General features: G+C 47.7%; 1 protein-coding gene across 1 annotated transcript; it reads right to left on the reverse strand.

The window, feature by feature from the left end:
* On the reverse strand, positions 58,875-219,754 carry ZFAT (zinc finger and AT-hook domain containing). Its single transcript, XM_018058597.1, has 16 exons — positions 216,998-219,754; positions 199,355-199,531; positions 176,062-176,298; positions 161,130-161,318; positions 158,773-158,923; positions 152,243-153,693; positions 151,190-151,422; positions 130,661-130,748; positions 129,600-129,749; positions 127,812-127,985; positions 115,566-115,654; positions 97,985-98,123; positions 88,585-88,703; positions 82,025-82,151; positions 78,902-79,032; positions 58,875-60,346 (listed from the first exon to the last, which is right to left on the reverse strand). Exons 1-16 carry the CDS (start codon positions 217,170-217,172, stop codon positions 60,107-60,109), a joined length of 3,870 nt encoding a protein of 1,289 aa, XP_017914086.1. The 5' UTR covers positions 217,173-219,754; the 3' UTR covers positions 58,875-60,106.

Here is a 264,585-nt window from a genome sequence, read left to right on the forward strand (position 1 = left end):
AGTAAGCATCTTTTAATTTCATGGCTGTAATCACCATCTGCAAAGTCACTACAAAACTCACTCGATAAGGGACCAAAAAGAACTAGACTCCAGGAGCAACTTAACCTTGTCAGGATGCTCCATTCTCCAGCGAGAGCCAGGGGCGTCTACCTGGGCCTGCATTCTGAGGGTGCTGGATATGGTTCATTGTTCAGTCACTAAGTTGTGTCCCAAACTCTTTGACACCCTGTGGACTGTAGCCCACCAGGGTCCTCTGCCCTCTATCTCCTGGAGTTTGCTCAAATTCATGTCCATTGAGTTGGTGATACTACCTAACCATCCCATCCTCCGCTGTCCCCTTCTTCTTTTGCCTTCAATCTTTCCCAGCATCAGGGTCTTTTCCAATAAGTTGACTCTTCGCATCAGATGGCCAAAATACTGGAGCTTCAGCATCAGTCCTTCCTATGAATATTTGGGATTGATTTCCTTTAGGATTGACTGATTTGATCTCCTTGCAGTCCAAGAGATTCTCAAGCACCTTCTCCAATACCACAGTTCAAAAGCATCAATTCTTCTGTGCTCAGCCTTCCTTATTCTCCAAGGAGTCAGAACCTAAAGCTGGATACAAGTGAGTGTATTGATTCTGAAGCTCTCTTGTGACATAGAAGTGACATGAGGCCAGGCCCTAAAAGATGCTGCTGATGACTCCTGGAAACGTGAAAGGAAAAGATGTCTCCAATGCATGAGACAGATGCACTAGATTTCTTTGGGAGACAGTAGAAGAAGGGATTAAACAGCTAAAAAAAGCAGACATGCTCAAGCGGATAGACTATGGAAAGCTGTAAATCCCCCTGGAGAATTCCCTTCCATGGGAAGAGCCAGAGGATCAGCTATTTCCCCAAGAAATGTGCTAGTGAGTGGACACCAGCATCACTGAGAAGCGTGGTGGGGCAGCGCTGGATGGGAGATGTCATTACAGAACTGGGCTCAGTGACAGCAATGGGGATGTGGAATTTAGAACAACAGAGTCCAGGTGCTGTGAGTGACCCTCAGGTGCCAGGAGGGTGCAAGCATCAGAAGGCTGGAGTGACAGCCAAATAGAGCCTGACCCACGGAGAGTTGCAGATATGGTTAATACAGCATGGCAGCCCTAAGGGCAAATGCATGGGCAGCCATCAAGGGTCTTGCTCAGTCTGCACTCAGTTCAGTTCAGTTCAGTCTCTCAGTTGTGTCCAACTCTTTGCAACCCCATGGATTGCAGCACGCCAGGCCTCCCTGTCCATCACCAACTCCCAGAGTTTACTCAGACTCATGTCCATTGAGTCTGTGATGCCATCCAACCATCTCATCCTCTGTCGTCCCCTTCTCCTCCTGCCTTCAATCTTTCCCATCATCAGGGTCTTTTCCAATGAGTCAGCTCTTCGCATCAAATGGCCAAAGTACTGGAGTTTCAGCTTCAACATACGTCCTTCCAATGAATATTCAGGACTGATTTCCTTTAGGATGGACTGGTTGGATCTCCTTGCTGTACAAGGGACTCTCAAGAGTCTTCTCCAACACCACACCTGTCTCCATTTCTCAACTCTGCTTCCTCCATGTTGACTTTATTCCTAGGCAAAATTTTCCTTCAGAGTCGCCCCTGGTAGCTTCAGTCCAGTATCTTCCTGGCTAAGTTAGCACTAGGCAAAGAAATAGCTTCTCAGTCCTAGTAGGTTTAGAAACACGGCAGACTCTCCCTGGAATGGCCCATTATATCGTGAGTCACCTCGAACAAGGTGGCGTTTCCAGGAGGTCATAATGAACTGATTGACTGTTTTGGGGTCAAGTGCCAATTTGGGGGGGCTTCCCTGGTGGCTCAGACGGTAAACAATCCACCTACAATGTGGGAGACCTGGGTTCAACCCCTGCATTGGGAAGATCCCCTGGAGGGCATGGCAACCCACTGCAGTATTCTTGCCTAGAGAATCCCCATGGACAGAGGAGCCTGGTAGGCTACAGTCCATGGGGTCGAAAAAAGTCAGATACAACTGAACGACTAAGCACAGCACAGCCAAATTTTTAGAACTGGAGGTTGTGGCCTCTGGTAGATTGCTCCTGGACCAGTGCAAAAGGGGTCTCAGTCCTTGATCTCATTCTTCAGAGGAAACCACACATCACAAATAGAAATAGATTTATTAAAAAAAGAAAAACACAAGGGTGTGTCCGTCACCCGGGATCCGGCAGGCCCTCCTTAACTTCACTGCTCAGGCTCCAGGAAAAGACTTGTTCATGCCTCCTACGGATGCCTTTGAAGCATATGCAGACATTTCTTAAAGCACAGGTGGGAGATGGGGTCTTAACACCAGAAGACCCTTGAGGAAGTTTTGAAATAGCCATTGTGAGGAAGGTAAAGGGGTCCTCAGGGCTGACTGGGAACAGCCCCATCCCTGCCTTTCCTGGACATGAGGCTTGCTGATGATGCCCCATATGAGTCGTCTCTAATACTCCCGATCCTGGCTGAGCATCAGTGTGAGGGGAGGAGTACTGTCAGCACACAGATGGTGGTCCAGCCCCGAGACAAGCCCATTTCTGCCTCTTTCTCCATCAAGCGCTGGCCTCGGGCTCCCAGAAGTGCTTGGGTCTGGCTCTCGAGGGTCCTGCCAAATGGACTTGAGGAATGAAGAAATTCAAGTCCAGCCCATTTATTTTTAGCTAAATGAACCCTGACTTCCCACTGAAAGCCAGCGTGGCCTCTACCCTGCCCAGGACACAGAGCCAGGGGTGCGGAGTCCATCCTCTGGATTTCAAGCCCTGCTCAGCATCTTCTCTGTCTCCTTTCCAGCAGGAATCTTTCTCATGTGCAGAGTTAACCATGTGGTTCCCGTGCAGAAAATCCTTATAAGATTCTACAATACATCATCAAAAAATTATAAGGTGCTTCCTACGTCTCAGCCTCTGTTCTACAGACTTTGTATAAATTCAATATTTTAACCTTAATGACAACCAGATGATAAAAACAGTGTCCCCCATATTACAAATCAGAAAATCAGGCTCAGAGAGGGTGAACGGCCTGCAAGGTTACACAGCAATCCCATGTCAAAGTCAGAACTTGAACCCAGTATCTGGTGTCCATGACCTGTACTCTTAACACCTGTACCATGCCATCCCTGGAAAAGTGGGAAAAATGCAAGATCTCAAAACAGGGAGAAAATTCTGTGGGAATCCCACGTACTGTGGGCTCTTCCACCTCCTTCCACTCCCTCTCTGAGCATCTCTCAACAGCCTGAGCAGGATCGGAGCACTTCGGGGGCAGAGGGAATGCTTTTCAGGGTGAAATGGAGCAGAATGGGATGAAAGCACATGCCTCCAGCTGTCCACGTGCATCACCCAGGTCGGGGGCTGCGTGGGGCCGAGCAAGGAGATGGGAGGCAGCCCAGATGCAGCAACTTCTCTCCACTCACTGAGCACCAGCCAGAGCCCCCAGGAGCCAAGAACAGCAGCTGCAGGAACTGGGAGCTTTTATTTGAGGGGAATTTTGCTCTTTAATGAAGAGGGTGAGCGTTTGTTCTTATGATCTGTTCTCCAGATATCATTCAACATGTTTGCTTCTGCAGTGCTCAGAGAGGGACCAGACAGGAACCTGGCTACTTAGGGCAGAGGCAGGAGATGGATGTCCAGGCCCCCAGGGTCCAGTCTGAGCTTCCAGCCCCTCTTCATGTGCATTACTTCTTTGCTAGGCCCAGGCTATGCCCTCCTCCCGGGACACCTCCTTTCCCCACGCCCTCATTCCAACTCTCTCCTGCTTGCCCCTTACAACACCCAGGCCAGATGCTAATTGCCCGCCAACCCCTTGCCCCCCGAGGTTCCCGCAGGATGTCGCCTCCTCTCTCAAGACCCCAAGACGTTTTCATCTTACTTTGCACTCGCTCTCAGGAGGCTCTCCTCTCCTCCCCAGCCATGGGCATGGTGGCACCCTTCTCTGCACTGACAGCGGTATGGGAGTCCAGGACCAGACAGACAGGACATGCTTAGAGTCACAGGGTTAGTAATCAGTGAAGCTGACCCTACCTCCAATGTGGGGGTTCGAAACCCAGGACTAACAGCATACTCTGACCTTGGACTTCCTAGACAGTTCCAATGACCACTTACCCCCAGCAGATGCCTGCTCACCGCCTAGGGGCTTCTGCATGCTTGTCTTTTCAACTTCATCCCCTAAGCTCTGTATGACTCACCCAGGACCCTTGATGGGCTTCAAGCTCGCCTTTCCACCTGTCCCCTCCTCGTCACACTCTGGGCACACTGGTCTCGCTTTTCTTTAATGCGGTTCTTTAAACCTCTCTCCACCTTATACCCTTCACACATCTGGATCCCTTCAGCTGAGCTGTCTCCTTCCTCCCCCAGCTCTCTTGTCCTCCAGCCTCCTACCCGGCCTTCTCTTCTCGGCTTGGAGAACACTCGCCTGCTCAGGAGAGGTCTGTTGGCTTCAGTCTCACAGCCCTGTTAGGTGTTTATATTTTTTTTTCTATAAATTTATTATGCTAAAATGAGAAATTATTTGCTCATTCATTTAACACGTATTTCTCTCACTACATTGACCACATGTGTTTGTGCTCAGTTGTGTTTGGACTCTTTGCAACCCCATGGACTGTAGCCCGCCAGGCCCCTCTCTCCATGGAATCTTCTATGCAAGAATACTGGAGTGGGTTGTCATTTCCTTCCCCAGGGGATCTTCCCAACCCAAGGGCTGAACCTGTGTTCCCTGCATCTCCCGCATCCCAGGCAGATTCTTTACCACTGAGGCTACATAGGTATAAATTAAGCCTCACCTATTTTGTCCATCATGGCAGCCCTGTGCCCGGCATTGTACCTGCCAGGTGACAGTGACTCTTTCTCTATCTATCTATACTTACTTATTATAAATATTATGTATGTGTGTAACATATTTGCTGAATAAGTAAATTAAAAACAACATGAATGAAAGAAGTAACCACTAGAAGGGTCTTGGAGTGCATAACCTAGAAAATTCCTTTTACTTTTAGAATCCAAGAAAAAATATCTTTTTAGACAAGAAAGGGAAACTCAGGTTCTGTCCTTTAAGAGAATCCCAATCTCAGCTGTCTAGCCACGTGTTAAAGGTCCATCCAGATTCAATTGCACCATCTGTGGAGGTGCGTGTCCTGGTTCACGTCTCAGGCAGCGGAAGAGATCAAGACATTGGAATGTGCCGATTTCACGAGACGGAGGAATAGACTGGAGGGAGCAGGCCATGCGAGGAGTGTTGGAAAGGAGCCCAGAGCCGAGCCTTGAGCTTCTGAACGCCCCACAGCAGCAGGGCGGAGCCCCAATGCTTCTCCAAAGTCGAAGCCCGAGAGCACAAAACTGTTCTTCCTGCCATTTCCTTCACTCACCCACGGCAGCAAGAAAGGGCTGCTCAGCTTTGTTTTGGTACAGATGATTGAAAATATTGGGCCAGCCATCTCCACACTCAGATTCAAGCGATGAAATCACAACCAAACAATGGCCTTGGGGCTCCCCTTCAGGAGTCTCTCCTCCTCCCCCTGTATCACCCAAAGGGGCTGAAAGGAATTACTGAGCTCGTATTCTGGCCCCTTCAATCTTAAAAACTGAACCAAAATGAAGTATATTCAGAAAATCAGATTGAACTGTCCATGCTACCAACTAGTTAATTGGCCTTGGGGAGAACATGTAGCTTTCCTAAAACCTGGCTTTTTGACTTATAAAATGAGGATGAAAAATTATTTATCAATTGTCTTTCTCACAGGATCATATCAAGGACCAAGGAAATACTTCCAGAAGCAGCCCAGTGCCATGGTATGGAAACAGGCATGCTTAGACTGGATCTTGATTCTTCTCTTGTTCGCTGTATGACCTTGGGTAAGTCACTTAACCTTTCTCAGCTTTAGTGTCATCATCCATAATTGGAAATACAAAGATTGCTTGCCCATGGTTGCAAGAGTTTTTGTGAGTATCAAATTAGAAAAATTTGTATACAAATTGTTTATGATGCCTAGTACATGGTAGAAATCCAAGAAATTACAGAAGCAGTAGCAGTATTAACAGCCTTAAAATAAAGTAAGCTATTGTTGTTCAGTTGCTAAGTCATGCCCGACTCTCTGCAACCCCATGGACTGCAGCACACCAGGCTTCCCTGTCCAGAGTTTGCTCAAACTCAAGTCTGTGACGAGTCATTGAGTCTGTGACCATCCAATGTAATCTATAAATCACTATAAAATGTAAATTTAATCAAGATCGTCAAGATTACCAATGAAGTTAAACCATATCTTTTTCATGAAGACTTTTCCTAAGAATTATTGCCTATTAATCATTCCTTTTCCTAAACTCCTACAGAACATCTCTGTACTGCATATTTGGAATTTAACCATATTTCTTCATATATTTGCTCACATGGTTTCAGTTGCTGTTAGAAACAAACATAGCTCACCCAATCCACACTTCCTGAGCTGGGATAGGGACTGTATGGAGGGCAATAGCCTGATTCAGAGCCTAGATATTCTGGGTCCAGGGATTTCAACTAGACTTGATCCCCAGAACTGAGCATTCTTTCGGGGACAGATTTGCACCAAATCCCCTCTTCTCTACACCTTAACACACAAAAACAAAAGCATGATTATAAATAAACCTGAATCCTAACACATCCTTTAGAGTGGGAAATAGTAACATCTAAGTACATGACCACAGCTTTTCATAACCCAGGACCCCCATCACTGACCGGAGGACCTGGGAAGTACCCAGCATGAAGTGCTCAATAAAAATTTGCTCAGTAAATATTATTTTTTCTTATTGAAGTATAGTTGATTTACAATGTGGTGTTAATTTCTTTTTTTAAGATTTTTTTATGGGAACCATTTTTAAAGTCTTTATTGAATCTGTTACAATATTGCTTCTGTTTCATGTTCTGTTTTTTTGGCCATGGGGCATGTGAGATCTTAGCTTCCCAACTAGGGATCGAACCAGTACCCCATGCATTGGAAGGCGAAGTCTTAACTTCTGGGCCACCAGGGAAGTCCCAGTAAATGAGCATTATTAATAGAAGGATTGTTGGAGCAGCAGTTATCTGTTACCACAATGATGCTGCAAAAAAAGCAATCCAAAAAGCCTCAGTGACAAATAACTGCTCTTATATGTCAGATCAACTGCAGGCAGGTTAGGCAGCTGTGCTGTCCTGGCTGAGCAATGATGTGACCACCGATGGATGACATCAGAAGAGCAGCTGAGCAGGAGTCTATTCTCTAGCACCCCACCCAACCCTCCTCCCCTCCCAGGTTCTCCAGAGACTCAGTGCTAAGATTCTGTGGCAGGCAGAAGTAGAATACATAGAGGATGCTGGACTTGCAAAGTGCACACATAAACACAGGCTTCCCCATCACATGCAGGACCAGCAAAATCCCAACGAGCTGGGCTGAGCCAGAAACAAGCTCAAACCCCATTGCCAAACTCCAGGAGGCAGAATTTGGGTCAGCGCTACTAATGGGCTACATCTAATGAGGAACCAGGGAGTGGGAAGGGCTCCTCCGGGGACAGGAGTGTTTGCCTACAAGAGGCAAATCATCCATTCCAGCCACTGCAAGGGAAGCCATTTGCTTGGTGTCTGCATGTATCACCCTCCAGGGAGCGTGCTCTTTTCCAGCTCACAGACCAGAAGTATTCAGGTGGAAAGTGACTTATTATATCCCTTCTGAAAACCTGGATGCAGGGCCCACATTGGTCCCACTGGATCCAAGATTACAGTCACAGACACAAACCATCATGATGAATTACTTTCTTTAAATCTTGCAGGATTAAGTCAAAGCATCATTTGTCTCTTTTCCTGGTTCCAGAAGAGCCAGATGTGTGGGGGGTTCTCAATCTTCACCAATGGCTCACATAGAAAGAATATGAATATAAGGTGAGAGAGATATTAGCCTCTGATCAAGGTCATTCCCCCCACAGGTCTATCTTCCTATGCCATGTGACCTGAAAGTGTGGAATGGTCATTATTCTTTTTTTTTTTTTTTTGTATGTATAAAATTTTTTTTGTTTGTTTTAAATTTTAAAATCTTTAATTCTTACATGCGTTAATTAGAACATGTTAATTCAGTCAGTAAGCATGCACCCAGCATAATATGCCAGCCATTGAACTAGACATTAGTGTTAAGAATGGATAAGTCAGAGAACTCCCTGGCAGTCTAGAACTTTCACTGCTGAGGGAAAGAGTTTGATCCCTGGTTAGGGAAATAAGATCTCAGAAGCTGCAAGGTGCAGCCAAAAAAGTAAGAATAATAAAGAATGAATAAGCCAGTTCCTAACCCTCAGTCAATAACTTACTGAGTGACTCTCACTCCTGAGTTTTGTTTTTGTTTTGGTTTGGTTTTTTTTTTTTTCTGTCTAGAGGGAAAAAGAGAATCATAAATAATTATAAAATCATTTAGAAAAACATTGCAATGGATATACGAGCTACACAACAGGAGATTAACAGATGAACTTGAAGAAAGAGGTAAATACTTAGCATCCATCTTAAAGGATGAACTGTGTGTGCTCAGTTGCTTGGTCATGTCTGACTCTCTGCAACCCCATGGACTGTAGCCCACCAGGTTCTTCTGTCCATGGGATTTCCCAGGCAAAAATGCTGGCGCAAGTGACCATTTCCTCCTCCAGGGGATCTTCCTGATGCAGGGATCAAACCAGAGTCTCCTGCATTTCTGGCACTGGCAGATAGATTCTTTACCACTGTGCCACCTGGGAAGTCCACGGGATGAAGGGGCAATCCTAAACAGAGAGAAAAGTATGTATGGGATATTCTGGACTGGCTCATTCAAACTCCTTCCCTACATCCTTCTAGGGGAGACTGCTGCTGCTAAGTCACTTCAGTCGTGTCCGACTCTATGCAACCCCATAGATGGTAGCCCACCAGGCTCCCCCATCCCTGGGATTCTCCGGGCAAGAACCCTGGAGTGGGTTGCTGGTTCCTTCCCCAATGGGTGAAAGTGAAAAGTGAAAGTGGAGTCACTCAGTCAGGTCCAACTCTTAGTGACCCCATGGACTGCAGCCCACCAGGCTCCTCCGCCCATGGGATTCTCCAGGCAAGAGTACTGGAGTGGGAGATTAGAAAGCCAAAATCCACATTTCACAGACTCCCTTGAAGCTAAAGTCTGGAAACAAATGAGATTCCACCAATTAGATGCTTTTGAGTGAGATTTGAAAGGAGTAAACAAGCTGAACCAATCTTATCTTCCTTTTCTCGAGCTGCTTTTGCTGGTAAGGAAGGCTATGGAAATTCAAAGATTTTCCGCAGTAGCATTTCAGAGTCTATTGTCCAACTCTCTATCTTCCAATAAGCATTAGATATGATAGTAAGAGTCTTTTAATCTAGAAAAGCTTCCTTGACAGCCTCAAAAATAGAAGCACCCCTCGTTAATCTATTCTATGCTGATTTGGCAGTAATTCCTTCCAATGATTTTGTTAGCACTGAAATCCTTGCACCAAATGCATTTCTGCTTAAAATATTTAAGCTGATTTCTATCTCTTGCATTTAATTCTTGCTGATATGGAATTTAGAATCAAACAAATGGTTAGAGATGGGAACTTGAGATTTTCTTTCTGAGCTTACAGTTTGAAAGCAAGAAGAATGCCATTACCATTTGAAAATGGGATACATGGCATACGGTGGCAAAACAGGTACTTAAATTATCACCCCTGAGCTTCCAGGTGTGATGGTCCAACTGGAATCAGACTCGCCTTCCTACAACTATTCAATTCCTACAACAAATTCAATACAGTCGCTCAGTCGCGTCCGACTCTGTGACCCCATGAACCGCAGCACGCCAGGCCTCCCTGTCCATCACCAACTCCTGGAGTCCACCCAAACCTATGTCCATTGAGTTGGTGATGCCATCCAACCATCTCATCTTCTTTCGTCCCCTTCTTCTCCTGCCCTCAATCTTTCCCAGCATCAGGGGCTTTTCAAATGAGTCAGCTCTTTGCATTAGGTGGCCAAAGTATTGGAGTTTCAGCTTCAACATTATTCCTTCCAATGAACACCCAAGACTGATCTCCTTTAGGATGGACTGGTTGGATCTCCTAGCAATCCAACGGACTCTCAACAGTCTTCTCCAACACCATAGTTCAAAAGCATCAATTATTCGGAGCTCAGCTTTGTTTATAGTCCAACTCCCACATCCATACATGACCACTGGAAAAACCATGGCCTTGACTAGATGGACCTTTGTTGGCAAAGTAATGTCTATGCTTTCCAATATGCTATCTAGGTTGGTCATAACTTTTCTTCCAAGGAGTAAGCGTCTTTTCATTTCATGGCTGCATTCACCATCTGCAGTGATTTGGAGGCCAGAAAAATAAAGTCAGCCACTGTTTCCACTGTTTCCCCATCTATTTGTCATGAAGTGATGGGACTAGTTGCCATGATCTTAGTTTTCTGCATGTTAAGCTTTAAGCCAATTTTTTCACTCTCCTTTTTCACTTTCATCAAGAGGCTCCTTAGTTCTTCTTCACTTTCTGCCATAAGGGTGGTGTCATCTGCAGATCTGAGCTTATTGATATTTCTCCTGACAATCTTGGTTCCAGTTTGTGCTTCTTCCAGCCCAGTGTTTCTCATGATGTACTCTGCATATAAGTTAAATAAGCAGGGTGACAATATACAGCCTTGACGTACTCCTTTTCCTATTTGGAACCAGTCTGTTGTTCCATGTCCAGTTCTAACTGTTGCTTCCTGACCTGCATACAGATTTCTCAAGAGGCAGGTCAGGTAGTCTGGAATTCCCATCTCTTTCAGAATTTTCCACAGTTTTTTGTGATCCACACAGTCAAAGGCTTTGGCATAGTCAATAAAACAGAAATAGATGTTTTTCTGGAATTCTCTTGCTTTTTCCATGATCCAGCGGATGTTGGCAATTTGATCTCTGGTTCCTCTGCCTTTTTGAAATCCACCTTGAACATCAGGAAGTTCACGGTTCATGTATTACTGAAGCCTGGCTTGGAGAATTTTAAGCATCACTTTACTAGCATGTGAGATGAGTGCAATTGTGTGGTAGTTTGAGCATTCTTTGGCATTGCCTTTCTTTGGAATTGGAATGAAAACTGACCTTTTCCAGTCCTGTGGCCACTGCTGAGTTTTCCAAATTTGCTGGCATATAGAGTGCAGCACTGTCACAGCATCATCTTTCAGGATTTGAAATAGCTCAACTGGAAGTCCATCACCTCCACTAGGTTTGTTCGTAGTGATGCTTTCTAAGGCCCACTTGCCTTCACATTCGAGGATGTCTGGCTCTAGGTGAGTGATCATATGATCATGATTATCTGGGTCATGAAGATTTTTTTTTTTTTACTTTATTTTACTTTACAATACTGAATTGGTTTTGCCATACATCAACATGAATCCACCATGGGTGTACACGTGTTCCCAATCCTGAACCCCCCTCCAAGCACCCTCCCCATACCATCCCTCTGGGTCATCTCAGTGCACCAGCCCCAAGCATCCTGTATCCTGCATCAAACCTAGACTGGCGATTCATTTCTTATATAATATTATACATGTTTCAATGCCATTCTCCCAAATCATTCCACCCCCTTCCTCTCCCACAGAGCCCAAAAGACTGTTCTATATATCTGTGTCTCTTTTGCTGTCTTGCATACAGGGTTATCATTACCATCTTTCTAAATTCCATATATATGTGTTAGCATACAGTATTGGTGTTTTTCTTTCTGGCTTACTTCACTCTGTATAATTGGCTCCAGTTTCATCCACCTCATTAGAACTGATTCAAATGTATTCTTTTTAATGGCTGAGTAATACTCCATTGTGTATATGTACCACAGCTTTCTTATCCATTGGTCTGCTGATGAACATCTATGTTGCTTCCATGTCCTGGCTATTATAAACAGTGCTGCGATGAACATTGGGGTACATGTGTCTCTTTCAATTCTGGTTTCCTTGGTGTGTATGCCCAGCAGTGGGATTGCTAGGTCATAAGGCAGTTCTATTTGGAGTTTTTAAAGGAATCTCCACATTGTTCTCCATAGTGGCTGTACTAGTTTGCATTTCCATCAACAGTGTAAGAGGGGTCCCTTTTCTTCACACCCTCTCCAGCATTTATTGCTTGTCAACTTTTGGATAGCAGCCATTCTGACTGGTGTGAAATGGTACCTCATTGTGGTTTTGATTTGCATTTCTCTGATAATGGGTGATGTTGAGCATCTTTTCATGTGTTTGTTAGCCATTTCTTTGGAGAAATGTCTATTTAGTTATTTGGCCCATTTTTTTTGATTGGGTCGTTTATTTTTCTAGAATTGAACTGCAGGAGTTGCTTGTATATTTTGAGATTAGTTGTTTGTCAGTTACTTCTTTTGCTATTCAGTTCAGTTCAGTTTCTCTCCCATTCCAAAGGCTGTCATTTCACCTTGCTTATATTTTCCTTCATTGTGCAGAAGCTTTTAATTTTAATTAGATCCCATTTGTTTATTTTTGCTTTTATTTCCAGTATTCTGGGAGGTGGGTCATAGAGGATCCTGCTGTGATTTATGTCAGAGAGTGTTTTGCCTATGTTCTCCTCTAGGAGTTTTATAGTTTCTGGTCTTATGTTTAGATCTTTAGTCCATTTTGAGTTTATTTTTGTGTATGGTGTTAGAAAGTGTTCTAGTTTCATTCTTTTACAAGACTCCATCAGAAAATTACTAGAGCTAATCAATGAATATAGTAAAGTTGCAGGATATAAAATCAACACACAGAAATCCCTTGCATTCCTATACACTAATAATGAGAAAGTAGAAAAAGAAATTAAGGAAACAATTCCATTCACCATTGCAATGAAAAGAATAAAATACTTAGGAATATATCTACCTAAAGAAACTAAAGACCTATATATAGAAAACTATAAAACACTGGTGAAAGAAATCAAAGAGGACACTAGTAGATGGAGAAATATACCATGTTCATGGATCAGAAGAATCAATGTAGTGAAAATGAGTATACCACCCAAAGCAATCTACAGATTCAATGCAATCCCTATCAAGCTACCAGCAGTATTTTTCACAGAGCTAGAACAAATAATTTCACAATTTATATGGAAATACAAAAAACCTCAAATAGCCAAAGCAATCTTGAGAAAGAAGAATGGAACTGGAGGAATCAACCTGCCTGACTTCAGGCTCTACTACAAAGCCACAATCATCAAGACAGTATGGTACTGGCACAAAGACAGAAATATAGATCAATGGAACAAAACAGAAAGCCCAGAGATAAATCCAAACACCTATGGACACCTTATCTTTGACAAAGGAGGCAAGAATATACAATGGATTAAAGACAATCTGTTTAACACGTGAAGATATTTTTTGTACAGTTCTTCTGTGTATTCTTGCCACCTCTTCTCAATATCTTCTGCTTCTATTGGGTCCCTACCATTTCTGCCCTTTATTGAGCCCATCTTTGCATGAAATGTTCCCTTAGTATCTCTAATTTTCTTGAAGAGATCTCTAGTCTTTCCCATTCTATTGTTTTCCTGTATTTCTTTGCATTGATCACTTAGGAATGCTTTCTTATCTCTCCTTGCTATTCTTTGGAACTCTGCATTCAAATGGGTATATCTTTCCTTTTTTATTTGCCTTTAACTTCCCTTCTTTTCACAGCTATTTGAAAGGCCTCCTCAGCCATTTTACTTTTTTGCATTTCTTTTCTTGGGGATGGTCTTGATTCCAGTCTCCTGTACAATGTCATGAACCACCATCCGTAGTTCATCAGGCATTTTGTCTATCAGATCTAGTCCGTTAAATCTATCACTTCCACTGTATAGTCATAAGGGATTTGATTTAGGTCATGCTGTAATAGTCTAGTGGTTTCTCCACTTTCTTCAATTTCAGTCTGAATTCGGCAATAAGGAGTTCATGATCTGAGCCACAGTCAGCTCCCAGTCTTGTTTTTGCTGATTGTATAGAGCTTCTCCATCTTTGGCTGCAAAGAATATAATCAATCTGATTTCAGTTTCAACCATCTGGTGATATCCATGTGTAGAGTCTTCTCTTGTGTTGTTGGAAGAGGGTGTTTGCTATGACCAGTGCATTTTCTTGGCAAAACTTTATTAGCCTTTGCCCTGCTTCATTCTGTACACCAAGGACAAATTTCCCTGTTACTCCAGGTGTTTCTTGATTTCCTACTTTTGCATTCCAGTCCCCTATAATGAAAAGGACATCTTTTTTGGGTGTTAGTTCTAGAAGGTCTTGTAGGTCTTCATATAACTGTTCAACTTCAGCTTCTTCAGCATTACTGGTCGGAGCATAGACTTGGATTACTGTGATATTGAATGGTTTGCCTTGGAAATGAACAGAGATCATTCTGTCATTTCTGAGATTGCATCCAAATACTGCATTTCAGACTCTTTTGTTGACTATGATGGCTACTCCATTTCTTCTAAGGGATTCCTGCCTGCAGTAGTAGATAAAATGGTCATCTGAGTTAAATTCACCCATTCCAGTCCATTTTAGTTCACTGATTCCTAGAATGTCAATGTTCACTCTTGTCATTCCCTGTTTGACCACTTCCAATTTGCTTGATTCATGGACCTAACATTCCAGGTTCCTATGCAATATTGCTCTCTACAGCATCAAACCTTTCTTCTGTCACCAGTCCAATCCACAACTGGGTGTTGTTTTTGCTTTGGCTCCATCCCTTCATTCTTTCTGAAGTTATTTCCCACTGATCTCCAGTAGCATATTGGGCACCTACCAACCTGGAGTTCATCTTTCAGTGTCCTATCTTGTTGCCTTGTCATACTGTTCATGGGGTTGTCAAGGCAAAAATACTGAAGTGGTTTGCCATTCCCTTCTCCAGTGGACTGTCAGACCTCTCCACCATGACCTGTCCATCTTGGGTGGCCCCACATGGCATGATCTAATTTCACTGAGTTAGACAAGCCTGTGATCTGTGTGATCAGATTGGTTAGCTGTCTGTGATTGTGGTTTCAGTCTCTCTGCCCTCTGATGCCCTCTTTCAGTGCCTACTGTCTTACTTGGGTTTCTCTTACCTTGGACATGGGGTATCTCTTCACAGCTGCTCCAGCAAAGCCCAGCCACTGCTCCTTACCTTGGACGTGGGGTACAACAAGCAATCATAATATTTTGAATGCACTGGTTATAGCAAATGCCCTCTTCCAGCAACACAAGAGAAGACTCTACACATGGCCATCACCAGATGGTCAATACCAAAGTCAGATTGATTATATTCTTTGCAGCCAAAGATGGAGAAGCTCTACACAGTCAGCAAAAACAAGACTGGGAGCTGACTGTGGCTCAGATCATGAACTCCTTATTGCAAAATTCAGACTTAAATTGAAGTAGAGAAAACCACTAGACCATTCAGATATGACCTAAATCAAATCCCTTAAGATTATACAGTGGAGGTGACAAATAGATTTAAGGGATTAGATCTGATAGACAGAGTGCCTGGGAGGCAGGGATCAAGACCATCCCCACGAAAAAGAAATGCAGAAAGGCAAAATGATTGTCTGAGGAGGTCTTACAAATAGCTGAGAAAAGAAGAGAAGTGAAAGGCAAAGGAGAAAAGGAAAGCTATACCTATCTGAAGGCAGATTTCCAAGAATAGCAAGGAGAGTAAAGAAAGCCTTCCTAAGTGATCAATGCAAAGAAATACAGGAAAACAACAGAATGGGAAAGATTAGAGATCTCTTCAAGAAAATTAGAGATACCAAGGGAACATTTCATGCAAAGATGGGCTTGATAAAGGACAGAAATGGTATGAACCCAACAGAAGCAGAAGATATTGAGAAGAGGTGGCAAAAATACATGGAAGAACTATATAAAAAGATCTTAATGATCCAGATAACCATGATGGTGTGATCACTCACCTAGAGCTGGACATCCTGGAGTGCAAAGTCAAATGGGCCTCAGTCACTAATAACAAAGTTAGTGGAAGTGATGGAATTCCAGTTGAGCTATTTCATGTCCTAAAAGATGATGCTGTGACAGTGCTGCACTCAATATGCCAGCAAATTTGGAAAACTCAGCAGTGGCCACAGGACTGGAAAAGGTCAGTTTTCATTCCAATCCCAAAGAAAGGCAATGCCAAAGAATGCTCAAACTACTGACAATTGCACTCATCTCACATGCTAGTAAAGTGATGCTTAAAATTCTCCAAGCCAGGCTTCAGCAATACATGAACTGTGAACTTCCAGATGTTCAAGCGGGATTTCAAAAAGTCAGAGGAACCAGAGATCAAATTGCCAACATCTACTGTATCATCTAAACAGCAAGAGAGTTCCAGAAAAACGTCTACTTCTGCTTCATTGACTATGCCAAAGTCTTTGTATGGATCACAACAAACTGGAAAATTCTTCAAGAGATGGGAATACCAGACCACCTGACCTGCCTCCTGAGAAATCTGTATGCAGGTCAAGAATCAACAGTTGGAATCAGACATGGAACAATGGACTTGTTCCAAATTGGGAAAGAATATGTCAAGGCTATATATTGTCATCCTGCTTATTTAACTTCTATGCAGAGTACATCATGGGAAATACTGGGCTGGATGAAGCACAAACTGGAATCAAGATTGCCCGGAGAAATATCAATAAGCTCAGATCTACAGATGACACCACCCTTATGGTAGAAAGTGAAGAGAAACTGAGGAGCCTCTTGTTAAAAGTGAAAGAAAAGAGTGAAAAATCTGGCTTAAAACTCAACATTCAAAAAATGATCATGGCATCTGATCCCATCACTTCATGGCAAATAGATGGGGAAACAATGGAAACAGTGACAGACTATTTTCTTGGGCTCCAAAATCACTGCAGATGGTGACTGCAGCCATGAAATTAAAAGATGCTTGCTCCTTAGAAGAAAAGCTATGACTAACCTAGACAGCATACTAAAAAGCAGAGACATTAATTTGCCAACAAAGGTCTGTCTAGTCTAGTCAAAGCTGTGGTTTTTCCTGTTGTCACGTATGGATGTGAGACTTGAATCATAAGGAAAGCTGAGCACTGAAGAATTGGTGCTTTTGAACTGTGGTGTTGGAGAAGACTCTTGAGAATCCCTTAGACTGCAAAGAAATCAAACCAGTCAATCCTAAAGGAAATCAGTCCTGGATATTCATTGGAAAGACTGATGCTAAAGCAGATGCTCCAATATTTTGGCCACCTGATGGGAAGAACTGACTCATTTGAAAATACCCTGATGCTGGGAAAGATTGAGGGTGGAAGGAGAAGGGGATGACAGAGGATAAGATGGTTGGATGGCATTACCGACTAGATGGACATGAGTTTGAGCAGGTTCCTGGAGTCAGTGATGGACAGGGAAGCCTGGCATGCTGCACTCCATGGAGCTGCAAAGAGCAGGACACAGGAGTGACTGAACTGAACTGAACTGAATCTTTCAAAAAGAAAGGCCTCCGGATAAAAAGCAGGAATTCTCAGAACACTTAACAAACTATGTATTAAGAGTTTCCAAAAGAGACCATCATAAGCAGAGAGTACAAAATTTGACTCTAGGACCTTCCCTGGTTCCTCAGACTGTAAAGAATCCACCTGCAATGCCAGAGACCTAGGTTCAATCTGTGGGTTGGGAAGATCCCCTGGAGAAGGGAATGGCTACCCACTCCAGGGTGCTTGCCTGGAGAATTCCATGGAGACTCAAAGAGTCAGACATGACTGAGCAACTAATACAACAGGACCACTCTACCAGGGGGCATATCACAGAACCATGTGCTACAGAATTCACTTTGAGAAACATCCCCCTAAAACTCAGCTCCGGTATTTCTGGGGGTTTCTTGAACCCCAGGATCCTGGGTTCCCAGAGGGTGATGGCATTCAGTGGCGGGTGACAGTTACAATGACAAGAATACTCTCGGAGTTCAGGGAGGGTACAGAGAAGGAGGTAGAAAGGACTGAGGATAAACACCCTCCACCGCCCAAGCCTGGCTCCGAGCCAGTCCCCACCAAGTGCTGCTTAACGTCTTCAGGGTCATAAGCATCATTCAGTTCAAGCAGCCCTGGGAGTCCCCGGGGAAATCTGGGTCCAACGCTCAGAAAGCTCATTTCCACCAAAGGAGACAGGAATCCTGGAGAAGCGCCAGCATTCAGGTGGAGAGGACTGCTTTGCATTTTCATTCCTTTCCTTTTTTTTTTTTTTTTTTGGTGAAAGTGACAGAATTGTAAGGAAGGTCACTCAATATAAAAGAAACAGCTCAAACCACAAAACACAGTTCTCTGGATCACAGCTGAGCCTGACCAACTCTTCCCATGTGAGAAATGGGAGAACCCAGAGGGTATTAAACGAAATAAACCACAAAATATAAAACAAAAACTCAAGTAACGATGAAAAGAGAGGTCATGTGACTGGCTGCATATTAAAATCCTGTAGGGACTTCCCTGGTGGTCTAACGGCTAAGAGTCCGAGCTCCCAAAGCAGAAGGTCAGCGTTCGATCCCTAGTCAGGGAACCAGATCCCACATGCCACAGATCAAAGTTACCGTGCAGCAAGCTAACGCCCAGTGCAGCCAAATAAATAAATAAGTTTTAAAAATAAATAAATAAAATCATCCAAAGGCATGATCCTTTCATGTAGAGAGCATTTGATTGTTCATTATTCCACTTGATCTTCTGGACACCACGTGAAGCATTTTTCCATTTTACAGGTGAAGAAACTGAAGCTTACTGTGAATTTCCAGAGGCTGCATAATTAGTAAACATTACTAATTACATTAGTAATTAGTAAAATTACTTTAGTAAATTATATTAGGAATTACATTAGTAATTAGCGTTAATTACATTAGTAAAAATTTTTACTAATTTTACTAAAAATTTTACATTAGTAAAACTCCTGTAAAATTTTTACATTGGTGAAAATCCTGTAAAAATTACAGGATTGAGACTCAAATGTAGCTCAGCCGAAAAGTCAGCCAGGGCTAGTCTCCGGCAACGCTGTCAGAAGCATGCCTTATTGATTCCCTTTTCCAAGTCTCTCTTCTCATCACAGCTCCCACCTGCACCATCCCCACCATCAGACCCCTTCCCAGAACTGCCCTTAACCTGGCAGCTCTTTTCTTCCTGTGTGTGTGTGTGGAGTCACATTAGCCTTGTCTGACTCCTTGCAACCCTATGGACTATAGCTCTCCAAGCTGTTATGTCCGTGGGATTCTCCAAGCAAGAATACTGAACTGGGTTGCCATTTCCTTCTTCCAGACTCAGGGATTGAACCCACGTCTCTTAAGTCTTATGCATTGGCGGGCGGGTTGATAAGATACTGACTCTCTCTGCCTCAGTCTCTCCATTCATAAAATGTGATATTGATTTCTTCCATGCCTACCCCATAAGCATCCAAAAAATAAAACCATAGAAAAGTACTTTAAAACAAACAAAAAAAAAAAAGAAAAGTGCTTTAAAACAAAAAATCATGTGTACATTAGATATAACGTCCTCTTGTCTTATCCTATATTGATTTCTGAAGAATCAATACTGTAAATAACTGCTTTTCCTCCAAAATGAAAATTGTCCATTTCTCTAATTATAAAATTACTCAAACAGACCTAGACAATACCAAAAGCATAGAGAACGAAGTGAAACATCCATTTTACACACACACACATACACACTGGAACAGGTTCAATATGTATACAACTGATATCTGACTGTCATCTTTTTATAGGCTGTGATCTTTGTGGTGTGGTGTAATATAGCACAGACAAAGAAAAACCTGAATCATAAAACCTTAAGCAACTTTACTGATGCAGGATGATTACCAATGTCTTAAGAGCAAGGCTATTGGCATCTCCCAGTGTAACCTGGAGAATCCCTGGGACAGCGGAGCCTGGTGGGCTGCCATTTATGGGGTCGCACAGAGTCGGACACGACTGAAGTGACTTAGCAGCAGCAGCTCCAGAGCTTAGGCTGATCTAAAACACAAATGTCATCTTTGCCCAGCATATCAAGTCTCTCTAACTCCAGGTCATCATCACCATAATAACCCAGAATCCATGAAAATCAGTGCATATCATTTAATAGTGAGGTACATGCAGAATGACTGGTGCCTGAGTGTGCTCAGTCACTCAGTCGTGTCCAACTCTTTGCGACCCCATGGATTATAGCCCACCAACCTCCTCAGTCCATGGAATTTTCCAAGAGAGAATACTGGAGAGGGTGGCTATTTCCTCCTCCAAGGGATATTCCCAATCTAGTGATCGAACCCACATCTCCTGCATTGCAGTAAGTTCATGTATATTAATATGTCTTCCCCTTTGTTCTCAAAGTTTAGACACATTTTAGCCCTTGACTGATGTCTTAAAAGTGTCTAAACTTTGAGAAGGATGAGAAAGACATATTAATATAGAGGACTTGACTCAGCTTTCAGGCTCTACTACAAAGCCACAGTCATCAAGACAGTATGGTACTGGCACAAAGACAGAAATATAGATCAGTGGAACAAAATAGAAAGCCCAGAGATAAATCCACACACATATGGACACCTTATCTTTGACAAAGGAGGCAAGAATATACAATGGAGTAAAGACAATCTCTTTAACAAGTGATGCTGGGAAAACTGGTCAACCACTTGTAAAAGAATGAAACTAGAACACTTTCTAACACCATACACAAAAATAAACTCAAAATGGATTAAAGATCTAAATGTAAGACCAGAAACTATAAAACTCCTAGAGGAAAACATAGGCAAAACACTCTCCACCATAAATCACAGCAGGATCCTCTATGATCCACCTCCCAGAATACTGGAAATAGAAGCAAAAATAAACAAATGGGATCTAATTAAAATTAAAAGCTTCTGCACAACAAAGGAAAATATAAGCAAGGTGAAAAGACAGCCTTCTGAATGGGAGAAAATAATAGCAAATGAAGAAACTGACAAACAACTAATCTCAAAAATATACAAGCAACTTATGCAGCTCAATTCCAGAAAAATAAACGACCCAATCAAAAAATGGGCCAAAGAACTAAATAGACATTTCTCCAAAGAAGACATACAGATGGCTAACAAACACATGAAAAGATGCTCAACATCACTCATTATTAGAGAAATGCAAATCAAGACCACAATGAGGTGCCACTTCACACCAGTCAGAATGGCTGTGATCCAAAAGTCTGCAAGCAATAAATGCTGGAGAGGGTGTGAAGAAAAGGGACCCCTCTTGCACTGTTGGTGGGAATGCAAACTAGTACAGCCACTATGGAGAACAGTGTGGAGATTCCTTAAAAAATTGCACATAGAACTGCATTATGACCCAGCAATCCTACTGCTGGGCATACACACCAAGGAAACCAGAACTGAAAGAGACACATGTACCCCAATGTTCATCGCAGCACTGTTTATAATAGCCAGGACATGGAAACAACCTAGATGTCCATCAGCAGATGAATGGATAAGAAAGCTGTGGTACATATACACAATGGAGTATTACTCAGCCATTAAAAAGAATGCATTTGAATCAGTTCTAATGAGATGGATGAAACTGGAGCCGTTTATACAGAGTGAAGTAAGCCAGAAAGAAAAACACCAATACAGTATAATAGCACATATATATGGAATTTAGAAAGATGGTAATGATGACCCTGTATGCGAGAAAGCAAAAGAGACACAGATGTGTAGAGTGGACTTTTGGACTCTGACAGAGAGGGAGAGGGTGGAATGATTTGGGAGAATGGCATTGAAACATATATACTATCATGTAAGAAACGAATCGCCAGTCTGTGTTTGATGCAGGATACAGGATGCTTGGGGCTGGTGCACGGGGATGATCCAGAGAGATGATATGGGGTGGGAGGTGGGAGGGGGGTTCATGTTTGGGAACTCATGTATACCCGTGGTTGATTCATGTCAATGTATGGCAAAACCAATACAGTATTGTAAAGTAAAATAAAGTAAAAATAAAAATTTTTAAAATAATAATAAAACACCTTCAAAAGATATTTTTCTTTAAATAAAAAATAAAATCATAAGATTAATATATATATCATTTTAAATGCCACTACTTCCTGTTAATAAATATCATGGAAAACTTCTGTGTCAGTAAGAGTCTATCTATGCATTTGCCTTTTCTGGGCCTTTATATTAATGGGATCATAGAATATGTGATCTTTTGTCACTAGCTTCTTTCACTTAGCATACCCAGGGACGGGGGAGCCTGGTGGGCTGCCGTCTATGGGATCGCACAGAGTTGGACATGACTGAAGCGACTTAGCAGCAGCAGCAGCTGTGTTTTCAAGGTTTACCCATGGTACAGCATGTATCAGTACTTCATTCTTTTTCATTGCAGAGTAACGTTCCACTTCTGGATGTACTACACTTTGTTTATCTACTCGTCAGTTTTAATTCACACTGCAAATGGATGAATAATAGATTGCTGTCCGGCTGTGCCCTCACTATTCCATCCTTTGACGAATGGCATATGGATCTTTTCAAATGTTTACTTTCTGTAGATAACAATGCAAATCATAGATGTATAAATATTTCTTTATATGTATACAATAATATCCTTACCTCACACCATAAACAAAAATCAATTCCAGATGAATTATAGATCTAAATGTGAAAGATAATAAACTAGCTGATAATATAGGAAAATATAAATATGTCCTTGGAGGAAAAAAAGCTTCTTAAACAAAACACACATACACAGAGATGTAACCACTAAGATGGTTAAAAGATGAATAAACTGAACATTTTTAAAACTTAAAACTTTTAAAAAATCAAAGTCACCATTGAATAAGATATTTGTAGTACATTTACCCAACAAGGGGCTCATAGCCAAGACTCCTGGACAGTCCTCCAAATCAATAAAAACAGGTAACCCAATAGAATATGGTTAAGAAAAGTGAATAAGTGTTTCGCAGAAAGAATATCAAAACAAACAATAAGCACATGAAAGGCGCCTCCACACCTTTAGTCACAAAGAAATGCAAAATTAAAGTCACAGTAAGACACAGCTACACACACATCATCAGAAGAGCTTTTTTTAAAAATAATGAATATGTAGAGCAGCTGAAACTCTCACATGGCTGCTGACCTGGATTTACATTATGACACTTATGTAATATTGTAATATTACAATCACTCTGGAAAACTGCTTGGGAGTACTTACCAAAGCAAACGTGCACCCTAAGACCTAAAAATTCCATGTTGAGGTATGTATTCAACAAAAATAAACACATCCATGCATCAAAAGACATGTAATAGAACATGGTCAAAGCAACATAATTCACAGTAGCAACACTAGGCAAAACTATGCAACAACAGCCAAATAAATGGTGATATTTTGCTGTTGTTGAGTCGCTAAGTCATATCTGACTCTTCTGTGACCCCATGTACCGTAACCCCCCCTCCTCCATCCATGGGTTTTCCCAGGCAAGAATACTGGAGTAGGTTGCCATGCCCTCCTCCAGAGGATCTTCCCAACCCGAGGATCAAACCCATATTTCCTGTACCTCCTGCCTAGGCAGGTAGATTCTTTGCCACTAAGCCACCAGGGAAACCCGAATTGTGACATAGTCTTGTAGTAGTAAATGGTGCACTGATGAAAATGAACCATTGCTACATGCAAAAACATGGATGAAGCTCACAAATATATTGAGCTGAGGAAGATAAACACAAGAGAGCAGATGACAAATGATTTACTTTGCATAAAGTCAAAAATCAGCAAAGAAACTTGACAACGAATGGGGACAACGGGTAACTTTGGGGAGCCAGTAAATGTTTTGTTTGTGAAAATTCACCAAGCTATGCACATGGTTTGTGTACTTTTCTGTACGTATATTATACTTTGATATAAAACTTATATGAAAACAAGGGATACCCAAGAGCACTGGATCAACCTTCATGCCCCACCATCATAAAACAAGCCCTTGTGATGGAGTGGTGAGTCTCCCCACTCACCGTGGACTGGTCACCGACCCCAGAGAAGGAGGAGGTAGAGGAAGCGTGGTCTGATGAGTAAGGAGGCCAGGGCCGGGGGGGCGGTGGGCACGGTGGAGACTGGTCCAGGAGAAGAGACTCTAGGCCCTCAGCCATCTGTAGACTTGGTGGTTCCCCCTGACACCTGGGCTGGGAAAACTAGGATTGAACACCCTCTGTTTTCTCAGTCTTCTAACTTTATTGTGGCTTTCAGAGTCAAAGATCTCTCTTGGCAAATGTCACATTGCACTTGAAAATATGTGGGTTATTTCCAAATACATTTTGATATTGATTTCTAGCAAATTCCAGAGATAAAAGAACAGACTCTCCAAGATTTCAATACCTTTAGACCATGAAATTTTTACACCTTGTTTTATGCCCCTGGATCTGTTCCAGTGTCTCCTAGTTTATAAATCTATGGAAACTTGAATAGAATTTGTATCCTACTATCGTGTGAAAATCTTAATTATGTTGAATTGGTTCATGGTGCTTTTTAGGTCTATTAAATCCTTCTTTTTTTTTATATTCATTCTATTAATTTTCAAGAGCTTGAAAGTTTAAACTCCAACTAAAACTATTAATTTATCTACTTTAAAAAATATAGTAGAACTGCATGTAACTTTGTTCTGCATTTTCCAAATCTCCTGTAAATGTGGTATCATACATTCATAATTGTAAAAATAAAAAGAAAGAGACAAAACAACAACAAAACAAAAAAGAAAACTAGGAGTGGAGATGCGGGATCATCTCCGCTTCCCTGGCTAAAGCGGGAGAAGGGCAGGGGAGGTAGCACCTCCTCTCTGCACACCCACCGCCAACTGCCGCTGAGTCAACAGAGACCTGGATCTTCCTCCGCCACAGGGCCACTGGCGTGCAGCCCATCCACCCCCTCCACCCCCGAGAGACGGCTCCCAGTCATCATTAGAAGGAGAGCAACAGAAAGGCCCGTCTGATTCACAGAAAGCCATTAGGGATGTCAAGATTGTGATTATTTTAAAAAGAGAACATGAAATTTGAGGACTTGCCTATCGCTCAGAGACAAGACAGACCTCAGCCCGTGCACTGATGGAGCCAGTGCTGGTTCTGCTGAGCTGTTTCTCTATGATCAGTCGTGCTTGACCCACAGAGTGCTAGATCTCCTGAAGGTTGCATGACCATCTTTTTTTCTTTCACTGTATATAGTTTATGTCCTCCTAAGGACAGCAAGGAGATCCAACCAGTCAATCTTAAAGGAAATCAACCTTGAGTACTCACCGGAAGGACTGATGCTGAAGCTGAAGTCCTGTACTCTGGCCACCTGATCTGAAAGCCAGCTCATTAGAAAAGACTCTGATGGTGGGAAAGAGTGAGGGCAGAAGGAGAAAGGGGTAACAGAGGATGAGATGGTTGGCTGGCATCACCGACTCAAAACTCCAGGAGGCAGTGAGGGACAGGGAAGCCTGGCATGCTGCAGTCCATGCAGTCGCAGAGAGACTTGACAACTGAGCAAGAATCACAAAGGAAGGGAACTCGGGAAAGCCCACCCTACTCCTTCCCCGGAGGCGCCATAATCTCCTCCTGCCCCACAGTGACAGATGAAGAGAATGCCTTTCTTCCTCAGTGAGGAGAACTGGGCGGGAGAAAGGGGGCAATGAGGAAAGAAGCTGCTCAGAGTGGAGAGAAAGGGGGCCTGAGAGACAGTGAGGGGAAAGCTGGGCTCCACTGATGGCTCAGGTCTCTGAATCAAGCCACACTTAAATCTGAGTCCTCCTAGAGTTTTCTCTCCTGCGAGTCTGGGAATCCCCTTTGTTCTTTTTTTCTTTTAATTTATTTATTTATTTTAATTGGAGGCTAGTTACTTTACAATATTGTCCCCTTTGTTCTTAAGCCATTTGAGTGTCTTGTCTTGACTGCTACAGAAGTATTCATATGATATGTCACTTATCCTAAATAAACCGGAAATCCCTCAAACATAAAAATGAACTTCCTGATGAAACTCTCACCGGGTTGCAATAGAGTTTTGCCTTCCTCTCACTAATATAGTTTTGACCTTTAACAAAAGAAGGAAAATTTTCACTCTTGCCCCCAATCCTAGGCCATCAATTTGACAACAAAAGGCATAGGTCCCAGCAATCCCACTGCTGGGTGTACACACCAAGGAAACCAGAATTGAAAGAGACACGTGTACCCCAATGTTCATTGCAGCATTGTTTATAATAGCCAGGACATGGAAGCAACCTAGATGTCCATCAGCAGATGAATGGATAAGAAAGCTGTGGTACATATACACAATGGAATATTACTCAGCCATTAAAAAGAATGCATTTGACTCAGTTCTAATGAGGTGGATGAAACTGGAGCCTATTATACACAATGAAGTAAGCCAGAAAGACAACCACCAATACAGTATGCTAATGCATATATATGGAATTTAGAATGGAGAAGGCAATGGCACCCCACTCTAGTACTCTTGCCTGGAAAATCTCAGGGATGGAGGAGCCTGGTAGGCTGCAGTCCATGGGGGTCGCTATGGGTCGGACATGACTGAGCAACTTCACTTTCACTTTTCACTTTCACACATTGGGGAAGGAACTGGCAACCCACTCCAGTGTTCTTGCCTGGAGAATCCCAGGGACGGAGGAGCCTGGTGGGCTGCCGTCTCTGGGGTCGCACAGAGTCGGACACGACTGAAGCAACTTAGCAGCAGCAGCATGGAATTTAGAAAGATGGTAACGATGACCCTATGTGCAAGACAAGGAAAGAGACACAGATGTAAAAAACAGACTTTTGGACTCTATGGGAGAAGGCGAGGGTGGGATTTGAGAGAATGGCATTGAAACATGTATATTATCATGTGTGAAACGGATCGCCAGTCCACGTTTAATGCATGAGGCAGGGTGCTCAGGGCCAGTGCACTGGGATGACCCTGAGGGATGGGATGGGGAGGGAGATGGGAGGGAGGTTCAGGATGGGGAACACATGTACACCCGTGGCTGATTCATGTCAATGTATGGCAACAACCACTACAATATTGTAAAGTAATTAGCCTCCAATTAAAATAAATTAATTAATTTTTTTAAAGGCATAGGTCCAACCTTCTTTTATTTTTTCAAGATTTCTCTCCAAGTTGGACGAAGGTGGAGAGGTGGGCTGTCCTGCCAAAATCACAAAACGTCCCCACAAACAGGACACCCCCGTCCTTTGATACGAGTACAATAACACACACATACCAGCAAATGACCAGGGTGGGCTCCACATCTGCCGATGCGCCTGAGTGGCCACGCCCTTCACCCTGCATTTACCTTCTGGGGTCCTTTCCAAGGCTGAGCTCTCGCGGAACCCATCTTACAGGAGCGCCAGGACTTGACTCAGACTCCTGGGCCTTTCACAGCCTGAGCTCCTTCCCTGGCCTTTTCTGACTCCTGCACACAAAGGAAGCAGATGATTCTCTTCTCAGTGGGGCTGCTGGCTCCCTCCTTCCAATCCATTAAGCATGGCATGGAGCTGTGTAACTCTGCACACGCCATCCTGCTCGGTATAAATAGGGACCATCCATCAGGAATGTCACAGACAGGAAGCCAATGAAGTTTCTACAACCAATTTACAATCAGGATCTGCTGTAAAATGCACACGAAAAATACCTTAACAGATTGAGAGGATGTGAAATACATATTATGCATATGGCCTAGGGAGCCTGGTTAAACTCAGAGGAGGGAGCCCCAAGAAGAAAGAGTGGAAAATGTGCAAAAGTGAGGGGACAGAGGGTGACAAGGTGGGGTCTATATTCACATTTGGAAATAAAAAATAACAGTGTGGCAAATAGAAACAGAGCGACAGTGTCCCATTATTTTTTTTCCCATCTTGCAAAGTCAGCAAACCCAGGCACGCCTGCAAATAAATGTTCTTCTTGATGCTGAATTTACTACCACTAGGCTAAAAAGGATAAAAATTGAAGATTTCTATGGAGACAGAAAATAAATTTAGCCAAGTGGGTAGTGGAGCAGGTTCTCTGAGCCTGGACTGCCAACTTCCTCCAACCTTATCCCAGAAGATTGACTCACACGCATGAAATACCAGCCTGGGTTCAGGGGTGTCACTTCATTCTTTAGAAGCTTTAAAACTATCCTTGCAGGACAGGAAGGAGATCTGTCCATCCTTCTCACCACAGACATCCTGCATGCTTGGCTTCCAATCGCGCTCTCCCCAGGCTCTGTATCCTGACCCCCACTTCACTCCAAGCCCAAGACACCGCCCCAAACCGTTCCAGCATCCCCGTGACTTTTGTTGTTTAGTCACCCAGTCCTGTCTGATTCTTTTGCAACCCCACGGACTGAAGCCCGCCAGGCTCCTCTGTCCATGGGATTCTCCAGCAAGAATACTGGAGTGGGTTGCCATTTCCTCCTCCAGGGGATCTTCCTGACCCAGGGACTCAATCCGTATCTCCCCACATCTCCTACATGACAAGCAGATTCTTAACTGGTGAGCTACCAGGGAAGCCCTACGTGACTTTTACCTAAGCTTAAAATTAAGATGCCCACTGAATTTATAGCTGAATGAGTGAGTGTAATCAGGTTCACGATATAGAATAGAAAGTACCACACAGAGATATTCCTAGGAGGGTTTGTAGGGTGCTATTACAGAGAAACATAATGAAATATTTAGGAGCAGAAAGGAGATCACACCCCCAGTACTGTGAGTCAAAAACGTAAAGTCCTTAAACTGCAACTATTGTTTTTTTGTTTTTTTTTTGATGATAAAATATTAAGAATGACTTTTAGAACACTTCTTTCAAAGCCATCTCAGAGATAATCATTACTCTCCAGTTCTTTACAAGCAAGCAATCTGATTCTCAAAGCTCATGTATATGCCCTCAATAGATCTGTGTCCCTCCAAACCAAGGAAGGTGAGCTGGAGTGGTTGGTCACCAAAGATGAAAAGTCAATTTCACATCACAGCAAGAAAATCATTTTCCCAGAAGTTACACAAGTCAGCAAACAATAATATTCAAGCCTCTGGCACTGGCCTTGTCCAGGGAAATAAATCTTGAATTTAAGGAGAGAAAATGCCCGAAGAGATTGGGGTGAAGTCACCTGTCTAGAAATTGACAAGACTGGTAACAAAATGCGGACGCTGAGTTCTCTGGCTCTGCAAGGTTAACAGAAATGTCTGTATAGATTGCAAACTGCAGGCCACCAGCTGCTGTAACTTCTCCAAAATGAATAAAACTCCTGTCAATTATAAACTAGTGAGCTTGACTTCCATCATAAAAACTGTCAGATGAAAATGAGAACCTTCTTTATAAGCCCAGAATTAAATATGACTTGTCAAATCCGCCCTGTTCAGAGTTTGCCAGTGGCAATGAGCTCAGGGCCCTGTAGTTGGCCGTGCATATGGTCCAAGACAGGAAAGTGAAAATCTGGGGGGAGAGAGTTGCAGTGAAACTTATCTGATGATTCCTCCTTCTTTGCATATCTCTTCTAATGAAAAAACCTTTCCTCTCATTTGAAAGAAGTTTTCCTTTCTCCTTGCCCTTCTCAGACCATGTGGTTCACTCAGGGTTGACCTGCACAGGTTCAGTGGGTGGGTGGCGTGCAGTCTACCAGCCAGAGGAATCAGTAAGCTCCATCCCTCACCATGGTGATTATTCACGTTTGGTTCACATGACTCAAATCCTGTTAGCTCACAAATGAGCCCCCAGTACATGTAGGGCAAAGAGGCTGATGCAGACGGTCTAGGTCACCGGTGGCAGGTTTAATAAGTAAGGGGACTGACTTAGGACCAGAATTATCTCAGGCTGCAAAATGAGTAGATGTCCGCACCCACCCACAGGATTCTTAAAGATGTCCAGAGAGGCCTTAATGGTGTTCAGGTACAAACACCATCCAGATGGTCTCTCAAGGCCGTGAGAACAGTGGGCAGAGCATGCAGTCCAAGGGCGGAGGAGGGGTGAGGAGCCTCCAACTCTCCAGGTCTGGTTCTCAGGTCAACCAGTGGTCACAGCTTCTCCATGACCTCCTTCGACAAAATCCACCCAGTGAAGTCAATCCTGTGAAGTTTGCTGGAACTATTGAGAACCGGTCTCTCTCTTATCTCTGGGATTGAGAACTTGCTAGAGTGTAACCTGGAGTTTCTGGAAGCCGGTACAGGGATGGAAGCTGTATAAGAATAAGGAGAACAAAGAGGGAGACAGAGCTGAGTGATGGAACATGAGGAGGTGAGTGCTTGCCCATTGGTCCCCACTCCTGTCTGACTCAGGTGAGATCCACTCCTGGCTTCTGCAAAAGCCACTAAATTTTCCTTTTATCCATAAGGTGCTTTGATTAACATCCTGCCTGATATAATCACTGCACTCTGTGCCCTGAACAGCACCTCTCCCCAACTGGAACCATTTAGGTTTATCCTCAACCAGCTCAGGAACAACTGGAGACCTTGCTCGGACTTAACAGGGAAACTAGGGAATAGTAATTCAAAAGCTTTGATGGCTTCACTTTATGTTTTGCTGATAGGGGCTTTCCAGGTGGCACAGTGGTAAAGAACCCACCTGCCAATGCAGGAGACGCAGGAGGCAAGGGTTCGATCCCTGCATCGGGAAGATCCCCTGGAGGAGGAAATGGCAACCCACTCCAGTATTGTTGCCTGGAGAATCCCATGGACAGAGCAGCCTGGCGGGTTACAGTCCATGGGGTTGCAAAGAGTCAGACACGACTGAGCAAGCATGCACGTGCTATCCCTCTCTGGTCCCCAGTGTCAACAATGCCAGTTCTGGCTTGTTCATATAAACAAATTCCCCCAAGGTCTCCAGTTGTAGAGCCTGGGTCCTGTTTCACTCTGTGTGCCTTTGACAGTTTGCTTTCAGGAAATTTCCACACAAGCACAACTCCATCATTTATGATTCCAAACTGCCTAGAATAGTGCCTGGGATGTAACACAGATCCATCAGATGTTTGATAAAATTAACAGAGACCTCATTGATTATTTATAGCAGATGATGTGGGTGTCCTGCCCAGATCTGTTGCCAAGCGGGCACATTCATCCACAGTTGGCGGGGTTGGCTGCTCAGGGCTCAGTTCTGCACCTACTCTGAAGGTTTGCCCTTGGCTTACCCATGACAGCACATCTCTGTGCTGTCTAGAGGTTAGATCTGCCTAGAGGTTACACCTGCACCACAGCAGAGAGGAACTTCTAGACAGTGGCTAATTTGGTCTAAGCCACCTTTCCTCTGGACAAGACAACTATTGTGTGCAATTCACCCTCCTGGGTTCCCTGTGGGACCAGGCTGAGGCCAGGCTTTCTCCAATTGCCTAGTTTTGGTTTTTTCCCCCCAATCTTCACTGAGGTGTAATTGACATGTAACATTGTATAAGTTTAAGGTATACAAAATGTTGATTTGATACACCTATATGTTGCAAAACGCTTACCAGCTATAGGGTTACCTAACATCTCCATCATGTCACATAATTATCATTCCTTTTTTGTGGTGAGATTATTCAAGATCTGCTCTCTTGCAACTTTCCAGTATATAACAGTATTATAACTATAACCACCATGTTATACCTTAGATTCCCAGAACTTGTTCATCTTATAACTCTGACCAACATGTACGCTTCTCCCGACCTGGGACCCCGTAACTGCCATTATAGTCTCTGCTACTATCAGTTCATGAAACCTAGTTTTCTTTGTCTCACTTCTTTCCTTGACCCATCCTGCTGACCTTGCTACCTCGTGGGTCCCTCTTCTGAGGTTGGAAAGATCCCCTAGAGGAGGAAATAGCAACGCACCCCAGTACTTTTGCTTGAAAAATCCCATAGACAGGCCCGGCCGGCGGCCCGCGCGGCCCTGAGCACCCCAACTTGGCCCTCATGCAGCAGTCCTACAGCGCCTTCAAGTACTACTCCCGCTTCCTCTTCAAAGTGGTGAGCAAGCTGGTGAACCGCGGCTACCAGCCCCACCTGGAGGACTTCCTGCTGCGCATCAACTTCAACAACTACTACCAGGACTCCTGAGCCCCGGCTCGGCCGCAATAAACGTGTGCCCGCCAAAAAAAAAGAAAAATCCCATAGACAAAGGAGCCTGGCAGGCTGTAGTCCATGGGGTGACAAAGAGTCGGACACCACTGGGCAACTGAGCACACAAGCACTTTAGAGCAAACCTTCAATAAAGTGCCTTCAGGAGAACTTCTCAGACATGGTTTCCAGGGATCCAGACCCAAAACATCGATCAAGTAATACTTGTCAATGTTCTGACCACACAGAGCAAGGAAAGGCCAACACCACCCCATGCAGAAGAGTTGTCATTTCATGGAGAGGCTGAGGCACGTGGAGGTGAGGAAAAGGCGAGACATTGCACAGGGAACTCCATGAGGACGAGCCCAGAGGCAGGTGGGTGTAGCAGGAGCGTTGGACAGACAAGAAAGGAGGGGAGGCCAAGGGGGAAATACTTAATTTTCATTTCCTCTGTTTTACATGAAATACGTCCCCCTGTCCAGTGTCCTGTGCATGCTGTCGCTTCAGTCACGTCCACACTCTGAATTTCTATGGACTGTTGTCATAGGTTAATGCTTTTGCAGTGCAGCAATCCTCCAAGCTCCTCTGTCCATGGGATTCTCTAGGCAGGAACACTGGACTGGGTTGCCATTCCCTCTCCAGGGGATCTCCAAGGGATCGTCAACCCAGGGATTGAACCCGCATCTCTTATGTCTCCTGTCATAAACCACAAACTTGAAGGGAGTCCCATTTCCTTCCTGTGGTGCTCTTGCTGGAACTCAGAAGACTCAGCTGGGGGACCATGTGAATCAGTGCTGCACTGAGTGCTTGGGATGGAGAAGAATGACAAAGTTTTATACTCGATAGCAAAGAGGAAAATAATGATCCCAATGTATCTGTACTCACTGGAAAATTTCCCAGGAGAAGGAATTTCAGAGGAATTTCAGAGGTTAGTTCCAAGAAGGGAAATTGAGGAGTAAAGGCCTTGTAAAAGGAATAGGAAAGGAGAGAATGCAGTAAATAGCAGATTCGTTAAGAGAAGAGTCCTGAACAGATTTTAGATACTTGTCACAAGCAACCATTTCTTATTCAAGACTATGTGGTTGGCTTTGGATGATCCAGAAGCTGAGGGAAGCAGCTCACTCATGGTCAATATAGTAGTCAGGGTGGCCTAAGCCTTCACCAACCCCTTAAGCTTATTTCTCTTTTGTTAAATAGTCCATAATGAACATTCCCAGGTAGATGATGTTTTTTATTCACCTATACAAGTGAGGAAGAGTAGATTCTAAAGGCTACATCGAATAATTCTGGGGAAAGAGAAACTACAGAGAGAATAGGGCTTTTTTCAGTGCTCTTGGTAGAAATGGAGCCCAACAACCATGAAATTATAAATTTACAGATATCTAAGAGGAGAATCAACCTTATAGATCCCAGACTTTGCCTCCTGGGAGCTGAAACTTCCAGGTTGTCTCGATATTAAGAAATACAAGGAGACGCTCTATAGATAAAGACTAACCAGTGATTGAAACTCAATAAAAGGATTTCCCTGGTGGTCCAGTAGCTGAGACTCCTGAGACCAGAATGCAAGTTGCCTGGGTTCAATCCCTGCTCTGGGAACTAGATCCCACGTGCCCCAACAAAGATCCCAGATGCAGCAGCAGACATCCTGCATGCTGCAACTAAGACCCAGCAGAGCCAAATAAATAAATACGAATAAATGGTAAAAAAAAAAAAATTCAATAAACACAAGGGCAGAGAGGGAATGCATGGTTGCAAGAAAAAGGGATACACAAGAGAAGCCCCCCAAGTAATCTTTTTTATATATTTGGTATCATCTCACTGTCCATGGCAATACAGCGGAAATTCAGCAAATACTGATTTCATTAAACTGGGGTTATCTTGTTCTACACCGTTCACCTTACTAAGCTTAGGTTTCTTATCTGTACAATGCCACCAATAATAACCACTGTGCCTTGCTTCCTAGGCTTATGTTAAATGAGATAATTTACATGAATTTTTTTTGTAAACTCTCAGGCACCATGCAAACATATTCACCTTCACTGAAAGCAAAAACCCCAAAATACTAGCATGCTAATTACTTTTTATTGATCAAAGATGAACAGAAGGTCAAAATGGTGACTTAGCTATATTGCCAGAAACACAAGAGCTAGGGGGGAAAAAAGTGTTTGACATGAGAAAAAGCATTAACCTATGGCAACCTCTTTTTTATTATCTGCTTTTCATGCTCTGTTCCAAGCTTGGGATAGTTAGTTTTCTGAAGAACCAGATGGCTGTTGGTGGATATGTGACCTGCCCACAACAATTACACAACTTTATGGTGTTTTAAATCATCCCAAAGATAACAATCAGAAACAAAGTTTTGGAGCTTGTCAAAACTAGTCTAATTAAAGCAGCAAATGTGCTAGTTGGCAACTGTTTTTCTGCAATGAGATAATTCAGACACTGCAAGGCATGCTGGGATATTGTTAACATGATTGCTGAGAGGAAGGATAAAGAAGGCGTTCAGGAGGCATCGGACTCGGGCTTGAGTGGTCCTGACTCTAAGACTCAAGAAAGTCCAAGCTTAGGGGGGACAAAGGAAGTGGGGGAGCATGGCAATTCACCTGGGTAGGAAACTCTAACCTCCGACTGGCAACATTACAAGTCTATATCTTTGGAGCTGTCCGAGGTCCTGAGAACGCATGTTAGAATGAAAGTTCCAGTTGCTCAGAAACTAACAGGCTAGTAAACAGGACAAAAACATAATCCAAACATAAGCAACTTGGCACAATTATAGCAGCATATACCACTTATTGATCCCCTATTCTGTGCCAGACAGTGTACTAGGCCTTGCGTCATTTTTTGACACCATCAAACAGAAATAGCCTTAAACACAACTTCCTGTATTGACCCCTGCCCACACCTCCTAACTCATTCAAATGAGCATCCTTAGGACAATTTCCACATGCCAAACATATTGCTGGGAATTTTATACAAATTATCTCATGAGCCACATAAATACAAAGCTGGATCCCAGAAGCCATGTTTTACTACCTGGCCTGAGCTTCCTGGAAGCAAATTACTGTACTAAATACTTCACTCTAAATGGGCTAATGATAATGGTTTTCCTGGGAATTTGGATCTTAATCTATTTTTGCTTCACTCTGTGTCTTGAACAAAGGAGACAAAAACTAGAAAAATTTTTGTGGTCTTGAGGACTGAGAAGCAAGTAATTCAGGCTGCAATGAGAATTATTCAAACAAATATGCAGAAAGAAGTAAAGATGAAGGTAAAGAATCTTTCAGATTTCTTATAGTTCTACGAGCTCATACCAGAGGCCTAGCTATATCCTTTCCTCCCTTGGGAATCCATCAACTATCCCTAAAACTTAAAGACAAATATTCCCATTTGGTTAAACTAGTTTAAGTGAGTCTCTTTTCTTAAAACTAAGAGTCCTAACTAAGGCATCCCTGAAAGACACCTAGATGGTACACAGGGATTCACAGCAGTCTTTCAGATGAAGGAAGACTGGACTCTCACCTACCGCACAGTTGAACTCCTTACATTACCTTTCCTGACACTCTCTCTGTACATCCTCACATTGCGCTCCAGCCAAACGGAATGACTGCAAATTATTTAAACTCTCCTTTCTGCCTATTATCTACCTGAATAGCAAATGTTGATCCTTGTGCTTAAAGACCCCTTCCCTCCTTGGTCTGGTACACTTGTATATATCATGCAAGACTCAGCTCAAACGGACCTCTCATGGGACTTCCCTGGTGGTGCAGTGGTTTTGAAAATCCTGACTGCCAAGGCAGGTGACACAGATTTGACTCCAGGTCAAACCCAGAGCAGAGCAACTGAGCCAGGGCCCCTAGAACCCATGCTGTTGTGTAGCAGAGAAGCCCACACACCACGGTGAAGAGTAGCTCCCAATTGCTGCAACTAGAAAAAGCTTGCATGTAGCAACAAAAACCCATTGCAGCCAAAAACATTAAATAAATAAATAAACATTTAAAAGACTAAATAAAAGCACTTTCCAGACTCAAACACAGGTCTTATGTCTCCCACCGAGGTTTCCATGCCAGCGCAGCTGGCTGTTCCAGGACACCAGCCTCCTGCCAGGTTGCACATCCTCCTTCTGCGCACACAGTTTTCTGACTGTTGACATGTGGGTCTCCCCAACCACACTCAGCAGCAGGGACCAAGTCTCTCATCTCTTTATCTCTACTCTCTGGCAGAATGCCTAGCACTTAGCAAGACCAAAAGTAACATTTTCTTTGTCTGAATAAACATTAAAATCAACATGTTTGGCTTTGTACATTTCTTCCAGTACCGTGAAAAATGGTTGAAACCTGGGGCAGTGGAGGGAAAATGACCTGACTGGAAATCCAGATACAAACTGGGTTTATTTGAATGAATCTCATTCCATCATGGGGTAATTGGATTGAGAAGAATTTCAGGGATTAGCCAGAAACAGGGTCTTTGCTGCTGGCCAAACTGCCCCCTACCTTACGCCTGCAGCCTCTTTTGTTGCCCCTTTATAGTTCAGTCTCCACACAGCAACACAGAGTGATCTTTCTGGAAAATGTAAGTCAGATTATGACATTATTTAGCTTCCATTGCCTCCAGAGTGAAAATCCAAATATTTTACAGCAATCTGTCCCAAGTGCATCTCTCTCACTTCATCTGGTGCCATGTCCCCTCACTGTTTTAGGAACATTTACTTTCTTTTCGTTGTAACTTAACCAAGTTGGAACCTGTCGGCTTCCTTTTTTTCCACTCAAACCACATGTTCAAATGACTCAATCTCATCCCAAATAGCATGTTTTCAAAAAGTCTATCCTGGCTCTTTGGTCTAAAGTAGTCTGACCCTTCCACCATCTCCCTCTTTTGGTGGCTTTATATCTTTAATCTTCTTAATTATTTTCAGGATTTGTTGGTTTTCACCTAGAGTCACTCTTTCCTTTCTAGAATGTAAACTCTTTGATGACAGAGACCATATCTCTTGGTCATTGCTGTACACCAAGGCCCAGGAAAGTGTCTGATAAATAGACACTCAGTAAGTATACATGGAATAATGGAGTACATGTGAGTCCCAGTGTTGACTGTCTTTTTCTGTTGGGATGACTATGAGGAAAAAAATCATTCATGTTCATGCCCTCTGAGTCTGTTGTCTTATCCATAAAAATTAAGGACCCTAGTAAGCAATTCCATCTGATTTTAAAATGGCATGTCACCATCTATGATGGTGGGCATTTGGGGGACATTAGAATAAGGGAACTCACCCTTGGATGACTTTTTAATGACAGCCCTTTAATGCAAACACTGACACCGCACAGCATGATACCAAGGTTGATCAGCACACATCCAGTTAAAGTGTATTTACTCTGAGTGGAAATGAAACTCAATCATTGACTTTACAATTTTCTCTGGGGCTTTCTAGAGCGTCCACTCTGTCCATTTTACAGCCTAGAAATTGCATCATAAAATTAATGTATCCGTGTTCCTCCCTCAAATTTGTCTCCATACACCAACCTATGCAGAAAGGGAGTGTCTGGGTTTATCTAACATTATTGACAGCCTTGCTTTTGAGTCCCTGGCCCTGGTTTATCAGGGAGGATAAAAGTTCAAGCCCAGCTCAACTACTGTGTATCTTCTGTCCTGCTTCCCAAGAAGTCAATTAGGCTTTCAAGGAAAGAAAAAAAAAAATGGTTGTCAGAGACTCAATTCTCCCAACGTTTAGCAGAGACAGTATTTTAAAAGATTGATGGATTGTGACCAAGATTGCTTCTCCCCTTCTTCGTGCAATGTATCTAACTTCTTTAAATATAGTTTAGCTAATTCCGCACTGTAAGTTCTTTTTTCATAATATTTTGAAATTATTTCTCTGCTGTCTTCTTGATCCCATTGTTGAGATGTTTAATGCCAAGGTGATTTGTATTCCTTAGGGTTTGTGCTCTCTTCTCTCTCTAGAAACTTCGAGAAAGAGGAAAGCTTGGTATGAAGAATCCCAACTCCAAAGCAAGAGAGTGCTGGCTTCAAGAGCCATCTCATCCAAGCCCTGGCTATAAGATCTTGGGGAATTTCCTCAAAACATTCAGAAATATTTACCTCCTCAAATTTGAATTTGAATTATACTGGGTTGCATACAAAAGCAAGTTACTGACTTTATGAAGGAAGCAGGTCAGCTACCCCACATCCATGCCTTCATGCTGCTGTTCTTCCCTCTTAGACCTGGTAATGAGCAGAAAACCATAACAGATTTCTTATTAGGGCTTCCCAGATGGTTCAGCAGTAAAGAATCCACCTGCCAATGGAGACGATGCAAGAGACACAGGTTCGATCCCTGGGTCAGGAAGATCCCCTGGAGAAGAAAACTGGCAACCCACTCCAGTATTCTTGCCTGGAAAAAAAATCCCATGGACAGAGGAGCCTGGCAGACTACTCACGTCCACAAAGAGTTGGACATGATTGAGCAGCTGGGCAAACACAAAGAAAATCAGTGGTCAAAGAAATGGAAATACATGAGGACTGAGGCAGAGCTTGTAAGGATCTTGTCCATAGTCATGTGCTGGGGTGATGATGCCTAGTAGCATCGGGCCAGAACAGAGAATAAATACCTCCAATAGCAGAGGGCACCAGGGCGACCCGGACCTTGGAGCAAAGCTGGTCCTTGGAGCTGATGAGAGCACAGTGACACCACTGAAGCCCCACGTGCATGCATGGGTTCTCTCTAACTCTTCCAGATGGAGACTCTGTAGTGACAGTGACCTGGGTTCAGATCCCCATTCTGTCACTCTATTCGGTTATGGCCAAGTAATATAACTGCTCTATGCCTCTGTTTCTTCATCATAAAGTAGGGCCTGCTGTGAGCATTGATCAAGAACCTACCCTAAGCCAGCTGCTGTTCATGAGGAGTCAGCCTCGGCCTCTAACCTCCAGGAGCTCACACTGACACAGACAGACAAGCAGACGGACAATTACAATAAGGTGACAAGGCTATGGTAGAGGCCAACCCAAGCGAGGAGTCACGGGTGGCTTCTTCGTAATCCTGCACTGCAATCTCTTTTCCCATTGATCTCTCAGTCTGAAATCAATTGCTAACTCAAGCTTTCAATAATCACAGCACAATGCTATTATAGCAGCTATTTAGGGACACACGATCAACCCAGAATTTCACCCACGTGTCCTTTTTTTGTGCTTAAAATAAAGGGCTCTGGCATGCAGGCAAAGGACTGAGTTCCCCCTCCCTCTCCATCTCAAAGATGTCCTTTTGACCTTGACTTCTGTCTTGAGCCAAAGTGACTGGAGCCCAAGGTATGCTGGGAGATTTTCTGTGTCCATGGAGAGTTGGGAGAGGGCAGGGGGTGGCAGGACCATGCCAGGGGAAATTGTACCAGTGGTTAGGATGGCTCCAGCATAGAACAGTCATTTTCAAGGCCCACGGAGAGTTAAAGGGACCCTGGTGGATGGGCAGTTGGTATGGCATAGGATCATTCTCTGTACAAGGACTTGGAAACCTGACCAGGAAAAGGACAGTAGTAAGGCTTGCTTCAGGCATCCCTGGTGGCTCAGTGGTTAAGAATCCTCTTGCCAATGGTGGAGACTCGCAGTTGGGAAGGTATTGTCTTTGTCTGACTTAGGGAAGGTCCTCTGGAGAAGGAAATGGCAACCCACTCTAGTATTCTTGCCTGGAAAATCCCGCGGACAGAGGAGCCTGATGGGCTACAGTCCCTGCGGGTCCCAAAAGAGTCAGACACAACTTAGTGACGAAATAGTAACAACAAATTCTTGCTCCATCTCTGTCTCCACCATCACAACAAGTACAGGCCCAGGACATGGATTAATGGATAAGTTAATCAAAAGACAACAAAAAATGGATTCCTCCAAGCCTGCAGGTAAACTTTCAAAGGCAAGATTTAAATGTCTCTTGGTCTTGTCCAGAGAGTGTGCGCTAAAGAGCTCTGAGTCTTTATCAGTGTAAATTTTCCCTGAGAAGTGGGAACCGGGAGAAGGCACCCAGCTCCCTCTGGGTCTGACACTTTTGCTGCAATCTCTGAACCAGCAGAGGACTTTGCCACCTCAGGCTCAGATGGTGAGCTGGAGCATCAGGAACAGGCCCTGGAGGATCAAGAACAGGCCCTGGTCTTAGCATTTTACTAAAAGGGGAATCAAGCAGGATTCCATTATCTGTGCCTTCCAATCAGAATGAGCGAACAGAGCAGGTCTCTGTGGTCTGTCCTGGGTCTGAAGGCGCATCTGGGAGGCAGGGGTGATAACACAGACCTGGGCACAGGATTCCATGCCCTGAGGTCCAGGCAGTCGCTCTCGATGCTCCATGCAAGCACACGCATTTTGCATTGAGACAACTTCAGTGTCCTGTGAAGAGGCCGAAGTTATTTGGCTAAACCAGTGGGTGTGACATAGGACGAGCCACGGGCCCAGGGTTGGAAGAAGCTGGGCTGCAGTCCCAACTTGGTTTCTAAGTGAGGGACGATGGCAAGGTGCTCAGCCTCTCTGAGCCTCAGTTTCCTTGTCTGTAAAAAAGGGCTGAGAAGATCTGCAGCAACACGGATGGACCTGGAGATTATCGTACTTAGTGTAGTAAGTCAGACAAAGACAAATACTATACGCTATCATTTGACTGTGGAATGAAAAAAATAACACAAACGAATCTAAAAGAGACACAGAGTCACAGACATAGAAAACAAACTTATGGTTACCGAAATGGGGGGAGATTAAGAGTACAGGATTAACAGATACACGCAGCTAACAACTCAATTTCTTCACATCAAATCCCCACTTAATGCTCCACGGGCAGTTCATTAAATTTTGTCTTAAGGAACACGGATCACACAAGTATATCTGGGACACACCACACATTCAGTGAATGCTCCTTGAGTTGATTTACAACAGAATGTATGATTTTACTGCCTCAGGAATGTCATTCAGAAGACTTTGAAAAACATTTCTGTGTAATTAGTGAAAACAATTGGGTACCTAAGGAAACATCAGTGCATAAGTTCTGGAATGCAGATTTCAAAACAGTTTCCTCATTGGATCACTATATTCTAACTTACAAAATTAGGGAAATGGGAATTAATAGGCTTATCACCCATGTGAGGAAGCCCCCACTACCAGAAGTCGTAGACTCCCAGATTTCCAAAGTTCATGCATTTGGGGGGAGGTTGGAGACAAGCTTGCCTAAACCCTGAGGGATGGAAAGCTGATTCCATATGCAACGTGTCAGACAATTTGTAGGACCTCAAGGCACAACAGCCCCCTGGCCATCCATTAGCGGGCTTCCCTGGTGGCTCAGCAGTAAAGAAGCCTCCTGCTAATGCAGGAGACACAGGTTCAATCCCTGATCCGGGAAGATCCCCTGGAGAAGAAGACGGTAACCCACTCCAGTAGTCTTGCCTAGGAAATGCTATGGACAGAGGAGACTGCTGGGCTGCTGTCCACCGGGTTGCCGAAGAGCTGGACACCACTTAGCAACTTAACAATAAAACCATCTTCTAGCGGACCATGTGTTCAAAGTGACTTTTCAAGTTATCGAAAATACCACCCTACCTAGACGGGTCTGTAACGCAGAAGGTGCTGCCCTGCACAGCCAAGGAGATTCTGGGGAAATAGAGAGACAGATCCAGACAGACAGGAACAAACAGGAACAAACAGACTGAAATCACATGGATTTCTTCACTGTAATTCAGCTCAGCAAATGAACGGCTCAAAGACATTTAAAGAAGACACGTCCTCATGTTAATTGGGGTATTGTGTAAGGTGCCTCCCCTCTCCCCGGGTGGCCCGCCCAGCTTTCAGAGGCAGAGGCACTCTCCAGAAGAGTAGACTGTCTCTGAGCTGAAGCTCTGAAGATTCTTGAGCGTCTGGTGCAGACATACCTAGGTTCAGATTCCAACTTCCCTATATGCTTTTCGGTAAAGTTAAACAAATTGCTGGGCTACACCTATGAATTATGGCAACAGTAATTGTCCTTGCAACTGTATCCATCTACTAAGGTTGTCCAAGAGCTCTGTACAATTATACATGCAATTTTTAGATAATGTATGTTTGTGAATCAGAGCTCATTCGACTCCTTCCCCACCACGCCCTTGCTGTGCGACCTTTGATGATGTCTTTGACCTTCCTGGCTTTCATTTTCATCAGCTGCAAAGTTGGGGAGGATAATCGCATCTTGATATGAAGATTAAATGAGATTCTATATACAGCAATTAGCCCAGTGCCTAGCCTGTAGAAGGCACCCAAACAATGTCAGCTATTCACAGTAATAACTGCGTTGTTTTTATTATTATCACCAGTCTGTGGAGGAGACAGACCTATAAATAGTGGTAATAAAGCACAGCTCGCACAATCGTTAGGGAACTCCAGGGCAGAGTGACTAAGGGCACCTGAAGGACAAAAGCCCCACAGTTTGGGGGCGGGCCTGAGAAGAAGCAGGAGAAAAAAGAGAAAGAGAAAAGTAAGGAATGTGAGCACTGAAACTGGGAGACAGTTGAGCACTGATGAAATGTCAACGTTTTTTAATTCCACTTAAATGTCACATAAACATGCGTGTGCACGCACACACACCCAAAACCCTAGACTAAAGAAAGCAAAACAAAGGACTCTGGAAACAAGTTGATAAATGTAAGTAAAGCATCCAGAGCAATAACAGTTATTTTGAACGATGTGCAGGGAAGACAGTAATCAAGGCTCACGGATTCCTGACCTCATAGGATGAGCCTGCACTTTGGGGCCAACAGCCGGGGTCCGGTTTGCAGCTCCCCATTAATGACATCATGAAGTCATCCTGGACCTGAATTACCTCATCTTGTCTTAAAAAAACTACAGGGAGGGACTTTCCTCATGGTCCAGTGGTTAAGAATTCTCCTTCTAATGTAAGGTGGGTGGGTCTCAGCCCACATGCTTCAAGGCAGCCTAGCCTGGGCACTGCAACTAGAGAAGCCGTGGCACAGCAACAAAGACCCAGCACAGCCCCACAAACAAAAACATTACAAATAAAGCATGGAAAGCCCCCAGCAGAGTATCCGGCACACAACAGATGCCCAGTAAATGATACAGCTGTTAATAATGACGGTGAATGCCCATATAGGATCTGCTAGCCACCAGTTCCCAGCACTTGAAATAGTCACACGTCATGCGTCATGATCAACCCCTATGAGGGAACTACTACTGTTTGCCTCTTTTCCAAAAGAGAAATAGAGGCACAGGAAGGTGACGAACTTGTGGAAAGTCACACAGCTAGTTGGTGGCAGAGCTGGGGGCCAAATTCAGGCAGCCTTGACTTTCACCTCCATTGCCTTTCCCCGCGTAGTAGTAGTGGCCGTAGTGGCCACAGAGGCTCGCCTGTTAGAATCACAGGTTCTAAAAAGAAAAAGCCTAGGACTTTCTGTTCAACATTATTGAGGGCATTTTCTGGGCCAGGTGTCAGGCCAAGTGCTAGGTATACAACTATGAGGGAAACAGGTAAATTCCCCCCATAAATTCATTGTCCTTAGAATTCCTAATAGCGGGGAGAAAAAGGAAAGAAGCCACAGTGGTACAGCAGAGCCAGCTCACATGGGCTTGCAAGAGCCAGTTACTACATTTTCAGAAAGTCTGCAAGTTGATTGTTAAATCTAGCCTTCATGGAAAATTAAATTATATAAACATAATGATATTAACAGCAAAGATAAAAAATTATAAAACTTCACCACGTGTTAATTATGTTGCTACAGTTCACCGTATCTGTGCTCTCAAGATAATTTGCATCTGTTGTCTGTTTGGTGGAAAATCTATCATCAGTGATGCTTCTAAGCATCTCTTCGCAACTCTGAGTTCAGCGGCATCCCATCAGTAGCTTGAAATCAGTTATTGTGGGAGTGCTTACATTACCTGCTCTCAGGTGCAAAGCTGTAAAATGGGAAATCCAGTCAGAGATTATTCCTTCTTTGGGAATCCCCTCTCATTGCTGCCCTTTTTTGTCACAGGGCCTTCACACTGCGGTGCTGGAGAAAACTCTGAGAGTCTCTTGGGCTGTAAGAAGATCAAACCAGTCAATTCTAAAGGAAATCAACACTGAATATTCACTGGAGAGACTGATGCTGAAGCTAAAGCTCCAATACTTTGGCCACCTGATGTGAAGAGCCAACTCATTGGAAAAGACCCTGATGCTGGGAAAGATTAAGGGCAGGAGAAGGATGAGACGGTTGGATGGCATCACTGATTCAATGGACGTGAATTTGAATAAACTCCGGGAGATAGTGAAGGACAGGGAGGCCTGGTATGCTGCAGTCCATGGGGTCATGACTTACGGAATGGACAACAAAAGGGACTCCACATAGTGCTTTTTAAAAATATTTTGTCCAGAGTTTACAGTTGTTGTTTCTAGGAGTGTTGGCCCAGTACAAATTACTCCACGATGACTAGAAGCAAACTTTCAGCAAAAGATGTGTGATGCAGTGAGTTCACGGAACCACAGCTCTTCCTATCGAGACAGCTTAAGTGCAAATAAGCGAAAAAACCCCTCAAAGTTGGAAATCATCTAGAGTTTGCTCGATCAATGTTACTGAATTAAATTGAAGAACAAATGTTGGGATCTCAGGGGCTGAATTGAACAGCTGTAACATGGTTCTAATCAATGGCTTATTGACTGTAGTCCACACTGGGGCTGCAAGAAATGGCTATGGACCAGTCCTGAGAGTCCAAAGGTCAAAGGACCTGGGAGGATAGAGTGCTTTTGCTCAGAGCCAGGCTGGGAAATCATCTCCCTCCCGTAACAAGTTGCCACAATTCTAACACCTTTAGGAATGTCTGAGTTCACAGATTTTGGGAAAAAAGTTGCAAGAGGCAATAAAGGAACGCTGCAGTTTGGAGCCTAGAAATATTCTAGCATGGAATATTTCTAAGACTAGAAGACATATCCTCATAAGGAAACTGTCCCAGTGTATTAGGATATCAATATACGACCACATGGGCTTCTCTGGTGGCTTAGTGGTAAAGAATCTGCCTGCCAATGCAGGAGACACAGGTTCGATCCCTGGTCCTGGAAGGTCCCCTGGAGGAGAAAGTGGCAATCCACTCCAGTAATCCTGCTGGGAAATCCCATGGACAGAGGAGCCTGGTGGGCTACGGTTCATAGGGTTTCAAGGAATCAGACATGACTTAGTAACTAAACAGCAATAACAAAAACGTATGATCACGTAAGTTATTATGCAAAACAGGGCACTTGTGAGAGTGGGAGGTGCTTCTAGTAAGAATTATGCCAGGGCTCCAGGACTGAAATGATGCTGCCGCAGTCAGACTGGTATGTATAAAACCCTGAAGGTGCTGGGTGTGGTGTTTTGCCGTGATGTTGAATTCTCTCATTGGTGTATTGGAAGATGGTGTAGCCCTGATTCCCTACAAGCAACAAAGTCGTAGCCAACGCAGTTGTTACCCAGTCACCTTGGGCCAGAGGGTCAGAGAGACTCCCTGTGTTCCTCATCCTCACCCATCCCTCCCTCATTTCCATCTTCTTAGGGCACCTGTGTGACTCTCTGCACCTGCCAAGCAAAGGCACCAAGTGGCACCCAGGGTGGTCTTCCCCCCGCCTTGCTCAGTCGGCCACTCCTTCTCACTATCAGATCTCGGCACAATCAGACCCTCCTCGGGGCCCCAACCTCTCCACCCGATGCAGATGCCTGCCCTGGTTTCCGTGCTTCTCATGCACCGCGGTGTCTAATCTCCCACGCGCCTTCCTGGTTAGACTGTGAGCGCCCCCAGCCTGGGGCTGTGCCTTATTTGCCCTGGACCCAAAGCACAGTGAGTGGCACACAGTAGATGCTCAGCGAACTAATGAGATACAATCCAGGCCCCAGGCCAGCGGGTAGGAAAGCGGGGAGGGAGGAGGCCCTGATCACAGCGCTCCCGTCTTGTAGAAGAGGAAATCGAATACCTTGTTATCATTAGAAGTTGGTTGGCACAGTGCCACTGCCCAGGCACACCCCCAGGGCAACACAAAAGAAAGTGAATTTCAAGTGGATGTGCCCGGCAAGACTTTCAAGGGCAGGGAGCACCTGAGCTGGCTGGGAGGAGGGGAAGGCCACCCAGCAAACGGCAAGGACTTAGTGGCGTGGCCCTGGAGCCACGATGGCGTCTGGTGGGGGAGGACCATAGCCAGGGAGACAGGCTCAGGCGTCCCCCAGGGGGCTTCCTGGAGCCCTCCCCCAGGCTCTGCCCCAACCATCTGTGCAGAAGCAAAGGCCGTGCGTCGGCAGGGGTGAGTCAGAGCAGACGCCTGGCTTGGATTTACAGTGACGCACATTGATTCTGGCTCTTGGAGGGTGTCAGCTCACCCGTAAATTAAAGGATTTATCTCGAGGAGCTACAGAGATAAGTGGCTTGGCACATAAATACCTTTTCTTTTTCTACTAAGAGTGCTAGTGTGCTGAAGACTTCTGTGGGAGAGGTTTGAGGAAGCTCCTGCCATACCCCTGGGTCTGGCTCTGGGCAGGTGTGTAGACACGGCCAAGGTGCCCCGTCCTGGTCTAACCTCAGCAATGGGAGTGCTGTCTGCCTCGCCTTGTGTGTTAGCTGCTCAGTCGTGTCCGACTCTTTGCGACCCACCAGGCTCCTCTGTCTGTGGGATTCTCCAGGCGTGATCACTGGAGTGGTGGCCATTCCCTTCTCCAGGGGATCTCCCCAAAAGGGACTGAACCCAGGTCTCTTGCACTGCAGGCAGATTCTTTCCCATCTGGGCCACCAGGGGAGCCCCCTGCCTCACCTTGCTAGGTGCTAAAGGATTCACTCACTCATTCATTCATTCATCAAACATCGACTGAAGGTTTGCTGTGCTGCTCTGAGGGCCAGGGGCTGTGGATGGACAGAGGTGGACCAGACCTAGTCCCTGCTCTCTGGAGCTCACCTGCCAGTGGGGGACACAGGTGGCCAATGACTGAGATGACATCGTGTGCGATCCGTGCTGTGAGGAAAGGGGACCGACTGATGTGAATGGTATGACCTGGGCTGAGGGTAGAGGCTATTCAGATGGGATGGGCAGGGCAGACCTCTCTGAGGAGGGCACCTGAGCTGAGCCCCAAAGGATGGGAATGAGGTAGTCTTGCAGAGAGGAAGAGGAGGAAGGTTGTTTCGGGCAAAGAGAATTACAGAGGCATGGGAAAGCTTGGAATGTTCCAGAAGCAGAAAGGAGGCCAAAGTGGACACTAAGCAGGGAAGGGAGATGGGGGTGGGATGAATTGGGAGATTGGGACAGACATACATGCACTGCTGTGTACAAAACAGATAACGAGTGAGAACCGACTATATGCACAGGGAACTCTGCTCCTTGCTCTGTGGTGATCTCAATGAGGAAATCCACAAAATAGGGGGTATACGGAGACACATAGCTGATCCACTTTGCTGTACAGCAGAAACTGGCACAACATTGCAAGGCAACTACACTCCAATAAAAAATATTTAAAAAATAAATAAAGTGGCTGGAGGCTGGTGAGCAAGTGGGAAAGAGGTAAGAGAGGACGCCGCAGGCCACTGGATGAAGTTCACATTTGACTGAAAACCTCCTGGGAAGCCAGGGAATGGCCTTGAGCAGGGAGGTGAGATGACTCTGTGTGCAGGCTGCTCTGGGGCAACACTGGATGGAGACCGGATGGGAGGGGTCGGGCCTGGAGGAAGGAGCTTAGGGCTGGGTGGGCACCCAGACAAGAGCTGAGAGGGCAGGAGGCCGCTCAGAGGTGGGGGAGGGGATGGACATCAGCTGCATTGAAGAGCGAGGTCCCTTCCTACTCCAGGAGAGAAACCCAGGCTTCCAGGCTTCCTGGGCTACAGTAAACACCACCCAGGCCACCCATGTGGCGGCCAAGCAGCCCAGCCTCACAGCCCACGGACGCTGTCCTCGGATTCCCACGTCCGGGCTGCCTCTGGGCTGAGTCCTCTGAAGCCTGAGAGGCAACAAGCATCGAGACACACTCTGCTTGGTGGGTCAGGTTTATGTTCTACCCAGGGAAAGCTCCTGGGGAAAGCACACACTGTTCCCCTACCAAATGATCATTTCACCTAAAATCCGTCCCCACGTAGGGTCTTTTTCCTTCTATTTAGATGTCCTATTTTTTATCCCCCTTTTATAATTTCTGAAGAGGATCTTTCCCTTCAGTTTTCCTATAATCAATCTTTATTTAAAAAGTGGTATTTTGGTTTGTATCCTCAGGAGTTTGTTATCAGGCTAACTGCTTATTTGGCAAAATGGCTTTCCACGGATTGGTCCCAAATGAATTGGTTTGGGGTGAACCGCCCCTATGCCAGCATCCTCCATAGGACAGCTGTTTTTCAGAGATGAGGATGGGCTTGAAACAGACCATCGAGGGTACCTGCACTCCCTTTACCCACGGAGGACCCCTACCTCCAAAACAGTCTGCAGCTCCCTACACTTCTTGAAGCCTGTGCTGGAAGAGACACTCTTTTTCTTTTTTCTCATTCCCTGATGACGCATCAAGAAAGTCTAAAGTTGGAAATCCAGTTCCTGGTACTGAAACAGTGGTACACGTGCTGGGACTCAGGCTTTGGAAGCAGTCACGTGGGGAGGGGGCAAAGCCCTTCCGTCAGGCAGAGAGAATGGCTGAAAAAAAAAAAAAAAAAGAAAATCAAAGAAGGTGGGGAGAGGGTCAACTACTGACAGGAGAGCACCAAGGAAGGAGAAGAGCCCACCCAGGCTGGGCTCAGGTCGTCTTTGGCAAATGTCAAGGTTCAGGGGCAGGCATCTCGGGGCCACTCCTGTCTCCTGATCAAAAGGCACTTTCATCATCACAGCACAGAACAGTCCAGGAGCTGAATGGTGGCAAATTGATTCTCAGCTCTGTGTGCGTGTTATAGCCGACCATTAATAATTCATGCCGCAGCGAGATGACGAGAGAGTCAGCGCTGTCATCAGCGCCGTCCCCCCGCCTCCAGCACCTGCTCCCTGCCACCGACCCCTTTGGGGGACCGCCGTCCCTCTCTCTGCCTGGGACCAGAAGCGCCAGCCTGCTGTATCATGCTGTGCCTGACACGCCCGTGACAAATGCTGACATCCTGCGTCAAGCATTTCCTTCCAACCACCCCAAATCAGACGGGCTACAATGTGGCGATTTATCCTCTTCCCGTTGTCCTCAGCCTCACCCCTGCCCCTCGGAGGATGCAGGCCAGCTGGATAGGTCCCCGGGTCGCAGCTTAACTCCCACTGGCCTCTGCCCCGCAGCAGCAGACAACCCCATGTGGGCCTGGACTTCCAGCCCTGGGACCAGCTTTTACGATGTCTTCAGGCCACTGGGCAGGTTCCAAAGGGGGTGATGAAGGCTGTGTTATTTCCCTCCTCCTGTCCCCCCAACCCTAATTTTTGGTACAATTTGTCCTGGCAGATCCCCCAGACAGCCGATCCCATTCTTGCCTGAGAAGAGCTTCAGGATGCCTCCCATCCCTTCTCCACTCCACTCCTCAAAGTGGCCCTACACATTCTCATGGTGGTAACCACACAGTCCCCGTGGTAGGGAGGGCAGCTGTGACTCAGCCCCCTGCCCCCAGCTGGTGCAGCCGCAGCCCCTCTCATCTCACCCCATGTCGGGGGGCTTACAGGTCAATGCAGCCCACAGTAAATCAAACCAAGACCACAAAGCAGGGTCACTGCAGACACCCGGGGAATCTGGAGACCCAGAGACGGCGAGCACCACTCACCAGACCCCACGCTTCACACCATCATTTCTTGGCGCTGCTCTTCTTTCCCCATTTACCTCCTGAGGGTATTCATGTTTTTATTCAGTAACTATGAAACCCTTACAATACGCCAGGCAATGTGCACCAAGCACTGGGTGGGGGGTGAAGCAGAAAGCAAAATGCAGCCCCTGGAGCTTGGGTTCTAGTGTGAGGGGAGGAGAGGGGCAATAATCACAACACAGAGATGTGGATGCCGACAGAGATGCAGGTACAGATGTTAGCACTGAGCTGGGGGAGGGTAACAAATGCATCACAAGACCCCTTCACTCCCTTTATGGATGCTATCTCTGATACAAGAGTCTTCAATTGTTCTCCCGAAACCAACACACTTTTTAAAAAATGGTTAAAAGAAAGCAATGCTCACACTGCCATTTTCTGAACACGCATCCCACCAACAAGCACGTAGCTTAGCTGCACCTGCGCAGAATGAAGACATTTCCTCACCTCCAGTCTCCCTCCCCCGAGCTCCCCAAGCCTCAGACCACCCTTCTTCATTATCCCTAAATATCCCAGTCCCTCACCTTCAGGGAAACGGGTTTGAGATTTGTTCTTGAATCTCCTGGCTTGGCCGCCTCATGAATATGCCTTTACTCTGTTGCAGACCCTGGTGTCTCTGTGTTTGGTTTATTGAATGTCAGGCAAACGAGCCTGGTGGGGTCACAGGAGGGGCAGCAGGGAGCTGGGAGGCTGGAAGGAGGAGGAGGTGCCAGGAGGTCATGGCCCGAGCAGGGACTCAGCCCCACGGATGGAGGGGGCCGCGGCAGACCAGAAGGAATTGTGCACCCACCCAATCGTGTCTTCACAGGCCCCTCGGGCAGCTGGGCTGAAAACGACCATGAAGAGCAACAGCAGGAGAAGGGAGGTGAGCCAGGGGGGAACAGGACCAGGCCAGGTGGCACTGTGACTCAGCAGATAGCTGGGAATGGTGCCTAGGGACGGCCTCTGGATGCTACTCTTACAGGGAAAAACCTGTTCCTTTAACCTTTGCTTCCAGTTCTGTTGATTTTGTTCACTAAAAGGAAACTGTCTATTCGTAAGAGCCTGCCTGGGGGAGCCCTGCCCCTCTGCCTGAAAGTTAACACATCCCCTCCCCAAGGCCGTTCCAGGAGATATTTGCAAGATCAATGGCCTTTTTACTTTACTTCCTCCCCTCTGTGTTCTGTAAAAGAAACTGGCATACAGGCCTCAATAAGATGGTTATTCTGAGACATTAATCTACCATCTTGACCACCTGCTGGCTTTCCTTGCCCCATACACTTGTCTTTCTATTTGTCTATTTAGTGTGTTCCCCATGGAGTCTCAACTTACTGGTCGTTGTTTGGTGAGCAGAACGATCTTTTCTTTTTTTTTTGTTTCACTTTGTATTTTGTACTGGGATATAGCCGATTAACAATGTTGTGACAATTTCAGGTGAATAGCAAAGGGACTCAGCCATACATATTCATGTATCCACTCTCCCCTAAACTTCCCTCCCATCCAGGAAGCCACCTAACATTGAGCAGAGTTCCTTGTGCTCTACAGTAGGTCCTTATTGGTTATCCATTTCAAATAGAGCAGTGGGTACATGTTCATACGTGTCCATCCCAAACTCCCTAATTATCCCTTCCCTCTTCCCATCCAGTGCCCCCACCCTGCTCCTGCTGCCTCTGCAACCATAAGCTCATTCTCTGAACTAGAGCGAGCTTGACTCAGTAACACTTCTACAGGGGAGAGTGATGGGTGGGCCGCTGGGCTGGATGTGGGGCAAATAGACGCCCCTCCCTGCAGAACCCACGCCGTCCACTACACCTGGAGGCGGTGCTGTCTGCTGCCCACAGCTCACTCCTGGGAGGCCCCGGGGGCCAGATGAGCTCTGCCCTGGGTGTTGTTGCTTCTGCTCGTCCCTAGGGCTAGATGGACAAGATGACCAAATGGGCCTTCCCGTGCTGAAGGCCTACTGTGCGCATGGCTCAGCCAGGCCCTTCCCTGAGGACCCTAGGCCATTATTCATGACTGACCTCTGCTGAGTCCCCAGTTCACAGATGGGGTGCCTCGGCATCTCAGACTAGCATGAGTGGGGTTAACCCTGCAGGGTCTCGGCCCCGGGAGCGGGCAGGCAGTGAGGCAGCTCACACCTGGGCCGCATGACTCTGAGCCACTTCCTTTCTCCCTTAAGAGATTTCTGGCTTCCTCTCACTTGGTCCTCATACAAGGCTGTGAGCCTCTCCTGGCTCGACTCTTTCACTGACTCACAAAGACGCCTTCCGCCCTTCCTTCCCCAAGTCCTCCCTGGGTTTTAAGTCTTTGAAAAGGAGCAATTTTATGGGAATCATATAGATTCTATAAACTTTTTTATAAAACAAAATATACATTTATGCTTACATAGATACATTGAAAATAAACCCATAAGAGATAAAGTTTTGTTCTCTAGAATCTGTATTTTCTTCTTTGTCCTTTTCTCTACTTTTCCAAATTCCCTGCCATTTATAGGAGGCATTACTGCACAAGGTTTACAAACATGGAGTCTGGGACCGGAAGGCCTGGATTCATATCCTTGGCCCCATGGACTCCTCTGATCTGGGGCCAATTCTCAGCCTCTTCTTTCTGTTCTCTAAAATGGGGTCATAAGAACACCTCAGCCACTGTGTTAGGGCTGTTATCAGGACCAGTGAGGTGGGGCCAGGGAACTGTGGGTGGTTCTCCGGTGAGCACCCAAGCTGAGTGAGTGACAGCTCTCACGATGGCCTTGACCTGCTTTAAAATCACAGGGTGCAGAGCATTTTCAGAGAAATGTTTTCTAAATAATTCAAGAGCCAGGGTAGGGGCAGAAGAATTAAAGCTCGTTCTAATCTTCAAAGCCTGTGAATCCGAGGCTTCTGCATCGCAGAAATTTTCAAAGCTTCCTAGAATCTGTCTTCATTTGGTGCCTAGGCACAGGGGAAGATGACAAACAGACCTGCGGCCAGAGTCAATTAACAAGTCGGCTGTGAGGAGACGTTCCTCGGGGAAGAAGCATGGCTTCCCTTGCTGTGTCGTGTGTGTATGTGTGTGTGTGTGTCTGTGTGTGTCTGTGTTGTCTGTGTGGTGTGCGTATATCTGTGTGATGCATGTGATATGAGGTGGGTGTGGTGTGTTTATATGTGTGCGGTGTGTGTGCGTCTATATCTCTGTGTGTGGTGTGGTGGTGCAAACGTGGGTGTCCAGGGCTTGCACAAAAGTTAAAAAAAAAAAACAAAGTTGGGGTGCATGTGTGCGACCCCATGGGGAAACACCACGCCAACTATTTCCCTCCACATCCAGGGAAGCTGACGGTGTCTTGGCTGCAGAGGCCGAGTGCACGTCCAGAGGCAGGAAAGCCAGCAGGGCGAGCAAGGCCTCGGAGGGTGGGGACAACGCTGGGCCACAAAGAACGCTTGTTGTTTAGTCGCTAGGTCATTACCGACTCTTTGTGACTCCATGGACTGTAGCCCCCCAGGCGTCTCTGTCTATGGGATTCTAGAGGCAACCTACTGGAGTGGGTTGTCATTTTCTCCTCCAGGGGATCTTCCCGGACTGGGGATTGAACCCATGTCTCCTGCTCTGGCAGGCAAATTCTTTACCTCTAAGCCACCAGGGGAAGTCCGGGTCAAAGTTCACATCCCTGTCTGATACCGGCTGGGGGTGGGGTGGATCAGTTAGAAGTTAGGGGACCAGGTCAGACCAGTGGAGCTCAGGATTAGCAACAGAGAGCCTGTATTTAGGGAGGACATTTCCCCAGCTTCTCTGGGAGCCACGGCCAGATCAAACGGAACCTAAAACCCTGGCTGAGGCAGAAAGCATTCATTGCTTTTGGAAGCCCAAGGAAGATCATCCAGCTTAATTAAGACAGGCTCACCCTGGGCCCATCCCTGTTAGTAGCAGGAAGGCAGCAGGGAGTGGGAGGAGGGAAGAGGGTGCAAAGGGGGAGTGGCCTCTGGGCAGAGCAAGAGTCCCCCCAGTGAAGGGTCTGCTCAGTGTTCCTCGGGGTCCGGCCTCCGGGGTCTGCTGTCTTGGACAGCGGGGAGCAGAGCAACGTCTTAATTAATCCGCAGAGAGCACCTTGACCTCAGCATCACCCTCTCTTCTCAATCACTCAATCCTTCTAATTTCCCAGCAATTTAATTAAAGGATCTTCCCTCTTACAAGAATGTCTCATTTTCCTCGGAGCAGCAGTGAAAGAGTCAGGAGCCTCTAGAGTTGCTTCCCTATCAGAACAGAAAGAAGCCAACACAGCGACTCAGATGACCCCCCTCCACACCGCATCTCCCACCCCCATGTCACTCCCCATTCCACCCCCACCCCCCACCCGATAACCAGAGCAGGAAGTCGAGGCCCAGGGAGAAGAGGGGTATCCTCAGGGTCACAAGAACGGGTGGCAGACTGGGATCATGACAAACCCATCCCCTCCATCTCCCCTCCGTCCACACCACGAAGGGCTGGAATCTTCAACCAGTGGCTCCAGTTTATTCCTCTTTAAAAAGGCATGGTGCCCATCAAAGTTAAATTCGAGTGCAAAAGTGTTTGGTTGCTAGAAATCAACACTGAGACAAATGCCTTTGCAGTTCCTAAGAATCTGGCCTTGTAGACCCAGGCACCTAAGACAGAGGTCAGTTAACAACAGCCTGTGGGTCCCCATCTGGCCCGCCACCTATTTTTGCCAATAAAGTTTTATTGGAACACACACATTTGTACACAGTTACCATACCATCTACAGCTGCTTTCGGATGACATGGGCAGAGGTGAATAGTTTGCCACAGAGACTAGGTGGCCCACAAGGCCTAAAATATTAAACCCCACGTGAGAGTCTGTGATCTCATCAAGAAGCCTCCAAGGGCTAGAGGAATCAAAATACCTTCCCTGAGAAATCAGTAATAATAGCTACGGTATGTGGAATGCAGGCTGCGTCCCGAGGAAACCAGAGGCCAGCTTTTAGAACGCTGCCACGGGGAATTCTCTCGCTGACCCCATGGGTGGGTGAGAATGTCCCCATGCACAGAGGAGCTCACAGAAGCTCAGGGGGGCTGAGGGACCCCAGAGGTCACGGAGCTGTGAGCCGAGGACAGAGCCTCGCTCCACAACCCCTGGCACTAGCTCCTCCGCATGGGGCAATGTCTTCAGCGGTCCTCCAGACCCAACCCTGTGACCAATGGTAGGGAATGGACGCCCAGACAGTGGAAGAGACCTCTGAGGCCGCTCAGAGATGGAGGAAGGCCCAGGGCTCCTGGGTCCCTGTGCAGAGCTCCATCCATCCCGTCGGGCTGGGCTGAGGTGATGCGGAGGCCGGAATGATGCAGCACCTGCTCCGAGTTGGGTGAGGCACTGAGCAGGTGAGGGCGTGCTTGCCAAGTCGCTTCAGTCGTGTCCGACTCTTTGTGACCCCATGGACTGTAGCCCTCCAGGCTCCTGTTTCCATGGGACTCTCCAGGCAAGGATAATGGAGTGGGTTGCTGTGTCCTCCTCCAGGGGATCTTCCCGACCCAGGCATTGAACCCGGGCCAGGGTTCTTACATCTCCTGCGTTGGCAGATGGGTCTTCACCACTAGCGCTACCTGGGAAACCCCACTAAGCAGGTACCAAACCTCACGTCCAGCCACAGAAGAGTGACCAACACAGGTTCAGTATCCCCACTTTTCAGATGAAGATCCTGGGGCTCAGAAACAGAAAGGGCTGTGTCCCAGGGCACCCAGCTAGCGGAGCCCACACACGGACACAGGTTCCACAAGCCCCAAGTCTGTTTCTTCCCTCTGCCCCAGGCCTCCTGGTGAGCTGGAGACAGCAGCAGAGAAAGTCGTGACCACCTTCTGCTCTCTGGGGCAGTCCTGATTCTCTGAACCCACTGTGTGCCTGCCAGGCACCGAACCCAGCTCAGGGGCTTGGTCATCCAGGAAGCTCCTGGCTCCCCCTGCTGGTGTTGATCCCACAGCCCCACCTCTCTGAGTTAAAAACCTGTTCTGGCTCAGTTTTCACTCCCCCCTGCCCAGAGCTTGCAGGTTACAAAGAGATTCCACAGGCTTTGGCCCAAGTGACACGCACACAGACTATACGAGGGTGGAGTAGGGCTGGAGACAAAGGGATTTGGAGCTGGGCATGCCTGTGTTCAAATCCCCACGGGCCACCAGCAGTCAGGGCAATGTCCTCCTGGCCTCTTTCCCCTCATACGATTACTGGGGAGAAAAGTAACAGTCAAGAAGTATTTGCTGAGCATCTACTGACCTCCTGCCCCACCAAACTTTGGGTATGCAGATGCCTGACTGTGTGACGCTGGCCAGACCTGACTTTAGTGTCTTGTGTGTTTTATTCTGAAAATCAAGGAGGCTAAATTGGATCAAGGCTCTTTGCTTAGTTCCCATGAAGCTCTTGTGTGTGTGTGTGCTCAGTCATGTCTCTTTATGACCCCAGGGACTGTAGCCTACTAGGCTCCTTTGCCCATGGGGTTTTCCAGGCAAGAGTACTGGAATGGATTGCCATTTCCTTCTCCAGGGATTTTTCTGACCCAGGAATCAAGCCTGTATCTCCTGCATTGGCAGGCTGATTCTTTTAGCACTGAGCCACCAGGGAAGCCCTGCTCTGTCCTTTCTGATTATCATAAACCAGGGAGTCAGCTGGAGCCTCTCCCAGGCAGGCTCTGGGGCTCCTCTGGTGGTAACCCACCCTCCAGCCACTCTATCATTCATTCACACATTCAACACGGTTATGAGAGAAGACGATGACAATAATTGTGGAAAGTGAAAGTTGTTCAGTCGTGTCCAACTCTTGGTGACCCTATGGACTGTATGGTCCATGGAATTCTCCAGGCCAGAATGCTGGAGTGCGTAGCCTTTCTCTTCTCCGGGGGATCTTGCCAACCCAGGGATCAAACCCAGGTCTCCCACATTGTAGGCAGATTCTTTACCAGCTGAGCCACAAGGGAAGTTCCACTAATTGTGGGGATGGTAATAATTAACCCAGCTCGGAAGCCTGTGCTGCATTAGGAGATGAACAGGCATCACCTTTTCTAAGCCTCACAACGACTCAGTGAGGAAGGTGCTCTTGTGATCTCCATTTTAGAGATGGAAAAACTGAGGCTCAGAGAGAACGTGTGATGGACCAGCTTGTAAGTGGTGAACCCCCAGCTTCAACCCAGGAGTCTGACCTCAGACATAGCCAAGGTTTAAAGGTGTATGCACACTTCACAGGGTGCCAGGTGATAGGTTTGCAGAGACTCCTCATCCTGGGCCAAGTCTACTGATGATTACAGTCAATCTGCTGTGACCAAGGAGGCATGGTGAGCATCCTGCCCTCCAGGCCCGGCAGAAGCCTCTTTCAAGGCTCATTTCCTTCGAGGTACCTGGGAGGGATGTGTGTGACCTAAGGACTCACCACAGGTAGTTCTGCCGCTGGTGGTTCCCTCATCACTTTCTCCTGGACCATCACCCGAGAGGTGCCCCCCGAGGGCGGGGCTGCTCCCCATCACCCGCTGGTCTGGTTCTGGGGTGCATGGCCCTAAAAGAGGTGCAACGTGGAAGGACCAAGGAGAGGAGAGGTGTGAAAACTCCGCAGAAGACTCTGACCTGACCTGCTTTCTGTCGACACCGACCTGCCTTCCTTTGTCTGTTTTGTGATAGTTTAGTATACCAAGCCGTCACTGCCTTCTTAGCCTGCAGGAAGTGTAACAACTGTTATCCACCACAAACCACCGAAGCCTTCAATTGCAGCATTAATAGTGACAGTAGTGATAAACTAGAATTTTTAAAATCAAACCCAAACGTGTCCCTGTCACGGCTAAGAGAAGGGCCAAGTTGACTGGAAAATAATTTACTTAGAAAATTTTGTGATGCACGGTAAATTAAGTCCTCCCTCCAGAACATGTTTCTGCTTTTGTTTTTGTTTTTTCCTCTTCCAAATTAATAGTCCACTTAATTGATTCCCAAAGACCTGCTACGACCTAAAACTGTTACCACTGGGGGAAGATGGATGTGGACCTGGACTTTATCTATGGGTGAGATGGACAGTTCATTTTGAAATTTTAAAAGGGGTGAGATGGGGTGACGGAGTTGGAATCAAAGTCTTTTCAGCCTTGAAAGATGGAACCAAAGGATACAGGAAACATCATCAGTGACAACAGACAATGTATTTTAAATACTTACTACAAGAAAAATTAATTTGCTAAATTGACCCTGTAGATACAGTTATAAAATAAGTCACCATCTCCTCAGGCAACTCAAAACTCGGGCTTCCCTGGTGGCTCAGCTGGTAAAGAATCCGCCTGCAATGCGAAAGACCTGGGTTCGATCCCTGGGTTGGGAAAATCCCCTGGAGACAGGAAAGGCGACCCACTCGGGTATTCTGGCTTGGAGAATTCCTTGGACTGTATCGTCCATGGGGTCAACAATCTAAGATAACAGGAAATCTCCAGATAAAATAATTAAAAAAAAAAAAACACAGAGCAACTAATGCTGCTGCTCGTCCACGGCCACACTGGGAGGTGACAGCCTCCTTACTGGGCATTTCTCAAGGGGGCAGAGCTGTCCCTCTCTGCCCGACACTGTGCCAAGCACCTCATGTACATTCTCTCGGTGAATCTCACTACCTCTGAGTCTTATCGTCACCTGTATGATGCATCTAGCATACTAGACTAACTGTGGTGATCATTTTGTAATGTATAAAAATATCCAATGACTATGCCATGTACCTAGAACTAACATAGTGTTGCAGGTCAATCATACAGCAAGAAACAAACAAAAACACAGGCTTCTAAATATTGAGGGAAAAAAATCCATCATTTGGTTGTACCATTCACTTTTACCAAGATTGGTAAAAAACTCATCATCCTTACTAGAGAATAACTCAAAGTTCATTCTGTAGTGTTGTTTATTCGGTAAGTCCTGTCCAACTCTAGATCCCACGGACTGTGGGATTTTCCGGGCAAGAATACTGGAGTGGGTTGCCATTTCTTTCTTCAGGGGATCTTCCCGATCCAGGGATCAAACCTTCATATCCTGCATTTGTAGGTGGATTTTTTACCACTGATCCCCCAGGGAGGCCCCATTCTTCACGGAAAATGGGTCAATAATGTCTTCCTTGGCCACAAAAGAGAACCAGCCATTGTAGGATTAAAAACGATTCTCAAGCTTTTTTCTTTGTTACTGAACCAAAACTTTTGGCTGTTTTTAGTACCCAAATAGCATCAAGGACTTTGTTTCATATGAACAGTTGAGTCATCCTATGTCATGTATTTTCATTATTTCATTGTTCAGTCTAGAAATGTGAAAGTCTAAAACCATGAAGCAACAGTTTGGCATTTTACACCTCAAAAGGATGGTTTATTCAAATAATTGGTTAGAATCACTATAAATTAAATAAAACTTCATTTGATAAAAAAAAAAATCTTGACCTCAGTGAGCTGGACAGTGAGTGACGCCATCAGGAGACCCCAGGGCTGGACTGGGGGTGGCGGTACTTGCCTTGACACCCCCACAAAGCTGTCACACAGCAGAGGTGCAGAAAGTGTGGGGTTTACCAAGAGCCCCTGGACGAAAAGGTCAGACTTAGGAGCGTTGGGAAGGCTTGATGGTGGGTTTACCACCCCTCCTGAAGCGGGGAGTGGCCGCTGCCTCCTTTAGGCTGCAGCAAACCAAAGTGAAGTGCCGGGAAGTGGAAGGGAAGACCACTGGCCTCTCACAGTGACCCCGAAACAAGGCTCATGCTTTAGAGGGAGAACGACAGTCACCGTCAAGTTCAGGGCCCGGGGTCTCAGAGCGGGTGGGATGTGGCGGGGGGGCACATAAACCCGCCAACCTAAAGGAGGAGAAGGACTCAGGTAGAGAAATGCTTTGATTCTATCCATCCCACCTCCTTAGAGCAGGCGGCAAATAGGAAAAAGTGCATTTATTGGAAAAGCAAAAGAATTCTAAGAGAGGAAGCTGAGACCCCTCCACCTGGGATGGGACTGGGAGGGTCAACAAATCACGCTCACGTCACATGATAGTAAGCGCCTCGGAGGCTCCAGGAGGGCGGGACTCTGCAGGCCCATCCCTCCCCTCTTTTCTCTGCTAAGTGATTCAGAAACGCTAAGGTCACCTCCTCTGGCGGCTGTCTCTCGGTCGCCGGGCTGCAGGGCAGTCCCAGATAAAGGCAGGGCACCTACACGGGGTCGGGGGCCAGGGGTTGGGGCCATGATTCAGAGAAGGTGCTGATGAGGACTGGGGTGGGGAGGGGTGGTCTCTGTTTGAATCTTGATGCAAAGGGGCTGCCTGGGGAGGGCCCTGTTTGGGGGAGTTGACGCGAAAGTCCTCCTGGAAGTGGATGAAGTGGGGGAGGGCGTGTGTGTGTGTCTGTGCTGCGGAGAGGGGAGGGGGAGCTCCCGTATTGCTGGTGATGCCAACCGATGGCCTTACCCACCCAGAGGAGGGCCAGGAGGGCCCCACATGGCCACTGGAGCCGGGAGGGCAGACGCGAGCGCACGCGGAGCACCGGGCTGGGGCCTTCCCGGGCGCCTCATGGCTCTGTGGCACGCCCCGGGTCCTCTAGAGCTCAGGGGCCGGTGGCCCTGAGGCCTGCTCCTCCACGGGCTGCACAGCCTCCTGCACGTAGACAATGAACTCCGAGGTTTCCCCACCCTGAGTGTAGACGGTGACCGTCTCGATGCCCTCCACGTCGTCGGACGACACCACCAGGTGATGCTGCTCGGCCAGCTCGACGGAGGCCTGCTGGAGGGTCTCCTGGATCATGACCGTGTGGTTGGAGCTGGGCTCCTCGTCCGTGACCTGCAGGAGGGTGAGAGAGAGGTCACAAGGCGGGCCCCGCTTCCAGTCCAGCTGGGACCAGAGGAATCCCAGCGACTGGCTACGGAGCAGGCCGATTCCAGATAAGGCCAAACTCCAGCTGGTGCTAATGCCCTGACTCTGTTCTGGTTTGTTTTACAACTGCTTTTGATCTTGAGAAGAGAAATAATACAGATAACATAGGCAAGAATTAGAAAGTGTTGAGACCCTAAGAGGTGTAAAAATGAGTGATAGAAAACCAGCCGAGGAGGAAAGTGAAGGGCCTGGACTTGCTGAGCTGGGGAATGACTGCATTGGACACAGAACAGATGTCAGGGAGACTGGCCTTGCCCAGTGGGGTGTGAAGGCAAGGCAGGAAGAACCTCTCTGTCCTGCACTTGGTGGGGTGCAAACAGCACCTCCCTCGCTGCGGGCTGTGAGCCTGGAAAGGCCACTTTCCCCCATGACCCTCTGATGTTTCATCTGTGAAACAGAGATGAGAATGCCCACTTCAGAGAATGGCTCGGAGAACTGAAGAAGCTTTTGTAAGCGGAGTGGGTGCTTAATAACATCACCACGCCTTCCAGGCCCTCACTCAAGTACTAACAACGTTTCCCTACGGTACTGCGGCATGTCAGTTACTCATTCATTCATTCATTCAACAAGACTGTCCTGGTTTCATCAGGGTCCCAGTGGACTGAGCTCTCTGAGGGCCAGGCTGTCACTGCCATGGCACAGCTCGTCCCAGACACAGGCGGGCGGGGCAGGCGTGGGCCCGGAGCAAGCACCCAGTATCTGTGGAAGGGTGCTCCGCCAGGTGCAGGTGAATGATGGATGCTCAGGGAGCACATGGGGGAGAACCAGTCTAGGGGGGCAGACACAGGACAGGGCGGTGCTCTGACAGAGCGTCAGGGCAGCCTCCAGGGGAGGCATGGGGGTGGGCTCCAGGCAGAGTGGGGACAGAAGGAGCAAGGGCTCCCAGGACCCCCAGGAGAGACCAGGAGCAGCGGGCTTGCTCAGGTGGCCTCTGTGAACTCCCACTCATGAAATACTTTCTGACTCCCCGCTGGCTGAAGCCTGGGTTACACTTTCCTCCCTGCCCAACTCTCTGTAAACACAACCCACACCATCTCTGGGAGCCATGTTCGGGCTTCCAGGGGCCTCCCTCGGCCCTGGGCCTGAGCCATTCCCTGCTAGCAGGAAGGGCTGTGTTGGCGGGAGCATGGTCAGGTTTAATTCAGGTTTAATTCAGGAGGAGGCCCATCTGGGGTGGGCATCACACAGCTACTGACTGGAAGGAACCTCCAACTTGCACAGAACTTTCCATAAGCTAGAGAGATGTCCTGAGTGGGAAGTATTAGCACATTTAGCCCGAGCTGTCTTTCTAGAGTAGATGGAGACCTTTCATCCCTCCTTCTTTCACTGTTTGTTTCAGTCTCATGAAATGGGAAAATGTACTGTGAACCAAGACTTTAGAAGTAAATACTGATTTACTTCACTTTGAAAGAGGGAACCTGACAGAAGGGTGGGAAAGGGAGGAGGGAATACTGGACAAATGCTTTTCTCTGAACTGTCAGTCAATCCCACATGAAATTAAGGAGTCGGGGGGCACGCGGGATTTACACTGAGGTCCCAGGACCTCACGCGGGCGAATCAAGCCCATCGACTTCAGGTAAACAGATGCCAACAATGGTGATAAAACAGGCGAGATCCACCAATACATGAGCTTTGAGGCGCACTCCTGGCATGACAGCACGATTCATATACAGCAACTGCCATCGGAGGTGAAGCCCGGAACAAGGACGAAGTCACCAACAGCGGACTTCACTGTCCTGAACAGCTCTAACACCCGAGTGCTGATCAGGGTTGACCCCGCCGCCCAGACAAGGAGGTCCCTCCAGGCCCAACCTCAGATGAGCAGAGCCTGCAGTGCGGGTGGCAGGGCGGGGTCCCAGGAGCCGGCCCAGGATGACCCAGGTGCAGGAAGAAGGGCAGAGACCCAGATGAGGCCTCCGGGCTCGAAACAAGGGAAAATAGCTCTGTCCCATGAGGGCTGGGGCCACTTCGTGGAAGGCGGTAGTGTCTGCAGACAGTAGAAGGCATGGCTGGCGGAGGGGAGGCAGCAAAGAGCAAGGCGTGTGCTCACCGCCCTGCCAGTCACCAAACTCACTGGGCAGGTCCCCAACTTCCAGATAGGATCACCAGTTCGGTTCACGCACTGCCAATTCTGATAGCAAAATGAACTTTCCAAATGCGATCCTCTGGGCTTACTTCACCAGGAAGAGTGATGGAGATGAAGGTGAACATGCAGCCGCAGAAATCCTGTAAAGGGTGACCCTCCTGGCTGGCACAGGTGTCACGGGAGGGGCGTTCAAAGCCTAACTATGATGCCCAGGGTTTGGTCGCCGCCTGGTACTGGCCCAAGTTCATGTTCTCAAGAGCTTGCGTTTGCAAATGCCCAGCTTCTTGCGAGGCCGTGAAAAAGGGACCTGGAGGGCGTGGAGGGCTACATCACAGAGGGGGTGCTGGCTCCTCCCCCACCCTCAGGCACGCCACCCTTGACAGGACTCACACTCTGCTTCTATGTTTTATGTTTCTGCAAACCATAGACTTCCTTCTCTGCCCCCGCGGCACCCAGTGGACCCTCTCCTCACCCCAGGCCCATAACTTGCACACGGCGTCTTGTGGCCTGGGCATCTCAGGGAAACCTCTAGCGCCCAGTGACTCATCTAAGGTCAGTGGGCTGGAAGGTAGCTCAGATCTGGATGTTAATCCAGGTGGCCCCAAGTCCGGGGACCTTCCCTGACTGGTGCTGTGTGGCAGCGACTGAAGAAATGATGTGTCATAGATCAGTAGGGTTAAATTATGACTCTCTACCCGTCCTAATCAGTTTAGGGCTGACTGTATAGCTCTCGACCATTTTCTTTGTTCAGAACGATCGCTCTAGCAGTTTAATCTATTAGCACAGACTCACAATTGTTCTCCACGGTAGAAATAATCTGCCTTCACGGTGTCATTATCCCCTGAGATGGGTGCTCCATTTTCCCCAAGTGCTGTATCTAACACATCTTCCAGCTAAATTATTAGCAGCACAGAGAGCTTAATGGAAAACCTTAACCCACAGGACTGTGCAGATTATTCACTAAATCAGGCTCTGAGTTCTGCAGCTCTGCCCACCTGGACTGTTCCAGAATCTAGTTTTCTTCCCTGTGCGTGCGTATGCTAAGTCGCTTCCGTTGTGTCTGACTCTTTGCAACCCTATGGACTGTAGCCCACCAGGCTGTTCTGTCCATGGGATTCTCCAGGCAAGAATGCTGGAGTGGCTTGCCATGCCCTCCTCCAGTGGGTCTTCCTGACCCAGGAACTGAACCAGGGTCTCTGATGTCTCCTGCACGGGCAGGCGGGGTCTTTACCACTAGCGCTGTCTACAGCAGATCACAAACAGAGCACAGGGCTCTGCAGGGCTCTTCTCTCCTGGAGTCTTCCGCCAAGACCCCACCCTCTCCACAGGGATACAGCAGCTAAGGGGCATCTGGGAAATGAATGGGGTTAGCCTGTGCCCCAGTCCACACCTCTGCCCTGCCTCCCAAAGATATGCAGGGGGTTATGCCTCTAAGACCCAGATGCTTAGCACCCCGCACCCGCCCTACAAACTCGGCCATAAGTGACAAAAGGGCTTTTGAGCAAATAAATGAAAAGAGGGCAGCACACAACCCTGTGTGCCATACTGTGTGTCCCCATGGGTGTCCCTGCCCAGCTGGAGCCTGTGTGCCCGGAGCCACCACCCTGCGCCCAGTACCCTGCCAGCCACCTGGGCCCTCCCCGAAATGTGATTGCCCTGCTTGGAGCCCCTCTGTCATTCGAGCTCCTGCCTCAGTGTTACCGTGTCCAACAGAGCTTCCCAGACAACTCCCACCCCCAGCAGAAGCAGTGGCCTCAGACACACCCCCACCTCTCCTGCCCTTGTTCCTTCACTGCACTGTCGCCCCGGAGACCACATCACCTGCTCATCTATCTATTCTTCATCAGGAGCTTTGAGAAGGCAGGGACCTGGGCCGTGTTTTGGCTACTTGATTCCAGCACCTACGATGTGGCCTGGCATGAGGAAGGGGCTGGCCAGGGCCTCATGAACAGTCAGCATCTGGCCCCATGACTACATTCGAGGAGGATCTGCATTCTCCACGGTCGGTCGTTTACGTGCTTTGCAACCAAGGGCCCTTCTTGTCTTTGTTCTGTTACCTAATTTTTTTTCTTTTCAAATAACATAGTCCTTTAATAACTGGGGGGAAATGAAGCAAAAATTAAGAGAGGAAAAAGGAACATGCAGAATTGCTTCTTTCAAATGCCACAAGGTGTCTTGGCTGAGAAAACATTCTCCCTCTGATGTGCAGGACAGTCATCAGCGCTGGGCTGGGCACAGGGCGGGCACCTGGACAGCTGTGGAAAAGCTGACCTCTCAAGAGCACTCCATCAGGCACTTGGCCTGCACCCCAAGAGAAGATGACAAGGGAAGAGGTCCCAAGGCCACGTGTCCCTTCAGCCTGCACCCCGAGAAGACAAAAGAGGTCCCAGGGCCACGTGTCCCTTCAGCCTGCACCCCGAGAAGACAAAAGAGGTCCCAAGGCCACAAGTCCCTTCAGCCTGCGCCCGAGAAGACAAAAGAGGTCCCAGGGCCACGTGTCCCTTCAGCCTGTGCCCCGAGAAGACAAAAGAGGTCCCAAGGCCACGTGTCCCTTCAGCCTGTGCCCCGAGAAGACAAAAGAGGTCCCAGGGCCACGTGTCCCTTCAGCCTGCGCCCCGAGAAGACGAAAGAGGTCCCAGGGCCACGTGTCCCTTCAGCCTGCGCCCGAGAAGACGAAAGAGGTCCCAGGGCCACGTGTCCCTTCAGCCTGCGCCCGGAGAAGATGAAAGAGGTCCCAGGGCCACGTGTCCCTTCAGCCTGCGCCCCGAGAAGACAAAAGAGGTCCCAGGGCCATGTGTCCCTTCAGCCTGCGCCCGAGAAGACGAAAGAGGTCCCAGGGCCACGTGTCCCTTCAGCCTGCGCCCGGAGAAGATGAAAGAGGTCCCAGGGCCACGTGTCCCTTCAGCCTGCGCCCCGAGAAGACAAAAGAGGTCCCAGGGCCACGTGTCCCTTCAGCCTGTGCCCCGAGAAGACAAAAGAGGTCCCAAAGCCACGTGTCCCTTCAGCCTGCGCCCCGAGAAGACAAAAGAGGTCCCAGGGCCACGTGTCCCTTCAGCCTGTGCCCCGAGAAGACAAAAGAGGTCCCAAGGCCACGTGTCCCTTCAGCCTGTGCCCCGAGAAGACAAAAGAGGTCCCAGGGCCACGTGTCCCTTCAGCCTGCGCCCGGAGAAGATGAAAGAGGTCCCAGGGCCACGTGTCCCTTCAGCCTGCGCCCCGAGAAGACAAAAGAGGTCCCAGGGCCACGTGTCCCTTCAGCCTGTGCCCTGAGAAGACAAAAGAGGTCCCAAAGCCACGTGTCCCTTCAGCCTGCGCCCGAGAAGACAAAAGAGGTCCCAGGGCCACGTGTCCCTTCAGCCTGTGCCCCGAGAAGACAAAAGAGGTCCCAAGGCCACGTGTCCCTTCAGCCTGTGCCCCGAGAAGACAAAAGAGGTCCCAGGGCCACGTGTCCCTTCAGCCTGCGCCCGAGAAGACAAAAGAGGTCCCAGGGCCACGTGTCCCTTCAGCCTGCGCCCGAGAAGACGAAAGAGGTCCCAGGGCCACGTGTCCCTTCAGCCTGCGCCCGGAGAAGATGAAAGAGGTCCCAGGGCCACGTGTCCCTTCAGCCTGCGCCCGAGAAGATGAAAGAGGTCCCAGGGCCACGTGTCCCTTCAGCCTGCGCCTGAGAAGATGAAAGAGGTCCCAGGGCCACGTGTCCCTTCAGCCTGCGCCCCGAGAAGATGAAAGAGGTCCCAGGGCCATGTGTCCCTTCAGCCTGCGCCCCGAGAAGACAAAAGAGGTCCCAGGGCCACGTGTCCCTTCAGCCTGCGCCCGAGAAGATGAAAGAGGTCCCAGGGCCACGTGTCCCTTCAGCAGCAGGAATGGGAGTCACTGTGCAGAGTGAATGCAGCAGACCCTGCAGGAGGCGGATGCAGCTACCAGGTAGAGGCTGATTTCCTCAGGAAGACGAGGTCTGGTTCTGAAGGGACCTTGCAGCATAAAACGCTGCTTGCTGGGGTCCCCACGTGCACTCAGGCCCCTCGGAGCTTCGCTTGATGATAGTGGCCAGTGGGCGGGCGGACAAAGGTTACCCAGGCCCAGGGCGACTGAGAAACCAGAAAAGGGATGAAAACAAGCTTTAAAATCAGGAGCAGATCTGAAGGGCGGGTGCCTGCAATGGGCTGCAGGGCAGCAAAGGTGCGGACTTGGTTGGAACAGGGACGTGTTACATTAGCACCTGCTCTGCAAGACAGAGCAGTGAGCTCCGTCTGGACACCTCTGAACACTGAACCATTTACTGAATAAGCCATTGGACAAGTGTCTGGCTCTCGTCTGTCATACAGGCAGCCCTCTGTATTTCAAACGCTCTCGCTGAGAGTTAATTGTCAGACACTCTGCTAGAGGCTGGAGACAGAACCGTGGGTCCCTCACGTTCTAGACACAAAAAGGTCGCCAGTTCAGTGGAGGGGCTGGAGAGGACACTTCTCCTGGACCCTTAGGGTGGGGCGGAGCTGGGTGGGTGGGGAGCAGGTGGTGGTCAGCAGTGGTTTCCTGCAGGAGATGACCCTGGTCTCGAACACCAGACGGTTTCCAGGAATCGAAAGAATGCAAACATCCTCTAAGGTCCCTTGCACTGCAGAAATTCTCAGACTCCAGGATACAGTGAGAATTAGAGGGCTGCAGACAAAAGTCCAAACATGACAAACCGGAAAACAATAATGAAAAAGAGCCTTGCGGTCAGTTCCTTTAGGTGAAATGTTCCCCTGGGTGTGTTGAAGCTTTAGGGAAGGTGCCTTTTTTTTTTTTTTGCAGCAATTAGGGTTTCACTCACTGCTTAAATTATAGCCAAGCAAGAGCTTCCTCCAGCATTCTCAACAGGAGACTGCAGACCCATTTTCCAAGGTTAATAAGCAAGCATGTTTACGGTAACAACCCTAGGTCAGGTATGGCGCTGCCTGAATCGGAACCAAAGGGAAATGGTAAATATGATCCTGAATTTACAGAGGAAAGAAAAGGTATAAACGAATGTGGTTTATAAAAAAGCATCATAAATTCCCAACTCTAAAAATATATACACATCTAGGGGACCAAAAAAAAAGAGGAGGTGAATACTATGTGCAAGAAATTTGTGGACATATCAAAAGATAGCAAAAGATATTCACAGACAGGGAGAAACCATTCCAGAGATCAAAGAAAATTTAAAGCCTTTAAAAAAAGAGCACGGATCTCCCCGGGGAGGGAGGAGGCCTGTGACGCATGCCCGCATTGGTGAGACAACGGCATCATCCCTCCTCTCCACTGTATTTTGCTCTTGGCTGCAAGGAGACAGCAGATACTTTCTTCTTTTCTGAAAACACACACCCCATAAACAGTGCAAAGTCCGGGTTGTAAAGACTGACAGCCCGATAAAAACAGTCCCCGCTAGCGTGTCCTTGCTCTTGGAGACGCTGAGGGGTTCATCTGGCGACACTGGGCCCCCCGGTGCTGAGACGCCAGGGCACTGGGGAGCCCCCTGCACAGAGTGGCCTTGGTCGGGGGCGGGGGAGGGGGGCGGCTGGCCTGAGGGGAACGGGCGGGTCTCTTTACCGGGAAACGGGAAGAGAGACCTCAAGCTCATCACAGGATGAGTGTGGAAAGGCTTGCACGTTGGCCAGACAGACTAGGCAGGCAGCCGGGTTAGAGGCAGGGGCCAGGGCAGCAAAAAGCGGGAGTGCGTGGCCAGGACCCATTGTGTTTCTCAGACATCTGAGTGCAGATTGGTGTGATCTCAGGAAACCAGGTGGCTCAGGAAAACAGATTCCTTCTGTGACAGTGGTACAGTGGGGAGGGCAGCATGGCCTCATCGAGAATTAAGAAACAGCGGGGACCCAGTGCCTGGCACCGGGGGAGTGAAGCAGCGTAAGGTGCTCACGATTGCTGGCAGGTCAGCCCCTCCAGGGCAGCGTTCCCACCACTGCCACCTCCCCACGGACCCCCAATGCCCCGCCCCCCAGGTCTTAATTAGCACACCCTCCTCTGGACAACGTGCACGCAGCATGGAGCTTTCCGCAGGCCTGACGTGAATGAGCCTAATGTTTGCCGCAGGAGACATTTTCAAATGGAACCCAAACAGAGCATCTTCCCAGCGACAGGGAAGGAGGGGGCAGGCGGTGGCTTTTGACCGCCTCTGAGTATCTTCTGATATTTAGACAAGCTTGCTGTGCAGGATCCTGCCCTTTGGTGACCTGTCAGCACACATGTGTTAATTTCCACTCAATGCCACACATGCCTGGGCTCCGCATCGCTGGCAGGCACCCGGCCCTGGGAGGGGGTGGCAGGGAATGTGCTTCTCCTGGAAGCCTCCCCCTGCCTGGAAGCCCAGCCAAAGGTGGACCACTCTCGGGTCAGGCAGGGGTCCCGACACCGTGCTGAAGCCCCCTCCACTGTATTTGGGGGGCATTTCCCTCTGCATGTGGCTCAGGACAAAAGACCTCTGTCCACCTGATGTTCACCAGCCCCCGGACCTGACGGGTGGGCGCTCCATGGACTGGGCCCATGGACTCCTCCCCTCCCTCTGCCGTTCCCAGGGCCCCTCTCCGGCGAGGTGGCACTGGCTTCTCGCCTCAGCGATGGAAACTCTGCTCCCTGCAAGCCAACAATCTGTTTCCTCTAGAAGTTTCTCTCTGTGTCCTTTTACACAAGTGACGGGCAGCCTCCAGGAGACCCTGGGGACAAGGACATGCAGCTGGCAGGGCATACCCTGTTCCCTCCAGAACCTTCAGAGCCGCCACCCCTGCCCAAGGGAGACAGACTAAACTCCCAGCCACGGAGCACATCCGAGTTCTGCTTGTTGTTCAGTCACTAAGTCGTGTCCGACTCTGAGACACCACGGCCTACAGCACACCAGGCTTCCCTGTCCTTCGCTATCTCCCGGAGTTTGCTCAAACTCATGTCCATTGTATGGGTGATGCCATCCAACCATCTCATCCTCTGTCGCCCCCTTCTCCTCCTGTCTTCAATCTTTCCCAGCATCAGGGTGTTTTCCAGTAAGTTGGCTCCTGGCATCAGGTGGCCAAAGTATTGGAGCTTCAGCTTCAGCATCAGTCCTTCCAATAAATATGAAGGGTTGATTTCCTTTAGGATTAACTGATTTCATCTTGCAATCCAAGGGACTCTCAAATGTCTCTTCTAGCACCACAATTAGAAAGCCATCAACTGTTTGGCACTTGGCCTTCTTTATGGTCCAACTCTCATAGCCGTACATGACTTCTGGAAAAACCATAGCTTTGACTAGGTGAATCTCTGCCAGCAAGTGATGCCTCCGCTGGTCTAATATGATGTCTAGATTTGTCAGAGTATCCTGTTTAAGGAATGTTAATCATAACAAAACATAAACCACTTCAATCACTCTTCAAACTCACACAGATAGGTTCGTTGGGAACAAAGTACATCTAAGAACAGAGTCAGGGACTGTGAGGCCAGTGCAACTCCGCGGTTGGTGCCCACCACGTGCGCAGACATGAGCAGCCCCAGGCCCTGGGTAGGAACCCCACGTGGACACCGCCTCCTGCTCGTCCAGCCACAACTCCTTTCCTTCCTGTACTTCTCTCTCTGAGCAGGGAGATCGCCCACCTGGGATCTCTCCTGCCCTGCGTCCCTTCTGGCTCAGAGGCCCCCATCCAACTCCCTGCTACTTTGGGCAGGAGGTCCCATGATGCTGCTTGGCACCAGCTTTTCCATATCAGCCTCCTTCAGGAGCTTCTCCAGGGATATGTGAGTGTTCGTCGCTCAGTCGTGTCTCACTCTTTGTGACCCCATGGACTACAGCCGGCCAGGCTCCTCTATCCATGGGATTCTCCAGGCAAGAATACTGGAGTGGGTTGCCATTCCCTTCTCCACTCTCCAGGGGGGTGACCCCGAATGTCACAACCACAGTACGTGGGACAGATGGGGTCACATTGTCTCCAGCCATGAACATGATGCAACCATCTACCGGGACCAGGTAACAGACTCTCCTACATAGCAGGAGGCATTTCATCCATGCTGGGACTTGTACTGCTGAGCACGGGGCCTGGACGGCTGCATCGGAAACTGCCTGCTTCACAGAAGCTTCCAGAAGCAAAAACAGTTATGGCTGACTTCTAGGCGCTCAGACTGGAGTTAAGGAGCTATGTCACTCCTATGACAGGAGCTAAGATTAGACTCAACCAGAGCCAGGCACCCCGCCAGCTGCTTCATTTGCATAATTATGCATAACCCGCACATCAGCCCCACAGGGTGGGTTCTATTATTTTCCCACTTTACAGATGAAACAACAGAATTTCCCAGAGGAGAAGGGCTTTGCCCCAGGCCACACACTATTGCGGGAACGATACAGGGTCAGGTGCAGCCAGTCTGGCTCCCTTTCAGCTGCTTACTGCACTACTGGCTGCGTCCTTCTCCACCCACTGTGACCTGGCCTGCGGTGACCCCTAAAATGGGCTTCTCAGGAGTCTCCCTGTGCACTGCTCATCCAGGGAGGGGCTCCGTCTTCAGGGCCTGAGGCTCCCTGGGCAAGGCATCCATAGCAACTGGAAATCACAGGCTGCCCCAGCTCGGGCACCCCAGCCCACCCAGCTCGGCATCTGGAGTCTGGTCCCCCAGGGATGCCGGGCTCTGATGCACGTTTTGAAAAGATCACTCTGTCTGAAAACTTGAATTCAGAGCTGCAGGAGAGAAAGTATGCAGCCTGGTCTGTGACCAGGGAGGGAGGCTGACAGCTGAGGGTGGAGCTCCCTGGGCTCCTGGACACTCAAGAGCCACCCGGGGAGGGGACGACGGTGCAATGCAGAGTCTGATTCCACAGGTCTGAGGGGGCCCAGACAGTCTGCATTTCTAACAAGCTCCCTGATGCTGATGCTGCTGGCCCTGAGACAACATTCTGCGTAGTCAGGGCTTGATGGGGGCAGCAGCCTAGGGACAGAGGAACTATTCAAGGTACCTTATGAAGAGAGTGCCCACAGCAGGGAAGGACTTGCTGATGTGGATCAGACGTGGGGGCGAGAGAGGCCAAGGAGGGAAGACAGGCTCCCAGGAGCAGGAGTGGAGAGCTGCATTTACTAGATGGACAGGAAGCAGGGGGAGCTCCTGGGCTAAGATGGGTGTTCCCGCCCGAGTGGGAGTGACGAGCAAGAACTAGCCTGCAGCTGCACTGCCCTGGGCTGAGCCTGAGGCTATAACAGACCACCTTCGGATGGGGATTGCAGCTCTGGTTCCTCCCATCAGAGCCCTGCCTTTGCCCCAAACCTGCAGCAGACCCAGAGATCTCAGCCAGCAAGGGGACGCTGCAGGGACGGGAGGAGGCAGCTAAAACCCATCTACCCTGGCCAAGGACAAGGCAGCTAGAACCCAGCTACCCTGGCCAAGGACGTGGATCAGGAAATGGGCACCAGAGAAAACAGTAATAAACACGAGAGTTGGGTTGTTATTAAGTTGCTAAGTCATGTTCGACTCATCGTGACCCAACCCAAAGACCGTAGCTCACCACGCTCCCCTGTCCGTGGGATTTCCCAGGCAAGAAGGCAAGAATATAGGAGTGGGTCACCGTTTTCTTCTCCAAGGGATCTTCCCGACCCAGGGATCATACCGGCATCTCCTGCATCATCAGGAGGGTTCTTTACCACTGAGCCACCAGGGAAGCCTCAAACACAAGAGTATTAACACTCAAATAAAGTGGGATTCTGCAAACTGCACCAAGCGAGCTGCAGCTTCTGAGGCACAGGGGAAATCGGGTCTTAGGGAAAAGTGTAAAAGAATCAGGGTTCAATGACAGACACCTTCAGGTCAGCTAACAACGTCTTATGTGAAAAAGAGTGTCAGGATGGAGTAGAGAAAAGCTTTTATTCTGTTTTTTCAGATAATTTCCCATATGATCATGGATATATAATGGAACTTACTTTTACTTTTAAAATTTCACAAAGAGAGGGAATTTTCAGTCACTGCCACGGAACAGGAGGGCTCAGCAAGTCGTAAAAGAGCCGTGAAAGGAAGCACTCGTGATTATCAGCCTCAGACATCATACCAGTGGAAATCACTGAGGGAAGTTGAATTTGAGACAAAGACAAAGACTGAAGTGGCTGAGGGAGAACTAAGGCAGGCTCAGCAAGGACAGCAGCTGGGAAGACATGACCGGGAGGGTAACCCGCAGCCAAGCCCCCGAGCGAACCGTCTGGATCTATATGCTGAAGGTCACCACCCAGCTCGGCAGCAGGCACTCCACAACGAATGTGAAGCGGGCAAATATTTGAAGAGGCTACCTGTGTGTGTAATTAGATGCTTGATGTAATTCAAGTTGGCAGAGCCCCAGGATCAAATAAATTGTGCCACAAAGTTCTTTAGGTAGGAGCCAGACCTCACCAGTCAAAACATGCAGGTGAAAACCGGCTATGCTCATGGGAAGGGGCATGAGAAGAGGGAGAAACAGAGAAAGGAGTCGGTGAGGCATCCCCATTTATATACCAATCAGAAGAACTGGGAACCAGAAGATAAAAGGTAGACATCTATCTGGATGGCAGGCATCGCTTCTACCGCTAACAGAGAATCCAGAATTAGATCATCCAAGGGTCAGCAAGCACAGGGGATGCTGATGCCTCAGTTCTGCAGTCTACATCAAATCTCACCGCCCACAAAAGGCGGGTGGTTTCCGGACACGGGCCTTCCCAAGGCACGAATCCATCACGACTGCCATCACCCCGCAGAGTCAGCGTGCGTGGGAGGCCATGGGCCATTCCCACCACACGACGAGGACACACAGAGACACTAGCAGTACTCCCAGAGGGGCGAGACTGCAGCTGCCATCAGTTCTTTCAACTCTATATACAGTCTTCCTCTTCTAGGAAAGAATCCTTAGATGAACCACAGCGGTGGTAAAGCCACTGTATCGGGGAAATAGAACAGATAGTCAACTGAAGGTGCCAGGGTTTGGCAATGAGGAAAAGAATAAAAATCTGTGATTATGACGTCTCCCGCGCTCACACGCAAGTGAGCTGAAGACAGAGCAGGTTCTGAGGAGAGATGCGAATGGAGAGAAGAGAAGGGGTGGCTCTCCTGTTGCTTCCATGCATTCAGGGGAGTAGGGGAGAGGTCTGTTTATGGTGTGAGTCTAACAGAGCCTCTGCAGGAACGAGGAAAGGACACTCATTAATTCCCAGATTATTGGAGCTTAACGTGGTAAGAGAACAGGGTGTCTCCACCCAGCCGTGTCTGCAGGCAGGACGAGGGGGAGACCTCAACTCAGTTTCCCTTTACGGCCGGTATCTCCTATGATTTCCATGGTTTACAAGAGCATCTCGCGCAGACGTGATTCTTCCATTAGGTCTCTCGCTGAGAGTTAAGAGATCAAATTCAGGGGAGGGAGTGACTGTTTTTAAGTAGTAATGAAAATAGCTTTTGTTCCCTCACACAAATCACCTTCCAGGCCCCTCCCCCCATTATTTTGCCACAAATCTTATGAGGATGCTCAACATCCGCCCCCAGCGGGTCAGGAGGCCCATCCTGGGCTCCCCTGGAGGATGGACCACAGGAGCAAGGCCCCCCACTCAGAGGCTGCACTTGAGGAGTCCCCTCCAAAGAGTGGCTTCTCCCCGCCAGATGCCCCCATACAGATGGACAGCTTGAAAGAGGTTCCAGGGACCACGTGACTCAGGGCCTTACATGAAAAACAGGACAGGCTGGACCCCACTTTCCCTGAAAACAGGCAACTGATGTACATGGACGGCCACAGGAGTGGACAGTATTTCCTCACTGAAATAATGAACTGCAAATAATAGACAGCAGTTCCAGTGTTGGCTGCCAACCAACGTACCCCTTCCAGCAAGACCTGCTGCAGAAACTGCCTCTCGGGCTGCCTGCTGAGCCCGCAAGGGAGGCTGGGCGGGTTCCGCTCCTCCAAGCTGGCACGTACTGACCTTGGCTTCCAGCGCCAGCCACCACAGGGGACCGGCCCGGAGGTGACAGGGGGTGCAGAAAAGCACTCTCGAGAGGTGGGGTGCTTTTGACAAAGCTGGAACTTCTGCTTTGAGGTTTGATTTTTGTCTATGTTTTTAATCAGCAGTAAAAGCAAGCAGGAAGAACACTTGGGATTTAGAACAGGATGGCGGCAGCATCGTTCTGGGCTATGCCAGGCTGAGGGTCTACAAGGGGAAATGGGTGAGTGCAGGTCTGGGTCAGTCTTAGCCTCCAGCACGTAGGGGGAAACAAAAGCAGGAGAGTGGCAATTCTAGAAAGCGTTGCAGAGATGCAGGAGTGGGGACAGGGACACAGGCCTGTCCACAGATAGTCTGCAAACCACAGTCGCTACTGAGCCCCTCACTCCAAGGGGCAGGAACAAGGAGAACCTGGGGATGAAAGTGGAGGGCCCCTGAAGGCCGCCCCTCCTCAACCATGACTTTCTCAAGGCCCTGCAAGGTGGCTCTCATTCTGGAACCTTGAGGGGAAATGTCACCTGTGATTAGAAACAAGGGTGTCTCAAGGCTGCCACCTCGCCCTGAAGTCTATGACTCAAAATCATCTCTATGGCAATGGAGTATCTCAGTAAACAGTAGCCTGGGTTAACAAGGACTTTCCGCTGACAAAGAGGCCCTCATACTTTGAAACGTGCCACGTGAACACGTGTGAAGGTTAATATCGTGTGTCACCTCGATTGGGCCAGGGGTGCTCAGCTCTGCTGCCTACTGTTTAGGGGTAACCTCCGCGGCAGACAGCACTCAGATTATCTCAGGAAGACACTGGATTATCATGCGGCCATAAGATACTGTGACCCCATGGACTGCAGCATGCCAGGCTTCCCTATCCTTCACTATCTCCTGGAGCTTGCTCAAACATATGTTCATTGAGTCGGTGACACCATCCAACCATCTCATTCTCTGTCGCCCCTCCTTCTCCTGTCATCAATCTTTCCTAGCATCAGGGTCTTTTTCCAATGAGTTGGCACTTCCCATTGGGTGGCCAAAGTATTAAAGCTTCAGCTTCAGCATCAGTCCTTCCAATGAATATTCAGGGTTGATTTCCCTTCGGATTGACTTGCTGTCCAAGGGACTCTCAAGAGCCTTCTCTAGCACCACAGTTTGAAAGCATCAATTCTTCGGTGCTCAGCCTTCTTTATGGTACAACTCTCACATCTGTACATGACTCTGGGAAAAGCAAAGCTTTGACTATATGGACCATTGTTGACAGTACCTTAGACAGCAAGGAGATCAAATCAGTCAGTCCTAAATCCAGGCTGAAGGGAACATCACTAATTCCCAGCAGCTGCCCCAGAGTCCACAACTGAGTGGCCTAAGCACACTTGGTAAACAGATATGATTTCTCTACTGGAAAATCCTAAATCAGAATTTAGTTAAAAGAAAAAGAAACTGATTTCTGTAACAAAAACAGCTATATTGGGACATTCCCAGTGGTCCAGTGGCTAAGACGCCACACAACCAGTGCAGGGGGCCCGAGTTTGATCCCTGGTTAAGAAACTAATCCTGCCTGCAAGCTGCAACTGAAGATCCTGTGTTAAAGCAAATAAGGAACTGGCATGGCCAAATAAATAAAATTTTAAAAACAGCTATATTTAAGCTTAAATAAGACAACTGAATAGAGAGGTCATTCCTTTAGCTAGGGGAGCCTGACCCAGTGCAACCGTGTAGGCACTGTAGGGGCCGTCTGAGGCCTCCCTGCCCATCTGTCCATTCATCCATTCTCCCATCCATCATTTAATCAACAGCCTTAGAGCTCCAGGTGCCAGCCAGGAGAACAGGACTCACATCCCTACCAGGCTCCTCTGTCCATGGAATTCTCCAGGCCACAATACTGGAGTGGGTAGCCATTCCCTTCTCCAGGGGGTTTTCCCCACCCAGGGAGTGAATCCAGGTCTCCTGCATTGTAGGGAGATTCTTTACCATCTGGGCCCCCAGTTAGCCCTTGATGTGACAGGTGCCAGCCAGGCAGACAGGACTCACATCCTCAGGGAACATTTCCAAGTGCAGTGACTCAAGTCCATGTTAAACAGTGACACTCCTCTGAGCCCTGCAGTTTCAATAAACCCAAGACTGAAGGGTGCCCCTGTTTTCCACCACTGCGAACACATTATCCCTCTTTACGGGGCTGCACGGAGGCTTATCGGCCTTATCCCTCGTCATGCTGTCACCCTAAGGCCTCGGAACACAGCTAAGCTATCTCCTCCACCCGCAACCTCGTGTATCACCACTCCGCCTGTGACGCGCAATAAATCATGTCTCCAGGGAGCAGCAAATCCATCCTTTTCCTAGAAGAAAGTCATGAGTCACAGTGGTGGCGCCTCCCTGAAGTTCTCCAAAGGATCTGGCATGCCTGCAGCAGCCAAAGGGCCCCTGATGCCCTTCCCGAAGTGGCGGGTCTAGCTAGGGACGCCCCATGCCACGATACAGGGGAGAAGTTTCAGAAGAGATTATGAGACATACTGAAGACCGCAATCTAACAAATACAAAGAAAAGCTGAGAGAGCATTTGGGCCAGAGGCGTTATGAATCTGCTCCCAACAATGCAAAACACACAGGCCCTGCAGCCTGAAACATCAGACTCCTGCCGTCCTGTCTGACCTCTGCCCAGGGTCTCACTGAGAGACAGCATTCTAACGGAAGAGTACGAACACATGGAGTATCCCAACGATCACCTAGACGCACTGAGTCTTGTCCGAGGAGCCAGAAATCCAGAGCTGAACCCGCATGCACTAACTCCACTGGGAGCTCCCTAGCCTGAACTCCCTGCTTGCACAGTAGCCTGGCCCTGGGCGCACCTCACGGGGGCGGGCGGGCAGTCAGGGGGGCAGCACTGGGAAGTCCACCAGGTCATCGGAGGCAAGTCACAAACAACACATCGCTCAGGGAGAGGAGAGCCACATCAAGAAATTATTTGTTATTTGCCACGAAAACCTTACCTCTTCTACTGTTAACTGTTTCACGCTTCCTTCTTGTTATTATCAAACTTGGTACCACATGTACAGCAGAACTTAGATCGTTCTAGTGAAGCCCACCTCTCCCAGGTCTCGGGGCAAACGTCAGAGACCTGTCCCAACAATCCTTCATGAAACAGCCCGCAGCCCCAACTTCCTCAGCCCCCGGCCCTCCCCTTTTCTGATTTCACTCTTCTCCACTGCCCTTGTTCACCGTGTGACCACCTCTCTGTCTTATTGATCTTTTTCCCACAGGAGTAACCACTTTGATGGCAAACGTCGGTTCTCTCCTGGAGAGCCAGCAATGAGAACACTGCAGGCACTTAGTAAACACTTCCTGAGAGAATCGCTGAAACAATGGATAACCTAAAATGCTATTGTCTGCCATTCAACTTTCTCCATGAACTTGAACTTTGATTCTAAATGACACACCCTGGGTCTGCCCTGGTTCTGACATGCTTGCTGTGTTGGTTTTCTTAAGCATTTGCGTAAGCCAGCTTACAAGTCTTGTACAGTGAAGCCGGAGGCAGCAGAGAGAGAGAGGTACAGACAGACAAACAGGATGGCCTGATCATGACACACACTGCAAGTCTCCTCTGAGGTTAAGAGGAGAGGAAATGAGCCAAATGGTATAACAACCATCAATAAGCGGAGTAACCTTTCCTCACACAGTGGCCATCCTCTCCCATCCGTTTAGTTCAGCCATCCTCTGTGCTGACTGCATCAGGCGATGTTTAGTATTTAAAAGGCCAGGCCCTGGGAGCCCTCCTGGCTCCTCTGGTGGTCCCCATGGCCCCGCTGCTCCACTGACCTCGCGCCTTAGGCACCAAGGCTGCTTTTGACCACAGATGTGTTCAGACCGGTCCACATCACACTCGTTTCACTCGGGGATTCCTTTCACTGAAAGGAAAGGAATGAAGTTTCTGGAACTTCATTCTGGAAGGGGTGATGCACCTTCCTCAGCGTCACGGCCTCAACATATGGAGCTCTTGCAGATACAATCAATCCCGTAATAAGAGGAAGAAAATGGGACCTCCCTGGTCCGGGGGATTAAGGATCAGCCTGCCAGTGCAGGGGACACAGGTTCAACCCCTGGTCCAAGAAGATCCCACATGCTGCAGGTCAACTAAGCCCGCGAGTTGCATCTACTGAGCCTGCGTGCTTTAGAGCCCATGTTCTGCAACAAGAGAATCCGTCGCAGTGAGAAGCCCTCGTACCCCAACTAGAGAGAGTAGCTCCCATTTGCTGCAACTAGAGAAAGCACAACCACAGCAACGAAGACCCAGCACAGCCAAAAATGAATGAATAAATAACTTAAAAAAAAAGATGAGAGAATGTATGAGACTAGATCAATTTCACTCCAAACTCCCCGTCAGGTAGGTCAAAGGCCTGAAAACCAAAGAGGGCAGGGGCAGAGGCTGTGTGGCAGTGTGAGGAGACAGTATTTAAGGACGAGGGGTGGGTCCTACCTGCTTCACGACGGTCACGGTCCCCGGTGCCATGGCAACCACCGAGGCAACGGCGGTGGCGTCGTGGGTCTCGGTGCCCAGCTCGATGATCTGCTGGAGGATGTTGACGGCCGTGGGGTCAAGTCGGTCACCTGTGCATGAAGACGCAAACAGGAGACAGTTGAGTCCAAGGGCGGTGAAGGTCACTGAATGCAGAAGCAGCCCTTCTAGAGGCCATGGTTGGATGGTGCCTTCTCCCAGGATGCATGCGTTCTCAGTAAGCACTCACTGTGACCACAGAAACAAAGTGTGTGGTACGTCATAGCTCACAGCACACTCCCTGTAAGAACATCTCCAAACTCCACACAACCTGCGAGGAAATGACACTGTGGTGGTGTATCCCCACCTTACAGATTAGTCACTCCACTGCAAAAAATCGAAGAGACCTGCCTTGGGCCATCGGACTGGCTACGTCACAAGGCCAGGGCTCAAGCCTGGATGTTCTGAATGCAAACTTGCGGACACAGGGCTGCCTCTCAGAACGGAACTCCTGGGAAGCACACCGCAGAGCTGGTTTCCCTCCAGCATGGTGGGAGGCGGCCCCTGAGTGTGAGCCAGGTAAGTTACACAGGATACGGGCAGGACACGCGAGGATGTCCCCGTCATCAAGTTGGTGGTCTTTCGACTTCTAAACCAACGGAAGCTCAGGGTTCTCTTTTACTCATCTCAGAAGCCTGGAATCCACATCATCAGGACAGCTACTGAGCACACCCTGCCTGCTTTTGCCATATGCTTGGCCATCTGTGACTCTCCTGAACATGCCACTCTGACCCTGATTGTTCATTCACCAGGAGGGAAATTATTGCCTGGTCTCCAGGTTAGCATAATAGTACGAAGTCTCCTCCAACGTCTACATCCTCCTAGACAGCTTTCTGCGGGCCTCGTTCCAACATGAATCATTAAGAGATGAGAGAAGGGCATTCATTGTGTTCTACACGGAGGGTAGGACGTGGCATACAACTGAAGCAATGATGTGGGCATCTGTTCACCATGCACAGGCCTGGCGTTCCCTGCACACACCTCACACATAAACAGACACACACACACTCCTGGAGGGGGTGGGGAGGGCATGCCTTGCAGCCAACCATTCTAAACAGCCAAACACTAAACAAAATATTGACCCTTAAAAAAATGCACGGAAGTAAGATTTTTTTTTTTTTGTACAGTGTGTTTTATTTTAAAAGTACAATATAGAGACAGTGCATTTATTTGGGGGGAGGAGAATATACACTAAAGTACTAGCAATAGCTATTGCTGTGGAATAGAATAATAAATTGTAAATAGTCTGTGCTGATTTTTACTAACATTCTACTATATTTTTCTTTCCACCTATCCAGCACATCAAAGAAATTAATGCTTAGAAGCTAATTCTTCATCCATTTCCTTTGTTAATGACCATTTATCAAGCCCCAAGCGTCAGCCAGGAACACGGTTCCCAGTGGGAACGCAGACAAACCTAATGCTGCCTGCCCGCTTCTCCTTCCGGGGCTCGCAGGTGACCGAGACAGACGGTAAGCCACTGTCTCCAGCCCCTGGTCAGTTCATATCAGGGGGGCAACTAGGGAGCTCTGCAGGACAGTCAGGTGGGCTCTTGGGAGGTGACACACAGTTTGAACCCTGAGGATGAAGATGCCGTTGGTAGGATCAGTGCTGGGTGGCAGAGGAGCAGACTCAGTTCATGCTGAGACGTGCAGAGTCTGGCCCGTGCGGGCACAGCTCGGAGGTGGCCGGAGACGCAGTGCAGGCAGGCCAGGACCCAGAGAGGAGGCCCAGCTGCTGAGCTGCGTCGTTTCCTAACAGCCAGGAGGAGACACAGAGAACCTGTCAAAGGAGAGAGGGAGCGTGGGAGCGAGGGAGTGTATGCGCGTGGGGGATCCCGGCTGGCCTGGCCAGGCATGAGCACTCGCTGAACTCACTGCTCGTGAGGCGAGGAAACACGAGCAGACACGGCGTCAGCTCTGGGAACCACGCTGACGGTGGGGCCCGGACGCCCCATCCGCAGGGCCTGCCGCTCTCACAGGCTGTGGGGTGTCTCCCGGGTCACCACAGCTCATCGGGCGGTGTGCACAGCGCCGGCCTCAGATCTTCCCCAAAGAGAGAGGCCCACAGGACGTTCTGTGCATCCTTCTAACCACCTGGGGCTTAGGGACTAAGAGCTAGGTGAAATGGTGAGTTCCTACCTCCTGTCACCATCTGACTTCACCACGTGCTTCCTTTAATCCCACCTGCCTGATCTCTGCTCCCGCCATACACAGAGCGCTGTGGCACCTTATATTAACTTATCTTCTGTTCCTGTGTTTTAAAGAGCATTAAAAGTGTTCTCAGCCCAACGCCCCAGTTGCCACTAGGCTGGCACAGTGGTTTGTTTTTAAATTGATCTAACATTTGACAATGATGACATCTGACATGAAGATCCTGCCTTGGGGCTTTTCAGAAGAACTGGACAGCAGACAGTCCTGGGCCCACAGGTCCATGAGGGGCCATTAGGAAGGCCAGCAGACTGGCCTCTGGTCTCAGCCACGCCCCCGTCTGCCTCCTGTAGACCCTGGAACAAGCAGATGACTCTGAGGGAGCCTGAAGCAGGGATGGCGCTCCAACAAGAAGTTAGGAGACCTAGATTCCAAGACCAGCTCCAACACCCAAGAAGTGGGTGAGCCTCAGCTAACCATTTACAAGGAGGAAGTCTCCTGCCTCTTGTGAAGTAAGAACTGTAAGACCTGTCTTCCCAAACACTGCTCAGAGACATGATGAGTCTACAGCCATACCGCCATGAACGGGCCCAATCTCGTCTGATCTCAGAAGCTAAGCAGGGTTGGGCCTGGTTAGCACTTGGAAGGGAGAGACGTGATGATATGTACGGACATCCGGCAACACCGTTTGGCGGCACCACCTCACCTGCAGCTCTGTTCTAGAACACTCTGCAAGAGATCTCTACCTCTAAGCCTGACAACCAGAGAGCTCCTGAGGGCGCAACAGAGCTGAAGGAGATCAAGTGACAGACATCACTCATTCACAAGTTCATGCATCCACTCAGCCTGTCAAAGACCAGCTCTAAGGTGTCGGGGAGGCGGGGGGCGCTCTCACCGCTCTCCGAGGTGTATCTCAGATCCTGGAGGGCGGCCACGGCAGCCTGTGTGCCCTGAACGTCCTCTTCAGCTTCTGCGATGTGCAGGTACTGGGTGGAAGGCTCCTCGGGAGTTTCTGTTGCTGGCTAAATGAAAACACAGAATCATTGATGGGACTGCCTAGAAGACCCCTAGAAGGTCCCCAGAAGCCCTGGGATAATGGATTCAGACAAAACAAACACACACCAGCAATGCGTCTGCAGCAGCTCCTTTGCTTGGCACCCCTGAGAAACCAGCGCTCCAATAAAAACCCATCTCCCAAAGAGGAAACTTCTCTGTGGCAAGTGCCGAGACATTAAAACCAGCTTCGCAGGAAAGCCTCTGGTGACACGCTCTTGCCGCAGGGAACAGAGGATGCTGTTCACAATGAAACAGGAGACATGCAGAGAGACCCTCGTGTGTGCTCTGCTCCACCCACTGCCACCAACACTGCTCTGATCCCCCGTGCCCAGGGCCTCCTGCCATGAGGTCAAGAGGGAGGCACAGCTGTGGTGGCAGTGGACGAGAGGAGAGGACCAGTCACCACCACATCTGGCCAGCTTAGAGCATGGGTCCCGGCACACAGCAAGACCTCAGCTACTCGTGCAGCCTGTGGCTCGTTTTATTTTTACAGGATGGGTATGACAAATGTGACTGACCAGAGAAGATACACCTGTGCAGAATCAGGACCCCCCACGAGAGAAGGAGAAGCTAAAGGGGCATTTACAGAAACCTCACACCGATAAGGAGAGGAGAGGAAGACATTTCACACGAACTAGATATTCATAATCACCTCTTCCTGGCACTGGAAGGCAGGCAAGCATGAATGTCACCAATAAAGAAGAACGAAAAGGAGATTTTACACACAAATTATGGGAGCCAAAGTGATCACACTCTGTAAGCACTTATCAGCTATTCACAAAGGCTCAGAATAGAATGTGATTATTCTTTTACAGCCAAGCGGTCAAGTTCATTTAGTTCATTTCCAGCCTGACATTTAGTAGATACCCAATGAGTATCTGATTGAACGCATAAATGAACAAAAAGAAGCATGCTTCCCTATAAGTACCATTAGGCAACACTGTGGCCAACGCGGACGGGATCTCAGCCTGTGATGAACAGGAAGGGCGTGGCACAGCTCGGCTTTGGGGTACTCTCTGTAATAACCATCTGTGGGAAGGCAGTGCTTTACAGGGGACTCCAGGGAGCCTGGCGACAGCGTGACTGCTAGGACAGGCAGCCTATCATCACTCGGGGACCACCCCTGGCCAGCGTCTTGGCTGCTCAACTGTCGTACTTCTGGAGTCTAGTGGGTGACTTTGTGTCAACTGTATTTGTAGAGTCACAGCTCTGCTGAAGGTGTCGAGATCTGTAAGAAGCCAGGTCTTCAGAGGAGAGGGGCGTGACTGCACGAACAGAAGCACCAGCTGGCCGGAAGAGATGCTGTCTACATCAGGAACCGGCATTCCATGTCTATTTGTTAACAGAGAGCAAAGCCCTGCAAGTATGGACTCGAAGCACCAGAGGATTTCTGTAGATGGGCACGCGATGGTGATGTTGCTGACACCATCGCCACCGCACCGCGGACCTGCTGGGGACTAGACAGTAACCCTGGCATTTCATACATCCTGTCTCTCAATCCTTTTGACCTGTTGAGTGGCAGGAGCCTCACCACAGAAATTAGAACAGAGCGGTCACAGAGGTTTAACAAACAATGGCTCAAGGTCAAACTGTTTACAGGAGGAGCCAGGAAACCGCAAGGAAGTCTGTCCAAGTCCACATTCCTTAAATTTTCTTACAGAAAATGTCAAACATATGCAAGACGGAGAAGCGAGCCTCCATGCTCACAGCACCATTTCAGCAGTCACCACTTCACGGCCAGTCCTCCTTTGCCAATGCCCCCACCACGCTCCACACGACTGCCCTTTGATTTTGAAGCAAATGCAGACATCATATCAATTTAAACATTTCAGAATGCACCTCTAAAAAATAAAACTCTTTCAAACCAGAACTACAACATCACCATCACACTCAGAACACTTAACAGTGATTCCTGAATTGTCTTCACATCCCTAAGTGGTGTTCTAATTTCCCCAATTCATTTTTTCACAACTTAATCCTCCAAGTCGTACTCAAGTTATTGGAATCCATATATTAGAACCGTCTGATAAAATCTCGTAAGACTTGCATCTATAGGCTCTCCTTCCACTCTTTCTCCTCTGCTTATAGTTTCACTGTGAAAAGCGGCTGCTTGCCGTCAGAGTTTCCAACAGCCTGAATTGTGCTATCTGCACCACCAGGGAATCACTGAGCGTGTCCCCCGTCCACTGTATTTCCTGTACATTGACAGTCAGACGTGGAAGTTTAATCAGGCGATCAGTTCCCTTTACAGCAGGAGGACTCCATGGTAACACTGTGTACTTCCATCAGGACACACTCCGTGACTGAGCGTCTCTGTTTCTGCTGCCTTGTCAGGAGACTATGGTCATTGCTAGACCCATGATGCCAGTGGAGGGTTGTAAAACAGAAGTCATGGAAATCTTCACTTGTTGGCTGGAATACTTCTACACAAAGAAATCTCTCTCCTCCAACATTTGGTTATTCTGAGGTACGGTTTGTTTAGATGAGGTAGAATAATTGTTCGACTCTGAGCCTTACCAAAGTAACAATTTTATTTATCAAAATAGAGTCGATTCACTATTACTCTGCACAGGTAACTAAGGAGTTTTCTCCCAGGATTATTATAAACTCATGGATTTAAACACATTTGATGTGCTTCACTCCACTCTGCAAATACTAACAGCAGCCTTAGAGTAACCATATCAACTGCTGGTGGTGGAATAACTAAGAACAGTATGTTTTTTTGCCAGTTCCTTTCACCCTTAGGTTCTATTCCACTGGGGAGGAACAATCCAGTTTCTATTTTAAAATCTCTTAAAATAGTTCTTCTCTATGTGGTTCTGCCATCGCTTTGACATACAGTTTAGATCCTTGATTTCATTCTACTCTTAATTTTCAGGGCTTGCTTTTTTAAAGTTCAATTTTGTTTTTATTGCTATATAAAATCAGAAGGGCTGTCAATAATCTTCCAACAATCCTCAGCCCCTACCTCATCACAAGAAACCATCACATGAATCCAAACAGTGTGACGACAGTCCTTCTGATCACGTCACATCGGGGGGTACATGATGTCACTGTCTTACTACCGAGAATTCTGACCTCGGTTGCGCAGCTAAGGTGGTGTCGGCCAGGTGTCTGAACTGTGATGTTACTTTTTCCCTTTATAATTCATAATTATTTAGGGGGAGATATTTTGAGGTTACATCAACACTCTATTTCTCCTCGAAACTTCTGTTGACTAATTCTGGCATTCATCAATGGACCTTGGCTACTGTAATTATTACTGTGGTGTTCCAATGGTAATTTTCTATTTCCCTCATTTTTTCTAGATCTATTAATCAGAATTCTTCTGTAGGTAAGAACTGGTCCTTCTCTACTATTTATTCAATCATTTACCAGTATGGATGCAGAGATATTTACTCTATGCTTTGAGTAATTTTTTAGTCCAATACTATCATGATTTACTTTGTTACTCAAATTGTTCCAGTTTCGGGCCATTAGGAACTCTCTAGGGGATTCCCTGGTAGCTCAGCTGGTAGAGAAACTGCCTGCAATGCAGGAGACCCCAGTTCAATTCCTGGGTCGGGAAGATCCGCTGGAGAAGAGATAGGCTACCCACTCCAGTATTCTTGGGCTTCCCTAGTGGCTCAGCTGGTAAAGAGTCTGCCTGTAATGTGGGGGACCTGGGTTCGATCCCTGGGGGTTGGGAAGAACCCCTGGAGAAGGGAAAGGCTTAGAACTCTCTGGATTGTCTCCTGTGTCATTTTGACACACGTCTGTTTTACTTTTGTGAAGCACATTGGTGTTACTTTCCAGCACTACAAAATGCTCCAGGATCATCTTCCGTAATTTCTGCCTCTGACCTGAAGTCGACCACTTTTTCCAAGGGACCCTGGTTTCTCTTCTTGGAGAATCCTGTTAGAAACCAAGACCTGGAGACTAGGTACGCTCATTGTCAGTTAGGGTCACTGTTTCTAGGCCCTCTGAGCACAAAAAGCTAAGAAATACATGCATGTATAAAGTTTAAAGTTTAGTCACTCAGTTGTGTCCGACTCTTTGCAACCCTATGGACTGTAGCCCACCAGGCTCCTCTGTCCATGGGATTTTCTAGGCAAGAATACTGGAGTGGGTTGCCATTTCCTTCTCCAGAGGATCTTTCTGACCCAGGGATCGAACCCAGGTCTTCCACATTATAGGCAGAAGCTTTAACATCTGAGCCATCAGGGAAGTCTACATGCATGTATACTAACCGTGTACACACATATATCTGGAATTATTTCTGCATTAATCTATTGGTGTATACACACACACACACACACACACACACACACTCTATCTTCACATACTACATTAACAGAGTTGTAATAAACAGCTTTGTGTAGACACCTTCCCTCATTTTTGTCAGTATAACCTTGGGACAGTTTTCTAATGGTGGGATTGTTTAGTTAATGGAAAAAGAAGTGCATATGTAATTTCAGTAGATATTGCTAGAGTCCCCTTCGTAAAGGTCACACTGTTTTACACTCCCACCAGCAATGTATAAGAATGCCTATTTACTCAGCCTCTCCAGCAGAGATGATGTCAAACTTGTGGATTCTTGCCAGTCAAATAGGTAAGAGATTCTATCTCTGTTTAGTTTTAATTACACTTATCACATGTGAGGCTGATCACGTTTTCAGATAGTCAAGGTCATTTGCATTTCTCTTTCTTCGAACCTTTCTTATCTTTTGCATTTTGGGCTGTTGATCCTTTTCACCAGTATTGCTAGAAGAAGCCTTTTACAACATTAAGATACTCACCTTTTTTCTATGATATGACTGAAAATAGTTGTTTTTTTTTTTTTTTTTTGTCATTTGCCCCTCTATGAGTTCTTTTACATAAGATTTTAAAAATGTTTTTCATGTGGTTAATTTGTTTTCAATCACTTTCCTAACTGAATCTGGATTTTGAGTTATAGTTAGGAAAGTGCTCCACACTCTCAATTTATGAATAGACTCACTTATGTTTTCTTCTGGTATTTGTAAAATAGCTCTTTTTTCACACTTAAATCTCTGTTCTTTTGTTCTAGGTTATCTCTCTATAAAAGCCATTGATTATTGTATATTGATGTTTTAATCTGCTATTTATCATGTGTAGTAGATTTTCATTCATTCTTAGATTTTCAAAAACATAAGCCTGTATCTACAGAGACACTTTTCCTTCCTTTCCAATTCTTACATCCCTATTTACTCTCCCTTGTCCGACACGCCCGCTGAGGCCTCCCATGCTGTTAGAAGACCAGAGCCCCTAGGGCATCCTCTTCTTGTTCCCAAATCTAATAAGAAACTTAAGATGTTGGCTATTGATCTGAAACATATATATTTTGTTTCTCGTCTTAAAGATGTACGCATCAAATTCTGCTTTATTGACTGCTTTTAATCAGTGGATGCGGAATTTTGTCAAATGCCTTTTCTCTACCCATGAAGATGATCATTTCAGTTTTCTCCCTAGTTCTGATACTACGATGGGTTATGTTAACAGATTAACACATTCCCTCCCACTGGACAACCCTTCCCTTGCTTTCTGGAATAACCCCCACATTGTCATTGTTTCTGAGTCCTTACTCTTAACTGGAGTAAACCCACTGGATACCGCGGTATGACGGAAACTTCTCAGGAAGTGGTCCTCAGCTGAGGAGGACCTGGATCATTTGGACTCCTGGGGAACCTGGCAGTGTCTGCACTTTCTGTCTGGTTTTCTTAACTGGCTGCGCTAGTGGATCCTCGTGGGCAGAGGTCAACGCCGCTACTAAACATTCTAAAATGTGGAGAGTAGCCCTCTACAACAAAGAACTGTCCAGATCATCATCTCGGCAGCACTGAGTTTGAGAAACTCTGTCTCAGGTAAACTGCAATTTGGCAGTGACCCCTGGTACTTGAAAAGAGAAATAGCTACTGGCTTACAAAATACAGCTACTGGCTTTTATAGAATTCAGCCAGGAAACTGGTTCCAACATCTGATTGGAAAACAAAGGTGACAGGTAGGAGCACCTGCCTTCAGTTGAGGGAGAAGAGGACCTAAAATCAGCAAGTGGGGCCCTTCTCTGTTCTCTGGGCGGGGACCAGCAATATATACTGTCAAGCATTTTTCTTTCAGATGCAGTTTCTGAAACTCTGGATTCAAGATAACAGAAGTAAAGGTATCAATGAGTCCAATGCAGAGATTCATTCACAAACCAGTCGCAACACAACTCAGCATAAGAAGCCACACGCATGGCCCGGACCTCATCCAGTATACCCCCATCAGATGAGAGACGGGGTTCGGAAAGATGTCCAAGTTTCCCACCAGAAAACCCATTGCTCCAAGGAACGGCACCGGGCTTGCCTGGTTTGTCGTCTGTGCTGAGGAAAGTCACGATCAAGACCAAGCTTTCAAAAGTACCTCCCACTTGGGGTCTCCTTCACTCTCCACCAACTTCAGGCCATGCTTGTTCTTCAGGTGCCTGTTGAACTCCCACTTGGTGCCATAGACGAAGCTGCACACTGGACACTTCAAACCGCCTGGAAGCACAGACACAGGTAAGAAAGCGCTCACAGCCTCCCGTCCAAATGCCTCAAACCTAAGACATGCGTTCGTCTCCAGTATTTACTTTCAATCCAAGCTTACTTTACCAGTAAACAGAATAGCAGCAGTTCAATATGTTTTTCCAGGCAGAGATTTTAAAACTTAATGCATTTCTTTTCATTTATTGAATCAGAATTTGCAGAGAATCTAATACACATTTAATATTTTAGGTGACAGAGAGTCAAGATGAGTAATATTCCTTTGGCCAAGTGGATAAAGTGACTTAAATCATTTCTTCACATTTTTATTTGGAAAATAACAAATAATTTAGAAAGCGAAAAATAACTGAAGGACAATGGTTGCTTTTCTCAATCTCTTTTGTCCCAAAACACTAAGACAGAGGGCCAGATGCTCAGTCTCCTTCATGTCAGAAGTGAAGCCAGGGATATAAATCCCCACTTGAATATCCCCGTAAAGGACAAATGAAAAAGCTGGTCACATCCTGAAATGTCACTATTTATTTAACTGATTAAATTTGACACATGTTCCAGGAAGTACCTGAATGTTTTAATTAAGAGAATATAAAACTCTAGAATTTTTAAAAAAACTGAGAGTCATACAAAGACTGCTGTTGCTGCTGCTGCTGCTGCTAAGTCGCTCCAGTTGTGTCTGACACTGTGCAACACCATAGACGGCAGCCCACCAAGCTCCCCCATCCCTGGGATTCTCCAGGCAAAACACTGGAGTGGGTTGCCATTTCCTTCTCCACATACAAAGACTAGCTAAGATTTTATCAGAAGCAGTAACTAAATTTGCAGCTGGACAAAAATCATTTGTTTATTTGTTCATCTGAAGCACAGTTAGTTTACAATGAATGCTATGTCAGTTTAACCTAAGTGTTAGCACAGGGAAGTGACTGAACAGGACGTGCTTTCAGAAGCAGACTAGTCCCCTGGGAGGCCAGCTGTAGTCCCAGCAGTGCTGTGTTGTGCTCAGGTGCATCCAACTCTTCACACCCCATGGACTGTAGCCGATCAGGCCCCTCTGTCCATGGGATTCTCCAGGCAAGAATACTGGAGTGGGTTGTCATTTCCTCCTCCAGGGGATCTTCCCAACCCAGGGATAGAACCCGCATTTCCTGCATTGGCACATGGGTTCTTTATCATCTGAGCCACCAAAGAAGCCCGGCATCAGGCCTCTAATCTACTGGACATTGAGCAGGCTAGAGTCCGGCCAAGTGCTAGCAGCATCAAGCCTGCACCCGAGGGGCTGGGGCAGTGAGATGGGAACAGAAGGCCTCTAACTGGTCTCCCACGGCCACAGTGGGTCTGCTCTCCACCTGGCACAACAGCTGGTCTTAAACCCTCCGCTGAAATCACATCTCTCATAGGTGTAAGCCCCTCCACCAGCTTCCCTTCACAGCCAGAACAGGAATTAGCAGGAACAGAAGCTAAGGCAGGTGGCTGAGGGCACAGTCCCTTGCGCCTCGGCCTTTCCATGCTGGGCGAGAGCAGAGGAGCGCGGCAGGTGCAGCAGAGACGGCGGCCAGAGTCAGCGCAGACGGTGCATTGGGAGAGTGCTCAGTCGCTTCCGCCGTGTCCAACTCTTTGCGACTCCATGGACCACAGCCTGCCAGGCTCCTCGGTCCATGGGCGTCTCCATGCAAGAAGATTGCCATGTCCTCCTCCAGGGGATCTTCCTGACCCAGGGGTCAAAACAAACCTGTGTCTCTTTTGTCTTCTGCCTTGGCAGGCGGGTTCTTTACCACTAGTATCACCTGGGAAGCCCACAGAGACTGGAAACAGTTACCAAATCCTGACCTTCTAGGACATTCTACAAAAAAGGCAGCTCAGACAGTGGTTTTTCCGAAACTCAAACACACTGCACTTTTTTAGGCAAAACCAAATGAGCTGCTTCTTTCTTGCCTGGAGGATAATTAAACTTAGTTCTTATTCTTCTTTGTTATTGCTTGTTCATCATCTAAAACAATGCATTTTCTTACAATCATCTTTTAAAACCCTCCAAGGCATGAGAACCACTACCTTGTCTCTGGGTTAAGCTGACGTTGCTTCTATAAAGACTTAATCTGTGGCAATGAGCACAAACAAATTACTGAAGGTTAAATTTAGGCTTTAAAATGAAATTAAGGATTCCTTCTGGGCTATTCTTTAATGGAAACTAATTTAGGGAGAAAAAACATCCTGATATTATGCTTAAATTAAAATTAATATGAGAATGCCCCCACACTAATTAAAACTCCCACCTTTATCACGGTGGCTTTAATTAAAGAACAACAAATGGAAATATGTAATCTAGATGGAAGGTGTAACTGTGCCAGGTAACTGACATCAAAGCCGAGAAAAATTAATTTCCATTTCAATTCATTAAATGCTTAGGCAACACTAGGCAAAGGTCACGGGGAGACCTAGTGAGTTTCCTTGCAGCCCTGATATTAAGTGTACCCCATAAAAACCACAACCCCCCCTTCCCTGCAAGTTGCAATCTTCCTCATAAGGAAAGACGAACCAAGCCAAAGGACAGAATTTCAGGAGCAATTTGGAAACTCCATCATAGCATCTTTTGTTCTTTTTGGAATTCAATCTACTCCAGAGGAATTTCAAGTAAACTATTTTCACTTCTTTGCAGTGGCTGACGTTATTGAAAATTCAATTTCGTTTTCAATAATATAACTCCCAGAATGGCATGGATGCTTGGTTGGACAGTCAGGAGATCTGCATTTGTCACTTGGCTCACGTGACTCAGAACCACTTCCTTGAATTCTTGGGTCTTGGTTGTTTTTTTTTCCTATGAAGGCAAAAATGCTAAAGCTTATATCCTTATAAAAGGCGGTGTATTAAGTCAGAGAAGGAGAAATATCTTATGACATCCCTTATATGTGGAATATAAAAGGAAATGATGCAAATGAACTTACAAAACAGAAACAGACTCACAGACTTAGAAAACAAACTTACAGTTGCCAAGGGGAAGGGACCGTTAGGGAGTCTGGGATGGTCATGGACACACTGCTATATTTAAAATGGATAACCAACAGGGACCTATTATATAACACAGGGAACTCTCTGCTCAATGTCATGTGGCAGCCTGGATGGGAGGGGAGTTTAGGAGAGAATAGATACACATATATGTATGGCCGAGTCCCTTCGCTGTTCACCTGAAACTACCACAGCATTGTTAATCAGCTATACCCCAGTACAAAATGAAAAGCAGGGGAAAAAAAAAAAGACAGTGTGGGGTCAGCAGAATAACAGGCTCCCCAGAGATATTCACGTCCTCCACCCTGGAACGTGTGAACATAAAACCTCAGGTGGCAGAAGAGATCAGGTGAGGGGCTGGAGATGGGGCTACTATCCTGCACCATCTGGATGGGCCTAATGTTATCACAAGGATCCTTCTAAGAGTGGGCAGGACAGCAGACCCCGGTGCCGTCACCTAACAAAGATGGAGAATGGAGGAGGGAGCAGAGCCAAGGACTGCAGACAGCCTCCAGAAGCTGGAAAGAGAAAACATCCTGGTCTTGAGACTCCAGAAGGAATACAGACTTGTCAGCAAAGCTGACTTGAGCCAGTGAGACCAGCTTGGGCTCCTTACTTCAGAATGGCAAAATAATAAATCTGTGCTGTTTTAAACCACCACCAACCATGTGGTCATTTGTATCAGCAGCAATAAGAAACTAATATAGATGCTCAAGGGTAACTGGACCAAAGGCAGCTTAATTACCAACAGAAAGTGGACACAGAGAACTTTTATTTTATTAACATGTGAAACACGAAATCGGACTTCGAGAAATACTGCAGAAGTAAAACAAAGTGCCTTTGACCCTGAGTCAGGCTAAGCCAGAGCTTAATCAAGGTCTCCCTCATCCCTTCTGGTCCTCCCACACACTTCTCAAAACCTTGGTGATCTGAGATCCTCTGGACAACAGGGGACGGGCTGGAAAGAGAGAGAGAGGCCCCAGCGTCAGTCTTGGTCAGGTTAGCAGTCAGACCTGGAGGCAAAGAAGCAGGAAAAAGCAGACAGCTCCTGCACGCGTAACCTTTCAACACGTCCTCGTGAGACCTCGTGTGACCACCAGCAAATGCAAACCAGTCCCCAACAGGACCACACCTCCTCCTCTTCCTCTTCCTCTTCCTTCTTTCCTCCTCAACAAGTGCACAGTTGAGACTCACGTCAGGGGACGCAGCCCATCCACGGTGAGAAGCCAGATTCTGAATCAGGACCCGGGTCTGGCCTAATCACCTGCTCACTGTGTAGCTGGGGTCCAGTCCTTTCTCCTCTCTGTACTTCCTCATTTTAAATTGGGAAAGATGATGCCAACCTCATGAGAGGTAAGCTAACATGGAAAATAACAGCCAACAGCACGGCATCACATCACTGGAAGCATCTTCCACTAATGTATGGGATCTGAGCCCTAATAAAAATGATTTTAAAATAAAAATGTTCAAAATTCAAATAAAGGACTCTAGGTTGGCTGACAGGTTCTGGAATTTTCTCTATACAATTTTCCCCGAATCTGGTATGGAAAGGCTTCCCTGATAGCTCAGTTGGTAAAGAATCCGCCTGCAATGCAGGAGATTCCAGTTCGATTCCTGGGTTGGGAAGATCCTCTGGAGAAGGGATAGGCTACCCACACCAGTATCCTTGGGCTTCCCTTGTGGCTCAGCTGGTAAAGAATCTGCCTGAACGCAGGAGACCTGGGTTCGATCCCTGGGTTGCCTGACAGTTTCTGGATTTTTTTCTACACTATTTTCCTCAAATCTGGTGTGAAAAAACTAAGACATGAAATGTATATCAAAGGTATGGATATACATGTTTACATTCTTAATATAACTGTTCAAAACAACACAAAGATTTCAGCAGATGCCACAAACTAAGCCTTCTCTGGCCCTCTTCCTCGTATCTTTTCTTATCATCCTTTATCTACCCCCTGCTCAATGACTCCTTAAAATGAGGGACCTGAGATAATGTTCACCACCTGGGAGGAGCAGTGAACTTCTCTCCTATAGCAACGTGGGGCCTGTTAAAGGAGCACATACTTTCTGTTAGAAGATCAGAACACGGAAGAGCTGCCCAGGCTTCATCCCCAACCCAGAATGACAACAAATGCCACCACATCCCAGTGCCTCGCACAGCGTGGGGAACACGATGAGCTTAAGAGACACTGTGAAGAAGGCAATGGAATAAACACAATAGGGAATGTGAGCCATTTATCAGGCACTTGTGACACGTCAGGCACGGTCTGGGATCTTCGAGAATAAGATCTCGTCTTTGGAAACTGATGCTCGGAGAAGCTGAGTAACTGGTCCAGGGACCACAGGGATCACAACGGGCTATAGGGCTGTGCACCCAACCCTAGACTTGTGCCAATATCCTGGGGTGACTTGAAGGAGGGCCGTGAGGGTCCCAGAAAAGGACCAGCCCATCGTTACCAGGCCGTGAGCTCCGACAACGAGCTGAGAATTTGTGATGCTGAGCACCGAGCATCTGATGCCTCTCACAACCTCTGGTTTTAGTGAACCAGCTCCTGAGCTGGCTTCATCAGGCTTTTTAAGAGGAGGAAAGGGGCAGGCCAACTGAAGCGATACAACAAGAAAATGTATATTTTGTGGGAAAATGCCTCAAATCCATATTAATGAACAGTGACTGACAGAAAGGAATAAACAAGGGATTGATCTGCTTTCAAAACATCAGAAGTAGATAAAACACAAGCAGGGGATAAAGCATTTACATAGCATTCAGTACAAGTCTAACTGCCAGAAAAGCACTGGAGTCCAAGTGCCTTCGGCTGAGGCCCGGCTGGCACATGGCTGGCATGCGGGTGGCACACGGCTGGCACGCGGCCTGCGCCCCTAGGACCAGACGTGTGCTGGAGCCAGAGGGAACCAGCTCAGTAGCTGGCTAGGCACATCCCTGCCCAACTCAGCGATGTCACATGGGAAGCTTGAAATTGGCCCCGGTGGAAATATTCACAGCACAGAAACTGGAAAATGCTACATATCAGCGCCCCGTCCCCTGCCCCCGGGAAGCCAGCTGGTGAACATTTCCAGAACACAACGGGCAGACACCCCAGCAGCCTCCACTCCAGGGTTCGCGGAAAAGGACTCAAACTGCAGGGAAAACACCACAGTCCCTTCCTTGAGAAACCTGCCCGGAGCAGAAACCTCAGCCTTTTAGGTCCTCTTCCCACCTCCTCTACAAAAGTGCTCGGACCCCCTCCCCAAACCCCTGAGCCTGGGGCAGAACCATCCTTCTCAGCCATCGATGGCTCCCGTGTGTCACTGTTTCAACACAGCGGACAGACAAGGAGTCCCTGCACTTGGTTTCAGGTGACTGCAACATCATTTTCAGAAAACTACCTTTATGATTTTTTTTCTTTAAGTTTTTGTATTTTTGGAAATACTTTTTAATTTATTTATTCAGAAGATAATTACTTTACAATATGTTTCTTCCATACATCAATATGAATTGGTCATAGGTATACATGCGATTTTTTATTATGCCATTTTAAAACCTATTCCTCTATCTCAAAACAAGAAATTATAAAGTCCCAGGAAGATAATTTTTGAGGGGTTGGTAGAAGAGGAAAATAAAACCAAACAAGGATGGGGAGAATTACATGAAATTAATCAAAAGAAAATGAGAAAAGTCCCAGTGAGTGATCCCAAACAACTCAGCATTATGATCCTTTTTATTCAGTCCCATCTTCTTCCTCTTTCCTTCTCTCCCTCAGATGCAAGGTCAGCAAGAGCTGTGTGCTCTTGAGGGCTCTGAGCTGCACTAATCCTCAACCAACTCTTAGATTTCAGAGGCAGTTCTCCTGCCAAGACACAGAGGCACGGTGTCTCCTATGAGCCAAAACACATTCCGTTGCTTCCTTCCAGGTGAGTCTCTTGATGGGGGCATAGCAAAAATAAATAAACACACACGAAGGCCAAAAATAGCCCTTCAAAATTAGAAAACCCAGACCCTGTCAGGGAATGCCAACTGATTATAGAGCAAGTTAGAAAGTTAACTTAGGGCATGAAGAAAATGTAGGGCATGAAGCCACTTGACCTCAGCACATTTTGTGCAAGGTAGTGATGAAAGTCTGGAAGCAGGGAACTATGACAGAGGCATCAATCAGATCCCCACACCTGTCCCAATGACCAAGTAAATGTCTATTTCCCGCCAGTCCAGCCTAAGAGTGTGAAGGATGTTGAAATGAATCACTAGCCCTGTACTCCAATTATTTACTGTGACTTGAAGGCAACCCAGGAGAAGGGGAGGACAGAGGATGAGATGGTTGGATGGCATCACCAACTTGATGGACATGAGTTTGAGTAAGCTCTGGGAGTTGGTGATGGACAGAGAAGCCTGGTGTGCTGCAGTCCATGGCATCAAAAAGAGTCGGACATGACTGAGTGACAACTGAACTGAAGGCAATCCACCCTCTTTTCTGTGATTCCTGGATAGCAGGGTCCTCAAAAATGATACACCAGCTCTAGAAGCCTTAGCATAGTTTCAGAAAAAAAAAAAAATACAAAAGAAAGGCATGCAAATGTACTGAGTGCCAGACACTCAAGTGTTCTCGTTTCATCCTCCTGGAATCCTGCGTGATGGCAGCTGTGAGCTCCAGGTGAGGTTCGGGGCCGCCGGTGGAGGGTGGGTAACTTGCCCGAATGGCAACGCACTGGCCTGCCCTCCAACTCCTAGAAACTGTCTTCAATACCAACACGAGGCACACGCTCCCATTATCCCAGATGGATGACTCAAAATTACCCAAGAGTTTTCTGCTGCTCGTCTACTTCCGTGTGTCAGCCCTGTCACCGGAAGTGCTGAAGGACACAGTCGATTCATTTGTTTTACATTAGGACGCCACTCGTGGTGGTTCACGCACCAGGGATGGGGTGGGGGGTAGGGGACAGGTTTCTAAAATGGTCTTCAGCTTCAAAGAGTCACAGGATCCAGGGAAGAGCAACCACTGACACACTGCACTCTGCAATCACTTTTCAGCTGAATTACCGGAGCACAGAAGTAAACACAACAGCGTTTCTATGCAGCAACAGCATGTGAGCTAAACCCTCGCAAATGGAAATGTGACCATGTATTGAAAAACCCCCAAACTTTTCAAAGATATTAGAGTTTTCATTCATTCTTCTTTTCAGGAGGAATATGTAATTTGAGCACTCAAATATTTTTGGATAAAGAACCCCACCCATAAATGTGCTTAATATAGTGCTATTCATAATTGCAATTAAAGAAAAATCTAGAAAACCTACAGTGTTCAACAACAGGAGTATGGTTAAATATAGTAGAGTGGGACTTTCCTAGTGGTCTGGTGGTTAGGAATCTACCTTCCAATGCAGGGGACAGGGATTCCATCCCTGATCAGGGAAACTAAGATCACACATGACTTGGGGCAGCTAAGTCCGTGTGCCCAACTACTGAGCCTGTATGCTGCAACTAAGATGCAACGCAGCCAAAAAGGCAAAGTAAATAAATATTTAAAATAAATAAAGTGGGGTGCTCCCATTTCATGCTATATTGCAAAAATCCCTTAGAAGTTAAAGCAGGAAGACAGTGTAGCAAAGGAAAACAAACTGTGTGTGTTAATCAACATTAAGTGAAGAAAGTTAGCCACGAACATTCATTTGTTCAAAATGTGTGCATGGACTAAGGACAGAAGGCCGTACAGTTGACCCTTTGAACCTCCAAGTTCCTCATCCTATGTGGGGCTGAAAATGCAGACACCAACTGTTCTCTGCCATTTTACACAAGTGACTTGAGCATCCTCAGACTGTGGTATCCATGAGGGTCCTGGAATTGATCCCCTGCCGACCGAGGGATGACTATACCAATAAATGAACTTTATGGGAAGGGTGGTAAAATGTGTGGGTAAGTGATCACTTTTTTTGTTTAAGATTTCCATCAAAAGTGAGAGCATTAGCTGCTCAGTGTGTCCATGCTCTGTCCATGGAATTCTCCAGGCAAGAATATTGGAGTGGGTTGCCATTCCCATCTCCAGGGGCTCTTCCTGACCCAGGGATTGAGACCAGGTCTCCCACAATGTAGGCAGATTCTTTACCGTCTGAGCCACCGGGGAAGCCCTAAGGTTTCCATTAAGGTTGCTGTAATATGGTCCTGGCCGCAAGTAACATTGACAGTCACAGGGAGGAGGAAGCGAACACTGATGACCAGGCATGTGGGGGTCGTGCTGAGGGAGGTCGCAGAGCTGCCCCGGGGGGCCTGGCCAGGCACAAGGGCATAGCCGCTCACCTACCTTGCTGGATGAGTGCGTCGGCCGCCAGCTCCCCGGTGCCCACGTTGCTGTACTCCTCGTTGGGGTGCTTCCGGTTGTAGTGCCGCTTCAGGGAGCCCGAGATGTTGCACGAGTAATGGCAGTGGGCACAGCGGAAAGGCTGGGGGACAAGGAGGACGGTTAGGGCCAGGCCAGCTCTGCGCCATCAGCCTCCACAGCAAGGAAGAGGGTCCCCCCCCACACACCCCACTCCTCCTCCACGACTCCCCTATCCTTGGAGCACCCACCTCCTGGAAGGCCTGCAAGGAGCAGACCATCCCTCGGGAAATGCTCCAGAAAAAGACACAAACCTGGGGTGGCTGAGTCCTGCCTCTGCAGGGAACCCCCCAAGTGACCGGGCAAAAGTCCCCAGAGCAGGAGGCGACTCTGTTAAACGAGGCTGCTTTCATATTTTTATCTGTTGTTCACCCCAGAGTTTATATTTTTCGTTCAAGAAGAAAATCACAAAAAATCCAACACGGGAATCTATCACTTTTTTTTTTTTTTTTTTCAAGTGAATGCTATTCAAGTAGCTCTCCTTACCATTAATTCTGATGTACTTGCCTATCTCCATATAAGCGAGTTCTATGAAATTAGTTTTGGAACATTAGCATTTGCACAGAAATCAAAAAGAACAACCAAAAAATGCTCTCCTGCCAGTGCTGGGTGGTCAGTGGCCACAGAGGCAGGAAGGGGCAATTAAAATGAGAAATGGTCCTACGAACCTAACTTCAGGCTCAAGAGTCAATTCCATCCTTCTTAGAGCAAAGCAGATAAACTGCCTCATAAGAGTTTCAACTCCATGTATTTCCCCACGCCTGCTCCTTGGTGGAAATGCTAATGAAAAGAACTCCCAAATCGTTTGAGTAGATAGGTCAAAAAATGGACAGGTGAGTCCAAAACAGAAGTCAAGTTTCTGAGCTACTGATTTCTACAAAAATCTTCAATTCTTAAAGCCAGAAGGGACACTTTCAAAGACTGGTTGTGACCAAACCTCCCTCCATGATGAGACAGCCTTCTTTCATCTCTGATGTCTGTGATCTCAGCCTTTGTTACAGGCACCGAGGTCAGCCCCCTGGCCCCCTGTACTACCGAATGGCTCCGGGGTTTAGGAGGACAAACCTTTCCATCTATTCCATTCTCTGGTACCATCATCACCTTTTACAGGAATTTAATCACTACCTAACATCTTCTTGGGACCCTCTCTCCCTAAATGATATGGGTGAGCCTCATCTGGGCTTTTCACGCAGAACAAGCTTGAACTTGTGGGATGTTGCCACATTTCAGCAAGGACTTCTGCTGGGGTAGTCACTGCAGGGCAGGAGACAGAGGCAAAGTGGAGCCTGGGTAATGCCCCATAGCCACTGCCAGGCATACGGTCTGACAGCATCATGAACAGGGCACCTCTTGGGATTCCATTTATGAAGCATATATTGTATTTACTGACATCCTGCTATGAGTCAGACCTTGTTCTCACATGGAGACATGGTGACAAATGAGAGACTTCTGATTCCCTGAATGCACATGAGTTTCTGGACTTAAATATCAACTGCAAAGATTAAATGCTATCTAGGCAAACTAAATCACAACACTTGTTTCCTAAGTCAGATACTTGCAGATAGCAAATGACGCTACATCTCAAAGGAAAGTTATTTATTGAGAGCTTTCAGGCCAGCATCCCGCTAAGAGTTATGAGGAAAATATATGCAGGCTGCAGCCCTGTAGTGCATGTGAGACTAAACGACAAAAAAGAAAGTGGATCAAAAACAAGGCAGGAAGCTGCCATCATGCCTACAACCTGGTGTTACAGTGCATTTGTGAAGTAGCGTGACCTAACATAATTTATGACTATTTTAGCTCACCTTTACTTATAGCTACCATATGCCAGAGAGTTCTAAGTTTGCATGGATTAATTCCTGCAAATCTCACTACAACCTCCTGCAGTAGGTACAACTGCTATTCCCATTTCACAGATAAAAAATACTGAAATGCAAAAGGCTTAGGGAATGTGCCCAAAGCTTCATAATCTCCCAGCCCTACCATTTGTCTGTGCTGGATTTTGGGCCCCTGGTCCAGCCAGCAAAGAAGAGATGATCTGACTTCCCACCTATCTTCCCTGGGAGGGGCATGGTTTGGTTTGCGTGCATTTCCTGGACATAAGGCAGCCCACTTCTAACTGTCAACTTGGACAAACAGGGACTGCCAAAGTAAGGGGGAGGAATACAGGCCGTTCCCGGAGGGCTGCGATGAGGCGGGGGTGGGTGGGGCTGGGAAGAGGGTGGAAGGCGGCCAGGTCACAGGGGGATGCGCCGCATTAGGAAACTGACTCAGGATGGGGTTCCCGGTGGGTATCAGGCAGGGGGTGACGCGCCAACTTCAGAGTTTTCACTCTGGGAATGAATGGAGGGTGGATTATTTGAAAGGAACAAGACTGGAGGCAAGGAACCACGCATCCAGCTGCTGCCATGGTGAAAATGAGACCTAGAGGCCTAAAATGAGAGAGTGGAATGGAAAAACCACAACTAAAATTAAAACTCTGGATGAAATGTTCCTTAAAATGACATTAAATGTAACAGCTTTGAGACATTATATGGAGGGGGGGTGGTGGTGAGGGGATAGGGAAGCCACAGCATGAGAGACTGTATTTATAACATGTAACCCAAAAAGTGATCCCCACCCCAGATACATGAAGGATTCCTGAAAACAAACAAGAAAGCAAAACCACTCAATAGAAAAAAATGGGGAAATATTTGAGCAGTATTAAAAAAAAGAAAAAGGAAAGAAAAATAAATCTAAATGGCCAGAAAAATTTATGGAAAAGGGCCCAATTCCATTAACCATTATGAAAATGAAAATAAAGCCACACGGAGAGGCCAGCACAGGCCCAGCAGGCTGGCCATCCTGCACGTTCCCCTGTCTCTGCCCCAACATGGAGCAGCAGAGAATCCAGGCCGGGCACCCCTGCTGCTGGCATAAACTGGCACAACCACTGTGGAAAGTGGTTGGGCTTCGCCTTGTAAAGCTGAAGACGTGCCCACGGCCCTGCCAAATGCTCGCCAGGGGCATCCACCCTGGAGGTTCTCATGGACGGGCACACCAGGACACGTGCACAGACAGTGCACAGCAGCAGAGCTGGTGACGATGACACAATAGAAAGAGCCTCACCATCCCCCTACAACTGAGGGGATGAACTGAGCGGATGAACATTCCTGCGAGGGCTGTGCAGCACACGCTATTTCACACTGGGGAGTATGGACCAGGACTTCCCTGGTGGTCTAGTGGCTAAGCGCCGAGCCCCCAATGCAGGAAGCCTGGGTGTGATTCCTGGTCAGATACTGCACGCCACAGCTAAGACCCCAGTGCAGCCAAATAAATAAATAATGTTTAAAAGAAGAAAAAAATGACAGAACCATCAGTTTAAAAAGAAAAAAATGGATGGAGGAGGATGACATGCAGTCTCACCAGCATACCATTTGGTAAAAAAGCCCAGTTCATAACAAAGAGTAAAAGAAATTCCACATATAAATCCATATATCTAGATATAGATATATATCTAGATGTAGATTTACATATGTGTGTGTGTGTGTGCTCACTTAGTTGTGTCCCACTCTGCGACCCCATGGACTGTAGCCCACCCGGCTCCTCTGTCCATGGATTCTCCAGGCAAGAATACCGGCGTGAGTTGCTGTGCCTTCCTCCAGGGGATCCTCTCAACCCAGAGATCGAACCCTGGTGTCCTGCATTGCAGGTGCATTCTTCACCGTCTGAGCCACCAGGGAAGCCCTTATATATATATAAATCCATATATATGCAAATCCATAAATAGATACATATCCAGATCTAGATATATGGATAATATAAAGTTTAAAAGCATACAATGTTGCTAAATTAGTCTGTGTAGGGAAATTAGTCTGTGTAGGGATGTATACGCCAACGGTAGAACCACTAAGAAAACCAGAAAGTAATTTTCAGGTTAACAGTCACACCTCGGGTAGAGAAGGGGGTGGGCCCATGAAGGAGGTCTGAGGACAGGCAACGGTCCATCTCCGGGCAATGGGACATGAGTGTTCACATCACAATTATTCATCCCCCCCACATACTCGTGTGTACATCTGACATTCTGGATGTACATTCTATCTCACAACAACAGAAGTAAAATGAAATGGGTGATCAAATGGGATGATATATGACCAAAAAAACTCTCTTCACAAGGGTTTTGATGATTACACGTAACTTAGATAAAATGCCTTGAATGGCATAGCACCCAGTGAGCGGCATTATTAATATTAATAACAGCACAGCAGCAATGGCATTTATCCCCTGACATATAAAGCAATTTTTACCTTTATTTTCTTTCACCAGTGTCATGGAAATTATGCTGACACCAGACCGAGGTTCTTACACATCCGCCCTTCGGCATGTCTGAAAACGTTCGAAAAGAAGACTGCAGTTGGGAGCTCTCTCTAAAAGACCTGGCGACAGGTCCGGAGGAAATATGAACTATCACAGTAGCATCACCAAACCTGACTCAAGCTACACGGTGGAGAGATGTCCTGGATTATGCGAGTGCTGCCCTGGGGCTTGGACTGTAGGACACCTCTAAGATTTACGGCCGTAAATCTGCAGCAAAGAAACCAGGCAGGAAGATGAGATTTTTCTTTCATGAATGTCTGAGGGGGACAGCAATTTTCTAAAATGCAAGCTAGCACCAAGTCAGGCTGAGGAGCATGAAGCTGGGCTGGGCTGGGGGCCCTCAGCCACTCGTGCGCGGACCACAAGGCCCGTGCAGACAAGCCCCGCGTTAGCAACAATCTCAACCGGGGCATGGATTAAACAGGTGATTTCTGCAGCTTTCCCTATTACGATGTATTTTCAGTTTTGCAAATGACTTTCTGTTTTCAGTTACAGAACCAGAAAGATAGTGCTGTTTTCATAGGAGTATCTCCAGCCTGGAAAGTTCTGGTAAAACAAGCTGCTCATTTTGCTTCCCCAGCCTCGCTATCCCCGCACCACCATGGGGACCTTTCACTGCACAGCCCCCCATCTGCATGGCCCACGGAGCTCCCCGCCACCTCCAAAACTGCGGGTCAGATGGTAGGCAACATTGCCACACCGAAGTCCCCCATGCCTACATTTCCACCGGTTTCCAAGGAACGCACCAGAAAAAGATTGCACACATTCCCTTTGACAGGAATCTCCACTGAGACACCTCCTGAAAGAAACACAATGATGAAGCGGGGCTTACTGTGTCTGCCATGAAAAAACACCAAGCTTCTAGACATTAAATCTGCCCTTTGCTGAGAACAGCTCCTGCCGGGCCACGTGGGGCCTCCTGACTCATGCCACGTCTGGCTCACAGCCAGGGGTCACAGTGCTGGGTGAATCTAGAGACCCCGGGACCTTGGGAGCATGCTTGGTTACATGCGCTTTTTCTCACTTTCACCTCACTGCCCCTCACTGCTATGAGAGAAGGAAGTACTGAGGGTTCAAGGCCACGCAGGGAACTGAGGGCAGGGTGAAGAACAGGCAGGGCCCAGCAAGGACGAGCCGCTGAACTCCGTGCCCTTGTGGCTACAAGCCTTGCTAGGAGCCCAGAAGCCCGCCTCCACCTCGATGGCTTCCGTGATTAGCCTTTGTCACTGCAGTTCTATAGAATCAATTCGTTTACTCATTTGCTCACTCTACAAATAATAATTAAGTGTTGCCTCCATGCTGAGTCTAGAACAAAAACTAGAACAAAGTGCCTCACAGATGAAACATTCTAACATAAACAAGGAACCACACCATCTGCCAGGTACTGTAAGGCTCGGAGAACCGCACTCTGAAAGGAACACTCAGGGACAGCCTCTAGTGGACTGACGAAGTTTATTATCCAGCTGCGCAGTTTCATGGTCTCAGGGAACAGAGCATAAAGCAGACTTGCACGTAGCCTTTCCTGATAAACATCAAAGTATTTAAGCATAAAATACAGTTCCCACCTCCCAAGACATAACATAGCCTTGGCAAAACACTAAAGGGAGTCTTATCATGAAACAACAGTCCTTGCTCCAAGAAACAGGTGGTCAAAAGGAAGCCTTTGAACGCTTCAAGGCCGGGCGTATTGACCCTTTGTCATCCGTTCCCAGCCTCAGGCACTGAATGAACGCTCATAACCCTCCGTTATGCTCGTTCCAGCTCCCAACCTTCGTCATGAGTGGAGCAAATACATTTTCAGTATTTGCTCAAAGCCTTCCAGCTCCTCCATAGGTACCATCAGACATCATGGAAAAAATTAAAAGCCTGGGCTTTGGCAGATGTTCAGGATGAGGTCCTGAGCTAGGAGACTGTAACACTTCACACATTTTCAGAGGACGTCCTCACAGCCTGCTCCCTTTCAGCAGAGCCACGTGCAGGCCCCTCACCCTGTAGCAAGAGAAACACACACTGGCCAGGTCAATTGCCAAAGAGTATGTCTGTACCAGTCTGGGGAGTGAACCACTCAAAAAGAAAAACGTGCATGTGGTGATGCTGAGAAGGGACATTCCTAGAGAGTATTTGTATCCAGAATCCTGGCTCCCTCGCCTCCTCCTCAGCCTGAGTTCAGAGACAGATGTGAACTACACACATGCAGAACCAAGCGCAGGGACTGGTACACTAACCCCCAACCCAACACACACACAAAGAGCCTAAGGATGCACAGACGGCCACAGGGGACAGACAAGGAAAAAAGGGACACAGAGGCAGAGGCAAAGAGATACACTCCAGAAAGGAAAGGACCTGCATCCCAAGGAGGGCTGGGGACAAGTGGACATCCATGGACTCACGTTCCTGACAATCAACCCTTAAAGAGTTTTGTGCCAGAAATTCTGATGGTTCAGAGGTTGGGCTTCCCGGGTGGCACTAGTGGTAAAGAACCCGAAATGTGGGTTCGATCCTTGGGTCGGGAAGATCCCCAGAGGAGGGCACAGCAACCCACTCCATTATTCTTGCCTGGAGAATGCCATGGACAGAGGACTGCAGCCTGGTGGGCCACAGTCTATAGCATTGCAAAGAGTTAGACATGACTGAAGCAACTTGGCACACATGCACAGCAGTGGTTAAGACTCTGTGCTCTACTGCAGGAGGGTTCAATCCCTGGTGGGGGAACTAGATCCCAGATGCTACATGGTGTAGGCAAAACAGTTTTTTCATTAAAAAAAAAAAAGAGGTTTGTGCCAAAGCCTTTGAAGGGATGCTGCCGATGTGAACAAGAGCACCACCCCCTTCTCCTTGTCCCACCAGCCACACCATGCTCTGCAGCCTGAACCCTCAGTCAAAGCTGCCCATCTATGCAGAAGAGAAGAGAACTGTGATTTTTTTTTGAGGGGGAGCGGGGGGCTTGTCTTTTGAGGATTGTAAACCTGAGAGCACAAGGCTGGGACTTCATTCCTGGGCCAACCACAACAGGGAAACAAAACCAAGATTGGGACCAAGGATTCAGAGAGAAAAAAGCCAAGTTTTCACACAATTCACCAAGCACAAAGCCACCTCTGCTGTAAAATCTGGCCTGAGACAAATTAAACAATTTAAAAAAATAAATGTTTTAAAGCCATGGGGTACCACAAGCTCCAAAATGGCTTTACATTGAGGCAATTATCTCATCACGATAAATAACAGTAAATCAATCCATACTAATTGCTTTCCATGAAAGAGCTTAGAAGACTCTTCAGCGTTCTCCAATTACTGATTTTTTTGGTAATCACTTATGCTGTCAAAATGCAATATTTCCCGAGAATGCACTGCATACTGCTAGACAGACAGGATTTTAATTTAACATAAAACAATCCAATTTCCCTTTTTTATCTCCCCCAAAGTGTTTTAAAAAATCTAAAATACAAGGAAGCTGAAGATAGTGCAACAGGTTTTGAGCAGAGATGTTTCAGTTCAAAATAAATAAATGGCCCCCTCTGACCCTCTGCTCCCCACCATGACCCTTCCTCCTCCACACACACACACACACACACACACACACACACACACACTTAAAGGAAAAAAGGGAAACAGTCTCAGATTCTTCACTTTTGTGGAAATTAAGAACTGAAAAGCAAAATAAACACTACTAACAACAACCCTCCACTTGACTTCTTACTCTCTTTGTACCGTGGTTCACTAATTTCCACTGAACTTGGGAAATGCTATGGCTGCTAAGTTTACACTCAGTCATCATTTTACATAAAGATTTTGTTGGAGTTTTGATGGATAAACATCCAACTGCAGGCTTACACAATCAAAGCAGTGAGGGGTAAAGAGGTCAAGTGGGTCAAAATGTCCCTCCACTTGGCTTGAGAGTAAAGAAAGTGGAGGGTGGGGGACCAGGGTAGCTTTGTCTACGAAGATACAGCTCAACATCCCAGCTCCACTACTCACCAACTGTTATTTCTGAGTATATTACTTAACGGGGCTCTGGGCCTGTTTCCTCATCTGTAAAACGGGAAGATTAATACCTACATCATAGCATCTTAGAAGGCAAAATAAGGTAAATACTGACACACCTGTTGTAATGCCCAGCAGATGGCTATTATAAAAGGGATCAGTCCATCTGTCTTTTTTTTCTGACACAAGATACTTGAACATTCAACACTGTGGTGAGAGCTTATTTTTTTTTTGTATTTATTTATTTGGCGCACCACGCCTTAGTTGCAGCATGCAGAATCTAGTTTCCCGACCAGGGACCGAACCCAGGCCACCTGCATTGGGAGCTCAGAGTGTTAGCCACTGGGCCACCACTTCCCTGTGGCCGAAGTTTCTGGTGGAAGCACGAAACCACCTCCTGGGTAACAGATGTCGTAGCAGAAATAAAGCCATGATGCTTGCTACAAGCAACACCAGGTGACTCAGCATGCTGGGGGATACTGAGGATCTCAGACTGAGGATTAACTTGAATTGTTTACGAATGTGTGGTTCCCAACACTCTGCTTCTTTGAGATCATTTCTGTACTTACACTTCCTTGTTTACTAAGTTTAGACTGGAAGCTGGGAGTGATTTAGTTACACAACCACATCCTGGCTGACTTTGTCCAAATAGCCCCTCTGCGCAGTTCAGCATCTAAGCCCCTTACCCATTCCATGAGCTCAGCTGTCTGGCATCTTCTATATAGAATACTTGACTCAGCTTCCCATGGACACATTGTGAATGAACACCTCTGGGACCAAGTTCATTGTCAGAAATACAACAAGGGATTACACGAATTCCCTTTGATTTGTGAACATCGGTCAACCATAACTTTTCAGTTGCTATAGGTTTCAACAGCTATAGATTTTATATGATAACATAATACTCTATTAACTCAATTACAACATAGCTTCTAAAAAAATGACAGAATTGGAATAGTTAGCTACTCTTTGGGGTTCCCACAGAGCTTAGTGCATAACTGTCTCGCAGCAGATAATGTACTTGCTTTTTACACAAAGATGGTTCTCCCCAGACCCACGAGCCTGGCATCAGACACGAGCCTGGCTTCACCCCAACACTGCCTGCCCTGGCACACACTGGGTGCACAGAAAAGGCAGCAAGGACTCCTGGGCTGACACGGGACAGGAGAGAGGAAGCCCACTACCACCCTCATCAAAGCATGGAGCCTTCAGCAGGTACACTGCATGCTCTCCTGAGGCTGGGCAGGGATGGGAAAGAGCTGCCCAGGGAGCAGAAAGCCACAGAGACACAGGACCATCCCAGCAACCATGCACCAACCAAGGGCCACGCTCGCAATCACACCTTCGAAAGGACAGCATCAGGCCTGCTATCCTCTGTGTGGTCCCCACTGCAATGGGGATCAGGCTCTACTGTTCTTCCACATGTAACATCAAGCATCCAAGTAAATATTATGAGATGTGCAAAGAAGAAAATGTAACTCAATTCAGGGAAAAAAGTCAACAGAAACTGAGGCACAGATTGCTCAGATGTTGAAATTACTAGACAGAAATATTTAAATAAAGATGATAAAAATGTCCAAGACTCTAATGGAAAACATGTGTGAACAAATGATATGTACGTTTTAGCAGAGGAAAAAGAACAAAATGTAAATGCTATAAATCAAAGAAACCCGGAAATGAATAATTCATTTGAACATCTAAACAGCAGAACTGACATATCAGAGAAAGAATAAGTAAACTTAAAGATTAATACAAATCACATAAACTGAAGCACAAAGAGAAAGAAGAATTAGAGAGAGAAAGAAAGAAATCATCTGAATGCTGTGAGATATCAAACAGTTCAATACAGGAGGTATTACAGTCACAGGGAAAAAAGAGAAGACAAATGAGGCAGAAGCAGTATTCAAAGAGATCACGGCTGAGAATGGCCAAAACCTCACCCATGATATCAACCAACAGATTTAAAACATCAGGAAAGTAAACACTAGGAAACCACACCTAAGGTTAATGACGTTAATACAATGAAAAAACAAAGAGGAAAAAAAATCTTAAATATTTAAGTCAGAGGGGGGGAAACCATTATATATAAGAGGAAATGATAAGGCTCAAAAATAATAAAAGACAAAATGTAATGCAACAATACCTTTAGAGTGATGTCCCCCTAGAAAGCTACAGTCATCAACACAGTCCTCTAGAAATGAAGACAAAGAATTTCCAAACAGACACAAGCTAAAATGATTAAACTCCAGCAAACCAGCATATAACAAATGCTAAAAGAAGTTCTCCAAATTGAAGGAGAATTTATCACATGGAAGCTAGGCTTGCAGGAAAAGATAAACAACACCAGAAAGGCTAAGCAAGTAAACGAAAAAGAAATTTTAAGATTATTTTTCATATCTATTTTTAAATGCTCTTTAAAGAAAAACATACTACTACATTGAGGAGTTTAGAACACAAAGGGAAATGATATATGTGACAATAAGAACCCAAAGGGTAGGAGGGGAGTAATATGAATTATGATTCATAGTTTTTCCATTGTTTATGAAATAGCATACCTGCAGTTAGTTAGTTTTAGAATACATAGTGTAGAATGTGTTAGAATATGCAGGGTGTAATGTCTACAGTAGTGACTAAAACAGAAAAAAACAACAAAAACTAAATTTTAAAAAAAGGTATATCTAAAAAGTAAACAAATCCTAGCTGAGGAATATGCTGTAAAATACCTCATCAGTACTCCAAAGGCTTCCCTGGTAGCTCAACCGGTAAAGAATCCGCCTGCCATGCAGGAGACCCCAGTTCGATTCCTGTGTCGGGAAGATCTGTTAGAGAAGGGATAGGCTACCCACTCCAGTATTCTTGGGCTTCCCTTGTGGCTCAGGTGGTAAAGAATCTGCCTGCAATGCAGGAGACCTGGGTTCGATCTCTGAGTTGGGAAGATCCCCTGGAAAAGGGAAAGGCTACCCATCCCAATATTCTGGCCTGGAGAATTCCAAGGACTGTATAGTTCATGGGGTTGCAAAGAGTCAGACACGACTGAGTACTATTCACTAGTACTCCTCGAAACTGCCAAGGCCATCAAAAAACTGGGGAAAGTCTGAGACACTGTCCCGTCCAAAAGCAGCCTAGACATCGTGACTAAACGCAATACAGCATCCTAATAGGCTCCTGGAACAGAAAAAGGACATCAGGTAGAATGTAGGGAAATCTGAATAAAATATGGACTTTAGCTAATAGTGACATGCAGCTCATGCAGCAAATGTGCTATATAAACTCCAGATGCTGATAACAGGAGAGACGGGGTATGTGGGGTATGGAAACTCTCCATATTACTGTGACAATTTTTCTGTAGTTCTACATCTGTCCTAAAAAGCGTACCTGAAAAAGAAAATTTCTACTCTCAGAGGAAAAAGTCAACAGACAAGACAAAATGGAAACCTGGAAAACACCTAATTCACCCAAAAGAAGCCAGAAGAGAAGATGAGAGGATTGAAGAACCAACATGACGGAGAACGTCAACGTTAACTGCCCGCTGAGGCGCGTCAAAACTTACATTAAATGCAAACGGACTGAGTACTGCCATCAAAGAGCAGTGAGAGTCAGAGGGGCTGTGCAGAGGCATGCAGACACACACACACGGGCACTAACAAGATCAGCTCTATGCCATGCACAGGAGTGCTCTTCGTATGCACACCCAGACAGGACCTTTACCTCACAGTTCGAAACCCAGCACAGTGGCTGGCAGCTTGGACTTGTGGAGTGCCTGCGTCAGAAGCACACAGACTGCAGTGGAGTCGAGGATGCTGGGCTGGCCTCCAGGCTTACTGAAAGAGAACTAGTCTGATGGGAAAGGTGCCTGAGGCCAGAGCTGCTCCACCCCCGATCTTGTTACTACGACAGCAAGTCTGAGATCCTCCCAGCACCTCCTCCCTCAGGCTGGCCTGCACAGGGCTAATGGTCCGAGTCTGCCCCAAGCTCTGGGGACACTTTCCTTCTAATCTGCTCCCTCAAATCAACCCCTCCTTCTTAAAGCAGCCCTTGAAATAACGGTATCATTGTTCGTTCGCAATTTCCAAGCAAGGAGACAATGGCCCAAAAAGGCGAAGGATCAGAATCCCAGAAGGTAACCTAGTTAGTAAGCAGTGGCATCCAGATTTTGACCCTCGTCTGCCTAACTCCAAGGCCATAAACAACAACAAAAGTAAAATAGCACCAACGTCTTAAAAGTACATACAAGGAAAACCTAACACCCGGAAAATACTTAGAATGAGTGATTTGCAAACACAAGTTGAAACTATGATCAGACTAAAATTATTTTAAAATGTTTTTAAATTAAATAAAGTTACTCTTTACTATTAAAGTGCAGGGAGACTGGCATGGTATCCACCAGCCCTATGACTGAGGACATTTCTATCAGCAGAGTCACGGGTTCATCTGAGCCTAACAGAGAAAACTCCACCAAGTGAGTCTGCCTGTTGACCACGCTGCTTCCAGCACAGCGTGTGGCTTGTTTACGTGTGAGAAGCACAGAGCTTCCGGGACGTGAGGACAAGCCTGTGTCTGTTGAGAGACTCCCCGCTCAGCACTGGTTCCTCTCATCCGAGCACCTTCCCTGGCATCTCTTTAAGGCTAGGTGTCAGCTCCACCCTAGGGAATGCACTTTTTTTACAGCTTCAAGAAGCATATACAACACCTTCACTGTTTGTGAATCCTCAGTGGTCTGGCAGGCTTCACCCGGTGTTTCACAGTCCATGGAATTTAGGGTGACATGGAAAAGCAGAGACATTACTTTGCCAGCAAAGATCCATCTAGTCAAGGCTATGTTTTTTCCAGTAGTCATGTATGGTTGTGAGAGTCGGACTATAAAGAAAGCTGAGTGCCGAAGAATTGATGCTTTTGAACTGTGGTGCTGGAGAAGACTCTTGAGAGTCCCTTGGACAGCAAGGAGATCCAACCAGTCCATCCTAAAGGAAATCAGCCCTGAATATTCATCGGAAGGATTGTTGCTGAAGCTGAAACTCCAATATTTTAGCCACCTGATGTGAAGAACTGACTCACTGGAAAAGACCCTGATGCTGGGAAAGATTGAGGGCAGGAGGAGAAGGGGATGACAGAGGATGAGATGGTTGGATGGCATCACCAACTCAACGGACATAAGTTTGACTAAACTCCGGGAGTTGGTGATGGACAGGGAGGCCTGGCGTGCTGTAGTCCAGAGGGTCACAAAGAATTGGACACAACTGAGTGATCGAACTGAACTGGAAATGCTTTGGGGATGATGACCACTACAGGGCTACTTACAACAGCAAGAACTGGGAATGACCAAACTGTGCAGTTATGAGGGGAATGGTTAATTAAAACTATGAGTCTCATCCTTATGCAGCCATTAAACATAGTTAATAAATGAATTTTCATGTAATGAGAAAAGGCCTATGAAATGACAATTTTTTTTTTAAAAAAAAGGCAGTACTGGACCGGTGGTACAGTAGTTAGGAATCCACCTGCCAATAAAGGGAACATGAGTTCGATCCCTGATGCTCCATTAAGATTCCATATCCTGCAGGGCAACTAAGCCCACGTGCCACAACTACGCAGCCTGAGATACAGAGTCTGTCTCCACAACAAGAGAAGCTACCCCAATGAGAAGCTCAGATACCACAACTAGAGAAAGCTCACGAAGAACCAACACAGCCAAAAATTTTTTAAAAAGTTTTTTAATTAAAAAGGCAAGGCAATATGTACAATGCCTAAAGCATGTAGGTGCCCCAGTCTAGCCTTTAGCTGTTGAGATTACTCAAACTTAGGAGTGGGGCATTCTTAGCAAACCATCTGGTCACTTGTCTAAGCCACATTCTCCAATAGAGCTTTATCACTGATAAAGCCGACATGCTAATCCCCATCAAAAAATAAAGTGCTCATTCACGGTGTGACCTCGATCGTGTCTAAAAATATCACCAAAGATTCCTCCAGGGGAAAGGATCAGAAAGCATTTTCCAAATCTTATTTAGTGAACACATTTTAATTTCATTCTTAAAAAATACATAAGGTGTATCATGTAATTTTAAAAGGTGATACAGGAGTCTGCCCTTATTACCGTGTTTCCTGATACAAATTATATATTGAAAGTCACACATCCAGGTCTAGAGAAGCAAACTGTTTCCAGGCAAACTTGTTTCCTCTAGCAAGCCCACTGCAACAGATGAGCAATGCTGCCCCAAGACTGGAAGTCTCATCTTGGGATGGGAAAACACTGAGGCTTGACTTCTTCATCACGCTTACTGAGGGTAGGAAAAGGGAAAGTGGGAGATGCATGCTATGTTTATTGGCATGGATGAAAATTTTCTACCACAGAGTAGATGTGAGAGGAAGGAAAAAGAGGAGGGGAATTCAGGGGCAGAATAACACCCTCCCTGAAGATGACTGCTTGCAAGGCAGGAGACCCGGGTTCCATCCCTGGGTTGGGAAGATCCTCTGGAGAAGGGAATGGCTACCCACTCCAGTCTGCTTGCCTGAAGAATGTCATGGACAGAGGAGCCTGGCAAGCTATGGTCCATGGGGTCCCAAAGAGTCAGACACGACTGAGTGACTAAGCACAAAGATGACCATGTCCTAATCTCTGGAACCTTATGTATAAGGCAAAAAGGAATTAAGACCCAGGTAGAACTAAGGTTGCTGATCCTCTGGCTTTAAGATAATACTGTCCTGGGTTATCTAAGTGCATGCACTGTAGTCACTAGGGTCCAAACGAGCTGGAAGAGGGGGGCAGAAGAGAATCAGAGGAGGAGAAGGATGAGGATGGCCACTGGCTTTGCAGACAGACAAAGGGGCCCATGCTGGAATTCTGAACCACGGAGACCCTAAGACAATGAACTTGTGCTGTTTAAGTCACGAAGGTGGAGGTAATTTGTAACAACGTAATGGAAAACTAATGGACCGAGAGGAAAGGAAAAGGACAATTACTGTTGGGATGAGGGCAGCTGGCAGGCGTCAGCTTCATTTTGCCTCGCTGGCCCCAGGCAATTGAGAAGCATGACTTACACACGTGTTTACAAGAAGAGCACCAAGACCTGAAGGAAGGGAGGAGCCCAGGACTGACTCACTGGTTCTCACTCAAGACTGAACCTCATCCCCAGCAGGGGCACCACTCAGCCGGGGGTTACACCTACATCCACAGGGAGCCCACGGGAAACTGGGCAAGACTTGGGGTCCAGCTTAGTGGGGCTCCCAAAGCCCCCCAGTGCAGCTGTGGATGGAGACCACACATACCTCAATTAAACCATCCCCAAATGCACTTCTTCTGCATACAAACTAGAGATGTAAAACTGAGGAACAAATCCACAAGGATTTCAGGGCAGAGAACCTTTCAGCTATGTCTGGTTAGGAAGGGAAGATGCTCCACACTGAGACCTAGAACAGATTAGAAGTCTAACTCTGACCCTGGAACAGCAAGGATAGAAATCAGCCTCCCTGGGTCTGCGTCTCTCATCTGTGAAGTCAAAGTCGCCCTGGCGTGCATCCTCCAAACCTGTCACTGCACCAGTCTAGGGAATCCAGAGTCCCTCCTCAAAGAAACACGTCTAAGAGCTGCGGAATGGACATAAAGCCCTGAACTTTCACTATGTACAATGTATGCAAACACAGAACATCCCGATTGAGACATTTCGCACTCCCGCTGGGTGACACGTGGATCCCACCTAAGAAACCCATGTTCAGTACAGACGATAAAGAGGCTACAGAATCGACAGGCATGGCAGCCTCAGATGCCCCAACTGGCCCCTCTCTGCCAACAGCGAAGGGCTGAGATCTGGTGAGGGACACCCAGGCCTGGGACCCTGAGGCCAAGCCCCAGTTCTGGCTCTCTCACCTCCTGGGCAGTTAAACCACCAGAGCCCTCATCCCACCCCAAGGCATCTGGCTTCTTAACAAGAGGAGGGATCATGGGCTTCCTGTGAGTTCACCCCAAGGCTGTTCTGAGCATCAGATGAACTTGTTGACAGGGAGTGTCACCTCAAAAAGGGTGATGACACAGGCTGGCTGAGATTCTAACAGCGACTGAAGTTTGTGGATCTGGGCGTCAAGTCAAGATGCATGGGGGTCACTTGTCTGAGATGCAGGCTGTTCAGATGTCAAATCTGAGCAATGACATCTACTGTGTGGAATCAGAGTGAAGTGGGTGAAGTTCCTGGCATGATGCGGGCACACAGGAGATGCTCAATAAATGCAACCTCCAAGTGTGGTTCACAGTCCCTTTCACGTTCTACCGGGACCCAGTGGTGGACGTGATTTCAACAAACATTTCACAGCATCGTGTTCCTGTCTCCACATGTGCATGCCAGCAATAGCAGCACTGATTTTAAGGGTCAAGTTGCCAAGTGCTGAGCAGTACTTTTTCTGAAACAAATTCAGGGGACCAGAGGTCTTGCTGCCAGTAACCACCATAAGCCATGGTCCAGGGGAATTACCATCTACATGGAAGAAACATCAACTGGAGGTACTGAGAGAATAAGCAGAGATCAGGAGAGCCAGGGTCTCCAGAGCCCCTGTTGCAGGCTGGTGCCGTGCCAGGCATGTGAGCCTGTCTCCAGCTCTCTCACCGGCGCCTGCCAGCCCAGCATCATCACACCTGCCACGTCAGGGCAGTCCAGGATCTGACAGTGCACACACTTGTCCTTAAAAAGATACTCTTTGCTCTAAATCACGCCAGGTTTTTCTAAGATACACACATTTTTAAATCTATTTATTCATTTTAAATGGAGGATAATTCCAATATTGTGATGGTCCCTCCAGGCTGTCACAGAGCGCTGGCTCTGGACGCCCTGTGTCATGCATCAAACTCGCACTGGCTGCCTACTTTACATATGGTAATATATAAGTTTTAACGCTATTCTCTCAAATCATGCCACCCTCTCCTAATCCCACCGAGTCCAAAAGCCTGTTCTATACCTCCTACTGCAGCAAGAGTAAGCCTTTTCTCCAGTCTGCATCCCCATAACACTCTTCCTGGACCTGGTTCCCAAAGTACAGAGAAGTGCTACACTTGCACGGGAGTGGGCCTGCAGCCCTGTGACGGCCCCACATGCACTGGCTCAGCCGGAAGGGGAGGGGAAGGAGGCTCTCCCCATCTGAGAAGCGCTGCGCTTCCAACCTGGAGGTCCGCTCTGCCGGGCGCCCTTACCTTGAAGGAGGCGTGCTGTTCCATGTGCCGTAGCAGCTGTGGCTTCTGGGCGGCCGTGTAGTCACACACCGTGCACTTGAACTGCTTCCCTGAAGAGAAGGAGAAGGAGGTGAGCGGGGCCAGGCTACAGCCGCTGCGTGTGCCTGGGGCGGGAATGAAGGCCCTGGGACACCCCGGGCCATCGGGGGGTGGGGGGCCCAGGACCTCAGGGGGGAACCGGCAGGGAAGCACAAGGCAGCAGCCTCGGCAGGGGGAGAATCGGGGGTCAGACGCCAGGGGCCTCAGTGTCTCCCTAGGAGCCGGGATCCCAGCCCGAGAGCCGGGAGGAGCTGCAGGATGCCCTTCAGCCAGAGAAAAGATCTGTGTTTGGGAATTCCCAGCTCTGGCAGGGAGCTTCCCAGGTGGCTCAGTGGTAAAGAATCTGCCTGCTCATGGAGGAGACACAGGAAATGCAGGATCGATCCATGGATCAGGCAGATCCCCTGGAGAAGGAAACAGCAATCCACTCCAGGATTCTTGCTGGGAAAATTCCATGGACAGAGGAGCCTGGTGGGCTATAGTCCACGGGGGTCGCAAAGAGTCAGACACAACTGAGCAACTAAGCAACAATTCCGGTAGGCGTGTAAAAGGCAGATTCAAGGGGGTGCTAGAGAGAAAACGACAGAGAAATGTAAAATACCAGCCTTTACAGAGGATTAACGTTTCAGAAATTTGTAAACATTCAGCAATGTGATAAACAAGCCCATGTGTTAAATCGACAGATACATGAGGCAGGCTACATTTTTTACCCCCCGATGAGTAAAAATAAAACAACTTGCCAAAACAGCAATGTGCAACCAAATATAAAGGTGACCTACTTCTCACAGCAGCATCACTCGTCAAGAACTCCTAATGGCCGCTGACCTCTACTCAGGGACAAGGACCACGGTCACTGCACATGGCACCAGAGGAACACCGGCCCCTTCTGGGGACGCGCCCGCCTCTCCTTTCGTGACAAGCTGGCTGAAAAAGCTGTCCCCCTCTGCAGCCTCCATACTCCCTTCCTACTCGCTCTTGAACCCACCCTCTGGAAGATGGCACCAGTTCACCCCGAAACCTGTCTCACCAAGCTGATCAGTGACCAACAATGCCAGCCAACCAAGCCACAGGCAGGTTCCAGCCCTTATTTTTCACAGATTCCACCGCACATGGCTCTGCGATGGGGCGTGCTTAGGGAGCCCTTTGCACCTGACTCCACGCCCCTCCCGCCCCTCCGTGCCTCTCTGTTCACTCTCCGCGTGCTGGAGACACTGTCTCCCATCTCCACCCTTTACACACTTAAGTCCAAGTGCCCTAGCCACACTCCCGTTCTCCTTCTTTTGTAAACCTTTGATATTAAAACCTATCTTCTACTCACACTTGTTCTAATCCGGACTCACTGTCTCACCCATCAAACGGGTTCCACTTCCGACCTTCCTAGGGGATCACTCACCTCATCACCCAAGTTAGAGACCTGGCAGCCTGCCTCAACATCACCACGACCCCAGCTTCACTCACCTCATTTTTTTAGCACCTGATTTCAACTCCTAATATGTTTCTATTTCCCTTTGTTTCTAAAGCCTCCACACTGGTTTTAGACCCCAATCATTTGTTTTCTGGGCAGTGGTAAAAGCCTTCTGAGCCAGTTTCCTTGCCTTCAGGTAACCACCCCCCCCATCCATCACCCACCCTCTCCCCACCTCCACCGTACATACACCCATCCTGAAGCCCCATCCTCCATTCTGATCTAACACAGAAACGCCCACAGCCCTTCCTGTCGTGCTCCCCAACAACTCCAACAGTGGGTCAAAGCGGAGGTTCCAGGGCTGGGGCACAGAAGGTTCCCAGAGCCAGAACTGACTCTCCCCTCCTGATTCCTCTCTCTGACTTCCTCTTTTGCCTTTGCAGTCTAAGACCCCTGAGCCTCTGCTAACACTTTCCATGCCTCGGATACACTGTCTCTTGGCATCTGGTCATTCTTCACTTTAACACAAAACTCAAGCTGATCGACATCTCTGGCACAGGCAGGTGAGGAGCCAGCACTCCACACGCTCTGTTGATGCCCCAGCTCTGCGGCATCGTCGCCACCTGCCATCAGCCACCCACAGGCAGGAACCGTGTCTTACTCATTCTGGCACTCCTAGTGCCTAAATGCATGGCATACCCTGAAACCAGCCTGTGCATTTTACCAAACTGAGCTGGGCAAGAAACAAAAAGGAAATTTTGGACAACTCACATGAATAATACTTTCAATAGGAGCAGCAAAAGGTAAACAGTTAACAGAAATACAGCAAAACAGCTAACAGAAATACAGAAATATAGAAATAACAGAAATACAGCAACTGTACCTGTCGTTCCAGGTGAATGACCCCCAAGCTCTAGATTCTACTAATTCTGCAAGTCCAAAGCTTGAGGAAAACCTTTTCATGCTTAAGGCAAATCAGTCATAACTGGAGAGCAATTTCCTCAGAAGAAAAGCTACGACAAACCTAGACAGCATATTAAAAAGCAGAGATATTACTGTGTTGACAGAGGTCCATCAGTCCTAAAGGGAATCACACCTGAATATTCACGGGAACAACTGATGCGGAAGATGAAGCTCCAATACTTTGGCCACCTGATGCAAAGAGCGGACTCACTGGAAAAGACTCTGATGCTGGGAAAGAATGAAGGCAGGAGGAGAAGGGGACAACAGAGGATGAGATGGTTGGATGGTATCACCGACTCAATGGTCATGAGTTTGAGCAAACTCCAGGAGATGGTGAAAGACAAGAAAGCCTGGCGTGCTGCAGTCCAAGGAGTGGCCAAGAGTTGGTATGACTCAGCAACTGAATAATAACAACGAGAGCAATTAACACCTTTTCTTGAACACAGTATCATCTTTTTTTCAAGAGAAGGCCATCCATTGCTGTACATCTCCTACCTAAACTCAGACAATCATACATCCCTGCTGGCATGTGACTCACCCAGAAAATCATTATTGTGCCAGGCAGCCTGAGCAGAATGGTGTCTGGGTTCCCCACCGGCACAGTGTGGGGAGGAAAGCTGATAAAACCACTCTCCACATTGATAAATATTTTCACTCATTACTAATACATCTGGATCAAAGAGTAAGAGATAAAGTGCTAAAAATGATTAGTGCCTGAAATGAATAAATGGAATCACCTCGTTGGAGAGCCAGAGTCAGCCTTTTATGGATATATTCCCGGGACTCAGCAAGAGACAAGGAGAGAAGGCAGCTCCTAAGAGCATCCCTTACGAGGCACAGAGCTCAGGCAATAAATATGACAAATGTTTCCAGCAACCACTGACGCCCCCACCAAACAGGCCTGGGAGAGCACTGGACAGAATCTTTTGCTGCCTAATTAAAGTAATGCAATATAGACACATGACTAAACACAAAAAAGCAATGATTTGAGACTATCAGATTGCTTTCCATCGAGATACTCCTGGGTATCACAGGGAGAACCGGCTAGAAACGCAGAATTTACTTGAGGTTAGAGTGACCTCAAAGGGCTGGGCGACGCAGAGCAAATGGCTGTGTCAGTGTGAGTCCCAGAGCAGCCCGGGAAGAGAAAGAAACGATGACAAAGGAAAAAGGAGGTGGGTTTAAAAAAAAAAAAAAAACTTCATTCATTTCTCACACAACATGCCTGGCAAGCTCTGCGTACTGAGCTGCTGGCTATCAACAGCTGTGCCAGGACTTGGCCTGTCTGATCTCACCCAGAACCCCCAGAGCCCCGGGACACAGGCAGGACACCCTCTTACGAAAGAGGAACCAGGAACAAGAAGCTGAGCAACTTGTCAGGTTGTGAAGCAGCTGGTGGTAGAGCCTGGATATGCACCCCAAAGCCCTGGGTCACAGCTACATAAGAATCCACATACACACGGCTACATTTAAAATGGATAGACCTACTGTATAGCACAGGGAACTCTGCTCAGTGTTATATAATAACCTAAATGTGGAAAGAATTTGGAAAAGGATAGATACATGTATATATATAACTGAGCCACTTTACTGTACACGGGAAACTAACATAACACTGTTAATCAACTATACTCCAATGTAAAATAAAAAGTTAAAAAAAAAAAGACAACGTGACCTACATTGGAGAGGAAAAAGAAAAGATTCCTCTCACTGATTCATTTTTGACATCCCTCATTTTGTGACATTTTCACATTGAAATTGAACAACCTCATATTCATACTTGCATTTTTCAATAACTGAGGTATCTTCATAACTCAGTTGTAATATACTCCCCCCCCCCATTTTATTGATTTATCTTGGTTCTCACTGAGCGTCATGATGGTGGGGGAATCTGTGTTTTCTCTCTGATTGCTGCTGGCATTACCTGTTGTTGTATCCAAAATGTCTAATTACCTGGGGGGTGGGGGGGTGGCTCATGGAGTCGTCCCTGTGGTGCCTTCTCAAGGTGGCTGTACTTTGGCGACGGGAGAGCGGACATCTCATCTCATGCCCTTGTGCTGGCAGCTCCGGTGATAGGAGCGTCCCAGCAGGAGGCTGCTCAGCCACACGCCCTGCCCCTCCCCATGCCAGCTATCCCCACAACCTCCTCCCCCCACTCTCCATGCCCACACACCCCTGCCCCCGCCTGCCACCACCCCAGCCCCTGTCCCCCCGCCCGCAGCTGCAGATGATGGGACCACAGTGGACAGTGACCCGACAGGGCCAGGAACCTGAACTGTGGGGATCTGAGGCACGTAACTCAGGAGATGCCGGTCATTAGATGTCCACTCTGTGGACGAAGCAAGTGAACAAACCAACTGCAATGGGAGACAGAGAGAGAGAGCATCAGGACAAGGAGGCCGAGAGAAGCGAAGGCTGAGGGATGAAGACCTCCACCCCACGAGCTCTCCCTGAGGGGCCACGTGGGGGGCAGGGGGGCGGTGCGAGGCCAGGCCTGGGCCGGGAGCACAGACGGGAGCTGATGGGAGCCCGCGCCCCCCTCAGGGGGGCAAGCTCACGAGGGAAGCTAAGGGACCTCGACCAGTCACAGTCGGCAGCGTGGCAGGGTGGGGGAGGAGGGGGCCAGGGTGGGGCCGGGCCATCAGGGAAGGCCTCCGTGGGGAAGCGATGGGCAAGCTAAGACAGAAGGGTGACGGGGTCCAGACACAGGAAGAGGAGGCAACAATAGTCCTGAGGAGGAGAAACCCAAACACCAGGGCCCCAGGACTTCCCAATGGGCCAGTAGCTAGGACCTCGCCTTCCAATGCAGGGGTAGGGGGTCGACCCCCAGCCAGGAAGCTAAGACCCCACGTGCCCCAAAACCAAACCATAAAACAGAAGAAGCAGTACTGTAACAAATTCAATAAAGACTGTAGAAATGGCCCACATTAAAAAAAAAAAATCTTAAAACACACACGCAAGTGTCTAAGTCTCTGCAGTTCAGTTCAGTTCAGCTGCTCAGTCACGTCCAACTCTCTGCGATCCCAGGACTGCAGCACACCAGGCCTCCCTGTCCATCACCAATTTCCAGAGTTTACTCAAACTCATGTCCATCCAGTCGGTGATGCCATCCAACCATCTCATCCTCTGTCAGCCCCTTCTCCTCCTGCCTTCAATCTTTCCCAGCATCAGGGTCTTTTCTAATGAGTCCGTTCTTCACATCAGGTGGCCAGACTATTGGCGCTTCATCTTCAGCATCAGTCCTTCCAATGAATATTACTGGTTTCATCTCCTTGCAGTCCAAGGGACAGTCTCTGCAGGATACAATAAATGTCCCTTTTCTGTTTCAGTGACCTCAAGTGAGCTTCTGTCAACAGCAACCAAAAGAGGCCCAGCAAATACAGATGTTGAATGGATCCATGAGTGCAAGAATAAAAAACACCAACACTCCTCAAAGCAAACCCAGAAGAAAGGGCATGAACAAACAAGGCACTCAAGAGAGGATTAAATCCAATTTAGTTAATCAAAAGAAGTTCAATGACCGCAAAGAAGTTTACACACAGTGCTAGGAACCAGTCAACGTTACAAATTCCTCACGCACGTTACTGATTTAATCCATCGTATCCTCTGATTCAGCAGTCCCCAACCTTTTTGGCACCAGGGACTGATTCCATGGAAGACAAATTTTCCACAGACTGGGGATGGGGGAATGGTTTTGGGATGATTCAAGCACACTACATCCATCGTGCACTTTATTTCTAACCTAATTTCTAATCTAATGATCTGACAGGAGGTACTAGTCCCCGGCCCAGAGGTTGGGAACCCCTCCTCTAATTCACCTGACTGATATCCTGAGTAATCAAAACACTAAAAAGTATAATGAAATGATAATATTTGATATCCACTGAACTAAGAAACTGAACATCTTTAATAAGATGCGATGCTAAAAATGAAAGAGTTCAGTGGGAACTCTGCTAAGTTTCTGATGTAATTTTTTGAAAAGTACGCTGGAAGTGTGGTGCATGATTAAAAGAACCAAAGTGGAACAGCCCTCCTGCTCCTGGAAATATGTCCTAGGAAATTAATTCGAAAGAAGGAAAGGTTTATATGCAAAAAAAAATTCCCCACAATGTAAGTTGTAATAATGAGAGGGAAAAAAGGAAACCATCCTCTGCCCCCAAATAACTAGGTGATGGATGTTAAATAACCTTACTGTGGCAGCCACTTCATAACGTATACGTGTATCAAACCATTATGTTGTACACCTTAAACTAATACAACATTATATGTGAACTGTATTTCAATAAAACTGGAAAAAATTCTTTAAAAAAAAAAAAAGGAAAAGAAACACACACCTGCTGTCTTTCTTTGTTTCTTACTACACCCTCATCTGGCTTGATGAGTTTCCCCGAGGATGGCTCCAGCTGCTTAGTTACTTTAAATAGAGCTCTATATAAAACCAGGGATGAATAGAATGGCAGAAAAACCTTAAACTCTCAGAAGAAAATAAAACTGTCCCCTTGTCTTCTGGCATTTGGATTCCATCAGAACACAAAGACAGAGATGGAAAACACGCTTTAAGGCAGCATGTTTGAAATATCTGCTAAGTTAAACAATTCCTGCCAAATCAAGCTTCGTGTGTACCTTAAACTTGAAGAAGCACTAAAATACTTAGAGAAAAAAAAAATCTGTATAAACTATAAAAATACCAGGAGGCATAAAAGCGAAAATGCCTTCCTATGGCTGTTTATCCAGTCTTACTGAAAAAGGTGGTATTTTGCATAAGCAAATTTTTCAGAAAACTGCCTTTACCCTTTTCAAAACTGATACTCTTCAAATATTAACTATTGCGCTGTGCCTTCCTAGTGAAGGAATATTTGAAAGAAAAGGAATTTGATCTTTCCTAAATGATACAGGTGATCCAGATTAATCACCACAAATATCTGTCTGTACCTGTGTCAAGGTGCCCCCTGTGTCGAGGTACACCCCATGCTGAAACCCACCCTGTGCTGAGGTGGCTGGGTACACGGGAACACTGATCACTAAGAGGGCAGGCACACACTCCCAGCACTGAGAATGAGCGGACACACTCGGTGTGTGGGGGCCCAGTTAACCTCCCCACAACCCCACTGTGCTAAGGCAATCGTGCCCTCCCCCCAAAAGTGCTGCTTAGTTGCTCAGTTCTGACAGTTTTGCAACCCCGTGGACTGTAGCCCGCCAGGCTCCTCTGTCCATGGGATTTCCCAGGCAAGAATACTGGAGTGGGTTGCCATGCCCTCCTCCAGGGGATCTTCCCGACCCAGGGATCAAACCTGCGTCTCCTGTACTGGCAAGTGGATCGGAGCCTGTAGACATCACCGTATATGCAGAAGGGATTTTGCAGATGGGATCAAGTTAAAAATCTTGAGTTAGGGGATGATCCTGGATTACACAGGTGGGCCCAGTGAAACAGCAAGGGTCCTTATTGGGGGGAGGGGGCAGACTCAGAAAGGAGACGGGAGGACAGAAGCACAGGAGAGAGGGAGTGAGAGCTATGTGCTGGCTGAGATGAAGGAAGGGCTGGCAAACCAAAGGATGCAGGCAGCCTCTAGAGGCCAGAGAGCTTAAAGCAACAGATTCTCCCCGCGGGTCTCCAGAAGAAAGGCAGTCCTGCTGACCCCTCGATTTTAGACTTCCGACCTCCAGAGCTGTCTCACAGTAAACCTGTTGTTTGAAGCCACTACATGTGTGGCGGTCTGTTACGGCAGCCGTGGGAAATGAATGTACCCGCAACGCATAGGAATCATCATCGACCCCAAGTTACAAACAGGGATGATGAGGCACCTGCTTAAGGGCACTCAGGCAAGAAGTGGTTCAGACCCAGGACTGCCCCAAGGACCCAAGGTCTCACCCACTCTGCTGCACTGCCTCTCCACACAGCCTGGCACACACGGGTCGGCTGCCTCAAGTGAGAAATGCACCCTGTGGGAGGCATCGCAGGCAGGCATTGTGCAGCAGGCGTTTTGCAAAGCGAAACATGTCTTTCCAGTTCTGGCATCTGTGGTAATTTGTGCAATGGCAACTCAGAACACAAATAGCTACAGCAATAAAAAGGCCGTTTAAGAAGTCTCTGCACTTTACTAGCTGAACTTGAAGCAACCGTAGCGAGGGACGGATGATTCTCTGTAATTAGTACACTGGTTTTGATACTAGGAGGAATGGATCAGCATTAGACAGGGAGAGAAACAGAAGGCAGAGCGTGATAAAAGACCAGGGAAGGACATGGCACCAGATCTGGATTAAATTCGAGACACTGCCAGGTATTTGCAGCTGAGACTCCTCTGCCCAGGTGAGACTGTAGGTAACCAAGCCTAACTCAACAGTTAAATCTGTGTGTTAGTCTAAGCTAACTTCAGTCAGCTCAGCGGTTCATTTTAGAGTATGAGTTCAGTTACTCTTATGGTTCATAAAAACCTCAGAAAAAGAACTTCAGGTGGCCCTGGGCAGGGTGCACAGAGAAGTGGGTGTCCTGGATCCTGGAGTTAGCCCTCCCCTCTCCTGCCCATCACCAGGACCCAGCCCGTGAAGATAAGTCACAGAAAAAACCCACTGTGTTCACGTTGTTGCCCCACTCCCACCCATGACCCTTGACCTTCTCTCCAGCAGGAAGTCAGAGGAAGAGCAGGAGAAGGGTGCTTCGGAGAGGCCAGGCTCACTGCAGCCTAGTCAGTGGGCTTGCTAAGGTTACCCTAATGGCTGCTCAAGCACCGTCTTCTTTTAACTTCTTGGCTCTAAAGTGCATGTTCTTTGAAGTAAAGAGGACACAGATAAGCGGGTCTGCTTTACCCTAGAATGATTGTGTTTTTCAGAGGAAACAGGACCTTGCAAAAACTCTGGACTTAAATCTCCTAGAATATTTCAATGTGGAGCCATGGGATCTCTTATTATAAATTGAAGAAGCAAGGGGAAAAGTGGTACTTCCTCCGCTCAGACCTCATTTCCATACTCAACTCTCCACTTGTCCAATTACTACACACACCAGAGAGTTTGAAGCTTGGGTAATTCCTCTTTGTAAATTTTACCAGGAAACTTCTTCATCTCCAGTGTAAGAGGGAAGGTTGGATTGGGGGAAGAAGGGGCATTGAACTTCAAAGAGCTTTTCATTTCATGATTAGAGAATTCCTGTTTGATTACATAACACAAAGGCACTACACCACTGAACCTTTCCCATCTGTTCTGGGTAGGCAGAATCATGTACAAACCTCTAGACCACGTAACATGTGCCTAGACCCTCTTTAAAGTCAAAAGTGAGGAGATGTGTTACCAGCACGATTTCTGCATTAAATTCTTGTACCTGTTGGCATACATGCAAAGGGTTTAATCGGGCCCTTTATAGATCAATATCTCTCTTTGTACATGTCGACTGGCAAATCTCTGTAACCAGAACCGTCACCCATTCCGGCCTATCACTTCTAAGGCACACTAATGAGCTCCTTTGGGAAATAGGAATGAATAAATAAGCCTAGATCACTTTAAAGAAGCCAATACACTTGAAAAATTAAGATCCACAAGCAGGTAAAGGAAAGGATAATTACTCAGTTCCTTTTTACCTCATTAAAAGAGACCCAAGGACTTCCCTGGTGGTACAATGGATAAGAACCCACCTGCCAGTGCAAGGGACATGGATTTGATCCCTGGTCCAGGAAGATCTCAATTGTCAAGGAGCAACTAAGCCTGAGCTCCACAACCCTTGAGCCAGAGCTCGAGAGCCTGTGAGTTGCAACCGGAGAGTAGCTCCCACTCAGTACAATTAGAGAAAGTGCTTGAACAGGAACAGCCCCAGGGCAGTGAAAAATAATTTTTAAAAATTGTGTGTAAGGCCATGCAGCAGACAGGACCGCTGAGGGGGCAGCTGTGGACAGAAGAGTCCTCGGTGTGAAGACTGGGGCTGAGAAGGCACCAGGAAGGAGACTGAGTTGGGGGCCCCAAGCAGGCCTGGGCGAGGAGTGGGGCATCGCCTGCAGCTCACCTTCACACCCAGTAGACAGGGAGGCAAAACCATCCCCACTTCCCTAGGAGGAAACTGAGGTGCAGAGAGGTCGGCGGACCCAGGTCACTGTACCAGGTGGGAGCGGGCAAGACTGATGCCTCTCCAGCTCTGTCTGCTCCAACGTAGCTTCTCTGTGGCGCAACCTATGGAATTATCACTGCTACAACAACTGCACTGAAAGCCGCATCATTTCAGGCCAGCTCTAAAGCCACGCGTGGCTCTGAGTAAAGCAGGAACCCTATGGCTACAGGCTGGGAGCCTCATCAAGGTAGCCAGGCCCTATATGAGCACACTTCCCCGAGGATTCAAAGCCTGTTTCAGAAGTTGCCAAACAGCTCATGAGGCTCCCTAGCTTACCCAAAGAAACAACAACTAAATGAGAAAAACATCTCTGTCCATCTGAATTCCCCTCCTTGCCGACGAACTCGGGGAAGCGGGTGGGGAGACAGGAGGGACAGGCTGAGTGTCCCGAGGATGCTGGCTGGGACATGGCTGCTCACGCTAATCCCATCCTCCCAAGACCCCGACAGCCTGTCCGTGGTGCCCGATCAGACGTGAGTGCCATCGTCTCAACGCCCTTCAGTGCCAAGCCCGGAGCTTGGGGCCAGGCGGAGGCCACGGTGCCCCTCTCAGCCCTCCAGACCCCACCCCAGCGGCCCAGGGACACGCCAGACCTCCCTGGCTCTGGGGGCGGCCGTGTCTTGTAACTGGGGCATCACTGGGGACTTCAGGGAATAATATGCTTACCCTGTCGAGAAACATCAAAGAGGCTTATTGCTGGCGGAGGTGTGAGAATTCATGAATAATTACATGACTTAATGCTTCCATTACTCACGACACGATGGCTTTACTGTCATTGTATTTTTAATTATTTTGATTACGGATTTATTAATTCACAGCACACTGCTTGAGTCTGAATGAACAGCAGGGCTCTGGCTTTGGTCCAGCCCGAGGCAAACCGGACCCTAAGTCCCGACGGATCTCGGGCTAAGCATTCAGCTTCTCCCCGAGCCCTTCGGGCTCACTGGCAGCACACACGACAGATCCCCAGAACCACCTCAAATTAAAGGCAGGACAGACCGGCAGGATCCTTCTCTGTGCACTGAAGTAAAAAATCTCCGTTGAAACCACTTCACTTTTTACGGCAGACTCCGATTGTTGTACGTAATTGCACTAAAAAAACATTTCGTTGGTACAGTTTATTAATCTCCTTACATGGAATATTGAGAAGACCCTCATATGATTGCGGTTTAAAGGAGAATTTTAAATGTGATAGCTCTTTTACCGTATAGCTGCCTGTCTTCCTAAAACAACTGTGCAATTCTGCCTTTCTCTGTCTCTCTGGCTCCTTGCCGGATGACCTTCCTGCTGACTGGGACACACACCAGGTGGAGTCATGGCTGCTCCTCAAGGTCATCAGGCTCGGGCGGGGAGGGAGGGTTGAACAGGACTGAAACTTCCAGATCAAGGTCTCCTGAGGATGCCTTATTCCCTGGGGCAGAGTCCCCTCCACGCCCACCCCCCACACATGCATGCACGTGCTTACACACAAACACACACACACATACACACACACACGTGCAGCAAGTGTCCAGCAAGCACAGGTGGGGTCAGCACAGAGCCTGGGGCACTGAGGAAGCAGGCGAGGTCACTCTTCCCTCCTTCAGAAGAGAAATTCCAAACCCTGGCTCCTCCCTGCTCTACACACAACCACGGCGTAGGCCGGACTTGGAAGGTCCGCCTCAAACCACAGTCCTAGGGGAAAAAGCTCGCTGTGGAGTCACTCACTCACCGTCGGCGGTGTGAAGGAGCTTGTGGCTTTTCAGCGTCCCTTTGGACTTGAACTTCTTGCCACACATGTCACACAGGTGGGTCTTCTCAGTGCTGTGACGATTCATGTGAGCCTTGAGGTTGCTCTTGCTACGAGTTGCGTACTCACACAAGGAACACTTGAAGGGCTTCACACCTGTCGGAGGAGAAAAAACAGAGAGAAACAGATGTATACATGTGTGTGTGCATCTGAAGGAAGGTATACGCATACATGTCCACACACACACATCCCCTTGTCCACTGTGAAAAAAGCAGTGCATACAGCGCACGCTCCCCCAGGCCTCTCTCCGACCCAAGCTATTCCTTCCAACCACGATGCCCTTCCACCTTGGCCTGCAGCAGAATTCCTCCTGGACTCCTAATCAGTGCCACCGAATCCCCTCTCATGACTAGCTGCACCGTCCACCGCACTTGACAGTGTGTCCCTTACGGCCCCTCCCCACGGTCTGGGATCTCCAAGGGCACAGACGCTGAGCACAGGAAGCAGCGGCCGTTCATTCCACTGAACTGAGTTACACTGACAAGCATTAACCAAGGGCCTTGGCAAAAGTCGCCAGGCCCAGGCGCACAGGACCACATGTGAGAGCGTGTTTCAGCTCATAAGGTAAGAGGAGCTTTACGATGCTCATCGCTGCTGCAGGGCTGACGGCTCTACTGCCGAGGCATCCTTACCATTGGGCTAGTCCTCCTCCGTTCCCCAACTATCCACCAGGGCCCACGAAAAAGTATCTCCCAACCTTGGCTTTGGTCTCAGCTCCTTCTGCCACGTCCATCAGTTCCTGCTCTCTTTACTGAACCGTTCATTTGATCACAGATTGTAGAAAATACTTCATCCGTCCCCCTGGGGAGCTGTCCTGCTTTCCTGACTGCAGCACTGTGGGTTCCCAACTCACAGGAAGGCCGGCCCCAGCCTCAGGGCTCCGAGCCTCTTCGCTGGGAAGGCCACGTGCCCTCCCAGGGGGAGAAGCACAGCCCCACTGTCTCTGATGGCACCCTGACCATCAGCTGCCCCGAGTGCCCGCACGCGGCCCACGCCTCCCTGCACAGGCGAGCGCCCTGAGGCAGGGGCTGCCTCCCTCCTCCCCTGCTCAGTCCCCACCCAGGCCTCGCCCGCTGCCAGAATCGGAGGATCTGCTGTCCTCGGGGCATTCCTTCGTCCAGCACCCCAGAACCTCCTCAACGCCCCCACACACAGGTCACCAGGGCGACCACCAGGGTCACCGCCACGACCAGGCTGGCGCGTTGGTCCCTGCTCTCCTGAAGCTCACGTTCCGCACAGGAACCATGGTGACTTGCTCAACTACCGCTCCCAGCAGACCGTGCAGAGTGCACATCTCTGCTCACTCCAACTGAGTCATGCACAGCTGAAACCACTGGTCTCAGCTGCCTGACAAGACACATTTTTGCAGTAGGTAAAGAGAACTCTAGCTGCAGGGCGTGTGAACATGGCTTCTTCCTAAAGAACCCCAAGTGAAAGTGTTAGTCACTATTCAATGGTGTCCGACTCTTTGTGACCCCATGGGACTGTAGCCCACCAGGCTCCTCTGTCCATGAGATTTCCCAGGCAAGAATATTGGAGTGGATTACCATTTCCTTCTCCCTGGGAATCTTCCCAACCCAAGGATCGAACCCGGGTCTCCCACATTGCAGGCAGATTCTTTACCAACTGAGCCACCAGGGAAGCCCCAAGAACTCTCAAAGGCAGCTCTAAAACCACACACGAGCTCCGTTCTGACAGAGGGACACGCACCTTCATGAGCCCAGATGTGACGCTGAAGGTCTGAGCCATTCTTCATGAAATAGAAATCACAGTATGGGCACTTCATGGCTCTCTTGCCAATGAGCCCTTTCAGCTGGACCCTCCTCCCGAGAACCTCGGAGATGGTGCTCATGGAAACCTCTAGAAGAAAAGCAGATGACAACCAGAAGCGGCCAAAGAACCGTGGTTCCAATGAGAGGTAAGTGGGCCTCGTGACAGAGCCTGGATGCCCCCCACCCTAGTCACTCCTGGCAGCTCTGAGGCAGCAAGTTAAGTTGTGCCTTGTGAGGTCATGGGAGAGAACTTTTGCCTAAAAAGCTCTTTTTTCTTCAAAGCGAGTCTCTCAGACCTAGACTCCTGTTAACACAAAATGTGAGCGATGGAGAGCAGTATGACAAGGCAACAGTTGGACAAAAGCAGAATATGGGAAATACGGGGAAAAGACTGGGCTTCCCCAGTGAATCAGCGTCCTGGGGTGGGGGTGTCCTGAGGAACACAAGGAACTCAGGCGACATGACAACTCCATTCAAACAACCCAACTGCAAAGAAGAAAGTCTTGTGTCAATGGTTGTGGCTGCTGTTGAGTCGCTCAGTCGTGTCTGACACTTTTGTAAACTGATGGACTGCGGCCCGCCAGGCTCCTCTGTCCATAGGATTCTCCAGGCAAGAATACTGGAGTGGGTGGCCATTTCCTTCTCCAGGGGATCTTCCTGACCCAGGGATCGAATATCTCCTATGTCTCTTAAGTCTCCTGCATTGGCAGGCAGGTTCTTTACCACTAGCGCCACCTGGGAAGGCAGCAGTTTTAAAAAGGGGAGGAGAGCCACAAGACTGGGGCCAGATGCCTTTGAAGACTAGAAAAAATGATAAAATAGAGCAAATCATTATATAAACACCAGAGTGTTAAGTAAAGATAACTCCTCCCCTTGAATTGACTCATATCTTCATCCCTCTTTTAGTTTCATTTAACAGAGCTGCTATACAACGCTGTATCTTAAAACAAACATAAGCATTTTTAAAATCGTCTCCCGCTCCGAGATGCATAACCTTACCGGGATGGTTGGTCTTGATATGTGACTTTATCAATCGATCTTCTGAAAAAGACTTTTCACACACAGGACAAGAATAACTCCTTTTGTCCTTAACAGAAAGAGAGCATAATCAATGGACTGTCTCATTTAAACTCAGGGTCTGTGGAAAAATACCATCACCACCACCAAAGCGAGACACACGGATACCTTTCCCAGCGCCCGCAGCTGGCCCTGCACGGCCCAGGGACTCGAGGGTAGCAGGGCAGTGGCCTCGTCTCCCTTTCAGGAGGGAGGGACTGGCCTTAGAAACAACAGTCCTATGGATGCGGCTGGGCCAGTGGAGAGCAGAGCTCAGCCTCAGGGTCTAAGACCATCAAGGTTGTTAACATTTCCATCTCCCAAAGTTCCCTCCTTTATCAACATTATCATGTATGCGATAAGAACACTTAGTATAAGGCCTGCCCTCTAGCAGATTTTAGGTGTACAATGCGTACTGTCGGTTACAGACACCATGCTGTACAACAATCTCCAAGACCCGAAGTGCATTTCGCCCTCCAGTGCTCAAGACACTTGTGCAGGTGAGTTATTTTGAGACTCACAACCACTCTTGAAGGACAGGCATTATTACTTGTTACAGATTAAGAAACCAAGGCCAAGGGCGACGAGCTCCAGGACTCTGAGGAAGAGCTGGCGTTGGAACTCGAGCGTACGGGTGCCCACCCCAGGCCCTGACCACTCCCAGGCCATGTCCCATCCAGGCTGCAGGGAAGGCATTCACTCTGCACTGTCACCAACCCAGCTGCCTGCGGTGCCACATCCTCAGTTAGGGAGAAGCTTTGGTGAATGATCACGCTGTATAGCTCATCCACATTTCCTCTCACTTTAATGGTCACTTTAATGCCATTTCACATGAAAACTTTTCAGAGAGTGGATGTTATGGGTTAAATTTTGTCCCCTACAAATTCACATGTTGAACTCCTAACCCGCAGTATCTCAATGTGACCTTATTTGGAAATGTGGTCATTACAGATGTTATTAGTGAAGATGAGATTGCAGGCCCTCATCCAATATGACTGGTGTTTTTAGGAGAAGGGGAAATTTGGACAGAGACCTGCAAGAAGAAGAATGCCACGTCTTCATGGGACAAAGAAAATACCCAAGCCCAGCCCAAGAAAAGAAAATGACAAACTAGTATCTCTCAAGAACACAGATGCAAATATCCTCAACAAAATATTAGCACATAAAACCCAAAATGTTTTTAAAAGAACTATAAATCACAACCAAGTGAGATTTATCTCATTTGATTCAACATTCTAAAATTAATTAATATAATCCATCACATCAACAGGTTAAGAAATAAAAGTCACATGATAACATCAATAGAGGCAGAAAATTAATTTGGAAAAATCAAATACCTATTCATGATAAGCAATTTCAGTAAGCCAGGAATAGAGAAGAACTTCCTCAAGTCAATAAAGAAAATCCACAAACAACCTATTATAGCTATCATTACACTTAATGGTGAGAAACCAGAAACTTTCCCACTAAGATTAGAAACAGGGCAAGGATGTCCCCTCCCAGCACTGCTTTTTAACATCATACCTGAAGTCTTAGCTAATGCAGTAAGACAAGAAAAGGAAATAAAAGATACGGAGATTGAGAAAGAAGAAATTAAAGTCGTCTTTGTCTGCAGATGACATGATCACCTAAGAAGAAATTCTGAAAGAACAGACAAAGATACTCCTGGAGCTAATAAGCAGTTACGGCAAATTATAGGTATAAGTCTAATATACAAGTCAGTTGCTTTTCTATATGCTAGCAATGAACAAGTGAAATTCGAAATCAAAAACACAGAACTATTTACATTAGCACACAAAAAACGAAATGGGACAAATAAATCCATTATTTACAATGAATAGGTATAAATAAATCTCACAAAATATGTACAAGATCTATATGAGGAAAACTTCAAAACCAATGAAAGGAATCAAAGCACTAAGCTATTCCATGTTCAAGGATAGGAAGATTCAGTGTTGTCTGGACAACAGTTCTTCCCAACCTGATGGGTAGATTCAATGTAATTTCAGTCAAAATCTCAGCAAGTTATTTTGTGGGTATTGATAAACTGATTATGAAGTTTATAAGGTGATGCAAAAGACCCAGAAGCCTACACAAAATGCTAGAGGAGAAGAACAAAGTTGGAGGACTGACATTACTCAACTTCCAAACAGACTATAAAGCTGCAGTGACGAAGAGCATATGATACTGGTGAAATAAAAGTCAAATAGATCAAATGGTACAGAACAGAGTCCAGAAATAAACTCTCTTAAATACAGTCAGTTGATCTTTGACACACAAGCAAATGCTACACAGTGGATCAAAGACAGTTATCTCAGTATGATGCTGAAACTGGATAGCCATGTGCAAAAAGAAGAAAGTGAACCTGGACAAAAACTTGACACCTTTTCACAAATATTAACTCACATTGGATCAGAGATCTAGAAGCAAAATGAGAAACTATAAAACTCCTAGAAGACACAGAAGAAACCCTGGATGGCCTGGAGTACGGCAACGACCTCAGATCCAACACTGAAGGCGTTACCCATGAAAAAAGAAAAAAGAATCGATAGACAGGGAAAGACACTGTCCAGAGAATGAAACAATGAGCCACAGACTGAGAGAAAATAGTTTCAAAGGACACATCTGGTAAAACAGGCCAAAGACCTCCACAGACACCCCACCAGAGAGGATATACAAATGCCGAGTAAGCATGTGCAAAGACGTTCCATATCATGCATCATCAGAGAAATTCAACTCAAAACAAGACGCCATCACACACCGACGGAATGGTCCAAATCTACAACACTGATAACACCAAGCGCCAGAGGATGCGGAGCCGTGGGAACTCTCATTAGTTCCGGATGGGGATGCAAAATGATACAGCCATTCTGGAAGACAGTTTGGCAGTTTCCCTCAAAACTAAAACACTCTTACCATAAGATTCAACGATTGCACTCCTTGCTTTTTACCCTAATGAGCTGAAAACTCACGTCCACACAAAAACCTACACAAGGATGAAGCAGCTTTATCATAACCACCAAAACTTAGATGCAACCAAGATGTTCTTCGGTATGTGAATGGACAAAAGGTGGTATATCTCAACAACGGACTGTTATTCAGCTCTAAAAAAAAAAATGAGCTATCAAGCCTTGAAAAGATGTATAAGAAACATAAATGCATACCTATGAGAAAAAAAAAAAGGCCAATGTGAAAAGGCTACATATTATACTATTCTAACTAGAAGACACTTTGAAAATGGTAGAATGATAGAGACAGTAAAGGGATCCATGGTAGCCAGGGGGCAGAGGGAGAGAAGGATGAGCAGGAGGAGCAAGGAGGAGTTTTAGGGGCGTGAAACTTCTCTGCATGATACTCTCATGAGGTATAGGCATCATTCCACATTTGTCCAAACTCCAAAAATGTGCAGCACCCAGACCGGGCCTTAACATAAACTGTGGACTCTGGGTGTTACTCCACGTGTCAATGCAGGCTCATCAACTGTAGTAAAGGCAGCGCTAAGATACAGGATGTCAAGAGGAGGGGAGCTGTGCGTGTGGGGGGACAGGGGGTATATGGGGAAATCTCTGTTACTTTCTGTTTAGCTTTGCAATGCATTTAAAATTGCTCTAAAAAGGTTTATCAAAAGAAAACACACACTATGTGCTGAGAACAGAGCTTAGCCTGTAAAAATGAGAGCCCAGTAAATCTGAATGACTTTGTTGCTGTGGTTTTAGTTTTGCTGGTAATGCAACTCAGACTCAGCTAACAGACCTTCTTATGGGCTAAGGCACACTGGGAATCCCCAAAGGGGCCTCTGAGTGACCATTCCTCTAAATTCCTTTGTGGATTGCTACTACTGCACAGTGTCTCCTGAGGCTGGGGTTCCTGAAGCACACTTAGGAAAAGCGTGCTGTTCTCTTGTTCAGTCACTCAGTTGTGTCTGACTCTTTGCGACCCCATGGACTGTAGCCCACCAGGCTCCTCTGTCCACGTAACTTCCCAGGCTAGAATATTGGAGTGGGTTGCCAGGCAATCTTCCCAAACCCAGGATTGAACCTGTATTTCCTGCATTGGCAGGTGCCACCTGGGAAGCCCAAGAAACGTGTACTTGATATTCAAAAACAAAAAATGAAATGGAAGACCCTCTGAACAACCAGTCTGGACGTACTTCCCACCAAGCATCTGGGTTCTAAGCAAGGCCTGCCATGCCCAGATGCCTAAGGGGTCCAGGCAGCTCCCATCAAACAGTCCTAGCTTTCTGCTCAGCTAATGCCATGGACTTCCACGCAGGCTACATCACAGGGTCCAGGCTTGTCACTGCCCCCCAGTGCCCTTGACCTTCTAGGTCATGCCATCACTCCTAGCGCTTGCAGACAAACTTGTGCTCATGTGCCCTTCTGAAAGACGCCCTGGGCACACACCGCACACATTCTGCAGGGGGCTGTCACCACCCACTGATGGTTGGGCATCATCAGAGCTGATGGAGGCATTCAGAAGGGCTTTGAAGGAGTTTACAGTGATCTCTCCTGAGCCCTCGCTATTTGATTTTTCCTTTTAATCTCTGATAGTCTGAAAGCAATTTATCTTAGAGCTTATCAGGGCCCCTCATTTCTTGATGCCTTTGAAGATTGTCGGAAGGACACAGGCAGTGGGAAAGGGTGCTGGGAGAAGGGTGCACTCTAAGGGCTCATTTATTTCTTTTTCAAAAACCTCAGTTCCCAGCCAGAGATGAAAATCCAAACTGACACAGGAAACTTGAAAAGAAGAGTGGTTAAAAGAGTTCCTCGCTGAGGAGAGCGAGAGCTCCATGCCGTAATGACGGCACGAGAGCCCAGTCCCCGGAGTTTGTTTGCTCTGATGGAGATGCCTTCAAAGCACCACAGGGCTCTTTGAAAGAAGGGAAGCAGTGGCAATGAGGTGCGAGGACAGGGGGCAGGGGCTATGGGGGCAGCTCTGGGAGTGAAGCTCCCAGCCCAGCTCACAGCAATGAGTGAACCCCGCCCTGGCCTACGCCTCACCCCTGAAGCAAATGGGCTATTCTCAAGTCTGAAACCAGCGGTGGAAAATACCAAACCTGCCTCCCACTTGGCCACCGAGTGTATTATCTATCACATAAGCACATCTATAAAGTATCTAACATTAAGATAAAAAAAAAAAAGTGGGAGATTCCACTCTGAACAATTTCTCAGGAATAAAAAGCCCATGGTTTTAGCAGATGCTGACCTCAACGGACTCAACCTTTCCTCCACCCTTCTGGGGCCCATGTTGGCTCAGGCATGGTGCTGGGCACAGAGCTGGGAGACTCTGACCCTGCCCTCACAGGGCTCATGGGGAGCTGCCAGCACATAGAGGCCACGAACTATCATGGGACAAGGAGAAAACAGTCATGTTCAGTAGTCATGTATGTATGGATGGATGTGAGAGTTGGACCATAAAGAAGGCTGAACACCAAAGAATTCATGCTTTTGAACTGTGGTGCTGGAGAAGACTCTTGAGAGTCCCCTGGACACCAATAAGATTACACCAGTCAATCCTAAAGGAAATCAACCCTGAACATTCACTGGAAGGACTGATGCTGAAGCTGAAGTTCTAATACTTTGGCCACCTGATGCGAAGAGTGGTCTCATTGGAAAAGATACTGGGAAAGACTGAGGGCAGGAACAACAGGATGAGATGGCTGGATGGCATCATTGACTCAACAGACATGAGTGTGAGCAAACTCCAGGAGAGACTGAAAGACAGGGAAGCCTGGTGTGCTATAGTCCAAGGGGTCGCAAAGAATCAGACATGACTGAGCAACTGAAAAACAAATGGAGCAAGCATGACAAAGACCAGAAAACTGACACAACATTGTGGCTAAGTTAACAAGTTAGGGAAGAGCCAGAAACGTGCTCCAGCCTGGATTTCAATTTCCAGGGTCTTCCTGTCCACTTAGTCAGGCCATGACCCTCACTTTCAGTCCGTAGGCTTGCTTACGGGCAGTTGCTTTATACACAGGAAACTCTGCAGTCTGAGGTCCCCCAGGGGACAAATCTCCAAACAGGGAGGCACAGAAACAGATGGTCTGTGATAACAGATGAAAAGACCATACACTCTCTCAGCCGTTGGAAAGGAAAGACTTTTGTGCAATTGCTTTAGTTCAATAACATTTTACTCTACTTCACACACACAAAAAAGCAGCTCCCTCTACTTCTCTGTGCATTGTTGGCAATATATTATTTTAGTTTACTTCCAGAAAGTTAACAGGTGAAGTTTTATATATGCATCTTTAAAGACAAATACAGGGGGAGCAGTCCTAAGATGGCAGAGGAATAGGACAGGGAGACCACTTTCTCCCCCACAAATTCATCAAAAGAACATTTGAATGCTGAGTAAATTCCACAAAACAACTTATGAATGCTGGCAGAGGACATCAGGCACCCAGAAAAGCAGCCCATTGTCTTCGAAAGGAGGTAGGAAAAAATATAAAAGATAAAGAGAGAGACAAAAGAGGTAGGGATGGAGCTCCGTCCCAGGAAGGGAGTCTTAAAAAAGACAGAAGTTTCCAAACACCAGGAAACACTCTCACTGGCGAGTCTGTGGCGAGCCTTGGAACCTCAGAGGGCAACATAACGGGGAGGAAAAATAAATAATTAAAACCCACAGATTACGTGCCCAACGGTAACTCCAGCAGAGAAGCAGCAAAGACGCCTGCATCTGCCACTAGCAGGCGGGGGCTGGGCAGGGAGGCACAGGCTGCATTGCTTAGAGTAAGGACTGGGCCTGAATACCTTGAGGGCAATCTGAGGGACCTAACTTGAGACAGCAAACCAGACTGTGGGATAGCTACCCTGCGAAAAGCCCTAACCTAAGACACAGCCAGGCCCGCTCACAGAACAAAGGACTGAGCAGAGCTAGCCGGCTGCAGACCCGCCCATCAACCCCCGGAGACAGGCAGGCGAGGGCAGCCAAAGCCGGAAGAGGGCAATCGCGGCCCCAGAGAGGCATCATCTACCAAACTGCAAGAAGGCTTCGTGGCTAACCAAGACTTCTTGGGATTCTGGACAGGCGACATCCGCCGGGAGGGTCGCAGCCAGAGGTCAGCGCCCCGGAAGAGACACACAGCACACCTGAGAAGGTGCGCTGGTTGTACACCCAGAAAACCGACCGGCAGGGACGGGGGAGGCAATAAGTCGCAGCGACCACGTTTGGCAAGCACCTGGTCACCTGAGCTGCTCGGACCCGGGAAGAGCACAAAACACAGGCCCAACTGAGTCTGCACCTCTGAGGACTACCCGAGTACCTGAACCTGAGTGGCTTAGACCTGGGAAGTGCATACAACCCAGGGCCAGCCTCAGACACTCCCTGGCAGAGCAACCTAGAGCCTAAGCACTGTAGACAGGGAAAGCGCAAACACCGTGAGCGGCGGCAAACCCAGTGTGGCCGAGACACTGCGAGCACACGCCATTGCTTTTTCTTTGCAGCGTCCCTCCCTCCCCACAGCACGACTGAACAAGCGAGCCTAAAAAAGTGACCACCACCGTCCGCTTGTGTCAGGGTGGAAATTAGACACTGACGAGACCAGCAAACAGAAGAAGCTAAAACAGAGGGAACCGCCTTGGAAATGACAGGTGCAACAGATTAAAACCCTGTAGTTAGCACTGACTACATAGGAAGGGGCCTATAAACCTTGAGAAGTATAAGCCAGATCAAGGAACTATCTGAAAATGAACTGACCCCACACTGTCCACAACAACACCAGAGAAAGTTCTAGATATATTTTTACTATTATCATTTTTTAAAGTAAAAAAAATTTTTTTTAATTTTTAAGTTCTCTATTACTCGTTTAATTTTCATTTTTATAACTTATTATTACTTTGCAAAAAAGACCCTATTTTTTAAAGCAAACTTCATATATACATATATTTTATAATTTTTGTGACTTTTTTCTTTAATATTGTATTTTTGAGAATCCAACCTCTACTCTAGATTTTTAATCTGTTTTTTGGTTCAGTTCAGTTCAGTTCAGTTCAGTAGCTCAGTTGTGTCCGACTCTTTGCAACCCCATGAATCGCAGCACGCCAGGCCTCCCTGTCCATCACCATCTCCCGGAGTTCACTCAGACTCAAGTCCATTGAGTCTGTGATGCTATCCAGCCATCTCATCCTCGGTCGTCCCCTTCTCCTCCTGCCCCCAATCCCTCCCAGCACCAAAGTCTTTTCCATTGAGTTAACTCTTCGCATGAGAGGGCCAAAGTACTGGGGCTTCAGCTTCAGCGTGATTCCTTCCAAAGAAATCCCAGGGTTGATCTCCTTCAGAATGGACTGGTTGGATCTCCTTGCAGTCCAAGGGACTCTCAAGAGTCTTCCCCAATACCACAGTTCAAAAGCATCAATTCTTTGGTGCTCAGCCTTCTTCACAGTCCAACTCTCACATCTATACATGAAAAACCATAGGAAAAACCATCCACAGGAAGAACCATAGCCTTGACTAGACGGAACTTAGTCAGCAAAGTAATGTCTCTGCTTTTGAATATACAATCCAGGTTGGTCGTAACTTTTCTTCCAAGGAGTAAGTGTCTTTTAATTTCATGGCTGCAGTCACCATCTGCAGTGATTTTGGAGCCCGAAAAGACAAAGTCTGACACTGTTTCCACTGTTTCCCCATCTATTTCCCATGAAGTGATGGGACCGGATGCCATGATCTTCGTTTGCTGAATGTTGAGCTTTAAGCCAACTTTTTCGCTCTCTTCTTTCATTTTCATCAAGAGGCTTTTTAGTTCCTCTTCACTTTCTGCCATAAGGGTGGTGTCATCTGCATATCTGAGGTTATTGATACTTCTCCCAGCAATCTTGATTCCAGCTTGTGTTTCTTCCAGTCCAGTGGATGTACTCTGCATAGAAGTTAAATAAGCAGGGTGACAAACAGCCTTGACGTACTCCTTTTCCTATTTGGAACCAGTCTGTTGTTCCATGTCCAGTTCTAACTGTTGCTTCCTGACCTGCATACAGATTTCTCAAGAGGTAGGTTAGGCGGTCTGGTATTCCCATCTCTTTCAGAATTTTCCACACTTTATTGTGATCCACACAGTCAAAGGCTTTGGCATAGTCAATAAAACAGAAATAGATGTTTTTCTGGAACTCTCTTGCTTTTTCCATGATCCAGTGGATGTTGGCAATTTGATCTCTGGTTCCTCTGCCTTTGCTAAAACCAGCTTGAACATCAGGGAGTTCACAGTTCATGTATTGCTGAAGTCTGGCTTGGAGAATTTTGAGCATTACTTTACTAGCATGTGAGATGAGTGCAACTGTGAGGTAGTTTGAGCATTCTTTTGCATTGCCTTTCTTTGGAATTGGAATGAAAACTGACCTTTTCCAGTCCTGTGGCCACTGCTGAGTTTTCCAAATTAGCTGGCATAGTGAGTGCAGCACTTTCACAGCATCATCTTTCAGGATTTGAAATAGCTCAACTGGAATTCCATCACCTCCACTAGCTTTGTTCATAGTGATGCTTTCTAAGGCCCACTTGACTTCACATTCCAAGATGTCTAGCTCTAGATTAGTGATCACATCATCATGATTATCTGGGTCATGAAGATCTTTTTTGTACCGTTCTTCCATGTATTCTTGCCACTTCATCTTAATATCTTCTGCTTCTGTTAGGTCCATACCATTTCTGTCCTTTATCATGCCCATCTTTCCATGAAATTTTCCCTTGGTATCTCTAATTTTCTTGAAGAGATCTCTAGTTTTTCCTATTCTCTTGTTTTCCTCTATTTCTTTGCATTGATCGCTGAAGAAGGCTTTCTTATCTCTTCTTGCTATTCATTGGAACTCTGCATTCAGATGCTTATATCTTTCCTTTTCTCCTTTGCTTTTCACCTCTTTTCTTTTCACAGCTATTTGTTATCAATTTTGTACCTTTAAGAACCCAATCTTCAGTACCTATTTTTACTTGGGAGTGAGATTACTGGCTTGATTGCTCTCACTTCCTTTGGACTCCCCTCCATCAGGTCGCCTCCATCTCCTCCCTCCCCCTTCTCTTCTCTACCCAACTCTGTGAATCTCTTTCTGTGTTCCGGAGGGTGGAGAACACTTAGGGAACTGATTACTGGCTGGATCTGTCTCTCACCTTTTGATTCCCCCCTTTTCTCCTCCTGACCACCTCTGTCTCCTTTCTCCCTTTTCTCCTCTCTGTGTAACTCCGTGAACATCTCTGAGTGGTCCAGACTGTGGAGCACACATAAGGAAGTGATTACTGGCTAGCTTGCTCTCTCCTCTTTTGATTTCCTCCTCTTGAGAAATCTGTATGCAGGCCAGGAAGCAACAGTTAGAACTGGACATGGAACAACGGACTGGTTCCCAATAGGAAAAGGAGTACATCAAGGCTGTATATTGTCACCCTGCTTATTTAACTTCTATGCAGAGTACACCCGCTGGACTGGAAGAAACACAAGCTGGAATCAAGATTGCTGGGAGAAATATCAATAACCTCAGATATGCAGATGACACCACCCTTATGGCAGAAAGTGAAGAGGAACTAAAAAGCCTCTTGATGAAAGTGAAAGAGGAGAGTGAAAAAGTTGGCTTAAAGCTCAACATTCAGAAAACGAAGATCATGGCATCTGGTCCCATCACTTCATGGGAAATAGATGGGGAGACAGTGGAAACAGTGTCAGACTTTGTTTTTTTGGGGCTCCAAAATCATTGCAGATGGTGACTGCAGCCATGAAATTAAAAGACACTTACTCCTTGGAAGAAAAGTTATGACCAACCTAGATAGCATATTCAAAAGCAGAGACATGACTTTGCCGACTAAGGTCCTTCTAGTCAAGGCTATGGTTTTTACATTAGTCATGTATGGATGTGAGAGTTGGACTGTGAAGAAGGCTGAGCGCCAAAGAATTGATGCTTTTGAACTATGGTGTTGGAGAAGACTCTTGAGAGTCCCTTGGACTGCAAGGAGATCCAACCAGTCCATTCTGAAGATCAACCCTGGGATTTCTTTGGAAGGAATGATGCTAAAGCTTAAACTCCAGTACTTTGGCCCGCTCATGCGAAGAGTTGACTCATTGGAAAAGACTTTGATGCTGGGAGGGATTGGAGGCAGGAGGAGAAGGCTGGATGGCATCACGGACTCGATGGACGTGAGTCTGAGTGAACTCCAGGAGTTGGTGATGGACAGGGAGGCCTGGCATGCGGCGATTCATGGGGTTGCAAAGAGTTGGACACAACCGAGTGACTGAACTGAACTGAACTGAACTTCTCCTCCTGGTCACCTCTATCTCCCTCCTCCCTCTTCTCTTTTCCATGTAACTCTGTGAACCTCTCTGGGTGTTCCTCACTGTGGAGAAACTTTTCATCTTTAACCTAGATGTTTTATCATCAGTGCTGTATAGATGGAGAAGCCTACTGTAAGAATAAGACTGAACACCAGAGGCAGGAGGCTTATGTCCAAATCCTGAGAACACCAGAGAACTCCTGACTCCAGGGAGCATTAATCAACAAGAGCTCATCAAACTCCTCCATTCCTACACTGAAACCAAGCACCACCCAAAGGCCAACAAGTTCCAGAGCAATACACACCACGCAAATTCTCCAGCAACACAGGAACATAGCCCTGAGCTTCAATATACAGGCTGTCCGAAGTCACACCAAACCCACTGACATCTCATAATTCATTACTGGACACTTCATTGCACTCCAGAGAGAAGAAATCCAGCTCCACCCACCAGAACATTGACACAACCTTCCCAAACCGGGTGACAAACCAGCCATCCAGCCCCACCCATAGCAAGGAATCTCCACAATAAAGAGAACTCCACAAACTGCCAGAATACAGAAAGGCCACCCCAAACACAGCAATATAAACAAGATGAAGAGACAGAGGAAAACCCAGCGGGTAAAGGAACAGGATAAATGCCCACCAAACCAAACAAAAGTGGAAGAGATAGGGAACCTACCTGATAATGAATTCCAAATAATGATAGTGAAAATGATCCAAAATCTTAAAAACAAAAATGTAGTTACAGATAAATAACCTGGAGACAAGGATTGAGAAGATACAAGAAAGGTTTAACAAGGACCTAAAAGAAATAAAAAAGAGTCAGTATGTAATGAAAATTGCAATAAATGAGATAAAAAATACTCTGGAGGGAACCAACAGTAGAATAACAGAGGCAGAAGATAGGATAAGTGAAGTAGAAGGCAGATGGTAAAAATAAATGAAACAGAGAGGGAAAAAGAAAAATGAATTAAAAGAAATGAGGACAATCTCAGAGACCTCCAGGACAATATGAAATGCTCCAACATTTGAATTATAGGAGTCCCAGAAGAAGAAGACAGAAAGACAGACCATGAGAAAATACTTGAAGAGATAATAGTTGTAAACTTCCCTAAAATGGGGAAGGAAATAATCACCCAAGTCCAAGAAACCCAGAGAGTCCCAAACAGGATAAAGCCAAGGCGGAACACCCCAAGACACTTATTAATCAAATTAACAAAGATCAAACACAAAGAACAAATATTAAAAGCAGCAAGTGAAAAACAACAAATAACACACAAGGGGATTCCCATAAGGATAACAGCTGATCTTTCAATAGAAACTCTTCAGGCCAGGAGGGAATGGCAAGACATACTTCAAGTGATGAAAGAAGATAACCTACAGCCCAGATTACTATACCCAGCAAGGATCTCATTCAAATATGAAGGAGAAATCAAAAGTTTTACAGACAAGCAAAAGCTGAGAGAATTCAGCACCACCAAACCAGCACTCCAACAAATGCTAAAGGATCTTCTCTAGACAGGAAACACAGAAAGGGTATATAAACTCGAACCCAAAACAATAAAGTATATGGCAACTTACTTTATTGGGATCATATTAATCAATAATTACCTTAAATGTAAAAGGGTTGAATGCCTCAAACAAAAGACAAAGGCTGGCTGAATGGATAAAAAAACAAGACCCCTACATATGTTGTTTACAAGAGACCCACCTTGAAACAAGGGACACATACAGACTGAAAGTGAAGGGCTGGAAAAAGATATTCCATGCAAATAGAGACCAAAAGAAAGCAGGAGTAGCAATACTCATATCAGATAAAATATATATTAAAACAAAGGCTGTGAAAAGAGACAAAGAAGGCCACCACATAATGATCAAAGGAGCAATCCAAGAAGAATATATAACAATTATAAATATATATGCACTCAACATAGGAGCACTGAAATATGTAAGACAAATGCTAACAAGTATGAAAGGGGAAATTAACAATAACACAATAATAGTGGGAAACTTTAATACCCCATTCACACCTATGCATAGATCAACTAAACAGAAATTAACAAGGAAACACAAACTTTAAATGATACAACAGACCAGTTAGACCTAATTGATATCTATAGGACATTTCACCCCAAAACAATGAATTTCACCTTTTTCTCAAGCACACATGGAACCTTCTCCAGGATAGATCACATTCTGGGCCATAAATCTAGCCTTGGTAAATTCAAAAAAATTGAAATCACTCCAAGCATCTTCTCTGACCACACTGCAGTAAGATTTTCTTAATTCCAGGAGAAAAACTATTAAAAATTCCAACATATGGAGGCTGAACAACACGCTGCTGAATAACCAACAAATCACAGAAGAAATCAAAAAAGAAATCAAAATATGCATAGAAACGAATGAAAATGAAAACACAACAACCCAAAACCTGTGGGATACTGTAAAAGCAGTGCTAAGGGGAAGGTTCATAGCAATACAGACATACCTCAAGAAACAAGAAAAAAAGTCAAATAAATAACCTAACTCTACACCTAAAGCAACTAGAAAAGGGAGAAATGAAGAACCCCAGGGTTAGTAGAAGGAAAGAAATCTTAAAAATTAGGGCAGAAATAAATGCAAAAGAAAAAAAAGAGAACATAGCAAAAGTCAACAAAGCCAAAAGCTGGTTCTTTGAGAAGATAAATAAAATTGACAAACCATTGCCAGACTCATCAAGAAACAAAGGGAGAAAAATCAAATCAATAAAATTAGAAATGAAAATGAAAAGATCACAACAGACAACACAGAAATACAAAGGATCATAAGAGGATACTATCGGCAATTATATGGCAATAAAATGGACAATTTGGAAGAAACGGACAAATTCTTAGAAAACTACAACTTTCCAAAACTAAACTGGGAAGAAATAGAAAATCTTAACAGACCCATCTAAAGCACAGAAATTAAAACTGTGATCAGAAATCTTCCAGCAAACAAAAGCCCAGGTCCAGAGGGCTTCACAGCTGGATTCTACCAAAAATTTAGAGAAGAGCTAACACCTATCCTCCTCAAATTCTTCCAGAAAATTGCAGAGGAAGGTAAACTTTCAAACTTATTCTATGAGGCCACCGTCACCCTAATACCAAAACCTGACAAAGATGCCACAAAAAAGGAAAACTACAGGCCAATATTATTGATGAACATAGATGCAAAAATCCTCAACAAAATTCTCACAAACAGAATCTAACAACACATTAAAAAGATCATACATGATGACCAAGTGGGCTTTATCCCAGGGATGCAAGGATTCTTCAATATCCACAAATCAATCAATGTAATTCACCACATAAACAAATTGAAAAAGAAAAACCATATGATTATCTCAATAGATACAGAGAAAACCTTTGACAAAATTCAACATCCATTTATGATAAAAACCCTCCAGAAAGCAGGAATAGAAGGAACATACCTCAACATAATTAAAGCTATATATGACAAACACACAGCAAACATTATCCTCAATGGTGAAAAATTGAAAGCATTTCCCCTAAAGTCAGGAACAAGACAAGGGTGCCCACTTTCACCGCTACTATTCAACATAGTTTTGGAAGTTTTGGCCACAGCAATCAGAGCAGAAAAAGAAATAAAAGGAATCCAAATTGGAAAAGAAGTAAAACTCTCACTGTTTGCAGATAACATGATCCTCTACATAGAAAACCCTAAAGACTCCACCAGAAAATTATCAGAGCGAATCAATGAATATAGTAAAGTTGCAGGATATAAAATCAACACACAGAAATCCCTTGCATTCCTATACACTAATAATGAGAAAGTAGACAAAGAAATTAAGGAAACAATTCCATTCACCATTGCAATGAAAAGAATAAAATACTTAGGAATACATCTACCTAAAGAAACTAAAGACCTATATATAGAAAACTATAAAACACCGATGAAAGAAATCAAAGAGGACACTAATAAATGGAGAAATATATCATGTTCATGGATTAGAAGAATCAGTGTAGTGAAAATGAGTATACCACCCAAAGCAATCTACAGATTCAATGCAATCCTATCAAGCTACCAGCAGTATTTTTCACAGAGCTAGAACAAATAATTTCACAATTTATATGGAAATACAAAAAACCTCAAATAGCCAAAACAATCTTGAGAAAGAAGAATGGAACTGGAAGAATCAACCTGCCTGACTTCAGGCTCTACTACAAAGCCACAGTCATCAAGACAGTATGGAACTGGCACAAAGACAGAAATACAGATCAATGGAACAAAGTAGAAAGCCCAGAGATAAATCCATGCACCTATGGACACCTTATCTTTGACAAAGGAGGCAAGATTATACAATGGAGAAAAGACAATCTCTTTAACAAGTGGTGCTGCGAAAACTGGTCAACCACTTGTAAAAGTATGAAACTAGAACACTTTCTAACACCATACACAAAAATAAACTCAATGTGGATTAAAGATCTAAACGTAAGACCAGAAAATATAAAACTCCTAGAGGAGAACATAGGCACAACACTCTCCAACATAAATCAAAGTGGGATCCTCTATGATCCACCTCCCAGAATATTGGAAATAAAAGCAAAAATAAACAAATGGGACCTAATTAAAATTAAAAGCTTCTGCACAACACAGGAAAATATAAGCAAGGTGAAAAGACAGCCTTCAGAATGGGAGGCAATAATAGCAAATGAAGCAACTGACAAACAACTAATCTCAAAAATATACAAGCAACTCCTGCAGCTAAATTCCAGAAAAATAAATGACCCAATCAAAAAATGAGCCAAAGAACTAAACAGACATTTCTCCAAAGAAGACATACAGATGGCTAACAAACACATGCAAAGATGCTCAACATCACTCATTATCAGAGAAATGCCAATCAAAACCACAATGAGGTACCATTTCACGCCAATTAGAATGGCTGCGATCCAAAAGTCTACAAGCAATAATTGCTGGAGAGGGTGTGGAGAAAAGGGACCCCTCTTACACTGTTGGTGGGAATGCAAACTAGTACAGCCACTATGGAGAACAGTGTGGAGATTCCTTAAAAACCTGGAAATAGAACTGCCATATGACCTAGCAATCCCACTGCTGGGCATACACACCAAGCAAACCAGAATTGAAAGACACATGTACCCCAATGTTCATTGCAGCACTGTTTATAATAGCCAGGACACGGAGGCAACCTAGATATCCATCAGCAGAGAAATGGATAAGAAAGCTCTGATACATATACACAATGGAGTATTACTCAGCCATTAAAAAGAATACATTTGAATCAGTTTTAATGAGGTGGATAAAACTGGAGCCTATTATACAGAGTGAAGTAAGTCAGAAAGAAAAACACCAATACAGTATAATAACGCATACATATGGAATTTAGAAAGGTAGTAATGATAACCCTGTATACGAGACAGCAAAAAAAACACAGATGTATAGAACAGTCGTTTGGACTCTGTGGGAGAGGGCCGAGGGTGCGATGATTTGGGAGAATGGCATTGAAACATGCATATTATCATATGTGGAATGAATCGCCAGTCCAGGTTCGATGCAACAGGATGCTCGGGGCTGGCGCACTGGGATGACCCAGAGGGATGGGATGGGGAGGGAGGTGGGAGGGGGGTTCAGGATGGGGAACACGTGTACACCCGTGGCAGATTCATGTCGATGTATGGCAAAACTAATACAATGTTGTAATTAGCCTCCAATTAAAATAAATTTATATTAAAAAATAATAATAAATAAGGACAAGTACAGACTAGGCCCTTCTCCACGACAGGCACAGGTCTGAACTGTCTGCTGGAAAGCCACTGTGCCCTGGATGGAAGCGCTACCACCACCACTGTTACTATGGCGTCTCCTTCCACCACCAGTAACAAGAAGGAAGAGCTAGTGTAGACTGCCTCCCCCCATGCCTGGACCTGTGCCTGGCCCCTCACAAATGTCCCCATGGAAACCCTGGAGGCGGGACTGTCATTCCACTTTTACAGACGAGCAGTCAGAGACGTTAGATAGTGAGACCACACCACTTACAAGTGAAGGAGTCAGGATGCAAGACCAGAATGAGTCCACTCCTCCCAGGTGAAGGCTTGTAGCAGACACGGTGCCCTGAGCATCAGGTGCCTACAAGGGCTCTTGTGAAGGCACACAAGCCAGGAACAAAGACGGAGAGACTGATATATCCTGAATATCCACTGGAAGCTTGACTTCCTGCTACTTCACACGTCTGTGTCGGGATGAACTTGATTTAAAAATAGGTTCCCAGGTCCCGCCTCCCCCAACAAATGATGGTGGAGGTATGAGCCAAGAATCTCATTTGTAACAATTACCCCCAAGTATTGCTGATTCAGGATGTCATAAATTACATCATCAGGGTCAATGACTTGCAAACTCATCTAATGGGACCTACACAGGAGGTCACCCTTTTGACATTACCACCAAGAACATACGTGCACACACACTGGCATATAAACACACTGAAACATGGAACCAAAGGTCTCAGAAAACAATACCTATTACCTTGTTATGGGTAAAGAGTGCTGATTAAATTCTACTTCATTCTATTTCATTTTTAAGATACACTACATTCAGAAAACTAAGATCATGGCATCCAGTCCCATCACTTCATGGCAAATAGATGGGGAAACAATGGAAACAGTGACAGATTTTATTTTGGGGGGCTCCAAAATCACTGCAGATGATGACTGCAGCCATGAAATTAAAAGATGCTTGCTCCTTGGAAGAAAAGCTATGACCAACCTAGACAGCATATTAAAAAGCAGAGACGTTACTTTTCAACAAACATCTGTCTAGTCAAAGCTATAGTTTTTCCAGTGGTCATGTATGGGTATAAAAGTTAGACTATAAAGAAAGCTGAGCACCAAAGAATTGATGTTTTTGAACTGCGGTGTTGGAGAAGACTCTTGACAGTCCCCTGGACTGCAAGGAGATCAAACCAGTCAAACCTCAAGGAAATCAGCCCTGAATATTCACTGGAAGAACTGATGCTGAAGCTCCAATACTTTGGCCACCTGGTGTGAAGAACTGACTCATTTGAAAAGACCTGATGCTGGGAAAGATTGAAGGTGGGACGAGAATGGGACGACAGAGGATTAGATGGTTGGATGGTATCACCAACACAATGGACATGAGTTTGAACAAGCTCCAGAGTTGGTGATGGACAGAGAAGCCTGGCATGCTGCAGTCCATGGGGTCATAAAGAGTTGGACACGACTGAACTGAACTGAGTTGTAATCCACTGAACTAATTTCACAATCCTCTAATGGATCGTGACCTGGGGGCTGAAAAAACACTGACCTGGGTGTTCCACAATTATTTTCTAGCTTAATCTTCACTATCCTGAGAAGTCAAAGAAAGTACCATATCTCCATGTTACAGAGGAGAATACTGAGGGTCAGTGATGCTAAGCAATTTGCCCAAGATCACAGAGGTGGCTATGGAGTCTGAACGTTAACATGCTAGAACCAAACTTGGTTTTCTCAAGTTTCCCTTTCACAGCATGTGCCCAGTGCTGTTAAAAAAAAAAAAATGGGTTCAGAAATGTCATTGACTAACTTCCTTGACCAGGTCCCCATGTTTCCTTGATGGCAATACATCCTTGACTCTGAATCACACTGCCTGGTCACTGATGTGAGGGAGATGGAGGGAAGCAGCTACACAGTCGCCTGTGCAAGGACTGAGCCAAGTTCTTTATGCAGAGCACTCCATTTAACGGCCCAATAATCCAAGAGACCTATGTACAGATACAAAGACATATGTATGTGTACATGTATATTTTGCATAGAGGTGTGTGTGATACATGTGTGCACACATGTGTGGGTGTGCATAAAGCATGTGTGGGTATGTCTGTGCATACACATGTATGTGTGTCTGTGTAAAGAGCCAATATGCTTTTTAATACATATTTCACAGAAGGCTACTGAGTCTCAGAGAGGACAAGCGACCTGTCCAGTGTCACACAGCCTGTGCGATGACTGGAGACAATATCTGAATCCAGTTATCCAACCCCAAAGCACGCACTCTTTATACCCACTAAACCCAAAACACCCTGACTTTGCCCTTGGTAATGTACTTCCCGAGTGTAAGTGATTTCAGGCCAGGAAACAGAGGTGCCAGATCAAGCTTCTGAAGCCTTGTTCTGCGCAGAGAAAGGAACACGGTCAGAGCAGAAGCACACCTGGGCCAGGTGCGCCTCCTTTACCACTTGGTGAGTCTCGAATCACTCTCTCAAGGTAGAGGAGCATATGCTAAAATAAACACTCACTCACTGTTACAGGATCACACACCAGAGAATCAGATAACTTTTACCACCATGAGACTATTTAACAGCACCTTGAATTAACATATCACTTAAAAAAGAAATGCTTTACAGACGTTCTTTCGCAGGGTCTCCAAGGGATAACGCGATAATATCATTAGTGATCTTCAATGTTGACTGCGCTCTTACTATGACTCAAACAGTGCGTCTAGCACTCGGCAGGCATCATCTAACTTAATCTCTCAACAGCTTTTAGTGGTGGCTATTAGTATTATCGGCCCTGTTATTAACGGTCCTTTAAACCATCTCGTAAGAGAGCAGTTCCCCAACCATTTTGGGACCAGGGATGGGTTTCATGGAAAACAAAGTTTCCACGGACAGGAGCTGAGGAGGGGATGGTCTCGGGATGATCCAAGCACATCATGTTTATTATGCCGCCACTGCTCTGACAGGAGGTGGAGCTCAGGCGGTCATGTGAGCGAGGGGGAGCGGCTGGAAACACAGATGAAGCTTGGCTCCCTGGCCCGCCTCTCACCTCCTGCTGTGTAGCCCAGTTCCTAACAGGCCACGGACTGCTACAGGTCCATGGCCATGGGGGGCTGGGGACCCCTGATTTAAGAAACCTTTGCTTTACTTCTATTCTGTAGATCTTCCTTCTACAGGCTTTCTCTGATGCTGAAAAATCTGCAGAGGAAGCCAATGTTTTCAACAGGATCGTCTTCCCAACAGACGCGAGGCTCTCTCCCTGTGAGAAGGGCCCTGGGGTGAAGGAAGGCCTCTGTTAGCGTGAAGGGCCTGTGTCGTGAGAAGGGCCTCTCCGTTCTCCGGGGTGGATGCTCACACACCGGGCTCCCGAAGGAGCAGGGGCACCTCCGTGCACATCGCCAAGAGGAAGCGGGGAGCACCCAGGGGAGACGGGGCTGCCACTAGGGCGGGCTACTTACCAGCTCAGTGTGGACTTTAAGATGTGCCTGCAGCTTATATTTATCTGGAGTCGAGTAGTCACAGCCGTCAGTGGGACACTTCAGCAAGATGTTACTGTGTTTCTGAATTACATGGCGTTTAAGGCAGTTTTTGGTGATGGAAGAATAGTGACACTGGGAGCAATAATACAGATGTTCCCGGGTGTGGGTGCGGACATGCATGTCAAAATGCACTTGGTACCAAAAAAGTTTGCCTAAAAAAATATTTTCACATGAGAACAAGGAAGTTTCTTTTATCCTGAATTTGATCTTTTTTAATTATTATTATTATTTTTTTTTTAAGGACTATCTTCCTTTCCCTCTCGTGCTTGTCCGGGTCACCCTTCACACTTTGCACCACATCTCTGTCTGGAAATGACTTTTCAAAGGTGGCAGGTGGCAAAAATTAAGGGTGCTGCTACTCCTTCTGCATGACATCAGTGCTGGGAGGAGGAGTAAAGGAGCGTTTATCGAGGACCAGCTATGGTGCCACGTATGTTTATGCACATGGGTGATATCACCAGGCTCTAAGCTCCGCGGGCATCTGGGCCATCTCCCATGGGTCCTGCCCGCTCTCAGGAGACCCCGAGGCCACGCTTCCACTGTGAGCTGCGAGGGATGCACTCAGTGTCTCCCTACAAAGAGCTGCAGTCACTCCCGTTAACATCTCTCTGCCCATCTAAGCAACGGCCACAACTTACTAAAGCTGGACTTTTAAACTTCTCATGCGCCAGAAGAAAGGTGCCTCTTGGCTAAAGCTCAGGCGGGGGCCGTAGGATAAACCTCCGCCTTGCAGGCCTGGCCGAGCCAGCGGGTTTGGCTGTCCCAGCATCCTAGCTGCCTTCACAGACTTCACAGGCTACTGCACCATGGTGGCACCACTGCTATCTACCCAGGACGGCGAGCTCACTTAGAAGGTGTTCTTTGCAAAGAGACACGAGCTCAACTCAAACAGGAGGTGGACCCGCAGCCAGGTGGCCGGATGGGCTGCGGGGAAGAGAGCCCCCCAGCCTCGTGCCCGGCCCCACCCCTTACCACAGTATTCACACTCCAGGTCCCCGTACACCTTCCGGATCCTCTCACACAGGCTGGTGTTCATCCGCCTCTTCTGCAAACTGTCCAGAATCTTCATGAAGGCAGTGAGGCCGGCCCGGTGCTCGGGGGCGGGCGCGCAAGAGGCAGGCTGGCACAGGGCCACCTCCCTCCCACCAGCTCCCGGGGAAGGGTCTGAGGCCTGAGCTGGGTTGGACCTGAGACCTTTGCTGGGATCTGGGCCGTCGCACGAGGAGGCTGCCACTTTCTGCCCCTCGGCTGGGGGGCTCTCGGCACCCGGGGCCTCAGAGTTTGCTTCCATGCCTTTGGCCTTGGACAACAGAGGTGCCGCATCCTGGCCCTGAGTTGGGGCACTGCCTCCCTGCTGGGTGTCCCCGGTCTTCTCGGGAGCAGCAGTGGGACCCTCGGCCATGGGGGGTTCGCTCTTTATCAAAAACTCACTGGAAAGCCCCGCGTGCGGACGGAGGTCCGGGGACACGGCAGAGGCTGCCAGCTCACTGGGTGGAGGGGCCGGGGCAGTGCCGTCAGGCTGGGCAGCGGCCGAGCGCACCGGCGGGGTGGGCACCTCTGCGGGGGCCCCGGGCTCCACTGCAGGCCGCGCCTCCCCGGGGCTGGCTGCCTCCTTGGGCACGTTCACCCCCTGGAACACAAACTCCTCTTCTGCCAGTTGCAGCTGCCCGCCCAGGGCCTCCTGCTGGATGTCCCCACCAGGCTCCAGGAGGCAGAAGCTCTGGTTGATGGAGCTGGTGAAGACCAGAGTCTCCTGGGCCGCCCCGTGCGCCTCCTTGATGTGCGCACGCAGGCGGATGGAGCTGACGAACTTCTTGGGGCACAGGGCACACACGTACACGAACGGGTGCTTCCGGACGTGCAGCTCCAGCGCCTGGTACTTGGTGGCGCCATGGCCACAGAGCTCGCAGGCGAAGGGCCACTTATCGCCGTGAACCAGCATGTGGCGGTCGCGGTCCAGCTCGTTCTTGAACTTGCGCTCACAGATGTGGCAGTCGTAGAGCAGCTGCCGCTTGCCCTCCCGCGTCATCAGGCACAGCTCGTCCAGGGCCTCCTGCACCGGCTTGTCCTGCGGGTCGTGCGCGTCGCGGATGTGCTTGATGAGGTTCTTGACGTCCGAGTACTTCTTCTTGCAGAAGCGGCAGTGCTGCTTGATCTTCTTGTGCACGCGCTCCACGTGCACCTTGAGGTGGCCCTTGCTCAGGCAGGTGAAGGAGCAGCAGTCGCACGCGAACTTCTCGCCCGTGTGCTTGCGCAGGTGCACGTTGAGGTTGGCCTTGATGGCGCTGGCGTAGCTGCACTGCGAGCACTTGTAGGGCTTCTCCTTGGTGTGGATCCGCAGGTGGGCCTGCAGCGAGTGCTTGAACTTGAAGACCTTGTTGCAGTACTCACAGGTGAAGATCTTGAGCTGGGTGGGCCCGAGCCTGGGAACAGAGGGCAGCACGGTTACGGGTGGAGACCCTGTACCTTCCCCATGCCTCCCACCCCGCTTCCTTCTAGGTGCCAAAACACCCAAGGCTTAAAGGTGCGAGCTAGCAGACACTGGGGCTGAGGATGGGGGAGGCATTCATTCATCAACAAGCAAAACTGGACGATCTGCAATCCACAAATGACAAGTCACCAAAGGGCTGCACCTTGTACCAGGGACGGGAGTTGACCGGTGAGCCCAGGGAGTGGGTGAGGCTTTTTCTCCTCCAACCTGCTCCCCCGGGACTCTGCCCAGGTTCTCCAGGCAGGTCCTCAGAAATACCAATGATCATTTAGTCCCATTAATCAGCCACCATTAAGCTGTACCCACGGTAAATGTGGGGCTTCCCTGGTGGCTCAGTGGTAAAGAACCCATCTGCCAGGTGACACAGGCTCGATCCTTGGGTTGGGAAGATCCCCTGGAGGAGGGCACTGGCAACCCCCTCCAGTGCTCTTGCCTGGAGAATTCCACGGACAGAGGAGCCTGGCGGGCTACATATAGGGTCACAAAGAGTAGGACAGGACTGCAGCAACTTAGAAAACTCGCATTGTAACTGTAAAGTCTATTTATGGAACTAACCGTACAACTATGTTTGACCAACACAGGTTCCTCTATGTTTTAAATATATTTAAACAGATTGCAGCCTGTAAACACCAGAGGATACAAGTCTCCTGTTGTAATTAAGACATTCAGATCTGAAAGTCTATACTATGCCTGTATGCTAAACCCAAGGCTAATTTAAGGAAACAAATCTGGATATCTCTCAAATGACAGAGGTATCCAGAAGGTGATCATTTTACTTAGTGGAAGAAACTCTGGGTTCATAGTGTTAATTAAATAAACAAATCATGGGGATTTCTTTCTCTAAATGCAAGGTCTAAATGGTCTTAGGAGAATCTCTGGCTCTGATTTCTTTCGTATTATTACACGGATCCCTGGTCAGGCCCTCAGTGCTGACCCTCACCAAAGGGGATGAGTCGGAAGAAGTGGCTGGCCCACCTGTGCTGGGCTCCCAGGTGTGGGCCTGGGTCTATGGGCTGACTCGCTGAGCTGTGATGTCGTGGGATTCCTATCACATTATCTCACCCGGAATGTCCCCTTATTCAGTTCAAGAGGTACTCTCACTCACTGCTTGAAAGCATTCAGGCAGAGTTTTAAAAGATCAGACCCCTCGATCCAATTATCCACTGGAATCTATCTGCTGGGAATCTATCAAAAGAAAGAATACAAAATTCAAGTGAAGGTGCTCACTGTGCCATTTTTCACTGCAGGAGTGGAAAGCTGCTTGCAGGTTCCAACATAGGGAACTAATTTGCACATTTTTTTTTCACTCATTCTTTCATTCATTTGAAAAAGTGTTCCAGGCACTGGGGACACAATGGGGACAAAAACAAACACACTCCACGCTCTCTTGGAGCTCACCTCCTAGAGGCAGCACTGCGCCAGTCTGATAGGCATATATGAGCAAACAGGACCACCAGCTCCCTGCTGTGGTGAAAAAAGACAGGATGCTCTGGGAGCCCAGGCCAAGGAGGACCGAGCTGTCCAGGGGACAGGGCAGGCCACCCTGAGATGGGACATTTGAGCAGGCAGCTGAAGTATAAACAGGAGTTAACCAAGTCCAGGTATGGGAGGGGAAAGGGTGGCATCCAGGAAGAGGAAGAGGTCGGGAGAGGTCAGGGAAACAGAAAGCACCCCAATGGGGGTTCCCTGGAGGTACAATGGTTAAGACTCCAGGCTTCCACTGCAGGAGGCAAGGGTTCCATCACCGGCTGGGAAACTAAGATCTCAAATGCCACATGATGCAGCTTAAAAAAAAAGACCCAGGAACAGACTTTCAGACATGAGCGGTGGGGAGGAAGGAGAGGGTGAGATGAATGGAGAGAATGGCCTGGACGGGTATCCACTATTATATGTAAAACAGATAGCGGAATTTGCTGTATGACTCAGGGAGCTCAAACCAGGGCCCTGTAACAACCTAGAGGGGTGGGAAAGGGTGGGAGGTGGGAGGGGTGTTCAAGAGGGAGGGAACATATGTATACCTATGACTAATTCATGTTGATGTATAAGTAAGTAAGTTATAGTTGCTCAGTCATGTCTGACTCTGCCACCCCACGAACTGTAGCCCTCCAGTCTTCTCTGTCTGTGTGATTCTGCAAGCAAGAATACTGGAGTGGGTTGCCATTCCCTTCTGCAGAGGATCTCCCTGACCCAGGGATCAAACCCAGGTCTCCTACATTGCAGGCAGGTTCTTTACCGTTTGAGCTACAGGGAAGTCCTATGTGGATGTATGGCAGAAACCAAAGCAATATTCTAAAGCAATTATCCTTTAATTAAAAATAAATAAATAAGTTTTTTAAAGGACCCATATGGCTGGAGCAGATGCTGGAGCACAGAGAACCAGAGGGAGAGGTGGCCCTATAGGCTTAGTTCTCCTAACAACAATGTGAAGCCTTAAAAGCAACAACCAAATGGGCATTTTTATAAAAAGCGCACTGGCTGCAGTGTGGAGAGCTGAGTAGGGGGTCACAGGAGAGCCTCATGATATTACCGCATGTCACTACAAGGCATAGTTTGTGAATAATTTGAGTAACAAAGGAAAGGAAGTATAATGTGGTTAAGTATTAAAAGCAGGATACAAAATTGCATATAAAATATTATAAACTCAGTTTTATAAAATATATGGGCTGAAAAAAGGCTGAAAGGAAATACATTAAAAATATTAACGATGGTTATCTTAGGGGAGTGAGATTACGACTGATTTTTTTTCCGTACAGTTTTCCTGACTTTTGTCATATAAAATGCCTCTTTCATAACTATTTTATAATTTAGACTATAAAATATTAATAGAATGCTTGACAACAGGAATACAGCCTCCATCTACTGATTAAATATTGAGTATATTTACCTGTAACCAGATAAGCATGGAGTTTTGAAACCCTCCCCAACAGACCTTGAAATATTATGAAGAGTCTACAAATCAAGCTGTGTTGAGACAAGGATGGTCTTCAAAATTAATTGTATCTCAGTTTTGCCAAAGGAGTCCATATTTTTACAACTTCGCTGATACATTCAGTTGCTCACATTTGCAAGAAGAGAGGACTGAGGCTAGAAATTAATGAGACACCCCAGACGACATGATGTTATAATTTAACAAGACCACTTTCCAAAGATATGATCATTTAATCCCACCACTAAACTGAGTCAGGTTCTATTAGACAATCTCGTGTGTGGTGCTGAGAGGCTCAGAGGCAAAATCACTTGTGTCCAGTCCCAGCAGAGCGGAAGCCTCCGGTCTGTCCTAATCTTCCTCCCCACCCCATCCCCGCAGTGCCTGGAATGCAGCAGGTGTTTGAGCTGTTGAAGTGAAGTCCAGTAGAAGGATCTAGGGGCTTCCCAGGGGGCTCAGTGGTCACGAATCTGCCTGCCAATGCAGGAGACACCAGTTTGATCCCTGGGTTGGGACAATCCCCTGGAGAGGAGCACAGCAACCCTCACCAGTACTCTTGCCTGAAGAATCCCATGGACAGAGGAGGGCTACAGGCCATGGGGTCACAAACAGTCAGACACAACTGCAGTGACTGAGCACACACAAAAGGATCTAGAACCAACCCAGGACTGGCACTGAATCTCAGGCTCTCATCCAGAATGCCTTCTTTCCCCTTTTCAGGAAACAGGGAACCTCCTGTCTGGCATCTTCTTTGTCTTTCCTCTCAGTCTGGAAAACGTGTGCAGAGCTCGGGCGATGGGAGTTTGCTGATCCACGTCAGCAAGACTGTGACCACGGGAAAGGTGTAGGGGTCAGGCATCAGTTCACCCAGTGTGTCTGGAGGGCAGTTTTCAATGTAGATTAAAGTTTTAACGCTCATATCCTTTAAGACAGCAATTTCAGGGACATTCCCAGTGATCCAGTGGCTAAGACTTAAGGTGGTTATCTTAGAATTATGCAGGGGGCCGGGGTCTGATCCCTGGTCAGGTAACTAGATCCCACATGTAGCAACTAAGACCAGCTGTAGTCAAATAAATATCTTTTTCAAAAAAAACCCAGCAATGTCAGTTCTAGCAATTCATCCCAGAAGAAGTCCTGAAGAAGTAGTGAAAGAGGGAGGGACCAGAGCCTTGAGCACAGCATTGCCTGCCAAGCAAAAACTGACTCTGGTAAACTAGAGAATCCACACAACAGCAAACGCACTTTAAAAACATTGTCTACTGAAAAAGAAAAAGTTAAACATGGTAAGTTTAAAAAAAAAAATAGGTTGATAACAGTGCCTTTGGTGTTTTGTGTTAGGAAAAAAAAAAAACAAAATTAAGTAAGTGAAGTCGCTCAGTCGTGTCTGACTCTTTGCGACCCCATGGACTATAGCCTACCAGGCTTCTCAGTCCATGAAATTTTCCAGGCAAGAGTATTGGAGTGGGTTGCCATTTCCTTCTCCAGGGGATCTTCCCAACCCAGGGATCGAACCCAGGTCTCCCACATTGTAGGCAGACACTTTACCCTCTGAGCCACCAGGGAAGCATCGTGAAAAAATTATGGTGGCCAGTGAACCAAGCTGTCTGTAGAGGTGACCTCAACCAGAAGAGGCGAGATGGTTACTGCAGCTGCGTGTTATACAGACTCTGGAAGTTTCTACAGGACGCTTGTGTTACTTATGAAACTAAGGGGGAAATAAAGATCTTTTTCATTATAAATTGTGCAGCTATAAAAACCAGCAGACTTACTAAATAAGGCCTTGTTCACACCACTTTTTATTCAGGTGAAGCATACGTTCGCCTTGAGTAAAACGCTCCACCTTCATTAAGCCAACTGGCGCTGAGTTTCCCAAGCCGGCTGGTCTGCCTTGCATCCCACAGAGGCTGCTTAGGCTCAGCCAGCACACCATGAGGCCATCATGGAGGGGTTGGTTCTTAGGTTCAAGTCAAGAAACCAGAACGCCTTACCTATAGCTTAGCCAGCAGAGTCCTGGTTAAGTGTACATTCCACTCTCCCACCTTCTGAGGTGGTGGCTGGGGTCACACACAACAGAAGATGCTTTACCTGCTGGACTTCATGGGCTGCTCGTAGGCTGTCTGCTGGATGGCGTACTCCTGGTACCCTCTCCGGGGCGCCAGGTCAGCTGCTGTGGCCTCGGGGTCTGCAGCTCCTGTTTCTGGGGGCCCGGCCTCCACTGGAACAATCTTGGTAGCACCTGAGAGGGAGGCACAACTCGGTGAGAAATAAAGAGGTGCCTCGAGGTCCCTGATTCCCACCCCCCGCCCCAGTGCAGGGAGCACAGCCTGGGAAGCGTGTTTTTTCACTGTGTCGCATCTGTGCAGGGGGCTAGGGCTCCTGCAGCTCACACAGGTAACTTGTGTGTGTGTTGGGGTGTGTGTGTCTGTGGGTGTGTGTTTCAGGGAGGTTATCCAATAATCTATCAAAACCTTCTTGTGAGATACATTTTCACTTGATCTCTTTATTAAAAGGGCTTCCCTAGTGGCTTAGTTGGTAAAGAATCTGCCTGCAGTGCAGGAGACCTGGGTTCGCTCCCAGAGTCGGGAAGATCTGGTGAAGGAAATGGCAACCCACTCCAGTATTCTTGTCTATAGAATCCCATGGACACAGGAACCAGGCAGGCTACAGTCCATGGGATCACAAAGAGTCGGACAGGACTATGAGACTAACTTTCTTTTTTCTTTATTGAAAAACCAAAACACAAGACAGATACACATATACATATATGCCTCCCTGCAAGATTTCATATAGCTCCTCATGTGTGAAACTTTGAGTAAACGTCAAACAGCATCAAGACAGAAAGGAGCAGTGGACTCAACAGTGAGCAGGAATCTCCGCTGTCTGGGGTCAGGTCCCAAACAGGACATCAACCTCCCACCCTCCGGGCCCCTGCATCCACCCTGTGAAGTGAACAGTCTGGAGTGGAAAACTCAGGGGTCACCTTTACTTGTTCAAGTCTACAATGTGAAACCATCAAAGACGGTTCATACAAGTGTGTGTGCACATGAATAGTAAAGGAAATTCATTACACTTTTCACCCCTCACTTGCAGAAATCTCAAACACTACCATCCTTTTTTAAGAAATCATTATAGAAACTTTCTCTCAAGATGGCTAAACAGAGGAACCTCTCTCCTGGGGTTTTTATTTCCCAGAATAACACTTGTCTGAAGGACGGTGAAACCACTTCATGTCGCATAATCTTATGTGGCTTTTTTCTCTACTGAGCACCTCACCCTACAGTGAAGTACTGGGTTGGCCAAAAAGCTCGTTGGGGGTTTTCTGTGACATGTTATGGGATATAAAATATAAACATTACATGTATATAATATAAAGAGGTATTTATTTAGCGTTTTCATTTTGCATAGTCAGTTACCGTTAGTACTGAAAACAGATGCTTTAAAAGGCTCTCAGTTCAGTTCAGTTGCTCAGCTGTGGCCTACTCTTTGCAACCCCAGGGACTGCAGCATGCCAGGCTCTGCTGCTGCTGCTACTGCTGCTGCTGTTGCTGCTAAGTCGCTTCAGTCGTGTCCGACTCTGTGCAACCCCATAGACGGCAGCCCACCAGGCTCCCCCGTCCCTGGGATTCTCCAGGCAAGAATCCAGTGTTCTGGATTGGGTTGCCATTTCCTTCTCCAATGCATGAAAGTGAAAAGGGAAAGTGAAGTCGCTCAGTCGTGTCTGACCCTCAGTGACCCCATGAACTGCAGCCTTCCAGGCTCCTCCGTCCCTTGGGATTTTCCAAGCAAGAGTACTGGAGTGGGTTGCCATTGCCTTCTCCGACGCCAGGCTCTAGCTGACCTCAAAATCCTAAACTTGATTTTTTAAAATTTTATCTGACAGCTATCACCCCAAACGCATAGGGGAAAAAAAAAAAACATTATTATACTTTAGCATCTACTATCCTAAACTGCTCTGTCTAAGGTATCTATTCCTGGAAGAGGCCTTTTTAAAAAGGGCCAATATATCCACTGGTTATTTTATGTGAAAAGAAAAGGAGATAGAAATCTCTAGTATTATAAAATAAATAATGAACCTACTAAAAAAATCCATAAAAAGAAAAAAAAAAACCCTCGAAGAAGTTATGGGGAGGATTTTGGCACCCACAGCCGGGACAGGAAGAAGGAGCAAGGACATCCTGGAGAGGGTCTTGGTGGAGCTGGGGGTCCCCAAGGAAAGAACCGCTCTCCAGGGCCACTGCTCCTCTGAGCAGCCGCTCACATGCGAGCACAGGTCGCGGCCGCACAGGCCATTGGCAGTGGCAGCGGGAGCAGCCCTCACGCCCTGACCTCCGGATGCAGTCATCCACCGCGGCCCGAAGTCACCAGGTAACTCCGTCGAGAGCCCCGCAGTGATCACAGCCCCCGCCAGAGGTTCTGGCCGCGCCCCCGGCCACCGTGCGCACCTGGAATCGCCTCGTGCGCCGTCAACACCACACTGATGATGGGCTTCTTGGCCCCAGACATCTGCGGGGTATCCCTTCCCGAGCAGACCTTCTGGATTTTCTCCGCTCTCTGCGCCCGCGGCCTCTTCGGGGCCTTTTCTCGATCCTCTTCCTTATACTTCTTCTCCAGTTCAAGGTCAGATTCGTTACCTAAGGAGCAAATACCAGGATGTATAAAATACCCTTTTTATACCAGTGATGGAGTCGGGGAGCGTGCAGAACCCTTTTTATGGGCTGACAGCAAAGGGGCTACACCTGTGTGGTAGAAACACTGGTCCCTGGACTTCCCAGGGGTGCAGTGGATAGGAATCTGCCTGCCCAGTGCAGGAGGCATGGGTTCCATCCCTGCCCGGGGAAGATTCCACAGGCCTCGGAGCAACTAAGCCCATGCACCTCAACTGAGCCTGCACACCTACAGCCTGAGAGAAGCCAGGCACTGCAACTGAAGAGTAGCCCCCGTTCTCCATAACGAGGGAAAGGGCACACAGCCACAAAGACCCAGCGCAACCAAGAAAGCAATTTACAAAAAAAAAAAACTGATCTTCTGCATAACTAGGGAAAGGGCACACCGCCACAAAGACCCAGCGCAACCAAGAAAGCAATTTACAAAAAAAAAACACTGATCTCCATAACTAGGGAAAGGGCACACCGCAACAAAGACCCAGCGCAACCAAGAAAGCAATTTATAAAAAAAAAAACAAAAAACACTGATCTCCAGCGAAGTGGACACTGTATCACTTTGGGGTCACCTCCGCTTCCTCAGTCTTGCCTTTGACTCAGTAAACACCATTCCCCCAGCACAGGCCCCCACGTGGGCACTGAGGGACCGCTGCAGACACAGCAGGCATGGGCCCTCACCTTGCTCTCAGGAAGCCCACCAGACCTCAGAGTCATCAGCCAACAACACTGCGGGGAAGACACGGTGGTCTTCTTTAGACAGCCTAAGGAGAAGGCATTCACATGCTCAGCATCCAGTTACTAGGTGCCTTCCGTGTGCCAGGCATGGTGGACACCAAGGCTGACGGGACACCAGGACCCAGAGCCCACCCTCGAAAGCCCTGCCGTCTGGTGGGAGAGATGGACGGGGCAGTCCACTATGCACCCACTGAAGTGAGAAGGAGTCTTGGATGACCGAGGGGAGGGACAGAAGATTCTACCCGAGGGGTCACACAAGCCACTCTGGGCAGGCAGCCCTTCAGCCAGTGTAAACAGCAAGCATTGTGAAGCTGTGGTCGGGGCTGCAGGGAACAGGGGCGGAGGAGGTATGGGGGGCGGAGGGCACAGGAGACGGTGGTGTGGGGATCAGTGGTGGGCTCGGTGCTAAGGAAGGGCGTGAAGACAACGAGGAACGCTTAGCTGGGTACCCTGCGGGGCGAACTTAGTGAAGAAGCCTACAGATACTTACAAGTATCTGTAGGAACAGAACCAGGGGAGGGAGTGAAATCCAGGGCCTCGAATGCCCACAGGACATGGGGAGCCGTCCTTCAACGAGCCGGGTGGGGGGTGAACTCCAACGCCCGTGGAGACCACCCAGGAGCGTGAGTGAGTGAGGCTGGCTGGGGTTACGGTGGGGACACAGCACAGCCCCGGCCCCAGTCAGGGCCGAATCACAGGACACACACACACGCAACGGTATCAACGTATCAACAGTGGGACTCCCCACACTGCTTTGCAGTCATCTGTCGCGAAGCCTCATCTGTGCCGTGACCTCTGGGAGCTTGGGGCTATGTCTTCTTTTTACTGAGCTTGAGGACCTAACCTTACAACACAAAGACCTGCTCTGCTCATGAAGCAACGGACCAATGGGTAGCGATCAGCAACAGACTTCGCCAGAGGAAGAAACATCTAGCAGTTAGAGCCACCCAGGGCCTCCCAGGTGGCTCAGAGATAAAGAATCCGCCTGCGGTGCAGCAGATGAGGAGACCTGGGTTCAATCCCAGGGTCGGGAAGATCCCCCGGAGGAGGGCATGGCAACCCACTCCAGTATTCTTGCCTGGAGAACCCCCAGGGACAGAGGAGCCTGGCGGGCTACAGTCCATGGGGTCACAAAGGGTAGGTCACGACTGAAGTGACTGAGCGCGCACACAAGCCAAGCCATCCCGTGAGGGAGGGGTGGCTTTAGAGACGCGTTTCTCAGCAGGGTTTCGAGGGGCTTCACACAGCAATCATGATGCCCTGGGAAAAACTGAACCACACAGAGCAGCAGCGGGTGGGGTGGGGCGTCCAATCAGACAAGCCCTGCATCTCTCAACTCTGAGACCCTCCCGACAGGGCAACGGAGCTGCAGGAGAAAGAGGGTGAAGGATCGCGGAGACCCAGCCCTGCTGGAATCCGAGACAAGTTAACCCCGCAGGCTCTGTGGACAGGCTTACAAGTATCTGTAAGATACTTACTGCGTGTGGCTCAGAAAGGCCAGGCGCACCTTGGGCCTGACCCCACGCCCACCTCTCCAGTTCCTCTGCCTGTTTGCTTGTGATGACCCTCTCCTCCATCTGACGAAGTACTCATGTCAAGTACTGCTCTCCTGAAACAGAATCTCTCTCTAACACCAAGTTCAACAATGATCCCCTCGTACTTAATAAACCATTCTCTTTGCAAGCTTTTTCTTTCCCCCCTTGTTCTCCTATTTCCAATTTTTCTCAAGGTCCATCTTCAAAGAAAACATCATTTCCACACAAAAGAAAGAAATATTTACTTGGAAATTATCCCAGCACTGCAGAAGGTATTTGTTCTTTACTGGCCACAGTTCATTCAAAAGATATGTGCAGAATGCCAGGCCCTGTTCTAAGCATTTGGGACAGTGCACGGTATAAGACAGAGACCCTTGCCTCCCGGAGTTTATGTGCTGGTGGGAAAAGACAGACAATACAGCTAAAACATAATAAGTCAATTACAAAGAAAGTAATTTAAACATTTCTCATTTTACCTGTGCCCAGTGAGAGAGCACAAGCATTTGCAAGATAAACAAGTCTGATTTCTTTTTTTTAGAAGAGAACTGCTTGGGCCTCCCTGGTGGCCCAGTGGTAAAGAATCCGCCTGCCAGTGTAGGAGACACGGGTTCGATCCCTGATCCCTGAAGATCCCATGTGCCTCACAGTGACTAAACTCGTGCGCCACAACTACTGAGCCTGTGCTCTGCCACTAGAGAAGCCCCTGGGATGAAGAGTCCAGGCCCTGCAACCAGACAGTAGCCCCCACTCGCAGCAGCTAGAGAAAGCCCTCGCAGCAATGAAGACCCCGCACAGCCAAAAGGCTCTAACAAGGGTGCCTTTCAGAACACAAGGCGCTTGGGTGACGTGGCCTCATCTGTCAGACTTCGCATCGCGCCGCGTCACCGACCGAATCCAGTCGTGACCCTCGCTGCACTAGGATGTGCTTTTCAAACGTTTTTTTTTTTTTCTTAGCAGCAGGACATTTTGTGTGAGTTCTTTAAGCAATTTCAATATACCTAATAAAAAGGCGTGGCTTCTCTGGTTACAGTGGGTGGGGTCCAGACCAGCCCCCCAACCACCACCTGGTACTCCCAGCCCTCCAATCCTCAGCCACAGGTGCCTCCAAGAGCCCTGGAAACAGCTTTAAAAGGAGTGGATGCGGACGTTGGAGGGACAGTGTCCGATACCACCTGCAGCACGGTCACCGCTCTGAGCCGCTGTTGTTGAGTTGTGGAGTGTATGAGCTACACTCCAGCCTCTGCCTTCCAGCTGGACCAGTTCAGAACTCTCTGAATCCAGGGTCCGAATCCACAAAGTGAGTGGCTGTGAGGCTCAGGTCTGGGAAGGTCGCAGAGCCCTCTGTCACGTGGGGAGTCATGCTGTCACCCCCTGGCGCCACATCTGGGGTGGTGATGTCATGCCTGAAGACACACTTGTAAGGCTCAGGACTGGGCTGGGACCACAGCTTCCAGGGGGTCCCGTAGGGTCTGTGTGAACAGGAGAGGCGCAGGGAGGGCTGCACCCCCAGCCCGGTGTGTTCCATGGAGTCGCTGACGTTCGGGAAAGACAATGTTTAATTTCTTGACATCTGTGCATCATTGCTCTTCAACCCCAGCACACTGACCTAATTCTTTATATTTCATCTCCTTTTGAGAAGATAGCATTTAAAAACCACTGATGCCGCAGCATGGAAGCAGGAGTTCCCAGGAGTTCCCAGGGGGGTGCAGAGACCCCACTCTTATGACAGTGCCCAGGGTCCTCGCATGCAGGGAGGCATCAGACAGAGGCAGTACAGCTTCAGGAGCAGAGACTGGGCATGGGCCCCATCTGAAGGGTAATGAGCAAAAAATCCAGGGTCCCCGTGTTCCACAAAGTTCCCACTTGTCCCTCCAGGCTGACCCTCATCTTCTTCCACCAGCTCCTGGAGGCTGACCTGTAATGGGTCATACAGGGGCTCCATTCTTCTGGCTTCCCACAGGGTTTGGCCAGTCGAGTCACCAGCAGCCGGGAGGGAGGGAGGTTTGGGGGAGAGTGGATGAGTTAGTTCTGGTCACACAGTGAGTTTGGTAGGGTGTAGGGTTCCAAGGAGCTGTTATCCACCTGGGTGGGGGTCTACAAGTGGGCCTTTTGTGGGTGAGGGCACAAGTGGGTGATCACAAGGGGCTGGGATGGATCAGAAGCGTGCACACACACACACATACACACACACATCCTCCCTTAACTTGGATGAGCCTGTCTGACTTTACTAAGAAAAAGGAAGCTCATCTGATACAAAAGCTCTCAACTAAGCTCCTTTGATCTCAGAATCTCCCTGCTCTTCACTCAGCAGCCCCTCCTGTCCTAGAGGAGCTTCTCTCAGAGGGATGTTACTCCACTTGCCAAACCCCATACTCTCAGCGGGTCGGGGGTGGGGATCTGTGTCTGTGTTCACCCTCTAACTCCCTCTGGGAACCTCTCAGGGTCCCCGACACGTAATAGCATCCAGGCAAGGCGAGCTGACCTGGTAGTGGACCCATGAAGAGTTAACGGTACAGGCAGTCATACATCTGTAGAAATCAGTTCATGCGCACTCATTTATAATTAACAACAGCGCTAATATTCTAAAGTACCTATTCCAAATTGCCCCAGAACTAATTAAATCTCAGAACGCCCCAGAGAGTCAAGTGTTATCAGCCACATTAATAAAAAAAGCCCAGAACCGTTGTCAGAACAGCAGACTGGTAAGGGATTATACTCTGGGTCTCTGCCACCAATTCATTCCAGGCTGCTAATGCAGCAGTTTAAGGAACTTATTAGCCCACGATTATTCTATCAAACCTGCTGAATATGCATCCCTCTTGCCTTCCGTCTTGCCCTCGGGCTTTCTCGCGTCTTCCTGTCTCTCTGGCTCCAAGGGGAGGCCAGGTGAGCACAGGCTCTGAGCACCGTGTCCCCACAGAGGGGTCCCCACAGAGGGGTCCCCACAGAGGGGTCCCCACAGAGGGGTCCCCACAGAGGGGTCCCCACAGAGGGGTCCCCACAGAGGGGTCCCCACAGAGGGGTCCCCACAGAGGGGTCCCCACAGAGGGGCCACGACGACCGTGAGCACACGCAGAGCACCAGGCAGCCCGCCTCCTCCTGACCCTGTTCTCGCCGCACACACTCGTCACCGCAGTGAACCAGCCCGCCTTCCTCACCGCACCTGCAGGCTTTTGCAGGAACCGTCAGGAGGGAAATGTTGTCCCGGCCCTGCCCCCGACGGCAGCCCTGGACGGGGCGTTCACAGCCCCTGTCTCCAGGTATCCTTCCAGGATGTTCCCGCCGCAATGTGGTCCTGCCATGCCCCCCCTGCACCGGGCTGACTCCCACATCATCCTGTATCTATTTGGTCCTCGTCCCCCGGGGCTCAGCTGCTCCAGGGAACAGACTCGTCTTACTCGCTTTGATCCCCAAAGTCTGGCTCAGGGCCCAGCCGCCACAGCACAAGTCCCGTAAGGTGGAAACAGAGAGGAGAGGGCTGGCCTCCGGGAGGACCTCCCGAGCCCTCGACTCCAGCTGGCTCCTCGGCAGCTGGGAAGCACCAGGCGCGGCAGCAAGTCCAGCTTTAAAGGCTGCTGGGCTCTGGGGCTCTGGGCCTCAGGCCCTTCCCTGCAGCACTTCTCAGCAGTCAGGCTGTGATGGTCAGATAAACTCCTTTTCAAAACAAGGGTCATAACGCATCGCTGCCACTCGTCTGGAGAGCCGTCACTTGGAGCAAAGGCCCGCGGTGTCACCGGCTCCAGCCCCCCACCCCCCGACCCCATCACGTCCCTCCAGGCGGGACGCAGGCAGCCCCGGAACCGTTGACAGCTAGATGCAATGGGGCTGCCTCCTGCCCAGCCCCCAGCTGGCCTGCAAGACGCTGGACAGGAAGGGCCTCCTCTTAGAGTCCCAGCATAGGACTTCCCTGTTGATCCAGTGGTTCAAATTCCAAGCTTCCAATGCAGGGGGCATGGGTTCTATCCCTGGTTGGGGAACTGAGATCCCACAAGGCATGGTCAAAAACATTTTAAAATATAAGTCCCAACTGAAAGTCCGGCTTGGTGGGATTTAGGTAGTTCCTCTTATCTCCTATTCCCCACTCCCCTCCATGAAAAAAGGGTCGTGAGTGCCCTCTGGTTCCCCAAGAGTCACGCAAGGTTGTAGCAGACAGCACGGGTGCACAGGGCCAGCTCCGCGTCCCAGGTCTCATGTCGAGACACTCGGTGACCAAAGGGGCTGGGGGTTTACTACAGGTGACTCTGGGCCAGGACAGGAGGGAGGATCACATCGGAAGATGGCTGGACAGCTGTGACAAAAACTGGAGCTCGGAAATCAAAGGGACCAGGGTTCATGTAATTACAAGCTGGCCCTCAGGCAGCCTCCTCCGTCTGGCAGAGCCTGTTTCTTCATCTAACGAGGAGGGGACAGCCCCACCCCAGCTCCCAGCATGGGGTGAGAGCGGATGCTCAGTGCCCTGAGGGCAGCTGGCACTGGTGCGCTCAGGGGAAGACGAGGCAGCATCACCACCGGGGCCCCGCGGACCTGGGCCTGGGATTCTGCGGACCTACGGGAAGCTCTGGACCCACTGGCCTCTGGAATCCTGGAAGCAGGTAAGCAAACGCCTGCCAGACTTCGCAGCCTGCCTCACACCCAGTCAACTCACCCAGGGCCTGTCGGGGCTCCCAGGGACTCAAGGCTGTGGATCTCACACTCCATTCCTTCCCTAGGCAACTCTGACGATGGAGCCCAGTATCACGTACCTGAATTTTATTCCAAGTCTCAGACGCTACTGCAGAGAGAATGGTCACGTGCAGGTGATTTTCTTCAGGGAAAGCTTACCAGGGCTGCCTGCACTGGGGCGCCGTGCCAGTCTCAAGGATGAAAAGGAGCTGAGGGGCTGCCTTAGAGGGTGGAGGATGGTTTTTTTGAGAAGAGACGGCTCCATGGGACAAGTGGGGGTTAGAAAGCAGACAGTGTCCCATGATAAGGGGGTGATCTCTCCATGATGGGGAGAGAAGGCTCAGCAGGCAGGTGGCATGTCACCATTGTGGGTGACATCATTCTGTGAAGGGCGAGCTTATGGGGAGCAAGTCCAGAAGTGGAGTGGCCAGTCCACCGTGCAGAGTCCACAGGAGAGATGAGAAGGCCAGACCAGGGGCAGGGAGGATGGCCAGAGAGGAGACCGCAGGCAGAGTCGTGGGAAGCAGGGCACCAGGCCAAGGGGGCCAGCAGGCTGGGGGTGAGCAGGAGGAGGACTCCAGGATGACTCAGATTCTAGCTCCGAGGACGGCACAGCACCAGCAAAGGAGGGAAGTGTGCGGAGCAGGTCAGGCGACACGGTGGAGGCCCCAGGCTCATTGCTGCTGACTGTCCAGCCGTCACACAGGCTCCCGCTCAGCTTCTGACTCTGCGGGCACTTCTTTTCTTCCTTCTACCCTGGTCCTCACATCTCAGGTTCCTGCTGCCATTCTTTTCACCTGTATCTGACGCCTGCCTGTGACAGTCACTTGACCCACAAGAACGGCAGCGGAGATGCAAGGCAGAATCAAAGAAACATTTAGCGGGCAAAGTCCAGCAAGTGGCTGGACGAGACAGGTGAGGGAGAAACTTCTGGATGAGACACCTGTATGGGGTGGCCAGTCACCAGGACAGAGGCTGTGTGTGGGGGTGGGGGAGAACATTTATATGGAGCCTCTGGGACCCCAGACCGAGACACAGGCCTTGAGCTCAGGACAGGGTTGGGGCAAGGAGAACACGTGCCAGTCCCCAGACCACATCTGTGGGCGAATCCATAAAAATGGCAGGAGTCACGCGGTTGCCACATGACAGCCACCCAACATGTCCAGCCCTCACCCACCCCAGGCACAGCGAGGGTCGCACTGCACAGCCCCTTGAAGTTGGGTGGGACCGCGAGGTCAGTTCTGGCCAATGAACTGCATGGGCAGGAATGACGGAGGCCACTTCTGGGCCGAGTAAGCCTCGGGCCCTCCTCCCCACCGCCCAGTGACCAGACATGCTCAGGGCGGTGGCCGCTCTCCCCGCCTGATCCCTGGGTGAGCAGAGCCTCCTGAGGGTCTGCAGCAGAATGAGAAGGAAAGCCAGATCTGTGAGCCCACTGCAATGGGGGAGGCTGGTTGAAGGATGTAACCTGGAACACACCAGCAGCACCCGCCATACTGAAGGGCTTAACAGCAGGACCCGACCTCACAGGGCAGCTGGAGAGATGGGAGCAGAGTGGGGCAAGCGGAGGTGGCAGGGGGGCGGGGGGTGTCACAGAAGGGTGATACTAACTGTCCCCAAGTCCCACATTTCTAAGCATGCCTCGGACCACGTACAGCTGGAGGCCGCTGCACTCTGCGTATCCCTGATGAGCAGAGGTAAAGTGAGGGTTCACAAAGCAGCAAGAGGAAACAGACCATCCCATTCCACATCTTTCCATGGAGAAAAGGTCACGCTCAGAGGACTGACACCGCTCTGTCTTTCCACCTGCAGACTTCCAAACCCGACTCCTGCAAAGCAGTTTTCAGCCTACGCAGCTACTGATCAAGTCAGCACTTTTGCTAACAAAAAGATAGTAGAAGACACCTGAAATACTGTTGTGTGAAATCCTCACGAAGATTGCAGGTGCATCTTAGGTAAGATCTTAGAATAAATGCCTTGTCTTCTTTAGGGAGGATTTAACAAGTATAAAGCAAACTTTTGCAGCTCTCCTTGCATAAAATGACCCCAGAAATAACAAGCTTAGAAAGGTTCAGAAGTCACTTTTATAAACTTGACACATTGATTTCTGTAGGCTGTAAAATGTTTTTCAAAAATACCAGCTGTTCCACGTAATGGCATTAGGCAAGAAAAAAACTCTTTTCCTGGCTTCTTTTACTATTCAGATGCAGAATGAAATAAATAAATGTTGAATACATAACAAAATTGTTATTTTAACTTGCTATGGTTCAGTGTAGGGAAAAAGCTTATTTTGTTTTCTTCTAATTGTTTCAACAAGCCAAAGAGTCAAGGTCAACTGTTTGAAATGTCACTAAACTGCTCTTTACTGAGCATATATTAAAACAATTATGCAAGAATTTTCCAAATTGTAATATTGTGTTTGGCAAACTGAGGAACGTGAAGCAATCATCACAGGTATGTCAGCTGCTAGGCGGCAGGGCGTTAGGTCATTTCTGTATATTTTAGAGGCTTCAGCAGTGGCCAGAAAGGGAAAAACACCAGGAGCTTCCACCTTTCCATTTGGTATTTGGTAAATTAGAGTCCACTTAGGTCATTCAAATCAATGGACTACGAGGCCATTTTCTATGCAGCTTAGCACCGGAGGAAGCTGATAATTGTATTAGGAAGGACGATGCCTGTCTGCCGCTGCTGAAGAGACTGCCTAATTAATTACAGAACAGAAAATAAAGGTGGGGACTGCACAGGGTGGAACTTGCCTTTCACATGAGGTTAGAGAAAAAGCTGAGAGTGGTACACTGAAATGGACAAAATCAACAACCACAAAGAAGAAAAAAGATTGGTTTTAAGGTGCGAACGGTAGAGCTGGGCCGTCTGCAGGCGAGAAGCGGGGAGTCAAAGGGTGGCATGCAGCCCACCTCCAGGGAGCCGTGCGACTCTTAGAGAACCGTCACTCTGCACTCCAACTTCCCCAAGTATAAAATTATGGAACAGGTTTGAAAGGGCGGGTTTCTAAGCCAATCTTAAAAGATCACACATAGTGTGACTTGGCTGGTGTAACATTCTCGACATGACAGAATCACAGGGTCGGAGATCAGTGGCTGTGGGGTGGGGGTGACCGTGAAGTGGAACACGGGGAGCCCTCATGGTGACGGGCAGTCCTGCCTCCTGACTGCCGTGGTGGCTACACAACCCTACACGTGTGATGAACGGTGATGAGTGATGAGCTACGCAAACAGTATCTCACTGTCGGGGCTCCTGATCCTGACACCGTGCTATAGCTCCGCAAGACAGCACCACTGGGGAGAGCAGGGTAAAGGGTCTGAGACCGCTCTGTACCATCTTTGCAACTCCCTGTTATCCCACTAATTGTTTTTAAAATATGAAGTTTTTTACTTTTTCAAGGGTTGACTTGGAATCAGACCCTTCTTCTCTGTGGACCCTATGATTTGAAATAGTTTATCTATAAACTGCACTTAATGAAGAACATCCTTTTGCCCATATTTACTCATCAAATATGTATGACTGCCTTACTTCACAACCGTCACAAAAATACAATTTCCAGAGGGATCAAAAATACAGATAAAGAATGAAACCATACAAATAACAGAGGAGTATATAGAAGGTTGTTTTTATTATTTGGGGTATATAGGTAAGTGTCCTAAGCTACGATAAGAAGGCCATGAAATCTGACAGCAGTGGCAAATGCCGATATTTAAAACTTCAGTAAAATGCAAAAGGAAAGAAAAAGCAATTCTGCACATGAAGAGACAAATGACAAAACTGGAAAATACCTTCAGAATATATGGCAATCCAAAAGTGTAGTCAGTAAAGAACATGAGCAAGGAATGCCCCAAATTACACACAAGACAAAAACCTGAATATCTGCAACGAGATCGTCCACTAGTGACCAGGCAGATAAAATTCACAGAACATTTTGGAATGAACAGTCCAGTGGCATTTAGAGCATCCATAGTGTTATGTAATCACCACCTTTATCTAGATACAAAATCTTTCCTATCATTTAAAATAAAACTCATTAAACAGTTTCTCCCCATCCTCCCCTCTCCTCCAACCCCTGGTAATTACCAACTGTCCTCTGTCTCTATGGATTATCTGTTCTGAATATACATGGAATCATACAATATGTGACCTAAAAGATGCCCTATTAGTCTGGGAATTACATTACTAGATATTTACCTAAGATAACGAAGGCACAAGTACAAAATATAATAATAATAGAATAAAATTGTAGGCTCAAGACTATACACCTGAGTAGTTTTTTTGCTTTCTGTTTTTTAATCAGGGAGAAAAATTTTAAACAGTATTCAATGTCGATCAACTGGAGACCGATGAAGGAAAACTTAAGGCCCACACACACAGTGAAATGCTGTGCAGCCTTTAAAAATAACGAAAATCTCCATTTACTGACTCTTTCGTCAGAAAGCAGAGCATCGCAATCAGCAGCACAGACCCTGCAGCCAGACCGTGTGAGCTCAGAGCACAGCTCCGGCCCTGACGGGCTGTGTGACGCTGGCAGACTCCTGATGGCTCTGCCTCAGCTCTCTGTCTATGAAGTGGGCATGACAATAGTGTCTACAGTGCCACTGTGAGAAGGATATGAGCGAAGAGGGGTACAAGTACTGAGAACAACGTCTGCAACATAGGAAGTGAGACAAACAGCTTGTGGAAGGAAAAATACCTGACGTGAAAAAATTATCCGCTCCATGAACTGCATGAAAAAAGAACACAGAACATTATGCATGACCTCAATTCCTGAAAAATGTATGTGAACATACACAGAATGTAGGTCTCTCTTCACTCTTATACACAGTGTAATAGAAATTACACCTAGGCAGTGAAACTGTGCACTATTTTTACTTTCTTCTTAGTATTTTTTATATCTTTACAGGTATTAAAAAAGAAAACAAATGATAACACCCAATTGGTACTTTTGGACACCTGGAACCGCAACTGGCCTGTGCTTTCTAGGAGGGAAACTGGCAAAATGCAATACACTTTCCAGCCCAGTAGTTCTACTTTCAGGAATTTACCCTATAAAAATAACATACATGTATATACACATACACAAATGCACACATGTACATAAGGGAATATTTATTCAAGTAATATTTATCACAGAAAAAAAAAAAAAAACAAGGAAACACTCTAACTTTCATTAGATGCACCATTGTTCGTCAGCACAAACAATGGAAAACGTATCATAGTGCATGGAAAAATGATGCCACAGAGCTCCAGGAAAGACTCTCTCTGCGAAACCTCTGAATACCCAGGTGAAGAGCCTGCACTCTGCTGTGTGGGGGAGACACCAGAGTGGGTCTCAGGAAGAAACACCGGGGGCAGCACAGCCTGGGGGGGCGGGAGGGGAGGGTACCCCCATGGACAGGACTGAGCCTCTCAGTTACTCCTAGGCCTGGGAGGAGGGAGCCGGAATGTCTGGCGTCGCCAAAGAGGGAAATTACCCAGTCTCTAACCACGGCAGTGCAGAAAGCCCAGGGGTCTCCCAGAGGGGGCTGACAGGACAAGCCAGCCACGGGGAGGCACCGAATCAGAACAGATTCTCAACCGGGTCGAGAGCTGGCCCCTCGGACTACGCTGTGATGACCACTAAGGGTCAGGGCAGGAAACGCGGGGGCGGGGTGCATGTGTGCACGTGTGAGACACACTCAGAGGGCCACGGAGGTTGGGGGGGACTCGGTGACGTGACAGGACAGGGAGCCCCTCCATGACCATATCCCGTAGGAACAAGCGCGCTGGGGACCGGTGCCTTGGGTACAGTGCCGTGAGCTCCTGCCCCTCCCTCCCCGGGCCATCTCACTGCTGAATTTCTGCGTGTCTGCCAGAGCACCTGAGGCTCTGAAGCAAGACACTGCTTCCCCCAAAACCACTGGGCTCCCCGCCTCCACTTCCCACACGGCGGGCACTCACACTCTGTCTTAGGACAGCTGCCACCCCACTGCCTCATCTCGCCTGAATCCTTGTCTGTTATTTGCAACAGCCCCTGCAGCCTAGTAAGAGTTCATGCGGTCACCCTGAGAGCAGTTCTTTAAAGGAAAGAGCACTTTATGGGGTCTACAACTGGCACAGGTGTTGGCAATGAGCCTTGGCCACCAACTTGATGTCTGATGAATCTTAGGTGGTGCGTGCGACCATGCTAAGTCACTTCAGTCGTTTCCAACTCTCTGCGACCCCACAGACTGTAGCCCGCCAGGCTCCTCTATCTACTGGATTCTCCAGGCAAGAATACTGGAGTGGGTTGCCATGCCTTCCTCCAGGAAATCCTCCTGACCCAGGGATCGAACCCAAGTCTCCTGCCTTGGCAGACTTCTTTACCCCTAGCGCCACCTGGGGGGCCCATTAGGTGGTGCATTCCCTCAATAATGTGCTCAGTTCAGTTCAGTTCAGTCGCTCACTCTGCAACCCCATGGACTGCAGCACACCAAGCCTCCCTGTCCATCACCAACTCCCGGAGCTTGCTCAAACTCATGTCCATCGAGTTGGTGATGACATCCAACCATCTCATCCTCTGCTGTCCCCTTCTCCTCCCACCGTCAATCTTTCGCAGCATTAACGTGCTAGAATTTTACAAACCAAGGGCCTTGCTTCACTGTTGGGAGGTGCTTCTAGGACTGAAGAACTGGGGTTCAGACTCAGACAGTCTGGGTTCAAAGGCCAGGAGGATCGCTTTCTAACTAAAAGACGCTGGGTAAACTGCTTCGTTCCTCAGTGCCTAAGCGCTCTTACCTGTGACACAGGAAGGGCAGCAGCGGCACTGTGCCCCCAGGGCTGAGAAGAACAGTGACAGCTAGCATGCTCGGGGGCGTTTGGAACGGCAGGTGCTCTTCTAAGCACTGTAGAAAGTCCTGTCTCACTGAATCCTCCAAGCAACCAAACTAGCTAGTGCTGTTTCTATTCCCATTTTACAGAGGAAGAAAATAGAGCTGGATAAAGTTAGTAAGTACTGGAGCTGCGATTCAAATCCAGGCAGCCCAAGTCCAAAGCCCACACCTTGAACCAGAGCCCACGTGACGTGAGTGTGTGCTCAGTTGCTCAGGAGTGTCCTGCTCTTTGCGACTCCATGGACAGTAGCCCGCTAGGCTCCTTTGTCCATGAGATTCTCCAGGCATGAGTACTGGAGTGGGTTGCCATTTCCTACTCTAGAGGTAAAATACTTAGCCTGGCACAAAACAGTAAGAACTTTCTACCTTCTTAGACATACTTTGAAAACTTTGAAACTGGTTACAAGAATCAAACAAGGACAGCAGAGCCCACGGCAGAGGCCCTTGCTGTTTCCCTCCTCCTAGACGGGTGTCTGGGAGACTGTCTCGCTCACGAGCACGCTCTCTTCAGCCTCTCAGAAGCCGCTTCAGAGCCGAAGCCTTGCCGAGCTCTCACCTGAAGGCAGCACCTGGTATCCTGTATGTTCTTCAAGAGCACTGGCCACTCACAGGGGCTCGAGACTCACAGGGGCAAGGGTCAAGGTCACTCACAGGGGCTCGAGCATCCTAACCTCGGCCTTTCTGCTCACTGGGCCCGACAACACGGCTCCAGAACAAGAGAAGCCCCCCACCGCAATGAGAAGCCCCCCTGCACCCCAACTAGAGAGTAGCCCCTGCGCTCCGCAGCTAGAGAAAAGCCCGCGCAGCAGTGCAGACCCAGCACGGCCATAATTAAAGGAGTAAATAAAATTAGTTTTAAAATCTTAAAAAAAAAAAAAAGTTCAAATGAGACAGCTGGTTTAAAAAGACGGGGTGCGCTCTTACCTGCGTCCCCCTCCGCCTCGCCCAGGTTCAGCACGATGATGCAGATGTGCTTGCGGAGCTGGCGCGGGTTGGAGAACTTGCGGCAGCACTTGCTGCACTCCAGGCTGCCCCCCTCCTCGGGGGCCCGCGCGCCGTCCGCGCCGGGCAGGGCGCTGCGCTCCGCCAGCTCCTCCTCGGGGCTGGGCTTCTTCGTGGACCCCTTGGGCCTGCCTCTCTTCCTCTTCATGACCGAAAACTCTGCGGAGGAAAACCAGAGGGCACTGTGGGGTCACAGAAGGCGACAGGGTGGGCCATGTGCTTGGTTTCCAAGCGGGGAAACATGTCTGTTTCCACGGGGAGCTCACATGGCACAGAATCCACCTGCAGTGCAGGAGGTCTAGTTTCCACCCCAACGTGGGAAAGATCCCCTGGAGCAGGGGATGGCTACCCACCACCCCAGCACTCTTGCCTGGAGAATTCCACGGATGGGGATGCTTGGCCAGGCTACAGTCCATGGGGTCGCCGAGTGGCGGACAGGACTGAGCAACTAACACTTTCGCTTCCCACATTTTATTAAAAAAAGGAGAGCCTGAAGCAGTTCCAGAAATGAGCAGCTGCAAACAATCATTTAGTGCTAACATCTCTGCACCTCTGTGCTATTACACAGTCAATTCTGTAATCATGTGATTTACAAATATTAATTTATCAGAACCTGTGCCCTGTGCCTCTTCCATAAAGTGAGGAGGGTTTTAAGCGGTGACTGTCAGCTCCAGCTCACAAACCAGGCTCCTTAGAAACCACCATTTCCACTGAAAACTAGTTCTCAGAAACTTGCTAAGGACTGTCTCTGCAAAGGGTTCTCAAAGGCTGCTTAGCTTTTCATGGTCTTAATGAGTTACACAACTATTCTGACTATTTAAGCCATCATGATTATTAGGTCCAAATTGCTCTGATGGAAAAGAGACAAAAATAATTGCAATCTAAAGCCAAAGATTATAGGGCTAGAGACAATATTTTTCAAGTTTTCTGGAGACCAGAGGATTTAAATGTCATCATCAGAGCTGCTTTGGAGCAAGTTTCAAATCATTTTTCACCTCTTATTTCTTCTTAATTAACATTCATTTTTAAGGCATCCATCTCCAAAGGAAGGTGGGGATTAAGATGGGTGAGCAGGCTGAGGGGGCCTCCTGCCGTTGTAGGCAGGTGGAGTGCTGTCTTAGGGGATGTGATTTGAGAGGTGCCCTGGCCGGCACAGCCTGGCTGCCCTGCCATCTCTGGAGAGCCTTCTGTCTGGCTAAGGCATGGCATGTCAGCAGCCAGCCATCTTTGTATCTGAACATCAGGGCAGAGGAAGGATCCTAGGTTCTAGCACCATCTTGGGGGAATGGTCATCTGTGCAATTATGATGTGTTCGGGGTCCCTCCTGCTCTCCCTGTGGTTGTGCCCAAGAAAGCATCACCCACAGTGCCCCCTGCTGTCACCATGAGGACCCTTTAAGGGGGTCACCTGGGCTCCCAAATCAGTCAGAGAAGTCACAGGGGCGGGAGAGAAGGGCAGGAAGGCTCTGCAGGGGAAGTACAGAGAGACGATGCGGGCTCTGACGGAGGCGCCTGCTCAGATGTGGGGTCCCCAGGAACTCAGAGAGGGGGGCTGAGACAGGGGAGCTCTTGCAGGAGCAGGGTTTCCACTGAGCTGCAGGGCCAAGGCAGGTCCTCCTTGACCTAGAGCTCCAAGCCAGAGCCTTCCATGGCCGGGGTGGCCAGCCTGATACACCGTCACTGCTTGCCTCTATCTCGCTGGGCTTGTTGGGGAATGAGCTCCCCTGTCGGCCTTGAGATTTTAGCAGGAGAATGACAGCTGTGGGGACAGGAGGCCCAGCCACTGCGTATGGGAGGCTGGGGAGGGAGGTGAGGAGAGGAACGTGCCGAGTAAGGACAAACCATTCACCTCAGAGCCATTAAAACTTTCCTTCTGATTATTCTTTACAACAGAAGCTTACTGAAGCAGCGTTAATAGCTAAAGGAGCAGAATGAGCGGAGAGGCTGTAAACCGCCCACCACATGTCACACCCGCTGAGCTCGGGAAATGCGTTTACTGCCCCGCGCCCTGCCCTGCAGAGGCCCTCCTCTGACATATCCTGAGGATGCAGCCGTGCAGTGGAGAAAGGGCTGCATCCGTACAGAGGTCTGCCCTCCGCCCTTGGCCACACGGGTGGCCCCCAGGCCCCGGGAAGGCCCAGCCTGACCGCAGTGCCTGTGTACTGGGGGCTTGGCCACAGGTCTACATGGGGGTTTGTTTCTGGGGCACTGTGACAGGTGAGGTCAGGTCTGACCTCCTAGGGGAGCTGGAGACTGGGGGCCAGTCATGCAGGTGGGTGTTGTCAAACCCCATAAAAACTCTGGACACCAAGGACGTGGGTGAGTGTCCCTGGCTGGAGACACTCCCAAGTCCTGTTGTGTAACATAGCTGCAAGAAGACAGCGCCGTCCAGGACACCATGGGGGGTGGAGGCGCACAGAAGGCCCCGTGTCTGGAACCCCCAGGCCCCCAACCGCACACTGGCATCACCGCCTTCGGCCTGCTCTGACCTGCACCCTTTTTGTTTAGAACTGTCTTCCGAGTACAGAGCTTTCCCGAGTTCTGTGAGTCATTCTAGAAGACTAGTGAACCCGAGGGATTCTTTTGGGCCCCCCAATTTGTACCTAACTGACACAGTGTGGGTAGCCCTGGGAACCCCAGATTTGCAAGGTGCTGGCAACCCCATTTTCTGGTTGTGCTGGGTCCTCAGCCGCAGTTTTCTCCGGCTGAGGCCAGTGCTGAGCGCACAGGCCTCCCAAGGCGGTGGCGTCCCCCGTTGCAGAGCACAGGCTCTAGGCGCGCTGGCTTCAGGAGCTGCAGCTCTCAACCTCTAGAGCTCAGGCTCAGGACTCACAGCTCCTGGGCTTTACCTGTTCCATGCCATGTGGGATCTTCCCAGACCAGGGATCGAACCTGCGTCCCCTGCAATGGCAGGCGGATTCCTATCCACTGTACCACTGGCATCGGCAATCCTGAGCAGACGTAGAAGCCTTGCGGGAGCCGTGCCCTCCATCTCAGCTTCAGGTTCAGCACTCATCGCTGCAGGGTACCCAGAGTCCACTCCATGGAGATGTGCAGAGCGCGCTGCAGCCGCGCCACCCATGGGCGCCACCCCCTTGCAGTGCAGTGGTAGCACAGCCTGGCCAACCAGACCTGAGAGTGGTCTGTATCCCCCAGCACTGACCCGGCGTTCCACCCAGCAGGCGCCCTGCAAACCTTGGTGAATGAACTCAACTAGCAGGGTGCAATCTGCTGTCAAGGAGAAAACATAAAATTGACCCCAAAAGCTTTGGGAAACCTCTAACATGATGGTGACGAAGCTAATCTTACATCTGACCATATCCATAAATCAGATCCTCAAGACCAATTCAGAGAAGGCAATGGCACCCCACTCCAGTACTCTTGCCTGGAAAATCCCATGGATGGAGGAGCCTGGTAGGCTGCAGTCCATGGGGTCGCTGGGTCGGACACGACTGAACGAGTTCACTTTCACTTTTCACTTTCATGCACTGGAGAAGGAAATGGCAACCCACTCCAGTGTTCTTGCCTAGAGAATCCCAGGGATGGAGGAGCCTGGTGGGCTGCCGTTTCTGGGATCGCACAGAGTCGGACACGACTGAAGTGACTTAGCAGCAGCAAGTCCAATTAGCTAGCTAAAAATGAAATTTTCATAAATGAACTTGGAACAATTTAAGCACCGAAAACGAGCTGCTGCCATCAGCTACCCATATGGTACAGAAGAGCGGAGAATCCTGGAACTGGGCAAGGAAAACCCGGGCACCTCTACTGGCACACGTGATGGCATCTCAACGGAGGAAGCTCCAGTTCCTCGTCCTCCTCCCTGAATCCCTTTACTCAGGTGCCACCGAACTCTGGATTTTGTCCTAAAGATGTCTGCCCGGTAAACCCCCTCTCCGTGCACCCAGACCCCCGCCCACCATCTCAGCCACCCGCCTTCTGCTCTGGTCTCTCTTGGCCTCCATCCTTTGTCTCACTGCCGCCCACTTGCACTAGAACTTCCCACGGTCCTTGAACAGTTTGCCCCAGGACTCAGCAGTTTGCCTCAGACCTGGCTTTTCAGGCCCCTTAGCACATAGTTCAACCCTGCACATGCACACAAGTATGCGTGCAAATACACACACACACACACACACACACACACAGCATTGTGCTTGCTCCCTCTCTCCTCCCACCACCCACTCACTCGGGGCAACGTCCAAGGCCTCCCTAAATATGCGGAGATGACACCTGTCTCTTTTTTACCTACCTGTACTGCTCCCCATCTTGCATCCCGATCAGAATCCAAATCCCGTTGCAAACCCTAACACTTCAGGCCCCGTTGAAATCCCAGTACATCCTCTGTGAGACAGTTCATCCCCCAGCTGCCGTGTGAGGCACACGCTTGTACAAACTCTGCCACACCATTTCCTGACTGTGCTTCCCTTCCCCCACCATCGATCACACACCCTGAGGTGTGAGCTGCCTTTTCAACTTCAAGTCCCACAGGATCTGGGGCAGTGCTGGAGGCACAGTGCATACTCTATACAAGGCATACATGTCAAAGCTGTGGTTTTTCCAGTCTCATGTACGGATGTGAGCACTGGACCATAAAGAAGGCTGAGCACCGAAGAATTGATGCTTTTGAAATGTGGTATTGGAGAAGACTCTTGAGAGTCCCTTGGACTGCAAGGAGATCCAACCAGTCTATCCTTAAGGAGATCAACCCTGAATATTCACTGAAAGGACTGATGCTGAAGTTGAAGCTCCAATACTTTGCTCACCTGATGCGAAAAACTGACTCACTGGAAAAGACCCTGATGCTGAGAAAGACTGAAGGCAGGAGGAGAAGGGGACGGCAGAGGATGAGACGGTTAGTGACCACGATCAACTCAGTGGATATGAGTTTGAGCAAACTCCAGGAGATAGTGAAAGACTGGTGCCGGGAGCATTTCACAGGAGGAGCCCTGCATGCTGTTTTCTATTTCTCAAGGATTCTCTGTTCCTTATCAATTCCTATTCTGGGAACAAGTAGAGCTGCCTGCAATTCTCAGGACTGAGGTCATAAGATGAGACATGCAGTGACTCTTTTCAGTGTCAGCAACCTTGTATGTATTAGACTATCCATATTGTGGCTATTGATAAAATTTCATCCTGTGTAATAGCTGAGTAATCATCTTACTAAAGATATATAAGCCTACATTTCTGCTAATAAAGCACCCTTGCTCCATCAGAGCTTGGGTCCCCGTGTCTCTCTCTCTCTCCCTCTCTCTCTCTCTCTCTCTCTCACTTTCTTATCGTCAACTCCAGACCGCCAGGTTCCAGTCCATTAAAGGACCACAACAGACAGGGAAGCCTGGTGTGCTGCAGTCCATGGGGTTGAAAAGAGTTGGATACAATTGAGCTACTGAACAAAGTCTTTTCATAACAAGAAAGGAAGCAGTTAGAAAACAAGTCATTTCCTACGTCCCAAGTTTCCACCAGGAAGGAAGAGGTGAGCCATGGTGCACCTCGAGTCCGTCTCAGATCCAGTCTGGGGATAACCTCCTCACAGTCAGAAAATCATCCTTGCAGATCCAAGGCCTGAACCAGCAAGGGACAGAAAGAACCAGCTGGCGTTATTTAAACTTAATCAAAAGACAACGTGAGCATTATGAAAAAAAATCTCGACATTATCAAAAATCTAATAACATAAGCCCTTTACGTGTACATCACTCAAGTCTGTGAGGCACTTTCCCAGCTATTATCTCATTTTATCTTCATGAAAACCTTGAGATAGATGCAGCAAATGTAACTCCTCAATGGGAGAAGAAATCAAGGACCCAAAGGTTCGAGGGACTTGGCACATTTTCCAGAACTTGCCGCTGAACTGGGCGAGGCTAGGACCTGGGTTCCTTCTTTCCGGCCCGGGGTTTTTCTGCTGAGCCATGTGACCCTTGGGTCCGTTCTGGACGTGGGAATGAAATCAAGACCCACACTGATGAGAACAGTGGCCGGGAGTTAAGCCGACCTGGTTCAAATTCACCAGCCTCAGCTTCTTTCTTTTTTAATAAAGACTGTATACCTTTTATTTTAATATTTGATTTTATTTATTTGGCTGTGCCAGGTCTTAGCTGCAGCACGTGGAACCTTTAGTTGTGGCATGAGGGATCTAGTTCTCTGACCAGGGAGTCAGACCAGGGAGTGGCATTGGGAGTGTGGAATCTTAGCCACCGGACCACCAGGGAAGAAACTGAGCCCCCAGCCTCAGTGCCTAACACAAAAAATAAACACGAAACCACTATTTTATAAAAAGTTGCTATTAAATAAAGAGCAGCCCATTAAAATGCTGAGCACAGCACTTAAGGAGTGAAGGATAAATGGCAATGGTTCCTTAATCCAGCTCCAGTCATGAATACGCTGACTCGGGCCGTCTCTGAAGACACTATTACCCTCCCAGCCTGTCCACTGAGAGCGTGCGATTTCTCAACGTACACACATTCTTGTTCATTAAGGCACTTTCTCCTCGATTTCTTCATTTTAAAACATCTCACACACCGAAAAGGCCAGTAGAGAAGTAGGGAGTACAAATTCCACTCTGTCTAAAAACAGGGATAAAGCCAGCCCGCCAGCTCCTGCTCTGCAGCTCCATCTATGGCCACGCCAGTTCAAGAATTTAGGAAAAGTGTGGAGCACTGACTCTGCCAGGCCTGACAGTCAGCCTCTCTGACATGTAGTCCCCAGGAGCCCAGGCAGCAACAAAGAGACAGTGAACGGTGTCAGCGCCCAGGGATACAGCAGGGGCAGTTATAGGACAGATCAAGAAGGGGCGGGGGGGCAGGGGGGAAGAGAGGAAAGCGAGAAGAGGTCCTGTTAAACATCCGAAAGGGGGAGCGACGGGAGAACTGGAATCCAGCTCTCAGGAGACCCATGCAAATCCCTCCTAGGGTAAGGCCAGCGTCCCCACCTCCACCAGGGTGAACAGGCGTGCACACACACACTCACCCATCTCACAACACTCGCATCAGACCTGTACTCACCCATCACACACACTCACCCATCATACACACACTCCCATCAGATCTGCTCCCATCCATCACATACACATTCACCCATCACACACACTCACCCATCTCACAACACTCGCATCAGACCTGTACTCACCCATCACACACACTCACCCATCATACACACACTCCCATCAGATCTGCTCCCATCCATCACATACACATTCACCCATCACACACACTCACCCATCTCACAACACTCGCATCAGACCTGTACTCACCCATCACACACACTTACCCATCTCAAAACACTCCCATTAGACCTGCTCCCACCCATCACATACACACTGACTCATCACACACAGTCACCCACCTCACACACACTCACCCACCTCACACACACACACACTCAACCATTACACACAAACTCCCATTAGACCTGCACCTACCCATTACATACACACTCACTCACACACACACACTCATCACACACACCCATTACACACACACTCCCATCAGACCTGCACCCACCCATCACATACACACTGACCCATTACACACACTCACCCATCTCTCACACACACACACACTCATCACACGCACCTACCCATCACACATACACTCCCATCAAACCTGCACCCACCCATCACATACACACTCACCCATCACACACACTACCCATCTCACAACACTCCCATTAGACCCGTACTCACCCATCACACACACCCATCTCACACACACACTCAACCATTACACACACACTCCCATCAGACCTGCACCTACCCATCACATACACACTCACCCATCACACACTCACCCATCTCACACACACACACTCATCATATACACCCATTACACACACACTCCCATCAGACCTGTACCCAACCATCACATACACACTGACCCACTACTCACCCATCTCACAACACTCCCTTTAGACCTGTACTCACCCATCACACACACTCACCCATCACACACACACTCTCATCAGACATGATCCCACCCATCACATACCCACTGACCCATTACACACACTCATCCATCTCTCACACACACACACTCATCACACACACCTACCCATCACACACACCTACCCATCACACATACACTCCCATCAAACCTGCACCCACCCATCACATACACACTCACCCATCACACACACTCACCCATCTCTCACATACACACACACTCATCACACACACCTACCCATCACACATACACTCCCATCAAACCTGCACCCACCCATCACATACACACTCACCCATCACACACACTACCCATCTCACAACACTCCTATTAGACCTGTACTCACCCATCACACACACTCACCCATCTCACACACACACTCACCCATTACACACACACTCCCATCAGATCTGCACCTACCCATCACATACACACTCACCCATCACACACACTCACACTCATCCAGTACACACACACTCCCATCAGACCTGCACCTACCCATCACATACACACTCACCCATCACACACACTCACCCATCTCTCTCACACACACACACACTCATCACACACACCTACCCATCACACATACACTCCCATCAAACCTGCACCCACCCATCACATACACACTCACCCATCACACACACTACCCATCTCACAACACTCCCATTAGACCCGTACTCACCCATCACACACACTCACCCGTCTCACACACACACTCACCCATTACACACACACTCCCATCAGACCTGCACCCACCCATCACATACACACTCACCCATCACACACATTCACCCATCTCACACACATTCCCATCTCATACACACACACACACGCTCATCACACACACCTACCCATCACACATACACTCTCATCAAACCTGCACCCACCTATCACATACACACTGGCCCATCACACACAATCACCCATCTCTCTCACACACACACACACACACACACACACACACAAATTCACACACACCTACCCATCACACATACACTCTCATCAGACCCACATTCACATACTTCAATCAGACCCACACTCGCCTATCACACACACACACCCATCATATACATACACCTCCACACACACTCACCCATGACACACACACACTCCCATCAGACTGACACTATCCATCACATACACACATACTCATCACATACACACGCAACCCATCACACACAGTCAACATCACACATACATACTCAACCCATCACACACACACCCATCACACACACACTCACCCATCACACACACACTCACCCATCACACACCCACTCACCCATCACACACCCACTCATCCATCACACACACACTCGCCCATCACACACCCACTCACACCACATACACTCACAGACACAACCACACATTCATGTGCACACATTCTTTTATTTACTCACACAAACACACAGAGGAAGAAGAAACTTGGTCCATTAGAAAATTTTTTTCCTGGAGCAGAGCCAGAGATTTGCTTAGGAAGAAGGAAGAAAAAAATGAAAAGTTCTTTTGCAGACCACTTCCAACATCAGCAAAAGAGATTAAAAGGCTATAAAATAAACCAGAGGACTTAGGAAGCTTCATGTTATAAAGGGAGGCCAAAATAATAAATCAATTACTACACCGTTAGAGGCTTAATTAAACCGTTTCAAGCATCTTTCAACTTAAAATGAATTGTGAAGGTTAAACCTGAATGAAAATCATTAGAGAGGAAACTGAGATTCTGGAAATCTCAAATTTTATGGACTTGGACAAAGAGGGAAGGAAGGACTTGGGGCTCTTAATGAAAGACTTTTGAAGAAATGTTCTCATGTTAACAGTCTAAGTCTAATTAAAATCTTAAGAAATACTTTTTTAAATTACACAGGCAACTAACTTTTCAGTATATACTCTCTCTCAGACACACACACACACGGACAGAAAATGTATGCAAGAATTTAAGTCAAAAGCAAATTAGTAAATGAAGGAAAATAACTTCTGAAAGAAGTTCAGTGGTGAGAACCTGATTATGCCCCGAGTGCCCCGAGAACACCATGGTCAGGCCTCTCAAGACGGCTGTTCTCCTGCTCTCTGTCCAGCCCCTGCCTGACCAGGCTGCTGAGTCTACACGCTCCCAAAAGGAGTGAGCGTCGTTTGTATTGGGCTGGCCAAAAAGGTCATCCGGGCTTTTCCGTAACAGTGAACTTCTGGGCCAGCCCAGTACTTGCCCCAGGCCTCAGCTGATGATAGCTCATCCAAGGGGTGGTGAGGGGCACGCGCCTCTAACTGGTTTCCCTGGTAACAAACAAGCCCATCTGACACTGATTCCCCTGGGACTGACAACACACCCCTCCGCTTCCCCTGGGGAGCAAAGGCCGCCACCACGTCTAGCCCACCGTCCGCTGCACGTGGTGGGGTGTCGCTCCAGGACTCAGCTTCAGTGTGTAATGCCCCCATGCGATGTCTCTCTTGCTGACACCAGGCTCTCCCTTGGTCCTTGCGCTTGCACTTGGGTCAAGCAGGTGCAGCCCAACAATCAACGGAGCAGCCAGGAAACTGAGGAGACTCCTGTGAGCACTGAGATGTCAAGATGTCAGGAAATACAGGATGGGAGATGGAAAGTCTGGGGGCCTGCCTGCTAGCATGGTGGGGGCCGGGGGGTGGGGCAGCGCTCCAAAGTTACAGGGGAATCCCAGGGAGCCAATCTTGCTGAATGGGGGCTGCCAAGTGCTCTGGAGAACAGTGGCCTCTTCATAGTTCTGCTATTGTATCACAGTGAGCCTTTTGTCATTGGTTAAGCTATCAACAGCATTCTGGGCTTCCCAGGTGGCCCAGTGGTAAGAATCTGCCTGCCAATGCAGGAGACATGGGTTTACTTCCTGATCCCTGGTCGCAAAGGGGCTGACGTGACTGAGCACACAGCACCCAAGGCAGCTTTCTAGGAGGGACTGGACTGAGCACACAGCACCCAAGGCAGCTTTCTAGGAGGGACTGGACTGAGCACACAGCACCCAAGGCAGCTTTCTAGGAGGGACTAGACTGAGCACACAGCACCCAAGGCAGCTTTCTAGGAGGGACTGGTAATATGCCTTCGAAATTAAAATGATCTACCTGGACTCTCTGGAATGTTAGCCTTTTGTGATCTCTAAAAGTAAAGGAAAAAAAAAGAAAAGCTTTTAGATAAACTCTAGAAATAACCATGTCTTGGGAATGAGAACTCTTGAGGATTTCGTTGCCCCCCCCAACCAAATCAGAGGAGCCTAGGCGGGCAACTGGCCAGATTTATTTTGCAAATGGACTGGTTTTAATTGGCTGTGCTTGGTGGAGATGGTCATTTTAGACAGAACAGTGCCATATTTCAGTGGATATTCAATTCTAACTCTGTGAGCTGAGGTCTGTATTTATGAGGGTTATTGTGCTAGCCGTACTTTTGCCATGATGCTGTTTTGTTTAGCCACTCAGTCGTGTCCGACTCTTGGTGACCGCCAGGACTGTAGTCCCCCAGGCTCCTTTGTCCATGGGACTCTCCAGGCAGAAGTGTTGGAGGGGGCTGCCATTTCCTACTCCAGGGGATCTTCCCAGCCTAGGGATCGAAGCCACGTCTCCTGCATTGGCAGGCGGATTCTTTACCGCTGAGCCACCTGGGGATGGAGAGAAAATTACCTAGTGAAATTGTCACAGGGTATAACTGTTCATGACGTGTAACACTGCTTCTTCAAGTCTGCTGCTAAAGGCACATGTACCGTGACAACTGGGTATCAGGGATACGATGCAGAGCCTATAAAGAAGTGTTTCCCCAGTGACATACCTCTGAGCCTGTTCCGAGATCTGGTTAGCTTTTCCCCAGCGTGAATGACCAGGTGAATATGAAGGAGGCCTAGAACCGGGGGACCTGATCTGAACCAGGGGTGGGAGCTAGCACCCCAACATCACAGGACAAATATTTTTGATCATCAGTGCTTTCTACTAGAAGATTTGTGACCAAAAGGGGAAACAATGGAAAATCTGCATGTACTGAGGCATGAGGAAGTCATTCTGGCATATACACAGTGTAACTTCGCCTTCACGGACCAGAGCAGCCTGCTTTGTGGCCTTTCAGACATATATTGCTCACTCACTTTGGCCATTGAGGAAGGGAATGCATTTGAAAGCCAAAATGAAGCAGCATGGTTCAGAGGTAAAAATGGCAAGCATGGTCCAAGGTAAAAATTGGTGGCCGTTGTAAATGGGGTTTTAGACATGTTCTTATATTACTGCAGGGTTTTCTGAACTATACTGCAAACTGCATGCTAAGTCGCTTCAATCATATTCAACTCTTTGCAACACTGTGGACCATAACCCACCAGGCTCCTCTGTCCATGGGGTTCTCCAGTCAAGAATACTAGAGTGGGTAACCACTTTCCCCTCCAAGGGATCTTCCCAACCCAGGGATCAAACCTGCGTCTCTTGGGTCTCCTGTGCTGGCAGGTGGGTTCGAGAGTTCCAGGTGGTGTTGTCTCAGCTGGGGTCACTGCTTGTGTTGGCTTAATGGTCACGCTCTCCCCTGTGCTGTACTTGTCGGGTGTCTTACATCTCATCCCTCGTCTGAGGGAGGAAGTCTATTCGAGGACCGAGCAGCAACCCACCCCCCTGTGAAATGAGCCTAACTGCTGGGTCTCCAGTGAGATGCAATCATCCGCCTCCTCTGGGCTCCCATGAAAAGTCAACCAGCTACTGTGCCAACCTGGAGACTATGGTCATGGTGGGGAAAGACCCTCCACCTTCCTGTCCCACGGGCCAGTACGTCAGAAGGACCCCATCAGTAAGGGTCACCATACGACTGACCGCCTGTGAGTTCCCTGGGCTGGGCTGTCTGGAGTGGAATGGGATTAATTGTTTTCTGTTTAGAAAGACCTAAGGGGTCACCTCTAACGGCACCCTACACAACACGGGCTGGCAGCCTGTCCTCTGACTGCTGACTCCTGGTGAGGCCACCAGAATGCTTCCATTAGAACTGGGCCTCCCCTCCCCGCGGGGGTGGCCGGACTTTCCTTATAACGGCCAGGGAATGGCAGCCACTGACCCTGAAAGCACCTGGCTCCAGAATCTGCCCACACCGTGACAAAGGAGTGTCCTTAGCATACTGGACGCCTTCCTCGCGACACCCTGGCTGCTGCTGTCTGCACTAGGTTTGTGGTGTCTGGGTGCAGTGCCTCCAGCACACCTGATCCCGGGAATATCACAGAAGACGGACAGGCCAGGACTGTGAGGGTCGCTCAGGGTGCAGAGTGGGGCAGTGCATGGCCAGGCCTCTCCAGGTGGCTGCTCCCTTGTTCTCTGTCCATCCCTTACCTGACCGGGCGGCTTCACCTACATGCTCCTGATGTGAGTGACCCTCATCTATACCCACCCCAGCTAGTGAAAGCTTATTAGTGGAGCAGTGAGGGGCATGCCCCTCTATCAGTTGCCCCAGTAACTAATGAGTCCATCGACATCAACTCCCCTACTACTGGTCATCTCCCTTCCCCTCAGAAGTGAAGACTGCCCCCAAGTCCTGCCCGCTGTCTACCACACACAGGGACGTGTCGCTCCAGGGCCCTGCTTCAGACGTGTAAACCCCCATCCATTAAACCACCAATGCCTCTGGTGCTGACTCCAGGCTCTTTCTTGGATCTGGAAGCTGGGCGAGTACAGGGCTTGTAGGTCTGTGCAGTGCAGCCCAGCAAACATGCAAGCATGCGTACCCAAGTCTCACTCTCCGACTTACTAGAGCAGCGGTTCCCAACCTTTTGGGCACCAGGGAGTGGTTTCGCGCAGACAATCTTTCCACGAACCGGGGTCCAGCGGGGAGGGGGGAGTGGTTTGGGGATCGTTCAAGCTCATTACATCTACCGTGCACCTTATTTCCATTGCTATTACATCAGCTTCACCTCAGATCATCAGGCATCAGACTCTGAGGTTGGGGACCCATGAACTGGATGACCTTGAGTATGCTGTTTTAACTCCTCTACTCTGTGAAACACATGTTCCTCAATCATAAAATATGGGCACCAGCAAGGAAATAGAAGACATGACAATACTATAGACCAACAAAACCTCACACACACACATACCACATGCCTACCCATCGAGAGCAGGATACAAACTCTCAAGTGCACAAGGAACATTCTCCAGGTTAGACCACCACGATCAGCCATAAGTCAAGCCTCAGTAAGTTTACCAGACTGAAATCAGAAATACAGAAAAGGCCTTCCCTGGTGGCCCAGCGGTTGGGAGTCTGCCTGCCAGTGGAGGGGACACAGGTTTGATCCCTGGCTGGGGAAGACTCTACATGCCACAGGGCAACTAAGCCCACGCGCCGGAACTACTGAAGGCCGTGCACCCGAGAGCCTGCGCTCTTCAGTAAGAGAAGCCGCCACACCGAGAAGCCCGAGTACTGCGCACAGCAGTGAAGACCCAGCGCAGCCCCAAATAAAGAAATAAATGATTTTCTAAAAGAGGAAAAAAAATGAAAAGTAGAACAAAATTTGGGAAATTCAGAAATAAATGGAAATTAAATGGCACTCCTAAATAAATAATGAGTCAAAAAAGAAATCATAAGGGAAATTAGAAAATTCATTGAGACGGAAAAGCAGAAAAACGCAACAGACCAAAACTAATGAGATGCAGCAAAAGCAGTGCTTAGAGGCCGATTTAAAGCTGGAAATGTTAAATAAAGAAGAAAAGAGATCAGCAGCCTACTCCTCCAACTGAAAAACTAGAAGCAAACTAGATGCAACGCAAGCAGGGAACAGAAATTATAAAGACGGGAGTGAAACAATGAAATAGAATACAGAAATGAAACATATACCCCAAAGACCTAAGTGCTCACTATCATTAACTATCGAGAAAATGCAAATCAGAACCACCATGTGATACTAGCCCAGACCCACAAGGATGACTAGCATCAAACACAGGAAAACTAACAAGTGCCGGGGAAGCTGCGGAGAAATTGAACCCCTCGTATATTAACGGGAACAGACATTAACAGGAATGGGTCTAGGGCTTCATCTGGTTAGAAAACAGTTTTGCAGTCCTCTTCTCAAAAAGTGAAACAACAGAATTAGCCTATGATCCAACAATTCCACTCTGAGGTACAGACTTAATAAAAATCTGTATCTATACAAATGCTTCTACACAAAAACTTCTCATCTACACAAACGCTCCTACAAAGTGTTTACAGAAGCATGACTTATAAAGAAGAAATAACCCAAGTGTTTGTCAACAAATCAACGGGCGGAAAAAATGTGGCCAATCCATACAATGGAAGGTTATTCAGCCATTAAATAACAAAAAGTACTGATACAGACTACAACCTGGAAACATGCTAAATGAAAGAAGCCAGGCACAAATGACTACACATTATATGATTCCATTCATATAAAATTTACAAAAAAGGCAAACCCAAAGAGGAAAAAAAAGTTCATTAATGGTTGCCAAGATATAGAAGAAACGAAAACTAAGAGTGACTTTTTTTTTGTAATAGTATCTTTACTGAGATGTAATTCACCTACCATCAAATTCATCCTTTAATTTAAAAGTGTCCAATTCAGTGATTTTTATACATTTGCAGAGTTGTCCAACTATCACCACTGTCTGGTTTTCGAATATTTTCATCATCCACCAAAGAAAATCTGTATTTACTAATGGTCATTCTCCATCGGCCCCTCCCCTAGCCCCTGGTAGGGTTTCCTGGTGGCTCAGTGGTAGAGAATATACGCATCAAAGCAGGAGACGTGGGTTCGATCTTTGGGTCAGGAAGATCCCCTAGAGAAGGAAATGGCAAACCATGGGAGCGACTTCTTAATGGGTACAGGTTTCCTTGGGTGGCTGTGATGGTTGCATTACAGTGTAAATATACTAATAACCACTGAATTATATACTTTCAAATGATGGGTTTTATGTAAACCTTATCGGTGACCTTGTTCATAATGACACAAAGCTGGGGAGAAGATATATATCATCAGGAAATAAAAGGTTATATAAATTAAGAATTAGCCACAGAATGAAATACAGACAATAAAAAGAATTTGGAGACATGCTGATAGTGAAGCGGCAGGCTGTTCATACAGTGCTGACAGTTCTGCTGCTAAATAACAAGAAAACAGAGAGTTTATATGCTTGCATATGCATATAGAAATGTCTAAGAACACACTTAATTATTAGCAGTCATACTGAAACTGAGCAGGGCCTACGGGGCTTCTGGGCACAAACGTCTTTCTGTCTTCCTCTCTTCTTCATTATAGGAAACGGGCTTCATTCCGTGACCTTCCCTGAGTTCCATCAGGCAGGTTCAGACAGCTAGCTGCTATTCAGGGAAGGAAGGAGGTGCACAGACCAGGGAGGAACAATCAAAAGAAACAATAGTGCCGCCTTCCTGCAGGGTCCTGGTTCCCCTTCAAGGGATGCACAGCGTCACAACAGCATCTCTGAGCTGTTTTGCAGAAACTAACATTCCTACCAGGTGAGAAGAGTTAATGGTACGCTGCCCACAAGCACTGCAGACCCCAGGTGGGTTGGAGTTATAAGCGTGATGACATGGATGCCCACTTACCTCCCCACCAACCAATCAAAAGAATGTCCATGAGCTGCTGACGTCCTTTTTGAACCACTGCTATAGAACTCAATACCCCTCTCAGGTCGAGACACCGAATGTTCAGTGCATTAGCCTGCTGTGTCCCCTTTGCCTGGCAATGCAATAAGGCTGTTCTTTCCTACTCCACCCAAAACTCTGTCCCTGAGATTTAGCTCAGTGCCGGGGTTCAGAGACTGAATTCAGCTTTAGTATTTCTAGGATCTCGGAGAGAGAGTTAGGGAGATGTACCTTCCTCCCTGTATATTGTTTCAACATTTTTCCAGCAAAGTGTTATTACTTTTTTAATTGAAAATAAAAGTATAAAGGCGTGATTGCTTTGACGGCTTTACCCACATGGTGGGTGCAGGGCCCAGGAGAAGCCCTGGGGTGTGCCTGAAGGAATGCAGGGGGACTTTATGGGAATGGGTTCCTGTGCGGCTCTAAGGAGAAAGGTCTGGGTTCTAGAGAATCTGCGCAGCTCTCAAGGGGCCTGAAGTACCAGAGGAGGAGGAGGAACTGCAGAGAAGGTAAGGGGGCCTGTGCCGGTCAGAAGGGTTTCCAGGTCTGAGAGGTCTGGATGAAGGCTAGTCACTAGAGCTTCCTGAATGAGGGATGACAGGTGGAACGGAACACACGCTCCGTGAGACAGAGAGGAGCAGCAAGGCTGGTGAGAGGAAAATAACTGACAACACAGGCGACTGTTTCTTTCCATCAGTGCCCTGTGCCGGGGCCCGAGCAGGACCTGGGACAGCCCAAGGCTCCTCTCCGAGCGCCCTGCAAGCACAGGACAGGAAAGAGACTGAGGCGTGGGGGGCAGGGGGCCACAGAAGCCCCAAGGAGGGCCTCCCACCCCACCTGGGCCAGGGCACGCGTTCCCAGGAGGAGGGAGGCGTTCAGGACGGCCACCCAGCCCATAGGGACACCTCTCACAAACATCGGTGAGGAGGGAAGGGGCAGAAGTCAGAACACATATGCCTTCCAACACTGACATGCATATATCCATGTGGATTCTACTCGCTTTATTCCTTTATTGTTTAGAAATGAAATGAAAAATTCAAATTAATATATCTCTTATTCACATTTCATTTCAGGAGGTGGAAAAACCTTTTAATGCAGCTGCACAGCATGTGGGATCTTAGTTCCCCAACCAGAGATTGAACCCAGGTCCCCTGTGCTGGGAGCAAGGAATCTGAACCACTGGACGGCCAGGGAAGTCCCAAGGAGGAGGAGAACTCTTAATAAGCAAAGTGGAATAAAATAGAATGAAGAGCTTTGTTAACAGCCTTTCTGAGTTCTTTCCATGTTAATCTGTATGACAACCATCTGCCACAGGAATGTTACAAAAAGAGATTATCTGTTTTTCTGAGTTTATAGATGTTGAGGCAAGGGCACACACATTTGAAGTCCTTGACTAAAGCCATGGTTCCATCTGCCCATGAAGCTACACTCTTTGGGAAGTTGAGACCCCTCAACCGCTCAGCAGGGAGGTAGCCGTGGGGAAGGCAGGGCTCCTGACGGGTCAGGATGTGAGAGCCTTGCTCACTCCCAGACCTGGGGGCACAGAGCAGGGGGCTGAGCTTTGAGCCCTGACATCAGGCAGATTCTTTTTTTTTTTTTTTCCTCACCTTTATTGAGGCATCACTGACAAACAAAAACTGTATATATTTAGGTTGCACAGTGTGGCTTTTTAAGGTATACAAGATGGTTTAATGTATGTATACACAGTGACGTGCTTACCACATCAAGCTCATGAACACAACCACCACCTTACATAGAACCATTCTGTATGTGCGGGCGAGAACAGTTAAGATGTGCTCTCTTAGCAAACTTCAAGCACACAATTCAGTGCTGTCAGCTAGAATCGCCGTGCTGCCTGTCAGATCCCTAGATCCAACAGGGAAGCTCGTGCACTTTGCCCAGCAGCCCCCCATTTCCCCCACCCCCAGGCAACCACTGCGCTACTGCCTGGTTCCATGGATCCGGCTGCTGTCGAATCCTCGGAGAAGGAAGATCAGACAGTATCTGTCTGTGCCTGGCTTGTTTCACTTAGCGTAATGTCCCCCACGTTCATCCACACAGCAAATGGCAAGGTGTCCTTTCCGGAGCTGAACAGGCGTCCCGCGCATGTGTGCAGGTGCGTGTGTGCACCTTGCCTTCTGCACCCAGTCATCTGCTGGCGAGCACTGAGGCTGTTTCCGTACCTCGCCTACTGTGAACGGACACACAGGTCCCTCCTTATCCATGGGGGACGCTCTCCAAGATCCCCAATGGGTACCTGAAACCACAAACTGTGATTTGAACCCTGTAAGCACCCTATAATGTACTGAACCCTGTAAGTACTATGTTTCTGCCTATACATACATATCAAAGAAAAAGTTAAATTTATCAGACAGTGAGAGATTAATAATAACTAATAATAACATGCAATTATAATTAGAAAAGGCAGAGGAACCAGAGATCAAATTGCCAAAATCCGCTGGATCATGGAAAAAGCTAGAGTTCCAGAAAAACATCTATTTCTGCTTTACTGACTATGCCAAAGCCTTTGACTGTGTGGATCATAATAAACTGTGGAAAATTCTGAAAGAGATGGGAATACCAGACCACCTGACCTGCCTCTTGAGAAATCTGTATGCAGGTCAGGAAGCAACAGTTAGAACTGGACATGGAACAACAGACTGCTTCCAAATAGGAAAAGGAGTATGTCAAGGCTGTATATTGTCACCCTGCTTATTTAACTTCTATGCAGAGTACATCATGAGAAATGCTGGGCTGGAAGAAGCACAAGCTGGAATCAAGATTGCTGGGAGAAATATCAATAACCTCAGATATGCAGATGACACCACCCTTATGGCAGAAAGTGAAGAAGAGCTAAAAAGCCTCTTGATGAAAGTGAAAGAGGAGAGTGAACAAGTTGGCTTAAAGCTCAACATTCAGAAAATGAAGATCATGGCATCTGGTCCCATCACTTCATGGGAAATAGATGGGGAAACAGTGGAAACAGTGTCAGACTTTATTTTTGGGGGCTCCAAAATCACTGCAGATGGTGACTGCAGCCATGAAATTAAAAGATGCTTACCCCTTGGAAGAAAAGTTATGACCAACCTAGATAGTATATTCAAAAGCAGAGACATTACTTTGCCGACTAAGGTCCGCCTAGTCAAGGCTATGGTTTTTCCAGTGGTCATGTATGGATGTGAGAGTTGGGCTGTGAAGAAGGCTGAGCACCGAAGAATTGATGCGTTTGAACTGTGGTGTTGGAGAAGACTCTTGAGAGTCCCTTGGACTGCAAGGAGATCCAACCAGTCTATTCTGAAGGAGATCAGCCCTGGGATTTCTTTGGAAGGAATGATGCTAAAGCTGAAGCTCCAGCACTTTGGACACCTCATGTGAAGAGTTGCCTCATTGGAAAAGACTCTGATGCTGGGAGAGATTGGGGGCAGCAGGAGAAGGGGATGACAGAGGATGAGATCGCTGGATGGCATCACGGATTTGATGGACCTGAGTCTGAGTGAACTCCGGGAGTTGGTGATGGACAGGGAGGCCTGGCGTGCTGCGATTCATGGGGTCGCAAAGAGTCGGACACGACTGAGCGACTGAACTGAACCGAAACATAGTCTCTCTCTCTCTCAAAACATCTTACTGTACTGTATTCACCCTTCCTTTTTTTTTCTTTTTGGCTACACTGCATGGCTTGCAGGATACACAATCTTAGTTCCCCAGCCAGATTGGAACCTGCGCCCCCAACAGTGGAAGCATGGTGTCTTAACCACTGGACTGCCACAGGAGTCCCACTTCACCCTTCTTATGATGATGATGTGAGATGAGAAATGCCTAAGTGAATGGTGTAGGCACTGCGATGGAGTGTGAGGCTGCTATAACCTTCTGACCATGTGTCAGAGGGAGGGTCACCTGCTCCAGGTGACTCTGGGTGGATGTCAGGATTAGATGATGTCATGTCGGTAGGTGGGGCCTCAGGATGATGCCATGTCAGTGGGTGGGGACCTCAGGATGATGTCATGTCAGTGGGTGGGGACCTCCCAATGATGTCACGTCAGTGGGTGGGGCCTCATGATGATGCCATGTCAGTGGGTGGGGACCTCAGGATGATGCCATGTCAGTGGATGGGGACCTCAGGATGGTGTCATGTCAGTGGGTGGGGACCTCAGGATGATGTCATGTCAGTGGATGATGTCATGTCGGTGGGTGGGGACCTCAGGATGATGTCATGTCGGTGGGTGGGGACCTCAGGACGATGTCATGTCGGTGGGTGGGGACCTCAGGATGATGTCATGTCGGTGGGTGGGGACCTCCCAATGATGCCATGTCAGTGGGTGAGGACCTCATGATGATGCCACGTCAGTGGGTGGGGACCTCAGGACAATGTCATGTCGGTGGGTGGGGACCTCAGGATGATGTCATGTCAGTGGGTGGGGACCTCAGGATGATGTCATGTCGGTGGGTGGGGACCTCCCAATGATGCCATGTCAGTGGGTGAGGACCTCATGATGATGCCACGTCAGTGGGTGGGGACCTCAGGACGATGTCATGTCGGTGGGTGGGGGCCTCAGGAAGGAACGAGCTCATTACACTACTCAGAAGAGCATGCAATTTAAAACTGATGTGATTTTTATTTCTGGAATTTTCCCATTTACGATTTCTAGACTGCGGCTGACCAAGCATAAGAGAAGGCATGGGAAGTGAAACCACAGACAAGCAGAGAGTTAACACTGCAGTGGGCATGGGACGGGGGTATCTCTTTAAGATCCTGACGTGTTTCCTTTGAACACAGGCCCAGCAGTGGGATCGCCGGATCGTGTGGTGGTGCTCTTTTTAATTGTTTAAGGAACCGCCCTACTGCTTTCCACAAAGACTGCGCGTATTCACATTCCCACCAATAGGGCAGGAGGGATCCCTGCTCTCCACACCCTCACCAACACTTGTTGCCTCTTTCCATTTTCGTGACAGCCATTCTCACAACTGGGAGGTGGGTGGCAGCCCATGGTGGTGTTGATTTGCATCTCCCTGGCGATCAGTGGCGTTGAGCACTTTTTTACAAGCTGATGGCCATTAGACCTACTCAGATTGTCTGCCCATCCTCTCATGAGGTCACGGGGCAGATGCTCAGAGTCTGACACAGACCTTCCCCCGCCCCCAAGCTCTTCCTTCCCAAAGTAATCATATGTAACCCGTCGCCCTCACTCCAGCTTCCTCTGGCGGGTAGAGGTCAGCCCTGTCTCCCGGGCTGGTGGGAGGGGAGGAGGAATGCCTCGGACACACCAGCCAGATCAGTGAGGGCGATGCAGACACCTCCCGCCCCTCCTCACTTGCCATTACGAGCTTCAGACACTGGCTTCTCTCAGTTTCTCCTTATGCCACTAAGAGTTAAACAGAACTTCTCCTAACTTCCCGACAACTCAATCCTCTGTCAGGCAAGCTTCTCTGAGCACCCTGGGAATGGCCAGAGGGACTCGTTAACCAAAACATTTTGTGTCTAGAGTCTCTCCTTGTTAACGGTGTCAGACGGATGATCAATAAGCCAGCCCGTTCAGAGATGCCAGCCTGAATATTCCCAGGAAAGAGCAATTGGATTATTACTGTAACTAATGAATCCTGCGACGAGAAGTCTACTGCCACAGACTGAGCTTAGGCACTGGGGACTGGCCGTCCTCTCTCATCACGGAAAAAGAGTTTTGTGGGGGCTTTTTCTGACTCTGGCTTGCAGCTGTTCCTCCCAGACTATACATTTTCTTTGTCTGTGGGGATCTAATTACAGCACCTGGACGGTTCTTCCGATCCAGCCACCTGCTGCATCTGATGCCGTTCAGTGGGAGGTGTCTGGACACTGCAACCCAGTGTATTTCACGTCCGACACGGACTGTGAACCTGAAGGATTCTGCGATGGGAATCCTTGCTCCAGGTACACATGGGCCATCCCTATGTTTCTAAGATTATCTATACTTATTTGTTCATGACGTATGTTATCGTAACGGCTTCCCTTTTGTCCTCCCTGTACCAGGCATCATCCGTGGTGCTATCACCCTATCTCGGACCTCATCCTCACAGCCCCCCCTTGCAATAGGCTGGTCTGTTTTCATTTGTCAGGTGAGCAGGGTGAGACTCAGAGAAAACATCACCTGCTTCAGGTAAAGCAGGAGCCGGTGCTGGAACTGCGTTAAACCCACACTTCTCTGACAACAAGCTTGTGCTTTTTGCCCTGTTGAGTTAGTGTTGACTCCTTTCATTCATTCATCCCTCCATACACCAACCAGACACTGGAGAAGCACCTATAAAGACTGGGTACAGGGAATTCAGAGACACAATCCTATTTGAGATCTACAAATGGAAATTATTGTGGCTTCTGGTTGGAAACTTGGACTCCTCTGAGGCCCTACACCTGCCAGACAGAAACTTAGCATCAAAGCTGTTGTTCTTGTTCCTGTTGTTACTCCAGCGCGCACAACTCTTTTGCGACTCTATGGACTGTAGCCCGCCAGGCTCCTCTGTCCATGGCATTGTCCAGGCAAGTCTACTGGAGTGGGTTGCCATTTCCTTCTCCAGGGGATCTTCCCGACCCAGGGATCGAACCCTCGTCTCCTGCATTGGCAGGTGGGTTCTTTATCACTCGTCCACCAGGGAAGCCCTAGAAGCAAAGTATTTGAAGGCAAATGAGCTGCATCACCGCCCACAGGCACCCTCTCCCAGCACCCCAGCCCCCTTACCATCTCCGCGTTTGCCTGGGTTGGTGGGCTCAGGGGTACTCAAAGGCCTGAGGGGAATGATGATTTCATCCACATTAACCCCTTCCTCTGCGTGCTTCTCGGAAACGTGGGAGAGGAGTTCCGACTGACTTGGTGAGAAAAGGTTACAACATTTACACATGAAGATGGCTGGGTTTTCTGTAAGGAAAAAGAAACAAAAGCAAAAGCGAAATATGTTATTTCATCTTCACAAAAAACAGTGGTTGCATCCAACTGCCAAAGAAAAAATACTGAAGGCTGCTCGTCGAGCAATGGCCAGCCTCCCACAGGCTGCATCTGGCCAGGCAGCTCACTTCTTGCTTTATGTGGCCCCAGCTGCTGGAAAATTCTTTCTTCGGTATTTCACGAGGCAGTGGGCTGACATGGCGCTGCCACAGTGAGGGTGGTGCCCAGGAGGCACCCAGATCCAAGAAACCAAGTCCCTCTCTGCCTTCAAAGAAAGAGTTTCTCCACCAACAAGCAGGCAGGATAATGAGCTACGAGAATTCTTTACCAAATAACACATGAAATGGAAATTTAACAAAGCAGAACATTGCTTCATCAATGAAAGTCTCTCGTGAATACTGCCAATCGATATTTTATTTTTTCCAAGAAATGCTTCATTCCTAAGGAAACCAAAATGCTTCCAAAACAAGAAGAGATTACAGTGATAAGATTTCTTTCTTCATAAGAGGCCATGTCATTTTCAATGTGTGTCTTCCTGACCCCATGATGACCCCTACAATTTAGGCAAAAGGCGGGTTGTCATCCCTATTCCACAGCCAAGGACACTGAGGCTGTGAGAAGAAGCAACCTGCCCAGGTCAAAGCCTGGACTCCGCCACCTGCTTCTGACGTGAACTCTGTTTGGCTGCAGACCGTGAGCTGAGTTGCCTCCAAGTTAAAGCTAAAACACTTATCCCTGAAATGAAAATCACTCCAGAGAGGAACATAATCCCCAAACCACTTATCAAGTGCTTTCTTGGTCATTTCAGCGTCTGTGGAGCAGCAGCCACGGGGTGGCCCCCACATCAGGCATCCAGGACTCAGAGATGAACTGGGCGAGGGGTCCTCCACAGACGAGCCACCAGCCCCTGGGGAGACAGACCCGCCCAGAACAACTGCATCGTAGCGTTTTCACTGCAACTATTACCCAGGTAGCCTGGACTTTCTCTTGATTCCTGCTATGCTTTCAGGAGAAAAGGGAGTTCTGAGACAGGTAACAGAGCAGCACTTCGGGGGACCGCCGGGCCCCTGTGAGGGATCCTTAGGCCCCAGGCATGCCAAGCACTGTCTGGAGACCACACAGATAAGACTGCTTGTGCGTCTGCACGTGATCAAGCGACGGCACCGCCTGTAACTAACCAACTGCCCGGGGTCCCCCACAGCCTGAAGGCCTGGGCGGCCCAGGATGCCTCCTGGCCGTGGCCATCTGTGTCCATCGGCACACTTCCCAAATGCCCACCATGGGTCCAGTGCTGGGTCTGGAGTCCCCAGGGTGCCGGCGGAGACAAGCACGCCCGACCCAGGACGACTGTCACAGAGGAGAGGCTGCAGCGTGCGGTGGAGACAGAGGCGGGGAGGCAGCCCGCACCTGCGCTGAGGCCGGGGAAGCCACGGCGTCGGGAGGCCGGCCTGGCACCGCTCCCCCACAGGACCCGGGCCCTGAATGCTGACAGGGACCAACCAAGGGGCCAAGAGCCCCAAAGAGGCTCGCTGTGACTTCTGAGCGGTGGTTCCACCTCTCGAGATCCAGCTTCACAATCATCCAAAATGCAAACAAGGACTCTGCACACAGATGCTCAACACGGAGGTCATTCAGGACGACCAGTCCACAAACCACCTGCGTGCTCTGCAGCGGGCATGCCAGGACACGTCCCCAGAGCAGTTCTGCAAGCCACTGAGAACCCAAGGGGGAAAAACCCTGGACGACACGGAAAATGCTCAGGATGAACGTTCACTTCTACAGAGTGGGACGCACCACAGCTCAACAGGTACATGACTTTGCTCCTAAGGGAGAGACAGAGTTACGGGTGATGGATGGAAGAACAGACAGCCAGGTAGAAAGGATCCTGCCTGCTGGACTCTTTTTTTATAGTCACTTACGGATTTCCTACAATGAGTCTATGTGTGCGTTCTCAGTTGTGTCCAAATGTTTGCGATCCCCATGGACTATAGCCCACCAGGCTCCTCTGTCCATGGGATTCTCCAGGCAAGAATACTGGAATGGGTTGCCATTTCCTCCTTCAAGGGATCTTCCCGACCCAGGGACAGAACCCGAGTCTCTTGAATCTCCTGTTTACATGAGTTTGAAAATCAGGAAGGTTGAGAAGCGAGGTGACAGGTACATACAGCATTCAGGTTGTGGCTCCGAGCGATGAGTGCTGAGTGGCTCAGGCAGGGCAGCCTCCTGTCCAAGGCTGCCTCCCCCAGCCTGCCCGGGGTAGCTGTTCAAGGAATATCTGAGCAGAGACACAGCCGAGACACTGGGCAGAGAGAAGGCAGAGATCCTGGGCTAAAGGGCTAGGAAGGCTTCCCAGAGGAGGCGCTGAAAGGATCTCGAAAGCGGCCCTGGGAAGGGCCCTCAGGCATCCAAGGGCACCAAACTGGCTCCATGACTCACCCACAACACGACCTCGCGTGCTCCCCGAGCTCTCAGCTACAGTTGCAGGCCTGGGGCTCAGAGAGGCTGGCCTCAGGGGCCACCCAGCTTGACCTGGAGAAGGCAATGGCACCCCACTCCCGCACTCTTGCCTGGAAAATCCCATGGATGGAGGAGCCTGGTAGGCTGCAGTCCATGGGGTCATTAAGAGTCAGACACAAGTGAGTGACTTCACTTTCACTTTTCACTTTCATGCACTAGAAAAGGAAATGGCAACCCACTCCAGTGTTCTTGCCTGGAGAATCCCAGGGATGGGGGAGCCTGGTGGGCTGACAACTATGGGGTCACACAGAGTCAGACACAACTGAAGCGACTTAGCAGCAGCAGCAGCAGCCTCAAGCTCTACAACGTGCCACACAGCCTCCCGGGTCAGCCCTGATGGGAACACAGCTACACAACAGCCAGCGGGACCACACGGCCGCCCGGGTCAGCACTGATGGGACCACACGGCCTCCCGGGTCAGCACTGATGGGACCACAGCTACACAACAGCCAGCGGGACCACACGGCCTCCCGGGTCAGCACTGATGGGACCACACGGCCTCCCGGGTCAGCACTGATGGGACCACACGGCCTCCCGGGTCAGCACTGATGGGACCACACGGCCTCCCGGGTCAGCCCTGATGGGACCACACGGCCTCCCGGGTCAGCACTGATGGGACCACACGGCCTCCCGGGTCAGCCCTGATGGGACCACACGGCCTCCCGGGTCAGCCCTGATGGGACCACACGGCCTCCCGGGTCAGCACTGATGGGACCACACGGCCTCCCGGGTCAGCACTGATGGGACCACACGGCCTCCCGGGTCAGCCCTGATGGGACCACAGCTACACAACAGCCAGCGGGACTACACAGGCCCCAGAGCCGTGCCGGTGGATGAGCTCGTCTCTGCCGTCACAAGTGCTGCCCTGTCCGCGGTGTCCCCTCTAGAATGGTGTCCGTAACCCGCCTCAGGCCTCTGACCTGGAAGGAGGCCGTTCGCCCTGCAGGGACATGCTCGAACCACAGCGCAGACAACACGCGGAAACACGGAGAACGGGCATACCGGGCTGCGGCCCCCAGATGTGAAGAACTGTTCATCTACCCAAATAAGAAGAAAGCCGCTCTTCTCATTTTTTCATAGTAGACGCATAGGGGAAAAAAAGGATCTTATTCCCTGATGTATAAGCATAGTTATGTTGTCATCTAACTCTGATGAAGATGCTATAGTTTGGCTGCATTTTTAGGTTCAATTACTGTGCACTCATCCTTATCAAAAGGACTTGGGAGGGGAAACGGCATGTTCAGCACAGGGAAAGTCACAGAAGTCTGGAGCTTGAGCACTCAATTTCTGTGATTTTTTGCCAGTTTGTAACCAGCTACTCTGTACAGTTAAAATGGAAAATCTTAAAATAACCACATCAACAAGTCCTCGTTTCTGAACCCTGATTTGAAAACACTCCTAGCCAGGAAGAGCCGGGTCCTGCCTGTGACCTCTGACCCCCACCTGCTCACCCTGCCTGGGGGACCAGAGACAAGTGAGCGAGGGCCTCTGTCCACTCCTCCCAGAGGAAGGTCACGACCTGGACGGGCTTGCAGTCCAGGGAGGGTGGCTGGGCCCCTGGGACCCTGGGGAGCGCCCCTGGGCGCTGATGGGTCACGGGCCCCCCACCCCCGCCTTTGCAATCAGGCAGCCCCCTTTGGAATCGGGCGGCTGGAGCTGGCTTGCTCCTGAGGGACCCCTCCCCACATCTCAGGCCCCCGAGGAAACCGGCGAAGGCGGTCAGTCCAGCCTTGAGCTGAAGTTTCAGGCTCCGGCCCGCTCCCAGACTCACAGCAGAAGCTCCGTGCTCCAGGATGCTCTCCTTCCCAGGGGATGGTCAGGTGTTGTCTCTACCCCGCACGCCCAGCCCAGCCCACGGTCAAGGAGAATTTTGCTCTTGTCCTGTGTAAGGGCACCTCCTGTCGGGATGGGAAGAGCAGAACAGGATGCAGGCGTTCCAGGTCTCCCGGCCCTCGGCACCCCCATTTAAAATCACTGTTATTAATCATTACAGGAGTCACAGGCCGAAGCTGTGGAACAGGCAGATAACACAGAAGTGTGCGGGGTAGAGACAACACCTGACCATCCCCTGGGAAGGAGAGCATCCTGGAGCACAGAGCTTCTGCTGTGAGTCTGGGAGGGAAAGAGGCAGGGGCACCCCATGCACACTCCCCCAGTGTCCCCCCCGGGGCTCCCAGCACCCTGAGGCCTCTTCGCTCCCTCCACCCCCCATTGCTGGGCTCCCCACAGAGGAGGGAGAGCAGACATCGCGTGTCACTGACAGGGACCCCGAGCATAAACTCAAAGGACGCTGTCTAGCAGAAGCAGCGTTAGCAGTGGCCCCGTGTCTGAGAGGTCTCTGCGCCCCGCAGGGCTAGAGTGAGGCAGCTCCCGGGGGGCAGCAGGGCTCAGTCCAAGCCCCTGCCCACCTCCAGGAGGAGGCAGGGATCGGCCCCAGGACCCCCGACACCACCTGCCATGGGAACCCCACTGGGCCCGATGTCAGCCGTCCTCCTCTCAGCCGTGCTGCCGCCAGGGACACAGCAGGCGCTCGATGAATGCCGGGTGAGCTGAGGACTGCAAACAGCCTAAATATTTATTGATGACCATAAGGAGACAAAACGCTCATTACCGGACTATGAGATTTCTCTATTTATAAAACATAGTTTAAAAACAAAGCTCTCTTCCTTCCTCTCCTCGATTAGTATGCCATCCTCTGCTTTTTAACCATCTTTTACTTGGATTGATCAACTTTAAATAAAGAGAGTTCAACAGACTAAACTAAGATCCTATTAAACTGCCGACCTCAGGAAAAAAGTCGGATGGCAGATTCCTTCGGAGTTAGGTTTTGTCTTCCTGTTGTTCACTTGCCCTTAAGTTATTAAACTCTTAAGAGCTGGCAGCATCCCAACAGGAGTGGAAACATTTTAGTAACACACAGCCAGACTGCTGCCACACCCAAGGCAGGGAGGAAACCCTCATGCTGTGCAGCTTACTGCAATCGAAAATACTTTTTCCCTTTATCTTCAGGAAAGGGGTCCCCGGCTTGATCAAAAAACTTTCCTTCCATTTAGACTGTTTCACACAACTTTTAACGAGCTGTGGATATGCCTAAGATAACATCATCATCATCATCGCCACGGCACTTTCTGAGAACTCGCTGTAACCAAAATAAAGGAATTCAAAGAGGAAGAAGGAGAAGAGTAGGAAGTTTAAATCAATTACACCCTCACCATGAGCTGGCAGCACGCAAGGCTCAGGCCAGGCATGCCTAATCTGCACGACACTCCCGTGAAATGGGTTTCATTATCATATTTCCTCAAATCTAAGACAGCATCTATCTTCAGATGCATCGATACTTCACAATACAACTAAAAGAAGATTAAAATGCTACCAAATAAACTAAGGCATGCCAGAGTCTTATCACATCAACTGTAAGACACCTCCGGATGTTAGAGATGTTAAAATGTGAGTCTTTCAATCAGTGAAATGCAGAGACATTCCCAGGTTCCGATGGAGACGCAGCCTGGGAGGCTGGACTCCCGACAACCCCTGCTCTTCCCCTGGAAGGCCCCGTATCCCCACTCGGCACCCCCAACAAACACACTTGCCTGGGGGCCCTGCCTCTGGGCTCACCTCCATGAGAGCACTTCAAACTCTGCTTTCAAGGGAAGTGACAAACCTCCCCTGAGGGCCACACTCCCGGTCACCTCTCATCCTGAGGAGCAGGGTGCCTGCCAGCCCGCTAGGCACCTCTGTGAGAAAGAAAAAAGGGCGCCATTTCCTGAAGACATTCGCTCCCTCTGTCAGAAAGTGGTTATAACATATTGATTCTGTGAGAACAAGATACTTGACTACCACTTGCAAAGAACTGTCATAATGAACAGACGAATCCATGGCGTGAAGTGACGCCCTCAGATATGCTACCCTCATGCAGTGCGCAACCTGCACAGCTGTACACAGCGGCCCTGACGAGCTGGCCACAAAGGCATTACTCGCCATGTTACAGACGAAGCAGCTGCAACCTGCCCAGCAGACCAAGTTCAGGCCTGTCTGTTTTCGAAACTACTCGGTCCACATCTAACGAACTTAAAAAACTCAGGTAGAAACACAGGTCCGGGCCAGTGGGACCCTGTGAGGAATACAAGAAGCCTTGGGTCCCACCCTATACCCAGCTTCGTGGCTACAGAGGCATTTCTAACAAGTAATCACAACTAAGAGGAGCTACACCAAAAAGGAAACTTTACTCTCTGTGTGTTTATTTTGTGCAATTTACAACAGCAACTCCCTTCAGGGAGCAGTAAGCTGGGAAATGAGAATGCCAGATGCAGGGCCACCAACCCACCAGAACACACATTTAATAAACATGCCTCCACACAGCTTGGCAGCAGGTCTGAAGCAGGGAACAGAGAACCACCACGTACAGTGGACCAGCTTTCCTTGGCAAAAAAAAAAAAAAAAAAACACGATTACCAGCACAGAGTAAACCCAGGGCCTTCAGGCCAGAGTGCGAATCATACACGCGCCAGCAGCACCCTCTGGTGGCCAGTCTGAGCACTACACCCCCCCATTCCTGGGATGAAGCCATTCCCAAGATGGGGTAGACAGACCCTCATGAAAATACGGAGAACATTCCCGAGTCCTAACTCCACCAGGTGCCATCCTTGGTCCGCCACCCACTTCATTTTCACATTAACCCAGTGAGGGAGGGGCGGCTCTCCCCACTTGTAAACAAGTAAACTGAGCCCAGGGAGGGGACTCCGAGGTCACCAACAGCGGGTGAGCACACAGTGAGCTGAGAGGCCCAGACCTGGCCGTGAACCCCCCTGGGCCCCGCAGCCCTGCGCCCCGGCACGCGGTCCCGGCCTCCTGGGCCTCCATGCCCACACCTGCTGGGTGTCTGCTGGAGCAGCAGGGCGCTCCCAGCTCGCCGACTGACCCCTCCGAGGCACCGCCGCAACCGAAGCAACAGGAAGGGCGCCCACCTGAGTCAGGACCTGGGTCCCCCGCTCCCCACCTCCACGGTGGCGGGGGAGTCTGCCTAAGTCTCTGAGCCTCTCGAGGCCCCAATGAGAAGTGGCCTTCGAATGGCTTAGAATGGAACTTCACTCAGAGGCTAATTTACAGAGAGACAGACAGAGCCACCTGGACGGAACCCAGGGTGTGCCGGCAGCCCTAGCCAGCGCCCGCTGCTCCCACGCCTGGAGGGGCCCAAAAGGCACCTGCCCTCTCGCCTGCCACCTCCACCCCCAAGATCCCCGCCCCCCAGCTCTGAGACTCAGTGGGCGGAAGTTCCAATAAATGCATGCCCTCATTTGTGGTATTATTACCATGCAGCTCATGAAATGCTGATGAGCACGCCAACTTCCATAGCCCACAAAGTTAACATTTCTATTAGACGCAAAGGAGAAAGCCCCTGGGTGTTCCTTTGTTGAAACTGGATTAACGAAATAAAATGAGAAATGCTCAGTATCAGCTATAATTAAGCCTGGGCCAAACAGTGGCATTATAATTTTATGCATACGCATTTCTTCCACGTTGAAACTTGGCATAATTTTTTTTAAGTTATTTTTAAGCACTCTCAAAGTGAGAGCCCTGGGCAATAGAGTCTACTCACATTTACCATAATCACAGCTGAAGAGCAGCCCTAGGGCCCTTTCCGTGGGAAAGCACCACAAATAATTTGATGTAAACAGGAACCGCATCCCCGTTACCCAGTTATCTAAGTGGCAGCACTATGCCCGCCCCAGCAGATGTGGGGGAGGCTCCAAGGAGGTAGGAGCCCCCACGGGGACCCCTGACATCACCACTTCCCTTACGCAAGTCACCCAGGTGGCCCCGGAACTCCCAGGCCAACCACCACATCTCCAGGGCCATTTCCATGGGATAAACAAGGTGTGCAAAGTGCTCGCCCATCTTAGTGTTTCTGTGGGCTCCCCCACCAGGCCTCTGAGTTTCTGGTCCAAGGGTTTTGTTGTTTTAGTTTATTTGGGTTCCTTTGCGGGGGGGGGGGGGGGGGCGGGCACCGTCAGTCTTAACTTTGGAAGGTGATGGGCCGCCTGGCGCCGGCTTTGGCACTGGGCCTTGGGACAGAGGCTTTGGGCTCAGACCCCACCGTGGCTACTTCTGTGTGGCTAGAAGGGCCTCTCCCATGACGAACCCACATGTCCGTGGCTGGAAACCCACGGAGACCACTGCAGCTGCCCTGCCGACCTCATGAGGACGGTGGGGGGCAGGGGTCCATCATGCGGAGGGAACACCGGGCAAAGGGCTGCCCCACGTGACACAGGTGCAGAGCAGAACTGGGGGGGGCAGGTGAGACGGGCTTGCACACACAACCCACCCGGCAGGGGGACGTGGCTCAGCACACACACTGTTCCCGGACGTGCCGATGGCCGGCCTGGGCTCCTGCCCACGGACACTGCCTCTCGCGGAGAAACACACACACGTGCGGCTCTGCGAGGGCTGCCACTTAGACCACCAGGGCTCAAGAGGCCCAACACCCCCGGCCAGGCCAGCGCCGCCCACAGAAACAGGACCACTGGTGTGATTTCAAATTTTTCAAGCAGCCGCATTAAAATGAAACAAGGAAAATTAATTCTAATACTACGCTTTGTTACCCCAGTATATCCAAATATTATTCTTTCCCTTGTAATCCATGAGATTAGAAACAGATGAGAGAGTTCCATGTTCTTTTTTTATTGCGGCTGCTGTACTAAGTATTCACAGCCTGGTGTGTGTTTTCCACTTACAAACACGTGACAGTTTGGACTAGAACACAAATCCAGCCTTCACGTTCTCTCCAGACACCGGCAGCTTTTTCACTGCAGATTAGAGAAATGTGGTCTACGGAGCCCACTCCCTGGCAGCCAGCGGCACAGGAGAGGGCCTCCAGCACCCCAAAACCTTTGGGGACCCACAGACTCAGGAAAATGGAGACAAGGAATTAGGAAGCTTAGATCATGTCGGCCAGAACTCCTGTCCACGCTGTTAAGAAACAGGTAGTTAAGGACGCGGCCGGGGAAGGAGAGGCGGGATGAGCTGAGAAAGGAGCATTGACACACAGACCCCAGCAGGAGTGAAACCGCCAGCGGGCGGGGAGCTGCTGCAGGGAGCTGAGCCCGCGCTCTGGGATGGCTGGGAGCGGCGGCATGGGCGTGTATGCTTACGACTGAATCACACTGCTAGACAGCAGAAACCAGCAACACTGTAAAGCAACCAGCCTCCAGTGAAAAAAACAAAGAGGCTGAAGACGGGGACCTTTTCATTTATTATCATCTAGAAGCTGGCTGGCTGCTCTGGGCGCCTGAGGTCATAATCAAAGGAGATAAAATAATAGCCAGACAGGAACTGTGGGAAACACACAAATTCAATGGCAAATTTGAAATACCTGCTCTACTTATCACGAAAGCCTGTGACTGGTCTCAGTTACCAAGCATTTTGAACTCGACAATTAATTCCAGAAGAACGAACTGCCCTCTAATACTCAGATGTGTCTAAGGTCTGTTCAAATTCCAGAGCAGAGCTTTAAATTTAAGCAAGAGCCACAGGGAAAAGAATTTTCCAAACCCCACCAGCCACCCAGCTCCAGGTCACCAGAATCACCTGGTCCTTTCTTCCTGGTAACTAACACAGGAAGTAAGCATCATGTGTACTCTCCACATACCTGGGTCATTCAGTTTTATACTGGGGAAAAAAGACATTTTCAACTTAGTCACACAATTCAATATTTAATGAATGCCTAAGATGTACCACATACCATGTATACTAAGCACATTTTAAAATGAGTAAGATATAGACTCCAGAAACATAAATAAATAATTCTATTTTGTTCATGGAAACAATTTAAAGTGACTGTGGTTTTGTTAGTGGCCCAAATTCACAGACTCCTGCTTTAGAAGGGACAGAGTCCAGCCTTGCCGCCAGTGCCCTGCACCCCCTTATTAGCTGGGCAGCTACCTCCCTCTCTCCCGTCCCGCCACTGCACCGCAAACAGACGGGGACACGGTGGAAACAGTGGCAGACTTTCTTTTCTTGGGCTCCAAAATCACTGCATGTGGTGTCTGTAGCCATGAAATTAAAAGACACGTGCTCCTCAGAAGAAAAGCAATGACCAACCTAGACAGCATATTAAAAAGCATTACTTTGCCAACAAAGGTCCATCTAGTCAAAGCCATGGTTTTTCCAGTGGTCATGTATGGATGTGAGAGACAGACGATAAAGAAAGCTGAGCGCCAAAGAACTGATGCCTTCAAACTGTGGTGCTGGAGAAGACTCTTGAGAGTCCCTTGGACAGCAAGAAGATCCAACCAGTCTATCCTAAAGGAAATCAAACCTGAATATTCATTGGGAGGACTGATGCCGAAGGTGACGCTCCAATACTGTGGCCACCTGATGTGAAGAGCTGACTCATTGGAAAAGACCCTGATGCTGGGAAAGACTGAGGGCAGGAGGAGAAGGGGACGACAGAGGATGAGATGGTTGGATGGCATCACCGACTCAATGGACATGAGTTTGAGTAAACTCTGGGAGATGGTGAAGGACTGGGAAGCCTGGTGTGATGCAGCCCATGGGGTCGCAAAGAGTCAGACACGACTGAGCCACTGAACGACTACAACCACTCTGTTTACGAGGCAGGGAACTTCAGAAGGTCGGCAGCCCGTCCTTCTCCCTGATCCGGCTCCAGCTAGTGCAGCCTCGGGGTGATCCTGGCAAGACCAGCCCCTCCCACTGCATCTGATCAGGCTACCCAGAGGCCCCTGGGTCTCGTCCCCTGTAGGCCCAGCATCCCAGTCCCTCAGTCGTGCCTGACATTCGCACTGGCGGCTGCCACCTCTGAAGACAAAGGTTATCTCCTGAGCGCCTGGAGCAGGTCCTTTCCCACACATGACCTCTAGGCGGCGACAGAGGGCAAAGGAGAACTCGGGCCGCGAGCTAGTTCTGAGCTGCCTGAAATTCAGGAGATGATCACACCAAGTGAGGTAAGTCAGACAGAAAAAGACAAATATCATATGATAGTGATGCAGGAGGAAAAAAAAATACACATGAACTTATTTACAAAACAGACTTACAGACCTAGCGAACCACCTTATGGTTACTAAAGGAGAAAGACTGGGGGAAGGGAATAAATTGGGAGTTTGGGATTGACATGTACACACCACTATGTTTAAAACAGATAGCCAAACAAGAACCTACTCTATAGCACAGGGAACTCTGCTCGGTATTCTGTAATAACCTAAGCGGAAAAAGACTTTTAAGGAAAACAGACACGTGTACAACTAAATCACGTTGCTGTATACCTAAAACTAACACAATATTGTAAATCAACTATAGTCCAATATTAAAAAAATTTTAATTGTAAAAAATATTCTGCAAAGTGGAGAGGGCTGCTTTCTGATCACCAAACTTAAAAAAAAAAAAAAAAAATCCAGAACCTAGGTTTAGCTTTAACCTCAGTTTCTTAGAGAGACTTTTCTGAAACCCCCTTCAATACAAATTAGGTCTCCATTACTTTCTCTTGCCCACTCTCCCACCACCCTCCACTTTGAAGCAATTTCCCTAATTTGTAATCATGTATTTGGTGGTGTGTTTATTTGTTCAACCTCTGTCTCCTCTAAAAGATTATAAACTCCAAAACCATCAATATCACTTAATTCAAAATCAGTTAAAAGCTTAAAGAGAAAAAAAAAAAGCCTAAAGAGATCAATGAGGTTAACAAACATATTTATTTCTAAACAGAAATGCTGCATTTCCTTTGTCAGAAGGACCTGAACATTTCGAGAATGTTCACCTTAGAACCCCTGAGAAGAATGTTAACCAAGGCACTCAGCTCCTGCTTCCTAGAGAAACATCCAAGATCCAGGGCTGGGGGAGAAGGAGCGGCTCAGGGTGGGCCAGCCGCTGGCCAACCCAGAACCCCAAAACCCGCAACTTTGCTGGTCCTCTGACTCCTGCCCAGTGATGGGAACTGTGGCCACGTAGCCCTCCTGAAAATTATGGACCCTGGCTGTGTGTACGGAGCCTGCAAACTCTCGTGTCCCCGTGCCGGATCAGTTCACCACTGCTCTTTCCCCTAAAAACAAACACAGACGAAGACTGGCTGGTCTCTAAGTTAAAGCCCAATCAGCCATCAGTCCCACAGGGCTTTCTTCTGCCTCATGTCTCTAAACCTGCCCCAACCTCCATTCCCACAGCCGCCGCTGCACCACGACAACACCTAACACCGGGTCTGGCTCCTGCCTGCATTTCTGCCCCTCCTGTTTATTCTTTATAAGCTCAAAAATGACTAGAAAGCTACGGTAATTCAGACAGTGCGATGTGGATGGAGGATAAACAAACAGATCAATGGAAAAGACGTAAGATCTCAGAAATGGACCCACGTATTTTTTCATCAAAAGGACCAAGGTGACTAAGTGGCTGGGCTAGGGGCAGCTGCACCCCACCCCTCAAGCCCTCAATTCTCGGGCCTTAGTTCCATCATGATGCCTGGCACCATCTCCCAAAAGATCTGTTTTCCACTGCTGGGACTGCATGAGACCCTCAAGAGGATTTGGTGAATCACATCTGACTCTGCATTCTCGCTTCCCCGCACAAAGTTTCGCACAAACATTTGGGTGAACCAGGGAAGCTGCTTAGAAGAAACAAGGGAGGGAAGGAGAGAGAGAGGGAGGGTGGACCCTACAGAGCAAGGCAGTGGTGGTGGCCCCTGAAGAAGAGGCCTGCTGGCAGAGATGGGAAGAAAACATTCAACAGAAAGGAAGCCAGCCAGAGCCCTACAGGGAGTCCTGGGGCTGACTTAACAAGCCCTCCAAGCTGCCAGGACATCCAAGACCCCCATTTTCCAGAAGGCTACTCCCAAAACCCCCTGCTCCTTGGCTCCAGATGCCATAATTGATCTGGTCCCCTCAACCCCCTACACCCCAACAAGCCCAGCAGCTGCCTCTGAACCTGGTGCCCACCCTTCCATCCTGCCTTGATCCTGACCCAGCGAGGGCACAAAGGTGCCGGCTTCCAGAGTTAAGCAATTTGCAGCTCCATTTGTTACATGATTTAGAAGCAGAAAAGTCTGTAACCCCATTTTTTTTTAATTAATATGCCAAGCATGATCTGCTTGTGAAAGTCGCTCAGTCGTGTTCAACTCTTTGTGACCTAGTCCACGGAATTCTCCAGGCCAGGATATTGGAGTGGATAGCCTTTCCCTTCTCCAGGGGATCTTCCCATCCCGGGGATCAAACCCAGGTCTCCCGCACTACAGGCGGAATCTTTACCAGCTGAGCCACAATGGAAGCCCAAGAATACTGGAGTGGGTAGCCTATCCCTTCTCCAGCGGATCTTGCCAACCCAGGAATCAAACTGAGGTCTCCTGCATTGCAGGTGGATTCTTTACCAACTGAGCTATCGGGGAAGCCCCTGTAATCTGCTTATAAGCTGTGCTCCCAGCAGAGGCCCAGGTCGGTCTGGTCAGGGAACTAGATCTCACATGCCACAACTAAGAGCCCACGTGCCACAGGGAAGATTGAAAATCGCACACGCCACAGCTAAGACCCAGCACAGTCAAACAAAGGGAAATAAATTTTTTTAAGGTGACTCCACTTAAAAAAAAAACAAAACTATAACTTCAAACCTGTAATAAGTTTTTAATATGACTATTTGCTTCACTCTCAGATTTTTTCTCTTAAAAAAAAAAAAATCAGTCAACATCTGTCACACTTTTCCAACCACAAATGTTTTCAAGAAGCAAGCAGGTGACAAAGCACTAGGCTTCAGGGCGGACAGACTGTGTCTGGATGAAAGCAATGAAGAGCAGGACCACCAGCCTCCAGGGCACTGGCCTGGGGGGCAGGAGTGAGTCTCCTGCAGATTCCCAAGAGTTACATGACTCCCCTCAGGTCAGGAATCTGGTGAGAGCAGATCCCAGGCCCCAGAGCACGTGTTCATTCTACCCTCCAGGCCGTTCCAGCCCTTAAAGTTGATACCTGCCCTTGAGGAATTGCAAAGACAGTGAAAGTTTAACAGAATAAACAGTTGAGAACAAAAAGAAAACTTAACTCCAGGCTAAATCCCTTCTACATAATTAAACCAGCTCCTCTCACTGGGGAGGTTTGCAGAAGCAGCCTGCATGAAACTGTCTATAAAAGGAAGTGCAATTACGGGAGTCTTTTTAATATATCTAATTCCTGACTGCCCTTGCCTTAGGCAGAAACTTAATTCTACTGAAGGATAGCTGTCTTTGGAAAGTTGTTAGGTAAACTGTAAGGTAACACAGGAATCATTGTTCTACAAGGTGAATGGACTGAGAAGGGAGCAGTGTGGTAGCAGGCAGATCTCCATTTCAAGGCAGTGACCATCACGGCGGGCTCACCGCCTAGAAGCTGCACCTTAGAGACCAGATGCAACTCCACCTTATCATTTATTGTACTGACTCTCCTGCCGTGACCCAACAACCAAGCAGAGCAGGAGACTCTTTTCAGGAATTAGAGACGGCAAGTTAACAGCAATAAATTCTAAAATGTGATCTCTGTCACTTACAGCTGAAAATTCAAGGCGACTACAACAATGTCCAGGATTGTTTTTAGAAACTGTTAGGTAAACTCCAGAAGAGAAGTGGGCGGTACACGCCATGTATCTATACTTGGGAGAAGGAAAGCACCAAACAAAGACAGTTCAGTAAGGAAGATCAAGTCTGACCCCACATAGGATCTGTTTCTAATACTTTAACCTTTGTGCTCTATTGCTTTTGCTACCAGTTGAGAAACATTGCCTACAGCCTGAAATATACAGAACGGCCCCTTCTCAAGGCCCTGACCTTTAAAGTACAACACTTTTCCATTCGTACAGATAAAAACTTGCAGAACAGAGAATAACATTTGTCTTGGAGGTTTATAGAACACTGTAACCAGACCTAGGAGCACAGGTGCAAGAACTAAGGATTCAGACACCAAGAAGTGCACCAACCAACCACTCCCCCTCTCCCCTTTTATTATAAAAGAAGGCTGAATTCTAACTCAGGTACAATTGTGCTTTGGGACACTGGTCCATCATCTTCTCCAGCTGCTGGCTTTCCAAATAAACTCACTGTTCCTTGCCCAGCAGTTCATCTATTGATTCATTTATTGACGCATCATGTGGCAAGCAGTACAGGTTTTGGATTCGGTAACATCATTATTGTCAGAAAGCATGCCTGGCATAGTTCACAGCTCCTGAGGATCTGGGTCTGCTCCGTCATCATATTCACACACACACACACTTTACTGTATTGGCTCTCCTTGTCGGAATCTGACACAGTGGTATGAGGGCAGGACCAAGGGTCCAAGGGCTCTTTACTCATCCCTGCCTGGCACGTAGAGAGTAGTATTACCAAAGCTTCAACTGAAGAATCCATGAAATGTGCCCCTGGCGTCTGGGCACCAAATACCATACATAAGCTCAAATGCCTTCTGCAGCCCTCAGCCGACACTCAGTGTAACTGCTTCAATATGGTTATAGGCTCAGAAGTTGATGCTGGAGGGGCCGTTGTTGAGGGTAAACCCTATGACACGAAGTGTTAATTGCTTAGTCAATGTCCAACTATTAGGGACCCCATGTACTGTAGCCCACCAGGATCCTCTGTCCATGGGATTTTCCAGGCAAGAATACTGGAGTGGGTTGCCATTCCCTTCTCCAGGGGATCTTCCCGACCCAGGGATCGAACCCAGGTCTCCTGCACTGTAGACAGATTCTTTCCAGTCTGAGTCACCATATGACACCAAGCTTATACCAATATTTCTGAAGTCACTGGGCTCTGCCATGGAACCAGGCTGGAAGGGGCAGGAGGTGGTCAGTGCAGCCAGGCATTCACTCTTCCCTTCGATAAAGGTACCCTACAGCAGCCACTGGAGGCCAGGCACTTGAACCTCCAGGAACCAGAAGTACAAGCCGTACAGCCACCCCGAAGTCTGGATTTCATCCCAAGCTGGAGGAAGTTGATGTTTAAAGCCTCAGTTCTGCCATTTCCAAACTGTATGAAGTTGACCTCTCCGAACTTTTGTTCCTCGTCAGTAAACGACAAACAAATTAGAACTGTTGGTAGAAACGGAGAGGCAGGAAGCGCGAGGTCAGTGCCCCAGTGCAGACGCTTCTTGTTAACCACGCAGGAAAGAGCCCCAAGCTCAATGTCAAGCGGCTCCAGCCAGGTGCTCAGAAGATCCATCCTGCTCTTGCGTCCAGGGGCAGAAGGGCTGCTTCCCCCTCGCCCGGAAGCCAGAGACGGATGGCTGCCTGGAGGAGGTGGCATTTCAGTTTAACTTTAACGGGTGAGGACCAAGGGGCCCGCAGGGCTAGGCGGCAGGTAGAGGATAAATTACAGTTTATTACAGGATGTTACAGGGTTACCGGCAGTCAAAACGCTAATAATCTCTGGCGTTTATCGCTCCCTCTTCAGGACACAAAGAAACTTTCCTTCAGCAGCTCGGTGGAACCCTGTCCCTCAACACATCCTGCCCAAGGGACGTGGGTCTGAAGGAGCTACCCAATTCACGGAGAAGGAAACTGAGGGCAGGCAAGGAGGAGGAGCGGCCAAAGAGTCGGCGGCGCGGGGATTCGAACAGCCCGCCCGCCGGCACGCCTGCGCTCGGTCGCTGGCGCGCACCCCGGCCCCACCCGTTGCCCTGGAAACGGCCCCGCGCACGCGCACGCGCGCGCGCACTGCCTTCCCTTGCTCGTTCTTCCGGAGCATCCTCGTTACTTTTTTTCTCAATAAAAACCCGAGGCGGCGGGATACTGCCAGCGACCGAACGTGCTGTCGAAGGACGCCGTTACGTCCGCTCTCCGCCCGGGGCCGCGAATCCCTCCGCCGCCCAGCGGCCCGCGCGCTCCTTCCCGACTCCGAGCTCGCAACGGCTTCCCGCGCGCCGCGCCGCGCCCCACCCCCACCCTATCCCCACCCCAACCCCCAGCCCGGCTCACCTGCCGCCCGCGTCTCCATGGCAACGCCCCCGCCGCGGAGGGAAAAAAAAGCGTCGGGCTCTTCCGGGCCCCCTCCCGCGCCGACCGAGAAGGCGGGGCGCCCCACTGATGCTTCGCTTTTTATTTTTATTTTTTTAAGAAAAGAGCCGGCGCGGTTATGGCGAATCTGCGGCATCCAACATGGCGGATGGAGTCTTCGCCCTCCTCTTCCCCGGGCGCTGACGTCGGCGTCGCGGACGTCAGGCTCGGATGACCCTCCCCCCAAGCGGCGAGAGCGGCCGGGCGGGCCGGGCTATTGCGCGTGCGCCGACTCGGTGTCCTGGCTTCGCTATCCGGTTCCGCAGATATGCCGGCTCCGCGTTTTGAGCCTCTCCCGAAAGGGGGCTCACCGGAGGCCGGGAGTGAGGATTGCAGGAGCGCAAGTCTGCCCTGCTCTGCCCGGAGCCGGCGTCTGCCTGTCACCCCCATCCTTGGACCGCACCGGGCTGGACGAAGGAGAGTTTCAGCTCTCTTGTCCCAGTTCGCAGCGATATGACTTTTCTTGGCTTTCATTTATTTACTAATTTATCAATCGGGGCGGTCACAGCCGGCCTCGCTCTCTCTTTCCAAGGTTGCACTGTTTGCAGATGCTTTGCGATAGGAGTCAGTTCAGTTCAGTCGCTCGGTCGTGTCCGACTCTGCACTGCAGCGCGCCAGGCCTCCCTGTCCATCACCAACTCCGGAGTTTATGCAAACTCCTGTCCATCGAGTCGGTGATGCCATCCAACTATCTCATCCTCTGTTGTCCCCTTCTCCTGCCTTCAATCTTTCCCAGCATCAGTGTCTTTTCCAGTGAGTCAGTTCTTCGCATCAGGTAGCCAAAGGATTGGAGCTTCAGCTTAGATTTAGTCTTACAGATAGAATTCAGCAGCTGGAACCCCCTCGACCGAGCGCCTGGCTTCTCTCCGCGCTCCAGACTATCTTGCAGAAAGTGTCGGCTGGCTGTGAGCCCGCCACCCCATCACTTAACCTCTCCCTGAATCTGGCTCGCAGCCTTCTCTCTGCAAGCCGCAGCATCTGCTTGACTTGTAATGACCTCCTTTTCCTTTTCGGTCTACCACTTTCTTCAGATCTCTGCTCAAATGACATACTGTAGCGGGCCCTGCCGGGCCACCCCATCCAAAGGAACCTTCCTAAGTCACTTTCTGTTTTCTCCGTAGGATTTATTACTGTCTGACAGTAATTTATCCCGATATCGTCCGGGTCACCCCTTTGGCCACCAAAACTAGGAACAGCCTGACAGTGATTTATTAAATTAATGAGTTCCTGTTGCTTTTATTTTAAAAGGTTAGCTTCTGTTTATAGCAAATAACGTCTTTCATTTATGGTAGTAATCGTGTAAAGTTTTCTTTTTAAATCCAACTTGTTTACATTTTCTAAAATCAGTCAACTTAAAATCGTTTATGTGGTAACAGAGATAAGGTAAAATAAATGTAAACGTGAACTTGAAGTGAGAAATTTGGGAAATACTGATTTGTTTTTCTGGTTCTCCTGAAATGCTAATCTTTGCCTGTTGTAAGCCTTTTCCTGAAATAACCTCCCCTCCTTGCGGCTCAGTTTAAGGAATTCTCTTTCAGCTCATGACTGTTCCCACACTCCTGCTCACACTTCGGGCCTGCACCATCCCAAGCCCACTGAATTTATCTGTTTGCACAGCCCCCTCCCAGTGATCTAGACCGTGAACTTCTTGAGCACAGGAGCCACGCAGATTTTTTTTTTTAATCTTTGTTTCCCAGCTCCTACTGCAGTGTTACTCAGTGAACACATTGGTTCTCATTGGCACTTGTTTCACAGTTAGTAAAACTCCCACGAACATCCCACAACTCTGGGAGATGGTGAGGGACAGTTCCCTGGCGTGCTGCAGTCCATGGGGTCGGGAAGAATTGGCCACAACATGGCGACTGAACAGCAGCACAGAGCATTGAGCTGGAAGACGATGCTTTGATTTATCGGGAAATTTGTCTTGCTCCTTAACCCTGTTCTTGGGAAATAGAGACCCAAGATTATAAGACCCCAAATTTACCCAGTCCATTAAATATATCTTAAGAGGTATCCCCCTACCCCTTCCTTTTATCTTCACAACAATAGGAGGGCTAAATTGGACAAATAAGAATATCCTTTTCAAGAGAAAAATGTGCAGAGAGGTTAGGTGGCTTTCTGAGCTCACGCAGCAGGTCAGTGGAACCCCAGGTGTAGAACTGGACTCTCCATGCCCAATACTCTCCCCACATCGCATGTGGGATGTGTCTACACTACCCACCCATTCCCAACAGGGCCACTTCAAGGCAATCCTAAGGTTATTGCAACACACCCACCGCCTCCCACAGTGCTTCCCAAGTCTCAAGATAGATGGCTGAGTGGAACTCATCACAGTCTTTGATTTGCAAATGAACTGCTCAAAAAGCTGCACGGATGAGTGTTCCCTTTCAGACGGATAAATATTTGCAATAACCACTATTTTGCTGTGAATCGATTTCTGTCAGGAAATTAGAGTTATTCTGAGTTGCTGACAGTATTGGTTTTGCGCTGGGTTGCCTTTCTAACAACAGCATTTAAATGTTAGTTATTAATTAGCCAATGGGTTACTCCTCGATGTTGTGACCAAAATGAGTTTTGGAAATGAAGCAATTTAAAATTTGTCTCAAAACCCAGTTGCCTCAGAATATTAATAAAGTCAAATTTTAAAAAAATAGTGGATTGTGAATGATATTCCTGAATTAATGATTTGGACAGCTATGATTTTCTCTGTTATTCTCATGGTATTTTCCTTCTTCTCTGTTCAAAGAAGGATCACTGAGCCCCTATCATTACTGGCCACAGGCATATAGAAATGACCAAGGGACAGTCCCTTTCTACCAGACCAGATTTGCAAATGGAGAGATGACTCCGCCCATGGCTCTGCTGAGTGATTGGCTTGTATTCAGTCAGTAAACATCTTTATACTCGCCATTTTTGTACTGTTCAATTAGTGAAGGCACATTAATAGAAGTAAATATAAATTGCTCAAAATTGTCTAAGTAATAGCATCCTGCTTCAGCGACAGTTCCTAGAGGGCGTAAGCCTCCCAGCTTGCCCTCTGGTGGCCTCTTCAGCCTCTCAAGACAGGCACCGGAGTGAATTTGTGCCAGAAATGTATTACATGAAATGACATTTCATTATGCAATAATAAATTAACATAGTTGAATACATTTGTGTCAATAGTTTTATAATTATATCTAATAGCTATATGGCAAACATGCATTTACATGAAGCCAGAATAATTTGTATACATAATTTTATGTTTTCTTGAATGCAGATTTTGATAAAGGATACGTAAGAGGGGCTCCAAAATAATGGACCTGGAGGCACAGTGCTAAAATTCAGAGGTTGGAGTAATCACAGTCTGAGTGAAGGGTTAAAAATCTGAACAGACACGTTGTAGGGAAGAATCCATTTAAAATTGTATATAAAAAATGATGTAATATTCAAACGATTTGAGCAATTTGAGAACATAATTATGATCTTAGGATGCAATGTCTTTTCTCATTCTTTCTTTTCAGCGGCCATAGGGTGCCGTCTCATCTCCAGCACACACATCGTGTACCCTCAGCACACACATAGTGATCTCAATAGCATTTTTCGTTCACAGTACCCAGGGCTCCTTCAGAGAACCCGAGTTCACGTCTGGGAGCAAAAAGAAATTCCAATGGCCTGAGACATCTTACTATTGCCAGAAAACCAGGCTGCTGCCAAAAGTGCTGAGCTATTGCTGAAAGGACAAAGGAATCAGGTGAAAGAGAAAGAGGGTCCCTCAGGTCAGGTTGTAACAACTTAGATACAACAAAGAGTAACTAGGTCTACAGTTGCTGATTTACAAGAATAAGTTGAGTCTGTGAAAAGCCATGAGTCCTTAGCAATCAAAAAGGAAAAGTTAATATTATATGTAATGACAAAGCTAGTTATAACTCAAAGAAAGTATAAAAACAGCATTTTAGTAAGTAGGTAAGTTTGGCGTATATGGGACTCTTGTTTCTTACTTGAAGTTCAGTATGTCTGTTTGGGAAACAGTGTATCTGTGTAAGTTGAGAAGAACAGATAACTTTAAGTCAAAGATTTCCAGAAAGAGTAAGAACTGTACCAAAACCAGGAAGGGCAGGTCAAGACCAGCAGCCTCCAAAATAACCGGGTGGAAGGAGTGTTCATAATTGGTGCTGTGAGTTAATGAATTAGCCAGATGTCCTAGCAGAATGGTTGATGGATTAAGCTGCGCTATGGTCCTGCTGATTATACTGAATGCTAATGAGGCATAATCAAGTTAATTGTAAACTGAGGCAAAACATCATGTACTCAAAATTCAATGGGCATGGAGATTGCAAGAACTTACTTGTAAGTCCTGTTGACTTAGCAGTTAAACCTGGTCGGAGGGCATCCCAACCGGCAAATGCCTGCTGCTACTTGAGTCACCTTGAAGGATTCAGTGTTCCCACTAAGAATCCATCAATCATTGACCCAGAGGCTGTGATTTCTATGTTCCTGGGAAAGAGATAATCGTTCTATCTTGTGTCTGATCTTGCAGTCCTGGAGAACTACAAAAACCTATCCTCTGTAAGCTAACACAGTGGTCAAATCAATAGTTCTGATTTTTACAAATAAATTTAAGTATGAGTACAGTGAAAACTTTTGTGTTGTTAAGGTGGTTGAAGCATTCAGGAGAAGTTATGTTAGACTCATAGTGAAACAGGGCAATTTGACTCAGTGGATAAATGTTTAAGGAAATTGGATTCACAAAGTTTTAAGTTTATCTGCTATGTTTAAATAGCGTACCCAAGAAAAGTTAATAGATTTATAAGTGTAATAAATATTCTGTAAAGCAATCACAAGCGGTAGTAACTGGGCAATGTAAAAAAAAAATTAAATTTTAAAAAGGGAAGAGTGGCCTTGGATCCCAGCAGCAAGGAGGGTAAAACAGAAGGGCTACCAGAGACTAGAGAAGGCAATGGCAACCCACTCCAGTGTTCTTGCCTGGAGAATCCCACGGACAGAGGAGCCTGGTGGGCTGCCCTCTGTGGGGTTGCACAGAGTTGGACATGACTGAAGCGACTTAGCAGCAGCAGCAGCAGCAGCCAGAGACAAGAAGAGTACCAAACCCAACACAGAGGCCCAGTAAACAGTTATTGAAGGAAGGGAGAGGGTTGGAAGGATGGAGGATGGATCAAGGGATGAACACTGGGAAGAGCCTCTGTGTGCAAGTTGGTTGGGAACTCTGCTGACCTAAGGACTGCAGCGGCTCTTGCTTCCTGTGGCTTCCAGTTTCCTTCCGGGACAGCAAGTTAGCCTAGGGGTGCCCTGCTCATGGTGATGGCAGAAACCAAAAAGAGCAAGTAGAAATGTCAAGTGCTTTTTCAAGTCTCTGCTACCAGCACACTGACCAGTGCAAGTTACGTGACCAAACTCAGAATCAACAAGAAGAAAAATGTACTCATCTTTTTGGTAAGAGAAGAGAAATTCCCAGTACAAAGAGTGTCTCCTTAGGGTAGAGTGAAGAGATGGAACCATTAATATAATCTACCACTCCTTCCTGGAGAAGGAAATGACAACCCACTCCAATATTCTTTTGTGGAAAATCCCATGGATTTTCCCTGTCGGGCTCCTCTGACCATTGGGTCAGAAAGAGTCCTCCAACAGGGCTACACAACAACAACAACCACTCACTCCATCATGAACCCACAGGAAAAAAGTCATAAACGTGTACTCAGGGAAATTCCCTCGAAGTCTAGTGGTTAGAACTCTGTGCTTCCAATGCCAGGGATCCAGGGTTTGCTACCTGGTTGGGGAACTAAGATCCCACAAGCCTCATGGTAAGACCAGAAAAGCAAATTAATTACTTTTTAAAGAAGGGTACCCAGTCATTTATTTTCTAAAGAACCAGCCGACCATGTGCTCGGCAGAATAGAAGAAAAGATTTGGTCATTCAGGATTTGGTATAAACAAGGGATATATTTTTAACCTTGAGTTTTGATATAAGATGGATTTGAATTCAGGATTGATTCTGCCATTGTTGCCTGTGTGACCTTGGGCGAGTTACACTCAGTCCACAGTGAATGTTCATTCTCCTGGTCTGCTTTCTCCCAGTGACAGCACTCAGCTTCTCTCCAGGAACTTCCTTGCCCTGATGGAGTGATTTTTTTTTTTATGTCGCTATTATTGATGGTATAATTGACACTACTGAGCTCTGTGACCCTGAGCCCCCATTCATGGGCCCATCAGTAAAACTGGGGAGAGTTAGATTAAGTGGGATCTCATCAACTCACCACTCCAACACCAGTTAGCCAAGCTGCCAAGCCTCTAGTCCTGACACGCCAGCGAAGGTTTCCTTGCAAGCATGAAGCCCTGCCACTGTGCTTGTTAAATGATTGTGATAAAGAGCAATGTCTGTAAAGCAAGACAACTAGGCTTCACCCTTACAAACTGGTGCCCTGGGCAAGTTCTAAACCAGTGTCTCAGTTTCCCCGTTCAGAAACAAGGCTGATTATCTCCACTGCATGGGCTTAAATTGTGAGGCTTAAATGAATTAACACACAACAGCTAGGTTTTCTTTTAAAAATTCAAAGCAGTGATCCTATGAGACTCTATGGAATTTGATATCTCAAAAACCTAATTCGTATTTTCATTTTCTCCACCCTGCCTTCATATTTTGGCAGTGTTTGGGTCAGTTAAATTATGCTGGTCTCTGCAAAATTCGAGTATCAGAGAGGCCTGCTATCCAGGCTTGCTGACTGGTTCTTTGGTCCTTACACACCACTGACACTAACGTCAGGAAGGAAGCCAAGAGCAGTCTGGCCTGGGAGTCATTTGCTGCAAACAAAATGTATCCTGAGAAGAGTGAGGGTGAAACCAGCATTCCCCAGTCTCTAGAGGGAGCAATGACTCAGGCCACCTCCTACAGGGAGCAGACTCAGACAACCATCAGCTCCTCCCTCCCCGCAGTCACCTTCCAGCCTCGGGTGACGTTCATCAGTGCCAACATTTCCCAGAACTCTTACTGTCTTAAAATGCATTCCATGGACCATACTGGGTCCCCCAGGTATGCAGTCCACCTTGCCCTCCAGCTGAAGCTGTGTGTCTACCTGGAGAAACCTAGATCAGTCTTACCTTCCTGAGCACCTTCTGCCACGCCCTTGACATCCTTGGCTCTCAGAAACTATTGTCTATTTGTCAGAAGGAAGAGAAATGGAGTGAATAAATGTCTCCACTTTCTACTGTCAGCAGATAAACATTAACAGGAATATGTGGGGACGGGAGTTCCCTGTTCAGACACGCATGTGGGCATCTCTGTGAGGGCTCCCAACTTAAGGGTTAACACGGAATGTTGGGGTTAAAATGACTTTAAAAATCTTTACATCAAACCTCCTTATTTTCAGATGGGTAAACTGAGGCCCAGAGATGCTAAGCCTGTTGTTCACCAGGCAACCAGGATTGTGAAAGCATGAAACCATGTGTTACAAGCCACTTTCAAGAAGCTGGAGATGTTTAGCGTTCCTCTCCTGGGAGAAGACAACATTCAGTAGGGACATACGTGTTGATCTTTAAATATCCAAAAGGCGACTCTATGAAGAAGAGCTTCTTAATAAAACAAAGTGCAGGGACCTCCCTGGTGATTCAGTGGTTACATGGGTTCAATTCCTGGTCAGGGAACTAAGATCCTGCATGTTGCGTGGCATGGCCAAAAACAAGCAAGTAAGGGAAAAGAGAACAAAGTGTCCAAAGATGGAACAGTCACCACTAGACGTGGTGAACACTCTTAACCCTGTAAATGCCCAACCGTGAAACTGAGAAATAACTTATAAAGAGAAGCATCAAAACAGGGGCAGGGAAAATGTTAAAGACAGAGAATACCAGTGGGTCAGAACATGGAGCAGCTGGACCTCTCAGATACTGCTCATGGGACGAGTCATGGCACAACCACTTTGGAAAACTGGTTGATGGCTTTTGACAAGGATAAACTTACATCTGCCCTGTAATCTAACAAGTTCACCCCCAGGAAGAGACACAATAGAAATGCACCTGCTTGTTTCACCAAAAGACATACAAGTTCTTCTCACATCACTCTTAAGAGCCCCAACTTGGAAACTGCAAAACTGCCCATTACCAGTAAAATGAGCAAATGAATTTCAGGGTATTCACGTGATGGAATTCTATATAGAAGTCAAAAACCTTTTTGTAAAGAGGCAGATAGCATCTCCAGCTTTGTGGACCATATGGTCTTCTCAGCTCTAGTCGCTGTAGTACAGTGTAGAATGCAGCCCTAGACATGTACAGAACTGAACCAGCATGGCTGTGCTTTTTAAAAAAACTTTATGAAACCAGATGGAAGGCTGAATTTGGGCCGCCAGCCCTAGAATGCCAACGTTACAAAACAGTAGTAAAAATGGACAATTCACAGCCATATCCAACAATTGGGATGAATCTCACAAACATCGTGTTGGGCAAGATAGGTCAGACCCAAGAGCACGTTCTTCGTGGTGCCAGTTTTATTAGGTCCAAGCACAGGCAGAAATACTGTGGAGCGTGTTGAAGGTCGGGATGCTAGCTGTGCCCTTACAGGCAGAGCCTATGGAAGGGGGGATGAGGAGGCTCTCAGGATGCTTTTTCCCATCTGGGCTCTGAGTACGTAGAGTCTTCCGCTTTTCAAAATTCATCAGTGTGCAGAGTTATGCGCAATGTTCATGTACTTTCTTTATTTTTGGCTATGCTGGGGAGGCTCGTGGGATCTCAGTTCCCCATCCAGGGATTAAACCTGGCCCATGGCAGTGAAAGTGCTGAATCCCAACCACTAGATCACCAGGGAACTCCCTGATATGTGTACTCTTGGAGTGTAAATAAAAATAGTTTCAATTAAAAAAAAAAAAACAAGATTTCCCCCGACTAGAAAAGATGCATGCATCGCAATTGTTACAGCAGCATTGTTTACAATACCCAAGATATGGAAGCAACCTAAGTGTCCACCAACAGATGAATGAATAAAGATGTGGTATGACTATCCCTGGTGGCTCAGATGGTAAAGAGTACATATATATATACATACAAAAAAATAGAGGAAAATATGCAAAGAAATAGAGGAAAACAACAGAATGGGAAAGACGAGAGATCTCTTCAAGAAAATTAGAGACACCAAGGGAACATTTCATGCAAAGATGGGCTCAATAAAGGACAGAAATGGTCTGGACCTAACAGAAGCAGAAGATATTAGGAAGAGGTGGCAAGACAACACAGAACTGTACAAAAAAGATCTTCATGGCCAAGATAATCACGATGGTGTGATCACTCACCTAGAGCCAGACATCCTGGAATGTGAAGTCAAGTGGGCCTTAGAAAGCATCACTACGAACAAAGCTAGTGGAGGTGATGGAATTCCAGTTGAGCCATTTCAAATCCTGAAAGATGATGCTGTGAAAGTGCTGCACTCAGTATGGCAGCAAATTTGGAAAACTCAGCAGTGGCCACAGGACTGGAAAAGCTCAGTTTTCATTTCAATCCCAAAGAAAGGCAATGCCAAAGAATGCTCAAACTACCACACAATTGCACTCATCTCACACGCCAGTAAAGTAATGCTCAAAATTCTCCAAGCCAGGCTTCAGCAATATGTGAACCGTGAACTTCCAGATGTTCAAGGTGGTTTTAGAAAAGGCAGAGGAACCAGAGATCAAATTGCCAACATCCACTGGATCATGGAAAAAGTAAGAGAGTTCCAGAAAAACATCTATTTCTGCTTTATTGACTATGCCAAAGGCTTTGACTGTGTGGATCACAATAAAGTGTGGAAAATTCTGAAAGAGATGGGAATACCAGACCACCTGACCTGCCTCTTGAGAAACCTATATACAGGTCAGGAAGCAACAGTTAGAACTGGACATGGAACAACAAACTGGTTCCAAATAGGAAAAGGAGTACACCCTGCTTATTTAACTTCTGTGCAGAGTACATCATGAGAAACGCTGGACTGGAAGAAGCACAAGCTGAAATCAAGATTGCTGGGAGAAATATCAGTAACCTCAGATATGCAGATGACACCACCCTGATGGCAGAAAGTGAAGAGGAACTAAAAAGCCTCTTGATGAAAGTGAAAGAGGAGAGTGAAAAAGTTGGCTTAAAGCTCAACATTCAGAAAACAAAGATCATGGCGTCCCATCACTTCATGGGAAATAGATGGGGAAACAGTGGAAACAGTGTCAGACTAGTTTTTTGGGCTCCAAAATCACTGCAGATGGTAATTGCAGCCATGATATTAAAAGATGCTTACTCTTTGGAAGAAAAGTTATGACCAACCTACATAGCATATTCAAAAGCAAAGACATTACTTTGCCAACAAAGGTCCGTCTAATCAAGGCTATGGTTTTTCCAGTGGTCATGTATGGATGTGAGAGTTGGACTGTGAAGAAAGCTGAGCGCCGAAGAATTGATGCTTTTGAACTGTGGTGTTGGAGAAGACTCTTGAGAGTCTCTTGGACTGCAAAGAGATCCAGCCAGTCCATTCTGAAGATCAACCCTGGGATTTCTTTGGAAGAAATGATGCTGAAGCTGAAGCTCCAGTACTTTGGCCACCTCAATGGAAGAGTTGACTCATTGGAAAAGACTCTGATGCTGGGAGGGATTGCGGGCAGGAGAAGGGGACCACCGAGGATGAGATGGCTGGATGGCATCACTGACTTGATGGACGTGAGTCTGAGTGAACTCCGGGAGATGGTGATGGACAGGGAGGCCTGGTGTGCTGTGATTCATGGGACACGACTGAGTCGGATATGACTGAGTGACTGAACTGAACTGATATACATTTATACATATGTATATATACAAATAAAAATATATAAAATACATATACATACATATATATTTTCATTGGGATATTTATTGGAAGGACTGATACTGAGCTGAAATTCCAATATTTTAGCCTCCTGATGTGAAGAACTGACTCATTAGAAAAGACCGTGATGCTGGGAAAGATTGAAGGCAGGAGGAAAAGGGGATGACAGAGGATGAGATAGTTGGATGGCATCACCAACTCAATGGACATGAGTTTGACCAAGCTCTGGGAGTTGGTGATAGATAGGGAAGCCTGGCATGCTGCATTCCATGGGACTGCAAAGAGTCAGACACAACTGAGTGATTGAACTGAACTTATATATCTGTATATATATATATATATATATACACACACACACACACACACACACACACATATGTATGTATATATGTATCAGTTCAGTTCAGTCACTCAGTCGTATCCGACTCAGTCGTGTCCCATGAATCGCAGCACGCCAGGCCTCCCTGTCCATCACCAACTCCGGGAGTTCACTCAGACTCACGTCCATCGAGTCAGTGATGCCATCCAGCCATCTCATCCCCTGTCGTCCCCTTCTCCTCCTGCCCCCAATCCCTCCCAGCATCAGAGTCTTTTCCAATGAGTCAACTCTTCGCATGAGGTGGCCAAAGTACTGGAGCTTCAGCTTTAGCATCATTCCTTCCAAAGAAATCCCAGGGCTGATCTCCTTCAGAACGGAATACACGCAATGGAATAGTACTCAGTCACAAAAAGAAACGAAGTTTTGCCATTTGCAGCAACGTAGACTGAGTTGGAGGGCGTTATGCTAAGTGAAACAAGTCAGAGAAAGACAAAGACTTCATGATCTCACTTACATGCGGAATCTAGAAAATGCAACCAACTAGTGAATATGACAAATAAGCAAACTCACAGAAATAGAGAACAAACTAGTGGTTACCACTGGGGAGAGGGAAGCGCAAAATAGAAGTAGGGAAGTAAGAGATACAAACTATTAGGTATAAACTGAGCTACAAGGATTCCCATGTGGCACAGTGGTAAAAAAAAAAAACTGCCTGCGAATGCAGGAGAGACTAGAGACACAGGTTCAATCCTTGGGTCGGGAAGATTCCCCGGAAGAGGAAGTGGCAACCACTCTAGAATTCTCACTTGGAAAATTCCACGGACAGAGGAGCATCTTGGGCTTCTGTCCGTGGGATCGCAAAGAATTGGACAAGACTGAGCAACTGAGCAACTGAGCACACACACAAGGATATATTGTACAACACAGGGAACATAGCCAATATTTTGCAATTAACTATAAATTGAGTATAACCTTTAAAAATTGTGACTCACTATATTGTACACCTGTAATACATAATATACAGCAACTGTACTTCAATTTTTAATTTTAAAAAAAGAAGGTTTTCAATAAAAAGTTAAAAAATATATAGGAGCAGGGCAACCGTTGGCTTGTATGTCTGATTTATGACTAATCCCTGGTCACAAAGTTGGATGATAACAAAGCTGGAACTGAAATCCATGTCTCCGGCTCCCAGTAAGGAGCAGACAAGGATTGAACACTTCTGTGTGCATGCCACCTGTAACATTCAATCTTCCTAACAACTCTCAGAGAAGGAATTATTGGGCTCATTTTTGCAGTGGAGAACACTGGGGCCCAGAGAGGGTTTTTATTTAGCTAGTTAGAGGCACCAGAAATGTCATTTGAGCCCTGGACTGTCTGATTTCCAACTCCCTGTTCTTCAACTGCTCCTCGGGTTTTAAATGCAAACATGGTTCTCCATATACGAGCATTGTATGAGCATAACAGTAAACTGTAAGCCCCATGTTAAGAAACATTATCCAGTTATCATTGGCTTTGACTGTGGGCAGCCAGGCCTATTAGGGGATGGCTATGCTGGCTGCTTCTGGGCAAACCCTGGCCACAGTCACAGCCGGGAAGGAGTACATAGACCAGATCTCCACGGGCATTTTCACCGCGCTTTCTCTCTCAAAGCAAGCAGAGTGCGTGGGAGTGAGGGAGAAAGAGGAAGGCATGAGAACAAGGTGGATACTGGAGGAGGCGGGCACGCTGACCTTGGAGGGGCTCATCCCAAGCTGAGCTAGCTTGAACCTGAAACCAGAAACCAAACTGGAAACTGGAAGCCATCCTTCCTTCAGGAGCCATTTCTCTCTCATGGCTTCCACTTCTGAGATGACTTGCCCCGTCTCCCCGATCCCCTGCCTCCAACACTGCTTGAGGGCAGTGAAGAAACTCTGTCTAATGCTGTGTGGGCAGATACATGTCGCTGTACGTTTGTCAAAACCCATAGAATTGGGACTTCCCTTATGGTGCAGTGGATAAGAATCTGCCTGCCAAAGCAGGGGAGACGGCTTCCATCCCTGGTCCAGGAAGATCCCATATGCCAAGGGGCAACTGGGGCCATGTCCCACGACTACTGAGTCCGCGCTCTGCAACAAGAGAAGCCACCACAATGAGAAGTCCAAACACCACAACTAAAGAGTAGTCCCTGCTTGCTGAAACTAAAGAAAACCTGAGAAAGTCCACGCCAAAAAAAAAAAAAAAACCCACACAATCAATGAAGACTCAGTGCATCCAAAAATAAATAAATAAATAAATTTTTTAATCCATAGAATGTATAAAACTTAACGTATCAATATTGATTCATCAGTCGCAACCAATGTACCACACTAATGCAAGATGTTAATACATGAAGAAACTGGAGTGAGGATCAGGAAGAGAGTATATGCAAACTCCCTGTACTTTCCATGCTTTTATTATTTTTTTTTTTCTGTAATCTAAAGCTGCTCTAGAAAATAGTCTATTAATTAAAAAAAAAAAAACTTTGATGAATTCATGGAAAAACCTGGATTTTTGGCTTCCCTGGGAAAACCTGGTCTGTGAGTACAGAGCTTGCTGCATTCCTAAGTCTGCCAGACTCCAGCAACAGTCAATCCCATGGAAGAAGCACAGCTTCTCCTTTGGGGCTCCCTCCACTAGGACGAGAAGGCAATGGCACCCCACTCCAGTGTTCTTGCCTGGAGAATCCCAGGGACAGGGGAGCCTGGTGGGCTGCCGTCTATGGGGTCACACAGAGTCAGACACGACTGAAGTGACTTAGCAGCAGCAGCTACTAGGACATGAGATGGTTGGATGGCATCATCGACTCAATGGACATGAGTCTGAGCAAGCTCCGGGAGTTGGTGATGGACAGGGAAGCCTGACGTGCTGCCGTCCATGGGGTCACAAAGAGTCGTACATGACTGAGTGACTGAACTGAACTGATCTGAACCGGTAGGACACCCCGATTTTGCCACAGTCAAAGCAAACCAATGTCACTTTTTTGTTTTCCATCTGGACTTTGGGGTCTTTGGAGTTTAGGGTGCCTGGAATAAGACCATAATTTAGTGCAAGGGGTTTCAACCTGGGTTCCTCACAGACCTTCCTGCCTCCAGGGATATTGGGTCTGGGGAGGAGACAAGGTTGGGGCGGGTAGGGCTCTGCGCCCCTCACTGCCACTTCTCCTTTATCTGCTGGACCTGTTGGGCTTTACTGTATACGATGCATTCTAAGAGAGTGTCTGTGGGTAAATATACGTGCAGATGCTGGGCTAGCCCAGTGACCAGGGGAACCGAGGCTGCAGAGGGCAGTGTCCGAAGGGCTGGGTTGGATTGCTCAGAGGCGGAGGTGGGGCTACGTCTCTCTTATGTGTTTGTGGCTGCACTGGGTCTTCGTTGCTACAAGGGATTTTCTCCAGTTGCAGTGAGCAGGGACGACATTCTAGTTGTGGTGTGCAGGCTTCTTATTGCAGTGGCTTCAGTAGTTGAGACTCCCAGGCCCAGCGGTTGTGGCTCATGGGCTTAGTTGCTCCGAGGCATGTGGAATCTTCCAGGACCAGGGATCGAACCCACGTCCCCTGCATTGGTAGACAGATTCTCATCCACTGGACCATCTGGGAAGCCTGGTGCTCCGGCTCTTGATTGTCCCTCTGAAGTCCCCCCATCAGACCCCTCTGTTTCCGTGTGTGTCTCATCACCAGCGGTTCATCTTGGCATCACCCGTTTCTGATGTGACTTGTTCTGAGGACCGTTTCCTGCTGACGGAGCATCCCTTCCCATCTGTTCAGGTCTGCTCGTGTGCTGGACCAGCTTTGTCCTCCTACCACACCACTCTTCCCAGAAAGGCCCAGGGATTTAATTAAAAGAAAACAAAAGCTTGTAGGCCTGATACACAGAAGGTCTGTGAGATGTACTAGGAAGACGAGATCCCTGCTCGAAAACTTTCATAGAGTGCAAAGCGCAGAGAAGGCCTTCTTACTCCAGGAAGCCCTTTAGGGTTTCTGAAAAGATGCTGGAAGGGTCCAGGCTCCAGGCTCCGAGCCTCTGGCCTGCCAGCTGCACCGCCTGTGTCCGCTTTGAGCTGCTCATGTATCACTCGCTCCTTCTGCTCAGGCTGCTCTTATACACCCTTGTGATTAGTAGTCTTTACCTTAAGGAAAGAAGCTTTCACGAACCTGGTGCTTCTCCAGGGTGTCTGTCTCCTGCATGTATCTTGTATCATGTTGGTTGTTTTCTTTTTGTATACAGTTTTATTTTTGGCTGGGCTGGGTCTTTGTTGCTGCCAGGCTGTTTCTCTGGTTGCAGAGAAGAGGGGCTACCCTCTAGCTGCGGTGTGCAAGCTTCTCATTGCAGAGGCTTCTCTTATTGTGGCACACGGATTTAGTTGCTCCAAGGCATGTGGGATCTTCCCAGATCAGGGATCAAACCCGAGTCTCCTGTATTGGCAGGTGAATTCTTTACTGCTGAGTCACCAGGGAAGCCCCTGGTCACTTTCTTTTCATAAGTTGACCATTTATTTATCAGTGGTAGTATCCCAGAAACTTTTAAGATTTTTTTTTTTTTTTGGCCACACAGCCAGGCTTGCAGGATCTCAGCTCCTCGATCAGGGATCGAACCCCAGCACTCGGCACTGGAAGCTCAGAGTCCTAACTCCTGGACAACCAGGGAAGTCCCAGCCAGACGTGTTTATAAAGTTCAGTGCCAGCGGCTGTGTAGGAAGCTGGTCTTGGTCCTCAGGAAACTCATCCTCTTGATCAGGAAGATAATCATATGAAAGAATAACTGCAGTAGGAGTCGCACGTGGACAGGGTAGTGAGCGCAGGGAGAGAGGGGTGGGCGTGGGGCCAGGAGAGCTCAGGACGGAGCTGCTGAGCCCGTAGCTGGAACCAGGGCAACAGCTCAGAGGTGAAACCTGAGCCGGCCTTGAAGAGCAAGCCTGTACTTGACGGGAGGGCGGGGCATCGCGCGCAGAGGGCACAGCCTGGGCAGAAGTGTACAGAACACGTGTGTTCGGGAATGGCTGGCGGCTCTGGAAGTGGGCACGCAGCAGCTGCCCCAGCAGAGAGACGTTTTCCATCCGAGAAAGAGCCGAGCTGGGGCAGCTGCTTAGTCTGAGGGCATTAGGGCTGGTGGGAGGGGTGCCGAAACTTAATCCTCTTATCAGATCAGCTCAGCCTGGTCCTGCCTCCCTGGCTGTAGCCTCGTCCTTCCCACTGTGTCAGCAGCTCGCCAGGGGGCGGGTGAGCCACACCTGCCGCTTGTCCCATGCTGGCACGGGCTGGTAGAAGTGAAGCCACGTGGGTACATGCGAGCTTGTCACCTGTTCCTCTTCTATGATTTATGAGGGTCGGCTCTCCAATTTGTGCTGCTGCATATATCAGCTTCGTCGTCGTCTTCCAATGCTGGTGCTGGAAAGATTGCAGAGCAGCTTTTGTCCATGCTTCGGGGACATGATCATCCTGAAATTATACACAAAATTCCATCAGTAGGGGCATTCCTTTTCCTAGGGAAAGGCTTCCCAGCTTTTATCCGAGCCTTAAAGTGTTTCTGAGACCCCTTATGCAGGAGGGACAACCAAAAAACCTATGCTTTCTCCCAAGGGCACAACCAGAGGGAGAAGCAGCTTTGAGATGAGCACTGAATGGACAGAGGGTGTAGCTGATCCTACGTCCATCAAGTAAATAGGTAGTAGTAGTGTTAGTCGCTCAGTCCTGTCAGACTCTCTGCGACCTGATGGACTGCAGCCCCCAGGCTCCTCTGTCCATGGGAGTCTTCAGGCAAGAATACTGGGGTGGGTTGCCATTCCCTTCTCCAGAGGATCTTCCCGACCCAGGGATCAAACCCGGGTCTCCTGCACTGCAGACAGATTCTTTACTGTTCGAACTACAGGGAAGACTAAAACACTTAATTTACTAAAATACTTTAAGTTACTAAAATTCAAAATTAAGCAAATATTGTGATCTCTTTTCATTTTTAAAAAAGATTTTTTAATATGGGCCATTTATTTAATATATCATGTTTTTATTTATTTGTTTGCTTGTTTTTGGCTGTGCAGGGTCTTCACTGTGAGCGCAGGCTTTTCTCCAGCTGAGGCGACCGGGGCTCCTCTCCAGTCGTGGTTCTCGGGCCTCTCCTGCAGCGCACGGGCTGTAGGGCACAGGTGGGCTTCCGCAGTTGTAGCTCCCAGGCTCTAGAGCACAAGCTCAATAGTTGGGTCACACAGGCTTAGCTGCTCTGCAGTATGTGGGATCTTCCTGACCCAGGGATCAAACCCACATCTCCTGCATTGGCAGGTGGATTCTTTACCCCTGAGCCAGCAGGGAAGCCCTGATAGGGACCATTTTTAAAGTCTTTTTGAATTTTTACAATATTGCTTCTGCTTTATGTTTTTTATTTTCTGGGCCCAAGGCATGTGGAATCTTAGCTCCCCAGCCAGCAATCAAACTTGTACCCCGCTGCCTTGGAAGGGAAAATCTTAACCTCTTGGCCACCAGGCAAGTCCCAAAGTTGTGATCTTTGACAGTGCTTGACTGTTTAGTGTAACCATTATCACAGGAGTTCTAATTGACTTTTTATGTTTGTGTGTCTTTCGTATTTTATAATCTTTTTACTTATTAAGGGATTTCTTTTGGTGCCCTAATCTGCACATGAAGTACTGAGGGATCACAGCAACCTCAGAGTGTGGGGCTTTGTTTGTTCATTTGCTCTAAAATAAGATCAATAAATCCCTCGTGAGGCCTGAAATAGAGATTAAATGCATATGAATGTCTATGACATGTCATGCCATTACCGTTAAAGCTGACCTCATGATCCCAAGAGGGTGAACATGTTTTTCACTGGTTTCAGGGTCATGCAAAATAGAACATGAGTCAGAATTTTTAAAAAGTAAAAAAATGGCGAATGATATTGAATGCCAACTCTAAGTCTGTCCCTGATTCATGCACTTTATAACCATTCAGGAGGTGGGGGCACTGGCTCCAAGGCGGTGGGCAGAGATGGATAAGGTCCAGCCTCCAGTTTTAGTTGGAAGTTGGACTTTCAGGCAGTTGAGACACAGACTGGGGAGCCAGGACCAGGGCTCTGTTGACCCCAGATGTTAGAACTGAAGCTCATTAACAGGGTCATGGGGGTGAGAGAAGACCATGGCTACAGAACCCCAGTTATTAAAGTGGGAACATAGGACTTCCCTAGCAATCCAGTGATAAAGACTCCACTTGCAATCCCTGGTGGGGGAACAATGATCCACATGCCATGTGGCATAGCCAAGCAAATTTAAAGTAATCATAATAAATGGGAACCTGTCAGGTAGGGAGAGAAGAGGGGTGTGGGTTGAGAATTTAAAATGACCACAGCCTGGCCACCTACTGCAGGTGCCTTTGCTTGTATTTTTTTTTTCCAGCACTAATGGGTCCTTTCTCAAGAGTTATATATGACCCTCATGACCACTATTCATGTGCAAAAGCAGACACGTTCACACATCAGAAGTTTTAAGGACCACATGTGAACATTTCAGGGCAGGACAAGGGTGTCCTGTCTGCCCTCTGAACTAGATTTCAACAGAATAGACGTCTTTGTTCTACGAAATTTGCTGCAGGTGGACTCAAGTGATTATTTGATAGTGATGGCATTGCCACCGCTCCTAGAGCTGGATTGGCCCTCGCTGGCCTCCAGGTCCCTTGAAACGTCCAACATAAGCTGTTGTGCCCACATAGAGTACCCCTGTAAGACGACACTTGTGGGACTTCCCTGATGGCCCGGAGGTTAAGACTCTGTGCTTCCAATGCAGGGCTCTTGGGTTTGACCCTTGGTGTTAGCAGCAGCAGCAGCAGCACAGCAGCAAGGAACTAAGATCCCATATGCTGGGGAGTAAGGCCACAAAATAAAAAATAATTAAATGTAAGTGAAAGTCCCTCAGTCGTGTCCGACTCTTTGCGACCCCATGAACTTTACAGTCCATGGAATTCTCCAGGCCAGAATACTGGAGTGGGCAAGCCTTTCCCTTCTCCAAGGGATCTTCCCAACCCAGGGATCGAACCCAGGTCTCCCACATTGCAGGCGGATTCTTTGCCAGCTGAGTGACAAGGGAAACCCAAGAATACTAGAGTGGGTAGCCTATCCTTTCTCCAGCGGGTCTTCCCAGCCCGGGAATCTAACTGGGGTCTCCTGCATTGTAGATGGATTCTTTACCACCTGATCTATGAGGGAAGCTCAATTAAATAAAAGGTATCACTTAAAAGGAAAAAAAGTTTTGCTGTTAGAACTTTTTCGTTAATTTTAAAATAGTTCTATTGATCTTTACAACTATTTGATCAATACTTCTATTGATCTTTCTGTAATTTTTATTCCATGAAGAGAAGTGGAATGAGGCACTGAAAGCAGTGACACTCATAGTAAGCAGGTCAAAAGCAGCATTTTGTTGGGACTTCCCTGGTGGTTGAGTCGCTAAGACTCCATGCTCCTGATGCAGAGAGCCCAGGTTCGATCCCTGATCAGGGGACTAGGTCCCACGTCCTGCAACTAAGACCTGGTGCAGTCAAATAAATCAATTAAATAAGTACTTAAAAAAATTTTTAAAAAAAGCAGACAAGTACGGACAACTCTTCAGACTCAAGGTGGGGCTCTTTGTGTTCGGTCCTTGGGGATAAACAAAGTTAAACAGATACAAACTCTGGGGACAAAGCAGTGTCAAAGATCTTGTCTACAAAGTAACGAATCATTAAGGAAACAGTCTCATTTCTGGCAGGTGGTTTTTAGCCCTTACCTTCAGGCATATTTTTGCGTATGCAAGTTGGGACTGCGCAGCTCGGGCAAGGGTGGAGGTGGGGATAAACCTGAGTGGAATAGTGAAGGGCTGGAGCTGTTTAGTTCATTTTAGTTTCCAGTCAGAATGGGTCTGGGAAGGGGGCTGCTAATACACCAAAGGTGGTGAGTGGTGGATGCAGGGACCAGCACCTCCTGTATCGGAAGATGAAGGCTTAACCACTGGACCTCCAGGGAAGTCTCCAAACTTTCACCAATTTTTGTGCAAGGAAATCACTCTGCATTGAGTTGCTTTTCAGGTCTCTTGGTAGAACTGTTAGCATAAACACCTGGCACCCCACTTCATTCATTCCCAGGACAGCCCAAGGTTGAGCATCAGTTTGGCATGGTCTCCATTTCTCCTGTCTAGTGCTGCTTGTATCTCAGTTTTCTATCAACTCAGAGATAGGATCATTTCAGGAGCATTGACAAAGAAAATAAACAGGTAGAACTCATATTTCCCTAGATGACTCCACCGAGCCTCCTTCCCCAAGGTCCCCAAGGTGTTGAAACCAGGCAGCTGTCAATCCAAATGCTGAGCTGTCATGCTGAAAAGCTATTTGGACTTGCACAAACCCAAGCCTTCTGAGTTTCTGTCTCAAATGAGATTAATAATAGTTATCTTGGGAGGATCTGGTGAGGATTAGCTTTTAATTTGATCATTAATCCATTCATGCATTTCAAATATCTGAGTACCAGCTCTGCTGGAGATGAAGTGCTGAGCAAAACCCAGACACTGTTCCTTCTTCTCAGGGAATTTAGACCCTAAAAGGGGAAGTTGTCCTGCCCACAAATGATGCCAATAAATAGGGTCCATTTGAGAAAAAAAATTATTTATGGCTGTGCAGGGTCTTTGTTGCTGCACGGGTTTTTCTCTAGTCTCAGTGAGCAGGGACTGCTCTCTAGTTGCGGTGCTTAGGCCTCTCATTGCTGTGGCTTCTCTTGCAGAGCCTGGGCTCTAGGCATGCAGGCTTCAGTATTTGTGGTGCACGGGCTTAGTTCCTCCACAGCCCATGAGATCGTCCCGGACCACAGATGGAATCTGTGAAAGCAGACTCTTCACCGCTAAACCACTAAGGAAGCCCGAGTGTCTGCTTTTACCCTGGAATAATGGCTAAGAGGCAAGTAATGTATTAATATTTCCAGGTAAGGGTATGAGAGCTCATTTGGGTGTTTGGGGTGGGGGAGACAGGGAGGCCGAGCAAGAGTTCTTCCTTCAGGAAGACACCTGAGCTGATGAGTGAGGGAGAGGAGGGAGAGGAAGACGAGGAAGAAGGGGAAGGAATTAGGCAGAAGCAATGGGACTGAAACTGCCTGCAATGCAGGAGATCTGGGTTTGATCCCTGGGTCAGGAAGATCCCCTGGAGAAGGAAATGAAATACAATCCACTCTGGTAATCTTGCCTGGAGAATTTCATGGACAGAGGCACCTGGCAGGCTACAGTCCATGGGGTCACAAAGAGTCAGACTCCACTGAGCAGTTAACACTTTCACGTTCAAGGGGATTGCATTCCAGACAGAGGGAACAGCATGTGCAAAGGCCCTGGGGTGGGGACTTTAAGACACTGGTTGAGGAATTCGCAGAAGCCCAGTGTGGCAGTGTTCCAGGGAAGAATAAAATCTGACTCCATGTTGGATCTGTTCCTTTTACTTTAATGCTTGCTTCCTGTTGCTTTTATTCACTGAAAGATACTGTCTATACAGAATGGGCTGCCTGGGGGAACCCTGACCCTCTGCCTGAATGTTAAACCAAAGTGCCTTTGATCAGGGAAACATCCAGATCCTGCCCACCTGTGAACGGCTTCAAGAAAGAAGAAACACTCTCCACCCCCAACCCAGGGCAGAGTTATGGAGTTAAGTCTTGCAAGGAGAAACTAGAAAGCCTGACAGACTTCCTCACCTCCTCCTCCATCTTCATTCTATAAAAGAAACTGGCATCCAGACCCTGATAATATGGTTATTTTGAGACATTAGTCTGCCATCTTTTCAGCCTGCTGGCTTTCCGGATAAAGTCATCATTCTTTGCCTCAACACCCTGTCTCCTGACTTACCTGGACTGTCATGCAGTGAGCAGAGCGGTCTTGAACTTGGCAACAGCAGGAGAGCAGAGGGATGGACATAGTGGTAGGACCAGGCACAGGGCCTAAGCTCAGAAGCAAGCCTCAGAAGCCCTTCTAGGAAAACAGCCAAAGGGACAGGCACAGCTGAGCCTGCTAAGAGTTGCTGAAACCAGCAACACCGTCAGGAGACACAGGGTGGGTATGACTCTGGTGATAGTTCTCAGTGGGCTTGAGGGGGGCCACAGCTGAAGGCACCACCCTTTCCTGTCGATTGTGAAGTCCATCAAAGGCCATTCTGCACAGCCTCAGGATGGACAACTCCATAGATCCCAGCCAGATTTGCAACTTGTAAATATCTATCAGAATATTCTTAATGGCCATACATATACATATATGGCTTAGCCGCTTCACTGCTCACCTGAAACTATCACAGTATTATTAATGGGTTATACCTCAATACAGAAGAAAAAGTTCAAAAAATTATAAAACCTCAGCCCCTCCCCCCACAAAAAAAAGATACATGGGTTCACATAGGAAAATTGAGGAGTCACAAGATGATTTATTAGTATGTTGATTATCTTATAAAATATTTATTGTCGTTTTACAACACATAATAAAATTTCCAGAAAAAAAAAAAAGAAAACAAAGAATACTCTCACTGGGCTTCCCTGGTGATCCAGTGGTTAAGAGTCCGCCTTGCAGTGCAGGGGACACGGCTTAGACTCCTGCTACAGATGCCACATGCCAAGGGGCAATTCAGCCCGTGTGCCTCAAGCTCAGGCTCTGCAACCAGAGAGCAGCCTCCACTCTCTCCAGCTAGAGAAACCCCGTGTGCAGCAATGAAGACCCAGAGCAGCCAACAATAAATAAATACTTTAAATTTTTTTAAAAGAATATTCTTGTTACCCCAAAACTGGGTTCATTTCTTGTTGTGTCAAGCTAAAAGACACAGCCAAGCCCAAGAGTAGCATAAGGAATGTATTGTCCTTACTCAATACAGGGGAACTTAAAATACAGGGGACTTTAAAACTCCCCCAATTCAGCAGCTCCAAACAGCTGAATTGGGGGAGTTTTAAGCTAAGGGTATCTGCATGTTCACAAAGGGGCTTGGGCGGTTGACAGTCAGCGCTATAGTTGACCGGACTCTTGAGGGTCAGAAAAAGTCAACATCAGCATCTCTTAGGTTCCAGTCGACCTGGTGGTTGAGCGCTTCTGGCCGATCTTTACTACTGAGAAAGACTGAGAGTCTTCACAACTGATACTTTATCTTTGCTATTGTTTCTTCTCTGGCCTGGTGACAATGGTTTGTTCCTGCATTCTGTTGTTCCCTTCAGATCATTAATTACTGAGACCCATTCCAGCACAAGCCTTGTGGCCAGGCTTACCTTACAAAATGGCTTAGGTCAAAAATAGCTTCTCTTCTGTTAAGAAAGCCGTGCCTAGTTTCAAAACTGGTATTAGTATGTACAGTTGGAAGTCAACGGTGTGTGCAGCGTTGGGGTAAGGAATGGAGATGAAAATTTCTAGATAGCTATCGTTAGAGGAGAAGAACCTGATTTTGGAACTGGGAGATCTGAGTCCGCTACTGGTTACCTACATAATCTAGTGCAGGTGATGGCCCTCACAGCCTGGGTTTCTTCAGTTGTAAAACGGGGGTAAGAGAATTCCCACCCTGGAGTTCTTGAGGGTCAGAGTCACGCATTCTTCATCTTCTGGGTACTAGAGACCACACCCTACAATGAGGTTCAGAGATCAGGCAACAGCCTCTGCCTTGAGGGAGCTCATATTCTAGGTCCTAGATGTTAAGAAAGAAACAAGGAAATACATAACTACATACAATGTGATGGGCACTGAGCAAAAAAAAGATGCAGGTGTGGTGGGACTGTGGATAGAGGCTGCACGTGTAGCAGAGGCTGCTGACTCCCAGCCCTTGTCCAGCTGCTCCAGCCACAGCTCCTGCATATCCATGCCTGGAGGCTCTCTCCGCCCACTGGAGCCTGCAGGCAGGCAGTGAGGAGGGATAACCACCTTCCCCAGCAGCTCTTGACCTATGCATGGCAGTGTTGCATCAGCACCAAACCTTGTGCCCTGAGCAGGCTAACTTTGAGGTGAGTGTCCCCTGATTTCAGAACTTTCCCCAGAACAAGCCCCCATGATGACTTGTTTATCACATCCCCTGTTAGTGACTCCTTCCTTGCATCATTTCACTTTCCCAGTCTCTCTCTTTTTTAACATATCCTTTTAAAAAATATTTTCTTTTATTTATTGATTACTTATTTTATAGTTTATTTATAAATTAATACATTATTGATTTATTATCATTAATGAGTGTATAATAACAATAAATATATTGGTCTTCGTTGCTGCTCGAAGGTTTTCTCTAATTGTGAGGAACTATGAGGGCTACTCTTCCTTGCTGTGCACGGCTTCTCATCGCAGTGGCTTCTCTTGCTAGGGAGCACAGTCTCTAGAACACAGGTTCAGTAGCTCTGATGCTCCGGCTTAGCTGCCTCTTGGCATGTGGGATCCTCCCAGACCAGGGATCAAACCCATATCCCCTACATTAGTAGGCAGAGTCTTAACCACTGGACCACCAGGGAAGCCCCTCACTTTCCAATAACCTAACAATGCTGTCTACGGTCACTTACCAATCGTTCCCCAGCACTCGAATCCTTGTCGGGGAACCTGTTTCTTGGGAAACCCACCTGGAAGAAGGGGGAGACAGAGTCTCTGGAATGAAACCTCTGACCTGAGCTCTTGGGTCTCTGAAGGGAAGCCTAGTTGACCACTCCTAATCTCCAGACACAAGTAAGGCATCCTATTCAGCATCTTTATTAAAAGAAAAAGTTGACCAAAGCCTGGTCTTTGATCCAGGGCAGGTCCACGAACAATGTGTTACGGGTCCAATGACAGGAAGTGAGAGTAAGCCTTAGTCTACTTCAAGAAATTGAACAAAATGAACCTTTATTACAGTTCATCGAGAAGCCCAAGTTTAGAATGCCCAGTTCCTTTCTTAACCATGGTGTTTCTGTTTCTTGTGTCCACAAGCTAACAATGGTGCTTTGTCCCAAGTCTTTCCCAGGGTAGGTCAACCCAGAGAAGAAATAAAGCACAAAGGCCCCTCACACGGAATTTAGCCTCAGGCTTCTGGAACCATGGGGTGCTCTGGCCTTTGGAAGGACCCCCCTCTGGCCCCCAGGTTTCCAAGGGCTTCAGCTCACATGCTGCCCCTCAGGAGGGCTGGGAGCCACATCAGCCAAGCCTGACAATCACCCTTGGCACAGCCAAGCAAGCAGCCCCAGGAGAAGCCAATCAGTGGAACAAGGTCTAGAAGTGGGTCTGTGCGTGCATGCTCGGTCATGTCCGACTGCGACCCCATGGACTGTAGCCCGCCAGACTCCCCGGTCCGTGGGATTTTCCAGCAAGAATACTGGAGTGGGTTGCCATTTCCTCCTGCAGGGGATCTTCCTGACCCAGGGGTTGAATTTGTGTCTCCTTCATCTCCTGCATTGGCTGGTGATTCTTTACCACTGAGCCGCGCGGGAAGCCCATAACGTCTAGAAAACATCAGAGGCAAGCTGATGGCACCCTGTCTCCCAGAGCCAACCGGTGAGCACAGCTTTGAAGACGCTTCTGAGAACAGGCTGGAAAATTATTAAATTATTAAACTGGATGCACAGCCTTTCTCTGCCGTGCCCTCACCACAGCCACCAACAGAGCCAGGGCCGTATGGTAGGTGCTCGAGGAAGTTTCTAAAAACATAACAGAAAAATACATCCTGATTTTTTCCCTTTGATTTCCATCTTAGTTGAAGACCTCTCTGATACGAAGAAGCAAATTTCACATAATGTAGTTGGATGAGTAGGTAAGCACCTCGATTTCTTTCAGGTTGCCACCCAGGTGTTTTTTTTTTTTTTTCCTGAGAAATTAAAAGCAAGTCTACTGTCTTACAAATCAAGTCTTTACAAAAACAGAAATGTGGCTCTCTAGAAACAATGGAAAGCCTACCTATTTCTTTACCAATCCCAAATTCTCCCCTGTCATCTCAAAAAGCTTGCAGGTATTGCAGAAGACCTGGGCTTAGGGAACAAAAGTCCTTCATGGTGGAAGGTCTCCTCCATCCATATCAACTCCTTCCCCAGAGAATTCAAACCAAGTTCTTTCCCCTCGACACACAATCTCTCACCATCCTCATACTCCTGTCTCTCCTTACCCCACACAAAGTTCTTGAGAGAATGATCCTTTATCTTTACTCCGAACTGTATTTTTAAATTTCTTTTTATTTTTTTAATTAATTTATTTGGCTACACCAGGTCTTAGTTGTGGCCTGTGGGATCGAGTTCCCTGCCCAGGGATGGAACATGGGCCCCCTACCTCGGGAACATGGAGTCTAAGCCACTGCACCACCAGGGAAGTCCCCTAAATTGCATTTTCTGTAAATGTAAGTTCAGCTTTTTTTCATATTTTTAAATTTTAGCTATGATTTAGTTGCATCTAGTATTAGTTGTGACACTCTCAGGCTTCTCTCTGGTGCTTGCAGTCTCACTGGGCTTAATTGCATGTGGGATCTTAGTTCCTTGACCAGGTATCAAGCATGTGTCCTTGGCATTGGAAGGTGGATTCATAACTGCTGGACCACCAGGGAAGTCCCTAATTTCAGCTTTATTTATTTACCTATTTTTAAATTTTTTTAATTAGAAAAATTTTTTGTTTGGTTGTGCTGGGTCTTCATAGTTGTGAGCAGGCGTTCTCGTCGCGGAGAGGGGGGACTGCTCTCCTCCAGCCGTGCGCTGGCTTCTCACTGTGCTGGCTTCTCTTGCTGCAGAGCGGGGGCTCTAGGAGCACAAGCTTCAGTCGTCGTGATGCCTGGGCTTAGGGGCTTAGTGACTCCCAGGCATGTGCGATCTTCCCGGACCAGGGATTGAATTCATGTCCCCTGCACTGGCGGGTAGACTCCCATCCACTGTACCACCAGTGTACCCCTCAAATCACCTCCTTCTGTACCCTGCCCCAGGGCTCCTCTGAAACTGCTCTGGTCAAGAGCTCCAGCAACCTCAGTGACCTGAAAGTGAATGAGCCCTTCCCATGTCTGCACTGACCTTCCCTCTGCGCCATGGTTGGTGACTCCTTTTCCCTCTCCTCTGTTCCTTGGCTTTGTGACATCACACCCTCCCCATCTCGGGCATACAGCTCCACCCCAGTCAACTTTGCCAGTCTGCTCTTTTCTGGCTGCTTCTTAAATGGAGGTGTTTTCCAAGATTCTTGCCCACATCTTCTGTTCTTGCCATTCACACACTTCCTGGTGATGGAAACATTTATTGGAATCTGGTTACCATCCCTAGGCAGATGCTTTCTAAAGTCATATCCAGCCTGGATCACTCTTCTTAGTATAAGGCCCAGAAGCTTTCAGATCTAGACTCGTAGGCAGGGATGTGGGACTGGACCTCAGAGCCTGCTTCTCCTTCTTGGCCTCCCCAGGATGGTGAAGACAGTAGAACTGACAACCAGCTTTTTTCTACTCATCAGGCACCTGGGGAGACACATCTCCACCTGGGCCTGCCAGAATTCAGACTGCCTTTCCCTTCTGAGCTGAGAAGGACATTAGTTTTGGCGGGGCGGCGGGGTAGGGGGAGCGGGGGCGGGCTTCCCTGGCAGCTTAGTGGTGAAGAATCCACCTGAGCCATGGGTTCAATCCCTGGTTCAGGAAGATCCCACATGCCGTAGAGCAAATGGGCCTGTGTACCACAGCTACTGAGGCTGAACTCTGGAGCTCACAAGCTGCAACTACTGAGTCTGTGTGCCACAACTACTGAAACCCATGAGCTTAGGACCCGTGCTCTGCTACAAGAGGAGCCACTGCAATGAGAAGCCAGCACGCTGCAACTAGAGAAAGCCTGAGCAGCAGTGAAGACCCAGCACAGCCAAAAATAAATCAATTTTAAAAAGAAGGGCATTGGTTTTTTTATTGTGTTGCCGCAGAGATGCAGGTTCTAAAGAGAAAATGACAGGGATGGGCCAAATGGGTTTCTCGCTCTTACACACATTTTCGATTGCATGTAGTTATTGCAAAACATATTACCACAAGTTTAGATAAAATTAAAGCTGTACACATCTGTTATTTCACACCTTCCATGGGTCAGAAATCTGGACATGGGTTCAATGGGTTCTCGGGTCAGGGTTTCACCAGGCTACCATCAAGGTATCAACTGGGTTGGGGTCCCATCCAAGACTTGGGGGTCTTATGCTAAGCTCACTGGTGTTGGCAGAATTCTTTTCTCGTGACTGTTTGGCTGAGATTCCCTTTTTCTTGCTGAGTATTGGCTGAGGCCCTGGTGGCTCCAACAGTAGACTCTGCCTCCAATGCAGAAGACTTGGGTTCGATCCCGTATCCCATGAACAGAGGAGCCTGGTGGACTACAATTCATGGGGTTGCAAAGAGCTGGACATGACTGAGCGACTTTCGCTTCACTTCACTCTCAAGGCCTATAGTTCCTTGCTACTTTGCTCCCTCTCTAGGCTGGCCCATGTGACAAGTTACTTCTTCAAAACTTGCAGGAGAGGGACTCAAGTCCCTCTTAGTCCAGTGGCTAAGACTCTGCACTCCCAATGCAGGGGGGCCTGGTTCCATCCCTTGTCAGGGAACTAGATCCCACAGGCTCTAACTAAGAGTTTGCATGCCACAGCTGATGACCCTGCATATCACAACTAAGACCCAGCACAGCCAAAGAAAAAAAAATTTTTTTTAAGCCAGCAGGAGAATCTTTAGTGCTTTAAATCTCTTCTTTATGAAAGACCCAGGTGTCTTTAAAGGGTTCACCTGATGTGGTCAGACTCATTCAGGATAAACATCCTTTGGAGTAACTCAGAGTCAACTGATTTGGGACCTTCACTGTATCTGTAAAACCTCTTCCTCATTTTACCCAACTACCAGAATGAAATTCATCATATTCATTGTCCACCCCACACTCCAGGGAAGCAGATTGTGCAAGAATATACACAGGGGTTGAGAGTCTAGAGCCACCTTGAAATTCTGCCCAGCACATCTGCCTGTTTGAATTCCTCACGCCATGCAATGCCAACCATACCCGGCATCATGCTCATGGCTCTTGTGCTCTGCTGCAGGGGTTCGTGCAGTCTGCCAAGCTTGCCTGGCCATGAAGATGGGTGCAGAAAGATTCTGCCTCGAGTCTACAGCTGAACAAATATTCCAGCGGGGAGAGGGTTGAGATAAGCGTGAAAGAAGGCTGTGAACCTTACTACTGTCTTCACGACAGAAATGGCAAAAATGGGGGCTGATGATAACTTGAAATCACAACTTTCTTTTGCCTAATATGGATAATGAGTGTGCCATGTACTCCCAATTTTTGTAGAAAAATTCATCATAGGCAAACGTGTTTTCTAGGCAAAGGAGACTTTATCAGGGGATAAAATTTTTTCTGTCTTGCAGGTTTGAGATCTAACATTCCACTGAAGGAAATTCCTCAAGGTTTATCAATAAGAGCATTGTTTTATTTAATTGTCAAAAACATTCTGTGAGATCCATTTTATAAATAAGGAAGCCAAAGCTCAGAGAGGTTAAGTAACTTGCTCAAAGTTGCAGAGCTATTCGGCATGGAAAGGTACGACTGATAGCAGGTCTGTCTGGCTCCGAAGCCCTTGCTGGTTACCATTTGTGAGGTGTTGCCTGTTTCTCACCTCGGTCACTGCTTCCATGTTCCCTCTAAGATGAATCTCCCCAGGTCGTCTCACATGGCTGGATTTCTGTAATATCCCTAATCCCACCTGTCCTCTGGTCATGGCTTGGTGCATCATTTCCCTCTCAAAATGAGGTGCTCCAAATTGAGGAGCACTTCTGCTCTGTCTAGTGAGTCTAGAACACGTGAGATCATTGCCCACTTGGATGCGGACACTATGCTTGCATTAATATTGGGCTGGCCAAAGTATTCAGTTAGGTTTTTTGATAACATCATAGGAAAAACCTGTATGAACTTTTCAGCCAACCCAATACATCCTAAAATCATATTAGCTTTTCAAGTGGCCTCATCACGTTGTTGGCTCAAATGTATAAAGTACTGTGCTGTTCACTCAGTCGTGTCCAACTCTCTGCGACCCCATGGACGGTAGCCCACCAGGCTCCTCTATCCATAGGGAATCTCCAGGCAAGAATTCTGGAGTGGGTTGCCATGCCCTCCTCCAACTGTAGAGTACTCTTGGGTCTTTCCCAACTACACGGATGTCAAGTCAGATCATCTCAATCCTGACCTTGTGCGGCTGAACTTTTTCTACTGTTTTTCAGTAGTTTCATCCCTCTTTTGAAACATGTGTAAACCCTTCTACATGTGAGTCTGCAATGCAAGGTGCAAACTCTTCTTCCAGTTCTAGGTCACCTGTACAGTTGATAAGTACATTTTATTCCTCGCAACCCAGATGCTAATCAAGGTTTATAAGGGACAGGCTGAAGAACTGAGTTCTTAGAGGTTGACATGATGCCTTTATTAATCTGACAGCATAAGAAAAACTTCAGCTTCTTAACTGAACCATCATCGATGCCTTGTGAACACTGAGATGAGGTGTGTCAGTGACATTCTCTTTATCCATGAACCTAGTAACGGTCTTAAAAACGAAGTAAGATTAATGAGAAAAACTGTCCCTAGAAAAACCGTGCTGATTCTTAAACATTACTAATGATCACAACCCATTTGCTAACATTCATAGTCAACTGCTTTTGGGAAATCCATGCTACTGTAATTTGGCCCTGGAGTATATCTTCTTCACTTTTCTAAACATCATTAGACTGAGTGGAAACTTGTTTAAGCACACTTTCTGAAATTTCATTTGTTTAAATGATTGGTGTATATGAATATTTTTTCCTAATAGACTTTCTGAAAAATTCAACACTTCTCTCCAAAACACCAAATTGGCAAAGTCTTTATAAAGTTTTCCAACTGCTATTATTTATAACTCACATACCTCCAAAAGACAGCTAAATATATCATGGTTATATATATATGTGCATATATATATATATATACCATGCTTTTGAAATAAATTTATGGAACTTGTAACTGTGAAGAACCAAACAGGTAATTCACAGTCTCCAGTTGGCAGGGATGGAATCTAGGCTGCTTGTATTTCTTCTTATTTTGAGTTTAATCTTTTCCTGACTCTGGGGACCTTGAATTTTGTGTTTCTAATTCTGTTTTTTAATCATAATGAAGGCATCATCATTATATTAAATTTTTAGTAGACCAAAGGAGACATAAATTAGCCTGAAGTATCCCTGGTCTCTGATGCTGGTTGAAAGCCGCTTGAGCTACCGTCTTGATGAAGTCCAGAGTTAATGAAAGATGGATAACAATGGTCAAAGCTTATTTCTGATAATCAATGTACCTAGTGTGTTTGGGTTGGTTAAGGTTGTCCATTTTACTATAATATCGCATTTCATTTCATCTTAGAAATATCTGGGCTTTGGGGGTAGTTTTTTGAAAAAGCATTTTGAAGTTTAAAGCATATTGTGTAGACAAAGCATGGCATGTCCATATAGAGTCGAATCAATTATTATGAAGTGAACACCCATGCAGTCACCTCTGGACCAAGAAGCAGACATATTTGCACTCCCAGAGTCCCCTCCATAGTCTCCTCATGGCCCTGTTCCTCCTGTGTCCTCACATGACACAGGGAGGGCGGGGAGAGTCCTCGCTTCTCTCCTTATGAGGATACTATCTGGCAGCCCAGTGGCTAAGACTGAGCTCCCACTGCAGTGGGCACGGGTTCCATCTCCGGATGGGGAACTGAGATCTCACATGCCACATGGTGCAGGAAAAAGAGAGGCAAAATAAGGTATCCTGCACCTAAAAATCTATATTTTGTTTGGGTGAAAGTGAGAGAAATGGAAAATTGAGGAGTGTGAGAAATGAGAGAGAGATAGGCAAAAGTCAGTTCAGACTTTATCTCCTGAATGACTGGGATCATGGAAAAATAGTCAGTGATATGGTCATTGGCTTCCCAGGTGGTGCTAGTGGTAAAGAACCTGCCTGGCAATGCAGGAGATATGAGAGGCAGGTTCGATCCCTGGGATCGATCCCCTGGAGAAGGAAATAGCAAGCCACTTCAGTATTCTTGCCTGGAGAATCCCATGGACAGAGGAGCCTGGGAGGCTACAGTCCATGGGGTCGCAAAGAGTCGGACACGACTTAACGACTAAGCAACAACAGTAAAAGTAGAGCCGTAGAATTTCAGGGCGAGGAAAGGGGTTAGGTGATTAAGCCGAGGTCATACAGTTGGTATACGGCATTGAAACAGAAGCAGCCTTCAGAGTCACAGGAATCCACCTGCAGTGCGGGAAACCTGGGTTCAATCTCTGGGTTGGGAAGATTCCCCTGGAGAAGGGAAAGGCTACCCACCCTAGTATTCTGGCCTGGAGAATTCCATGGACTATACAGTCGGACACGACTGAGTGACTTTCACTTCACTTTACTTCAGAGTCACAGGGACCAAGTTGCAAACCCTGAAAGCTTCACTTTCTAGCTATGTCTCAGTCATGGGTTTCCTCAAACCACGACTCCACTGCCGTATGCCCAGGGCTGTCATCTTCCCCCGACCACCAGTGAAGGGTCTTCACTGCCAGCTGGCCAGCGAGTGGTCCATGTCTAAAATCCCTCTCTATTTTTAATTGAAGTACAGTTGATTTACAATATCGTGTTAGTTTCTGTTGTACAGCCAAGTGACTCAGTTATGTACATGTTTTTTCAGATCCGTTTCCATTATAGTTTACTACAAGATATTGAAAAGTTTCCTGTGCTATAGGGTCCTTGTTGTTTATGTATTTTACATCTGTGCATGCTCATTCATTCAGTCGTGTTCAACTCTTTGTGACCCCATGGGCTGTAGCCTGCCCAATGTCCCTTTCCGTGGGACTTCCCAGCAAGAAGACTGGAGTAGGTTGCCATTTTCTCCTCCAGGGGATCTTCCTGACCCAGGGATTGAACCATCATCTCCTGAGTCTCCTGCACTGGCAGGGAGAGCCTTTACCACTGAGCCACCTGTGAAGCCCTGTTTTACACATAGTGGTTTGTATCTGCTAATCCCAAACTCCTAACTTACCCCTCCCTTCCACTCCCCCGTTTCCCTTTGGCAACCATAACCCCTTTGTCTTCCATGTTTGTGAGGCTATTTCTTCTGAGATCAGAGATCAGGCGTGTTCAGGGTGGTATGGCTATAGACTCTATTTCTGTTTTGTAATAAGCTTTGGTATCACTTTTTTAGAGTCCTCATATGAGTGATAGCATATGATATTTGTCTTTCTCTGACTCACTCCACTTAGTCTGACCATCCCTATGTCCACCTCCGCTGTAAACGGCATTATATCATTCTTTTCTATGACTGAATAATTAAAATCCATTTCAGAGGTGACTTCCCAGGGTCACTTCTAGTACCAACTGCCTTAGACTGATACCCTGGCAGACAGACTCTGAGATGGGGAGTTAAGTGCTGAAAATCGGGAAGTGTTTCCAGGAGACACATGCGTAAGGAAAGGAGGGAGGGAGAAGCTGGCAAAACTGTTGCTGGTTGTGAACTGGGATGGGGTACCAGTGACGGGGGACAGCCTCTTGGTGGAATATTCCTGGCACTAGAGAAGCGTGAGGAAAATGGTACCTAGAAAGAGTGGAATCAATGGCTATCGCAGAGCACCACTGATCTGATAGAAAGAGAAGACGGGCTCAGGATGAGAGAAGGGGAAGGGCCCCCGCTGTGCAGAGTGAATTTCAGCAGACAGGCTGTGGGGCTGGAGCTGCCGTGGCTGCTTCCTGGTTGCGCTGCTTCCCCTTTCACCAGGAAAGTGTCACGGGGCGGGGCTCTGGAGCCGGCAGTCTCCTGGGCAGGACAGGTCAGCAAAGTTGTGACTTTGGTTATTGCTCCTGGAAGCTCAAGCCAGAGCTACGTCTCCAGCCCTTCCAAGGATTCTGCAGCCGAATGCTGGTCAAGTCCAACCCAAGTCTGTCTGATTTCAAAACCCATGTTCTGTCTCAACACCCACATGGTGACTGGGGAGACTGAGCTTTCAGGACCTAAAATGAACTGTGTCAGGGGAAGGACACGTAGTTGGAGGGAGCTGGAGGAAGAAATGTGGTCAGCTGGAGGAGTAAGACAGGACCATCCATGGTCCCATCCCCGGGACCAGCCACCAGAAATCTGCAGATGAAGGATGGCTCTTATTGGAGGGCCTGGGACTAACAATGCAGATTTTGAATTCCCTCCTGGAAGAGATGGTTGATGGCATGGTCCTGGATATGACTGCCTAGGGAGAATGTAAGAAGAGTAGAGAGTTGAGAGGAGGGCTGTAGGTAAGGAAAAGGAGGCAGGCAGTGGAAAAAATAAAAGCAGCCAATTGGGAATCAAATAACCTGGATTCAAGTCCCTGCTCTACATCATACTGGCTGTGTGACGTTGGGGAAGTTACTTGCCCTCTCTGTGCTTGGTTTAGGAGTGAGCTCTAAGCACCTCAGGCTCCTGGAGCCAATTTTTGATTCTGTTCGGTGGAGAGTAGGGAAGCTGCTTGCTGCCTCGTGTTTGCAAGATGGCTTTTCACTGCTCTGGCTGTTGAGTCCTCACACAACCATGTTCAAGACAGGAAGATGAAAGAGATGGAGTGGAAAAGAGGGCCCTTGTTTAATCTAGAAGCAGCTTTGCTCTGGTACCCTTCAGTGAATGTGTTTTCAGGTCTCATTGGTCAGGATCGGGTTACAAGGTCACCCTTGGTCGCACAGGAGGCTGAGAACAAGCCAAGTTTACTGCTGTCTTGGAGCTTTTTTCTTGCTGATCTCTTTCCTAAGAATGTTCTTCCTCCAGACACTGGAGTGGCTTGCTCCTTCATTTCACATAGTTCTCTGCTCATATCTTATATTTGACCTCCTTAATCTTTTCCACCATTCTCCTTGCTCTTAGTATTTTTTATTATGGTGCTCATTGATTGATATATCTATTTATTTAGCTACTCAAGTACATTTTACTAGGATGTAAGCTCCACAAATGCAAGAGTTTTGATATACTCACAGATGCATCTTTGTGCCTGGCACAGAGAAGGTGCCTCTTGCGGAAGGAATACAAAGATGGATGAATGATCTTTCAACAGCCGTATGAATCATGGGCGTGTATGAGGTACTGCCCCTTTTATGATGGAGGGAACAGCGCCTTGGGAATGTCCAGCAGCTTGTCTAAGCTTTATAGCTAGCTAATCAATCACCCGGCAAATTTCCTGGAGTTCCCGTCTATCTGATTCTGTCAAACCATAGCCAGTCTAAGAGTTAGGAAATCAGGCTTCCTGTCCTGGCTCTACGGACAGGTTTGTGTGATCTTGGGCAAATTAGAAAAGCTGAATTTTCTAAACCCTGTTATTCTAAATGCAAGATTTTTGTTGTTTTGTTTTTGTTTTTAACCTCCAAGGTCTTTACCAGATTTATCTTTATTTATCAAATAATTCACACTTACCAGTTGATCATGGTTGCCATCTTTGCTTCCTGCCTTGGAACAGAATGCAGGGGAGAGTACTCAAATGTGGGTGTGCAGTTAGCGGTCCCACCATCACCTTCAAAGTCCACCTGGGCCTCTCTTGCTCTGCTTGGCAGGGGACCCAGTCACTCCTGGGTTTACCAGACGGCTGCGGCCCTTGCTCTTGCTAGGTCTTGCTTCTTGGGCAAAACATGTGCCTTCTCTAAGCTTCAAATCTTTCCCGGGAAGGTTAAGTGGGGTAATATACATAAGACAGGGTTGAAATTGATTGTGGCTCAGCAGCGGTTACGATGTAAACCGGCCACAGACGGACATAAGGGCCATGATGCTGTATGCTTTGACGACTGCCGTGTCGTTCCTATACAGAAAATATCGCCGGGGCTTCCCTGGTGGTGCAGTGGCTAAGATTCCGGGCTATCAGTGCAGCAAGCTCGGGTTCCGTTAGACCCCTGGTCATGGAACTAGATCCCACATGCCTCGATGAAGATCGAAGATCCTGGGAGCCGCAACTAAGACCCTGCACGACCAAACAAATAAAACAATTTTTTTTTTTTAAAGAAAATATTGCTGTACTGTGGAGATGTAGTAAACACAGGATCCATGTATTTTTCTGGCAAAGAATCATTTCAAGGTACAACTTGGCACAGCTCATTAAAGGCAATAAGAATACAGCCTCGAATGTGGCTCATAAAGTCAGCATGGCTTTCGCTATGACCAGGGTGAGGGAAGAGATGAAGTGGCAAGTACCACGCCAGACGGCTGTAGATATGTGACCCCATGTAATGCCCTAAAAAAAAAATTGTTCATTTGACTGCGCTAGATCTTAGCTGCAGCATGCAGGATCTAGCTCCCCGATCAGGGACTGAACCAGAGCCCCCACATTGGAAGCATGGAGTCTTAGCCACTGGATCATCAGGGAAGTTTCTTATACGCACTTTATTTGTATGTTCTTGAAAGTCTGTTGTTTTGTATGCACTGAGCTTCCTTGGTGGCTCGGATGATAAAGAACCTGTGAGCAACGCAGGAGACCAGGGCTCAGTCCCTGGGTCAGGAAGATCCGTGGAGTAGGAAATGGCAACCCGCTCCAGTATTCTTGCCTGGAGAATTCCACCGACAGAGGAGCCTGCAGGGCTACAGTCCAGGGGGTTGCAAAGAGGTGGACACGACTGAACTATAAACACTTTCACTTTCAAATAAATAGTACTATTTTATGGATCTCCTGCTTTTACCTGCTATCACTGAGCACTCTTCTTATACGACGGTTCCATGTTCCAGGACAGATGTTTTGATTGCTGTGTGGTATTGCACGGTCCGCCCTGAGTTTACTCATCCTGTGCTGACGTACCTTGTGAGGGGGACTTGGAAGCCCTCAGGCTACCAAGGGGAAGGCAGGTAAGCTGCGATGGCCCTTCTGGAGAACAGCCTGCCAGAATGCTGGGTCTCGGGCCAGTCACACATCCTGCGACAGATACCAGGGAGAAATCTGTTCATCATCTAGGGCCTAGAGGTGACAACATCTACCATGTGGTGAGAATATTATGTAATACTGTACTCCACAGGCCATCTATTTCCCTCTCTGTGTTCAGGGGCATCACACTGGCAGCTTGAAATAAGCCACTGCAGGAATAATTATACCATGAAAATTAGCAAACGTTAAACACAGGATTTTTTTTGTTTTCTGCCCCGAGAACCAGTTGTTACCCATTCACCAGTTCACTGGAGACTAGAGTTATCTCTCCTTTCCAAATGAGGAAAATGAGGCTCAGACAGGTTGTGAAACTTGCCCTCAGCCACACAACTTTTAAGTAGGAGAAGCTAGATTCAGATCTAGGTCTGTCTCAGACTTTGTACTTTGATAAAAATCAGAAGTGAATTACATCATTTAGACTTAACAGTTCTTACCTTACCACCACCAGTGCATTTATGTTTCTTGTTTATTTTTTGACTTTTTGTCTGCACTGTGCAGCTTGCGGTATCTTACTTCCTTGACCAGGGGTTGAACCTGGGCCCTCAGCAGTAAAAGCGCAGAGTCCTAACCACTGGCCTGCCAGGGAAGTCCCTCTTTGGCCATTTTTTTGTTGTTCTCTGGCCATGCCACGTGGCATGTGGGATCTTAGTTCCCTGACCAGGGATTGAACCCACACCACCTATATTAGAAGCGTGGAGTCTTACCCACTTGACCACCTGGCCTCTTTTACAAGGGCATCAATCCCATTTGTGAGGGCTCTGCTCTCACATCCTAATCACCTCTCCAAAGCCCCACTTCCAGCTACCATCACCTTGGCAGTTAGGATTTCAACATAAGATTTTGGGGAGGAGAGCACAAACATTCAGACCCTAGAATCGCTAATTTTATAGTATAAACGGAACCTCAAGATAGTACTGGGTCTCTATGGCCAAAGAAATGGTAACTGGGCCCTGCACCAAAGAAACAAGTGTAGGCACATTCCACTTGAGTGAGATTACTCTGGCAGGGGTTACACTGTGCATTTACCAACTAAGCGAGGGAAGGCACACAGTACAGAGGATACCAGAAGAGAGTGGTTCAAGTTCTGACTCAGTTGCTTCCTTTCTGTGACCCTGAACAGGAAGAAATTCCTCCTATTAATACCTGAGCCTCAAACCCTTATCTCGTGAATTAGAGTGAGGGCTAGGCTGTTAGAACAAAGATCCAGTAGCTTCAAAAAAAAAAAAGGAGATTTATTTCTCTCTCTAGTAATAGTCTGGCCAACCAGTTAGCAGAGTGACTGCTTTGTGAGGTCACTCAGAGACGTAGGTGTCTCCATAAGCTGTTCTGATGTTCCTGAGAGTGTTGCCTTGAAGGAGAGTTGCAGGCGTGTCCGTGCTCAGGCTATACGAAGTGCACACACCTTTTCTGCCTCCATTCCATCGGTTACATGGCATACCTGGCTGCACGGGAGACTCTGGGTGCTCCAGGCCCAAGAAGAAGGAAAGAAAGGACTTTGAGGGGAGCTAGCACTCAGCCACAGAGTCGGACACGACTGAGCAACTTCACTTTCACTTTTCACCTTCGTGCACTGGAGAAGGAAATGGCAACCCACTCCAGTGTTCTTGCCTGGAGAATCCCAGGGACGGGGGAGCCTGGTGGGCTGCCGTCTATGGGGTTGCACAGAGTCGGACACGACTGAAGCGACTTAGCAGCAGCAGCACTCAGCCACAACTCGAGAACAGAAACTAGGGAAAACTATTTTTATCATGGCTCCGCTCAACACTCTTAAACATCACATGTTCTCTAAAATGTGAATATGAGTTGAACAGTGCTTTTTTTTTTTCACCATTACATCACATTACATTTTTTACCATTACATCTGAGAGTTATCAACCTCCCAGACCACTAAGTGGTTAAATACAGCGATGACAGAAAACAAAAAAAATAGGCTATTTTTTAGAAGCATTTTTTGTAAAGAAAAATTTGAAGGTATGCCAAAGTACAGAAAACATTATAACAAATCCCCATGTACCTACTGCTCAGCCTTAACCATTTTCAACTCACAGCCAATCGTGGTTCACATATTATACCTCCCGCCATGATATCTGGGCATTTCATTTATCCAGTTTATATGTACCTTATCTTAAGCATCTCCTCTATTCTAGATACTGTGTACTACGTACATAATTCCATCAAAGCAAGCAGGCTTGCCAGTTCTCCTGTAGTATTGCCACCGTTCATCTCGTAAGTTAAGCCATTTAATCTTCCAACAATCCCATGCAACAGATACTATCATTTTGCAGACGAAAGAACTAAAACACATTCCCCAGTGGGTTAAGCACAAGAGCTGGGTTTCACACGCAGGCAGTTTGGTTTTGGAGGCCATGCCTTTACCCAGATACCACCGAGCATCACACAGGAATTTTCATTGCTCCACTGGACACTGAACTGCTTATCCAGAGCTTCTGCGTTAAAAGTGTTCCCGCCCTGCGTTTCCCAAGATCAGTGAATAAAGCCGTCCTCAAAAGACTTTCAGGGGACTTCTCTGGAGGTCCAGTTGTAAGACTCCATGTTTCTAATGCAGGGACATTGGTTCGATCCCTGTTCTGGGCACTAAGATCCTATATGTCTTGGGGGATGGCCAAAAAGTTAGGGAAAAAAAAAAGACTCTTTGGGTGGTCCAACTTCCCCCCAAACAGAATAACTTACCAAAGCCATGTTCTAATATATTTGTACTTTTGAAATATCAGCTTCACTTTCTTCTTTTTTCCTTTTAACTATTACCCATTGCTGCTGCTAAGTCGCTTCAGTCGTGTCCGACTCTGTGCAACCCCAGAGATGGCAGCCCACCAGGCTCCGCCGTCCCTAGGATTCTCCAGGCAAGAACACTGGAGTGGGTTGCCATTTCCTTCTCCAATGCATGAATGTGAAAAGTGAAAGTGAAGTCACTTAGCTGTGTCAGACTCTTCTCGACCCCATGGACTTCAGCCCACTAGGCTCCTCCGCCCATGGGATTTTCCAGGCAAGAGTACTGGAGTGGAGTGCCATTGCCTTCTCCTATTACCCATTAAGGTTTCATGAATCTTAGAATTGAGTTTCTCCTAGGGCATGCTATTAAAATAAAACTTTAAAAGTTTTCTAAACAAGATTATGAATTTGAAATGTTTTGCATGAGTGCTAAGTCACTTAAGTTGTATCTGCCTCTCTGTGACCCTATGGACTATTGCCCAACAGGCTCCTCTGTCCATGGGATTCTCCAGTCACGAATACTAGAGTGGGTTGCCATGCCTTCCTCCAAAGGATCTTCCCAACCCAGAGATCGAACTCATGTTTCTTATGTCTCCTACATTGCCAGGCGGGTTCTTTACCACGAACACCACTTGAGAAGCCCCAAAAGTGTTTCAGTTCAGTTCAGTTCAGTCACTCAGTCGTGTCCGACTCTTTGCGACCCCATGAATCGCAGCACGCCAGGCCTCCCTGTCCATCACCAACTCCCGGAGTTCACTCAGACTCACGTCCATCGAATCCGTGATGCCATCCAGCCATCTCATCCTCAGTCGTCCCCTTCTCCTCCTGTCCCCAATCCCTCCCAGCATCAGAGTCTTTTCCAATGAGTCAACTCTTCACATGAGGTGGCCAAAGTACTGGAGTTTCAGCTTCAGCATCATTCCTTCCAAAGAAATCCCAGGCCTGATCTCCTTCAGGAATGGACTGGTTGGATCTCCTTGCAGTCCAAGGGACTCTCAAGAGTTTTCTCCAACATCACAGTTCAAAAGCATCAATTATTCAGCGCTCAGCCTTCTTCACAGTCCAACTCTCACATCCATACACTTTTCCAATTATATCCTAATGAAATATATGCAATGTGCCTAATACAGCGCCTGGCAGAGTTCACTACAGATATTAATATCTTCATTTACTGGAATAACCATATAAAGTAGGTTGGACAGGCCCTATTAAGCAGATGTGACAGATGAAGAAACTGAAATATAACGAGGTCCTATTTCTCAGCATTTCATTAAGACCAATTCCAACATGAAGTTTCTCAATTCATGAGGTCTCCCAGTTCACATGTGTATATTAATCAAAGCTTGTAGTTCTTTGGGTCTATACTGTATTTCTTCCTAGAGAAGGAGTTGGATAGCCTTTCTCAGGCTGTGCGTGACCCGATTCTGCTGACCTGGAGGAAATAAGGGAGACAGAAGCAGATCTAAGGACAAACACCATCTCGTGTGGCTCCTGCCTTTGGTGGTGTCATTGCAGGGTCTGCAGGCAAGAAAGGCCACTGTCCTCTATGAAGAGGGAGAGCACCGCTTCTGGGGTTAAAGGTTCTCAGGTTTGTCCATTCAAATACTCCCATACCATGTCTGAAGGCCTACCGTTTCCTCATCTGGGTCCTAACACTGACACCAGAGATTGCTAAGGCTGTATTTGTTCTCCGTGGTAACTGTGTTGTGCTCACAATTAAACCCCGGGACTGAATTTCAGCCATCTTCCTGTGGCTAGGGGCAGGAAGGGGACCATCTCTGAGCTACTGGGGGAGCATTCCCAGTTTCACAGCATTCCTTGAGGTTGATAGTTGGCTAGCCAAGCCTGCCAGTTTCCTTTCCTTTTACAAGTCTTCTAAAGACCAGCAACCAAAGTCAGCCCGTTCTACATTCCTGGTCATGAACACTGACCATATATTTATTTTTAATGAGTTTTGACTCATAAAAGATGCTTCATCTTCCATCTTCATGATTCCAGTTCACTGCTGGTGAAAATCTCAGTAACTGTGATGCTGCTGCATACCAGGGGTTAAGATCACCCCACTTATCAACAAAGATGGGATCCTTATCACTGTTCAGTTGGTCCAATTCTAGAATCCATCTGGAATGTCTGTTTATAGAGCTGCTTGTGGTACCAAGTATTTTAACCTAGGTTCCCAAAGAAACGAGGCTGAGAAAAGTACTTGCCATCAAGAGTTTATTTTGGAATATGATTTCAAGGGAAAAGAATGGGATCTGGGGAGAATAAAACAAGGAAGGAGGACAATCCGATTCAAAGGGTGCTTTATTGAGTTGATCACTGCTGAGAGGAACTGGAGCTTTTTCTGGGGACTGAGGATTCATGTAGAATCAGCCACCTGAGGGTGACTTGAGTATTTTTCTACTGTTTCTCATGCCCTAGTAGGTAAGCTTGCCCTCTGCAATCTTACTGTGTTAAAATCTCTCATGATGATTGTGGATTTATATATTCCTCCTTGTAGAAGTATTGATTTTTGCTTCATGTGCTTTGAAGTCATATTAAATAGAAGCCAGAATTAGTGTATTTTGCTGGTGATATGAACTTTGACCTTCTTAGTGATGCTTTTTGCCTTAAATTCTATTTTATGTAATAATAGCTACCATGGTATAACTTAATTCCATTATTTCAATCTATTAGTATTCATATGTTGTACATGTGTCTCTTGTAAGTAGCATGCAGTTGGACTTTTTCATTTCACAATTCTTGTATTTTAATTGGAGCATTTACTCCATTTACATTTGATCTTAATGACATATTTAGATTTAAATCCACTCTTCCTGTGTCTACTGTCTATCATGCCTCTGTCCCACCACCCTCTAGAGGTTTGTCTTTTTCAGTCATTCTATTTCTGATTCACTCTTAGTGAAAATAATACATTTTTTGTTTCTTTTAGTGGTCTCACAAAGCAAAACATAGGCTTCCCGGGTGGCTCGGTGGTAACGAATCTGCCTGCCAAGCCAGAGACATGGGTTTAATCCCTGGGTTGGGAAGATCCCCTGGAGAAGGAAATGGCAAACCATTCCAGTATTCTTGCCTGGACAATCCCATGGACAAAGGAGCCTAGAGAGCTACAGTCCATGGGGTCGAAAGAGAACTGGATATGACTTGGCGACAAAACAACAAAAGCAAAACATCCGCTGCTGACTTACCAGAGTCTAATGTGAATTGACACCCTTACTCTCTCCTCAGGCAGAGTGACCACTTTAGCACACCTAAACGGAATTCACCTGCTTTGTGATTTGTATGCTAGTGTTAGAGTGTATTTTAGTTCTCGCTGCTGCTGCTGCTGCTAAGTCGCTTCAGTCGTGCCCAACTCTGTGCAACGCCATAGACGGCAGCCCTAAATATTTCTAACTCCACATTTATCACTTTCTTTACTCTCTAATCATTCTTGCTTCATTGAACTTTGATCAACTCGAGGATTGCCATTAGAATTTCTTTTGTGCAGGTTTATTGGTGATAAAGTGTGATTTTATCATCTGAAAATGTCTTTATTTATCTGGCTACACTGCACAGCATTCCGGATCCTAGTTCCCTGACCAGGGACAGAACCTGGGCCCTGGCAGTGAAAGTCTAAGTGCTGATCTCCGACTCGGACCTTCCTTGAGCACATTTCTTCCCTGTCTTTGGCGTCTTCTCCCTCTGAGAAGTTTATTTCTCACTTTTTTAAAGGTAAGTGCCCTCCCCCACCTTTTTGGCCTGCCCTTAAGATTTTTCTCATTGTCTTTAGTTTTCTACTTTCATTATATTGTGGATTTCCCTGTCTTTATCTTGCTTGACATTTGTATGGTCTGTCGAATCCGTGGACTAAAGCTTTTCTCTGTTTCTGGAAAATTCTCAGGTATTATCCCACGCAGAACTGACTCCTCCCTATTCTCTCCTGTCCTTCTGGGACTCCAAGTAAACAGGTGGTAGGTCTTCTCACTGTATTCTTCAAAACACTTACTCTCTTTTGTTTATTCCCCGCTCCCCCTGTATGTCTTTCCAGTCCTCATTCTGTATCACTCTTTCTAATCTATCTTCTCATTCACAAGCTCTCTTTAACTGGGTCTTTTACTGTCTCATCTGGGGCTGAACCCTCCCAGTGAATCCTAGAATTCTACTTAGAGCAGAGTTCACTTGTTTTCTCGTGTTTGGGGATACTAATATTTGAAACCTCTGTGGCTCTGTTTTGTGTTTCTGATTGTATGCTGTGTACTGTAATTGAAAATTTATTTATAGAAATAATTTGAAGCCTAAGAGGATTTTTGTTTGCTTCTCATAGACACCTGGTGGGGGCGGGGTGCTTACAGATTTCAAGGTTTTCCATGTTCTCAATGACCCATGTGACATGAAGCCTGGTTAAATAGATTGACAGCTGGCTTAGTTCTGGTACCCTCTGGTTCCCAGGATATTAACCCTTCGGGTTCCAGACCCAAGTGGTGATTTATGGGAAGGTTCCCGCCTGGGTAAGTCCTAAACATTGACTTTGTTCCTGTAGCCCAAATGCCATGAATGCAGCTGTGACTCTTGGCTTCTTCCCTAGTTTGGCAAATTCTCTTGAGACAGAAATGTTGGTGGGGAATTCCTGGGCAGTCTAGTGGTCAGGACACTGCGCCTGCCCTGCAAAGGGTACAGGTTCCCTAAGATCCCGCATGCCATGCGACAAGGCGTGGCCAAAAAACAAAAAATTGGTTGTGGATGCTGCTGGCAGTTCTTCACTATATTAGTCGTTCTTCTTTGACTTAAAAGATTATTTGGTCCAGGCTTTTTGGTTGTCTTCTGTGGGAGGATTGGTATAAATTATTGAATATTCTTGGAGAAAGCAATCCACTCCAGTACTCTTGCCTGGAAAACCCCATGGATGGAGGAGCCTGGTGGGCTGCAGTGCATGAGGTTGCTAAGAGTCGGACATGACTGAGCAACTTGACTTTCACTTTTCACTTTCATGCATTGGAGAAGGAAATGGCAACCCGCTCCAGTGTTCTTGCCTGGAGAATCCCAGGGACGGGGGAGCCTGGTGGGCTGCCGTCTATGGGGTTGCACAGAGTCGGACACGACTAAAGCGACTTAGCAGCAGCAGCAGCAGCAACTTTAAATATTCTATTATCAGAAGAAGAAAATCCCTCTGTTATCATTACTTCCTCCCAGAGCTCATGATGGTTAAAGCTCTTTGACAGGATAAAGAACTGTTTTTCTCTATTCTAGTAATACATCAAAACATGCATCTTCAATGTTGAGAGTAACAAAGAAAAGTGAAAGGGAGATTTTAGATTCGCCTCATTTTGCCTTCTTTATCATCATAATAAAACTGCAAAAGCTGTGATGTGAATAAAGCATTATGGTTAACAAATATTTTCTCGTGTTTACTTCAAAGTCCAATATTCCAAATAACTAACAAATACTTTCCAATAAAGATGGCAATCCCTAAACCACCCCCTTTTTTGGATGTTAGTTCTAAAAGATCTTGTAGGTCTTCATAAAACTGTTCAACTTCAGTTTCTTCAGCATTACTGGTTGGGGCATGGACTTGGATAACTGTGACATTTAATGGTTTGCCTTGGAGACGAACAGAGATCATTCTGTCGTTTTTGAGACTGCATCCAAGTACTGCATTTCAAACTCTTTTGTTGACCATGATGGCTACTCCATTTCTTCTGAGGGATTCCTGCCTGCAGTAGTAGATGTAATGGTCATCTGAGTTAAATTCACCCATTCCAGTCCATTTTAGTTCGCTGATTCCTAAAATGTTGACAGATGTCCTTTTCATTATAGGGGACTGGAATGCAAAAGTAGGAAGTCAAGAAACACCTGGAGTAACAGGCAAACTTAGCCTTGGAATGCGGAATGAAACAGGGCAAAGACTAATAGAGTTTTGCCAAGAAAATGCACTGGTCATAGCAAACACCCTCTTCCAACAACACAAGAGAAGACTCTACACATGGATGTCACCAGATGGTCAACACCGAAATCAGATTGATTATATTTTCTGCAGCCAAAGATGGAGAAGCTCTATACAGTCAACAAAAACAAGACCAGGAGCTGGCTGTGGCTCAGATCATGAACTCCTTATTGCCAAATTCAGACTTAAATTGAAGAAAGTAGGGAAAACCACTAGACCATTCAGGTATGACCTAAATCAAATCCCTTATGATTATACAGTGGAAGTGAGAAATAGATTTAAGGGTCTAGATCTGATAGATAGAGTGCCTGATGAACTATGGAATGAGGTTCGTGACATTGTACAGGAGACAGGGATCAAGACCATCCCCATGGAAAAGAAATGCAAAAAAGCAAAATGGCTGTCTGGGGAGGCCTTACAAATAGCTGTGAAAAGAAGAGAGGCGAAAAGCAAAGGAGAAAAGGAAAGATATAAGCATCTGAATGCAGAGTTCCAAAGAATAGCAAGAAGAGATAAGAAAGCCTTCTTCAGTGATCAATGCAAAGAAATAGAGGAAAACAACAGAATGGGAAAGACTAGAGATCTCTTCAAGAAAATTAGAGATACCAAGGGAACATTTCATGCAAAGATGGGCTCGATAAAGGACAGAAATGGTATGGATGTAACAGAAGCAGAAGATATTAAGAAGAAGTGGCAAGAATACACAGAAGAACTGTACAAAAAAGATCTTCACGACCCAGATAATCATGATGATGTGATCACTCATCTAGAGCCAGACATCTTGGAATGAGAAGTCAAGTGGGCCTTAGAAAGCATCACTACGAACAAAGCTAGTGGAGGTGATGGAATTCCAGTTGAGCTGTTTCAAATCCTGAAAGATGATGCTGTGAAAGTGCTGCACTCAATATGCCAGCAAGTTTGGAAAACTCAGCAGTGGCCACAGGACTGGAAAAGGTCAGTTTTCATTCCAATTCCAAAGAAAGGCAATGCCAAAGAATGCTCAAACTACTGCACAATTGCACTCATCTCACATGCTAGTAAAGTAATGCTCAAGATTCTCCAAGCCAGGCTTCAGCAATATGTGAACCGTGAACTTCCAGATGTTCAAGGTGGTTTTAGAAAAGGCAGAGGAACCAGAGATCAAATTGCCAACATCCGCTGGATCATGGAAAAAGCAAGAGAGTTCCAGAAAAACATCTATTTCTGCTTTATTGACTATGCCAAAGCCTTTGTCTGTGTGGATCACAACAAACTGTGGAAAATTCTGAAAGAGATGGGAATACCAGACCACCTGACCTGCCTCTTGAGAAATCAGTATGCAGGTCAGGAAGCAACAGTTAGAACTGGACGTGGAACAACAGACTGGTTCCAAATAGGAAAAGCAGTACGTCAAGGCTGTATATTGACACCCTGCTTATTTAACTTCTATGCAGAGTACATCATGAGAAACACTGGACTGGAAGAAACACAAGCTGGAATCAAGATTGCCGGGAGAAATATCAATAACCTCAGATATGCAGATGACACCACTCTTATGGCAGAAAGTGAAGAGGAGCTAAAAAGCCTCTTGATGAAAGTGAAAGAGGAGAGTGAAAAAGTTGGCTTAAAGCTCAACATTCAGAAAACGAAGATCATGGCATCTGGTCCCATCACTTCATGGCAAATAGATGGGGAAACAGTAGAAATAGTGTCAGACTTTATTTTTGGGGGCTCCAAAATCACTGCAGATGGTGACTGCAGCCATGAAATTAAGAGACACTTACTCCTTGGAAGAAAAGTTATGAACAACCTAGACAGCATATTCAAAAGCAGAGACATTACTTTGTCAACTAAGGTCTGTCTAGTCAAGGCTATGGTTTTTCCAGTGGTCATGTATGGATGTGAGAGTTGGACTATGAAGAAGGCTGAG

This window comes from Capra hircus, chromosome 14, assembly GCF_001704415.2.
Source record: "Capra hircus breed San Clemente chromosome 14, ASM170441v1, whole genome shotgun sequence".
NCBI lineage: Eukaryota > Metazoa > Chordata > Mammalia > Artiodactyla > Bovidae > Capra > Capra hircus.

Excerpts from the sequence above, each read along its gene's own strand:
- ZFAT (XM_018058597.1), bottom strand. The coding sequence starts at position 217,172 with ATGCCGCAGATTCGCCATAACCGCGCCGGCTCTTTTCTTAAAAAAATA. Across the intron at positions 199,532-216,997 it reads CATGGAGACGCGGGCGGCAG|AAAACCCAGCCATCTTCATG; the intron begins GTGAGCCGGGCT and ends TTTTCCTTACAG. Across the intron at positions 153,694-158,772 it reads CAGCCCATGAAGTCCAGCAG|GCTCGGGCCCACCCAGCTCA; the intron begins GTAAAGCATCTT and ends CTCTGTTCCCAG.